The 286819-nt window shown below is 42.0% G+C and overlaps 15 protein-coding genes, 1 long non-coding RNA gene, 1 other non-coding gene and 2 pseudogenes across 36 annotated transcripts in view; 12 read left to right on the plus strand and 7 right to left on the minus strand.

The window, feature by feature from the left end:
- The first annotated feature begins 2965 nt into the window (after nt 1-2965).
- Nucleotides 2966-21978, plus strand: pgm3 (phosphoglucomutase 3). The gene is made up of 18 exons (XM_022241972.2): nt 2966-3196; nt 7707-7777; nt 8215-8344; nt 12499-12594; nt 13349-13422; nt 13997-14124; nt 14630-14785; nt 15279-15321; nt 15691-15774; nt 15880-15923; nt 16413-16526; nt 17390-17491; nt 17685-17740; nt 18156-18219; nt 18475-18597; nt 18901-19022; nt 19423-19474; nt 20215-21978. The coding sequence occupies exons 1-18, from the start codon at nt 3093-3095 to the stop codon at nt 20308-20310; spliced, it is 1659 nt and encodes a 552-aa protein (XP_022097664.1). The 5' UTR covers nt 2966-3092; the 3' UTR covers nt 20311-21978.
- Nucleotides 21979-22783: 805 nt separating this feature from the next.
- On the minus strand, nt 22784-33817 carry LOC110983064 (uncharacterized). 3 transcript variants are annotated; one of them, XM_022241977.2, is made up of 4 exons: nt 33780-33817; nt 31314-31944; nt 28750-29974; nt 22784-28160 (listed from the first exon to the last, which is right to left on the minus strand). In XM_022241977.2, exons 2-4 carry the CDS (start codon nt 31891-31893, stop codon nt 27575-27577), a joined length of 2391 nt encoding a protein of 796 aa, XP_022097669.2. In that variant the 5' UTR covers nt 31894-31944; nt 33780-33817; the 3' UTR covers nt 22784-27574. The 3 variants fall into 3 exon arrangements, with proteins under 3 accessions (XP_022097669.2, XP_022097667.2, XP_022097666.2); XM_022241975.2 differs by lacking the exon at nt 33780-33817 and adding an exon at nt 33522-33769; XM_022241974.2 differs by lacking the exon at nt 33780-33817 and adding an exon at nt 33354-33515.
- Nucleotides 33818-34059: 242 nt separating this feature from the next.
- LOC110983079 (RING finger protein 24-like) lies at nt 34060-44134 on the plus strand. 4 transcript variants are annotated; one of them, XM_022242005.2, is made up of 7 exons: nt 34060-34512; nt 35258-35345; nt 35551-35721; nt 36890-36929; nt 37336-37374; nt 37947-38026; nt 38835-44134. In XM_022242005.2, exons 3-7 carry the CDS (start codon nt 35579-35581, stop codon nt 38965-38967), a joined length of 435 nt encoding a protein of 144 aa, XP_022097697.1. In that variant the 5' UTR covers nt 34060-34512; nt 35258-35345; nt 35551-35578; the 3' UTR covers nt 38968-44134. The 4 variants fall into 4 exon arrangements, with proteins under 4 accessions (XP_022097697.1, XP_022097698.1, XP_022097696.1 ...); XM_022242004.2 differs by having other exon boundaries at nt 34063-34512; nt 35482-35721; XM_022242006.2 differs by lacking the exon at nt 35258-35345.
- Nucleotides 43603-58051, minus strand: LOC110983078 (uncharacterized). Of its 2 annotated transcripts, none has more exons than XM_022241999.2 (18): nt 57689-58051; nt 56785-56906; nt 56212-56343; nt 55812-56028; nt 55347-55723; nt 53835-54991; nt 53104-53271; nt 51759-51817; nt 51363-51454; nt 50940-51034; nt 50142-50429; nt 49526-49676; nt 49144-49417; nt 48095-48350; nt 46222-46425; nt 45379-45467; nt 44862-44939; nt 43603-44406 (listed from the first exon to the last, which is right to left on the minus strand). In XM_022241999.2, exons 1-18 carry the CDS (start codon nt 57940-57942, stop codon nt 44226-44228), a joined length of 4194 nt encoding a protein of 1397 aa, XP_022097691.2. In that variant the 5' UTR covers nt 57943-58051; the 3' UTR covers nt 43603-44225. The 2 variants fall into 2 exon arrangements, with proteins under 2 accessions (XP_022097691.2, XP_022097693.2); XM_022242001.2 differs by having other exon boundaries at nt 50142-50426; nt 57689-58050.
- Nucleotides 58052-58853: 802 nt separating this feature from the next.
- On the minus strand, nt 58854-77990 carry btbd16 (BTB domain containing 16). The gene is made up of 14 exons (XM_087144749.1): nt 77607-77990; nt 72255-72321; nt 67661-67817; nt 67189-67366; nt 66621-66724; nt 65391-65750; nt 64796-64910; nt 64503-64572; nt 63892-63954; nt 63233-63300; nt 62523-62642; nt 61873-62125; nt 61205-61306; nt 58854-60465 (listed from the first exon to the last, which is right to left on the minus strand). The coding sequence occupies exons 1-14, from the start codon at nt 77747-77749 to the stop codon at nt 60208-60210; spliced, it is 2058 nt and encodes a 685-aa protein (XP_087000875.1). The 5' UTR covers nt 77750-77990; the 3' UTR covers nt 58854-60207.
- On the plus strand, nt 68585-72058 carry LOC147796995 (uncharacterized). Its single transcript, XM_087144750.1, has 2 exons — nt 68585-68880; nt 69392-72058. Exon 2 carries the CDS (start codon nt 69898-69900, stop codon nt 70747-70749), a length of 852 nt encoding a protein of 283 aa, XP_087000876.1. The 5' UTR covers nt 68585-68880; nt 69392-69897; the 3' UTR covers nt 70750-72058.
- A 6336-nt stretch (nt 77991-84326) lies between the features above and the next one.
- On the plus strand, nt 84327-103882 carry LOC110983099 (corticotropin-releasing hormone receptor 1-like). Of its 3 annotated transcripts, none has more exons than XM_022242052.2 (12): nt 84327-84701; nt 95472-95634; nt 97298-97420; nt 97744-97820; nt 98108-98190; nt 99330-99465; nt 99917-100076; nt 100784-100847; nt 101034-101112; nt 101268-101368; nt 102448-102643; nt 102867-103882. In XM_022242052.2, the coding sequence occupies exons 1-12, from the start codon at nt 84696-84698 to the stop codon at nt 103179-103181; spliced, it is 1503 nt and encodes a 500-aa protein (XP_022097744.1). In that variant the 5' UTR covers nt 84327-84695; the 3' UTR covers nt 103182-103882. The 3 variants fall into 3 exon arrangements, with proteins under 3 accessions (XP_022097744.1, XP_087001109.1, XP_022097745.1); XM_087144983.1 differs by having other exon boundaries at nt 84329-84701; nt 102448-102631; XM_022242053.2 differs by lacking the exon at nt 84327-84701 and adding an exon at nt 88887-95210.
- Nucleotides 103883-104631: 749 nt separating this feature from the next.
- Nucleotides 104632-110765, minus strand: LOC147796996 (uncharacterized). Its single transcript, XM_087144984.1, has 4 exons — nt 110452-110765; nt 108393-108703; nt 107301-107436; nt 104632-106548 (listed from the first exon to the last, which is right to left on the minus strand). The coding sequence occupies exons 1-4, from the start codon at nt 110624-110626 to the stop codon at nt 106382-106384; spliced, it is 789 nt and encodes a 262-aa protein (XP_087001110.1). The 5' UTR covers nt 110627-110765; the 3' UTR covers nt 104632-106381.
- On the plus strand, nt 108891-109429 carry LOC147796997 (uncharacterized; the record flags this gene model as incomplete). The annotated part of the gene is given in 2 exon segments (XM_087145106.1): nt 108891-109157; nt 109160-109429. Coding segments are annotated over 2 exon segments (537 nt in total), but the record flags the coding sequence as incomplete, so codon positions are not given.
- A 4414-nt stretch (nt 110766-115179) lies between the features above and the next one.
- LOC110983092 (multicopper oxidase 3-like) lies at nt 115180-123648 on the plus strand. Of its 2 annotated transcripts, none has more exons than XM_022242026.2 (9): nt 115180-115395; nt 116680-116807; nt 117484-117600; nt 117763-118177; nt 118442-118891; nt 119281-119552; nt 119912-120053; nt 120464-120600; nt 122318-123648. In XM_022242026.2, the coding sequence occupies exons 1-9, from the start codon at nt 115359-115361 to the stop codon at nt 122642-122644; spliced, it is 2025 nt and encodes a 674-aa protein (XP_022097718.2). In that variant the 5' UTR covers nt 115180-115358; the 3' UTR covers nt 122645-123648. The 2 variants fall into 2 exon arrangements, with proteins under 2 accessions (XP_022097718.2, XP_022097719.2); XM_022242027.2 differs by having other exon boundaries at nt 115337-115474.
- Nucleotides 123649-123754: 106 nt separating this feature from the next.
- Nucleotides 123755-136895, plus strand: trub1 (TruB pseudouridine synthase family member 1). 7 transcript variants are annotated; one of them, XM_022242031.2, is made up of 9 exons: nt 123755-123869; nt 127490-127635; nt 128653-128834; nt 129497-129578; nt 130098-130170; nt 130633-130772; nt 131201-131257; nt 131421-131645; nt 136761-136895. In XM_022242031.2, exons 2-8 carry the CDS (start codon nt 127527-127529, stop codon nt 131588-131590), a joined length of 813 nt encoding a protein of 270 aa, XP_022097723.2. In that variant the 5' UTR covers nt 123755-123869; nt 127490-127526; the 3' UTR covers nt 131591-131645; nt 136761-136895. The 7 variants fall into 7 exon arrangements, with proteins under 7 accessions (XP_022097723.2, XP_022097725.2, XP_087001087.1 ...); XM_022242033.2 differs by having other exon boundaries at nt 130641-130772; XM_087144961.1 differs by lacking the exon at nt 136761-136895 and adding an exon at nt 132023-135309.
- On the minus strand, nt 126128-127498 carry LOC147796998 (uncharacterized; annotated as a pseudogene).
- On the minus strand, nt 135202-140172 carry LOC110983094 (protein DPCD-like). The gene is made up of 6 exons (XM_022242036.2): nt 140062-140172; nt 139617-139697; nt 138695-138816; nt 138068-138201; nt 137540-137642; nt 135202-136879 (listed from the first exon to the last, which is right to left on the minus strand). Exons 1-6 carry the CDS (start codon nt 140147-140149, stop codon nt 136775-136777), a joined length of 633 nt encoding a protein of 210 aa, XP_022097728.2. The 5' UTR covers nt 140150-140172; the 3' UTR covers nt 135202-136774.
- A 2311-nt stretch (nt 140173-142483) lies between these two features.
- Nucleotides 142484-153101, plus strand: LOC147796999 (guanine nucleotide-binding protein G(I)/G(S)/G(O) subunit gamma-12 pseudogene; annotated as a pseudogene). The gene is made up of 2 exons (XR_015427453.1): nt 142484-142643; nt 148259-153101. The product of XR_015427453.1 is annotated as a guanine nucleotide-binding protein G(I)/G(S)/G(O) subunit gamma-12 pseudogene (transcript).
- A 928-nt stretch (nt 153102-154029) lies between these two features.
- Nucleotides 154030-159913, plus strand: LOC147797000 (uncharacterized). Its single transcript, XR_015427454.1, has 3 exons — nt 154030-154535; nt 158801-158847; nt 159541-159913. It is a non-coding gene; the product is annotated as an uncharacterized LOC147797000 (long non-coding RNA).
- Trnat-cgu (transfer RNA threonine (anticodon CGU)) lies at nt 154123-154194 on the minus strand. Its single transcript has one exon. It is a non-coding gene; the product is annotated as a tRNA-Thr (tRNA).
- A 1093-nt stretch (nt 159914-161006) lies between the features above and the next one.
- Nucleotides 161007-193249, plus strand: LOC110983067 (serine/threonine-protein phosphatase 2A 55 kDa regulatory subunit B delta isoform-like). The gene is made up of 9 exons (XM_022241980.2): nt 161007-161193; nt 169015-169080; nt 175456-175553; nt 176996-177161; nt 177440-177599; nt 178048-178178; nt 183297-183461; nt 184106-184367; nt 186265-193249. The coding sequence occupies exons 1-9, from the start codon at nt 161187-161189 to the stop codon at nt 186545-186547; spliced, it is 1338 nt and encodes a 445-aa protein (XP_022097672.1). The 5' UTR covers nt 161007-161186; the 3' UTR covers nt 186548-193249.
- Nucleotides 193250-196921: 3672 nt separating this feature from the next.
- LOC110983068 (fibrocystin-L-like) lies at nt 196922-265590 on the plus strand. 3 transcript variants are annotated; one of them, XM_022241983.2, is made up of 66 exons: nt 196922-197282; nt 206505-206585; nt 208351-208492; nt 208739-208835; nt 211112-211169; nt 211654-211759; nt 212496-212549; nt 212783-212856; nt 214369-214482; nt 217844-217948; nt 220199-220331; nt 220796-221018; nt 221372-221463; nt 221880-222039; nt 222475-222625; nt 223368-223505; nt 223874-224031; nt 224401-224649; nt 225209-225336; nt 226168-226334; nt 226903-227193; nt 227585-227736; nt 228322-228444; nt 229572-229680; nt 230144-230353; nt 231211-231276; nt 231904-232043; nt 232445-232592; nt 233044-233230; nt 233604-233842; nt 234300-234485; nt 234962-235138; nt 235583-235739; nt 236005-237062; nt 237481-237729; nt 238447-238587; nt 239259-239433; nt 239930-240080; nt 240625-240781; nt 241244-241453; nt 241988-242155; nt 242574-242774; nt 243349-244983; nt 245724-245951; nt 246386-246637; nt 246899-247144; nt 247550-247705; nt 248003-248236; nt 248803-249164; nt 249643-249816; nt 251346-251520; nt 252397-252559; nt 252803-253035; nt 253704-253905; nt 254367-254553; nt 255135-255627; nt 256354-256573; nt 256969-257134; nt 257555-257929; nt 258426-258822; nt 259160-259329; nt 260085-260193; nt 260904-261027; nt 262004-262113; nt 262875-263144; nt 263589-265590. In XM_022241983.2, exons 1-66 carry the CDS (start codon nt 197219-197221, stop codon nt 263750-263752), a joined length of 14034 nt encoding a protein of 4677 aa, XP_022097675.2. In that variant the 5' UTR covers nt 196922-197218; the 3' UTR covers nt 263753-265590. The 3 variants fall into 3 exon arrangements, with proteins under 3 accessions (XP_022097675.2, XP_022097673.2, XP_087000728.1); XM_022241981.2 differs by lacking the exon at nt 251346-251520 and adding an exon at nt 251596-251770; XM_087144602.1 differs by lacking the exon at nt 251346-251520 and adding an exon at nt 251596-251770 and having other exon boundaries at nt 259160-259322; nt 260084-260193.
- A 659-nt stretch (nt 265591-266249) lies between these two features.
- nt5c2 (5'-nucleotidase, cytosolic II) overlaps nt 266250-286819 on the plus strand; it is a 30854-nt gene continuing 10284 nt past the window's right edge. Inside the window, exons 1-12 of one of the 2 annotated variants that reach the window (XM_022241988.2) lie at nt 266250-266417; nt 273184-273435; nt 275228-275304; nt 280087-280167; nt 280660-280810; nt 281195-281346; nt 281796-281875; nt 282334-282394; nt 283136-283177; nt 283538-283561; nt 285289-285396; nt 286138-286375. In XM_022241988.2, the coding sequence (XP_022097680.1) occupies nt 273276-273435; nt 275228-275304; nt 280087-280167; nt 280660-280810; nt 281195-281346; nt 281796-281875; nt 282334-282394; nt 283136-283177; nt 283538-283561; nt 285289-285396; nt 286138-286375 (1174 nt within the window). In that variant the 5' untranslated portion in view covers nt 266250-266417; nt 273184-273275. The remainder of the gene's footprint in view (nt 266418-273183; nt 273436-275227; nt 275305-280086; nt 280168-280659; nt 280811-281194; nt 281347-281795; nt 281876-282333; nt 282395-283135; nt 283178-283537; nt 283562-285288; nt 285397-286137; nt 286376-286819) is intronic. The other variant, XM_022241989.2, reaches the window with a different exon arrangement.

Raw genomic sequence — 286819 nt, forward strand, 5'->3', positions numbered from 1 at the left:
GACCCAAGAACCTCTCACGTGTCTGTAAAAAAAAGCACGACGATGAGTTGCAATTGGGTATTCGTACATCGGCACTATATTGGAGCAAGGCAGGTAGGTGGTGACGTCATGAACAGAGTTCCTGGCTTACAGCAAGAACCTACAAACCCAGATCCTCACCCGATTTGGGCGTATTGGTAATTGTTGTATTCATGATTATGTTCTTTGATGTCTAACTCTTTCTGGAACATTTCCTTTCCGCACCGGCGTCGTAAAATAACTTTGCACTCCCGGCGGAAAAAGTGGTCCGCTGCCAGCTACACTGTATTATTTTAATATTGAAAATACTATTAGTTCGCCAACTACTGGGCTAATTGCTTGGCCAATAAAACAAACAAAAACAAACAACTCAACCGGAGCATCATTTAATTTATTGCATGAGAAAGGACCTAACGGCGCATTACGAACTGAAGGACTGTAGGCTGAAGTAGGGCCAATCAGTCAACCTCTGCATCGTTCGTGGAAGCATAGTCTTTTGTGAATGAAGATACTTCATATTTTAGAGCGTCTCTCTTAATTTTTTTACATGTATACTTTCGAAAAGAATTCTTAAAAGCTACGTCTAGCTAGAGGATTTGCGTGGTGGCCACCACGCGGCAGGGAGAGTTTTGTTCCAAAAGGAAACCTCCTTTGTGCATACATGTAAACCCTGCGGAGCAGAAGTACTGGCCTTGTTGTTGTTGTTTTTTTGGTTTTTTTTTTTTATTTCATGGAGAAATCTTCAAGTTGGTCCCGTTTGGCGAGTATGTTTTCATTCGCAAAAAAAATAATCTGTTCTCAGCAAACATAACTTGGGTGCAGAAGTACATGGCAGTTTGGTTATCTAATAATTATGTTTTTGTATACATGTTGTGACGCAGGGTCGAATCGCGGAACGAACGAAACTACTCTTGCTTGGCCGACGCATGCGGGCGTGCGGGACTGGCGCAGTCACGGACCCCTCCCCCAACCGGAAACATTCACGATCGCATTCGTCACGAACCGAAATTTTGTTCAGAGCCAGGTCCGTTTAATCTGTTTTGTCCATTACAGCAGACGAACTTGTAACATCTCGTGATAGACCGATTGCGCCCAAGTCTAAATCACGCGACCTATCGTGGATATCAACCCCATATCAACGTGTGTTTTGAGTGTTGTTTACAAACAATAAAGCCAAGTTACGGTATATTACCCAACACCTCAGTAGTCTGAGTACGGTACCTACCATCGGCCTTATTTTTAGTGAATGATATTTATGAAACACTTTGCTTTGGGTGGATGCCGTGTTTGTTGCGTCCGGGTGGCTTGTGCGTGAAGTACTCGCCTCTCACCACTGTGGTATTGAGTTCGATTAACAGCCCTGCCATGTGAGTAGCGTTGTTCGTTGGTTCTCTACTGTACCACGCGGTTTTCTCCGGGTTCTCCGGTGTTCCTCCCTCCGTGATGAACCAACATGTACCATCGATCTCCGGCTCCGTGGTCAATTTGAGTCGTCTGCTGGCGGCGGCCTTGCAATGCATTCGGCTCGACCAGCATGTTACAAGCTGAGTGTTCTTCGCAATTCAGCTTACGGGCTGAATTAAGGATGATTAGCTCCACCCCAATAACATTAAAAACATTAATACTCATTATAGGTCATGTAACTTATGCGGACACAATCAGTTTATAGCGCCGCCTTTTTTTCATCGATAAAGTTTCTTTTTGAATGGCGTCAGTAAAGAAAGACTGTGTCAAGCCCCCCCCCCCGCCTTATTGGTTACGGAGGTTGGGTTACCGGTGAATAAATTGAACAGTCTACCCATTGAGGAATAAGAATAAGTGTTCTTTTTCCTTCATGACCTACCATTTCAACAGATGTACGGTGGATAGCAGTTAAGTGCCATTTCATAGAGCTGCTTAAGCACAAAATTTGCTTAAGCAGAAAAAACCTTGCTTAAAAAGCAAAGGTTACCAGCTCAAAATCTACGTGATTGTCATGGTAGCCAAATGACAGGTGAATACCATTCCAAAACAACATACATCACATGGAGTTTGGGCTGGTAACCTGATTTGTCAAGCAAGGTTTTTTCACGCTTAAGCAAGTTTTGTGCTTAAGCAGCTCTATAAAATTGGCCCTGCAGACTGGACGAAAAAGTCGACTTTTTAGTAGGGATTTCGAATATTGGAAATGGAGTGACAGGAAAGCCACGGTCTCCCGACAGGACTGTAGTTTCAATATAATGAAGACTGGCGTCGGGCTAGTATAGGGCGCCTGGTAAGACCTGGTCAAACCTGCAGTGGACCTCAACAACTTCTCTCTCTCCTACTGACTTATCACACGCTTTACAGAAGTTCTCGAAGAGCCTGGAACTTCCTACTTCTTTTTTAAAGTTGCTTCCGCCAATTTGGCTGAGTTCGGGCGGCTTGTTCTCGTATGTTCACGAACAGCTCGATTTGTTGTTCGTGGGTCGGCCGCTCGAACGCCGGAAACAAACAACCGGTTAGTTAGTTAGTGACAAGCAACATGGCGGCGTCCATGTAGGCTACGTTATTCGCGAGTTAATGTTTGGATGGGCTGAATTCTTTTCTATATAAACAGGAACATTCATTTCTGTGTTACGGAAAATAATCAATGTTAATTTTGCAAAACTTCCCATTATCTATGGCTTTGGAAGCCATCTCTTAACTTTTTGCAACTGTTCAAAAATCAAAATCTCACGAGTTTTTTTCGTGTGTTCCTGTAAAACCCTGACGAGGAGGTGTTGTGTGATCCTGTTCCGAGAACAGTGTTCTTGAGTCGTGTTCCCGCCGTTCGAGCGCGAGAACAAGAAACCCGTATCAAGATCAGGCCGCCCGAGTCGGCCTTTCGTCAAGTGGCTCGTGGAATAGCGCCACTGGGTGGTTGTACCCTTGATGGCGCTGTTTATCACGCACAGCTGGTAGCCGCCAGCTGCAGCCACTTGTGTACTCGTGCGTACACAGTATGCACACATATCCATACGTGCAAGGTGGTGGATATTCATCAGTGCGATTTATTATGCGGCAGACTAAAGTTTTCAGGAAGAAGGGCGAAGTGAATCTGAATTCTCGTCAAAATGAACAAGTTGCCAGTACAACAGGCGATTGCTGTCGGAGCCAGTAAACATCCTCACAACATGAAGAACGTCTTCAGTTATGGAACGGCGGGAATACGTTGCAGGTAGGCCTGTTGAAAGTACCGTTCGTGCGTTTCTAGCTCGAACCACACGTCGAAGGCCTGTCATCGGACGGTGTCACATGTCATGCCTGTTACCTCCAAGTTACAACGTGCGTGCAGTACGTACACGTAGGCTACACGTGCATGACGCGAGGCCTTCGTCATAAGCATCCCTCTTTTCGAATTTCCTACTTCAACTTCCCCTTCCTTAAATTGGAATGTTAAATCTGCATGATATATCTTTAAATAGGGACTTGGAATTTTTGTTTTTCAAAATGCTCTATTAATGGCATTGTTAATCACTGATGATTGCGATTACACCTGTACACTAGGATGGGTTACTCTAGGCCTATTGTATTTACATGTATTATCGCAGTTATCACATTTTCTGATCGATGCTCACTCACCTTCCTGAATTATCCTGGCCTTGTTGTTGTTTAACTATTACTGTTTTACTTGATTCAAAACTTGGTTTCCTCTACGATAGCTCGAAAAATCAGTGTGCGCATCGTATGCAAGTGGAGGTGGAGTCTCTAGATTGTAGGTCAACTCGCCCCCTGGCCAACTCGCCCCTTACCATTCAGCCCACTAGTCAACTCACCCCCTGGCCGAATTGCCCCCTAGCTGACTCGTCCCCTTACTACCCCCCCCACCTGGCAAACTTGCCTCGCCTCCTCAGAGGAGAGTCCACTGGTTTGGACCATTAACTACATTTTCAAAGTGATAATAGGCCTAAGTGTCCTGGCAGAAGGCGGGATATTGAAGAATTCACCTTAAGGGGATTATTGAGAATTATTCAATAAACTTGCATTCAGTTGATTGACTGATTGTAAAGCACGCTAAGCTTATCAGAATTCATTGTCTGGCACACATCATTACCTTGAGTCTCGACCTACTGGTATTTAAATTGTTCTGTGCAACTGATTTTGTGTAAATCTCATTTTAAATATTTAAATAAAGTGTTCTTTGCTCTCAACTTTATGCTGTGTTCGTCTTTTTTTTATTATAACCAAGTCACGACCATCATTATTATTTTCATAATAATTTATAATTATTATCCCGCCTTCTGCAAGGACACTTACAAATGTAGTTAATGGTCCAAACCAGTGGGCTCTCCTCTGAGGGGGCGACTTGGTTAGGAGGCGAGTTTGCCAGGGGGCGAGTTGGCAAGGGGCGAATCAGCTGGGGGATGACTCGTCTGGGGGGCAAGTTGGCAAAGGGGCGAGATAAGTGGCGAGATATCTGGGGTGAGTTGGCAAGGGGGCGAGTCAGTAAGGGGCGAGTCGGCCAGGGGGGGCAAGTTGACCTGAATTCCAGTCTCTATTATTGCAGTATCGAGAAATAGTTTCTATGATGGCCTTTAACCTTTCCCTGCCGGGCGACCCATTTTCGAGTACATAGATTTTATATGCAGAGCTGAGGAGCCCGGAACTGGGACAAAAGAGTTGGGCCTTATAACAAAAGACCGTGCTCAGCACAAAAGACTGAGCTGCTGGGCATTAGGGATATTTTTTCGCTCTCAATAGTGAAGATAATCCAGCCTTGTTTTGAAACAGTATACCACAGTTTGAGGCATTTAAAGGGAGCGGATTACCACCAGGGACAAAAGCTCTCCACCACCACAGTGATGAGCCACACAGCACTGCTGCATGCTAATCTGACCCCTATTGAAAAGAGGTCAGCAGTGCACTGTGGCGGTTTCGGGAACAAAAGAATCTTACGTAACACCGCACAACCTGGGCTCTTTTTCCAAGGCTGCAGGCCTGGCTGAAATATTCAAAAGTCAATGAAGGTTAATTTTCAGCTTTAGAGTAGTGCCCAAAGAGTCCTTCATATAGGTATAAATGGCCATTAAATGAAATGATGAATTTTAGAAGAATTTTGAAAACAGAAAATCTTGAAAAGGACCCAGCATGTTGTCTTGCTCAAGAAAAATCCACCGGGCAGCAAGTGGTTAACATATTTAAATAACTTTATTCTATAAATAAAGATAAACAGAATGATTTAGTTTTCATAGGAAACAAACTTACCTCATTTTGTGATAATGTTCCATTTTACCTGTAGTTGTCTCCATTTTTCCAGCCGCCTCATAAAAGGTGCCAAATATGAAAAGAATGAGATGAAACAATTGCATTGCATCACCTTACACTTATTATGATCTCGCAAGGAATGACTACATTTGTTTCACCAGAACTTTTTACCCCAATCTTAAATGTAGCAACAACTTTGACATTCATCTTATTACTTAAATTGGTGTCTGTGGACGGAGTAATAAATATGCAGGTATCGCAAATTTCATTTTCTTGGTTGACTCATTCTTTTATAGATGTCTGAATCATCGGTAAAATGTCCGCTTTATGAGTGTTAATTCCCTGAAACTTATAACCATCTCATTAGACCTGAACCATGTCATTCAAAATTAAGGTTAGAAATTCTGAATATCCCTTGCAAAATTCTTTGGGTTGTATAAGAAAAGCCAATGGAGACATTAATGCCAACGTAATTATTCGCTATTAATTGGCCAGAGGGTAAAACTATGATTAATACAAGTCTATTGTGATGGAGATTGGGGGCGCACTTTATGCACGCAAAACGTTTTTCAGCGCAGAAACCCATATTTTGACTCAAAAAAAATTGACACTTTTGTGCTTAAAATGTGTCTTATAAAGAATAATTAGCCATCATGAAAAAATGGATTCAGAGGAACCTGACCTGAAAAGTAAGGTAATATTGCAAAAATCTGCACAAATCTGCTGAAGAAAGACCACTTGGCTATCTGTTTGCATCACTGTCCAATCAGATTGAGTCATTTTAGTCACGTGACTTCTGTTTTGGTCAGCATGAGAAAATCCCCCTTTGCCACAGATTTAAATCTGCCAACATCAAGAAAATAAAACAATGATGTACAAATATACTGTTATACAGTAGATCTAATGGAAATATGCTAAATAAATCTAATTAGCCTCAGTTTTTATAAGTTAAGCCATCTAAGTAAAGTTATTTGGTAAGTTTGAAAGTCGATGTCCGCACCATTCTGAGTCTGCCATTACACTTCATCGTGAGTACATCGGTTAGCTCGGGTTGTAAAAGTCCATTTTGGCAATGTTCAGGCACCGCGTTCAGCCGCGGTTGATGGAATGTTTTTCACTTATTGGTTATTAGGACTAAGTTCCTGCATCTCTTAACCACTTCGTGCAGGGGCATTTTGCAATGTTGAGGATGCTGGGCCGGCATGACTATCATTTTTTCCGTTTTCAAAATCCTTCAACAATTCATCATTCCATTTAACAGTCGTTTATAGCCACACAGAGTAATCTTCAGGCACTACTCTAAGTTGACAGGTGACCTTCATTGACGCCCGGAATATTTCAGCCAGGCCTGCAGCCTTGTAAACAGCCCAGATAGTGCGGTGTTATACAACTGTCTTTTGTTCACGAACCTGGCTCAGTGCACTGCTGACCTCTTTTCAATAGGGGCCAGATTAGCATGCAGCGGTGCTGTGTGGCTCATCGTGGAGAGCTTTTGTCCCCGGTGGTAATCCACTTGCTCTAAATGCCCCAAACCCTGGTATACAATAACGCTGGATTATCACCACTTTTGAGAGTGAAAAATGCCGGTAATGCCCAGCAGACTGGTCTTTTGTTCGGAGTACGGTCTTTTGTTACAGGGCCCTGTTTCCTTTGTCCGAGTTTGGAGACCCCGGCCACACATATAAACCATACGGCTCCGATTTCAGAGTCCCCGGCTGGTAGTGGTTAAGGAACTGTCTTCCCTTTTGCTACCAGACCATTTATGTGCCTTACTATTCACATTTTACCTGGGCATAGGCAATATTCAAGGTGGTTTGTGATTTTAATCAAATTCCTTGATTTGATTTCTTAATTTAAATCCAAATTTGATAGGTTTTGTAGCAAAGGAAATAAATAAAAGACAATTAACACACATTCAGCTAAATTTGTGTGTTCTGGAATAGATGTCTCAAATTTTTCCAAAAAAAGTCTGCTGTAAATGTCATACATGTAATCTGATATAAATCTTAAAAATAAAATTTTTTAATTAGAAAAAGACATTTAAACAATTGCCAATTCTGTTGATAATTAAAAGAATATTGTGTAGTTATGAATGAAACTTTGGTTTTTAACAGTAATTTCCATTTACTGCTACATTGCCAGGAACTCCTTGTACCTAAAATGCGCATGTTCAATCCCGATGACCTGGTGGCTGGAATACACCTCGATCGACATCCACATTACGGTGGGACGCCAGCAGTTTTTGTTACAGTTATGCCAACATTTTGTCCTGGATGAAGTCCAGGTTGTACCAGTTACATGTACAAGACATCAAGATGTTCAATATATTTCTCGGTGCACATAAAGATTGTGTACATGTAAGTGTTTGGAGTTTGGAGCTAAATCGGCTCACATAACATGTACGGGAATGTGTACGTGTTTTTACTGATAACTGTATTCCTGTGTTTACTTTGATGACTATTTCTGGCTTTATTTTTCTGCAGAGCTGACATATTAGATCCAGTCTTGTATCGTCTCGGGCTTCTTGTTGTTCTAAGATCTAGAGCAGCCAGAGGTAAGAGAACACTTTACACTGAAAGTGGCCTTTTGAATGCTAGTTCATGATAGTTAGTTTGCAGTGTAGTAATTAGTAGTACACACATAGATGGTCTTTTGCAAATTGGAAGTACTCTTTTACCATTCGGTTACACATGTACCTTAGTTCTTAGTTGCAAGTGCACAAAGTACATGTACAATGCCTACCTCCACAGAATTGGAAAGAGTATATAAGTGTATCACCGTGTCCCTCCTAGAAATAGTTTGTGGATACATCTATGATGGGTGTTTTGATCGTGAGAAAATGCTGCAACATGTCAACAACATGTACACGTACATAAAGGCCATACACATTCACTCCATTGTGCATGTAAAAGGTGCATGAAGTTCCCTCTTCAGGGTGTGCACCTTCAGGGTGCGCGCCGAGGTGATTGGTCCTTTCTTTTTGATTCCCAGCGACCATTGGGGTCATGATCACCGCCTCCCACAACCCGGAGCAGGACAACGGGGCCAAGTTGGTGGAACCCATGGGGGAGATGCTGTTGCCGGCCTGGGAGGGATACGCAACACGAATTGCCAATACTTCGTGAGTACATACATGTACAAGTACATCCTGAAATCATGAAGGCACTTGTGGTTTCCAAAGAAATGCACAGCAATTTGATTGAAAAGAAAGAAATGGACTACAATAGATGAGATTCAATATCCATCATAATTTCAACTCTATAGAAGTATTTGCATAAAGTTCCTGTCCATACTTGTAATACAATGTCAGCAGTTCTTGAAAATAGATTTGTGACTGTATGTCATCTGCAAGTACATGTAATTTGTATTTTCAGCCTAGCTACTGCTAGCTACCCTATATGCCTATATGTACATGTGGCTAGCTGAGTATTTTTCTGAATAGCAGGCCTATTATCATTCATTTTCTCTGGTGCTGAAACCGAGGATTGCTCAAATGTGATGTAGGCTCTGCGGTTCACAAGCTTGAAGGAATGTAGAGGGAGGAGATAATGAGAAGCAGTCATTGTCTTAGAGGTTGAAGGAAAACTCCCGAAGGAATGTTCTAGATAAAATCCACCGAGTTGGGTAGAAACTGAATACCCCATCCACATGTTGGTCTTGTTGGGATTCGAACCCAGGTCTTGGAGGTGAAAAGTAAGGAAAGCACTCAAACCACTACACCAACATACAAGAAGTTCACCTGTATGAACCAAACCAGTGAACCAGATGTGTGACAATTTCCAGGGAAGACATCAGATCATGGTGAAATACACCTTATTCCTGGGGACACCATTTTTTATCATGTTCAGTGTGCTACATTTGCCTTTAATCTGTTAATGGGTTGGTGCTTGACTATTTTGGGTTCCCTGCCTCATGTTCAGGGTTTTTTAATGTGGCTTAAAATATTTACATGTAGATACACTGCACATGTAATTTGTCATAATTTTGGAATTATTTAAGAGTATAAATGACATTAGTTTTTGATTAACTTTTATTTCAATTCTTTCAGTTTTATTCTCAGGTTGCCAAACTAAAAAGATAAACTGACTCTTGAATTATTCCATATTGTATGCCATTTTGCCTGGTAGATTTATAACTGAGAAAGGCTTTTGTGAATTTGATTTTGAATGGCAATAATTGGAAGTGCCTCAGGTCTTTTCATGGCCAGCATCCTTTCGTTTGAATTCCAAACGAAATGAGTGTTGGCCAGTTAAGGTTAACTTTGGAAGGAGATCTTTCCATAAAAATTGAATTTTGCAGTGGCTTAAATTTCTGCTCTAAGGGATACACAGGTCCATGAAAGTAATGGTTGGGATTTACATGTATATTGTGTGGATCAGTTTCATTTGCATGTAAATGTACACAAGCATTTCTCACTCATGCATGGCGGCAAATTCGTGCTCCGTGAAATGGGACAAACATCAACATGGAAAAATACAGGGTGCAGGATAATACAAGGCTTTATGGAAAGCCCTTTCAGCCCTGTATTAACCCTGTTTGACTGCCCTGTACACGTATGTCATAAATCATGGGCGTGTAGTCTGAATTTCAGGGTACCACGCCTCGAAGCTGCTGCGGTGCATTTTTTGAGCCTCATTTTACTTTGCGGACTTCAGAACGCGCCGGCATAAAATCAATAACTCACGACCAGATGTGGGATAAATGTTTGCTGTGTTTCACCACCATTACAACAGGTGTCTGGACATTCTTGTGAATTGAATTTCTTTTTTTTTCACTGTGCGCAGTAGAAACTGACCTGCCAAATTTCTATAAATCCAGATAAGCGGTGAATTATTACATTATGTGCCCCTTCTTTCGTCATTGTTCTGTTTTGCAAAACACGCAGATGGCAGGGCAAATTAGTGTGGTTTCCATGGCTACCGTATGGACGTGTAGTTTCCTAGGAGTTTGAAACTATTTTTATCGTGCACACACATGTACTCATTCATGTAACGAGCACACAGCCTGTTGAAGTTGTCCCTCAGTTTCTGCATGAAATGCTCTTGTGGATTTGCTGCTGTGTACGTCAAAACATTTGTATGCCCCCCAGCTTTTCCAAGAAAAAAACCTGGACGCGTTCGTCAAAGGTGAATGAATTGAGGTTGTGTCTGTTAACAAATGCCTGGGGTGCGTATTCACATAAATATACATCAGTGCTGGTACATTAGTTACAATACCTGTTTTTCTTCAGAACCTTAATTCTTTGAATATTGATCATACAATTTTTAAAAGGTTTTCGTGATCAGTTCCATAGATTCCTGTTAGGTTCTGCCTGAGTCCCATCAGTGCATTTAGAAATAGACTCAAGATCACAATAGTGCAACAGACAAGTAGGATTATTGGCCATTAACAAGAGCCACTGAACCCAATACCAGCCTGAGATTAGCAGTAAGATCCAAATGATTACATATATGTACAAGTTTGTCTGGCAAGTGCCCCCCACCTCAAGCAAAGTTTTTAAATCAAACGATTGCCATGTCATGATGTGAATTACATCCGAAATCAGCTTGTTCTCATTCAGCCCACTGCAGCTACGCAGTAGTGCAGGATTCCCGCGACCTAGAAAAGTCATGGAAATTTTTTTGCTTTCCAGGCCTGGAATTTGAAAATGACTGAAGTCATGGAAAAGTCATGGAATTTTTCAAACCCTGTGTGTGTTTCTACTATTAGAAAGAAGTGCAAAAAAAGGGTAATTTTACTCACAACTTTAAAAATCTGAATAATCAAAGAAATGTTGTTCTTGGGTCATGCACTTACATAATTTGGTCATGGAAAAGTCATGGAATGTACTTGTGCTTTAGGTGCAGGAACCCTGGCCTTGTCAATGTTTGCAAACTTCACCAAATTAACCCCTTCATGGCAGGATTATTTTGACCGTGACTGCTGGGCTGTGGCATGCCCTGGATGAGGGGCTTTGTCCAGCAGCAGGCCCCATTGAACCAGCAGCTGCTTTGTGAATAGACTGTATGTGTGGTATGCACTTATCCTCACACAACGGTGCGGTAGTAGCAGTCTTCCGTAGCGAAGGAACTAAGACCAATCTACTGGTGGCAATTTTCAAAAATGCATCGTGTACATCTTTCTTGAAATGACCATTTGTCATTATTTTCTACAAAATGACCGCTTACATAAAACAATCATTTCACAGGGAGTTTAATTGTCCCATAACCATATATAGAGCCAAATATGCTTTTTTTCAGCAATAATTTCGCCAGTTACAGTATGTTTTTGTTCTTGTAATTTGTATCCGTGTTGTTGGCCATAAATTATGTATGTATACATATATGTGGTGATGATTTGGTTTATTGTACATGTACACACATGTACAGGGTACATGTGAAGGCGTTTGGAAAAGTTTCACCAAACGTTCATCAAATTACCATAAATGTAAATACTCTGTATCCTTAGCAACGGTGATATTCAAGTAATTTGGCCCAGCACAGAACGCATTACACATCACATCAACTTTACATTTCCAGATCTGTAACATTGTGTTCTCTGCATGTACATGTGGTATGGCCATTTTCTCACCTATCCAGGTCAGTTTTAGATTGCGTGAACTTTAATCATGTGAATCAGTTGTACACATGAGTCAAAATAGTGAAAAAGAAGTTCTTGAGTCTTTCAAAATTGTGGAAAAATTGTATTTTTTTCAAATGGATATATCTCATTTTGGAAAGAAACCCTTCACATGCTCCTAGGCTGAGATCCATCATTGGTGCACATCAGGAAATGAGATAGTCCACTGATATCATTTATGAACCCAGACCATAGGCATATGCATGTGGTACATTTACATGTACATTTACCAATAACCTTTCAAACAAATCAGTGTTTACCTGTTCTGCATGTACTAGCGCACGCATGGCTGCCCGAAGATAAAAAGAACACTGCCTCATTCAACTTTCCACTTGCTTGAAGCTGCGAGGAAAATGTAGCTTTTTGGCCATTGCAAACGTGATGCACATCAACAAACTCTCTGAGTTTGGTTTGTTGGCCTGCAAGTACACATACATGTGTGGTTTACAGTCGTGAAACCCCACTTCCCAAAGGCTGCGGAACAACCTGTGATGGACTGGCATTCCATCTGGGGTGGGGTGGGGGGTATACACCATATCGTCGCTGTCGTCACCTTCAAAACCTGTTGTAGTTCGACAGTTCAATTTTAATACAGACATTTGGGGGCCTTGTGAAAACGGTTCTGCCTATTCCTCCTTGATTTCATTACTATTCCAGTGATGAAGACTTGGGCAAGTGTATCCAAAGCCTCATCACTGAGCTTGATGTAGACATGACAGTGCCAGCAAACATCTTCTTGGCGAGAGACACAAGGTAAAGTTGATTCACTGATGTCTTCTTCAAAAGCTGGAGTTCCTACATGTACATGTACCATCATCACCTCACCCAGCCCAAAATTTACATTATCTCTCGTCTTTTTACCAGTATGTTTGCTGGGCAGTGTTTTGCCGAAGGTTTCTCTTTATGAAACTGATCTGCAAGCATCTCAAGAGTTTCTCAGTATGATTTCATATTTTATAGTATTGCTGAGTACCCACAAGGCCACTCACAGTGAAGACACCCAAGTTTACTTGAGCCCGAACTTGTTCAAAGCATGTGATTTGGCTGGTGATGGTTACTGATAAGGCCGGTCCCACACATGCATTTTGATTATCCTGAATAAGTTATATGGCAGGTTTCAGTTTGTGCATGTATTGGCACAGTACCAAACTACATGTATGTCATTGTATTGGCTTTTGCCCATAGCGGCTTTTTGGGACACAATCTGGCACAGTGGTTCTGCCATTACTCGGACATGCAATAGCTGTGTGGACGTATCACGAATACGGTGATTTCATGTCGATAGTGGTCGGTTGCCAACCGTTCTTCAGAACACACATTTTCTCTACACCAAAAGATTCACCTCAGGGCTAGAGTAGATGCAGTGTGACCGTGGATTTACATGTACATGTATCTTCTCTGCTCTTTGCAGTGTTGCTGGTGGTCTTAAACGAAATGAATCTAATGCAGTCAGTATTTGGGCTGGTATGATCACTTTCCGTGCTGCCATTTCTTTTCTGTCTTTCAGACCCAGCAGCTTTGGGTTAGCTCAGGCTCTGATAGATGGCATTCAAGCACTGAACGGTGACTACATTGACTATGGTATGAACACAAGCCATTCCAGCCACATGCTTGAAGGAAATCTCTCTTTGTCTTTTTTTTTCTGCCGTGTTCTGTAAATAACTGGCATATTGACCATACTTGTTTATTTGGAACTTGGAAAAGGTCAACAGATTTTGCGTGTTGTGACTGGCCAACGCGTTGCAAACTCTTGGTGGTGCACTGTTGTGGATCACTCGTACTGTATTTGGTGGTTTGTGCAATAGTGCAGATTCTTAACACTTTCAGATTTTTAAATTTTTATATTATGTATTTGCGTATTTCAATCAAAATGTCCCTCATGAAATGAATAAGAAATTTTGAATTGAATTGAATGGAATAGTATATTAATTTGTAAGTTAAGTATACTTGTATAAATAGTTGGTTTCACTATGAAAGTGATACATAGGATAGGTTTGGTGCACCACAAGGTGACGTTCATGTACCATCCATAGACTTTGTACACATGATATGTCAGTTCGTGGTGCGGGAGCCATCCACAATACATCAGTTTGTGGTGCAACCGACGGAACACACTTTTTTTTGTCAAGTTGATATTTATTCATCTCTCTCTCAGGGCTCTTGTCAACACCTCAGCTCCACTACATGGTGCGATGCCACAACACCCAAGGTAGCTACGGCACCCCCACCGAGCACGGGTACTACAGCAAGCTGGCCTCCGCCTTCACCAAAGTCAGAGAACAGGTGTGGTAGAGCTCCGCTTTAAGTCTCTCTGAAACCGTGTCAAAGGGAGACAACTGGGTGTGGTCCACTTGTGTGCCTGTATTGCTTTTACCACAACCGAGTACCCATTTTTGTAACATGTTCCTGCACAACTGTAATATCCTTTGAAACAATAAAGCATTGTGACCGTGGGATTCTCCACAAACTGTAACACCTTAGGCTTCCATTAGAAAATACTGTTTTCCAAAGTCTACGGGAAACTGTCATTACAAAATAGATCTAGGTACTCACCATGTCTGTGGGATATCTGGTACCTGCAAACTCAGCACAGCCCTCGTGTGTTTGTGCTCTTTGTGTTGCCTTACAAGAGTAGGCCTAGTACCCACAGCTTGTTCTAACATGGCAAAGTCAACAGTGTTGGTTGACCTTTGGCTGCAGGTGGAACGGCATTTGCCCAAGTTCTTGATTCTTTTGAGATAAGTTTTGCCCCAAATCAGCATGGTTTGTGACGTCATTTCGGTTCTAGTGCAAGAGCAGCAAGAGTTCTTACACGGGTGAGTTGTCGTTGGACGGGGCAAACGGTGTGGGAGCTCTCAAAATCCAGCAGATGTGCCAGCATTTCAACAACAAACTGAAGATTTCTGTTTACAACGACGGCACTCACGGACAACTGAATGACAGGGTGAGGTTTTGAATCAACGTAGCCATTTCAATTATGGAAGTTTTGACAATTGTAATAAGCTGAAGCATACCCCGTCTAGAGTTTTCTTGAAATGTTCATTTCAGTTTGTGCATAAGCACATGTTTCTAAGCAATGGGGATGCAGAATGTTACATCATCATTGTACTGTTTTTGTATTCAACCTGAATGGCACTGGCTCTCTTGATTAGGCTATGTCCTAGTAATAGCTACTGCGAGCAAGAACAGGTGTGTCTTTTTGAAATGGATGGAGCTGTTGGCAAACTGCTTTTGCAGGTTCTTGCATTATCATTGGTTGCCGTCAAGAAATTCCAACCCGGCCTTCGAAATTAGTGATAATATTGCACTGACAAAGCACTTGCTTTCATTCAGCCTCTACATTTCTTGCATGGAACCATTAAAAACCAGTCCCGGTAAACTGGAATGGGGCAGTTGAAATCAATTTCACACCTTTTTTTTTTTTAATTGATCTCCAGTGCGGAGCAGACTTTGTCAAAGTGCAGCAGAAACCACCCTATGGTAAGTCACTCACTAGATCTTTGCCAGCCAGAATTTAGACACTGCAAACAGATTGCTGGCATTAGTAACCACGTATTGTCACTGTATATGAAATAGGTCAGTCCTATGCTGTCAGTAATCTTCAGTGTGCAGTTCTGCACCAGGATGTAAATTAGCTGTAGCACTGTAGGCATTGAAGTTAGGAACCTTCCTGCGTGTTTCAAATCCTATGTTTTTCAGGAAACTGATGGTCCCACCTATTTCATAGGAGTAAGGCAAAAAGGTGATCCGGTTTTCATTTTATCCATACAGCAGTATGCATGTTATTGTTCAATTGTGGAAAACCCAGAGATATATTTAACTCCAGGTGTTTTTCGTTCAACTTCAAAGGGATGCCTTTAGAAGAAGCGGGTCAGAAGTGTGTGTCTCTGGACGGCGATGCTGACAGGATTGTCTACTACTTCATAGACCATGGTGAGTGAATTTTTGTGGCCATGAACCCAGCCCACATTCTGTGGTTAGCCATGTCTTAAGCGGGGCTTGGTTTGTATAAATCACCTTACTTTTTGGTCTCTATAGATGGTGTTTTCCACTTGCTGGATGGTGACAAGATAGCTACCCTTGTAAGTACAGCGTCAAGTTTGCTCAATGCTCAGATTCATCTCCTCAGGTATCGTCGTGTCGCATCAAAATTGCTTGTAGGCCTGTACGTCTCAAATGATATGAGAATAGAAGCTTTGCATGGTAGCCATCTTGCAGGACAGTTCTTTTGTTCCACAGGTAAACCTACTTTGTGGATGCCCCATGGAACAAAAGCACTGGCCTGCAAGATGGCAGCTGTGCAAACTCACAATCGTTCAGTCTTTAGGTGGATGGCATGTAGTTCAGAGGAAAAAGATGACTTGCTTCTGAACGAACAGTTCAAGTTCCATGCACAGTCTGTCGAGCATCTGTCATATGTGGAATTACCACTTTCACGGGGTCTGTCCTGCGGCTGTCATGAGTAACCCGCTCACTGCCTACGTGCACAGTCTGTAAACAAGGAGACACCCGTTAACCAACTCAACTTGCCCGTTATGTGATGTCTTAACCCGCGTTGTATCCGTCCACAGATTGCAGGCTACATCCAAGAGCTGCTTATTGCAGCAAACTTGCAGCTCAACATAGGCCTTGTGCAGACGGCCTATGCCAATGGAAGCTCAACCCAATATGCCACTGGTGTTCTTGTAAGGGACTCATCTTAGTAGTAAATTATAAAAGTCAGTTTAAACTATCCCCTAAATCACTTTAATTTCAAAACAAAAACTAACACCATTTGAAACTTGTTTGCAAATCATTAACTGGAACATCGTTTCTGTGACCTGTTTGAAAAAACAAAACCCTGTAAATTTCAAAATTGAATGGCCACCCAGATCAGAGAGACATTCAAGCTCACCTTGACAAATGTTAAGTTAAAAATAAGCCATAGGAAAGCTTTGGTCAGCCCATTGATGAGCGTTACCCATAGTCATCAAAAAAAATTTGCACTTGTGTGCAACCATGGTAGTTACAGCCTCTATGATCCGTGACTAGATGACATATGCAGGTTTATAGCTTCAGTCATGTGCAAAGATCGTATAGCGCTGCAAAGCGGCGCAAGATGTTGAACTTCATCGGGAATACACGTAAAACGTTGTAATCGCATGGGCGCCATTTGAGCAAGCGATACGCCTGCGCAATACATATTAATGCACAGGGGCAAGCACCGTGGCAGGCACGTGCACCTGGTGAGCCTGTGCCCAAGCATTACCGTAAACTGCGTAGTCGTATCGCTTGCTCAAATGGCGCCCATGGTAATTACATCTTTTGGGCAGAGTTAGCCATCTTGCGCCTTCGGCACTATACGATCTTTGGTCATGTGTCCATTGAATGAAGACATCGCTAGATTGGAAGACTGACAAACTGCAACTTGAATGCTCACTAAGTGTAGCACCTTCCATGTTTCACAAACCCTAAGTGCAAATGCCACTCCTATTCAAGTTTCTTTTCCTGAAACCCTGTGTGGAATGGAGAGCGTTAAAATTCCGACATGCATGAATTTTGTGTACAGAAAGTGCCCGTAGCTTGCGCCTGTACCGGAGTCAAGCATCTCCACCACAAAGCTCAGGAATTTGACGTGGGTGTCTACTTTGAAGCCAACGGACATGGAACGGTAAGCTCTGAAACTCGAGGTTACACAGCAGTCAATTTGGCATTTGAGTGGTGCTGTTTTGGCAAACTGCAGTAAGAGTTCAAGAAGGGAGTGGTGAACCTGTGCGGCATACGTGTGAAGTTTTTACAACTCAGCGAGCATTGTGTGGGAGCAAGTTTCCCATTGATTTGGTTATCGCACTTCATTCTTACAGGTGTTATTCAGTGCCTTAGCAACAGAGAAGATCAACTCAGCTAGCCAGGACGAAAGGTAATATGGAAATATATCCAATAATGAACAAGCGGCAGGCATCACATACTCTTTAAGCTTGTAACCTGTTCTTTTTGCTGAGCCAGTCATTATTTGGTTGGCATGTTAATAGAAGCTCCAAGAATTTGGAGTCACGCCGTTTGGGATTTCCAAATTTGTGTCCAAAGTTCGATAATGCTTCCTGGTTTTTGGTTCATATTTTTCCCTGTGTACATAAAGATTACTGTCGCAGATTTTGGAAGTTTCAAACTTTTAAGTTTTAATTCTGTCTTTAGTCATTCTCCAATTGTTTGTTGTCTGTCAAAAAGACTCACATTTTTCCAGAGCTAAACGATGTACAGATTCTGCAAGATCATAGCTGTGATTTTGTTCGCTGTTTGTAGTGATTTTCGTTGGTTTGTTTGTTTCTCTTAAGGCTGTCAGATGATCAGAGACAAGCGGCCACCACTCTAAAGTATCTGCAGGAGCTTATCAATGAGGTAATCAGGTCCGGTACTGACCAATCAGAAACTGCCTCACTGAAGTAGAAAGAGGTGACATGTGATTAGTGTAATTTCTTTATTTTTTGGTGGAGTTGGATTCTAACAGCAAATCATTTGCATCTCAGATATGATACAATAGTTTCACAGAGTTAGTCGTTAAGTTAAACCAAATTTAGGCATATCACCATGCAGTGCCTTAGACAAATGCATTTGTGTCTTAATTTAAAAACATTACTGCGTTGCTTTTTCCAGACTGTTGGCGATGCAATATCCGACATGCTGGTGGTGGAGTGTATCCTACATGCCAAGGACTGGACAACGGCTGACTGGAATGAAGCTTACACTGACCTGCCCAACAGACAACTCAAAGTCAAGGTGATCCGTCGCTGTGAGAGGCTGTAAAGTTGGACCGACTAGATATTGGGTCTCAAGACCACAAAGATTTACCAGTAGTTACCTGTGCTTAAACAACAGACGCTGCATTTTTTGCACGGCAGTGATGCCCCTTTTGGGGGACTCACTGTCTAACATGCCCCGAAGGGGCAGACACTCAAGGCCAAGTTTCACAGGAATTTACAATATCTGCCTGTGCATCTGGAAGCCAGACTCTCTCTTCTTTGGAGGCGAGGGGGTATATTACATGTAAGTTAACCGAAAGTTGGTGGTCTTTGTTAACAGGTGAAGGATCGAAGGGTCATTAAGACCACCGATGCGGAACGTTGTGCAACAACTCCATCTGGTCTCCAGCCAGCCATTGACGACATCGTCAGCAAGTACACCAAGGCTCGATCGTTTGTCAGGTAGTGCCAAATTTCAAACTTCAAAAAGCAGGATTTGAAAGTGAGTCTTGTAAAGCAGCCAGTTCTCATTTTATGCTTGGGCTGTTCACATGAGCATATTTCTCTGAATTTGTCCTCTTTTCAGGATTTTGTTCCACAGCTGTGGATATTAAAAGGTGAAGCCGTAATATTAACTTTGTCATGTTGAATTATGGATTTTGCTTAAATCAACATATTTGCCATCTGTTGGGACAGCTACACCAACTGCTGTCGTGTTCAAATGTTGTCAAACAGTGCTAAGTTGCTCCAACTTCTGGTGTTATACCTTGCCGAAGTCCTTACCGTTATTTAAAATAATGTGGGGAATGCAGGTGTTAGTGGATTCGTCTTACTCTGAGATTGTTGTCATTTTTTCAACCAGACCCTCGGGAACTGAAGATATAGTCAGAGTGTACGCTGAGGCAGACACACAGGTAGGACTAACTGTAGGAATTGACTTGGGGAGGGGGGACATGTGGTCTAGTGGTTAGTGTTTGTAGCTTTCCAGTCACTGGATCAGGGGTTCAAATCCAGCTGTTGGCAGCATGTTGTGACTTCGGGCAAGTCATTTGGCCCCCTGTGCGCCTCCCTCCACCCAGGAGTAAACCTGTGAGGGCAGACTTGGTTATTACGTTTAGCCGTTTGCACCTGACATGGCCGCATCAGGTTAGCACACTCGCCAGGGAGCTTAAATGGTTTCAGGAATGTTGCGAGCCCAATATGCAGGGATAATGATAATGTACGGGCGCCTTTGAATTACAGATACTGTGAGATACTGGGCGCCTTATAAACGCTTGGATATTGTTATTAATTGGCTTGGTGAGGGCGTGGAACCCATGCTCTGTTCACAAAGAGGTGCACACAGTAAATGCAGTCTGTTCTCATTGAGGAGCCCACCAGAGCAAGGGAAACACATAGTCAAGGGGAATACACACTTGAATGATAGTTATACTCTGGGGAGGAACCCCATTATAGGGACAAAGTTGTGCCCACAATTCGTTCCCATATTTCACAACAAAAGAAATCCCCCCCACGTGGGGTAGGCCAGGACACAAGATTTTTGCCACTTGAGGGCTCCTATCTTCATTCTGCATGTATTGCCTCGTGAATATGGATGATGTGTAATAATGTACTCATTTGATATGTGCCGTGTCTGCATCTTGTGGGCTTGCAGGCCATGGCCGACTCCCTTGCCTACGAAGTTGCCGCCAAGGTCCATCAGCTGGCAGAGGGCATCGGGGACCCTCCCGTCCAGCCCGGCTCCAGCTAGCAGATCAGAACCCCTAGTTACGCGGAGCTGTTAAGTAATATATTGCTTAGCACGTATATTGCGATGTGCAGCACGTGAACAAATTTCTGTCGTCTGAGTCGCTGATCGTTTGTCATAAATCATTTGTTAGAATCAGTGATGAACTGTTTTGTTGATAGCCGCTGATTATACCGCTGTGCCGTGTGCAGGCATGATCACCACAGTCGCAGCTCTCCACACACAGAGAGAATGCAGTGACTGCGCTTCTCACATGCAGAAAAAAAAATTTGGGACAGTACCGACAAGTGGAAAACACTGGCACTGTTTCGTCTATTGTCAGATGAGGAAATGTCTGAAGTTGTTAGTAATAATTATGTTTGTAACAGAAAGGAAACAAAGAAGTCTGTCAAACTATGATAGCATAATGTAAGACGCAATGCAGCGTCTGTTTAAGCTTTAACCATATCAAACATGAAAACTTTGTTATGCATTTTTACTTTGGACTGACAAAGTAACACGACGGCTTATATGACACAAAGTTTACAGATGATTTATTCAGGAATTGTATAAAACAAGTGAATGCTTCACATTCTTGCAATGGAAGGCATATTTCATTTGGTGGCAGATTGAATGTTCTATTCCAGTGTTCTATTTTGATCTCGTGGAATAGAACGTTCCATCTTTCACCTTGAGAAATTCTTCTTACCATTGCACTCATCAAGTATTTCATTATTTGTGTACAAAACAGAAATCAGCGGAGAACCAGTCATGGCAATTGTATTGCATGCCATCTTCATAGCTGGTTACCCATTTTTGGTAAGCAGTTGTTGTCAGTGCTAAGCGCCCCTATGTAATTGGATCCTGGGCAGCTTTCTAATACTTGGTTTCATCCCCATATCAGACCTGGTCTCTGAAATTGATCCCTAAATCCATGCCTACAGTTATAACATTACATATTTCAGTGGTCGTTTTATACTATCACTGTCTGACAACTTATGAGCCAACGGCTTCATAGTCGGGGGTTAAAAATTGGGCGAAGCTCAAGATGGAGATGAAGCCAAGTATCGGAAAACCCCTGTACATGTATAGTTCTGAATTAAGCCTTCCAGTACTGTATATTTAAAAAGCTTAACTTATGCCTTTTATGCATAGCCTATGATATCTTGGGTGGATTCAAAGTTTTGGGACCCAAAAACCCAAGGATATTCTGGGTTCATGATTTGCAGGGTCCAGGGAACATGTATTTCTTTGCCTTATTTAATATTTGTCTTGTATCTGTGCCAAGTAGTTGTGTATAACAGTCTAGGAGTAAAGGTGCATTTTGGGGGCTTTATTTTGAGCAGGCTGGGTCTAGCCCTGCCTGGCGGAGTTAATGTTGGCTGGCAAATGTACATATGTTGGGCCAAAATCTGCCAAGAGCCAGCGACGTGCAGCATGTTACACGACATGTAGCTTGGCCTGTAAGCAACTCTTTCCCAAGAGCCAGCGACATGCAGCATGTTACACGACATGCAGCTTGGCCTGTAAGCAACTCTTTCCCAAGAGCCAGCGACATGCAGCATGTTGCACGACACGTAGCTTGGCCTGTAAGCAACTCTTTCAACATTCCAACATTCGGAACCCAAATTTGTGTGGAATGGTATGCTTATTTTGTGCAGCCAACCGAGCGTCCCGTTGGTACCAAAGTGGAGTAACTGTTTTTTTTTTTGTTTTTTTTAAAAATGATGTTTAAACTCATAAAGCAGATGTATGAAATATAGGAACATGTCCTTCGTTCCAATCTCAGGCATTTTGAAATCATGGTGCTTGTTTTTTTTCCAAACTCTCACAATTGCCTCATTCTTGTGCAGTAGCTTATCATGTCTTTCAAAAGTTGATCAAGCATGTGCAGAGCATAAATATGTTTGTCAGGTTTGGTTGAGTCATGTCTATTCAATAATAATAGCGTGTCACTCGAGACTGAAGCATGCCAAGTTGTGGTTGAAAGGGAAAGGTTGGTTTCCAGAAACTGTGACTGAACTCTTTATTTTGTGTTTTTATTTTCTTTAAAGGATGTGTAGGTCTGTTGGACAAAATTTGATTTTACGGTTAAAAAAAAAAGGTCAGTTCCAAAATGTAATTTTCGTGTAGTGTTTTTGATTTCTTTTTAATTGTTTATGAGTTGGTCCGTCATTTGATTTTTAAAAGACCAATCAAACCTATCTTTGAGATTTGACTTTATGCTTGCAGCACAATGAAATAAAGTAGTGGTTAATTGCCAACCACTTTCAGGTCCACACCTGCCTCGTCAGTGCTCTGTTGTAGGGCAGTTTCAAAGTTCTGCCGATGAAATTATGAAACTAAAATCGTGAGTGTACGAGGTTAATCATAAAAAGAAATGGTATAGTATGTGCGTTGCCAGTACTAAAATGTTTATTTCATTTTATCAAAGATGACTGGGCATTTTCAAAAAGCACATGCATTCTTATCGCTTAAAAAGGACAAAGACACGAAATGTGAAGAATGACATGAATTTTATTGGTTTTCATTATGGAAGAATACATTTTTGTCATGGGCAGTACATAAGGTTTCTCATGCATGGATAGTTCCATTGTTCGTGCATTAATATGTTGCTTTACATGTACACATATATTCTTGTTATACCCTCTTAAAACACAGTTATTAGTAGCTTGAAAGAGGGGTGCACAGCCTTAGCCTCTAGTTCAAGTCAGGTCTTCCACAGCCAGATCGGTCTGTATGTATGTGGATTTTTTTTTCCAAATCACTGTCTCAACTCAGTGACAATATTTCATGAAGACAAAGCCCAGACAGTAATGGAAATCTGGAAATCTTTCCTCCATCGTGCCTGCATAATTCTACACTTCTCTTCCAGACATCCACCCAGAGCGTGCTGCACAAGAACTGAAATTACGTCACTCCAAAGGAGGGCCCTGTTGCATAGTGGTTTCAATGCAGTTTCACTGTGTTGCAACCAATTTGTATCTACCTTCTGTCGTCTTTGTGGAGAAAAAACTTCTGTTACGCACGTTTCTTGCGCCAAATGTTACCAGAGTGGCCAGTTTCTGAGGCCGAGATGCATTTGCTTTCCTGATGGTAAATGCCCATGAGGGGTTTTAATGTGACCTGCAAAGCCTCTGGTGTCGGTGTATGTAAAATGCTGTCATGGACTATGTATAAAAGAAAGGCAGACTGCAGGGGGGGGTCTGGGGAGTAACACACCTGTTAACGGAAAAAAAGACAAAGCCGTTGGCGTGTGTTTAGTCCAAGTCTGAGCCCATCCCATGCGGGGTATGAAATTAGAGCAAACAAGTGATCGGACAAAGCGTCAAAGCACGGTCAAGTTTGGTCTGCCACTATCAGCTTTTGATCTGTCCTTTGCTTTTATTTCAGATGCACACATGCCACTGCTTGTTTGAACACTTTTTGTCCAAGCCCATTCACTTTCGGTCGGACAAATAGCAGCAAGTGATCAGAAGATGTCCACTGTCCGAGTGTTATTTCACTCTCTGCTGTTTGAAATATAAAAGTCGACCTCCACTGTGCAAGTCAAGTACAGTCGGGTCAGATCACAAGTACTGAAATAAGAGGGCGATGTGTCGTGAAAGTCTAATAGCTTGAGACAGGATGGCTTGTCCCGATGACTTTGGGGAATGAATGAAGTCGTATTCACCACAAGGTGCTGACAGTCTGAATCTGACAATCAACAAGAATTTACTGAAGCATGTACTGAAACAGAATCCGACTAGACCTCAGGCTTAATAAGAAAAGCAGATGTAACACAACGTTCCAGCAGATAGGTGTGCATCATGATAAAGCAGATACTGACCCTGTTATTTAAACAGTTGTAATTTTTCTCTAAATGTAAAAAAAAATCCAAACTTAAAATATACCACTTTGTCAGACATTTTTTGTACTACACACTGTCTTAGCCATTCCTAGCTTGAGACAGTATAAGCCGGTGAGCAAATAAAAATGTGTAGTTAAACGTGACAGGTTACCGATCAAATCGGGCAAAGGCATGGGTTCCATTTGGACTTTTGGATGGTTCCATTTCACTGTTGTTCTTCAATGCCAAGGACTCTGGGTCCATTTAATGAGAGCCTTTGATCCAACCTGGGAACCAACCCAACTGCAACAGACTCTGCAGTCATTTCTTGGCAGGTAATCTGCCATCTAGAACATTTTGGGTGCTCTGCAAAGCTCTAAACGCACTAGCTGTTTACAGTGGACACTGAAGCACCGTTTTGCCCTCTGCTTTTAAAAAGCACACCACCAAGGTGAGCTGCAAATACTTTATTTGGACGTAATTTGATTGATTTTGAATGCAGCATTAGTGTTGCAGAATGCTCTGCAGATATTAATGGTAACAGATTTTGGCTCATTGTTTGCGTACACATTTGATGACAATACTACTGATGATGATGGACATTCAAAGAGTGGACATTTTGTGTAGCTGTTAGTCACTATTGGTCGATCAGCACAGTCACTTTTCTGTGAAATCTCTGACTTTACTGTACTTCCCTTTTTCTGAAAGTATCTTCTGCCAGTGAAATAGACAGGAAAGGCGATTGGCGGATGGCACAATTCTCGGCAAATAATGTAATAAGATTGAGCAATCATGCAGATTGATAGACCAACAGCGCCTAATGTAAACAAGTAGGAAGGGAAGTGCATTCTATCCTGAAGGAAACACAACTCAATCGAAAAATGTTCCAAGCTGAGCCACAATCTGGCATTCATACTCGCACTGAGAACCCTGTTCTGCTGTCAAGTGGGCACAGGCCAAAGAAACTAAGACTGTGTCTAGGCTACTCTATGACAGGAGTTTGTGACTATAGCTATGGACATGGTGTTATCACCAGTAAACTTGGGAGCCACAGCCATAAACGGCCTTTTCAGACAAAGCCAAATAGGCCGACTTCGCTTCGGGCTTCACAAAAGTTTCACACTGCTACTTACATGGTATATATAACACTGCTAGTTTTTCTATATACAAACCATTAAGAATTAAGTTGCATGCAATTGGATCCATACTTATATTAAGGCTGGTGGGTGCAACACATTTAATTTATCACAAGTCATTCGCGTTTAAACAATCCTCTTTTTTAAAAATGGAAAATCCGGTCTGGTATTGTGTTAATAAATAAATGTGAAACTATATAGATTTTTTTTTTACATATCCATACATAAAATACAATGTGAAATGAGTTGTTTATGTACAAGTTTAATTATTGCTTTAATAATTTACATTATTTTAAAAACATTAACAATCATGCTTGCATTTTCATTCTGGAGCCCAGACGAGGAGTCTACTGATCTTGTCTCTGAATTTCCGACACGCACCTTTGGCGCATGGAGTTTCATCTGATCAAAACCTGACTGGTTTCACGTTTGCCTATCACTACCCAAGTTATTGACTTACTTTTCCTTTTAAAAGTTTAGTTCACTGTTTGCCTAGAGCTCATTTCTTGCGTATACTGTCTGTAAGGTCTTTTAGCTGTACATGCTCTTTCGTATAGCTGGCTAAGCACTGTGTATAAATTTCACCCTTGCTGTGTCTTCTGAAATGAAGTAATTCTAGGGCAAAAGCGTGCATTGAACTTAGAACAAGTCTCTTCTGGTCTGGTGTCTGAGGTTATGTGCACTTACGAAGCTGCTCAAACCCTGTTCGCCTCAAAAATTTTTCAAGCTTCCGTTTTATTTTTTTCACACATGGTTCAATTTCTCTCACACTAAAAGCAACATTTGTTCACAAGAGCCACAGTGTCGGCAAACACAGTCATACATATTAATGTACAACCTACACGTGAAGAGAATTAGCATATTTTGAAAACAAAACCAAAATTTGTATCTAATGAGCACCTGTATGGGAAATGAATGAGTTCAAACCTTTTTGTGTTTCTTTTTGGACCAGGGAAGCAGTAGTAAAAATACCAAATTGTATTAAGCAAAAACGAGCTGCTTTGAATACCTTGTACATAATTAAAGAGGTCACAAGCACACATCACAAATCAAATACATGTACCTCCATTACCGACCTGGGAGATCATTTCGGATATACATGTATGAACCAAGTTACTAAAAGGTGAATGGGGTGGACGGCGGAATTGTTGTGAAGGAACATTTTCCCACTGGATGTAAAAGGGTTCAACGCAGTAAAATTTACATTTCTAAATCCAGGCCACTTCAATCCTTGTTAACCTTGGTTTGAAAAAAAATTCCCAGCAAGTAACTGCGACTAGCTTTTGAAACACTCTCTCCATTTCACAGGGAAAAAGAAAAAAAACACAGGGAACAAGAAAAGAAAAAAAACCAGTCTAATGTAGCAACCACCACTTGGTGTTAACACTTTTTCCCCTGTTACTTCAAGCAGCCGTTTATTCAGCTCAGTCTGATCTGTGGTTGCTGCAACAGCCTCGCGTCAAAATCCTGAAAATTGCAGGATATTGCAGGATATGAGGAAGTTCTTCGTTAAGAGTGCACGTGACCAGCTTCGTCAACACCGGGAACAAGCTGACAAGTCGCACAACTAGGTATAACCAGAATAAAGCAGTGGCTTACCCTGGTACCTTGCGCAGGCCTGGTGTCAACTAAGTTGTGTGTTTTGCTTATTTAAGGGGGGGGGTGGGGTCAGGCAAGCTGAAAGAAGAAACCTTCACACGTTGAAAAGATTATCATGCTGACAGACCAACCACTGAACCTGGGGTCTGGGAATGCTCATTTTATGAGTTTCAACTTATTCATTCCATGCTAAACCAGATAAAGATTTCTAAATAGTCAATAAATATATATATATGTAAATTAAAAAAAAACTTGGTTAATTACCTCTAAGAACTTGCCCAAGACGTGTATGTACCTGTAAAGGAGAGGTATTTTATTTGTAGACAGTGCCTCCTTCCAAAGATGAATGGGGCTTCTTGGCTCAACACAAACCAGCCCTCTTGCCTTGAAAATGGATACATTCCTCAGAGGGCACTAGGGCACCATCTGCCCATCATGCAGTGCACTCTGCCAATGTCACACAGCAGTCTCGTGAAGTCTTTTCAGAAAATGGTCAGATACAGTGGAGTCTGAGTATGCTATTGCCGCTAGTCACTGCAGACCAACTCACATGTTCCCTTTTGACTGGTGCCCTGACAATCTGTTGCATAGTCTACACAGCACAATAATCGCTGATTAAACGGTACACAGTAGTGAGGTGACCTGCTTTTTTTTTGGAGGTAATTCAGAATGGACCAAATTCGGGGGAAGGGTTACCAAACAACAGTGGGTGGAAAGCGAGTTTTCACAGCATGGTGGCCGTATTCATCATGTATGCTTGCAAGCTGTGGACTTGATTGGCCTGGGCATGGTTTACCCCGGGCGACATCGGGGTGGACATGTGGTTGTGAGGGGAGGGGGGCGGGTGGGACCCCAGGGGCATGGGGGAGCGTGTTGCGTTGGGCAAGGGCATGGGCGACTGCATTGGTGAGGTCAGCGTGGCGATGCACGTCGGCGGCGGGTGCATGGACAGGGTGGACTGGGGCAGCTGCTGCAGGCCAGGGTTGGGCGGCTGCTGCTGCTGCTGTTGCTGCAAAGGCTGCTGTGGCTGTTGGTGTGGCTGCTGGTGCGGCTGCGGGTGCAGGCTCATCGGGGTGTGGGGGCTGGGCGACTGGAGGGGAGGGGTGGGGTTGGGCGAGGCGTGGCCGGGCGGGATGGCCAGCTGGGCTACGGCTGGCTGGCCGTCCGTGCTAACCTGCAGGCTGACCGGCATGTTGCTGCCGGCTGGCAGGGAGAGAGCCTGTAAGCCCATCAGGGCGGCGATGTGCTGCAGCGAGGAGCCACCGTCATGTTGGCTCATGATGGTACTTTCTGGGGCACCTGTCCGCTGGCTGTAGAGTGAAAGGAACAGGGTACCGATGAAGAAATGGTGATCCTGTGGCTTCCAAACAACAATATCAAAGTCCTTGTCTTTAGATTCTTGCAGTAGTCCGGGGCAAAGCAAACATTATAACTTCAGTCATACTCCATGTTTCTTTTCTATTTGAACTTTTTGCGTTCAGTCATCACAGTCAGTCACATTTACACAGGAAACCCTAATATGTAACTTTTTATGATTTACTATGAGAAAAGTATCCACTGAGGAAAAAACTTCTGAAGTATCCAGAAATACATACATGCACCTGTGCAGGTTTCTGCATGCAGGATAAAAGTCACTTTCCTGAAATCATCAGTAATTGCAAAACAATGAGATGGCAGCGATTTCAAGGATAATTTGAGGCCATTATTATTTGTTGGGGGGGGAGTACAAGGGCCAATATTTTCTCCTTCCATAACATTAAGGAAGGTTTATCAAGAAAGAAAATGTTTCATCTACATATGGACATCATCAAGACCTACTGTTGAGCGTTGGATAAGGAGCTACTGTCTTATTCTCACAAAAGCAGGAATCAAGTAGAGTACATAAAGCATTCAACATACCTCCAGTGATTCTTTTCATGTATCTTCATACTGCTGAGATGGCGGAAGCTAGCTCCACACAGGCTGCACTTGTACGGTTGCTCACCACTGTGGATACGCTGGTGACTGCGCAGGTTCTCCTTCCTGTTGAACTGGGCACCGCACGTCTCGCACTGGTAGGGCTTGTTATTGCTGTGGATCATCATGTGTCGGTTCAGGTGGCCCGTCCGCTTGAAGCTGGCACCGCACTTGTCGCAGGTGTGCGGCTTGGTGTCGTTGTGGATCAGCGAGTGAGTCTTGAGATCGTTGGTGGTCTTGAATTTGGCCAGGCAGATCTCGCAGGTGAAGGGCTTATCCGTGCTGTGCACCCGGTTGTGGCTGCGAAGGTCGCTCTTGCGCTTGAACATGGCGCCACAAGTCTCACACTGGAACGGCCGCTCGCTACTGTGAGTGATCTCATGGCTTTTAAGGTACACAAACACGCTGAACTTCTTGTTGCAGAATTTGCACTCATAAGGGGTGTCCTTCTGGTGGTTTGTGAGCACGTGCCGCTTGAGGTTGATGGATTGGATGAATCGGGCACTGCACAGGTCACACTTGAAGGGCTTCTCACCCGTGTGGGTCCGGACGTGGATTTTCAGGGCCGACGAGTAACCGCAGTTCTTGCCACAGAACGTGCAGACGTAGCGGCGGGGACCGCGGGCTGTGTCGCGCTTCTGGTGGGATATCAGGTGGCGGTTGAGCTCCGAGTCCGTGCGGAAGACTTTGGTGCACCGGCTACACTGGCTGTGCTCCGTAATGTAGTGCTGCCGCAGGTCCCGCAGCTTGCTGAACTTGAGGGTGCAGAACCGGCAGACGTACTCCTTACGGGCCTTGGTGATGCTGAAGGTGGCCCCCCGCAGCTTCTTGCGCAGCCGGGTGGAGCGGGGCGCCGACTCGTTCTTCCGGGGCCGGCCCCGCCTACGCGGCGGCAGCTGTCGCAGGGAGCGCGGCACAGGGCTCTTCAGTGCGGCCTTTGTCTCCACCTTCAGCGTCCGGTCCCTGGCTGGGTCCAGGTTAGGCGGCTGTGTTTGCACCCGGGGGCGGAGCCGGTCGGCAATCATGGGGGGCGTGTCTGAGCAAGAGCTGTCCGTCTCGTCACCGCCACCATTGTCGTCACTCTCACTGTCGCAGCTCTCCTGCTGGTGAAGGTCTTGCTGGTTAACATCAAAGGCTGCCAGGGCATCCTTATTGGCACTTATGAGATCTGAAATGTCAGCAAGGTTTTTTTAAAAAGAAACATCAATCAAGGAATAGAAGTATCAAACCCAAACTTTCACGGCACTTCTACCTAGAACCCATTCCAAAGTTCCATGCAAAATCTGACAATCGGCAGGAAACCAGCACAGGGAGCTGATTTGGGGCAGGCGAAAGACTGGAAGGCTTAGAGTGGGCCAGCAGTAGCAGGCTCATGCATTAAAGAATGATGGTGCTACGTAACAAGCACAGGTCTATGCAGTTAACTCACGCTTCATCTCCTCACTCTACTGCAAGGCTCAAGCTGACAAATTGGACAATGTAGCCGAAGTTTCAGCTAAATGCTTATTTTTATAGCCACGTACTTCTGTAATGCAATGCTGAATACACTCTTCTGGCCAACTGATTATGACCAAAATTTGAAAATACAATGTCTTCACCATTTAGGTGACAATGGTGACTGATGGAACCCTGCGTTTGCATACTTTATCGGATCAAAGAGCACAGCAAACTGGCAATGTACACATTATTCAATGTTAACCCTAACCCTGCCAGATGCAGAACAGTCCATCAGGTGACAAGCCTGATGCACTTTGATACACTTGGCAATCAACAGCAGCCCAACAAACTGGCCACGTTGAGACACTGGGAGCTAGTCCCATTACACAATGCCACTGGATTTTGTGGTGACTGGCAACCACACACTCCCTGGCTGTTTGGCTATGGGGAGAGTTGACCGTTGTATCTTGTTACACTAGGAAGGCAAGCCACTTTGACAAATGATGCAGACTGAGGGTCTGGCAGGGTTTCTAGCCAAAGCAGGCTAGGGGTTAGGGTTAAAGTTACAATGTCAGTTATTCCCGTGAATCTATACATCTGTTAAACCATGCAGTGTTGGAATGATTTTGAGGCAGAATAGGATGTAACAGGCAGGGAGTGCTTGTGAAATACACTGTCTCTTAGGTTAAAATGATCAGAAAAAAAAGAGAAGCATTCGTGACTGCTAAGGCATCATTTCAAAATTCCTATCGGTTGACTATAGCACAGGGCCATCCAACCGATAAATACATGTAAATAATAACAGTGACTTGTGTTGAGTGAATAATGGAAGGGTGTTGCTCCACTGAAACCACATAGCCTTGGAATTAATGTAATGCAAAGGCATTTATCGGTTAGAATTGGCCACTTGAGAACACTTCACCTGATAGCCAACCGATAATAAATGTATCAGTCGGACCGTTCTGTCCGACACCTACATGATAAGAATTTTGAAATGGCACCTAAAGGTGCTCATACAGGTTAAAACATGCATCTGTGTTAAAAGAGTCGTTTCAAAACTGACAACATACTTTCAAGTTCCTCTTTACTCTCGGGAAGCAGTGGTCCGCTGCCTTTCTTGTATGTCTGTGACAGTTCAATGAGTCGCTCACACATGAGCCTGTTGGCCTGCCGTTTGATCTCTGTGAGGTTAAACGTCTCGGCTACGGAGATGATGTCCACACAGTTATCCCCGGTCAGTTGGGACTTAAGGAACTCGCAGCAGGCCTCCAGGACAGATGCCGCCTTGAGGTTGACGGCCACCGAGAGGACGTCCTCCATGACAGCCATGGTCAGGCACATACGGGACGTGTAGGCGAACTCCAGGAGCAGGTGGAAGCCGCGGGCGCTGACGTTGTCCAGGACGATGGGCTGGCCGGCCGTCTCAGGCGGCACGGTGGTGAAGTAGCTCTTGAAGTAGTCGCTGCAGGCGATCAGCACGGCCTTGTGGGTGTGGAAGGTGCGCGTCTCCACCAGCACCGTGCAGTCGCAGAGCCGGGGGAACTGCCGGCACTCGTTGAGCGTCTGCAGGATGTGCTGGCTGTGGCTGGTGAACTCATACAGGTAGCTGCCGTCCTCCCGCCGTGTGATTTGCAAGGAGCTGGCCGCCATTGTTGGAGCTTGTGCATGGGCGGCAAACTTGCCTTTCACTTCCGGGGCGCGCTGTGGAAACAAAGTTAAGCAGCTTGTGAAGGCAAAAAGGACTGTGGATTCAGCATTCAGCTACAGTTATTAATACATTTAGCCAAAAAGTACATTGTCTGCTCTACGTGGTAGGCGTACAAAAGATATTAAATTAAAATCACTTTATCGTGTAGGACTTGTTGCCTAATGGAAAGCATGTGTATCATTGGAGCACGAGAGAAAATGAGGGGATTCTAATCCCAGCAGGAAACCTCCATCGCTAAAATTTTTCTTTTGCTATGTTACATTTATTTATTTATAACTGTTCATCCAACAGTGCATTTAGCACCAATTAATGGATAATGAGTGAAGATGACAACAAAGAAATGTCCAGTTTTAAAGGTGGGAGGAAAACCCCAGATAAATATTTCGGAAAAACCCACAGATTCAGGTAAGGACTGAAAACCCAATCCACATGTGGACTGAGCCAGATTCAAACCCACATGTTCAGTGCTTATCTGGCAAACTATTAATTAAATTAAGCTGGCACATACTAAACATGCACTGCTTTAACAAAAAGCAGTGCGTGACTGCATGCCGGCAAAATGTCCATGTTGGGCAGGATCGGTCAGTCAACATGATAGTGTGATCACATTTTGCTATCTGTACGATCAGTGGATCCTAGAACTTTTGTCTAACAAATTACTGATTTATTCCCGTTTCTTCAAGTTTTGGAACAATCTTTCCACAACCACCAATTAGACAGAATTAGACAAAATTAGCTGATGGTGGAATTACATTGGCACATTGTGCAGAAGATCAACAAATTGTGCAAAGAGTGAACAGTCATACCAATAATGGAAAGAGTTCCATGTACGGACAACACTTGATGCCCCTGTGCACAAACCTATGAGACTTGTCTGAAAAACGTAAGAGTTTTCTATTCTAAGTAAATGCTTCAGAATTTTCTCAGCTAATTTCACTTTTTGGAAGGTTATCACTTTTTGACAGCTGCTACAACATTTTACATGTTATAAGGAAAAATTAGTGTTGTCCATATATAGAACTCTTTCCCAGGTAAATCTAATAAAAATTTGATTCCCTTGGACATTTGTGAACTTTGTAGCTTTTCTACACAGCATGAAATAGCGCAAAGGGGAATTTTACCCCTTTGCAATGTGTTTCTCGACATGTCTGGGGTCATGCTGCATGCTGAACATGCTGAGCCCTAGGCCCTATTCTGTCTCTGGCAGTGGTAGGTTTGGGTTGGCATGATTCAATTCTTCAAACATCTCTGACATTTCTGACTGGTGATTATGGAAATGGCAGTGTTAGCTCTACTGCTGTCAGAGATTTCTGTCGAAAACATTCTTCTTAACAATAACATAAAACAAACCATGCATGACAAACTCATGCCAGTTAAAATTAGAGACTAACGTTTCGCCTACCCAATCTACAGATCTAGGCCTAACCCGACGGCCAAAGTTAAAGATTTGATCTCCTCCCAGTCATGCCACAGATACCCCCAATGCCCAGCTGTCACGGCCCAGCCGGGCACAAATAAAAACAGTATCTCCGCTATCTAAAATTGGCGGAGCCAGCTCGTCGATTCATACCGTGCGATAGCGCGCCAATGCTGAACCCTGGGCAGGGATACCCTGGTTTTCCGGGCCGTCAAAGTGATCCTCAAACCCGACGTCAACCAATAATTCACTCACTTTTCACCAATTTATCACCCTCATATACTGACTACTTCGAGGTCAAAACGACGATAAATATTTCCTCCGTAATTCAATTATAATTTGGGAAGGTAAAATTGCTTCCTTCCATCCGTTAAATCCAGTGAATAAAACTGAAATTTCAGAAATACCTACCTAAATTAAAAGAAATCCCTGGAACTGAATATTTGACTGGCTCTCCAAAAATAATAACTTCTTGTTTTAAATTGTTCAATTTTTACTTCAAAATACATTATTTTAACAAATATATCATAATGAAAGAAATATTTTAGAAGTATAGCATTTACAAATTTCATTTTTCTCTACATTTTATCTTAATAAAACTTTTTATGAATTATAAATATTTATTCTCTTGTAAATAAGGTCTGAGGTTAAAGGTCACGTACTTTGTTAAGCGCTATAGCTTTCACAAAAACAAATTTAGTTTCCCAGAATCAAAGCAGTGTAATGAGTTTCCTTTATTTAGCCCAGAAAAGGATCACAAGCTCAAAACCACCTAAGAAGGAATTTTCTTATGTTCGAGAAGAATAATTCTGATGGAAATTAGGGGAAGCACTGAAAAATGAAAAAGTATTTAAAATCCTTGTTTGGCATGATTGGTAACTCAACTAAGCATGCTAGGTAAAGTTTAGGAATGGATTACACAAAACGTCAATCGTGCCAATCAGCAACAAGCACAGAATTTGTTAATGCACGCATCGACATGCTCATCAGACGTAGGCCAGGTCACGTCAACACACAGATCTGACATCGTCGATATGGACAAAGGCATGGCGAAGATCAGTAAATGCACTTTCTCATGATGTTACTAATGTTAGAGAAGCAAATGCGGAATATTTGTTGTGACCTCAGATGACTTGACTGCTGGGTGAGTCACTGGACAACTAAAGTTCAACAAAAATCGCGGTCTTGAAAATTTCGAGAAGATTCCTACAGGCCTAGGCCTACTTTTATCCACCATGTTCAGTCATGGAGGTAGAATCACATGATTCTACCTCCATGGTTCAGTTCACCACCGATGATCATCATGGGACATGATGGACCATGGGCAGATTCATTTATTCATTTCCACAGTGTCCACAAATAAAAACATGTACATAATATCTACACAAATGGTTCGACATGAGAGTGAAGACTGAGGGGGGCCCTAAAGAACTAAGCTTGGGAATGAATATGGGTCCCTTGTACATACAATTGTCCCCCCCCCCACTTATTCGACTGGGGGACCTGGAATGTGTTGCAGAAACTCCCCAAGTTCCCAGAACTACAAAATTGCATCTGACACAAAAAACAAAAAAAAGTAGGAATGAAACTCATACAAGCGTCGACTTATCAAAATTCGTTCCACCTTCCATTCAATCGAATATTCATTTGTACCGAATCCCCACAAAAGTAGAAACAAATACATGCATATGCGGTACATGATTTTACGGAAAGTAAAGAAACAATGGAAGGATTCAGAAGGAAAGGTATTTTTTGGCCTCACAATTGGGCATGTGTTCAGCTCCTTAAAGATTACTCGTTGTACCTTACAATAAATAATTGAAGCGATATCGAGGAAGCACTGCGAATGTGATGGTAACTTGGCCATCCTCTCCTGCTCTGTGTCTTAGTTAACCACTCAAGTAGGCCCCTACTGTCTACAGAGTTGGAAGGCGCATGCGGGTAAAAATACTCTCCTGGTGTACAACGTATATCAAGGTACATGTAAGATTTTATTTGAAAAAGATACCATTCTGGCTATTCTTGAAGATGGCATGCTTGTGAATAAGTAAAAAATAAACTTTTCTGGTGTATATTCATATATGTACATGTACTACCTCCTTGTTTTTTGCAGATACCTATGTGAATGTGGCTTCATATTCCAATGGAAACCTTCCATATCTGATTTTTTTTGTCACTGAAGACTAGAAAGGCATTCCTACAGACTTTTGATGAGTATCTCAATGGTCGCCCACATGCCAAATGCCACCATGAGTGATAATCTGCCGCTGAACTTTGAGCAGGTTCTGCCGTTTCTGGTCGTGGCCGGCCTGATCCTTCTGCTCAACCTGGTCTTCTGTTGCTACCTTCTGAGGTGAGCTGGAACAAAGATAACTTTGTCGTAGCTCTTGAATTTGAACAGTCTGTATATTGGAGAAGTAAGGGTTGGCGTTCACTTTGCGAAACTACTGATGTGTCATTTGGTTTTCAAGGGACCAGCTCCATAGAGTAAGCAAGGAAAACCTCTAGACCGTTCTTAAGTTTACTGGTTCGCATAAGAGAAAGAGCATGGTGAGGTGTGTGATGCTTCACTCAGTTCAGCAGCTGAATAAGACTGGACACTTTACAGCACAACTTTGCTGGAAATGTTTAGTGTTGGTTCTCATGGTGTTTATCATGGTGTTCTCTTGTGATTTGGTTATCACAAGGCCTAGAGCTCTTGAAAAAGAGTTGGTTCTCATATTGTAGTGGTATGGAATTTGGTCATTAAAAGCCTGTACATACATGTAGCTCCCCATTGAAGTTCCCATTGACTTGGGTTTGTTGGGTATATGGCCACACAGATGTTGCTGTCTTTATGTGAAGTGGTTATTTTCACTTTGCAAAAGCACATCCTATTGTACATGTACAAACCTTACCATCTTGCCAGGGAGCGTATACATACAATGTACAGCGTCTTTCTTTTTCAGCTATCCTCATTGAGGGTGTAATCATGCTCCAAGTATAGCGTCTGCCCTTGGAATGGTCCCAACTATAGCTCTACAGTTGGGCCAGCTCAGCTATTGAGTGCTGTGTGCGATAACATGTGCCAACATTATTTTGTTTTTGCCGGCGGAATCTGGCTTTTACATGTGTTACAGATGACATGCCATGTTAATTGGCATACGTACGTATAATTTGACTAAATTCTGTTGGGTGTGAGCCACAGAAACTCATAGAACATTGAAAAAGTTCCTATCTCTACTCCCCAGGACGACCAGAGCACACTGGTTGAAACGTCAAGTACACACTCAACGGTTCTGATCAGAACTATACCTCTTCCAAAAGAGATCTATTGTATCCACATGGTGTTACCGCAAGCCCTCTCTTTAAGTTTTCTATCGAAACTTGCTGACTTTATTTTGGCCAGCCCAACAACAGCACTACAGTTGAGACTGTCCCAACTATACTTTGGAGTAATGCCATAGGTGGGCATAACATTGCTAAATTGTGTATCTTATCCCATTACATAACACCTTTTATATATTGTTTGTTTTTTAAAGGCTGAAAAGATCTGGAAGGGTTGACACTGGATTTAAGACAGTAAGTTGTTTGTCATACACGTATGCTCAAAGACTTCATTCACACAGCTCAAATGCAATGGTATGAATCTCATTGTTTAGTCCACAAGTCTGTCACAAACTAAAATCACAGGCTGTAGTTACAAGCAACGCTTGGAGCAAAACTTGTGACAAACTTTGAGGACTTCTGATGAACTACACTACATTACTTATTGTCTGAGGTGCCTCAGCATCACTGTAGAAAGTCTTGTATGTAATGCCCAGGGTTTTGCAACAAATCTTACTGCAGATGTGAAATTTTTCCTACAGTGTGACGGTTGTTAAAATTTGGACCATAATGCTAAACGATGTCATGAGCCTAATTTTAAAATGGCTGAAGATTTAAATGGCTTTGCCTCTACTCAGTTACCTTGTTTTTGTTTTGTCAGGTGAGTTACACAAAGAAGAAGATTGGTGCCAAATTTGATGTAAGCATCTAGCATTTTAGTCTCAACTTTCACTCACATGGGGATTATTACTTTACAAAGCATGCTGGTTTTGGTTGAGTAAGTAGAATCGTGGCATGGTTCTCCTTTCTATGCAAGACTTTGTGGGGCATTGAGTAAGTGGCTTGAGGCAAAATGCAAGGGCACATTGTATGCTGGAATGCTCATTGGCATCATAGCAATAATTTCATGCATAAGTAATAAATGGGATTCTGTTCTGAACTTGCAATCATACTGCACATGTTAATTTCGAACCCAGGCCATTTTTTTTGCCGCTGCAGAATACCAGAAATCTTTGAAATATGTAAGGCAGCCAAAACGATTCTCTGTGGTAGCATAGAAAGAAAGATACATGAAAGAAAGATGGACCAAAGCCCCTCAAAGTAAGGATTCTGCCTTCTTGATCTCAAACTGGAGACAATGCCAAGATTTTGAAAAAGAGAGTAACGTTGAAATATCACAAGACTCCAACTAAATTACTCAACTTGCATCCTGATCATGAGCAATGATATTAATTGAACAGTGGACTCTGGGTTTTTTTCTCTGCCACACAGACGTGCTCGGTCTGTCTAGAGGAATTTGAGGAAGGCACCAAGATAGGTCAGTGTGCCTGCCAGCACGTCTTCCACGTTGTGTAAGTACCAACACTAAGCCCAAGGTTGACCAGCAAATTGACCTATCTTCATTTGCGAGTTAGCCACACCCCTTAGACATTTTGGAACATGAACATCACACGTGCTTGTTATGCGCTACTAGTAGCGCACAACAGTACATCACACCCATACTCTCAAAGTGTTTGCCACACATACGACCACATCTGCAGTAGAGGGATTTCACATTAGCGCCGTCTGCGCATATCTGCATCGAAACTGAGGCTCTCTGTGTTGAACTTTGTCGCGCGCTCCTGCAGAGTCTACACAGTACATGGAGTATCTGGTTCGTAAGTGTGACGCCACTTCAGTTTAAACCATGCCCACTGCACAAGATACACGACCATCGCAGGTGCGTTAGTGCGCGGTCAATTGTCGTTATTTTTTCTTTTGATTTTACGTGTTGAGTCATCCTGAAAGAATCTTCCACAAAAATTTGCAGCCTGAAAAGTCGGAATTTCACATACCTTTATGTATTTTGTGTCTTGACTCTTTACTTTCAAATGTCTGATCGTATTAAGAATTGAAGCTGACACATACAGCCTCGTTTTCAAACGCTTAAGTGCGCAGATCGACGCTAAAAACGTCGTATTGGGATCCCTCTGTTGTGTCTTATTTCGGAGACAACTTTTTCACCATGTGCTCAATACCGAATTCTACCAAACACCTTAAGCTATTCGGAGAAACTTGCTCATTTAAATGAAGTAACAACAATTCTACCTTGAAGAGTTGCTTCATCCTGCTCACAGAGCTTTTTTTCATGTCCAATTTTCTTAACTTTCCCACTTACAGATGTATCTCCAAGTGGTTGAGATTGCGCAATACTTGTCCCATATGCAATGCCATCTTGAGAGCAGACGTGACGGAGCGCACAAGTTTACGTGTCAACGCCACGCCACCGCAGCCAGCAAGCAGCACACTGTAACATGCACGGCTGACGCACAGGAGCCTGGTTGGCAGCACATTACTTATTTCCAACGGAATATGTTAACGGTATGTGTTGTTTGAGAAACGCAGGTCCCAAAGGTCACAAAATGTGTAATTCACGTACGTGCCAGTGTTTGATGGCAGGGGACTGCAAACCTGATCAACTTGAATCACTGATGCTTCATCCATTCAACACTAGATGTCTTGATCTCGTACCACTGAATCAACTGAAGATGTGATTGCCCAGCTAAAAACAATGGAAGAGGCTCATGTACATGCCTCATCACCTGCATGTATTGCAGGCTGGGCTTCACGTCATGGCCCATGGAATTTAATCAAGAGGAGCAGCACTTCGTATTTATACAACGTACATGTAATTAAAGATCTTTGGATGCTGTCATTCTGGTAATGTCGTCGTAGAGGAGTCCAGCATAAGCCCCTACAAAACCGTCACAAGTCATTCAGTCTGAAGCAAAGCCCAAGCTATTCAAATGAACAGGGACGAAAGCATTCCTTTGTTATTATTCGCCCTGTTCCCTGTGACTGGTTTGGTGAAAGCCTTTGTCCCTTGACTTGTGAACAGGGTTGTGAAGGGACTTGTGATGGACTCCGCTACTGTGTCTGGTAAGGATTTTTTTCCCGCCAGTGCTACTCGGATGTGCAGTCCAGATTTCAGACACAAATCAAGTGCAAATCACAAGAGGTTTTTTTTGTGCAGGAATATGTACATTTTAAAATTGGTTTTTCCTTGTCATGGCTGTACTAATGCCTAGCTTCTATATTGTAACAATCAGTCAGCATGCAAGATGTTGAGATGCAGACAGTTGATGACATCATACGACTAAAAAATTTGAATAAAATGGCATCCAAAACTCAGAAAATGTTTTGAGAGAAGAGCCTTTTTGAGGCGACTCTAACATTCTGATGATGAACTGGTTTTTCAAATTGGTGTTTTTCATATAGTCAGGTGGGTTTTCTGGTCTCTGTTTTGGGGGGTTCTTTTGACATTTTGGGTCATTGCATCGTCAAAAGGAAAAATTAGGCAGACACGACAGCATGCATGTTTTTTAGGGCCCACTCTGACAACTTAAAGCAGATGGCAAATTAACTTAATTTACATCAGCCGCAGTAAAAACAAAATTCATGGAACTGCACATCATCTGGGTCTAGACTTCAGTAGGCAGGTAGTAGTGGGTTCGACTCTCATCCATGCAAGCTTGGGAATTGTTTTTTTCTTTTGAAGAACTCTCACATAGCTCCGGGAAGATAGTGTTTGCAGAAAATTGCATCTGTAAAGGGCAGAACACTGCATGCTTATGGAATTTTGAGTTGAATGCAGTTCGTCACCCTTTCCACAAAGTGGCATACTGCATGTTGCTAATGTAGACCAAAAGTAGTTTGTCAAAACCGCAGCCAACCGTCATTTACCAACTGACAGGTTGAGTTGCAGTTCTCAGACTACCCTCGAAGGGGAATGATTTGTGCTGAATATTCATGATTGCTGTCCTGCGAGAAACTGTTGAGATTTTTTTTTCCAAGAGGTCTTACTCTTGTTTTCTAAATTGATGTAAATCAAATGTCTTCCATTCTAAATATATCTCATGTAAATATTTAATTTTTTGATAGGTTTCAGACGAATATAAACAGTCACTCTTTATGCACATATATGTAAATGTATATATGGAGAAAATTTATTCATTTACTATTGATTTTTGGAAAATTCTAGTTGTATTGAATTTTCCAGTAGTCTGGTAGTGTGAAGGAGTATGAGATTACATATATAATGGGAAAGTGTAATTTTGGAACCTCGACTTGAGCAGAGAAGCCGATATTTGAGAGGCAATTAGAATCTGTTCTGTGTCACCTAAATGGATATTCATTTGCATTCCTCCGATGGCCTATTGAAATTGTCTTGTGCATAAGTCTAGCCCTATGTTAAAGTTGGAATCGTATTCACGTACACTGGAACATGTATGTAGTTCTGCGCAACCCATCTTAACAGTGATTTTTTTTTCTGTTAAAGGTCCACAAGCTATGTTTATCCTGTTAAGTTATAAGGTAGCGTAGTCAGTTTTTTTGTTTTGGGATGTTTCCCACAATTTTAGGGTGTAAAGTACACCTTCCATATTTGGCACAGAGAGACCTGCTGTGGCCATAACCTGTGTCTAGGGGATCATTTCTTTTGTCTGAACATTCGGGGCGAATTTATTGTGGAGACCAAAAATGTGTCCACACATAGAAGTTTACCCTGTAATAACTATCATTGAACATGTGTGTAGTCCCGTCAACTGCGGCGCCAGATCATGTGTCCTTTCTACACAAGGCCATGCTAGTTGATCTGTTTGTAAGACGTGTACTAGGAGTGCAGCATGATTGAAAATTGCCACAAACTGAAGAGACAGGTGTCCTGTTCCCAATCAGGTTTGTTTGTTAGTGAGGCCTGTTGATTTTACTTTTATGTTAATCCATTGTTTTGGGATTTGGCATCAGCCTTGCCAGTTTTGTATTGGCGTATAAAATGTCAGTTCTATATTGCAATCAGTAATGATGTTGAATCTGTTTGCTTGCTTTTTCTACCATAAGACTAATACTAATACTGATCTGTGTATAACAGTGATCTATTTCAAACTTACCTTCAGTCATTGGTAGAATTGAGGATAAAAAGTACACGTATAAAGACTGCAGTTACATGTACATGTACGTCAGCAATGCACAATAGCAAAATGTTTATGAATGAGGCAGATAATAAATTACGAAGTTACAGTTATGCCTGCCTGCGTTTCATGAGGGAAGAAGACGAAGAAAGTGGAATGTATGCACATGTGTGTGCAGCAATAGCAAATGTCGATCCAGATAAGGGAAGCAAGCTTCTGATTGAGTTTCTGGACCAGTGGCAGATTCAGCATGCACAAGGAGGGGCCAGACATGTGCAGGAGGGTCACAAATGGAGGTAAAATTAACACCCAGGTAAGCCTTTCTATAAAGAAAGTTTGAGTCTTTACAATTTTCAAGAAGCTGAGAACAAGTGCAAAACAGAAAAGGTCTTTATAAAGGAAAAAAAGAGATTGTTTTCTGTTGCACTAATCCTAATGCTGGGAAAATTGTACTCAACTGTGAACAGTACTTATATAATTTTAAAAACTAATGTTGGTTTTGTGCGGTCCAGATTTTCCTTTTGCATCACCACTAGATACTTGAAGAGCACCTCTAAGGAAAACACGCTTTCTCTGATTTTATCTGTTCAGATAAATATCAATGCATCCAAATCGAATGCAGAATCACTTGTCTTCAGATCTCAACTATGAGTCAGAATCTGCATCGTGCATTCAATTTGGATGCTTCCGTATTATTTGAACAGATAAAATCAGAAAAAAATGCGTTTTCCTTTTAGGTGCTCTTTAAAATGAGGGACAGCTATGTCTGAAAATGCTTGTCAAATAGTGTTTGCTTTAAGATTTGAAACTGTGAAACAGGTGCCTACTAGTTCAGTCACTTAAGGTTTTCTGGTGGCTGCTGAAACTGATTAGTAGGTCAGATAGCTTTCATTTACATGTCGCTGTTCTCTGGTTGAGTGTGTCTCGGTAAAATTAATGATGCAACAAGGTTTTTTTTATATATACTCTTGAGTCACTTGTAAAAAGATTTGTCAATGAAGTCGTTGATTGTTGTGTTTTAAAGTTGGCATAATTTGTACAATATTTTTCTACTGACATGAATATGGAGCATTGGACAACTTGATATAGTTTACCGTAATCTGTAGATATTATGACTGATTTATATTTAGCATGGCTAAGGGGTGTACTGACACTGGTTTTAAAAACCTGCTACTTTGTAAAAGTGTCGTTCGGAGTCGAGGTTATGACTAGACCTCACAAGGTCCTCATTAAGTCTTTACAAATCTGTCACATCATGAGGCAAGCTTAATCAAGGGCCACTAGTTACTTTGTGGTTGGTTGGTGCCATACCTGGCTCATGTGCAGTGAAGTTGAAAATGTGAACGGCCCTAGTCAACTGTTGTCAGGTCATTAGGCCAAAAGGGAGAAAAGGTGACCGCAGGAAGGGTAAAACAGCAAAAATAAAAGTGGAAATGGTCGTCAACTAGTGACATTTTTTTGAGCATTTTTCTTGTGACTGGTCCTCGCTGCACTGTGCTATTAAAAACGGTTTACGGCAACCAATAGGCTGGTCGCAAATAGTTGACTAGCCTAGTCCAACCATCATCAACTAGTGTGCGTTCGAGCATTAGTCAAACTCTGGTCAACTATGGTCCTTGATCGTACTTGCCCATGATAATCTAGTCTCAAGTCAAGGTATAGCTTTGTTCATCCCATGCCTTGTGACCACATTGGGGAATTGTGACTCGTGACTAAATATGGGATGACATCGACTGCACCACCACAAGGGGGATACGTACGTTGCACTCGTAGCAGGTGAAATCATTGATGGCGTGATGGAGCCTGAATATTGATTTCTTTGCACACATCTGTTGGTATCATTGGTAAGAAGTCCATGTAACCCACCCTAATAAAATGAGCCTGAAGTTACCAGAGCTGCCCTTTTGGGGTAAAGGCCTTCAAAAGAATCTTATGCAGTGGAAATCAATGGAAATTTTCAATGGTTTTGACCCACATAATGCCCATTTTCATCAGAATTCCAAATTTAATGACACATCTTTGACAGAGAGCTCGGTTTGCATTTTTTGCATTTCTTTTTTGACAAGTACGTAGTTAATTTCTGAATGGTTTATGGCTCCTAATTTTTCTTTTACATGATCAAGCAAAGCATTATCAGTTACTGATAATATGCATGAAGTTTCAAGATGCATGTGCTGAGTTAAAGCAAGATTTTGCAATATTTCATAAAGTTAAGGGAATTTTAAGTGAGTTTCTTACAGAAAAGAGTTTTGACTTCTTCATTACATTTCTTGTGGAATTACATTTTGCCATGAAGATGTGGCATTTCTTTTTCGAATCATATTAAGCGACTGATATGTGTATCAGTTATCTTGACTGAGTGAAATATTTTGACTGGATTTTTTCCTAGGAGACCAGCAGGTGCCCATTCATGTTAATGCTATATAATAGCTGTAATAATTATAAATGCAAATTGGATATTCTCACTGAATGATTCCTTGAAATAAAATACCCAATATTTTACTGACGACACTCGGTATTCCTGACCATTGTAAATATTTTGACTCCTTGATGGAGAGGTGTGTTGATGGGGAGTTGTGTTGATGGGGAGTTGAGTGCACACTCAGCATTGCCTGTGATGCATGTGGCAGTCGTGGCAGCATTGGCAAGGCTCCGTCCAAATGCTGCCCCCACTGTTTGAACCTACGCGGTGCTGATGGTGCGACTGATGCTGATCATGACAGGCTCCTGATGTGCTCACCTCATGTAGCGGATCACACTGTCCACCAACACCCTCGGAAGGTCTGGAGTGTTTGTTGGAAAATGAATTAAGTTAAGACAATTCAAGAATTCAGGAAAAAGAGATAAAGTCGCCAACTTCTGAAATTAGATTTGTGGCGTGTCTTGCTAGCAACTGGTGTAACAATACCACGGTTCAGCTCAAGCACGTATGGTGAAAAGCAAGTTCACAACCAAAACGATCAAATTAAATGCACCCAGTTTCATTTATAGTTTATTTGATCATGAAAATGAAACGAAATGTTCACTTCTAAGGAGTGCTGAATTCGTGAATGGCCACAGCAAGTAAAACTGGCAAAGATAGTGAAAACTACTGGTAATTTAGCAAGTCATAAAACAGGAAATAAGTTTTAACTTGCAGACCACTTAATGTACAATACCTTACTGCAACACACGTCTCTGTTTTTTTTTTTAATTAAAACTCCACTCAAGGGACAGGAAGCCAGGAATGTACATTCACCTGATATTGCTAGGGAGGTCGGCAGTGAGTTCTGTGTTGGTCACTCTCAGCCACTGCAACTCCTGTTGTTGACGATGTCTGATTGCATTGCAGCAAAGAAGTACAGTACAGTCAGTAAGTTAAGTATCATGCCATTCTATATTCGTGGAATAAACAGCAGATTCAGCTTGGAGTTCAATAAAGGCAACCATGTGTTGGTTGCACAAAAATGGCCCATGCGGGTGATGTAATATCATGCATTACTGCATCAGGACTGTTGATTCATCCAGTGACCCAAGAATGCCGATACCAGCAGATGTAATAAACAATACTTGACCCTTGCCTTAATCTTTGTTGGGGACAATTATATAACTCTTGAATATTGATAACACAAACTATACAAATGTGCGACTACAACTTCTGATCAAGCAAGACCAACTGGTAAAATAATGCTTTGCTGGTTACAGAGGAGACAGCACTGCATGCCTTGCTGGGATTCCTTTGAAAATTTCTTCTATTCAAGGTATTTGGAACTCACATTTTGTTCTGAAGAGCAGCTGACAGATTTTTGGTGCTGGTCTGCAAATTCCGATGCCACTGAGATAACTGGGAACTGACAAGCTCTTCCTGCAAAACAAACGGTTGAGCAAAATCAATGCATTTACTGATGCAACCAAATATTGATTCAGTGTGGAAATATGCAGGATTCTTTCAATATTTTAAGTGCTCACAACAGGCACATTTCTAGATAAAACTTTTTTAAGGGCACATCTTATTTTGTTGGAGGGAGGTACACTCCAATAACCTCTCTATAAGCAGTTTCTGAATATTAACTAACAGATTTTATACAAAAAAAGTTGTATTTGAAAATCTGGCATTTTTCTTATCTTTCTGACAAAAATTAGTGGGCTTTTATAGTAACGTAACATGGATGGATGAAACAATTGCTTTCAGAGGCCATGGCCTCTATCCTATCTTGCCTCAAAGAAAGAAACTCTCCTAATCTATCCTATCCCTTCAAAGTGTCACACAGATCCAGGGAAAAGCCAAAGGTCACCCCTTACAACAAGAGGCAGATTTGGGGGCTTATGAAAATAAAGCGAAGACAAGTTTGGGGGGCTAATTTATTTTTCTCCATTCAGACAGATTGTAAAAAAGCCCCCAAACTTGCAAATGCCATTTTAAAAAAATCCTGAAAGTTTAGTCTCCCCCACCCCCCCGATCAAAAAAGGGCCCTGAAAACAGTTTGTTATACTGACATTTATAACATTGTTGCTTTAAATGATACTTGGGCCTTCAAACATCAATTACTTCAAATGACAAAACTTTTTCTGGACAAAATCAGGCCGTCTCGGATTTCTCCGTCATCGTCTTATCTCACCCTCTTCTTTCTCTCTGCCTCCAGCTCCTCACGGACCCTTTCCGCCTCCTGGCTGGCCCTCTCCTTAGCCAGACGCTCCTCGTGGAGCTGGCAGCTCAGGGCCTGGTAACTGTCCCGCAGCTGGGCGGCGGAGCCTGACAGCGTGCCGTTGGCGTGGCTCAGCGTCTTCAGGTGCAGCTGGTGCTTCTCCAGGCACGCCTTGGTCTGGGGGTTTGACGCAAATTGATGGCGGAATTGCATTGGACAAGTGAATGAATACAATCACAGGGCACAAGAACAAACAATCAGCAGCGCGCTAAATCATGTGTAGCATGTGCAGCTCAGGAACCTAGTATTTGGGTCACTCACAACTAAGCATTTTTTGGATGAAATGTAATCTGCATTGGACAAAAGTCATAGTGAGAGGGACTGTCATTCTAGCAATCTTTTGTTGATCCTTACATTACTTGGATTCCCTGAACCTATTTGTCCAATTTAACAGAATTGAATCAAACTAGTGTTGTTAATCGAGGTGTGTCAAATTGGAATAGTTTAGAGAGATCTCTTCTATAGTCACCCTTTCATTCTGTCTTTCTAAAAATCCTAAAAAACGATTCCTTTTTTTTCTCTTGAGGTGGGGGAGGGCAAAATTTGGAATTTTTGATTAAACCTTTCACAGCTTTTTTAAGGGGTATTGCTAAATACTGTGAATTTATTAAATGTTTGGAGGGGAAATGAAAGAGGCCTAAAATACTGCCTTTCATTATTTTTCCAAAAACATTCCAGGCAGCTATGGACCCTGATGTCCTCCAATCTCTCAATCAGGAAAGATGGTTGAGGAATGTAAAAACGTGTCTGTTGTCAGAGAGATGGGTCCAGTGCACCCATAGGGCTCTATTCAATTACTATAGCTTGTGGAAAGTGAAGCCAGCTAGTCTTCACAAACCTGTGGAAGACTCAAACTTTTGCACGACTTTTGTACAGGTATTTGCATATCTGTGTCTATATGCTAAAATGATGTGTAATCAAAGCTGGATACGCCAGAAAAAAAAATCCAAAATCAGCAAAGGAATGCTCTGCGTGAACGGAAACGCAAATGTGCGACTGGGGAATTTTGCGGAGGTTTTTTAATATCATGCTAATGATATTAAAAAACGCTGTTACATGTTATTCATGCATGTTGTGTACTTGTACTTGTGCAAGCATTTAGAGTAAATTGCACAGAATTCATTCAGTCTCATTTCATTACGTTCTGCAACCATGCACATGACTTCACATTGTCTGAGGTCAGAATCAGACATCGTAGTTTTTCCGTGCTGGGAATGAGGGAGGTATACATGTAGCTCTCTATGGATGTGCCCCCCTCCACTCAATGCACCTGGGTACTCCTATTACAGAAGGGTAATCCTCTGGATGACACCCTCATTCATACTAGTCCTCTCTCTGTATCGTGGATTATCGTTACACACCACAGGTATGACACTGTACTGGTTACGTTCTTTGTCATCTCACAAGCGCGAGTGGAACACGGGCCTTGTGGTGTAGGGAACACTGACGCACATTATTATTCTGTGTTCCACAAGCGCGAGCATGATAACAAATTTATCTTCAAGCAAAATTGACGTACATGTACAGTAAAGATGTTTAAGTGACCTATGTGCGCAAACGTGCTACGTTTGAATTGACAGTAGATTTTGCCGTTGTGTATTTTGCTTTCTGCGTGAAAATAGCGCAATGAGTTAGAATAGCGCATCACATGGGGTTTGACATATGTTTGTTGCCATGGATCGACCAACCAGCATTGAGAATTCAAGTTTGCCTGAAAATAAGTGTATATGTTTGAATGTATGAAAGGAAATAAATAAACAAAAAAACACACAAACAAACTAAAAACCTCGCTCAAGTGGTCGATCAGCTGCTGCTTCTGCCTCTTCCACTGCTCCCCCTTGGCTTCCAGCCTTTGCTGGGCCTCCTTCAGCTCCTGCTGCAGCTCAGCCCGGTCCTGGATGGACTGCTCCAGTGCGCCGTGCAGGCGCCGCACCTCGCCGGCCTGGCTGCGGTTTTCCACCTGCAGGTCCTGCAGGGAGGCAGCCAGCTGGTGCAGGTCCCTAGCGTGGGACAGGAGCTCAGCATCCAGCTGGGTGCGATTGCTGCCAAATGTGGGGGGGGGGAATGTCTACATTCAAAGAACCCATTTACCTGTGCCTGCAAGTCTTCAAGTATTTTTAGCCTGTTTACAGTGAGTCTGTTTTTAAAGATTAACCCCCATAACCGTAATGCTGATGAAAGCATGTGTAAGGGCCAACCAATTTTTAGAGCTTCTTATCACAAAAAAGTATTTGCTAAACTAAAACAAATACCAGTAGGGTACAAAATGTAACAATAGTTAATGCAAAAATGCCAAGGTTCGTGCATCATGTCTGGCTTTTGTAACTCCTAAGCTGATTTTTGTGCTTGAATATCTGCTAATGTTTGTAATGTTTTCACTCGGCAGCTCTGACAACTTTGGCCATAATTTCACAGCACTGTAACTTACAAAATCAGCTTACAGTCTGTAAGCTGATTTTGTGCTCATCTTGCCTTCGTCTGTTTCACAGAGACAATTATGCAGAAGGCATAGCCAAAGCCTGCTGAACCCTGGAGGAAACAGTCGCTGAACTCTCTGTCTGTGTGAAAGTGTTCTTACATCCAAGCCATCAAATATTGCTTCAGCAGCATTATTTTCTGCTAGAGTAAATGCAACTTTGGTGTTCAGTGTTCAACAGTGCCATGAAATGGGGCCCTGGACAGGATGCAAGGTTACAAAACCCATTGCCACAAAACTGCCTCAGTGTATTTTGCAGTGTGGCCAAACAAATCAATGGCAAGACACCAGTGCCACGTATGCTATAAGTGAGATTTAGAATTCTCCCCTGATGGGCTCAGGCTGAAGACGAGCCGTACTTTCTCTCTTGATTCAGCTCCTCAATCAAGGTGTCCTTCTCTCTCCTAGCCTCTTCTGCTCTCTTCTTGGCATTTTCGCGAACAGCTTCCTGCCGCACCGCCTCCTGTTGCAGGCTCTTCTGCAGCCTGGCTTTCTCTTGCTGGGCAAGGGTCAGCTGGACGATGAGCTGGTGAATCTTCTCCTTGGACTCAAAGGTGACAGCGTCGAGTTTGTCCTGGAGTTGTTGGGAGTCAGTGCCTTCCTGGGTGGTATGTGTCAGAGCCTCTTCCAGTTCTGAAGGGAAGCATTTGTCAAAGAGCAGTCAGATTGACGGCTGAATTGGAGTTTGGGAAAATGGCATAATACCAGCAGTGAGTAAGACAACAACCGACAACAGCCAACCTTTCTGTTTCCTGTCCAACTGCAACTTCAATTCCTTAGACAGCTGCTTATGTTCCTGGTCATGGGCCATGAGATTCTGATACTCCTGTGTCAGTGTGGTCAGCTGACTGAAGAGATGAGCTTCTAGCTGGACCGAAGTCAAGCGCTGTTCCTGAGACAATAATGCACACCCAAATCAATACCAAATGACGCGACTTGTCAGTGTGGATTTTTTTAAAGATCAGTCATGACATGATCCACTTAGTTTATCAGAATGCCCAACAAAAGTGTCATTTTCCCCATTCTGACGAAAAGTGCGTGCATGATCCATGCCACATGCTCACAAACCAGTGAGGATATGCAGCACATCCCTTACACTGGAGCTCTCAAGACAATCACACAAGTAATAGCTGGGGCCATAAGTACACATGCACAAAATGCCAACTTTTCGACCACCATCCTTCCCTGTATGCATGGCTATGGACCAGTGGCATGATGGAAAAAAAACGTGTTGCAGCAGGTATAAAAGGTGAGAAAGCACCTAATGTCAGCCCCCAAAACCTGTACTTCATGGACAGCCCCTACTGTTCCTGTAAAGAGTAGATCATGTTTGTACAATGTGTTTCATTCTGGCTACCTTCATCTGAGCAGCCATCTCCTCTTTCCCCCTCTCCAGCTCAGCGATCCTCTCCTCCATCTCGCGACGCACCCTCCTGGCACTCTCGCACTCCTCTAAGAGGGCGCTGCTCCCTAGAGCACCCCCCGGTGACATCAGGGCCACCGACCGCTTATAGTGGAAGCTGCTGGGTGGCCGGCTATCCTCCGTGGAAGAAGAGGATGAGGAATACTGGGTGTCGGTGTTGGGCAGGGCCAGGTTCACTGGTTTGCTGATGGGCGGTTGGACAGTGCCATCCTTTCTGACCTGCTGATGTGAAACCGATACAGTGATAATGCAATTGGTTCCTAAAGGCTCTAAACCTCTCATGTTTTTGCTGAAAGCAAGACTTCTCTCTCTACTTTCTGCAGAACAGTTCAGTGAACAGCAAGTTTTGTGTGGCAGTGTAAATTTACAGCAAAGCCGGGGACTGGGCAAAGCCTTTGCTGAAAAGACTATAACTGTGGATTGACGTCCACTTAACCAACCCAACCAAACATAGCTTTTTTCTGGGTCCATGGCTGTTTTTTATTTTTTAACTCCAGGTAATGCTTCACATCAGGCACAATGTTGAATTTTCAAAAATTTAAAAATATGGAAATGCTGTGGCTCTATCTTTAAAACATTAATTGTCATGTACATGAACATGTCCCCCCCAATTTAAAAAAAAAAACACCTCAGTCACATTACCTCCTAGATTGAAAAAGAAAAAGCAAAAACCAATTGCTCTAAAATAGCATGTTCCTTCTGTGATGCTACAAACTGCTATTAGGCCTTTACCTCTTGTGCAGTCAGTGAGCTCCGTATATCGTCTGGTGTTTTTGGCCGGGGTTCTGTTTTGGCAAGGCCTGCAGCTACCTGAGCTGCCTCGGACTCTGTGAAGAGTAAAAGCCACTGTTACAAGGGTGACTTGGGTTCAAGCATACACTGATTCAGGTTCCCTCTTGAAACAAATGTAAAGGGCCACAGTGACGCTGGTACCACAGTGACATCGTTGTACCAATGATGTCACTGCGAGGTCACTGCAGTACCGGATTGTCAGCCTTACAAATTACAAGTCAAATAAAAGATAAGTGAAACTGAAGAGAGTCCGTCCGATTATCCCTAAATCTAAGACAGAAGATTTTGCAAATTTCCAGTAAATCAACAAACACTATTAAACTGGAAATGATAACATTCAGAATCATAAAATTTAAGGCAGACCTTGGTTTTGGGAAATGGCATCTTCCACATGTTTCAGTTTGTGCTCCAGCTCAGCCTTAAGACGTTCAAGTGTCTCACTGCCCTTGACAGCACTACACAAACAAAATAATCCCACTTAAGTTTTAATCAACAAATCTCACTGAATTCCCTATTCGGCTAAAATTAACTCTACCATGGAGTGGGGATCATAATTTGGAACAAGATTATTCTTCCAAGAAAAACACATCACAATTGTGAGGCTGAATTAACAGCAGCCAATTCCGAGCCAACGCACAATCTATTTCTATAGGCCTTTAACTGTGGTTTCCACAGCAAATCGCTGTACTTGCTGCACAAGGGGACTGGTAAAAAAGGACACTGTATAAACACAAGTATAGGTGTAATCTCATTTGCTACCTGTAAGGCGGCAGGTCAAGTTGTAGATTCTGGGCCTCTAACTGGTCTTCGATCACTACCTACATGTGTAATTGGACACCAGAAATAGAGTGTGTATTGCAACTGAAACAGGATCTATTAGACAGTGACCGACATACAGCTTCCATTCAAGCATACATAAGAACTTAAAACAAGTAAATTGGCAATGGCATCCTCTGTCAGGGAAAAAAAACCTGTTGACCATCTCTGTATTTGTACACAAATTTGTTCGAGTTTAATACCTAAAGATGTTGGAAAGTTTTTGAAATTGGAATGTTCAACAACCGTCAGCCCAAAAGTTTCCAGAACATGTCCGAACTTGGAATGTTCCCACCACAACAGATCCCCCTGGAACAAAATAGGCACATTCCCCAATCCACTCTGAGCAGAGGTACATCCTCATCGGCAAAAAAGAGGCCAACCTGGTAGGAAGGTTATTGAGCCAGCTTATGCATGCACCAGCCAGGCACACTAAAACCTTACATTTTTAAAAGAATTTGGTCGTGCGTGCTTAGTGCATCCTACTTTAAATGCACTTGAATCAGTGTGTGCTACAGGTGGGTTTCCATTAACACTATGAATTTCAACACTGTTAATTTACAGTGAATTTGCAGTTTACACGGTGAAATTTTTTTCACGGTGACTTCAAGGCCGTTCTCCTGGTGAAAACCCTGTGAAAATGACGCTCTCTGTGATCCCTTTGCAGTCACCGTGAGGCCAAGTGAAAACACCATGAAAATGCAGTTAGCCCATCCAGGCTACCAGGAGTCCTCAGTTCTTATTAACTTTGTGGTTGAAAACGTTGTTAATCCTTGAAACCGTGAAAATGCATAGTCCTTTGCCCAGCTGACCTACCAGTACTTTGCACCATGAAAAGGAAAAATTTCATGGGGAAGTTCATGACGAAACAGCATTTTCATGGTGTTGAAAGTTTACAGTGTAAAGGACCACAACGTTCTCATATAAAATTATGCCCTCTCTTGTTCCCACTCAGAGCAGGTAAGAACAGTTTTCAGTGAGTCTATAGCAACAACGCGCTGTGCTACAAATGAGGCCATGTCTGAATGGAATCAATCTCGATTGTGCCTATGCTTAGCCACTGGCTAGTGGCTGCAGCCACGTCCCACTGACTCACGTGCTACTCCAAGTCACAGCCACTAGATACAGCTACAAGCATGCATGCACATCTGATCCTGGTTCAAATGGCACACATGCACATGTATTCCCATTTAGAGCAAGAAGTGTGCTGCAGGGGAGATGCCCTCAGCACTCCAAGATACGAGGCACCGCATTCAGTGCTTCTGCAAGACGGGATTGGCCTACAAACCTTCTGATGCTGCTGGGGTTTCCTCAGCAGGTCCTGAGCATCGTGCCGGCTCCAGTACAAATAGTTGACAGCCGACTCCAGGAGGGCTGGATCCCTATGACTGTCTAGGCCCTGCCCTCCTCCCTCCTTCTCTAACATCTTCAGGATGTAGCCCAATTCCTTCTTCCTCTGATGTCAGGATTGTGGGGAAGACAATACAAGATATAACCAAACTAAGGGAGCCTTATACCTCTATATATTCGGTTTGTCCAATACCCCGTGGTATTTTGTTAGACACTTTGCTGGGTCATTAAATTGGGCTCACGGCATCATTGTGAATGAAAGCACAAAGGAACTTGATTTAAAATAACAAAAACAAGACGAAGAACAGAATTGAGGAAGGTCACGGGCTGTTATAACCACTCAGCATGATTGGAAAGAGCTGATATACCGAAGATTCCTAAAGAGTATAAGGGAGGAAGTTGGAAATTCTATTGATAGACAAAGAGGAAGGGATGAGCATTTCTTTTGTGGTTCATTTTATAAACACCATCTATTGTACAGAGATTAAGACTGCACTTGCAGTTATTTTATTAAGTGTCAATTATTGATTGACAAAGTATGCCCTGATTTTGCAGTTAGTTAACGAATGATTGGAGTTGTGAATCCTCCAACAATGATTTTGCCAGAAGTTTGCAAGATTTTGTGGCGCTGCTAATTTCCTTCTAACAAAAACTGCAGAAGTTAATTACCATTGAATCCTCCTCTATGGGTACGTCCACCTTATAAGGTTTCCCAAGGCCCACACTCATGTTGAGATTGGCTTCCAGATCGGCGAGCTTGGCTTGGAAAGCACTACCATAGCCAGAGGAAACCGTTGATGGGCTGATGTCACCCAGATTACCCTTCTTGACGTCTCTGTCATCATCGTTCCTGATAAGCATTAAGCCAGGGTCATATACGCTGTCTACCAGGTCATCGGCTGCTTTTGCGTTACCATCTACATTTACCACCATGGAAGGAAGCTGTTGGGGAGTTGGGGTGGTTTTATGGTGACTGTTTATCAATCTCTGAGCTGCTCGCATCTTTTGGATATAGTCGTCCTGACTGCTGTCAGATGACGTTGTCACGTCTGCTGAACGGTCTTGTGCTGATGTGGAGAGATCTTTGGCACTGTCACTACTTGATCTTGAGTCTTTCTTCCCTTTGATACTCCCATGGTAGTGGTTGGAGGACTCATCACAGTAAGTGCCCTCAAAGCTGGCAATGCCCGACTCGGCTTGTTCCTGGGCGAACTCTTCAGCCAGATGCTGGGCCATGTTCTCCAGTGGACCAGGGGCACTCGCAACCCTCCTCCCTGTCTCGGGTCGGTCACCGCTCTTGGCAGCGTAGGACAGAGAGCCAAGAACTGCCAGCCGGACCTTCTCATCGATGGACACGCCGGGGATGGCGTCACTGATCTGCTCGCTCAGGACCCTGTAGCGCTCCTTAACAGCTTTCAGGGCAATCTCTGGCTGGGATTTCATGTCCTCTTCGTCAGCCTGTTTCAGCACCTGCACAGGAGCACTTCCGTGGTGGGTAACATGGACTTGATTGGTGTCACTCCCACGTTGTAGGCTTCGCTTGGATGGAGTTTTGGTTTCACCAGAGATTGCTGGCTTGGCAATGGTTAGAGACTTCTTGCCTGGAGTCACGATGGCAGACAACACTTGTTCTCCACCTTCAACATCCTTATTGTCATCATGCAGGAGCTCAATACTGGATCCAGAGTGTTGAGGAGCCACAACCATCTTTTCATGACACTGTGCCTGCTCGTTGACTCTATCAGACTGAGGACTTGAAGGGGCCTCTTTGTCACCTTTCTGTTTTATTTCCTTGAGCACATCAGGTGGTGTTAACTCAGGTAGTTCTGTGACAAATATGAAATGAAATCTGTGCCGTGGAATTTGATTAAAAATACTGCAAGATTTCAAGCCAAAGAGCCATCCACAGTAAATGCTCTGCTTAAGTTTACACTATGTAAAACGGCACACCATGTTGTGTTGTAATTTGACCTCAGGCTTCATAATTTCTCTTATTTTCAAGGCCATTAGTCCAGGTCCGATGAAAACTCTGCAAAGGATGAGCAGACAACTGAAACACAACAGCACAAACCATTAAGAATGTGCTCTAGATTGTAAATCGAGCAAAATGACGTGGGGAATTTTCCTCAGGAAACCACAAGGGAGGTCTGGTTACTTTCTGACTGCATTTTTTTCTCAAACCTTTTTCAGAGATTTCTGGTCCTCTGGATATCTCCATGTGGTCTGTGGCTTCCACCACAGCATCGTTGGGTTTCTTCTCAACCTCCTTCTCAACTGCTGCCTCATCTACCATCTCTACGGCTGTTGCCTCAATTATTTTGATCCCAACCTCTGACTCACTGCTGCTCTTCTCCTCCGCATTGCGTTTCTCGACATCTTCGCCGCCGTTCTCCTTCTTTTTCTTCTTCATCTTCTTCTTGGTGATCTTGGACGAGAGCCGCCGCTTTGTGGAGGAATCCTCAGAGGAGGCGGTCATGTCCTCCCGACTCCGCCCCTCATCTGAGCTGCTCAGGCAGCTGGTTAGAACCTTGATCCGCCCTAACATGCTGTGGCTAGACCTGCCAAAGAAGCATCCAGATTTACTCCTACTGTACAATTTTGAGGCATGTGCAGCTCCAGGTAAATATAGACAGGCTAGTATTGTACCTTTTGCCCTCTGTTAATCCAGCCCCTCTCTCGTCCTCAATGCTGTTAGCCGACCTGTGAGTGGTGATGTCCCCATTTGACCTGTGTCCTTTGGCCTCTGGACTTACATCCAGGTCAGCCAGACCACTTTCGTATGTCTTGGATGATGAGTTGCACTTGTTGAGGTGGGAAACAAAAGTTGGATTGCTGGACTTGGACTGATGAAGCATTTCACCAGCTGTAACATTTAAAGTGAAAGTCGTGTGTTACTGTCTGTTTGGACTTGTAAGCGTAGCTGCGGGTGACACACCTGTAGGGGACGGTTTTCAGTCAACTGTGAGAGTATTGGGATATGGAGTGGAGACTATGCAGAGTCATGCCCTAGGCCTATCACAGCTGCTAAGATCAACTAAGCTCATACCTGATGCAAGAGTTACTGCATTGACCAGTAAGCCACTCAGCCTTGTTACACTGTCATCTTGTACCACTTCTGTCTCCTGGGTACTAAGGAGCTCTGTGTCAGACTTGCTGGATTCAACAGTTGACAAATCTCCTGCACAAAACATTGTATATCAGGATTCTTTTTAAGATGCTAAATGATCCTACAGTTACTGCGTTTTACTTCTCTAGTGCACTGACAGATTTTTCTCTGGTAGACGGAACATGGCAATTGTGTCCTCAGGCAAGACAGTTTTCTAGAATCGTTTCTCTTAACCAAAGATGGCATGGGTAAAATGCACCTGCTACAGGCAAGTATTGCAATTACATGTATTACTACCATTTCACAATGTTATTTCAATTTCAGCAACAACCTTAACAGTGTATCCCCTATGGAGTACCGAAGTGAATACGTCACATGCACAATTAGTGTGTAAAAGGCATTAGTGCGAGAACCAGTCGTGAACCAACACGCATGCGTACTCCATTCATTTGCACTGCATTTCTGGTTCACAGTGACGTCACACTTCGGTACTCTATAAAAAGTAATGCTTACCTTTTGGCATATGCTCATCATCAATCTCAGTATTAATTGCCTGTTGTGAAATGTTTACATCTGCACGACTATGATGTGGCCTCACATACCCAGAATCTGCATAAGCTGTTTGCTTTCTTGACCTTACAGAAAAATGTACATATCGTCACGATTTTCATGAAGAGACAGAGTGGCCCAAAATCATAATTTTTTCACATTTCTTCTTTTTTGGGCAAAATCAACTAGGCTACATGTATGTATATGCCTACAACTTGGTGTAATCATTTTTTACCAAATCTACTGAAATTAGCCAAATCATGGCAATCTCCCATACGGCAAACATAGCAAAGAGTCATAGTTGTCTTCCATAGGTGTTGCGTTAGCAATAAAAAGCAAAACCATGGGCAAAACTTGTTTTACCTTTTTCACAAAGAGACAAAGGTAACACAAATTTTAGTGTTTTCATGGACAGAAAAAAGAGTTTGTTTACGAATTAAATAAATTTAATTGATTTCTGTAAATATTGTTTTGTAGTTTTGTGTCAGTTAATTTAAGAAAATTTTCAGGAAGTAGCATAATTGGTTAACCAAAAGAAGTACCAGGAAAATAAGTGTTTTAAAAAGAGATCAACTCCACATGTGATTTTCTCAAAAACTACTTTTAACTCCTAGCGAGACTTTTGTCTCTTTATGAAAATGGTGACAATTTGTTTATGTCAATAAAAGCAGATATATGCTTGTATTTAATACAAGCATTACACGGGCATGGCTCAGTAGGCCTATGCTCAGTCTTTAACTTCAACTTCAAGTCACTTTATTAGACCAAAGTTAAACAAGCTGGAAATTAAATTACGGACTCCACAAAGTTTGATCGTTGTCATTCCACATAACAAATGCTAAGCCTTGTAGCTGTAATGCGCACATACCCAACAAAATGGTGCGAGTGTGACCCAACGTTGCTTCCCCTTTCGATACCGGTGGCAGGCCGCGGCCTGTCTGCTGTTGTTAACGACCCGCGTAGATGGACGGCCCTTGCCAACAAAATGGCAGTGTCAACGTCGGTGCCGCTACTGGTGCTGCTTTTGGCTCCTACCGATGCGTTCGGTCTCTTCCGTCCATTTACACCTTTCGTTGTTTCTTGCTGAGCTTCCGGTTTCCTTCCATTCCCACCATCCATCATTTACACCCGGTGGGAACGGGTTAACACTGCCAAATACTCCGGCTAACCTCAGCTTGTCAAGTTTAATTTCCCTACCGTCGAGATCCTGCCTGGAATTTAACTTTTGTTGTTGTTCTGTGACCTTTGACATCTTGGCTGATTCTTCTGACGTCACAAAATGAAAGTAAACTTCTAGCCAATCATAATACTAGATTTCATAAAACTTTGCTCTATGGTGATATGAAGATGTCGCGTGGATCGAACTTAAAACGGAGTCGCATGTGTCTCACGCACGGTTATTGGGGGCTTCCAAAAAAAGACTTTAGTCAAGAAATAATTCAAATAGTCTTTTCCTTTACGATTCCCACACATAGTGATTAAGTGTCCGAAAATGTTCTAGGGCAATGGGATCAAACTTCTCGGATTACTTGCCTTTTCTTAGGAGATCACCGTACAACTTACTTTTTAGATTGACGACACCACATACACACGTACACAGGGACATTTATTTGACCCTCTTCATTTAACCAGAGTAGCCCTGTCATTTAGGGGCCATTCCAAATTTTGATGTTTTTAATTTCAATATTATTTTTTTGAAATAGTGGATGGGTCAAAACAATTTCGCAAAAAAAACCCAAAATTTGAAAACATCGGAAATCTATAATGGCCCCTCATAACATATCAATGAACTGTTCTTCATAGTGACCGTAGTGGAGAAGGCAATGAAGGAATGTTCAGTTTTAGATGCGGGTGGGGGGGCTCAAGATAAAATACTCTGGATAAAATAAAGGAATCAGGCGCAGGCAGGGACTGAAAACTCAATTGATATAAGGTTTAACAGACTGTTGATGACCCAGTTATAGCAGTGTCTATTCATGTGCTTCCCAATAAATCATAACTATCAGTGAAAGAATTCAAATTCACACAGCGTCTTTTATAACCTCCGTTGTTCACGCAATTTTAATACAAACCCGCTTTATTTGTCGGCGTTACTATTCATCAACCAAATTACTAGCCAAATGTTTTATAACCTTTTCATTGGACTTTTTGTTCGAATGTCATATTCAAAGTACTTTACTAACGCTTCTATCAATGTCAATGAACTTATGAAGCCGAGAAAGTATGAAAATAATGCACATCGGAATATAAAGAAGATAAATATGAGAAAATTAACGTTATTAATCAACGGAATGGTTTATGTATGCAGCAGTTTACAGCCCAGGTCCTTACCAAAATCACCAAAATATACAGAGACTAAGTGTTCTATAGGGCAGCTAGAACACACAAAAATATGTTTATCATACATAATAATCAATAAAATTATGTTGAAATGTTTTCTCCCGAATGTTATTTATATTATGTATCTTATTAAAAGTCCAAAATTTCAATGTATGGAGCAAAACCAAAAACTTACAAACAGCAACCTTACTTTGTATAAAAAATTCCAATGTTTCAAGAAGTTAATGAAACCTTCCACAAGTATTTATCAAGTGTACACAGTTAATCACAGCATTTAGAAATGTTTGTTCTATACAAGTATACTAGATCAACATGTAATTCTTCCATTCTCTCAAAATAGACTGTGTCTTAAACAACAGCCCATGCCAAAAATGCAAGTAATCAAAGACAAGTTTTGACTGTCTAGGAACATTCATTACTTTGCACATTAAAGCACATTGTAAGTATTGTGTTGAAACATTTACCTCCGTGCAAGATGGATATGTTTAAGTTATCTTGAGATAGTAATTACACCTATCCAGGTATTTTATTTAGATAAATGTTTTTACTCATCATGCATTGAAAAAGAAACACATGGAAACTGTCTTCCTAATGTACAAGTTAAAAGTAAGGATTGGTGAATAAAAACTTATTATTATTATTATATAAAGAAGCAATTTCTTTATATCAAAATAATACAACAGTGTCGTCTTTTAGAACACAAGATATATTTATCCAGGAACATAATTTGAAAAACTGAAAAATGTTTGGTTTCTAAGCAACACAAAATGTAATGATGTTACAATGCTAGAAGTTTAGGGATGGTTGGCAAATATCGTCTTGCCTACCTAGAGGTAGGAACTGAAGCTAGCATTGTTAAGGCAAGCAGGGGATGAATATTGACATGTGCCTTACGTCTTTCCCTTGAGCAAGCGGCCTACAGTGGCTTGTTTTACTCCTCAACAAGCCCCTGTGAGCTGCTAAAATACGACCAGTCAACAAGCAATTCAAATCCTCCTGCTCCTTAAAGGTACACTAGTGGGGATGGGAGATACCCGATCTGGGATTCTAGGATGGAGGGAACAGGATGCCGAAGGTGACGTAGATCGGGAGGCAGAGGCCCTCCAGGGACAGCACCTCACTGCGGCTGGTCTTGGAGCCCAGGCCAAACTTCTTGCTCAGCACCCCCGTGCTGTACACGTAGTCCTGGCCCGGAAGCTGGCACTGGATGCGGATGCTGTACAGCACCTCCCGGTCCTGCCGCAGGGAGAAGGTCTGGCGCTCGCAGATGCGGAAAGAGAGGGTAGGGTCGTGGGGCTTCAGGCGCTGCGGGAGTACAATAGGAGTATGATGCAACGTAAAAAACAAAATGGCCAAAGGTGGTATGCGCTCAATTTTATGGCCGCCCAATTGAAGTGGAAGTGGATCTCTTCGCACAGCCTTTCCGACAACAGAGCATTCATGCACAATACAGTCACTGCAAGGACTGGCAGAAAGACTGCATTGGCATTTGCCAACAGAAATGCCAGTTCATACTTCAGGAGAACGCCAAAGTGATCAATAAAACCTTTGCAGCAAAATTCACTTCAGTGGAAGTGTGTTCAACTTTGGTGAATTTCAAGCACACGTACTTGAACTGATGTCAAAATTTTCACATTTGTGTTCACTTTCAGGGAAATATTTACTGCGCTTAACAACGATTATTCTCAACAACAGTTAGCACACTCTTTCTGCTATTACTTGGTCTACTGCTTCTCTCTTTGGAGATGTGAGAACGTCGAAACATCGGTGGTTAAAAACTCATTGTTTTGTTTTGATTTTTATTTCTAGAACCCCTGCGGGTAGGTGGAGTAAACAGTTAACACTGAAGCAATATAAAGCATCCATTTTGGTGCAAAATGAACGGCCAGATACCACAACTGCACAAACCACACAAGTTGCCTTGTGACTTCAGCAACATGCAATGAGCCAAGGTAACAAAAAAAGTATTTTTCCTTAAACTACAGCTTAACATGTTTAAAGGCACGGTGAGGTGTTTCCTGTCAATAAGCAAGCCTGTCATTACCTGCATGTAGAACTGATATGTGGAGTTCTTTCCTTGCCGATGAGCCTTCAGCTCAAAGTGGAAACCGTGGATGGATACCACTTCACTGTGGTATCTTGGCTCCTAAAATACGGTGCAAAACATAGCTGAGATATTTTTCAGATGAACCAGATTGCACCACTTTCAAATAGAAAGTTCAATATATTTGAGACATGGCGGCTTTACTTGGTAGGTACAGGATCAAACTTTTATAAAGAAGACATCTTGAGTTTTTGTGCCTTATCATAAGAACTGATTGGAGAGGGTCCTAGAAATAATTACACATTTTGAAGAAACAATTGCTGGCGCATACCAGACTGATATAAAATAGCAGGCTATTTCAGAAACATTTGCTCTGCCATGAATTTTGAACACTGCTGTTAAAGACTATTCATTTTATACTCGGCAACACGAACTAACAAGTGTTTCTTAAGACAGCATATTTAAAGCCATTTTCACAGACTAAGATACTTTTTCTGTGATGAAGGCTTTTATTCACGAGGCTTCAAAACAAATTTGTGCTTGAATGGAATCATACGTAAGCAATTCAGGACAGATGGCTTAATACAGGACAATACACAAAAGTTGAAATATAAATGCTTCACGGAAATATTTGGCAGTGGGCTGGACACGGAATCCCCATTTGCTACCTGCTGGATGATGAAGCCAGTCCGGATGGCATCGTTGCCAAAGTTCAACATCAGCGACATGTCCCCGCCACCTTGCAGCGCATGGTAGTGCAGGCTGAGCGTCTTCAGGATCCACTGCTGCGGCACCACGTTCATGCGCAGCATGTCGTCCAGGTGGCGCGTGTCCGTCACCCCGGCCAGCCGGATGGAGCGGAAGAGGCTGGCATACTGCTGGCCCTGCTCACGTTCCACAAAGGACGTTGTCTTGCTGAGGCTGGGAACAGACACACACATCGGTCAAGTACTCAAGAAATTTTTCACCAGTCAAGAGAAAAGAATGTCTTGGTTATTTCATGCACAACTATGGCTTGTGGCTCAAACTGAGCCCAGGGTACATTTGACTACTTGTAAAGACTTCTAATTCCTGGTGAACCAAGTGTGGGTACTTGTGAAGTACTATAAAAATGGAAAATACCGAGAGGCCCTATGAAATTATCGTTGTCAGCAAGTGGGTTAAACCCTTCCATCAATATGGATAAGAACAAGGAGATTGTAACCTTTAGAACAGTATGCTATTACTTAAAAAAAATCCCTGGTGCCTCGTCCCTTTTTTGTTTCAAACCTCTACTCCAATGGTCACGGGTGCCGGCCACAAACATCCATCCTCTCACCTGTTGAAGAATGTGACTATGGTGCTGTGTGAGGGCATAAGTTGGAGGTGGGAGTTCTGCTGCAGGAAGATCCAGTAACATAGCAGTTTGTACAGGTAGTACTCGTTGAAGGTGAAAAACCTAGACCCAGGATGAAAATACAGTGAACTAAAGGGGTGAAAACCTCACCTTCAGAAATCCTTGAAGTTTTTAAGATGGTTAACAGACTCAACCAAAGGGCAAAAAGGGCAAAGTCCACTAGTTGCAGCAACAGCCCCAATCAAGGTCACAATTGACCAGAAATAATTGTATCCAACAGTAGCAGATCCAGGAAGAGTGTGCCCAACACATACCCCCCCCCCTTTTGGGGGGTCAAGTGGCTTCCTTTTCCCCACTATTTTGATTTATTCTCAACTGGTTATTAAATAACTTAAAAGACAGAAACTGTCACTAAAAATATGCTCCGCTTGTATTTTTCGGGTTCACTTCCATTTACAATATGCTCTCCCCCCCCAGTCCTTTTTGTAAATGCTGGATCCACCACTGTCTAAGTTCTTTTTTGTTTCACAATGGGATCAGGCCTCCATATGTGCACTTAATAGAACCGTTTTTTTACAGTTTTTTGTTGCCAATAATTTTGTTTGCTATCCCCAACATGGCAGTACCCAGGTAGTGTTTTCATCAACAAATCTTTTTCCGCCAATAAACAGCTCAGCTTACTTCATACACACCTGCTTGACTTGATAATCTTCTGGAGTAACTCCAGAGGTAGGTCCCTCAAGTGAATTTGCACTGAAAGCTGTAAGAAGGGGAAAACGGCCCCGTCAATTCACATTTAAGTACACATGAATGCTGCTTACAAACTGCACGTACATGTACATGTGTATGTCGGCTATCCCCACAGCACTGAAACCATTACTCCATTGCAATATCTCTACCTTGGACTGTAGGAATATGTGACCTGTTGCCACAAAATGAGCAGAAAGTCAGAATTTGTGAAAATTGATATATTGGTCTTTTGGAATTCAGCAGAAAAAGAGCTCAGGGTAAAAGTAAGTGACAATGTGACATCATTCCGGCAACTTGGCATCTTTGGCTCTGACACTATTTTAACATATCTATACCAGGCACAAGTAATGCTATCAACAAATTTGGTAAGAAATGACACTTCAAATTATCTGATCCTGTTCAAAATTTGGAATTAAATAGGAGGGCTACTCATCCCCGTATTATAAAACTGACCTCCCCTTCAATTTTTCATTCTTCAAACTGTCGTAACAAGAAATAGCGGATGTGAGACTTAGAGCTTGTTTTGTTATAACAGGTCACATGTTTAAGTTGCTATTTATTGGATTTTCTTCCATCATAGAATACATTTGTATGAACTTACATGAGGTATCAGGTTGAGCTCTAGCCATCTCTCACAAGCATTAACAACCTGCCCGACTTTGTACTAGTGAGAGAAAAACGATGGGAAAAGTTCTATTTGGTAGAGTGTTTATCTTCAGGCAAATTTGAAGCTATGATTCCCAATAGTTGATCCATGGCAATAGGCCTTGCTATATACACCCATTTACCACGGCCCATATCGTACCCTTTGTATTGTGCTATCCCAAAGGTAAGCGTGTTATGCTCCTAATGCAAGACCATTCAGAGCTACACACTCCACTTTGAATTCAAAAGTAGAGAATACACATCAAGCTCACTTGAAAATGATTTTGATATTCCACTCACACCCGTGGGATATGTAATACACTGGTACAATAGTACAACACAATTGCGATAACACCACTGAATCCATCATGTGTTTGGGAAATGCCAAGTAATCAACTTCAATGAGATAATCCTCCAATACCGTTAAGCCTTAGGGTAAGTGAAGCACGCTGTCAACCAAGATTTAAAATATTAGATTGCATAAAGTTGTTTCCCCGCTTGTACTGATCTGACTTTCAAGTAATTAACAAACCATTGACAATTTTTATTTAAATGTTTGTCAAGTACCTTTAAACCCGCTTGGTGGTATTTGCAGACTGTTGATGCACTAAGATTCCTGAGCATGATATCTGCACACCTAGTTTGACAAAAAACACACCCAAGAAAGACTATGACAGAAATCAGCTTCTCAAGTGCATCTTGAAATACTTTCCCTGGGAAAAATTCTGTCCCAGTGTAACCATTTGAGAAAGTAGTCAACTGTTTGATAAGGTGGAGATCGGCTCTGCTGTTGGGTGAAAAATACAACTTAGGCTGGGTAAGCACGCGAGGCAATGGTCATTTGGAGCGGGTTGGTCTACCTTCTTTCCAGCTCCTGGAAGCCCAGAGTGTGAGCAGATGCCAGCACTCCAACCACATCGCACTTCTCTACATCGATGTCTTCATGGTAGAGGTTGCCGAGGGCAACAGCGAATGCTGAAATATCAGAAATGTTGAAATAAAAACCAGTGAAAAATGATTCTTGTCAATTCGATCTGACAAACAGAAGAAAGCCTCATCATTTCCGCTTATGGATGACGGGTCACTTTTTGTGAGTGTTAATGCAATCCCAAACGTGACTGAATTTTGCAAAAGTAACAAAACCTGTTGATTGTCTTTGAAATTTTTGAAATTTGAATTATTTATTATTTTCTTGGTTTATCCTTGATCATTTCAGAGTCTTTCATGAGAAAATTTACAGAAAACAAAAGTGGCGGGTACCACAAACAACTGACAAGATGTACTTAATTAAAATTAATTAAAATTAATTAAGTCTCCCCGTTTAAAAGTACATCTTGACAATTTGGCAAATGTTCCTAAATATGCAAACATACGCACTACAAGTATACATGTGTATTCTTGAAACTGAGTTTTGAGCACTTGTGCTTTATTTCCTCCATCCATTGGTATTCTTACCATCTCTGGTCACCAAGGGGTCCCGGACTTTCAATTTCAGCTTGGTCATGTTGTTGGTACGAGCCCGGACTGCATGGGCCGGGTGGCCGATCCCCTTCCTCTCCCTCTCCGCCCGGCCGCCATCTTCGCTGCGTGGGCTGTCAGTCAGGCTCAGGCTGCGGCTGATATCCTGGTACTCGGTGCTGTAGTGCTGGCTCTTGTTGATGTACTGGTCCAGGGTGGCCGACATGGGGTTGCGGTAGTACAGCTCCGGGTGGGGGGCACTCTCCGCCTTGCGCAGCAGCTGCGTCAGAGTGGCCGACTTCTGGACGTAGGGGCGGTGCAGCTCCCAGTTGGTGTCAAGACACTGCAGAAGGATGTCTGGCAGCCAGAAAAAAAAAAGACATTAATACAACACATGAATAAATCCACGTCACCTGACTGGCAAGTCATCAATCACGCGTTATTGAATAGTTCGGCATATTCCATGGTAAGGCCATTAAATATATCCTGTTAAATACACCACTGAACTACGCGTACAGTGAAAAAAGTTGCCAATCTCCACACTGGCGAAGAAATGCTTTATCACGCACTGGTAAGACGTAGTCAAACTTTCAGTTTGCCTTTGTGTCACACTTTTGTAGCAAACTGACAAAATAAAGTGGCGGCTTTTACACAAAGAGGATTTATTGCAGCGCTGTATTAAAAAAAATCACGAATGTCTTACCACTGCACTAGTGGCAGTGCGCATGTATAGTAGAGAATTTTCCTTTGTTATATTAAGTCACCTGGCACAGTTCACCTGAGCTGTGGTCATACTTGTACAAGTTTACTGAGAAAATGTGTGGAATGAGCCCACAGGGATTGGCCCCATCTGCTTCCCAGGGAGTAGCCATATTATATCTCCCCATGCTGTGAATTCTCACGTACTAGAACAACCTGAGCCTAGCTGCCTGTACTCCCGTTTCTGCCCAGGCCATGCCAGGATTTTGAGCATCACCAAATGTAATATCCCCTAAGGGATTTTGTTGCAGCAAAAAGTAGTATGCACTATTTGATAAATCTACAAAAAAAAAGGACTTCTAAATTATCTTTAAATAACTCACTGCAAACTATCGTTGGAAGTGATGCCGTAGTTGACGAGACATAACATAAACAGACATTAACTTGAAGACATATTTGACAGAAGATACTGAGAAAAGCAGAGATCAACAGAGGGAGGGAATGTAAGACAGAGAGTAAATTCCTGACCTGGTCCGAGTACGCTGTGTATCGGCGCTGAGTGATAGTGGAAGATGTCAACCGGCGTGGGTGAGCGGGCAGAGGGTGGCTGAAACTTCTCGATTGGGGATGGACTAAAAATAGAAAGAAAATAGAATGAAAGATGGAGAAACCGAACTTTTTTTTGAGTTGCACCCTAACTGATGTACACCACATACCAAGAGCCGACCGAGCACAAAATTGCCTTGATTAGACCTTCACTATTGCCCCCTCTGGTGGTGCAAATTTTGATGAGTGTTACAAGCACATACGGACAGGCACTGTGTAGACTCCATCTAGATTACCCAACTACGGCTAGAAATGCCATGTGAAATACACCGAAGCCTCTGATAGTGTAAAGATCCTGTGCTCATCAGCAGCACCATGAAATTGGGCTCTGTTAACTTGTGAATGGCTGCATGGGCCCATTCCCCCTAACTTCTACCTCTGGAGCTCAAGCGGCCCTATTAAAGCATTTGACAGTCCCTCGGCGGTATATAGATGTGCACTACTGCCCTCATTGCCGGTCAATATATTTACATTACCATTAAACCCGTACCTGCCGAGCCTGCATGGTGCCGTGCCTGGGGGTTTTGGCTCCGGTGACCCCTGACGATCCACCCAGTGGTTGCTGGTCCTCGCGTCCAGGGTTGTGTGGGGACGATTGCTGCTGTCTTTGCTCGGGAACTGATATGGCTTCTCGGGGTCGCTGTTAACACTTGTCGCTGGGTTCTCAGCTGTAAAACCATATTGAAACCCAACCATTTCATATCAGATCATATTAGCAGATTATATTAACTATCACATATGAGATTGAGTCCATAAAACAGGAAGATTTGAAACCTCTTTGTGGTTTTTTCAGCCATTTAAAACCACCCAATGAATGAGCTCTTGACCCACAGGAAGGGATGAACCGAGGGATTTATGAATTACAATTAAAAGCCACTTCAAAATATTGATTTTAGAAGTGGGTTCTCATGCACACGTGGCTGATTAAAGTACAAATAATCAATCTTAGATTCCCAACTCACCGGTCATAACAGCCACCATGCTCTCATTGTAAGGCTCATTGAGGGACTTGATAGCCTGAGCTGTACCCAGAAGATCCCCTCCTAGCGACTCTGGCAACCTCCAGCGATTGGTCCCGCCCACCTGACAACGGATCCGATAACGGGGAGATGCAGAATGCTGCAGAGGGAGAGATTGATTGATGATAACAATGAATGCCATTACTCAAGTTCTAACCATGGCTTTGTAAACTGAGGAAAGTTAAAAACTGGGAGACATTCAGACACCTTGATCAAAAACAACTGCTGTGGTTTTGAAGACAAAAAGAAGAAAAGGAAAGGCTAATGACGTCATCAGATTCAACAAAACAAGTCTTGTGGTCGGATTTGCAGATTTTGTTTCAGTCTGCATAAGAAAGAGCAAAATGAGCACTTTGTTGTTTAAAATGTGTCAGTCAGTTGGCATTCCAATGGAAATTGACATTTATGTATATACGGTGGAAAGTGTTAAAGGTTCCTCTCATTTTTACTAATTGATTGTAGCTTACTGATTGACAGACTGACTGAATGAACAAATTGATTGATTCATATGAATTTTTTACAATTTTATTTATATTTAATCAATTTAAGTTTTTAACAAATATTAATATGTTGTAACTTTTATACTTGGGTTATACCACTGTTTTAATACTGTGTTTTGTAAGGATTTGAGGGGGGTGATTTTTGGGGTGTGATCTTCTGGGCTTTTCTTGGGGAGGGGCTTATTTACCCACGTGAGATCAGTGCTACCAGCACTGAATGGAATGGCCAGTTTCAACAAAAATTTAATCTTCGGAAATAAACAAATTCCGTGAATGTTGACTTCACATTCATGGGTCTGCCGGGCATCTCCCACTTTCATGTGGTCAAACCGGGGTTTCATCTCTGAGGGTAATCTGTAGTCCAACTTGTTTATGTGGCAGAGCCAGAAATGTTTATGTTATTAAGTACACGTTTGTACATAGAAGTAGTTCCCCTTTAAAATGTTTAACTTTAGTTTAGAGTTCTTGATTTTCTTCTAGTAGTGTGCCCCCCTGTTTATTTGTTTAAGCCCTGGCTTCCCCCATATAGAGTTACCACATGGTCTGGTCACACTCAGTGTAGCAGATCAGCAGAGACCAGTCACCTTCACATGTACCTATGTATTGTTCCTCCTAACTGGAGTGTGGTTTTCTGCTTGAGTCCTATTCTGCTAGGAGTCAGTGGTGAGTTTCTAAACTTTTCTTTTTCATGTATAAAGTTAATTTTCCCCTCTGTCCCCAATATTATTTAGTTTCTAAACCTTTTTTGCCAAGGTGTTCTTTCTGCTTATTAGTTTTCTGAATCACTAGAGTTTTCCTAAGTTTGTCTAACTTTTATGCCTAGAAACACACTATAGAATTAAATATCATCTTTTAGACCTATACTTATTTGATTTTCTCATATTTTGTTACCTTTCTTACTCTTTTTAGTTTAGGAATGTTAGTGATGTATAAGTATTTCCACCCATTTGCCTCAGAACATGCTTTTCTTTGTCTTCTCTTCCTTAGTTGATTGTTTATTTGGACTTGCCAGGGGATTTGAATACTTAATGAGCCCCATAGACCTGTGCACATTTTCAGTTTTATGATGTGTTAATCCCTGCTCTCCTTCCTGTTCTTTGTAGTTAATGCACTAGAAATTTTGTTGTTTCTTATACATGTATGTATGTTTTCTACTTCTCTTGTTTTCCTACAGATTGAAGTCCGAGTGTAAACTCATAAGGTCCATTTTTACGTACTGTGTTGGGTTTTGGTTTTGGTTTTGAGTCTTTTAAAGTCTTAGTCTTCGGGTGGTTTTTAGTCCTTGAGTCATTTTTGTTTTTTTCATTTTTCCTGTACTTTTTCATTAATAAATTATTTTTTGTCCCTTTTTTTTTGAAGTCAAATATTGGTGTCTGAGTCCTTATTAATTCAGTTTCCTGCGACTTTTCCTTCAAAGATCCTTGGTTTAGTTAGAGTTTTTTTGTTGTTTTGCTAATTCCTCATAGTGTGTCATTTTTCCCTGTTACATTTTTTTAAATTTGTGGTGGAGAATCCAGGTTGGGAGTATGTTTTTTTTGTAAAACTTAGCTTGAAACTGTTTTAGTAGGGACTAGGTCATTTTTCTTTTTTTAAGGGTTTTTATGCTCTTTCATGTTAATTGGTCAGAGGTTAGGTCCAAACCAACACAGTGTTGTTTTAGTGGATCTGTGAGTGGACACGATGACGGAAGCACTGACTACCCTTCAGTTTTGTGGATTTGATCCACTTCCCAATGGTTTCACCCGAAGTTGCCAAGAGGAACCAGTGACTGTTGACCAACGGTCCAGCATCTTACAGTTACTGCAGCATCAAGCCTGTATGCAGAGAGTCATACTGCAACAGTTTCACCAAATCCACACACTGAAGGCGATGATCACCCAGATTATTGGCGAGCAGCAACGACAGAATAGCTACATTCACAACCTGGAATCCATGCTGCACCGTGACAAGACAAAGTCTCCCAAAGATGTCCCAGTAACTCCAGTCACCATCAATGAGTCTACACCCAAGAGTCCTGAAGCCCCCAGAGTCCCCTTTAGACACCCAAAAGCAGTCCCTGCCAGTGCTCGATTCAATGACGAGCCAAACCATGAGAGTGGAGGCACAAGTGGCCACGGTCTGCGGGAAGCCCAGCAGCGAGATCCAGCCATACAGAGGGTCGTGGATATGAAGCTGGATGGTCCCAAGAGGATGAGTCGTAGCAAGATGGCCCATGAGCCCAAGGTGGTGCAGCAGTTGCTACAGGTGTGGAATAACCTGGAAGTGAAGGGTGGCCTACTGTTTTACAGGACTGGTGGAGCCAAGGTCAAATACGTGACGGTACTACCCCATGGGATGAGGTATGACATCTTCAGGAGCCTTCATCACAGTATGGAGACACTAAGCTATGGACAGGTGCTAAAACTCATGCAGCAGAAGTTCTTTTGGCCCAAGCTTCACAATGAGACCATGGCGTACATGAGGCAACACCGGAAGCAGTCGAAGCAGATGTCCACTCCTGCCATTCCTCCACCAGAGGAGTTCCGAGACTAATGTACATGATGAGTCGCTAAAATACTAGTTGTTTTCCTAAATGCCTGAATGTATCTGGTTGGTGCTTTGAATTTAATAATAGAATGATACCTGTCGTTAAGTTATGCTGTATAATATGTGTATTAATGTTTGTATTAAATTCCGTTTTATTTGCATTGCTGAGGACAGCAATGATTTAAGATGGGGCGAGTGTGGCAGAGCCAGAAATGTTTATGTTATTAAGTACACGTTTGTACATAGAAGTAGTTCCCCTTTAAAATGTTTAACTTTAGTTTAGAGTTCTTGATTTTCTTCTAGTAGTGTGCCCCCCTGTTTATTTGTTTAAGCCCTGGCTTCCCCCATATAGAGTTACCACATGGTCTGGTCACACTCAGTGTAGCAGATCAGCAGAGACCAGTCACCTTCACATGTACCTATGTATTGTTCCTCCTAACTGGAGTGTGGTTTTCTGCTTGAGTCCTACTCTGCTAGGAGTCAGTGGTGAGTTTCTAAACTTTTCTTTTTCATGTATAAAGTTAATTTTCCCCTCTGTCCCCAATATTATTTAGTTTCTAAACCTTTTTTGCCAAGGTGTTCTTTCTGCTTATTAGTTTTCTGAATCACTAGAGTTTTCCTAAGTTTGTCTAACTTTTATGCCTAGAAACACACTATAGAATTAAATATCATCTTTTAGACCTATACTTATTTGATTTTCTCATATTTTGTTACCTTTCTTACTCTTTTTAGTTTAGGAATGTTAGTGATGTATAAGTATTTCCACCCATTTGCCTCAGAACATGCTTTTCTTTGTCTTCTCTTCCTTAGTTGATTGTTTATTTGGACTTGCCAGGGGATTTGAATACTTAATGAGCCCCATAGACCTGTGCACATTTTCAGTTTTATGATGTGTTAATCCCTGCTCTCCTTCCTGTTCTTTGTAGTTAATGCACTAGAAATTTTGTTGTTTCTTATACATGTATGTATGTTTTCTACTTCTCTTGTTTTCCTACAGATTGAAGTCCGAGTGTAAACTCATAAGGTCCATTTTTACGTACTGTGTTGGGTTTTGGTTTTGGTTTTGAGTCTTTTAAAGTCTTAGTCTTCGGGTGGTTTTTAGTCCTTGAGTCATTTTTGTTTTTTTCATTTTTCCTGTACTTTTTCATTAATAAATTATTTTTTGTCCCTTTTTTTTTGAAGTCAAATATTGGTGTCTGAGTCCTTATTAATTCAGTTTCCTGCGACTTTTCCTTCAAAGATCCTTGGTTTAGTTAGAGTTTTTTGTTGTTTTGCTAATTCCTCATAGTGTGTCATTTTTCCCTGTTACATTTACATGAAATATGAGCTTGTCCCTGCAGCAATGGTCACAAGTATCCAGTGGTGGAATTTACATAGCCGCGGCTAGAAGTAATGAAGGAAATCGATGAACTCGGCCCCCACATGCAACGGGCTTCTATGGGTCCATGTGCTATTTCCAGTGGGAGCCTGGTTCTTCTGACCCAGTCCTTCATATCAAACAGAGAACTCACCCTCGCAGGCTGTCTGGCGTCCACCACCACACCAATCAATGCTGTATAGGGGGCACTCTGTAGAGCCCTGAGTGCAACAGAGGACAAAGCAAATATGGCAGGGGGAAAAAAAGGGTAACAAAGAATGAATGAAGAGGTTGCTGTGTGTCACCTGTTAAGGCATTGTAAGGGCTGGTACCGCTCGCCAATTGCTCATATTTTCCTCCAAGTTGCACCTTAATCTTTTGCTACTGAGGCACTACGGTTCCCCATAATGATAGTGCACAGCATGTCCTTGCAGACCCTAGCCCAGGTTGGACATTGTCTTCATTTACACTTGAAAGAATGGCATTGTTGGAGGACTTTTATTCCCTGGACATTAGGTGCAATGCAATGTAGACGGTGTCCAATTTGGGCTAATTGGACCCACACTTGAACCACACAAACACTGTGCAACCCCCCACCCAAGCATTTCAGATCCAAAACAGCCTTCATGAAAATGAAGCCGTACTTGGTTACTTGTACAAGGTGACACAAACAACTAAAAAGAAGTATCAAAAAAAACATCAGCCACCAACACGGTCCCTCTGAGATGGCCAAGTAGAGGGGTAAAGCCCCAGGCAAAGGTGCAATCTTTACCTGTTCACTCTGAGCTGGGAATGGAAATCTGAGTGTGGTCAGAAGATAAGCTTGGAGTCCAGACCTCTTAATTTACAAGACCCCACAAGACCATCACAAGACCAACACAAGGCCTCCAGTCTGAATTCAAGCCACAAGCTATTCAAATGAACTGCAACATTACAAAACCATTCACTTGTCCCTGTTCACACATTTATTTGTGACTGGTCTTGTACTGGTAAGCATGGTCTTGTGCACAGACATATAAACGCACAGACTGCCAAACCCTGTTCAAAACTACAGGGGGTTTTCATGATCTCCACGGCACCCAACTAAAATCAAAACTATGGGCAAATTCACCCCTCAGTATAGGGAATTTACGCACAGTCGAAGAATTTCAGCCATGAAATTCTACGAAGCTATTTTTCGATTGTAAAAAAAATTCTCTTCTTACTTAATCTGGCCTTTAGGGATCTGAAACAATGCAGTTGCAACATTTGAAAAGAAGAGATAGCAGTACCGAAGAACAAAAAAGTGAACATATTTTAGAAGAACATGTAAACAAATACAGGCAATGTAAGTGCGTTGCGCGTAATGCACACTGAACGTGCTGCCATCCGTTGCTTCGCCCATTGTTTGCCCGTACTTTTCAAAATTTCATGGTTTTACGTGCAAGACCAGCGGTCCATACATTTATGTCTGTGGTCTTGTAAATGGTCTTGGGATGGTCTCAATTACAACATTAGTCTAAGCACACAAGGAACACTGACATTACGCGTATGCAAATGCATGAATTCAAACACCTTGTTAAGGCTAAACCAAATTCTCCTTTACAATCTGCTATCTGCACCTACATGTAGAAATTTTTTCTACCTTGTACAACCCAATAACACAAGGGTAAACAAATGTACACATCTTTTTGCATTTAGAGATTTGCTGTCTGAGCTCAGCTGAGAAAAGAGGAAAACTAACAAAGGTATTTACAGCACCCTCAAGCCACTACCATGATATAATAATTTCTTGAATTTTAGACTGTGATCACTGTCATCACATTGAAAGATTTTCAAGGAAATAAGCAGCTTGAAATGAGCCTAATTTTCACAGCCCAAAATGAGGATTGTTGGCTTCCAACCACACTGGGTAACCTGAAAGTGGGTGGACTTGAATATAGAAAAGCTCAAACAAATCAACAAACATTTGCAGAGTTTGTAAGTAAACTCTACTTCAACTGATTTTTTTTAATCGACGCATGTTCTGGCACTTAGTTAGGTGCAATGAAATATTTCCATTAAAAACGGCATCTGTTCTCAAGTGCATTTACCAAAGTTCAAGTGCAGTTGCCTGGCTACCACTGAAAGCGGTACTTCCCTCCCTAACAACAGCATTACAGCTGTAACAAATTTACGGTCTGTTTACCCTTTAGAGGTGCTACTGTGGGCACAGCCCTTTTACGATCAAATAATGAAAGCGTGTGAACATACTGGACACTACCCAGGAGCCACTAAGCACCGCTTACAGAAACGCTTAGCACCCCATAGTGTTTGGTCAGTGCTTCAGGATGTTTGCTTAGTGAAAGGAGCTGAACCATTCATGAGTTTGTTTTCTATTTAAACATGTGCAGCACTGTCACTGGCTGAAATTACAGGATTAACAAAATGACTAGTACATGTAGGTTGAGGAAATTACAAAACTGTCAAAAACCTCACAGTTGCAGACAGTGTTTATCAATTCAAATGTTTTGACCAGGTGTTCATGCTTAATTATAATAATACAAGCGGAATTATGAAAATTGGGCCACATACAATTGTTACTCTGTCTCTTCCTCGACCCATCTTATTTTGAGGGCACAACTCTAATTTTCTTGTGGGGTTGGGAAAACTGTGAAATTGGAAATAAAGATGTGAAAAAAGAATCTATTGCAGTCTGAATGTGCCAAAAGGTTCAACAGACTAATTTACGTGCAACTAGTTCCCTATAAAGTGTTGTTTATTTCATTTGAAACAAATGCCACCCTACCCCTCTTGCTGAAGCTATTTTTAACTGCACACTGAATCTGTACAAAAAAGAGCTCAATTGCAGAATACCCCGCCACCCCATATGGTCAACCCCAGGTACAGGTCAAAGTGTCACACTCTTCTCAGGGGATTTTCACCTTGTACCCACGTAAACAGTCATTCCGGGGGTCATTTTTTAGAGTGGCGGGGTACTTCTGCAATTACTCCCAAAAAAGGGCAAAAATTTTCAACCTACCAACCTTGTTCTCAGATACCAGGTGTAACTGGAAGCAGAACTTTTAGGGGCTTCAATGTAATTAGCTCTTCATAACTGCTTTTAATATGTCATTGTGAAATATGGGGACAAACAAAATGTTCCCTCTCCTTGGAACTTAAAATGGTATGGTGGTAATCGTTACTTTTAGGACCCCGTTCCTTGGTTCTACTTTTAAGTATTTGGCATGTTGTTTCAGTCTTTAACTGCTTTTTCATGATTTGTTAAGAAGTGTCCATTGATAAGTTCTACTTGTAAGACTGCTGTTACTGTGGAAAGAGTTCCGAACATGACACCACTATATTACGCTAAATTGTGAACCCACGACAGCTCTAGACAGGCAACATTTATTTTAGGGGACTAAAGATGTGAAAAAGAGTTCAATACCTTAGGGGCAGTTCATTTAATTCATAAATTCATGTGAATATAGCGACTTGAATTCTCTGTGCTAAAGACACTGTTGCTACTGGTATACATGTACCTTGTGATTCGGGGCAAGCTTTTGCTTAGTTACAAACATGTACATGTAACAGACACCTTGCACCAATACAATATAGTCATATGCAAAAGTTCAGGACAACCCACAGAAAATGCATTAACCTGAAGGAAAACCAAACTTAAACCAATCAATCATGGCAACTAGTGTTTATTTTCAATGTGTAACCTTGGTACCTTGGTTGAACATTTTTGACTACATTTCCATGATTTGACATGCTAACAGTCTAATATTCAGTGTGCCCCCCCCTATTTCTGATTACTTAGACTGGCTTTTTTTACCCATGCTGCCTTGCGGACAAAATGCCATACAAGACCTGCCTTTGCAAAAAACTTCATTCAAATGGGCATATAGCACTACACTGATGTTATGCACCACTGTTAAATCATGTTAAGTAATCATTCAGTGAGACAGTGTAATGCAGGCCCAGTGACAGAAATACAAATAAAATTCCAGGTGGTCTTAAACTTTTGCAAATGACTGTATTTTCAAAGGATAAAACAAGCACAAACAAACCAGTCCATTCCAGGGATGATGGTTGCTATGCAAAATTCAAAATTTAAATTCAAATCATATTTACGTGCCGCAGACAGCGGTAACCCTGCGTACCAGATTTTAATCAATGTCAACTTGCAACGGCTCATTAGGACCCTGGGACCAGTATTATTTGCATGAATTTCATTCAAGCTCACTCAGAGTTCAATTGAAGAGTACACTTTGCTATCATCCAGTAACACTTCATTTTCATTGATATTTCAGCACTAAATACATTTGCTCAACTCCCCACTTCACAGCAGGTGGCTGGGTTACACTGTTAAGGGCGATCTTGAACCTAGCACAAATTTATTGTACTCCCTTCTGAGCTGATTATCCTAACAGTAGATGTTATTCAAAGGCAAATCAACTCAGGAAGGAGTACGATATATTTGCACAAGGTTCAAGACTGTGCTTCACAGCATGATGTACACGTCCAACGCAGCCAGTCACAAAGCACTGCAATTCCATTCCCGAGTCAGATTGCCATATTGCAAATTTTTTCTCCTATTCAAAAAAGTTGCGACATTTTCACATTATTCTTTTTGATCAAATATTGATTAGTGATACGTGGCTCTACAGGATTATTTTTCAAAGGGAAAAAAGGTCAAATGATCGTGCAAGGTTTTCATTCCATTTTGTGAATACGTATACACAAATTACAATGCAAGTATGGAACCAGATGAAGATTTTTTGCAGTCAAAATTTTTATAGCAAGTGTTCAGTTGCACTGCAAAAAAAGCAAAAATGCAGTGTTAGGCCTACTGGTTTACAGCCCAATATCCACTGCACAATTCGATAAAATTTAGCTTGACGTTGTGCAAATTGAGTAAAACAGTTATGCAAGTAAAACTACATTGTAGGCCTACTGTCGATCCATGAAAAAAAAAAAGCAGGCCTCTTTCCCCTGGGCAAGCCTTGGCTTAGTCAACAGCAAGGCTACAATTTACTATGAGATTGTGAATTTGGGGATCCTACTCCTATACCAGAAGGGAGACCTACATTAACTTCTGGACTGTAGATGACTGTATGTTGTGAAGAGAAGGCAGCGTTTTGAGTTTTGAGGGAAATTGATAGCGGAAACTAGCGGTGTTTTAACACATATTACACAGTGGAGTCAAATTTGCATGGCTAGTTATCAGCACAGTAGGAAAGTCACATTTTCTCACGATTTACAATTTGAAATTTCCGAAAAAATAGGGTCAGGGCAGTTCAGACAGCGGTGCCTTTGGTTTTTGGGAGGAACGGCCAGTTTTGCACAGATTAAAATGACAAAAACTTAAGGGGTCTTCGAATTCACAATCCCCATTTAGGGCCTTCTTGGGGCAGTAATAGTAGGAACTTAGAAGCCGGGACCTATGCAAAATAATGCAAAACGTAGTCTCGTACTAGAGGCGGACGTTTAAATCTATGCCTCTACTGTTTTTAAAGATTTTAGCCCAACGACAACAGCGTACCTTGTATATGACATAGCCACGGACGACATCCTGGCTTGAGGTGGAGTAGCTGGCAAGTACGGGAGAGCTACGGGTGGCGAGGATAACCCAATGGAGTGCTTTGATGAAGCCGAGAGATTCGTCACTGTTGCTATCTCGGCCATACTTGGTCTCACTCAGGCCAACGATCAGTGCTTTTGTTTCACTTAAATACCCGATTCTGAAAAACAAACGGCACAGCTTGTAACCTATGCACTGGGAGAATTTAGACGACCAGAAAAGTATCAAAGCTGTATGAGGTCATATTTTTGTTGAGCATTTTGAGGAAAAGTCGCAAAACGTTCCATCACCAACCCGTGTTACCACCGGGTCAATGTACAAATTTCGCGAACTTTTTTCAAAACTGGTATCACACGAGTTTCTATTTTGATCATGAAAATTTAATGATGCCTGCCGTGAACCAGCCAAAAGAAGTTCCCACTGGGGTCAGTGAAGGTGAACGAGTCGGCGCAAGTTGCATAGATACCGTTGTCAGGGCACGCTGGTCGGTGGACTCGTGACAATGAGGGCGCTGCATTAAGTTAGCAGTAATCGAAGCTGCAGGAGCGGGTTTGGAGCAGGTGTTGATTGAATCATTGTTAATCACGAGTTTATTCGGCCTTTTGTTTTTCAAAGGAAGTTAAATTCCTCGTTGTCAACGAATTACAATGCCGGAAAGCCTAAGTTTTTCAAAAGCAAAAGAGGGAATTGCTCAACTTATTTCTCCCAAAGGAGGACATCAATAACACCTCAAAAGTAAACTTACAAATAATAATAGGCCTAGGCCTACCATCATAGAAATGTTACAGAAAATAATTTTGTGTGGCCTTTGACCGAAACATGCTCTGAAGGATTACTGACGACGTAAAAAGCGCATATAGTGAAGCCTTAACGATACTGTGAATGGAAACGGCTGGCTGAAATGCTTGAGGCCTGACACGTACAATAACGAGAAGTGTGTTGAAGTCGACGATCGTCAGAGAGGGAACGTGTTATTACCCCCAGAAATTGGCACACGGTCCTATAAAATTACCACGAATGATGTCATGCTGTCGGCAAAACAAAGGGTTGGTCCGGGATGCTGTTTACAGGACACATGTGTGCATATCCGCCGATTGCCCCTTCCTCGACGCCACCTGAGGCATTAAAACATCACTATATGAAGCATTCAGTTTCCCAGAATGCCTGAGTCTTGTGCTTCCTCAGTCATCCATTCCTGACTGGTTGAATGATTAATACACGGCCGACGCCGGCTGGCAGTTACTCCCCCGTAACCATCCTTCTGCATGGAGCCCCCACAGACCTTAGCCGGTTTCGAGTATCCTCTCTCGCCGCCAGAACACTAAAATCAGACGGAGCAAAAACAGTCCTGACTTGATTGGTCCATGATTGGTCTAGCCAGCGCCACTGGGCAGGTTTTATGCATGAAAGCGTTCCATAACGTCAGAGCCAATGGAAGTAGATAATTAAGAACTTCTTATGCTCCAGGAAGCGGTAGATGAAAAATGTTTGAATTTACTTAATGATGATTGCACGAACGATCCAGACGTGAGGTAATCTAAGCAAGGCTTGTCATGCCGAGGGCGCTTAAAAGGGCATTTCAGAGGTCAGTGTGGGTCTTTTACCATCCATTTTCATGAAGCTACCAGGTACAATTACAGCGCGGGGAAATTGTCTTGAGAAAATCAAGGTGTTCTTCCGGCCATTCCCACTCTGTTGGAGTTCTTACCATTGAAAGTGTCCGTCCGCTTGATGGACACCCTGGTTGTTACTTCACGCACTTTTAGAGGTAAATAATGCATCACTGGAAAGTGGATTTAAAGTGATTTATCCATAACTATAAACACCAGCCCGGTAAAACTCGCCAAATGGGAGATACGCGAGGGAACCTCAATAATTTATAACGAACAAAAAGGAAAACACGATAATGTATGTAAATGTTGGCCGAAACAACTTGTCTTCAAGTCCCCAATAAAATATCTGCCACTGATCTAAGAATAAACCCTTTTGTACCAAAGAGTGACACACAATGAGTCCCGAGCTTGACCAAGAGAGGGTGAAATTTTCCTAGCAACGCAGGCTCCTTTTAGAAAGTCTTGTCTGTACTTAAGCATATCCTCTCTGGCCCTTAAGAACAATCGTTAAAGTGCAGTAAATTAACAAAAAAGTTGAAAAATTAAAAAACATTCCAAACGTAACCCTCTTAAAGTTTTAAAAAAAACAAGCAAAATATCAGGTCAAAATTGTAAAAACAGAAAAAGAAGAAGAACGTATATTCAAACACATGATACCTCTTATTTTCCCCCTTTTGCAACCAGAACAGGGCTAGTATGTTTAAAAGAAAATTAAATTAACAGAAACATGGGAAGATTAAAATGAGACGCATGCAGTGCTGGGTTAACTTTATAGACAATTATGCTTTTTGTGCACGCCACAAAACTGAATAAACTTATTAATATTTGTCTGGGAAAAGACAAATTTTGTTTTCTGAATAACTCAGCTTGCAAGGCGTAAAGGAGACGAATCCAATATGCCTCGCCGAAAACGTGTGCTTGTGGTTCGAATTCGATTGACTAACAATTGAATCTATGACAACTGACGAATTTAAAAATTGCAATTGCACCAAAACGATGCCGCTGGCAGAATTGAAAATTAAAATCTAAGAATTTGAATAATAAAGTTTTAAATAGCTGGGAAAACTTGTACTTCCATGTTGTAGCCTTATTTGTGGGCTTCGTCATTCAGTTAAAATAAGATTTTTTTAAAATGACTTTGTTGTTGTATCGAAATTACATGACCTTTGTACGAGAAAGGGGTGAAACAATTCAATCTACGCCAGGACACACACAAAAGTGAAACTCGGATTAATTTACACAGTTAATCCGCACGCAGTAACTGTCTGGTGGCATCCTGGAATGTTTTTAATTTCGTGGGCAAAATTTGCTCTCAAGGAGGTCTTTTATTTTATAATTATTAAAGTCACATCGGTAATCTCATTTACATTGATGCAGAAATCTTTTAGAACGTTAGAACCGTTTTAATGCCTTCCTACGTCACCAGTCCACACCCGCTGCAAAATTTCAGCTCTGTAGTGTCCAGATCTCGTGTGCACTGCTGCCGTGTACATCGCCACCCAACCACCTACCATAGCTGGGAGGTAGTAATATACGTCTCCCCTCACAATACAATGTAAGAATAGCCAAAAGATATTAAACGGATACGTATAGCGGCTCTCTCTGTTATAAATGCCGGCCTCAATCCTCAATAACCGGCAACCGACTTACTGACAAACTGACCTGAAGTGGGCCTTATAGTCGAAAGCTGAGATATACCTCTAGGATATTTCAATGGGTTAGTCCGATCAATTCCTGTAAGACCATAATGTGGCGGGTGACAGTTTGTCCCGCAGCGGAGCGCTATGCACGGCACAAGGGTCCACTATTGATCGCGTTGCGCGATCGTTCTGCCCTTGAAGATGCGGGAAAAACACAAGGTGCAGTTTTCACTGCAACTAGCCTCTTGGCGAAAGATTCACATTATTAAATCTGAAAAAAATCTTGTCTCTCTAAACGACTAGGCAAACCTGAGTTTTTGTTTATTCTTCCACATAAATAGACCAGAGATGTAAGCGTATACGTGTGTCGGAAGGGAGGCCGAGGAGACGAAAACTGTTGAAAGTGCCTTGTCTGCAATGGAAAACTTCGAGTTTACTGCAAGAAAAAGGTGTTGACCACATGGTTGACGGCATGTGAACTCACAAATCGAGCAGACGAGCGTGTGTTCACTGTTGGTATAACATGAATTGCTCCCAGCGCGCACGGTAATGGGAGTCCTGAAATGTTGATTCAAACATACCATTTCCCAGCAGGACCAATTATTCGCAGCCAAGTTTATGGTTGGAATTCCTGGTGATGTGGAAGTAATTTTGCAGAACCGTCTGTGTGATTTATTAGTACACCATCTTTTTTGCCCTAGGACAAATTTTCACACGGGATCCCGTTAAGCTCAAAACGGGTCTGTGGGCTGTCCTGTATTTTGCAAGTATGTGCTAGGATTTTGTTTTTATTGGAGGAGTCAATCGTACGGATTTTCCCCCTCGATCGCTGACAGTTAAAGCTGATCACTCACATAAAGGTAAACTGCTCCTGAAATTCTAGGTTTTGAATAGGAATGTCACTGTTTAAAACTGCTTAGAGTTTAAACACATTTTTAAACACTTTTTGTACCCACTGTTTAAAAACACGTTTCACCCACGACGTTTAGGTGTTTATTAATGAAATGCGTTCAGGACTGGGTTGATAAGCTGATTTCAAAAGGCTAAACGTATACAATGGAAAAAAACACTCAGCATTAAACACAATCCTGGACGCATTTCAACGTAAAATATCTATTTAAAATGGGTACCAAAAAGTGTTGAAACTCTGAGTGCTGTTTTTTACGGTGTAGAATCCAAATTTATCAATGGCAGAAAAAATGTCGTTAACCAATCTGTTCCGACTTTCTGTACAGTTCTAGCGTCTAGGTATTTATGAATAAATAATAACAAAACGCATTGTTAGTCATTGCCACATGCTAAAACATGTAGGCCCTATTCCTGATAGCCTTAGTGAAAATACATTGTATAGCAACGATTTCGCAGTGAAGAGATCACTTAATGAAGTAATGACGTAAATGGAAAAGTAATGAACACATTCAAAATGTGGTCTAGGTTTGTACTTTTTCAACAGCTTTACAAAGAAACTTTGGGAATACTCATTTCCATGACAAAGAATCCACTTTTTTGCCTTCTGGGTTGTGGCCGTGACGGCCAAAAACCACAGGCAGCCTTGCATTCTGCTATAGGCCTATGTATGGCTCGGTGTAAGCTGTCAAATTTGTTGGGTAAAAATTCTAAATGAAAGGCTCACATCAAACAAAGCTGTTGGCGAGAGCAAAATTCGACGAATGCAATTACCAGTCAAAGGCAACTCACACGGAAAGAACTCCACCCGTCTGTGCGCACAATGTAAAGCCGTTGTCGTCGTAGGGGCGCACAAGCAATTAATCCGAAGAAAAATCATCTCGCTGATTCGAGGAGAACGGAACTCGTTCCCCCCGTCTGTATAGAAGCCGACCAAACGCTCGCTGGTTCCTCCTCTCGAGCGTAATCGTGCTTGTGACAATGCCTCCCAACGAAGTGCAAATATATCACACACTTGTTGCTGTCAGATCTCCGAAATTAATAAGTCTGTTTTGAACTTGGCTGAGTTTGCAATGTCCCTTCGATAACCAAGACCTATAACTGCCCAGTGCGAGAGGAAGCAGTGGGCAGAATGCGTGGGGGTTGATGTATTCTTTCCACGTTTTGTTCCGAGTTGGTCTGCCGTATTCGCCCGTCTCTTATGTTCAGAGACAACTAATTAATGAGTTATTTCTGCTGAGCAATTAATTGCGTGGCCAACTTGTACAAATTGGGCAGATCTTGTCTTTTCAGATGCATCAATAATTTAACCTAAAAACGATCTAAATGATCAGATGAATATCATCATCATGAATATCGTGTCAAAATTGAAAGAACCCTTTTCTTAGTTTTAAGAAATTACCATAAGATATTTCTTTAAATTGAAAAGATTGAGTTTCTGTAATTGTCCTTGTTGTTTCTTACGAATGCGTATAATCATTCCATAAAATACAGAATGATAACAAGGATTCAAGCATATCAGAGGGACCATATTATTACATATGCCAGCAAAGTTTAAAAGTACGTCAAAATCCCCCCGGTCCATTAACGTCACCAGGCCCCTATCCGGCTTTTAACACATCACTTTAAAACCGCTCAATCATACGTCCCCTTTAAATTTTTATCGCAGTGAACGCATTCAGTCAGATAAGTATCACACCCACGAGGCAGCCCCACTCACTGAATTTTGTTCTGGATTGTTCACGGCTATACAAAGTGCGCATCGTATTCTCAACCGGCACTGTCGCATTTTCCAATTTGATTTTAAAATTGACCCACAGGAAACAGCCGTCACACTCGACGATTACGAAGACGAAGGGCAAAAGTCTGAGATGACGTGAAACTGTACCAATTCGAACTTTGCAGCCAAGCAACAAAAGCATGAAAATGTCGCGCACTTGTTCGCTGTCCATGTGATAAAATGCTGCTCGTACGTCTCCCCACCCCCGCCTTCAGTGATCGAGCCGATTCTTACTCAATCAAAATCTGGCACAATTTGTTCTTGAAGTGCTGTGATTTGAACTGTCGTCCTGCCCCCGAAAACACTCTTTCACCATCTCACACAAACTAGCCTTATCTATAACAGTGAGATGACTTTTTAAAAAAAAGATTAAATGCCAAAGAGGTTGCGAAAATTTCATCATGTAGCCGTCAGTTCCTAATTTAAGAAATCCTGACGGGAAATTGAGTTACAATCGGGGATTTTTCAGAAATTAAATCACCGATGTTTTTGAAGGAAATTGAAAGGAACATGCACAAAAGGTTCACTGTGGACTTTTTTCGGGCATTATTCAATTAATGCATCATTTGCCTGATACGATCTGCGATTTTGGTCTGGTGCCCGTCTCCCAAAGCGTGTGCCAAACACCTCCCAGGTCAGGGCCGTGTACTATTCAGTCAACTATAGTCATGTGAATGCGATAGTACGCATGCACTCAACCATGGTTTCTGGTTATGATCGTGACAATGGAAGTTACTCGGCCCGATGGTTGCAAAGACCTGGGGATTGCACGAGGTTGTTCCAGGGGGTTACCCCGTCACGTCATGATATTGTGGCTCGGCGGACACAAATACGACACGATCGCTCTCGCTTGATTTATCAGCGGGGACTTCCGCCTTGGAAACACTTAGTGCGCAGCGTTCAGCGGGTTAGGACTTGCAAACCAAGCCTCTCTTCGACGTGGACGTGCGAGGAACCGCGATATCCTGGCTCTGTTATGTGCAACCGACCAACGGTGTAGTTTGTGCAGTTCATCTCGCAAACAAGGTGTCTGATTGCTGTGCCCTCATCTCATCTTGCTGGCAGACGAGTTGAGTCTACCATATTTAGCCGCATTCAAACAGCGTTCGTCATGACGGTAAGTAGACGTAAATCAGTCAAGCTCGTAGGTGATCGTTAATTGGAAAAAAAAACTCCGGATATGCTCCCTTCATCTACGGTCGTTTTCCAAGTGTCACGAAGGTGCACGTTGACGCCTCTCGGCGACATGCACCCATCGTTGCGCAAAAGAGCTTGAATGAATAACAACCGTGGGTATATTTATAACCAGCCAACTTCACCCAAGTCGATAATGGTAATTTGACCTTTCCAAAATAGTTTCGCCGCTGGTCGACTGTAAAGTGTAAGAGGCTACATTTTTACAGGAATGGCCGGTAAGTTATGCCAAGTCTAGCATTTCTACCCTTCCTATGATGTCCACACTTGTTAGCCAAATCTCATTTTGATTATATTCACTGAACTGTTGGGCTGAAGACGTTACTCGAGAACAGTGGTGTACATGTACTCATCACTTTGAATGACGTTACTGATTCTCTTGCTAAGGATGGGTTTTCCGTGTTCTGCATGACCATGGTGTCCGACTCAAAAAACCAAAGTTGTTAGGATTTCATAGGGAGTGTTCTGTCTTGTCAGCCAGACATCAAAATTACCGGCATTTTATCGTGTCGATGAAATGGCCAGTGGGATTCTTCCATTTTATCGACAGTTTATATAGGGCGTAGGAAGCGGTGCAGCGGACACAGCTATAGCCACATTGGTGTTTAAATTTAAACCAATTTCGACGCCAGTGTTAATCGAAAGCAAAGAAATGTTACTCCGATAAACTAAAATGCCTTCGTTGGAAATTACACATGGGAGACTAGACGAAAACGAGCCAAGCCCAGTGAGAGTCAATATGCGACTTAAGGTCAAAGTCTCAGAACCTATTAGAATCTTACATAATTATCAATAAACACATTCGCTTCTACGTCTTAAGCACTGATTTGTCGTCATGTTTGGTTATTTTGTAAAAGTAGCAACCTATCTTTATTGTTGACAACTGTAAGTTTATTTATTTATTCTTTTATTTATTTCGGTTGAAAATATCTCCAATACAAAATTTGATAATTTATTTAACGGTATTTCAACGTTTGCATAGCCGTAGTTTGCGTTGCAAGTGATAATGCTAAAAAATATCAGAACATTTACTAGGCGCACCCGTATCTAACCGTATCTGGCCGTGCAAAGGCGCCGATTTAGAATTATCTAATAATCTAAACATTCCTGAGATCAGCTCAGCTCCCTGGGAAGTATACTTGGCCGATGTTGCCATATGAGGCACAAACGGCTAAACACAATGTCCAAGTCTGTCGTCACAGATACACATCTATTCCGGGGGGGGGGAGAGGCACAAAAGGATAAAGTGCCTTGCCGCAAGATCACAATCTGCTGCCACCAGCTGGATTCGAACCCCCGACCCTATGATTAGAAGCTACAAGCCCAAACCACGAGGCCGCCACATGTGCCCATGAGTACTGTACCGACTTCCACAAAAAGTCAACCTATCGAGCTTGGAGAAACAACCCTCCGCCAAACCTTCTCGGTGATCTTTCCCAATAATTGACTGATACATTTCCCAAACCTCACAAATGGATAATTTGGTAAATAACACTTGTTTCATAGCACGCATTTTGATTGTACGGTCTTATGTTGCATTTGCAGAGCTTACAAGGTGCAGTGTCGTCATTCACAACGTGTGTATGTACATGTCGGTCCCCTCAGATCCTTATCCTGCTTAAGAACAGACATATCTGTATACGCGGATTAAATGTTAACTTTGCATGCCGTACCCGTTTACGAATGCACATTTCTCATCTTACTGACACATGTTTTCCTTAGGTTGGTGGTTCTTAGAATTTAGAGCCCCGTGTGGTACATGTACAAACAGATCGTTAACAAATATTTGGTTTTATATTCCAAGGAAAGGCTTAGCCTACACAGTGTATATACAAAAGATATGAACGTGTTCTGACGATACTGGGCGAGGCCTGAAGTATCATGATGACATTATGCATTTACCTAGCAAGAGGAAACTGATCAAAATTAAAAATATGAGTTTCATGCCATAGAAACGCTACAGCAAAAAATGCACCGAAGATCCGTAAGTTGTCAGATAAAGTGCGTGTTCAGAGCGGAAGTAATTAATTTACATACACAGAAAGTGTCATCGAAATACGTGGACTTGGTCAGGTGATAATGGATGAGGTCCGTCAGATCATGTCATGGTGATGCCAATTTTGAATGCTGAACCCATGTGTTGAAATTTTACCTGAATTAGTCTATAATAAACGCCTTTTTGCATTTTGAACGGCTTTGGTATAGACGTGTAACATACGTGCCTTAGTGGTACGTGTATGACATTACTATACGATTTTTAAAGTGATGATAAAAGAATGTCATTGCCAAGCTTGAAGGGAAGGTTTCAAATGAAACGCGATCGTTGTAAGTACTGTTTTCGAGTGTAGTCATTCACATTTGAATGTCAGTGTCCACCTCTCGAACGCGGTGGTCCACAGAAATCGATGAATCGACGCGTAACTCGAGTACTTTTCATAACAATTAGCCTATACCGAGCTTGCAATACAGTAGACAAACGCATACAGTTAGGCACGTTGCTCGAGTGTCGCTAAGATAGGGCCTAGTTTAGACAGCCTTCATTGCTACAGCATGGGAAAACCTCTCTTGACTCAAAAATTCCTGCGCCTTGACATTTTGTGTACACATTATATCATTACTGGGAGAAGACTGTTAAATTTTCGGATACTGGTATATATAAGCTTAAGCTCCATTCAGTGAGTTTAGGGTCCATTTGACATCGTGGATATTTGCATCATAACGAGTTTAATCTGAAGTAGCAAAGACAAGTAGACAACGTTTGATATTGATTTTTGACATTTTGACACTATCACGTATATAAAGCATACCTTTCGATACTAATCTCCAAATGGGATTTTGACATCCAAGACAACTACATTCTGAATTCAAAATTTTTATATTTATCTGTACAATTTTTTTAATTCTTGTTTTTATATTATTTGTGAATCTCCATATGACATTAATTATTCATATGAGTGGACCTAGATGCATATAAAGAAGCTAGAAAGTAAATGAATGTATCATTTATTTGCCATCAGTAACATTCAAACTGAGACAGCATTATTTTTTCCTAATATACCGGTATATAATTTCGCTGTGGTTTTCTTGTTCATGGACCTTGTGCCAGGCGAATTAGGCTTGAAATAATTTATCCGAATTAATGAGGTTGCAAGTTGGCGGGACCGTGATGGAGTCGGATGTTGGAAATCGATATCAACCGAGTGGATGGAGAGATTTGAAGTCCAGAGGAGTGGCACGTCCCTTTCCCATCGGCTAATTTCTCCCGTAGACTTAATTCACCCACACCATTACTAAATCAAGTTTGTTTACATTACCTCGCGTAATGCTGCTGGGGGATAATTGGCTGGCTGCAGACATGCTACCAGCGAAATCCTCCCACGGTATGCACTTCGGAATTATTCTAGGGATGGGGGATAGGCCTAATCAACATCAGGGATCAACGAGTGGTTCCGCCCGTGTCGATAGGGAGGGCCAGCGGCGGGCACCGCGCGTGACGGAGCCGGGAGGGGTACAGCACCGGTGCCAACGCTCTTAATTACCCACAGTGAAGGAGGGATTTTCCCGTTGAAACTAAGCTCAACGATGGGCATGTCGTAAAAAACCAATTGCCTTAATAGCTTCGTGTGTTGTCACAAGCTGGAGGTTAGCACGAATCATGAATATCCGAGAGATGAATTTCCTTACGACAGCGTGAGCTCTTTGAAAATTGTCAGATGCAGATTGGAGCTAATGTTTACAATAATGTGTCCCAGGGGAGCTTAGGGAGATGAAGTCATCACGACGGTGGGACAACTCTTTGCATGCCAATCGAATGGTATCAAGATAGTGTTTAATAGGCCTGCCCCCTCTTTTTATTATCTTGGTCGGGTGGTTCAGAGTATTTACGAAAGTGAGCGTGCATGCGGTGATTCCATGAGCTTTACTGAGGGATTCGATGTTTGAATTATTTATTCCCTGCTGCCTTTCCTGATTTCAGAGTGTACCCAAACTAGACACGGGGTTTGCCAAAGGAACAGGTGGATAACTCATTTCTCATCTGTGCTACCCAAGGGGCTGGCAAAATTAACAGGTGCTGAGGGGTATGAATGGGTATATACTGTTGCAAACTGCATGTAACTATAAACACATCAAAACAGTGGCATACCGAGAGTGGTTTAACCGAAAAATGTATTGTAGTGGGGCATCAACGCGCGAGAAACCGAAAGCGTGTCACTCGGTTGAACTGCTGAGGAACATTTCAGGCACAAGAGCATTTCGGGGTAGAGCCTTTCTCTTTGCATATAAGTCCAAGTCCCACAAACCTGCCACTTCCAAATACCGGGAGGTTTTACCACACATTGCTATTCTTCTATATAATCATTCCACATTTGGATCACTAAAAACAAAATGAACGCCTAAGTTAGGAGTTGATGGTGACACTAAGCCTCGAGCTGTACAAGTCGTACCGCCCACACCAAACTGTCTCCAAACATCACGTTATCCACAGTAATAACACACGAACGCGTGCTGGAAGGCACTTCATCAACGTTTTTTTGTGTTCATTTTCCCCACTGCTGACCGCAAAACATGCTCCGGATTCAAGCAAAGTGCGTCTGTAATAACCCTTAGTAATGTTACAGCGCTAAATGCGTGACGCACACGGCCAGTTGGCTTGCAGGGGCATTTTTAAGTTGCGCCACAGCAGCATTGGACCATTCCACCCGCTCCGTGTTGTGATCCAGCTTCAGCGACAGACATGTTCTGGACATTGAAACTAATCCGCGAAAACAAATAGAAGCCCTCGAATGGACGTAAGGGAAACAATCGAAGCGTCCTCTCACATTTTATGGCGTAGTCAAAATGTCCCGCATCAAACACACGGCTGCGGGCTGCTGAGGAATTTGGGGGGGGGGGCGTCTGTGCACGGGCGTCCGCTAGGGATACGCGTGAATGTGCCTACACGTGCCAACGCAAAGAACAGAATGACAGAGGAAAGAGACCATAAATCATTTTCTGTGTCTTTGCCCGTTTCAGTTTCATATTCATGGCCAGACAGTATCATAAATGATATGACAGTTTCATTTTTGTTCGGTTCGCTTTTTTATTTGAAACATAAGACGTGCGTGTGTATTAGCACGTTAATGAAGTCGACGATTTTTTAATCTTTCCTTAGGGCCTACTTCACTCTGGACAAAAACTCTCGGGGAATAACTGGCGAGTTGAGAGCTACTTTCACCACGACCAGCCTCGTATTTGGATACACCGTTTTACGGTCTATTTGGCAGCTGTCTGAGAACTCAGACAGAAAATGTGAAAAGAATTTGGACAATCTTTTGCATTGACTTTCGTGAATCATCACCCAAACTACAACGCATTAAATGTGACACGGGAAAGATTTATTTTTCCTTTTTACCTCTGCAAAGTCTAGGTCAACCTTTACAGGAATATTGTTCATATTTTTATATGCCTGTGTTCATTTGCATATGTCATGTTGATGCATATCTCATCTTACAGGCGTTAGGCAAACCTGTTTTCCCCCAATTTAGGGGTTGTACATAACGCTTCGAGGGCTGTAGACAAGTGACCTGCGTTCGTATTTCATTCTCATGCAAGTTGAATCCATTGCTTGGCCACAAGTCAGTTTGCATTCCGTGTATAGTTGAAGATCTATTCAACAGTGCGATCAAATGTTCAAAAGAGAGCTGGCTGTGCCGGGTAAACCGCCGGACTTGTTTATAAAGTAGCTGGATATACCTGAATGAAAAACGCGAAAGCCTAATATTATTTGCAGGCTATGCTTTCCTTGTTTAGACCAGCAGTCGACGAAAGTGGCTACAATGCCATTGTCTGCGGCTTTGAATGGTTGGCGTTTCGACATCAAGGTTCTGTAGGCAAAGGGCAAAATCCTTGGCGGCCAAAAGAAAACTGTACAAAAGGTATTGAATATTAAAAAAAAAGATAGGGGGAAACCCTACCATTAGGGATGCGATGACACGGTGTGTTATTTTTATATACATGACACAAGGTTTATGAGGAGTTGTTAACGGAAGTAAACTGCAGCAGTTCCTCTTGTGGATCAAACTATAGGTGTTGAAATTGCCTTTCTGATATTCCAAAGACTTTGTATAAACATGTAGATAACAGGCTATACTTTCCTGTGATTCGAAGCCAGGTACTTCCTCCCTTTCCGCTGATTTTCAAATATTTTTACGAGGTACAAAAGGTTGTATATGTAACTGATAATACATTTCAGATATCGAAAAAGCAGTGTGAGAGTTGAAAGGGCCTATGTGTTGAATATTGGTAAGCACGAACTTCCAACACTTTGCCTGAAGAAATCAATCCCCAGAACGTAAGGTGAAGTGAAATTTAACTGGCCGTCATGAATTGTTGGCCGAACCTGACCTTTAAGCCAAAGTAACCAGATTATGCTCGCCCTTAGCGCTAGCGATTCGTCTGGTGGTGGTTCGTGTCGCTGAATGAACTACTGGACGGTCTTGGAACCAAGACTACCCTAGCGCAAGCATGCACGTACTGGTCTGTTAGGTCTGTGCATCTTGTAGCTAGACGGAAACAAAGAATGCAACCATATGAAACACTAACTGTTATGTAATTAATATATCTCCCAAGTTGAAAAATATAAACCTTGACTGACGGCAGCTTTTTAGACTGTACACCATTCATTTGAACTTAATATCGGCACTGTAGTCTACTTTTCCGACAGCAACCCACTGCACTCGGACATGCTGCCTTATGTACCTGGAATAGAAGTATACATTAAACGTGGGGGACGAGAATAGTTTTGATTTCTTTTTTAAATCCATATAAAATGAGTCATCACTTTCAGTTGCCTGCTGGGGTCATGCATTGTAACTCGAAGAAAGCCCGCACCTTGGTCGTGAATTCGCAGAAAGCAGCTAGTCGGAGTGTTATAGACATTATCTCCAAATTACATTTGCATTGGAGATTGTGCGACAGGGAAACCTCAACGACTTGCCGTGTCTAGAAATAAGCACCCAAAATGTATTCATAATCGGCGCGCTCTGTACTCAGCTTGAATACCTGCCAAGTGCCCTCCAGTCCAGTTATGACTTGCAGGGGAAGCACGTGTTAGTGGTATGACAAACACGTGAAAAACACCATCTCACACTTGTTGCCCAAGTGCTTGGTACCGGTAACTCATATCTCTTAGGTTTAACAAGTTTAACGAAAGCAGTGGTCATATTTCGTGCGTCTAATAGTAATAGTTTAAAGTGGTTTCGATCTGAAAATATCCCTTTAAAATAAGAATCTTTGGTTGGCTTGGAAGGTGTACGTATCCTTCTCAACATCTGGTGCCTACTTGAAACAACATCAGGTACACAGGTTAGACAGTGATATTCTCCCATGAGTAGCTACGGAAATTGCGCGTTGACTCCGTCATCTTCAGCCGGTGAGTCCTATGGGTCTTCATATGTTAATTAATGAGCGTGTCTTGCACGCCGAAAGACATGGTTCGCCGGGCAAGCGCGCTTTGTGCCGTATGATGAATGCGATGTGATGAGACAATGACCTGTGCATGAGTCTGTGACTTCAAAAGAGAGACTGGCCACAGATCCCGCGAGGTTTTTTAAGAACGGGCGAGAATTAAGGATTTACTGGTGATGAGCAATTGATCTCTGCATTGAATTGCGATATTAACACAAAGCCAGTGTACTTGAAAAATTAGCACGCTTTTGGGTTACTACTACTTAGGTCTGTAAGCTGTCAGTAAAAAAAATCTTAGCAACCTACAGACAAGCTTGCCAGTGATGCCCTTTCTTTCAACCTAGCGTCGTAGGGGCACATTTTGTGAATAATTATGGGCGATGCACAATAGTGCGCCACCAAGAGTTTGTAACGCGATGACCAATCCCAGTGCGCGAGATTTGTCGACTCATTCCAAACGCGCATTGGGACGACAGATTTCGCACACTGTGATTGGTCAAAGTGTTACAAACTCTTTGAGGCGTACTATTATGAAACGCCTGCATTGTGGCAACTGTCTTGACGCATTCAGCCGCGATAAAACTTCATAATCACTAGATGCTAGAATTACTGACAGCCTATGTAAGATTCTTCTCGCGTGCTTCGATGTTGGTGCAGTAATCTGGGAATTTAAAGAAGCTTTTCAGAGTTCACAAAGAAAAGCTTTACAAAGTGCGCTTTCTTGATATCAGTCAATCATTTTGTTCATCGACCATGCTAACCTTCGTACTCACACCCACCGAGTTGCATATACAGGAATTTTGCAATAAATTTGAGTAAATGGGTCTCGTTTGCTCCAGTGTTCATGGAGTTCTGAATGAGTCGGAATATTTTATGAAACTACCTCTACGGTTTATGGTATACCTTGATGCCGCGCAGTGGAGCACAAATACTTCGCTCTGGGATGTACAAAACGCAAATAAACATTCTTGGGTCGCTCGCTGGAATACCCGCCGCCTTCGGTCATATTTCACGCCATTTTTACATGGATGAAGTAATTGTCATTATTCACATCCGAGTTTTGCCAACAGTTTGCGTTCATATTAAAGAGAATCAGACCGGGGAAATATCAAATTTATGGAATGAAATACGTTTCAGCCCCTCTTAGAAAGTGGGTCGGACGACAATTTATGGCCGATAAATTGCAAATCCTTGGACTGTGAACCAGAGAGCGGAAGAGCATTTCCCGCGGCTTTTCTTTGCTGTATTAAAACCTACCCTTTGAACGATGAATTAAGAGGGGCACTACTTTGTCAAGACATTTGTAAGAGAAAGGATTATCCGGAGTTTAGTGTTCAATTAAAGAATGTCACTTTCCATTCAAGGACCACTAATCGATGAATAACCCGAGTGACAAAAATGCATTTCACCCTCTTACAATCGGGAAACCGTTATTACCACTCACCTTCTTGCGCAAAGCAGCTTCAACATAATTATTGACCGTACCATCGGTTATTTCACCACCTTTTGAGCACTCTTTGGATTAGAGTCTGAATCAGTTGCCCGTCCCTTTCCTGGAAAGCAATCAGCTCTTGCAATTTTTGAAAATAATGATTGGGGGTGTAATTAATTGACAAAGCCTGCCACAGTGTGCGGTATTGCAGCACGATAGTGATTACCATCACAGTGGCAACATTTGAAAAGTCGAAGGAAACAGTTTCGAAGGGAGGAGGGGTGGCAGGCCACACTGTGAACAAAAACTTGTCATTTTGACTAATAAAATTTAGTCCAGATTTTTGTCTATAATGACCAATTTAAATTAGTCAGATAGGCCAAAGACTAACATGTATCAGTCAAATTTAAGATAAGTCAAATATTAGTCAGATTTGATCATTGAAGTCAGTCACTATTGATTAATAATGAGTTCTGTCTTGAATTAAGAAGTCATCGAGACCCAACTAACGTATGTCAGTGTAATGGTGAGGGGTCAAAGGTAAGGGAGTTTTGTTTGGGGAGACTTCTTTTGGGCCTGTTTGTTTCACACGGATCTCGATCAGTGATCCTAACGCTGGTTCGCACCATCCACTATGCGGAGTTTGGTGTCCGTAAACAGGCGACAGATTGCTGATCGTGATTCACCCCAGATCCGTGTGAAACAAACACGGTTTTTGAAACTAAGAGTAACTTTGCATTGACAGCAAATCTTTGTGGTTGTTTTTTAAAACTCCATCACGTTGCAACCTGCCAATCTGAACCACCACTGCCCCCCCACACCCGGCTTCTGGACAGTTCCTCTTCGCACAGAATGAGTGCAACATAACAATATTATTGACTTCTCAAATAATTTTACAGTCGGCAATGTTTTTTGTTTTGGTTTTTTTTTTGGGGGGGGTTGTTTTTTTGCTGATACTTCCTTCTCCCGGGGTTTTTGCGGAAATGCCCCGACCAGAATTTTTTCCCATACCTGAATAGGTCCCACAAAAAGGCGACAATACTTTTTTATGAGCTCACCGGTAAAATCCCCGCATATCTACCTGCTTTGAAGGGCTGTAAAAAAGTCACGGTTGATTAACCACACTGTTTGCTTCGCAGTGATGCCTAAGTCACGAACAGATATTTTGCGGTCACTGAGCGAAATGGAGTGGAGGGTTGGTTGGCCAATAGCTCGGTGCGCCATAAGCAGACGATGCGTGGCAAAGCTGCTCCCCCCGCCTCTTTTGTGTCTTTTTCTGTGTCGTGGGAGTCTTGCAAATTCCTTTCAGATTTCCGAGGGAACCAGTATAGGTACAATACCTTTACCACAGCAATACGCGAGGCACCTGTAACGCAAAGCTCGCTCGATACATTTGGTATTTACGAAAGCCGCCCACTAAAATCAAGCATGAAATTTTTACTTGCACACGAAGCTTTGCTATCACACCAGCAACCCTAACTTACCTGCTGATGAAAACTGATATGTTTGGCACATTTTGTTATTCAAGACATCTAAACAATCAGAAGCATGTATGTAAGTTTGCCGTGAGACGAGAATGGATTAACGAAGTTTTTTGGCATTGATTTAGTCTGTGATATTGAGTGAAATTAAGTTAAGTTGAAATGTATAGTCGAGAAGAGGTGACTTGTATTACATGTGCACAGTTAGGCAAGACGACAATGTTATGGCCGCCCACAGATGGTTTATTTTTATTTTTGACTTTTGTATGGATTGTCCAGTCAATAATTCATAGTGTCTGTCTGATAAGAGGTTTGTTTTCTGTGCACCGCACAGGCTTGCTTGCGTTGTGGGGTTTTATTGCTTGTTTTCGTCTTGACCGGTGCGTCGTGCCAGAACCAGGATGCCAATGACGTCATCGTTGCGTCAGGCCTGGGCGAAAACATCCCGTCTGCGGAAGAAGTAATCGCCGAGATTGGAAACGTGACTGATGGTAACGGTGAGTCGATCTACGATATGATACACGTGCGATTAAGGGTATCACATTTAGGCCTTTTGGGTGGAGAATTACTCCTGCACTATATGTATTTTGCTGAATCCATGACCACATCGCACTTGCTTGCACTATGCTGCAGCGTGCATGGAGGCGTTACTGGATTTACAGCTAAGTGTCAAATAAGCTTTTGGAAGCAGACGTGCATTTCAAAATGTATCATTTGTTGGCATCAGTAAATATAATTTAACTCTGCACACTGATAAATGGAATTAGGCACTTTTAGTAATGCGGCGGGATGGGATCAGTCTATAGGTTGGTTATTAGGGAGGCGAATGATTGAGGATGAATCTGTTTCCTTAATTATGCACTGCTTCATCATCAGCCACGAGTCTCGTGCCCCTGTATATTATTAATTTAGTTGTCACCCACGACCATGCACTTAATCACACAAATTTAATGAGTCACGGAGACCACATTAATATAAAACCTTATTACATAAGTTCAAGATCTAGATCTCTAAATTTAGCATAATTTATCAGATGAATGTAGAATTTTGAAATTAAGAAGCAGGTTTCGAATTTGCTGATTTTGTTTCATTTTGGCCAAAAGTGGATTACAATAACATGTCCATTTTTTTCCTGATTTCAAAATAATCGAACTAAAAGGTAATTCATAAGAAGACGATCTTTCATCGAACACTTATGTTAGTAGGCCTTGAATGCATTCGATCTTTTTTTCTTTTTTTTAGCCAAGATTTGTATTTTTTACCAACTGTCTCTCCTTCGAGGCTAAACATCTCTGAGAAACATAGAATTAAAAAGGACGCCATTTCATTCGTCGAGAAGGTGCTAACAACAGATGGGCTTGCTTTGTCCGTCCCCTATACTTGCCAAGTTCATCAAGCGCTATCCTGCATTTGTGAGCTGATTTAATTAATCAAAAAGCGTTGACAGAGAAGCGAAAATAAACGAACCCGCTTCCACGACGGACGAGCACAAGAGGGCTCACTCTGGCAGGTTCACAGAGAGCTGTTTAGAGAGTTGCAACACGAGTGTCTCAGTTGTGTTGGTACCAAAATGGTGGATTAGGCGTCAGCGCAAGTGGACAGTGTTAGCGCCCAGCATGCTGCACTGCGCACACGAAGAACTACCCTTTTGGTACCAAAGTCTGAAGTTGGCGTATACAGTCTCTATATACTGCCCTGGGTTCAAGTACGGGCGGCACTATAAAATTGGAGCAGCAGGCTGGGTTCCAAAGTTTTGGCCATGACTTGCAGTGACGCACGCATCCTTAGGAAGTACAGACAGCCGCTGGCCGACGGCATCTTTATGTGTGTACCGATAAATGTGATATTGCTGACCGTATCGAAGACATTAAAAACAACCTTAAGCATCTCTTCAGCAAGAAACGCGTGGGATGCTATTTGTAAGCGATCCATGTATTTTTTTATGTATTCATTTAAGTTACTGCTGGTGTGCACAGTAACTTGAAGTTTGTAAAAGATGCAACTCTCTCATGAGACATGAGTATCGTCAACTGTAACAGTTTAAAAATGCGTCCCTTCCATGCTTAAAACAATCGGAACCCGATTCGATCTGGCCTCAATAGGAGTAGGCCTATGCTATGTTCGACCAATTTCTGGATTTTCTTCAAATCGAAAATGCAGATAGCTTCTGCCGAGGCTTCTCGTCCGACGAAAATCCATTCCGTGAAAATCTAACATGGCTCACGACACATGCCGGAGGAACAGCTTCTGCGGTTCTGAAAGACAGTATATGCGGCGCTATAGGTAGGTCGATGATTAATGTGTTAACAGTTCATGTGAAAAACAAGTCTGGATTGATGAAGTTCGATCGAAACTGTGCCACCTTCAGGCCAGCAAAAAGGCTTACATGTTTACACCCTACGTTGCGAACGTGAAATGGAAAATGGTGACGTTTTCCAACACAAGTTGACTTTAATCTGGCGCTTCTTGACTTGTAGAGGAAACCAAAAACCGACTGTTATCTGATAACCCCAACTGTGATAAAATTAATTTGGCGTGTTATGTACATTTAGTACGCCGAGTTTTGTTATGATTTTCTTCATTGATTAAATGTTTTCCTTTTCCAGTTTTCAGAGACTGTTTAGAGGATGGTGAGTGGGGCGATATTGACAAGATAGAGCCACAGGAATGCCTTGCCGATACAGTAAGTTTAACCACATTACAGACCTGTCGGGACCTGGTTTTGGGACCTTTACAAATAACCCTTCCGTCAAACAGCAAAATTCTGTCAAAAAAATTAAATAGTATACAGTTGTACCCCCTCGTCGGAGTGCACCAACCGGGCTGCGGTACGGTCCCACTCGCTCTCTGCTCGCACTGCCGGGTGTAGGACGCACGCGCATAGTCATTCCAAAATATGTCTGAAAGCCACATGACCTATTTCTTTTTCAACTAAAAAGCTTGACAATTTTTTTCTCACTTTTGCCTCAGGTTATCAAGATATTAGCCTTCATCGGCTTTGGCGTGTCACTAGTTGCTTGCGGGACAGCATTTGCCATCTTCATGATGACAAGGTAAGAATAAGTGTTTACTTGTAAACAAATAAGAAACGTTACAAATAAAACTTGGGTTTTTTTCATTGCCTTTGCCCTTTTCAAATTATTTTTGTCACACTTGACAAAGTACGTGGAGCACACATGACTGGTTTTCAGTAAAATTTGAACAAACCTGCGTCTTTACGAGTGCGCCGGGCGACATACGTCCGTCCTGTCGCTCTTTGTCATTGCTAAGAATATCCTCGAGTATATGGCGGCCGGCGCCATGCATATGCCTCTTGAAACACCTGCGTAAGAAGTCCGTGTGCGCTCTGCCGCTCTGCTAGTCGCACTGTATGAATACATTTGTATTTCAATAACACAACCTTACTCTGCAACATTTTAGTCTATCGTGGAAGTCAATCTGTATTCAGTCTCTCTTCCCACTTAAATCCTTTGTAACTGCAGTGCAAACGGTGCCACGTTCTATTTCAAAAAGTGCAATTGATTATGAAGAACGGTTTATTGAAATTGTTTCAACTGGTTTCCTCAATCCCTGCATTGCGCCTCAGGGGGAAAAAATGTCGAAACTGCGTTTGATTTGTTACCTGTGAAACTTGTTTGACGCATTTCTGCATAACAAATTGATTCCGCCCAAAGTCTGCTGCTGCACAAATACCCAGAGAGTTGATTTCGTAAAATAATTTGAAATACTGTGTGGCTGGACATATGCACCGCAGTTTGAGTGTAAGAGTCATTTTAACTTTGGGAGATATGGCTGAAATGTAGGTATCACTTTTTGTTAAAGCAAGTGATTGAAAGAGATTTCACCCTCCTTTTCGCCAACCACTGACATGCTTTAGCATGTTCATGTAAAAACCCTGGGCCGTTTTCCAATACTCAACTTCCTCTCCGTCTCAGGCTTCGTTCCCAAAACCAATCCCTGATTGTGGACCTGAAGCGTTTAAATTCGATTGGATTACTGTAATTTTTGGCTTTCTTGCATCTTATTTGATGCTTTGTGGCACTATTCGACTGATTACTGCGCCTATAGCTTCAAAGGCAGCTAGTTAAAAATCAGTTTAAGCCTGAGACGGAGCCGAAGTTGAGTACTGGAAAACGGCCATGAATTTACTTTAAGTCCTCTTTCAGAAACTATTTGTTGACCCTCTTTGTAGATCTTCACTTCGCGGACTCAGGCACTACCAGTATCACATCCACTGGAATCTTATCGCTTCCTTCATACTCTACCCAGTCGTGTTGCTTGTTAGCCTTGGCGTTTTCAGCCAGACGGCCTGCATTCAAGAACATTTGGTTAGAAAATTTGGTGTGGTGTTGCTATTTACTTGGTGATTCCGAAAAACGTCAACAATTAACCGCAGGCTCCTCACTTGTAAAGCACAAACTCTTTTTTAACAACATGAATTCGGGGTTGCACAACGTTCCTGCCATAATTTGTTGCCTCAAAGTTTGTCATATTCAAAGAAGCAATGCTCCTATCCCTTCAATGGACGTTGAGAGTTGTGTATTAACATAATCAGGTAACATGTTAACATATTACATCTGCGTGTTTGGAATATATTTTGAGTTGAAATCCTTTACCACATTATATAGATGAAGAATTGAATGGTACAAAACTGTCCAAGTCTCACTAATTCCTCACTTTCATTTCACCCTGACCATTGTATATTGGAGATCCTTTGGCAAACGCTCGCTTTTTTTCTGCAACAACACTCAACAACCAGAGTGACATTTTGTCCCACAGTGGCTGTGCAATCTCCTTTCCGCCTTACTGGCTTACTTCGTCCTGGCTAATTTTTTCTGGATGCTGGTGGAAGGTCTAGTCCTCTTCGTCCTTGTGGCCACCGCCTTCCCCGGATCACAGCGCGGCAAGGCGTTCGTGAAGTGGTGCTTCATCGGATGGGGTGAGTCACTTGTACCCTCCCCCCTTCGAATATTTGCCCCTACATGGTGATCCTTTCAACTGTGGTTTGTAAGGCATGTTTGAGTACCGGTATGCTGTTTTATATGCGTAGGTCATTTACCACTTCACTATTCAAAGGCAGACTTGAGATCGAGTCGTTTAAATGGTACCACAAACTGTAAACCTGACCATCATCTACCAGTCCCTCGTAAAGTATTGATAGGCAATTTTATAAACGATTATAGCAGGAATGAAACAATAAATCCAGTGGTAAGCTGTGGCACTGCTCGATCTTATTTAATACTGATCGAACAGACTACCGACTTTATTGATGGAACTGGGCGGGAGGGTGTTCACGGAAAGACCGTCAATATCAACCTCTGCAAGGGTTCGGGCGTTCTATACTGTTTGGGATCTTTCACTCTAGAAAATATGTCATCACACTTGGCTAAACCACGTCGCATCGTTGTCCGTTGGCTTCATTTTCTTTGGGAAAAATACCCCGATGCCATGAACGGTAAAGAAATAACTGTATTATCCTGATGGGAAATAGACAAGGCCCAATATACTACAGAGGTATAGTACTTTGGCTCTTCCCCTTAAAGGATTTCGTCTGACGATTTCATTCAAGACCATTGGAATAAATTCCATGTGTAAATCGCTGGATATATGTTTCCCCGGCATGTAACAACTCTTTCTTTACAACAGGTATTCCTGCCGTTCTTGTGACTGCTTGGATTGTTGTTGAGAGAGTAACGACAGAAAAAGACAGGTGGGCAATAGAAGTGTACAGAAATCACAGACGGGCAATATGGGGCGCCTGTAAGGGGAAAATTGAAACCACTTTCTTGTAGAAAAATTACCGAGTAATTGTGTTTGCCCATAGTATTATCCCTTCAATATGCTTTGTGATAAGACAGTTTTGAAATAACTACCGTTTTATCCTTTCCTCCACCAGCTATTTTGTTTTGAAATTGGATTCAGACGAAGGTCCAAACTTATACTGTTTGATAGTGCCGATCTTTGCTGCTTTAGTGGTGAGTTATGAAATATGACGACTGTGTGATTTCTGGGGTAAAAAGGCATATATTCATGTCAGAGTTGTATATTCCTAAAATGAGAAGCTTTTCTGACCATTGTGGCTTGTGTCCTAGTCTTAACGTGCAACCAACTTTTTAATTTTTTTTTTCAGGTTAACGGAATCGTCTTAGTGGTTGTCATGAGAATACTCTGGCTGAAATTGCGAGATGATGCCCGGAATACCCTTCGGTATTCGAACGAGAAATCATCGTGGTAAGTACCAAAATGCATTGTTACGAGTGCTCCTGATTTCAATACTTCTGAAAAAAGTACCATAAGAACTTTATACATGGGCAAGTTTGAGCGACCAATATAGGTCGAGCGGTGGTCAAATGCGCACGCGCAATACGGTCCCACTCGAATGACCCCAGTCGAACTTTAAAATGCTACTGATGATGCAACCGTGCCCAGGGCCTGGTCCCAAAATGGTCGACCTGATAGCTTAACTATTTAAGTGACATTGGCGCTAGGATTTCAGTTAGCTTGCAGGAGAGAAAACCCGGGAAAGGATACACTTTCTAACCGAATTAGTGCTTTTTGGGGGGCAAAATATGTGCTAACGATCTGGCTTTGAAAGGATAATATCCAAATAACTTCAAATGCCACATCGTTTCCTTTCCGCCAGGTCGCACTGACAACAGAAATCTCTTTTGTGTCGGGGCAGATTATAGGTTGTTACAGAATTGAACTTGTCACCTTGGCTAGATAGTTCTTTATCCCAATAAGGCAGATATATTACCATTCGTGATCACAAAGTCAATCTTCGCCGTAGCGAATGTGCAGTGTGTGTAGGCCTCAATCTCATCAGCGTGTCAGTGCCTTTTCTCGGTTCTCAATGTGTGTCCTGAGGTTTGCAATACTTGTTCACTGGGTCTATCTAATCTATGACGGAAGTATACTTTTCAGCTTTTGTACAACAGCTGTGCCATTCCTGTGGCCCGATGGTTAAAGTTTGTTACACAAATAATAGGGTCAGGGATTCGAATCCAGCAGATGGTTATAATGCTGTAACCTTGGGCGAGCTGCTTTACTCCCAATTGCCTCTCTCCATCCAGGAGTATAAATGTGTTCCTTCTGGTGTTGAGAAGGTGGTTGTGTTTGATTTGTGCCACACTTAGCAGTATGGAGCTGAATACATGTACTCCCTAAAGAGCTAAGTTGGTTTCGGGAATGTTTGTGGTCTGGTGAGCTGGAATGATAACAAGCGCCGTGTTTCTCTCCGTAATTTAGCGCTATACAGTCATTATTATTAATTATTATAATACCAATTTCTTTCTCGAATTTTTTTCCAGGCGGGCGGCCAAGTCCACCTTTGTGATCCTGGTCTTACTGGGTGTCTACTTCGCGCTGCCCATCTTGGTTTTTCGATTGAATCCTCCGTTCCTCGTTCAATGGGTGATCAGCAAGATTAGCCACATCGTCAATTCGCTCCAAGGTCTGGCCGTGTGCACGCTCTATGTCTTCTGCAATGCCGAGGTACGTGAACAGGTAGGGGCATTATTGTGATGATAGGTCCGCCTCCAATTGATCTGGTGTGGAAGTTTGCCCTACCCCACCGTAGGACTAATTTATTCGAAAAAAAAATTTCAAATCCGGCCTGTGTTCTTTGACACGATGAAATCATCACCATGACCACAATACTTTGACCACCTACCAGGTGTCCTGTTCTACCATACAATATTGGCAGCTCTTTCAACTCTAAATAACGCAGGTCAGACGCGCCGTCCGAAACCTCAGACGACGATACCGGAGCACCAACGTGACCTACTCCACGCGCCTGTCGTCACCTAGCTCCAGCCGGAGCGCCACCCCGCGGCACAGCAAGTCGCACTCGTCCAGCGAGGGCAGCGCCACCAAACGGCCAAGCACCACCTGGACCGGGGAGGCGGTGGAAATCGAGATGGCGGCGGTGGCCGATCCCGAGGAGAATCCACAGCCCCGGCGGCAAACGTGCGTGGTAATGGAGCCGCTGGTCGAGGATCCCAGCGAGTCTATCCGGGGCGATCCCGCACCTGCCGATGTGTAGAAGGCGAAATTCGTACCGAAGATTCTGAATACTCAGGCCAAACCAAAAAAAATAGTTGTGTTACCTGTTAAATTGAAAAAATAGGGGTTGGTACTTATAGATATGTTTTAGTTTATTTTTTCTAGTTTATGTTTCATTTCTGATATATAATAATAGGATGGTGGTCAGTCATTATTTGTTGTTGGAAAATGGCTGAATTTAGGGAGTACGTGACTGTGAGCAGCAAATGCACAAGAACAAGTCACTCTGTCAAACTGATTAGCTCGTTACAAAAAGTAGGCCTATAGGAAGTACAGGATATTATATTTTAAATGCTCTGCAGGATTGGCACCTGAATTTTTGTGTTTAATTTTTAACAAATTTTTCGGTGACATTGTCAACATGATTTTTCAGGTAGCGTTGGGTAACCGAAAACACTACCATTTTTCGGTTTGACCCAACCGCTACAGTGGCTCAGCCGTTCTTCAGTGGCTCAGGAGCTTTCGTAGGACATATGAGTGGCTGGGCCGAAGGCCATGTAGAGGTTTCATCAGTCTTAGTGGCAAATCCAGGGCATTTCTCGGGGGAGAATTAAGAAATTGTTCCCATCAACGATTTTCTAATGTTATATTGAAAGAATCCTCCTCTCCCCCAAAAAAATTATGTAAATATATAAAGTTGGCAAATCTGTCCCTGAAGGGTTGGCACTTTAAATTCTCAAACTCCCCAAACTGCTTGGATACACCACTGTTCTCAATTGTTTAGGAAAGATAAAAACTACTGCAAACTGCTCCCCAAGAAACAGTGAACTAAAATACATCAACGTGAAAGGTTAAAAAGTCCAACATTCCACATCTTTCAGTCTTTCCCGGCTCTTTCTTTCCAGTCGTAATGGAAAATCACTCGAACCTTTACTTTTGCCTCGTGCCAAGGTATATTTAAGCAGCCTTGAAGATCGTTGCTGTAACATGATTCCACGCCCGTCAAGGGCAAAATGGAGTCGACGTGCAGCATATATTATTCTGTCCAACACCACACACTGCACCCAGTTCATCTTGCGACTGTTTTTATTGAAGGATGTAAAGGTCTTCTGAATGGATTTTAAATAACCAGCCACTTACATGTATGAGATATTTCTGCTATTTTTTTTACGGGAATGTCAAAGGTAGGTAACATATATTAATCTAACGGTTATTTTATTATACACATGTAAATGCATATATTTTTATAAATAAAACTTTTATAAACAGGGATTTTTCATTATCTAGGTTGTTCTTGTTATGTTAACTTTTAATAGCAAATAAACGTTTTACCGTCTACCTTTTCGTTATTATGCATTGTACTTATCGAAAGTCTGATGCAGCTTGCAGTCCTGAAGGATAATTGTTCGATGATATACCCATGGGCCATGGCCATAGTGTGCTGTATGAAAATTTATTTTTCATAAACAGTGTTGCGTTTTGTTGCATTAATAACATTTGTTACAGCCAGAAACTGTAATACGTTTCTTCAATTGTTTATTTACAGTCACTTGCAAAGGGTTAGACCTCCTGGAATTTTATTGGTATTTCTGTCACTGGGCCTGCACAACGTTGTCTCATTGAATGATTAATTTTTAATTTTGTTGCAAAGGCAGGTCTTGTATGACATTTTGTCTGTATGGCAGCATGTGTTAAAAAGCCAGTTTAAGTAAGCAGAAATGAAGGGGGGCAAACATTAATTAACATTTCATTTTTTGCCGTGTAACCAAGACACTATGGCTACGCATTGAAAATGGACATAAGTTGCCTTGACTGATTGGTTTAAGTTTGGTTTGTCTTCAGGTTAATGCATTTTGTATGGTCTAAATATCTGCGAGTGACTGCAGTCATTCATCCTACTCGAAAGCACGTCACCAGTTTCATTCCTTCGTCCATACGGACGAGCTTTCGTGTTTATATATTGAAGCTTTGTTAACTTTCCTTCAAGCGATGACATTATAATAAAACTTTGTTATTCCGTCGAGTAATCTTCCTGCTAAGCCGTAAAAAGTAGGCAAGTTATTTAGGGATAAAGTGTTGTAACTACTTTCAACAATATTTTCAACCATTATTTCTACAGTATTATTACAGATTAGTTTAAAAATGCGTCGTTGCAACCGTTACTTACTTCTTCACTTCTAAAACTAGTATAGCTTTGACAAAGGGTGCAGTGTCATCTGATTTGTACATAGAATCTTGACGAAACTTGGGCCAAACACCCAGAGTGAAAGCCCATTTCGCTTTTACCACGATTTGCAAGCCAAAATTGGTGTTAAAATATTTATGAATAAGTACAGAAAATAAAAGAGTTTTTCTATGTTCTATCATAAAGTTCTAAACTGTCAAATTCATTACGTCGGTGATTACCCCCCACCCAAACTTACCTGTTTTACCAACAAAGTGTGGACATTCCTTTGTTCTCCAGTGGTTAAGGAAACTTGAGGAAAATGCTCCCTTTTCTCTAACTATATAGGATAACTTCTTCGAGCTGGATTCTTAATGACGATTCCCTGGATTCCTCTTCGATTTGCCACAGATAACCTTGACCCAAAAATGCCTCTGAAAGTGTTTTTCAGAGAGGGGAAACATTGTGTGGACGTGTGCGAGTCCACACTACGCCTTCGCAAGCTACATTGTGCGGACTTCTTTTGTGCAGAGGTCCACGCTATGTATGCCACGCCTGCACACCCACCCGCACATTAAAACAGACAGTTTATGTTTGCCCTATTGTGTGAATATTCCTTTGTTTTTGTATATAGCTAAGGAAACTTGTTGAAAGTACTTATTTTTATTTGAACACTCTCGTAAACTGGATTTTTGTTTTTGGTTTCCTTATACCGTTCCTTTCTGTTAAATGTAATGACCCTCACGCAAAATACCAATAAACCTATTTTCCAAATAGGGGATAGCCTTGTGCGGACCTGGCTAGGTCTACACAAGGTTCGAACAACCTGCATTATGACCTTTTATACTCAGGTGCTCAGAAAGAGGATGGCAATATTGGGACGTGTTATCGGGAATTTTGCGTGCGCGTTTCTCCAATTGCCCTCGATGGGATGCATTTCCTTAGTCAGAATATGGGGGTTTTTCTTCTGCTTGGTCTCAAGTATAATCACTATGCACTCCCGATCGAATCCTAAATGCGCATGGGAACAATTTCTATCCCGTTATTACTCAACTGAAAGCAATATGCAGGCTGGATCATTTCCTAGCATGAATGACAATAAAGTCCATGGAAAGGCTTATGTATCCATCCTCACAAGTGCTCTGAAAGTGAGCAAGGGCCCACTTCCATAGATCATCCAAGTATTCAGCTACTTCGGGCTGTGGTATCCTTCCTGTTTGTCCCAGAACAGTCTTCAGATATGCTGTCGAAGAAACACAAATAGAAGTGATACTGTAAGTCACCAAATGCTTGCTTTAGATAAGCCGCCTTTCAAATAGAAGCGATTCTGTAAGTCCCCGAATGCTTGCTTCAGATAAGCCGCCTTCCAACATTATAGTGTTGACATTTTGCTTACATTAATAAACATTTAGGCACGGGTAAAGTGTCGACTGTCTGATAGTTTAAACCATGGCCTTGGTACCGTACAATCACAGTGTGGTAATTAATCTTCTCACTAATGAGATGACCACTGATCACGTGCTTTCGGCGATATACTTCAAATCATTGGTTATCTTGATCAATTTTTGATGAGCGAATAAAGTGTTGTGAGAATATTTTCAGCAATGAGGTAGAAAAAGAAAATTCGAATTGATAACTGCCGCTTGTGTAACGCATTGAGCGAGCTCGCGCGCCTGGCAGAAATTTACCCACAATGCTTTGCGTGTCTTTAGCTGTGACCCCGTGTGACATATTTCCTTCACTAAAATTTGTGCAAGGCCGTCAGCCCTTCCCAATGCCATGTTCGGGCGTAGGGCGAAGAGCAAAACACGGCTTAAGAAGTACAGACGTCACAAAGCCTTGTGGGTAAGGCTGCAGCCTGATGTACAGTCTCGGGACAGGCCAAGGGTCCAACGGCAATAACAAAGTTTTTGCTCGGTCTAGGGTGAGTTCACTGCTCATATGCTGCTAGCCATAAAGACAGAGCGCACCGACATGGACGGATGATAGACTAACATTTCAGTCGTGCTTCAGACATGTGTAGCTCGTGCGTGCGAATTTCACACTCGGCACTGGACCAACCGCAGGCCGAGAACAGCTCTTGGGTTCCTCGAACGGAGCGGTTCCACACGTGATAGGTTGATCTGAACCCCTGTAATGCAAACAAGTTCAAGCAGTAACAGTTTTAGAGTGACCGGATTGATGGTACTACGCTGGTAGAAGAATGTCCCGAAATTGATCAATGGACTCGAAGCGCAGAATGACAAGTGTACAGCCCCAAACGGACTGATCCTAATTATAAATGTAAGGGCAGCAAAAGCAGCTTAGATAAAATGTTCTCGAGCACATTGAAATTTACAACCATTTTTATCGCTGATTATACCATGTAAATTCTCTTAGACCTGAGAAGTAATGTTGTTAAACTGTGGGCAAGTTCGATCAGCGACAAATTGTCAACCAATGGTCGATTTTGACTGGTAACCTTTGTATGAAATATAGACCGGGCACCAGGCCAAATCGACAAGTGGTTTAATAAAAAATCCTCGCTTATCGAATTTTTCCTGTGTTTACGCGTGTGCTTTCTCCTGGTAGCCGTCCAACAAGAAGGCACACGTGTAAACAGATGAGTGACGTCATTACGTGTATAGGACTTACGGAGGCACCAAATGCACCATTCTCCTGAGATTTTCTCATGGCATCATAGAGCAGAAATGAAATTTGCGCCCCCTTATGTAATTTATGTAATTACTATTACATAAACTCTAGCACAATTTATTACAAGAGCATTGTTGAAAAAACATGCACTCATAAACTTGTGCGAGACTTACAAATTGCCGGCGTTAAATTTTATTCAAGCAAGGTGAAACCTGAAAATACCCAAAGACCGGTTTATCTCAACTGATATTGATGGATGAAATTATTTCAGGCCTGTTTTGACCAAAACTGGTTTATGTTAACTTCTGGGGGCGAAAATTGAGCTAAAATTTTAATCAAAATTCTAATCCTCAACATTACCGGTGGAAGGGGGAATCGGATTTTTCACCCTTCCTTGTGTTGAAATTCCACCCAGGCAAATATTTCAGCAATTTGAAATATGTACATGAGCACCTTAACATAGCGACCCCACTTCTGGTGGTCAGCCAGGAATCGAGTTGCCTCCTCCACAATGTTCCGACGATCGCGGCATCGGATTATGAATAATGCCTCCCCGTCGCTTTTTAGACAGGTATGGATGCTTCGGAGTGCCCCGATCACGTCGGAGACCCAGTGGATGACGAAAAAACAGACAGTTTTGTCGAATTTCTCTCGCCATTCCGGGTTGTCCCCCGCGTTCTGGGCGTCTCCCTTGCAGTAATGCACATTGACTGCTGAGTTGTTCTGAACAGCAACGTGGATCATCTCGTCCGAAACGTCTATACCTGTGGCGAACACGGTCGAAACAGCTTCTTGTAAAACGCTGAAGATTTCACCGCATAGGTATATCAGTAGCGGAGGGGGTCAGTCTGGTACAGTCTGACCTTTGGCCTAGAAATAGGAAAAGGTCACATGGATATGCATAAACATAATAATTATGATCATAAGGATATGAGTAGAAATGAGGTGTAGGGTACCCCGCTTGTGGCCTACAGGCGTCTTCGCAACCTACGGGACCTTATTGTTTGGGCAGAGGTGCCCCCTTTGAATACCCTTCCCCCCTCCCAGCAAGGCACGTTCAAGTGTGATTCTAACAGATGTGTTGTTTGCCCGAACCATGTCCTGGAATCAGATAGATTCTCTGGACACTCCTCCGGTACCACCCACTGGACTAAAGGCACTATCACTTGTAGCTCTTCTAATGTCCTATATCTTATCTCTTGAAGGGTGTGCAGTGTTCCCCTCCTTCCTCCATGGTCGGAGAGATTAAGAACACTCTCAAGAAGCGTTTCTATGGCCACAGATCTACGGTCAACACCAAACGACTAGATACCCTTGTAGGCCACCACTTCAACCCTCCTAACCATTCTATGTCTGACATGATCTTACAAGGCATAGAATCACTTGAGTTCCGTAAAGATGCTGTTCGCTTCAACAGGGAAAAGCTTTGGATCAAATGCCTCCGCACCATACAACCCCATGGCCTGAACATCCAAGAGGGAAACTACTAATTAACGCTCTTTTCTTTCCCTCTATTTTGTCTGCAGATTATAACCCCTCCCACTTGGGGATCAGTTCCATCCATTTTATTTTTCTTTAATCTCTTCCCACCTTACATTCCATTGTTATTCAACCATGGCTTTCATGCAGTCCCCTTCATACTTTGCCCCTCATCCAGCCTGCAGCTGTCTTGGCCTTTCCTTTTGTCCTCTTGCATTCATCCATACTTGGTTGATTCTCTGTGTGCTTTTTTGTCCTGTCCACTTGTCATTTTGCCTTTGAGAAAGATTCTGCTACTAGGATCGAAACGTCAGGCCCTCCATATATTGTGATACATGTACACGTAGCTATGATAGAGGACCTAAGTGCACACCTCACGTGGAGGCGATACTGCGAGATTCGGCGCGTGAAGCTACGGAGCTGTACCAGGGACGTGGTGAAAAAAAATTCTCTCAGCATGTATGAGCTACCTCATACGTGCGACTTGAATGCTGTACGTACGAGTAATATCTTATTCGTACGACTTCTGAATCATATCTTTTATGTACGAGATATAAGTCGTGCGTGCGCGATATAACTCGTACGCACGACATATCGTTCGTAAGAGATATAACTCGTAAGTACGGGTTACGCACATACGAGATGTAAGTCGTACGTACGAGTTATATCAAGGAGGAGAGAATGTTTTTTCATCATGTCCCTAATACATCTTCCTATGAACCAACATGCATGAGTGCTTCATTCATTTTACACTACACATCGTGGTTCACAATGACGTCACTCTTCGGTACTCTTTATAGATCGACGTTAGCAAAATGTCATCATTCTTGTCGGCGGACATCAAAGTTGGCATGTCTTGAAGAAGACAGTTTGTCCCTGCATAAAGCACCCACTTCACGTGTCTACTTGTTTTGTATTCGTACGATTAAAACATAACATCTTAATGAGGGACATTTCACCTAAGGGGCCTGAGCTTTACTATTTTTTTTTCACGTCAGTCACTATTTGTTTATCTACGAAGGCATAATTGTACCTGTCACATTCCTGACTTTTTCCGCCATTGATTTAGTCTCTTCTCCCGTACCGCAACCCACGTCCAGGACTGCATCTTCAGGTCGGAATTTTAGTTTGCTAATGTGGTGCACTATTACGGAGTGTTGGATGAACCGTGCATCCTTGCAGTAGTCGCTACTTGCCGAGAAATTCATTTCACTTCTTATTTTGCATCATTTCATCAGAACTAAAATATAAAGTGCTGCCTACACTGTCTGCTAAGTAATATTGAAATGTAGCAGCGGCACCGAAACCCAAAGGTTAAGCTATTGTGACATTTGACAATAACTCTCGTAGACGGACCTTTTTTAAACTCAAAATGCAAATAGGCCTACACCACGCCAGGCATTGAGTAAATATCCCATGACGTGTAAAAATATGGTGTTCACGCCGCACACTATCAGGCATGCCAAACATTGCAAAATTCAGTATTCTTAAATACGAGTTCACAATGTATACGCAATGTGTTAAAATCTTATGTGCGATGTCTAATGTATGTTCGATATTTTGCCGTGAAATGCCTAATGTTTGGGGTATAATTATACATGTACATGCATGTGCAACCTACATATTGTGCGGTGTGCGTGCACTAAGTCGTGTGTGATGCTAAAATATATGTGCTTCATTTTAATTTTAAATGTGCAATGTTCTGTAACGAGGTCATGTTTTCGCCCTACTCTCACCTGACGCCGGTTCCTTTTCCTTTGTTGAGTTCCATTCAGCTTACACGCCATTCAGCTTACACATAACATTACTGCCTTGTCATGGCAGGAGAATTTTGAGATGCTGTGTGACTGCAAACATGCTGGTCCAACGTGACCAGTCCACTCTTGTTTAGCGCATTTTGAGCATTTTTGCATTTGTTGACGTAAACATGAGTGGACCGCTGTCATGGAGAGCTTTACATGAATTGCCATCAAGTTTCTCAGAGACTCCCATTTGTTGAATTCAATTTGTTTGTATAGACCTGTAGAGTTGCTGCAGCTACGTACAGAGTGTAAGAGAGTAACTATGATTGCCAGTACCCGAAGTACCTATCTGTAAACTACCTGCAATAGAGCCTGAAAGTAAAAGGTCACTCAGCGAGCTTCCGGAACCCTCGAGCGGTCTGCCTATGGGGATTTTACATTGGGCCGTCCTATCACGTTCGATAATTTTTGGAAAAATAATTCCTTACTGAAACCACCCCATGAAACACTCATGTTGGAATTTTACCTTTGTCTTTCTTAAGTAATATTTTGGAAAAGTCACCTGGAGATGGGTAAAAAAGGAAGTTTATGAACGACCTTTCAGGTCCGGCGACATCGTACCTAGGTCTCCTTGTGCATGAACGTCTGTTTTTACTCGCCGTGCTTTCTTGAAAACGAGATTGTACAACCTTGCAAAGATTTACCTACCTGCAGTAGAAGGGTTCCATATTCCGTTGAGTTGACATCACGCAGTTGTCAGCAAATGTTAGATGAAATATTAGAATCTTTCGTAAAAGTAGAATGTTGCGTTATGTGTATTACCTTATAAATTATCTGAGTGTGTAAAATATTTTGATCTGTTTTTATTTCGGCTTTTACCCACAGACTACCATAAAGTTTCAAACGGGCAATGTCCATCTACGTATGAGACTGCTGCATTGCATTGTTCTTCATGTATTTTAGATTTTCGGAAGTGATGGATCAGTTTTTGGCAGCATATTTCTCTTTTAGATCAAATAATTGTTCAGTTTCTATAAATTGATATACTAGGAAATATTTTTCAAAGCCCTTTTTCCAAGTTGGATTTTTTAAAAGAAACTGAGCGAAAAAATATTACAAATTCTAAAATCTTTCCACGTTATTTTTTGCATCCAGGGGTCAACGTTCAGGCTCTATTGGGAGGAATCTATGCGATAAAGTTAACACTGTCAGATAACCATTCAAATATGACTGACTTTGCTCGATCTTTTACATAGCCATTCCCACAATGAACAAAGTTCAATTTAAGTTGTGCTGTTACTGACATGTTCCCTTTCCAGCTTAGTCTGATACTGGTTGTGAGAGCAATAAATAGGATCTTGATCAAGGATATCAGTATTGGAGCTACATCTTACAAGGGGTTCACTAGGAACATGTCATGTTATTTCTGCAGGACTTATGAAATCTTCTATAAGTTGCGTTTATCATATTAGAATACAATTTTTGGTACATTGGATGTACATTTGGTACATTTGGTACATTGTGTGAAACATTTAGATAACAGATAACAACTCTTTTCTGCCTAAAATCAAGGGGAAATTTTAAATTTGGTCAACCAAAACTGGTTAGGATCCTCACATTTATGCAATGCACCCATTCCACCCTGGGGGTGTTAAAACGTCGTATGAAAACATGAAACGTATTCTGCTACCCCTAAAATTCGAGTCTCTAAACTGAAAATATGGATCCATACTAAAGTTTATAAAACCATTTCAAAGTTAAATTTCGCCAGGAAAGACATGACTAATATTGGAAGGTGAATTGTAAGGTCATGTACATTAGTTAAAGTCATGATTCAGTTAGACATTCTATGCTGCTTTGGTGGTCTACTGCTATGGTGAGCTCACAATAAAAACATGCAGACCCTGCAGTACTTATGTGCATTATGAGCCTTCATCCTTGCTTGCTTGTTCTCAGCCATAAAAAAGTAGTGGGAAGTTACAGATCTGCTGAGGTGAGGCATAACAATTATTACACAGCGTTGTAAAATATTAAGGGGTACTCAGGAATGTGATACATTATTTTAGAAGACACAATCTATTTGTGGGCATCTGTATCATGTGAACTTGTATTTTAAATTCGGGGCACAGACAAAGAAAGGTGAATCCTGTTTCCATTTTACCTCCCATGATACTAGTGGACTGAAGAGTCACTGCATGTACTCACTGAAATTCTCAGGTCAGAATGTACTCAAAACACTTCCCTTTTCCTCACGGGGGGCAACAAATCTGGATGGATGGTCCAAGACAGACGTTTCTTTTGTTGAAAACCCATTTCGTATTGGCGGCAATAGTTCAAAACATACACCCTTGTTTGGCATGTTCCTCTTCACGTAGTCTGTTGAAGTGAGAGTTGTTTTTGATTTAGGGTTTTAGTAGAAGTATTAGACCACATTATTTAGGGTTCGTATGACATTAATTTGATAACACTTCATGAATTAAGTCACGTTTGAATCACTTGTCTGTGGCTTGAATTTAACATGGTGAGAAGTAGATGCAGCCACAACCATCGACTCAAGTAGTTTAAAGTCACAGCCAAGTAATTGGGACTCAGCTTTATTCTCTGTTCTTATTCGTATTACCTTGTAGTCACAGCCAGCCGTAGACTTGTCAACACGACGCTTGTGAGGTTGCGAGGCCGAGGTAAAAACTCTGCGTCACTTTTGAGCTAATCTGCGCATGTGCAAGCAGCGCATGTTCATGTGAACAGCAGTGCCGCAGAAAGTTTTTCCCTGTCGTTTCCGCGTGAAGTGCCAATGTGAATAGTTTTTGGGCACATCACTTTTGCAAAGGGAACAATCGACGGCCGTGCCGGTCGGTTGATTTTCGGTTAGGGGAGCTTAGGTATGTCCTGGCTTCGTGGAGTCACAGATATGAGTTTACAGTACACTGCCCTTTTGAAATAAAAATCATTTCCACTTGGTTGAGATGAATACTTTATTGTCTATTTTGAAGCACTCCAGGGATGACAACGTCTCAAAATTTCTAAGGCTTATAATGCTTATAATTTTCCCATCATGCACATTGTGTCAACCAGCATGCCAACGGAAGGTAATGTTTACTGTCCAAACACTGGATTGTTAACATCTAGTGATTTATATGGCCAGCTAAAATGGGACTAGTTTCCTTATGCTGGTAACAATTTTGTTGAATTCATCTTAAAAAACATAATAAATGAGACAAATTGTCCCTCCATTTTTTCTGAAATACATGAACAAGAGGAATGATCGTGTAAGATCTGTGTAATTCAGTTTATGTTAGACGGCTATCCATGCGGAGTGGAGAAGTCAGTATTTCAAATTGCATAAAAGGAACCTTTCTTCTTTTTTGCCTTCTGTCTCTTCTGTTTCCAGTCTTCCGTAAAGACAAAAGTAATCCAAACTTGGCATGTAGTTCTCAATATTCATCTGAAGTCATTTGTCTATTTCCACTGCACAACTACTGCTTTAAAAAATATCAAAATTCAGCACCCTGCTGGTTTGATACCCTGGGCTAAACGTAACAAAGTGGTGACAGAATGTGCGGAGGCCTATGGCCAGAGGAGTGGATCGGCTCTTTAGGGTTATTTCGAATTAACCGCTGTCATTGCCAAACAATCCATAAGGGCGGTCGAAGTTTGCTGAAATATCAACTTTGATTGGTTCCAGATATCGCCTCAAAATGGACATTTGCCCCACAACCGTAACTATCTTTATTAAGTAGTTAGAGTTTTACCATGTTTGTATTGACGGCCAGCGATCATTTGCCAGCCTTTCATGAGCAGAAAGAGAGACAGATCAATAGCGACAGCGGTGTCAGGCTTTTTCGTTGCTACGTGCCATTAATGATGAGTCAAATGCCAAAGGCTAACGTCACTAATTTCTTTTTCATGACAGCCACCGTTGTGTTAAACAATATATTAAACCTGGATTATGGGTGATCTATAAGTGAACTACAGAATTTTCAAATCCGGGTTTAATGTTTGGTTTAACACAATGGTAGCTTTCATGAAAGAAGAAAAGTTACCATAAATAAATAAAATCACAATGAGCCTACAGTACATTGTGAATCTGCAGACTTGAATAAGAGTTCACTTTTAAAAGTGTGCTTGAGGGTTCGTTCATCCATTGCAGTCATTTGCAGCAGTTGAAACAGCATTGCGCTGAGTTTTTTTCTCCACCATGACGGGGTTTGTCACTGCAGTTGTCTTCTTAACAGGTACCGTTTGTACATAAGTTTTTTTTTTCAGTCTTCGGAAGTCAAAGGGAATTGGAATGGATGAATCCCCCAACCATCTGTAAGTTAAAGCGCTACGGTGGGTTTTTATACCTTCAGTCGTTACTGATATAAAATGTGCCGGTGGCGAGCGTGCAGAGCTTGGACACTTTCCCGAATCAGAGCACAAACCAATCAGCACAAGATTTTCGAATTAGAAATGGGCAAAACACAAACGAGACAAGGCAAGAGTAAACTAGTTGGCCATGTTCATACATAGATGTCAACTGTCGATTGTAAACACTTCGTAGGGCCTGTTTGAGTTGCACAACTCTAATGTTTAGTTTAAATACGGTAGTCAAAAACCAACAATAAAAGAACAATGTAGGTGTTATGTGACAGTGTATATGTGGTCCTACCCTAGTTGAAAAGAGTTTTAATATCCAATATTTTTAACTTTAATAAAAAAAAAAAACTCGCAAGTGAAGGTGGGATTAGCCATCGGCCATGATTCCCATTCTGTCAATTCCTAAATTGTAAACACTCCACAAGGCCTGTTCGAGTCACCGGATGGAGTCTCTAGAGTGATGTTGTTCTCCATACAGTTGCCTGCTTTGGGGCCACCCTTTTCGATTAAAATAAGACTGCCCAATGCCCAAGGAAAAAAAATAAAATAAACCTTCGTATGCACCAAAAAATCAGTTGCCGATTAATAAAAGGGGGAAGGCTTTGAATATATATAACAAATGCCTCTGAAATATGAAACTTGTGTTTTTTTAATAGCAAGTAGATTGCAAAACGACAAAGCTGAGCCACGCATTTTGCAGTAAATCGGAGAACGGCCAACGAGTCTGGCTTAAGGATCAAAATAAATTATTTTTAAACGAATTAGAAGCGCTAACACATTGGGAATAGAACTGACATTGTTCTTGGTATAGGTATTGTTTTTAGGATGAAACAATGCACAGTCGTTTAGTGAGAATAAATTTCTCCCCACGGCACACTGGAAAGATGTTGCATTAGTGTGACAGTTCAGCCTTGCAAAAGCATTAAGTTTCAGAATCTTAGGTCGAATACCAACAGCTATTCCTCACATCACCTTAAGCAAAAGCAGAATGAATGCAGGGTGAAATGGATATATTCTGAAGATTACGCAGAAACTGACCTGCATGCAACAGTCTCAAACCTAGGCTTCAGATTTTCCACTCCTTTTCACTGCAAAAAACAGTGTTCGGTTTGAATGCAAGCATTGTCGCTCATACCGCTTATTTGAATTACTCGTCACAGTCGTATCAGTGGTCACAGCACTGAGACCTGCTGACGATCACCCGTGCTACCGACAGTGTGACTTCACCACTCCGATGATCTGCACGTACAACTGGACGGTGAACTGGTATTATGCGCTTTCAAACCAGGTTGGTGGTTAACGAAATGTCACGGGTCATTTCAAAATTGTGGCGACTTTAGAGATTTTATACCTTTGCGTAATGTCTCTCGTCTTTTGGTTGACAAGATTTGGGGGTTTTGCTTTCTCATCTCAGGTGTCATGCTCAATGTTCTCGCAAATTTCATCATTTCATCTTTTCCTTAGTTTGACCGATATTTCTGAAGATCCAATAACGATCTATGAGCATTTGTTCAACGGATAATGATCTTGATTCATGCTGCCCAATTTGCTGGCGTGCTTGCTCCTTCAAAAGGGCAAATCTATACCTCATGGTTAGTGGTCACAACCATAGGCTTAAATCCGGAGTCATGGGGGATATATTCCCCCCCCCCCACTTTCTGACCGGGGGCCAGGCTATTGAATCTTCCTCCCCTACTTTTCCATAGTGAGAAAAAATTAAAGCAGACAGCTAAGAATGTTTTGGACTTCCCAACAAATAAAATGCCTTCAATATCACTCAGAAAAGAAGACCAATAAAAAAACAGCCATAGGCCACATTAAAGATGGACATCTGTATCATGAACATCGCCCTCTACATTGTTTCGTAATGATGTCATTATAATATCATATTATTGGAAGGTTTTGTATCAAATCATTTTCTTGAGGCCTTGTCTAATGTGCTGTACACCATTTTCTTTCTTGAGTGTGGAAGGTGCCCAAACATCACAAGCGACTGTTCTAACGACCAGTGTTTCCCAGCTGATGGAGTTCAACGAGCCGTCAGCCTAATAAATCGAGTATTCCCAGCTCCAAGCGTTCAGGTGAGCCCGCGTCTACGCTGTTTTGTCCACATAAGATTTTCTTCAGTTTGATAACACCCTTCCGCTTCTCAGACAAAAATCAAACTGTAGGCTTTAATCACAAAATCTATAGGTTGGCCTGTCATGCATCACAACAAACCGTCGTAATGTGTTCTCTGTCAGATCTGTAGCGGTGACGAGGTTGTCGTCAGCGTCACCAACAACTTGCAGAACAACGAAGGGGTAACGATCCACTGGCACGGCATCTTCCAGAACGGCAGCCAGTTCATGGACGGTCTGCCCATGGTGACACAATGTCCCATCCCCTCCCCCGGCAATTTCGAGTACCGCTTCACGCCTTACGAGCCCGGCACCCACTGGTTCCATTCCCACACCGGCCTGCAGCGCTCAGACGGGCTGATGGGTCCGTTCATCATCAGGGAGAGCAGACGGACCGACCCTCATGGGGACTTGTACGATCTGGACGTGGCTGAGAATGTAATCTTTCTGAACGATTGGCATCATGACACCTCGGTCAGCGAGTTTGCGAAAAGTCAATGGGGCGGTGGTTCACGCGTAGATTCAATCCTGATTAACGGTAAATGTAGTTTTTTTTTTTATTTTACCCATTTTACATTCGGTAAGACATCATACACGCGATTGCATTTGCAAATTGCATCGCCCGGAAATGAGTTTGCCAAAAATTGAAAACTTTAAGAATGTGATGGGAGGTAAAAAAAAAAACGAGTGGCCAGTTGAATCAAGATAAGCAAACCTGTGTAAGCAGAATTTTTGTTGCTTTGTTGTTTAACTTAATTACCAGTGGAATGGTTATAACAATCCTATTTATTTCGGATGACAGGAAAAGGAATAGCACCGGGCATCAGCCCTCCCCATCCACCTCTTGAAGTCTTCAACGTCGAGCAGGGTAAAAGATACCGCTTCCGGGTCATCAACGGGGCCAGTTCATTCTGCAACATGCAGTTCTCGGTGCAGAACCACACGCTGCTGGTGATAGCCAGCGATGGCGGGTCTTTCCAACCTCAGGCGGTGGAGTACTTCAGGATTAATGGAGGGGAGCGGATGGACTTCGTGTTGAATACCAACCAGACTGTTGACAACTACCAGATCCAGGTCATCGGGCTGCCGTGCGGCAACACCGTACCGTCCAAGCAGATTGCATATCTGCGATACGATGGCGCCAACGACCCGCCCGCCATCAACGAACTGCCTAACATCACAACCTACGGGAATTCTTCAACTTGGTGGCAAGCTTTCCCGGGCAAGTCTTTCGCTCAGGTCGACTCAGCAGGTTTGTAGACTTGGTTAAGTTACTTATGCCACTTGTAGTCATGCCACCGGTAGTTCTGACAACAGTGGCGTACCTGTCAACTACTTTCCTTTTGGGGGAGATGCGATGATTGAATTTCCGAATTGTATTTATAATGACGCATATTTCCCTATCCCGCTGCATACGTCGTTGACTGCAAGAGCGATCGAAAAAGATGAAATGGAATACTTCAGTCCTGTCCACAGCCTTGCGTTTGCAGCTGCTTAAAAATAATGCGTCGAAATATACGCCGGGTAAGAAACCAAGGTAATGGGTGGTATTTGCACTGAGTTTTTAATCTGCCCAGTCAAACATGTCAAGAAATAACATACCCAGCCGTTTAATGGGAAGAGATGTTTGGCGTATTACAGACGCCGATTACAGGTCAACCGAGGGGGCGGAGGATCGTCAGGAGTACATACAAGTCGGGTTTGGTAGCCGCCGTGACCCCACCACAAACCAGTTGATGACCTACCCCCAGCTGAACGACATCACCTACTATTTTCCCACCTCCCCGGTGCTGAGCCAGTTCGGAGACCTCCCGGAGAACATCTTCTGCAACCAATCCGACTTCCCTCAGGGAGAGTGCGCGGGCGAGAAGTTGTGCTCCTGCGTGCACACCATCAATGTCGGCGAGAAAGAGGTATACACATGCCTCCTTTGAAGCAAGTAAAAACGGGACAACGGGGTTGGATATTACTTTTTATACACGTGGCAACCATGCATTGAACATTTATACTGGCCAATTCCTGCCCAACTTGCTTGGTTTTTCCTATGCAGCGTTGGTCAACATGTCCAATGAACGTGGGGACAAAATCTTCCTCAAAGCTATCCAAATTTTACAGTAGCCGGCAACTGGGGTATTGTATGCCAGTTTTAACTTCCGAAAAATAGCCACGTTTGTTAATATTTTGAAGGTAAAATCTTGAAGAACGTCAAGGCTTGACCTAAGACAGTCTGTAAAGGAAACTAATCTCTCGTTTTTATATGTTCCACTTCCAGAGAATCGAAGTCATCCTGGTTAATTCGGATGACTTTGGCGTCTTGCACCCGATGCACCTCCACGGCCAACAATTCGAGGTGGTTGCCATGGAAAGGATGGAGGGCGTTACAATTCCGCTGGTCCGTGAGCTTCTCGCAAATGGTCGGTATCGGTTAAAGTTTATTGAACTGACTGATACAAAATGTTTATCTGCAACACCCACATGACTCTGCATGCATGCTTTAATTAATTAAGCCATTAAGTTGAGATCCAGGAAATAGATGGTCCACGTGGCTTTCTTTCACTGACCGACCGACTGGTTAACTGACTCACCGACCGACTAGCCGAACGAACAACCAATTGACCGACCGACCACAGGGTTGAACTTACCGCCCGACCAGCCATCCGACCCATCTGGGCATCTTAACTATCCTGCTTATCAGCTGTAGGCAAGTATGAAAGCTGCGTTAGTTCGGCAAACATTTCAGCAAACTTTTTTTGTGGTTGGGTTCTCCCCAACCACATTATGTCTTGTACAAAACTCAGTGGTCAATCGACACTTACTGTCTCAGGTTCCATCTTACGCAACAACAACGGCCCCAGGAAAGACGTCATCATCGTCCCTGACATGGGCTACACCATCTTCCAGTTCCAGGGTTGGAACCCAGGCTGGTGGATCTTCCATTGTCACATCGAATTCCACCTCGAGGTAAACTGATTTCACGGGGTCATGATGTTTCCGGCAATGGGTAGATCCAGAACCAAATTCTTTGGGGCCCAAAAAAAAATGGAAATTTTTTAGATTGGCCTAACCTTTTATGGCCCTTTGAAGAGCGAGGCTACATTTTGTGTGTTTTTTACATACTTTGAAAGGAAAATGCTTCTTTCTCTTAATATTTTTCATTAAGGGATCCTCCCTTGTAACCAGGACCGTGGAAACTGGTTTTTAACCATCAACTAGAAAGGCTTCAAGTTTAATCGAGGACCAATAGGTGACAAATGGTTACTTCATAACGCACTTCCACGGAAGGGCGAACAACCCTTTTCTAAATGTCACAACGACAGCTGACGATCTTGGCGCCCTGCAGCACGGACAGTGTGATAAGCATGGCTTATGATTAGTAATAGTGATGTCGATGCAACCAAACTATAAGATGGCTGACCAGTCAAGCCATCTCCGATAAGAGTTCGTTGGATCAGAGACTGAAAGTACCGTAAACCACAAGTCTTGACTGAACTCACTTGTCATTGATCGATCAAAATGTGATACGGTTGTTGCTGACACCTTTCAAGAAACAAGCAGATAAACTTTTTCAACAAATAATTACATTTCCCTTAATAAACTGTGGATGTGCTCCTGGAGGCCACACACGCAAACAAAACGTGTGACAGTTTTACAATGTCTCAGATTTACGTCTGGAAGAAATGTCAGATATGTTTGTGTTTCTCACTGAGGGTGGGGTGTGCATACCGACCATGTTTGCTGTGTTATCAAGGGGATAAAATAAACTAGACCTAACAACAGGGTACGCAAAAAAAATACCGAAATAATTTACTACTTAATTGAAACAGACACCTCCAAAAATCGTAATTGTCAAATTTGCGCGCAAGTGCAAAGCCTCAGCATAACCCACACTGACCAAATAACTATTCGCACGCGCTCAAATTTCCAGTTGTCAGATGGATTTGGGGCTCAGAACTTATGGAGTCGGAAAAGTGGAAGCTAGTAATACAAGAGGCCGTCTCCATAGCCGACCCCTTTTGGGGAGCCTCTAGTAGTCGTCTTCCACACATCCCGATCTAGCATCAGAATCCTATCGGGTCAGCGGTTTCCTGTTGCGACATGTGTCCTTCTTCTGCTGGTCAATGTATGGGAGTCTCCTCCCCCTGCTCCCGTTAATTAGTGCGGGTTCTACTGGCAGGCTCGCAGCTAGCTCAGAGCGACGCAGAAAGTGTCCCGCCGCGCCAGCCTCATCCTCTACATTCCGATCTTGGATGCTATCAGTAGAGCTAGATGTTGGGCACGCAGTCTTCCCAGCGGACATCGAGTGCCATCCGTGTAGCATCCTCGTGAAGAAGAGCTTCCTCGTGTGTAGTCCAGAACTTTCTCGTGCTTAGCTGTCAGCTGTAAACAAGCCTTACTCGTTTTTTTTTTCTGTGAAGATGTTGGTGAAAATAGATCCAAACATAGTATGTTTTGCAATGTACTTCAGGACTAATTTAAGGATGCCCATCTTTGGATGGCCTATTTCCCCTTATAAAGCCCTCCAAGAAAGTGGACAGAAAGTGCGAGATGGCAAAATAAACTTTGTTTTGATATGCATCCGAAAGGATTTTCCCAATGAGGGTGTTGATTTTATCTGTTTATGGTTTTCAGCCTTAACAGCAAGTGCATGTTTTCTTCTTTTTTTTCCCTTTTTTTTTAGATGGGGATGGCACTACTTTTCAATGTCCACGGTGATGTACCTCAAGTCCCAGCTGCTTTCCCCACCTGCGGCGTTTGGCCGCCGAGGGCCGACGGCCTGGGTTCTGGACCCCCCGACGAGCAGCCCTGCCAGGAGCAGCTCACCGGAGCGTCTGCCCTGGTCCACCTGGGCTGGAGCATCCCGCTCACGTTCTTGATCGCACTGGTGATCGGCGTGATTATCGGCAACAAGACGAAGGACCGAGGGTGCCCGGGGAGCGGCCACGACAACGGCAGCGGTGGCGGGCCAACACCGGCTACCAATCCTGCGGCAGACATCGCCATTTAAAATAAGTTCCCGTTCATTTTCCAGACGTACGATTTTTAATAACGGTTTGTTTAATTCAATCAGATTTATTTTAGTCGCACTAAGCGCTAGCTGTAAAATTCACGAGCCTATACCTTCAACCATAATTTGAACTATTTGCTGGCAATATTTCGTAGGTGGACCTAAAAATATTACTCAGTTCAAAAACATCCATTGAACAAAAGATAGCTGGGATAAGGCGAGCAAAGTGCACGCTGGTGTCATCCCAGTTAATTCAGGATTCTATATTCAGCCAAGCTCACTTGACACACCTTGTCAGCAAAGGTTATATGAGACCTTAGAATCTTTCGCAAATGTAGATGATTCCTGTAAGTTTATTCCTTTGAAATTTACATAAAACGTTCTGGCCTTTCTCAGCTTTTAACTTCATGACTTGCATTAATATAAGTTTGTAAATTCTAATTTGCGTCTGAGAATACAGAGTTTTAATTTTCGGAAGTGAGAGAACAATGTTTGGCAGGTATTTCTCTGTCAGATTTTTTCCCGTGTTTTTGAATTAATATGCTTGTTAATATTTTACAAAGACCTTTTGGGAGTTTTTTTTTTTAGTTAATGACCGTAAAATAATTGCACATTTCTAAAAGTTTGGTAGCCTGCTCTTTCCATCCAAGAGCTCCGGCAGGGCGCCATCAGGAGTCAATTTTATTCAAGGGTGGGATGTTTATGATGGACGATATACCAGTGGCATTTTTTTTATAGCGGAACAGTCTAGGGATACACTGTGTACTTTCCTATGGGAAAATGACTTTATTGCTAGTCTTGAGAAGAGACTAGTCTTGATGCTTGCATGGCATGGTACAAGCTACTGTTGCTGTGACGTCGGATTTTGGATTTTGCTTCCCTTGGAAATAATATTAATAAATAAATATAAAGATGACAGCCAATTGCAACCTTTTTTAACCCTTCGTGTTGTGTAAAAATAAATTTCAATGCGATTCAATGCGAATCGTTAGTTTGTGAAGTGAGTAGTGTGTTACGTATGGATTATGAACTTCCCCGGGTCAAGCTTGATTATGATTAAAAAAAAAAGGGCCTATCGTGGATACCTCGTGGTGGCGCACTGCATCGAATCGCGTCGACCACACGCGCGCGGGTACGGGTCTCTAGCTCCCACGGTGTGTACAGGCATCACAGTATGTGGGGCTTGAATTCTCACTCAGATTTTCTCTCAGATATCTTAGGAATGGTAAGTCCTGCTCCCATGTAAATTCCCAGAAAGTTTCGTACACTTATCTCGGAAAATTCATTTAAGCCGTGTAAGGCCTGTCAAATGCGTGGACTGAGCAAGCGTATGCAGTTGAGGAATCATTAACTTCAGTTAGGTCAGGCGCTAGGCTTCGCCTTCACTTCACCATGTTACGTTATGTTCAGACCTCGACTTGTACAAAGTTGTAGGCCCTGTGTCAGTGGTACATGTATGTAGTCTATACTGTGAAGGCCAAGCCCAAGTTGGACGACGTCTTCATTACAATTACGACTAATGTAATGAAGACGTCCAGCCTGGGATACTGTAGGCCTAAATTGCCCCATTATGCATCATGATGATGTAGGCCCCTAATGTGGACAATTTGGACTGTCTCTGGCAAAATTATGAAAATTTGGAGTTTGTGATGACTGGGGCTGAGTCAATTCACTAATTGAATATTCAACCGTCAATTCTATCGAATATTCGAGTATTCACGCTGCAGTATGTGACGACTGTCATGACTGTTAAGTTTTGACACCAGTTTTGTGAAAATCAGACATGCTGGTCTTGTTATCTTGCAGAACATAATGCACATTTTTGGAGACTGGTCAGCAGGTCAGCCAAAGATTCAGACGTACTTTTTTCTGTTGAGAATTCATGTCTTCACATGTACTTTGATTGGAGAATGAGTGTCTTTACATATATCCACCAGAGACCAGTTTTCGAGGGAATAACTTAAGGCTTTTTCTTTAATTTGAAAAATACAAACAAATGCAAGATGCCAACTAATAACCTAATCATCATCCCTCAGTCACAGGCAATGTGAAAACAATTATCAAAACTTGAAAACGTTCACGGCTTTTGCACAATGGAGCGATCTCTGATGCTCTCATGAACGCGCCACCCATCGATATCCGTGACTGTATTTTTAAGGTTTGTATGGGAGGTATGGTGCCCAAGTAAAGCCATATGTAAAATAAATATTTGCAGCAGCACGGTGCCTGCTGTACAACTTCATCTCGTCCTATACCATGGGGAGTCGTCTTTTTGCAAACCAACTTCTCTTTACCTCGCAAAATATTATTAAGATTTTAAATTTCAAATTAGAAATAAAGAGATAAAACTATTGCAGGTGTTTATTTGCTTTCAACTGCAAACGTTTCACACTGCTTTATTTTTTTTTCCAACTGTAAGCCTGTGTTTATTTTTCATTGAACAGGAAACCATTGAAAGTGATGAATTGGAAAATGTTTTCAATTGAACACACATCATTTATTTGTAACACTGAAACAAACATGTTTAGTGCTTACAATGTGTGCTTATAATCGTCCCTTGGAAATCAGAAACTTTACTCTGCTGTGGATTGGAGGCAAGGAAGACCGTGGCAAGGACAATGAAATGTAGCCCTTGTCTCTAGACGGGTGACACTGCAACTGTACTTGATGTGTGTCCAGTGCAAGCAGTTTACAATCATGCACTGGCCACACGACACTAGGTGGATTGATTTGGTGGGTTCAGTGGGTCAAAATCGGTGGCAAACACAGCGCTTGTTACTGTCATCAATATCTACATCACTATTGTCATCATCATCAGTTGGCGTTGGTGGTGCTGTAGCCGAAGCAATGTTGTATTCCCAAGCAGGAGAACGACTTGGACCAGGCTCAGACGGAGAAGCTGTGCAGGGCTTGGTTGGTTTTGTTCTCCCTTTGGATGATGTTTCGTTGCTGGCCTCATACTCTGAGATCTTATTTCTCGAGACATCTTCTGTGATGACCTTGCCCGACACAACCGAGCTCAGGCATCGCCTCTTTTTCGGGATCTTTCAGTAAATAGAGAAAAAACTTTGGCTTGTTCACAACAGCGATTGGGATTTGAAAAACAATTTAGTGAATAATCACAAAGAGAGTGACATGTACCTTTTTCTGTTGTCCTGTTGAGTCTCTCTCTCCTTAAACAGATCTGGCCTTGATGAATCAGGAAGGTTGACAGATGAATGGTCACCAACCACCTGACAGACATCACCTTCCTGTTCTCAAAGTTTAGAGCTTTGGCTGGTGCATACAAGGCGTGATCAACTGCATCACTATTCAGTGGGTAGATTCCAGCTTTTTTAACCCTAACTCCCTAGGGTGTATGTAAAATTATATTGAAATTGGAGGATCTGGGACTGTTAGGGTTAAAGGAGCTCCTCAAGTTCTCAGGCGAAAGGGCGTTTGCGTATACATGTACATTGCATGCAGTCTCACAGATTGTGTATCAGTTGATCTCTGTCATGGAGTTGGCCCGCAGTTGTCGGTGACAAAAAGCAAACTATTTTGGTCTCTTGCCCCGTCAATCAGTGTTAGGTTGATGTGAGATCGACGGCCATCATGGAGAAGGAGTATCATTTCGTCTTTTGATTGGCGTATTTCAAGAAGTGCGATGAGAGGTATGTCATGAAGATGGAAGTGTTGGACCAGCCATAATGGTCCCACCTGTACCAGGTAAGTAACCGTTGAGTAGTTCCTGTCTCATCCTGGGAACCAGGATACAAAGTATGGAGGTAGTTGCTGTCCCAGAGCATTTTCTGCACCGATAATGGTAACAGTCGTTCCTTTGCCACTTGTCACGGCAAGTAGGGGTTGGATGATGAGGCTGAGCCGACGATGGAAGGTGGGGAATGGTTTTGTTTGACACCCGTCTCATCCACACTGAAGACGCGCTCTGGTGCATCCTTCAATTTGTATTTTGTCATTACCTCTTCAAGCTCAGTGAAGTCTGCCTTCACCACTTCTTCAGATGTTGCCTTTGTTCTGTACAGATCAAGGCTTTGTGGCTTCTTCACACCCAGCTCAGGCCATCTCGACATGAAGTTACGGAACCACTTGAGACTAAGTGGATGATCTTCATCCCTTTTATTAAGATTGACTGCATAAATTGTGGCTATATCAATGACTCCAGCCCAGCTGTATCCGTAGCCTAGTAGAGCCATCCTCTTCAGGTGACTGACCAGGTTGTTCTCCTCCTCAAGGCTGGACAGAGGAGCGGGTCCTGGCCTGGTAACTTCGGGATCAACTTTCCCCTGAATGCGATCCTGCAGTAACTTCAGCCCTAATGCTCGTGATGACCATCTCAAAGAGGACGAAAATAAAAAAGAAGGAGGCCCTAAAATGAGACCAAAGGCCAGTAGTGAGGTTTAGATAGCGTGGGAAACAGATCTAGCTCAAGTAAGCCCTAGTCACGCTGAAGCTCGCCATGGCTTGCATTACTCAAGTTAAAGCAGACCAAATGCGCTGTGCTTTTTGTTTTTTACTTTGACAGTCACATGAGACATTACTACGTTGGATTTATCGTAGAAGCTGGTATTTGGATTTGAAGGTATTTTGTCAAGTCTTTGCTATCCTTTTTTGGCTCGTTTTGAGACCTACTGGTTGTCAGTTGGACTAGGGTGCTAGTACAACCATCAAAATTTTGAACCCATTAACTAAGGAGCAGGGTGCTCTTGGTTACTGAATTTATTTGGAAAAGCACCATTGTGTTGCGGAAAAGAGATGATACATGAACATATATTTTAATACTGCTTCCCCTTTAAGGGCAATTAGTGTGAGTGTGTTGAACTGGGTGCCTGGTTTGCTCTTCAGGACTGACATTTGGCAGTAAGCGTGGTGTCTATGCTGTATGATGAAGCTGCTGGTCTCAGATCTGAACGGTCTCTTTGCAGTGGTCAAACCAAAGGGCATCACTTCTGCAGGAGTGGTCAACCAACTCAAGCAAGTTCTGGTCAGAGGTAGGTATAAGACCTATTAAAATGACCACCGCCTGAACCTGCAACAAGAAGTTTTCTAGTCAGAGAGTCTGTCCTTTTTTTGTCTTCTTTTCACCGCAATGGACCTTTTTTCACTAATAAATTCATAATTATTTATGCATACGCACAAATGGCCTTGGCAGCAAGGGCCATTAACAATGTACAGGGCTGCAATTTCGATCTAATCTCAGCGTGCTTTTTAGTGCTCTGTAAAAAGTCTTTATAATCATGATTTTTCCTCTGTGCTCGAGATTAAGTGGGAAAAATCCCAATTAGATTAGAAACTAATAGCAAAAATGATTTAATGGGATTTTCTACAGAACAAACTGAACAAAGCCAGAAAACCTTAGAGAAAATTATCAAAATCGTACCCTGATACATTTTCAATGGCCCTTGCCGCCTAGGCCATTTGTGTGCATGCGTACATAATTATGAATTTACTAGTGAAAAGGTCTATTCAGGATCTACACTTGCAGTCAAATATCTCTGGCTGTTTGCTAATGGAAGGCATTATGCAGAAGGCTTTTTATTTTGAAGGTCCTAGTTGTCATTGACCAAACACAAGTGGTGTATATTTCCTTATGCATAAGGTATGTCTCAGATAACAAGTAAAGTGAAATTTTGTTGGTCTTGGGTTTTAAAGGATCAGGGTATTTAATTTGTAAAAGTGTTGCATTACTCAATTTCCTCCTTAGACTGGTCAGTTCTGAGCAGGGGCAAATCCAGGGGAGTCAACAGGGATCATGCCCCTTCCCCCCCAAAAAAGACCTTAAAAATGGGAGGAGAAAAATGAGAGAGATGATTTTGGGGTGTTCCATTCACCTTCCTTTCAAAAGCATGTTTACAAACAGTCCCCCCAGTAAGGCCATAAAGGTTACAGAAAAGAAAAGAATTTCAAGATTTTTTGGCCCCGCTCAAAAAAAAAATTAGTTCTAGACCTGCCTTTAGTTTTGGACTGCTGCCTGTCCATTCAATGTTTCTCACTTGCAATGTTTGCAGAGCAAAGGCAGCAGCTGCTCGAGTTTAACAGCAGCAGCCGAGCCCGGAACACAAACGACAGGCCACCAAGAAGATTCCGGATCGGCCATGGTGGGACCCTGGACTTCAATGCCTCAGGGGTCCTGGTCATAGGGATAGGCCGGGGGACAAAGCAGCTGGCGTCCCTGCTGAAGGGGAACAAGGTGAGACTGGCTGTCACAATAGTTCCTGCTCAGTATTCTGAAAGGTAAATAGTCTGAGGGTTCAAAGGTTCAATAGTCCAAAGGTTTAACGGTCTAAAGGTTCAATAGTCCAAAGGTCCAATAGTCCAAAGCTTCAATAGTCCAAAGGTTCCATAGTCTGAGGGTTCAAAGGTTCAATAGTCCAAAAGTTCAACAGGCTAAAGGTTCAATAATCCAAAGGTTCAATAGTCCAAAGGTTCCATGTCTGAGGGTTCAAAGGTTCAATAGTCCAAAGGTTCAACAGTCTAAAGGTTCAATAGTCCAAAGGTTCAATAGTCCAAAGGTTCAACAGTCTAAAAGTTCCATAGTCTTAGGGTTCAACAGTCTAAAGGGTCAAAGATTCAATAATCCAAAGGTTGAGTAGTCCAAAGGCCAACAGTCTGAAAGTTCATTTTTCTGAAGGTTTATTTGTCCAAACAAAAGTTCAGTAGTCTGAAAGTTTAAAAGTCAAAGGTTCAGTGTCCCAAAAGGTCAATAGTCCAAAGATTCAATGGCCCAAAGATTCAGTAGTCCAAAGGCAACAGTCCAAAGGCTTATTTGTTCAACTGTTAATTAGTCTACGAGTCCAATAGTCTGAAGGCTCAGGAGTCCAGAGGCCTAAGATTTCCTCATTCCTATTTCAGAGATACCTGGCTGTCGGCTGTCTAGGCTCATCCACAGACACGCAGGATGCCTTGGGGAAAGTCGTGCAGCAGTCCCCAGCAGGTAGGCCCAATGTGTGGTAACCTCCAAGTTTAATGATTATTCATTGCACAAATTGAAATGGGATAAAGCTCTCCCATGAATTATGTACTTTGTGGAGCCGTTTGCATAGCCACATTTATACTCCATTATGATGCATTTAGTCATCAGTATGAAACACAATTTTTCATAGCAAGTTCCCACTAGCTTCTCTCCTTATGCCTAAAGTAATGCGCAGAGAGATATGGCGCTAAAAGTTAGGCAGCGCAAATATTGGTAATCAATGTGGTATCAAACATCTTGTTGCACATCGTCTGAGCACCCAGTGACCTCTTTATTGGTGACGCCACACTTTTTTTTACGTGTGTGCTTTCTTATGCTGCTCAGAGGACCATGGCCCCCACTGGCTCCTCAGGAAAGCGCACAAGTAAAGAAAGTGTGACGTCATCGGTACAGAGGCCCATACAACCAGTACGGCAAACAATCTTGGGGATAGATAAATACCTTGTTTGTAATTTGTGTGTGTGTGTGTTAACATTGCAGATCATGTTACTAAGGAAATGATAGCATCATCACTTCAGCCCTTTGTAGGTGATACGATGCAGGTGCCTCCAGTGTAAGTCATTTATCATTGGGTGCAGTCTCACTTTGTGTCGTTGTGCTGCAAGAATCAGGCTTTTTCCCAGGGTGTGAATAACAATCGGTGTCATGAGTATGTAATTGAAATGTCAAATCGCATGTGGTCATAAGGCATTTTGTGATTAGGTCCAAGAAAACAAGCCCAGAGTTGCTGAAAAGAGGGAGCTTGCAATTTGAAATTGGATGCAAACTTTGTGTAGCTACCGGGGAAAGAAATTTGCTCAAACGGTTTGCTAAGCAAAAATGGGTTACCAGCTGAAATGCCACAAACCTTGTGCGTTGCTTGTGGCAAGCTTCCAGGGAAGGATTCCCTATTGATTTCCCCAAAATTCATCTGAGAAGTTGTCAACGTTTGCACTGTTTGTACAGGCCCGTGATGGCACACTTCTGCAAAGGTCTGCATGTGTTTACGTATTCTCTTATTTCGTATGCAAACAAGGTACTCAGCTCTCAAGATTGGAGGCGTTCGAATGTCCGACTTGGCCCTCCGTGGCAAAACTGTCATGACCAAACCAGCCAGACCCGTGAACGTCCACAGTCTCAAATGTGTGGAATTTTCCCCTCCGTATTTCACTCTGGGCAAGTAATTCAGCAGTAATTACCTGTCTGTTTATTTCTTTGATTTGACCATGGAGTCACTAGAGGGCTTACTTCTCATCCTTCGTGCAGGTAAAAATTCACACTGTCCTGGGCAGAGACATTATTAATCCATGTGTGTGCTTGTAGAACATTGGAAATCAAATAGACTGAATATTGAATTATGTACTCTGAATGCAGTGCGCATCGGGTATCGATAAAATCCTATTTAAAAAGTCAAGGTAAAATTATATGCACATACGTGCACACATTGGCATTGCTATAGCAAATGGAAACCTTCAGTTACTGATTGTGTATTTAGGTTTTTGCATATCAGCTTTTGGACGCATCATTTTAGAATACAAATGCAAATATGCAAATAGTAATATCACGAGACGATATTCAAATAGTTCTCTGTGTTTTGTTTCCAGATGTCCACTGTGGAGGAGGGTTTTATGTCAGACAACTAATAGAAGACCTTGGCCAAGGTAAAAAGGGTTTTTCCTCCAGGTTTTGCCCGTTAGGGGAAGAGGGATGATGGATTATTTTTTGCCGTTTTCTAGGATGCTGTTTTAAAACTTAAGATCCTCATTTTTTCCTTTTACTACATTTATGCTATCATTCAAGGTTGAACGTTTCTGACCTCTGCAGATTTAAGAACCAACGCACACCTGGCAGAGCTCACTCGCACTCAGCAAGGACCGTTCACCCTTGCAAACCACGCACTGGCGGAGGACAGGTGGACGTTTGAGCACATTTGCCGTGCAGTCAGAAGGTTCTCTGAAATGTCAGGGTTGGAGAGTCATTTTGGGCCTCATTGAATGCCAGTGAGAGGAGACTATAAGCAAGAGAAGAAACTCAGCCCTTCGAACTAAGGTTTGTGGAATGTACCCATCCTGAGATGTTGAGATCTCGTTGAGTACTCTGCAGTGCGAGTTGAGAAAGCTACTGATCAGTGCATGTATCAAGTCTATGTCATGCTTTTTGACCAGTACAAAGGGTGCACTGAGCTAATTCATGCCCCGTCGAGAACAGTGTAAAATCAACAAAGTTCACAGCCCCAGTGCAGGCAACCAAAGTACCGTAAGGGGCCCATTGTGTGTGTGTGGGGGGGTTCTGAGGGAGCCTGGGGCCCCCTGAGGGAAGCTGCCCCCATCATTAAAAAACATAAACATAAACAGCAAATTGTTCACGGTCAGCCTGTAGCAATCTGCACAGTCTGAGCCAGCAAAGACTGTCTTTTCTCACAACAGAGCACCGCAGTAGCAGTGTTCTGTCATAATGAACTAGCACCTTCCAGTCCATGGTTTGCTGGGTTTGGCAGCTTGTTTGATTCGTGTGTCTGTAAGTTTCATAAGGTTTCTATGCCGTTTCTAAATTAATTGGAATATTTACTTCACTAAAAATGGGGGTGGGAATCAGGTTTCAATGTTAAGGAAGAAGTATTGAAAAAGTTTCTCCTTAGTCAATTAAAGTTTGAATTAAAAAGCCTTCCGTAGATCCCCCATTAGCATGACCACCACTACCATCTACATCTGAAATGAATTCTAAATGAGAACGGAGCTCCTATGCTTGCCTTCAGAACTTTTACAAAAGTCTGATTTGAAATAGGGAAATGGGACATTTTGATAGCAAGCCATTAGGCTTGATCATCACAAAGTTGCGATCTGATCGTAATACATGTAGCACATATTGAAAACAGTGGCTAACAATCCCCTTATTGAAATGTGACCCTGGCGTCACACAGAAACAATCAGGTTATTTTCCTCCAGAGGAACATCAGCCTGTCCAAGTTGCATACTTATGGAGACACACACAGACACACTTGTGACGTATCTGGTGACCTTCACTTGGAAACCATTTCAAACAAAACTACCCATCACTATGGACCAAAATTAATAAAAGTGTGATACCAGTCATTTCAAGATAAAACCATTTCAAGCAACCCAAAGAAAATCATTGAGCAAGCCATAAATATTTTCTGGTACAATAGGGGTCAAGCTAGACGGGGAATTTTTAAGAACAAAAAACTTGGTTCAAACGCAAGCATGAGTTGTCACCCAAAACTCTGCGCTATGCCCGTGAGGATGCAACTGAGACAGAAAAGCCTTGGTATGTTCAACATTTAAGCAGCTTGAGCTATCTGTTTCTAAAGATGGAAGAGGGTTTTTCTGCCTCTACCGACAGCACAGACCAAGTGTAGAAACGTGATGCTACTCTGACCGAAAACTGCAGAAATTACTCCAGTCCACCAGCTCCAGCCCAAGGATGGAACAAATCAATCAGGAGGATATCACTTTGTGAGTTTACGCTCAGCACTGCAGCTGGGTTCACAGGCTACACTTTACCATCAAAGACTGCATCCCGGGAGTGATGGCCAACCTGAACTCATGCCAGAGGCAGAAGAATGCAGAGCTTTGGCTGTTTCGGAAGCGATGCACTGCAAACAAGTGTGGATTTATGATACAGAGACAAAAACTGTACACCAAAATACCTCAAAAGGGGCCTGGCCGATGTACTGCTACTCCGAACATTACATTTCAGGTGAGGCTCTACAACACGGGCATCGCAGTGGCAGGTGCAAGGAGGCTCCTGACAGCTATGGACATGGCTGTTCAATCAAGATGGGGACTGCAAAAAATGGCACACAAACGTGGTGAAATTATAACTCAAGAGAATCTGGAAGACATGACTACAAAAAAGGAGAATGGTGAAAGACATCCACGAATTGCAGGGATTTGAAAGCGAGTGTCCGATTGCTTTTGAGATGGACAGACAATATGATAACTCTCTTTGTACCAGCCACAAAAACAAGAGACACCGTTTGAGAAAAGGTCACCTGTTCAAAGTTTGTGATCATTTACCCTCCTGAAAAGAAAATCTGCAAAAGTCGAGATATGCTGCAAGCTGAAGGGCGCTGAACAAAGTACCCCAGCCACAAAGGAGGCACAGCTACACGCCCTTCCCAATTTAACATGGTAGACGAGAAAGCAAGGGGGAGTACGGTGTGCTGAGAAAATTCTATGAAGTGAGGAGCCCCTGCTAGTAAGAGTGCTTACGGTGCAGACCGGTGTTTGGCAGCTGGTTTGAAGTCCCACACGAGGACCAGAACCGACACGGATGCTGTGGAGCAACCAGACTCTCTTCAGTTGAATAGGTCTTTATGTTCTGCAGTCAGTAATGCCAACTTCAGCCCAACTATGTTCCCCCAACAAGCATATAGAACTGACAGGCAAAGACAACAACTGAAAAATCGTTTCGATGATGACGTAAGTCATTGGGCAAAAGCTGAAGTCAGTGCAACCCTCAAAAACAGTAACGGAGCTGTTGAGAAAATGAAACAGTTTGCAACTAAGGCTTCAAACGCCGTCCCAGAATGCTGTGCAGGGAATCATAGTCTGTGCCGAAAGGGTTGACAAGTTTGTAAAGGTGATTGTAGCTTCTCTTACATGCCACACCATATATAAAGGGAAAGCTTCAAATGACGATGAGTTCCTTCTGTAGACACTTGTAAAGAAACAAATCGGGTATGAAGCTTTTAACACAGTATGGCATGAGCCATTAACCCATTTGGGAATGACCGATCCCAAGTTCAAAGCCCAAGTGTGGACAACCAAAGTCCCTCAAGCCTCTTTAAAAAAAATAGAGTGTTGTTTGGTCGTTCAGATTTCATTTGATTTTCAATTTTTAGTATGTTAACCAATGAGAGTTTTCATTATCCATCAAATAACTAACACCCCCACCCAAAAAAAGTGAAAGGTCCCAAGTCTGCCAGCAGTCATTTTTCAAGTGACACCCCTCCACTTTCTCGGGCTCTTTGGACAATTTACAAGAGCATTTTTCTCTTTTTTTTGCCCTTGGATGGGAGCACCTTAATCTAGGGAGTTGACCCTGGGTCGTATTTACAGAGTTCCACTATTTCTTGGGCCACACAAACTCCTCTTTTTAGAAAAAACTGCACGGGTTCTTTTTGAGCACCTCGGCCTGGCAGAGAATTGCCTTGAATTGGGATACTGCATCCCAAAACTATCCACCTAGAGCAGAAAGTACCCCCTCATTGATTGAACGGAGCCAGGTTGGTCGGGAGTGTTCATTTTGCTGGAAGCAACACGACTGTAACGTGCATTTCATGAATCATAATCGTTCGTGGACCAGCAAAAGGCAGTTTCGACCAAAGGAACTTCCGTTGTTAGGAAAATTGCGCAACACTGACACCTGCTAAAGAAACCCTTTCCATACCTGACTCTGTGAAGGTGGGGTTCAAACCAGGAACCACCCTGACTGAGACGTTCATGTGTGTCAGTTCTTTAACCTTCCAATTGGCCCAGAAAAGAAAACATAATCCAAAACCTGCTGAACTCACAAAGTTACTTTAAGTTCCAAAACTGCAATAATCGGAGCTATTTATCTGCGCATATAAGACAAATAACAATTTCTTCGTGACATTTCGAAATCTTTTATTTCAAGAATACAAATGTATACACGAGTATGTACAGATAACAATGCAATGAAATAAAATACAATGCAGATTAATGAAAGATTTCCTAGTGTTCCAATGTGTACATGCATGATGTTATGGTACGTGCACCTTAACATAATCTGAATTTCTGTCGGTAATTGATTGGGACAAGTTGGGCCCGTTTCCAATACTCAACTTCATCTCCATCTCAGGCTTCATTCCAAGAACCAATCCCCGATTGTGGGCCTGAAGTATTTAAATTACATTGGATTACTGTAATTTTTGGCTTTCTTGCATCTTATTTGATGCTTTGTGGCACTATTAGACTGATTACTGCGCTTACAGCTTTAAAGTCAGCTAGTAAAAAAACAGTTGAAGCCTGAGACGGAGCCAAAGTTGAGTATTGGAAGACGGTCTTGGCGTCACAACAACCTGGTCGAAAAATTTGACACTTGCATTGAGCTCTATGTATAATTACGTTCACCAACATTCCACCTTATCCAAGTTAATGTAAAAAAAAACACTTCAGTCAAGGGTCTCTCGTGCCAATTCAAACATGAGGCAGCCAACTTCACTTACTTCAGTGACCACCTCGCCCTTTCGGGGCCAATACTACCACCTCTAACACACCGGGGAAATTTTTTTTTTAAATAGATAATAGATATGAGCAATTTGTGGAACGTTTCACTTGGGCATATTGTTTTGACCACTCAGGTCGGCCACAGAATGCAGGACTGGTTTATTCAGAGGAAACTGTGGAACCTGTAAGGCAGGGGGTGTATTCCCTTTGATTTTTGGGTGAAGGGGGAGGCACCAGAACATTGGGGGAACCCAGCTTCAGTCAATAAACATTTTGTTAAATTTTATAGATCAATCAAGAATTCAGTCTTTGAAATGTACAAAAAAATCAAGCAAGCAAGCAGCAGTCATTTATTGATGTTGAATTGATGCTAATTCATCTCAGGGATGCGTAACAATAGAGATCAGGATGAGTAGAAATTGAAATAACATGACCATTCTTGTGTGTGCTGTAACACAAGACAGTTGATTGGTTATAAAGCATGAAAAGTATTCATTTTGAACTTTGTGGACTTGTGAAAGGTTCACTTTCAGGTTCTTGGGTTGTTTCAGCCATGACTTGACGTAGTAGAAATTGGCAGGCAGGAACGTCTATGAGGTACAGTCGACAGACCCCTTTGCCAGGCTATTTCTATACACCGAGAATCCTGGCAGCTCAAAAGAGTTCCATGCGGATTATCTGCTATTGCAGCCAACCTGAACTAAAAGTCTGCCCAACAAAAAGGGATACTGTGTGGACGGTTGAGGGTTTAGCTTGCTTACAACTGACGGCATATTTCAACAGTCCATGTGTGATGTGCTTGACACCAGAACTTATTCATTTGCTTCACGTTCCACGTCAACATTTTAAAAGGGGAGGGGAAAGCCATCTTTCTTTACTGGAATTGCAATACGTTTGTGTGAGGTTTCCTGGGTTTTTTTTACCCAGGGGTTTCCCCTTTTTTTCTACCCAGGGGACCGTCACCCTTCAGCTTGGATTGCATTCCACATCTCCATCCTTGGAAGCCTTGATCTTCTGTATCTCCTGCTGGACTAGCCTTTCCATCTTCAAGATTTCTTGGGGCTTCTTGTACTGTGATATTGGTGGATGAAGAAAAATGCATGGAACATCCAGCAATGGGGTTGTAGCAGTGACAGTAAAAATATTGTGGCTTTTCAGGGTTTTTAATAAAAAGCCATAAATTCTCGCCCCAATACCATGGGGACAACGTGTGTGAATTCCTGCTCTAATTTTGTGTACAAAATGCAAAAAAAGGAGCAAGAACCTGCTTCTAAAATATCCAGCTTCATACTTTGCCAAGTGCCACCAAGCGTATTGCTTCAATCAGCTACTAACATGCTGGGGCCATGAGTTTCTTGTTGTGAACCCTTACATTAGACCCTGTGTTACACGTACATGAAGTCCCTTGCCACTGGAGCCCTCTGGGCTGAAACAAGGCTTCTTCAATCTCCCAACCCGACACTGAGGTAACCTGCTGCCATTGCCGTGAGGGATTCTAATTGAACCTCACATCAGATCTTTCTCGTGAGGTTATCAGTCTAAGCTCTGATATGGCCACCTTTAAGCCTGCCCAAGCCAACCTCACACTGAGGTAACTAGCTGTCAGTATCACCGTGTTCCCATCAGCCATTGACAGTGCATCCAAGCCATGACGTGTGCCATAAATACCGCACATGAGATCTTCCTCATTAGGAGGAGGGCCCAGCCCAACCTCATGTAGAGGTAACTCACCGTAATTATCAATGTGTTGTTAGCGTGCGCAAGGGTGAGCGCTGACTGGTCCAACATAAGGCCAGCCCTGTCCATGTCTGGTATGGAAAACTTCTTGTAGTACCTGTGAAAGACAAACACACATAACTGAAGTGTTTCCAGGTAATTGGGGGTCAGGTTGGGGGGTCAGGTTGGCAAACAGTAGTGACATATAGAGGCTCAGGAGCCAAACGGGTACAAACCGCATTTGGGCTTCATGATTCCTCAATGCATGGGTTTAACAATGCCTTGTGACTGGCACCCCAGATCACAGACGTTGACTCACTGGAAGGCAACCAGCACAGGCCTGGATAGCTCTAATGGCAGTGTACATAAATAAGATTCTAGTCAGTTCTCTTTACCAACTGAAAAGGCTTGAGAGAACAATCTGCCAGTGTGGTTAAGTTGCAGATATCACATTTGCTGCCACCAAGATTCTCCAGAACCACTCTGTTTGAGAAGTGCAATGATGGGAAGGACAAATGATGAAAACCGACCACGTCTACTCACTTTTTGTTTGAGGTTCGAACAATACAGCTTCTATTTTCACTGTCTACAGTGACACTGTACACATCAATTGGGTACGGCAGGTTCCGGATTCTCCACTGGAAGTTTTGCTTGTTATCCTTCCGCGTAAAGATGGGCTGAGGGAGAAACACAGTGGACACGCATTCTGTGAATGTCAGTGGCATGGAAATTATGTTGTATGTCAACTACGACTGTCAAACTTGGCAGTTGATATGAGGTACATGTATGTCCCCCGTTGTGGGTGTGTCAGGTGGGGAGTTGGCAGGGAGGTTTCCGTCATGTCATACCCGGTCAAGAAATGTTTATGTGTCTGAACCTGACCACCGGGGCAGACATCGACATCCGCAATGCCCCATCTTTTCATTTTGGCCAGCAATGAAATGAAAATGAACACTTCAAATCCATTTATCAAAATAACAAGTGAAAAATGCGGATTATAATAGAGCTCGCAATTTACCCAAATGTTCGATCACAAATTCCAAATCATTTTATACATCTTCTTAGTTTTCATTTCACTCTAGTTTTTTTCTATGAAAGTGTTAGTGGAGTACACGCATTTTATACCATACCACTGATGACTTATCACTATACACCCTATGTGCACCTCACATTTAAGTTACTCTCCCGCAAGTGTTCTGCCTCCAGACTCGGGACGGGGCGGAGCTGCTCGCCAATCTCAAACTCCCACTTGCCAGCCGCTCCCAGCGTTGTCTTGGTTCTCCATTTTCTCACTGGAAAAACATCAAATCTGGATGAACTTTCCAAGAAAAACTGCAAGTTTCCAGTAATTCTTCTGGTGTCTTTTTGCATTTGAAGTGGCTGTTGTAATGGCAACCATAATGCGACTTTCAAATTTTACAGCGATGACATTGCACAATTATCATTGCCAATCTATATTGGATTTCAATGGGCTGTTGCCATTGGTGCATTACATAAGCTAAATCAGTATGTAAGCTGCAGCTCTGCAGTCCCGGTGTGCAGTGATCAATACATGACTTTTTTCTATTCTTTTTTTTCCTTCATTTTCTCTATGTTCTCAATTAGATTGCATGTTTACTTTCTATGCACGTTTTTCTTTTCTTTTTTGGTAGATTCACACTCCTGGAGGTTTTTTAAAGGGAAATAGAGTCCGAAATCCCTTCATTGTACACTGGTCTGGGTTCTGTTTCCAATGCACCCGACTGGCGCAAAAAAGTACACCCGTAACCTTTCTAAGTTTCCATAACAACAGCAACTGCTTTTCCCATATCCTTATGGTTTTTTCTCAACACAGCTCCACCGATTTTTAAATCACTTCTCCAAGGACAAATTTCAAGGGGTATTAAACATGTTAAAGCAAAATCTTCCCACCAAATCCATTTCACCTGGTGTGCTATTTCTACTGAGTGGAGTGTTTGTATTGTTCTTTTTCTAATTTTATATTAATTTGGAAAAGAGGTATACTATTGCTCTACAAATTTCAAAAAGAGGAATACTTATGCTCCACTCAGTACAGCTGTGGCAGTACTGGCATTCATAAGTCTTGACTTACCCAGCAGGTGATTTGACTTGAGATCATATTCTTCCACCATCTCCACTCCATTTGTGAAAACAAAGTGAACTTTCTTGCAAGCTAGGGCATGTAGGGGAAGAAACAAATATAAATTAAACAGGCTACTTAAAATATCTCAGGTTTCACCTCAGTCGCAAACACTGCTCATTTTGATTAATTTTTTACCAATGGCAATCTTACAATGTTATTTTGAGCATGCTGAGTTACATGGAATTTGAGTTTATGCGCGTTTATAATACATGTAATATAACTGTCTCTAAGAGTAAGACTATATAGAGGGTGTTTGCGCAGTACCAGCAGTAGGCCTACGAAGCAGAAGATGAGAACAGCATAACCAATGATAATAATCAATTTTGACGTGTCAAATGCAATCTGCTTTTTCAAACCAATTCGTGATAGCGTCGTTTAATCGATATTTATTTACCATCTTGGACTAGGGCGGTTTTCTTCGCTGATTTTAATTCTTGCAACCAGCTCTCTACGGAAGAAACTGATTTCCTGGAGGACGCCATTTTCAGCTTCTACGGCAACCACTGACTTTGACAATGGAGGGCGCAATTGCAATCGGCCTCACGCCCCTTGAGAAAAGTGTAACATCAATTTTCAATGCACAATAATGTGCAAGCCGACATCACCAGGGTTTCTGGGGACAAAAAACAACAAATAAGTTATTGTCTTATCCGCAATCTGTACATTTCTTTTCAATTTTCAGTGGGTTAGTCAATTCAAATATTAATTATTGGCAAAACCCACTCCCCAAAAAGTGACAGTTCCACATCCAGCACGCAGCCCGCATTTTTCAAATGGAATCCCCCATCTACTTTTGCCGGCACTTAATAACTTTATCAGAACAATTTTCAACCGTAATTTAGCAACGCTGCCCTTAGCCTGGTTAGTCTCCAACACCAGGGAGTTGATCCTAGCAAACATTTAAACGATCTCATCATTTTTGGGCTCGACATTGTTCTTAATTTTTTCCACAAGAAAATGTTGGGGATTTGAATAACGGTGTGCCGTGGCCCTATTTATGCTGCAAAACACATTTACGCACAAGAAAATCCCGTAGTATCGCATTGAAAACCCTAAACGGAACGTATTTTTAGAATTTATAGAAATCCTTCATGTCGGAGCTTTGTATATAGAGAGAGTAGCACCAACTTCAGACTTTGGAATTACAATGGCTGTTCATTATGTTTCCAGTACGGTATGCAGCTTTAAGTTCAAGTGCATTGACGCATAATCCACCATTTTGGTTCCAGAGGTACCCACTAGCAGTTGGCATATCTCCTCGCATGTAGGGGTGGTGATTGGACCCCCCCCCCCGAAAAAAGGTAAATGTTTAAAGGATTAAATTGCCAGGGAATTGTCCACCCATCCTCTCCACTGTTGATGGTTTTTCAGACTGCTATTGTTTAGTGCCTAAATTCCTGGCCCCAGCCATGGATATAGCCATCCAGGTCCTGTACTTCGCCGATGGTGGTTCCAGAACCGAATTTTGGGGGGCAAAAAGACTTTTTCTGAGTGTATTTTATGGCATCTCTTGCAATTTTTTCTTAATGTCTATTTTTATGGCCTCTCTGAGTCAAAGGCTGCATCACGACTAGACTTACCCCTGCATCATTCTCTTTTTTAATTAACGCTGTGAAAAACAGTGCAGTAGCTGGGATTTTACTAGTGGGGAAGGGGCACAGAGAGTACCAGCATCTTATGGGGGGTACCAGCTTTCAGTGGTGTGGTTTTTTGAGGCAAGTGTTTCTTAGCCTTGTTCAATATCCATTCATCCGGGGTTTTTTTTCTTAGTGGGGGACACTTGGGGGCACCGGGGATTTGTGGGGGGGCACCTACCCCCAGCCCCCCCCGCCACTTCAAAGTACCTTCTTCCCTCCCCCCCCAAAAAAAATCGAAACTACTTATGATTAATAACTAAATTTCATTTGGAAACCCAAAAATGGAAGAAAAAACTCGCATCTTATGATATATCCTGTTTCTATGTCCGCAAGGTCAGCATGACATACAAAGTCTTACATGATTTAGCTCCTCAATACTTAACTCAGCTTGTCTCCGTTAGGCCTCGGAACCGTTACCATCTTCGTAGTTTCAGTGATGGTGTCCTCAATTATCCATCAGGTCGGGCTAAGGCTACCCTTGGAGATCAAGCAAAGTTGAGTATTGTGCGCCACATCTCTGGAATAAGCGTCCATGTAATATTAGAAGTGCTACCGGTGCCTTTACTTTTAAATCAATGTTAAAAACATATCTTTTTAAGAAAGCATATTATTAATTTCTAGGCTCTGGGTGATTGTTAATTTTGGTTGTAATTTTGTCGTCTTTAATTTTCTTGGACCTGTCTGGGAGAATCTGGGTGTTCTCTTGGAGAGTGTTTCCAGTTTTTGGGCACAAGGATGAGTCTTGGATGCACGATGGGTCGTTGGAGGGAGACTTGGTGCTGACCGCGTGTGGAAGTCCCACCATGTTTGGTTTAAACTTTTAGATCAATCTTAAATTGTGTTTATTTTAATTATTTTGGGTCTTTGTGAATGGTTGTTCTAATAGGTATTTTTTTAATATTGTTGAACATTTTTTATGAAATGAGCGCTATATAAATTGAATTTAATAATAATAATAATGACACGTCTCCCTTGGCCAGGGCGCTGGCCCTGGCCCTGGTCCTTCCTCCATGGGTACATGTATGCTCGTTTAATACCTGTAATGTAACGCCCCTAGTTGTACAATGGACCAGTCCACATTCTAGAAATTAGGCAGGTACCCGTCCCGTGCCTAGTCATTGCCGTTCACATTTAATGTGCAAACACGGTTACCCACAATAAATTGCCATATCGACAACGCCCGGCCGGCCGCACCGTTGGTATTACACGCAACAACACCTGCATGCAACATAACACTCGGCACTGTTTGGACTTTGTCTTGGGACTTGGCGTTTCTGTTGTGAAATTTTCATCGATTTGATCATTTCGTAACATTTTTAACAAAAGGAAGAATAACAAGGTAAGCGTTTGTTGTTGGGAGTAATTATGTTTTCATAATTTAGAATACTTACGCGATAACCGTTTACTGTAGCTGTACAAAATTTTTAATCTAGCCAACTGATCCGGCATTGCAACAATGCTTTACATGTAGGGCCTAGGCGCTAGGCCTAGGTACATGCATACATGGGCCATCCTTGCCCAGGTTGGACGTTGTCTTCGTTACACTACGACTGACATCCAGGGTAAGTCCTCCTACAATGCGAAATTTTTTTCAATGTTTTTTTCTCACATTTTTACAACTCAAATGTCATTCACAATCACAACACACAAGTGCCTGGTACTTTTTGTAGTTGTAATTGTATCCCGAATTCCATAAATGCTGTGTTGAAATTACTAAAATACACTGAAATACGCGATATACGCCCGCGGACAATGAATTATGCAGGAAATTTGGCAGCTATTACCATAAGCGCCCTGTTCCTAAACAAAGTCTACGTTTTCGAAACAACTTGGGACCTACATACATAAAAAAGTTGGCGGTGATGTCCTTTTTCGTATCAAAAAGAAAAGAAGGAAAGTCTTTGGTTTTTGAGGGAAATTATGGGGTAATTTGGCAGCGTAAAATGACTCAACGAAGAGCTGTGAATGAAGACAAATCCGCGCATGTAGTCTGGTACTTGATCTGGCACCATTAACTTGATTAAAAGTTTCTTTTACGAAATTCAGTATATCCACAGTGGCTGGGTCAGGTAACCGGATGTGAAACAAAATGGTGTGATGCGGTCGTCTTTTGCCAAACTTGGGTAAAAAAAATTTGGTTTTCTGGCCTAAATATCATCAAAATTTACCAAAACCTAGAGCTACTAGGATTAAGGAATGGGTCCTCAAAGTCTGATTGTCAGTTAGTTTGAAAAAGTAGATTTCATTTTCTTTATTGTAGGAACAGGGTGCTAATTGTAATGAATGCCAGAAATTTAGTACATCTCCACACTTTCCGTTGAGAATGATCTACATGGATCAACACTGCATAATGCAAAAGAGAATCGCAAGTTTGCTTCCTCTTTAAAGCTTAATATCACCTTTCAGCTTTAATCTGATCACTGCCATCCTATTCCGTGGGGGAGAGCCCCATGGGAAGGTGCCAGATGACTCACATACATGTATGGTAAATGTTTTGAATGTTAATGACAAACGCGGCATCAGACGCATCCAGTGCCTAGATGCCGCAGCATTGCCTTCACAATTATTGGATAGTACACACATGTTCTGGTATACACATGTTTATTTGTTCTGACCATCTGGCTACATGAATACATGTATTCAGCTTTCAGTCTTCTCTGGGCAATTCAGCGACAGCCCTGCTGCATATGAATGCAGCAATATGATCTGAAGGCATCCCACATCATCACATGGTGGTACATGCACATTATCGGCTTAAGCGGTTGGCACAAACGGCACCTAGTGCCAGAACTGTTCATTAGGCAACAAGATATATTGCCTTTCATGCACCTACGATAGTGTTGAGCCAAGTTCCAGACATGTCAACTTGTTTTTGTCAACTGGATGCAGAGAAAACCCATTTAGGGTGCACTCATGTAAATAAATTCCCATCAATGATAAATCCTTTTATTTCAAAATTATTTTAAAACTACAACTCTCACAGGTGTCCAAGCTGGACAGCAAAATGATGGTCGACATGTCCTCTTTCATTTTCCTTTCAAGTTTTAGTGGGTTGACCAATGAATTTTTGAGAAATTCTCACCCAAAGCGGACCACCCCTAAAATAAAGGAATGAAAAGTAGCCATTTTGAAAATGCATCCCTCTGCAAAACGGCTAAATAGTGCCACTTTCAGACCCGATTGCATCCAAATTGCTCAGAATTGGAAGCCCTGAGTCCGGGCCAGAGGTTCAGTGCCATATTTCTTTAATTCCCCAATTCCATTGCTCTCAGGACTCTCTAATATAGAATATTTTGAGTGTATAACTTTTATTAATACAAATACATATGGGTAACTTCAGAAATTAGGGATCCAAAGGTGTGACATTTTCGTGTCCTTGTTACATATGACCTTTGTTATTTGACATGGGAAATATCACCGGAATTGATTTCAAACTGTTACTATTTGTTTGGCAGGTAATTTGTATTAATTCATCACTCTTGGAAATTAGAAAATGTGTTCGGAACTTTAAAAAATCACATGTCAAATGTGACAAGGACACAAAAACAAATGGACCCCTAATTTTTGGAATTACCCATATACGGGTATGTATACATGAATTTCAAGATTTCATGAACCTTATGCTTAAGCTATGTATGCACGTAACCCTAGACCAAGTACATGTACCAGTAAATTACCAAGCTTTACCCGAGTGTAAATCTTGAAAATCTGCAACTTGGTCTTCACACTTGCAGGGCTCGCGAAATTCTAAGAAATGTAGTTGCCCTTCGGGTCGGGGGAGTCTAAAATCTGGTTGCCCCAATAAATACCCACCTTTTTGCTATTGCTGTGCAGCATTACACGCTAGAACGACTTCTTTTTGAAAGGTAAAATAGAAGTCTTAAGCCCTGTCCGCACTGGACTTTATTTTCTGAGGATTTTACCGAGCCGATGGGAAAATGAAAAATGGGCAAATTTTACCATCCTCTGCACTTGGACTTTCGATGCAGGGGTTTTTACCGAAACGCGTGGGATAAGTAACCGAGCTATCACTGTAATGGCACATGAGGGCGCTTTGCGTGACCTTTCGTGTTCACCCTTTGACCCAAGCACGCCCGCACCTTTTACATATACAAACCTTATGGTCGTAGCAGTTCTTCCGTTGATACATTAGTGGCCCCAAATAAACTTCTGATTGTTTCAGTATTAATATCTGCCATCATTCGAGAGACTCGAGAACACGAAATCACTTCACAGCAGAATTAAGCTTCGCGGTGTGTATGTGTATGTATGTCACGTGGACGCTTGCAACGCGCATGCGCAGGGTTCATGTGAGCCTGACCTTGCCAGTAAACCGGATGTATGCTTCCCTGAGCCGCTTTTACTTACGCACTGTACGCACTGGAGTTTCTGTCTTGGGAATTCTTCCTGGCCAGAAGTTGGCCGGTAAAAATTCCTGCGCGGCTCGGGAAAAGTAACCGAGAGGAAATGTTTTGGGACGTCCGCACTGGACTTAAAATGGGCAAAGTACCCATCGTCTTGGTAAGTTTGCCCAAAAAATTCCAGTGTGAACAGGGCTTTACAGTACAAATTTTGTTCCCAGAACATTTCAAGAAAAGGAATTCTGGCCAAATTTCCGATTTGCACTTCGGTGTTTGTTGACGGTTTGTCAAAAATCACGGGAGCACAAAAAAATCAAACCCTGAAAAAATTACAGGTCAGTACGGTAGATCACTCACCATGCAAAATTCCATAAACATTTTTCCTAGTTTTGGATCACGCATGCAAGTGAACGTCGTCATGTATGAACGTCGTTAGCTCAACTACAAGGGGGTAATAGATTTTGTACGTGACGTAATGGGTTTGTCAACTTCGTGGCATGGGGGGATTTATGGTCGATGGCTCGCTAATAATATATAATAAGATAATTTAATTCCCTTTAAAATAAGACATGCTTTACTAGAAAATATGCTTGTTACAATTTTTGGCTGAGAAATGGGTTTACTCTTGACTATATTTTAAATGTGTCAAGAAATTTTGGAAGCGATCCCGCACTGGCTAAACTTTTGTCAATCCTGTAAGACAAAACTAAAAGCTTCAAATTTGAAAACATTTTTGAAGTTACTCCTGCATACATGTACAAGGTAGACCTCTGATCCCATTTCATTGGAATTTGAAGATAATTGAGCTGTAATGTGACTGAATATAGTTTTTATGATCCAGAGCAAGGAAAATGATTGAATGTAGACAGGGCTGCAGCCGATGTGTTGTTCATGCCAACGATTCGACCGGACATATTACGGTGCTCGATTCGACTGGACATGCCATGGTGCACTTACCCCAACAAGTACAGTCGTGCAATTTTAAGGTTGTTTGTGATCCTTTTTCTGTACACGGCAAAAAATGTGTTGCTGAAAACAGGTACTTGCCCGTCGGGCTGGCAGCCCGGAACATTTAGTTGTCCGACAAAATATTTTGGTTGTCCCGGGACGTCGGACTTCTGATTATGCAAGCCCTGCCTTGTGTTCTAAATTGGTGTTTATGTACATATGCATAAAGTCCATGTACATGTACATGTACATGTTTGCATAAGCTGCGTTAGGGATTATGGAAGTCCATGCTCAAGTGAAAGTGTGAGGTGTTATTCATGGCTCGTGTAAATTTGAGTACATGTACATAACTGCATGTCTGGATGGAGGAAAATGTGGTGTAACTTGTCTCTGCACTCAGAGTTGATTCACTATCTAAATTGACATGTACACAAAATTCATGCTGCTGTGCCATCATGCGTGGCAAAGACTAGCACCTCCTAATGATGCCATCCTTGAGGTGTCATCCGCGGTTCGTTATGGAAACCGGCAATGGTGGCCTCCAAAAGTCACATCCTGTGTTAATTTGAAAGTATAATCTAATTTAACTGGGAACCCAGCCATTGTCGTAATGGTATTTTAATGATGCTTATTCATTTTGGAATATGAGGCTGCCTGGCTTACATGTATAAACAGAAAAGTATTATTTTTATTCAACGTCTGTGCAGAGGTAGATTTTAATAACCCTAACCCCAACCCCCAAGGGTGTATGTAAAATTATATTGAAATTGGAGGATTTGTGTGAAAGATACTGGTGTTTTTTTCATAAAAGATCTGGAGTTTTTTTTATGAAATCAGGCCTCTTTTTATAACCTTTCTGTTTGTAGCCTTTTGTAAACCTTTGATGAAGTGTTTAGGTGTATGTATAATGCTACATTATGCACACTAACACCGGTTCAGGTGTTTCAATACGTTCCATTGATTTTCCATATAATTTGCTGAGCTGCATACTTGAACCCTGTCATCTTAAAAAATATATATCTGACAAAACAATAAAAAGGACAGTAAGCAATGTACAACAGTAGGAGTGGTAATTGTACACTGCTGCATCGTGCTAGTGTTTTGTAGCTTCAAGTTGAGCGAAGACAAGTCTGTACCGAGCCATTTGGCTCCTCAGGCAGGTGTTAATCCCCTGTTCCCTCAAGACAACCAAGACAATTTCTATTCATGCAAGTCTTGCCCTCCAGTGGGATGCCAGTCCATTGGAGGTTGCTCCCCAGCTAGTGCCTGGTACCCATTAACCCTAACCTTCCCCGACCACACAGGATTAAACAGTAGCTTAGTGTTTAATTCTGTGGGGATAGGTCTGGTAGGCCCATAACAGCTGGCTTTTGCATTGGGTTTGGCATACCTCAGAAAAACAAAGTCCAACAGCCTCTGTGCACCAAGTCCAACTTTGTGTGAATGGGGAAGGTTAGGACCAGCAACCCTTGGGGGTTAGGGTTAATGCTCCTGCATGGAAAGAGGCAAGGGTAGAAAGCCCAGTTAAGTCTTGAGAATTTAGATTAAATAGCGATGTCATTCATCAGGTCTTTGTAACCTACTGAGCAGCTACATCAACTGCATCTTTTTTTCTCTTTCTCTTTCGCTTTCTCATCCTATGCAGATCATCCAAGATGTCCAACATAGCCACCCTCAGGAAGACGGTCGAGCAGCTCCGACGGGAGGTCAACATTGAGCGCACCCGGGTCTCCCAGGCCGGGGCCGACCTGCGGGACTACTGCGAGAAGAACTGCCACGACGACATGCTCTTGACTGGCATCCCGCCCAGTGGCGAGAACGTCTACAAGGACAAGAGCAAGTGTGCGATACTGTAGCCCTTCCCTCCCCCCCCCGTGTTTTTTCCTCCATCACACGACTTCTCTCCCCTCGTCTCTTCTCGTCCCGTCTCCTTGGAAACCCTCGTCCACTCATCAGTCCACTCCCCATCCCGGTGGTAGCGAAATGATCCAGTTCCACCAGTGACCACGTGCAGTTGCTCATATGGAATCACCAACCCAATTCAGCTGGGGGAGCCAAGTGCCTAAAAATCCTACAGTAGTTAGCCCTTTCTATGACGTCTATTGGCCATTTGTATTGATTGTGTGAGCTTCCTTGGACTCACTTATGCATTTGAATTTGATCTCTGGGATGCAAACAAATCCCTTCTACTTCACTCTTTTTTTTCTTCAAGAAAATTAATTGAAACTGGTTCCAGATGACACGTCCATCTGCTGTCATCTCTTGACATTGCAAAGTTTCAGAAAATCCCACTCCACACACTGGTCCTGCTCCGTCAATGAGAAGGCAGGCGTGTGACAGTCACTTTCACCTGTTCTGCTGATGGCTACAGACTTTCTGGAGAAGGAATCCTGAGTTTCTTGCCTCATAAATCAGCAACATCACAGCATCATCCTAACGGAGTCCTCCCAAGATTCTGTGTGGCTTTGCTGTCGTTCTGTATGTCTTGACAAACTCACATCATGTGCATCAGCAAATTATGAATGAATCACCATCCACACAGCACCGTGTACCTTGAGATTAGTCACCTATCATTAATATTCTCAAGATAAAATTAAATATCACCTCTTGTAAAAGTTCATTTTAAATTACATGTAGGGTATTGCTCCAAATGCAGCATAAATTTTTACGTATACGGTTTTGATAGTTGCCATAGATTTATACTGAAACGAAATGAACTTGAGTCAGTACTATTCACTGGGATTTAACAAAATCACCCAACTACTGATTGCTAAAAAATTATTTCATTTTGAAGCCTTTTAAAAAGCTTGGAGTAAGTTACTTCCAGTATCCCAAGTGACTGCACATACCACAAATATGCAATTTAAATCTCAAAGGAATTACCTTTAATTTGTATTCCTATTCTAACTTTTTATTTGGAAACATCAGTTTTGCAGTGGTCTGTGTATATTACACAAGTGTTTACAATTCTGACGGTTGCTGAGTTTAGAATTGCTGCAATCGATACTTTTGGTTTTGTAGCTGTAATCCAAGTGTACATTTACAATTTATGAATACATCTGCATAGTGGTACCACCCACTGTATAGTCGTACCAATTTGGTCATGTGTAATGTTTTATGAGGCACTCAAAGGCAGGAGTTTTCACCCAGTAAGGGATGATTCATTCCTCGTGCAAATATGTGAATTTGAAGTGAATACGAGATGCCCAAAGAGTTTCAACTGTTTCAATTTGCGGCGCAAATTCATGTCTGCACGGAATGCCGACCCGCCCCTAAGTTGAAATTCTTATGCACTTCATCATGAATTGCAGTCTGCGTTCACCATCAGGTGCCCAAACTTTGATGACAAGGTGCAACTGAGTAATGTGAGATGCGATTTTCAGACGAGGGTTTTGAGTTCGAGTAGAATGTAACTCACAAGTTGTAGGTGTAGATACCCGAAAAAATTACCTGTGCAAGACACGCATTCTGGAAAAGGGATCACCTAACATTACTGTATTCATGTTTGCACTTTAAACAAATCTCAAATTGTGTGTATTCAATGTGTACGTATGTGTGTGTGTGGTAAGATGGGTTGTATCTCTTACAGCAAATGTGTGTTAGAAGTGAAACTATGCCTGCCTGAAGCTGGTTTACTGCAGCAAAGTATTCCAGTCCACAGCCACAACATCACTCCAGAGAATGGGCATCCATTTACAATGGATTCAATTAAAGATGTTGTAACTTTGTCTGACATGTATGCATAAAGTCTCTGCCTTTGTGTCAGGAGACATTCAGAGTTCTGGGACAGGCTCTAGCATGCTCCTGATTTGTTTTTAAACGATGATCTAAGCCAGGTTTTTATCATTTAACCTCCTGGGTCATTCAAAATCCACTCGGAAGGTTGGGAGCTGATTCTTCAGGATGAAGCCAGATGCGTGTACTGGTATGATGTAGAACACAGCTGATGGTACCATGCTAGGGGGTCAATGCCCCCGGGAAGGTTTGAGACTCATATGCAGCAAGGTATGAGACGGAGAGAACCCCCCCTGCTTTGTGCTGGTCATTGTCTCCCAGGAATCTGGGGAATTCCTTTCAGATATCTTGGGGGGATGTGTTAAGTAACAATAGTCTGGAATGTGTATAGGGATTGGACATGTTGGGGGGACCCCTCGGTCTCATTTCTTGCTGGGTATATCGAGACTTAAAGAACGGGGAATATACAGGTACCGGTACTTTTCCAGCAGAGTGGTGGATTTTGAAAGATCTAGGAAGGGGAACAGGATTGGCCAGCTTTGCAGGGTTAATTAACCGTGGCACCAGTCTTGTAATTTTGTAAGCTAATTGCATTGCAGCAATGCAGAGGTCGTAATTTGTTGTAATCTTACATGTTGTGTCTTCCTGTAGAAAATGATTTACTTCCTCAGTCTCCAGAGCTGGCCCATTTTCGTGGCTCTATTTAACACCCAATTTTGTACCGACAAGGTGTCTGGTTCATGGAGACTGCTCAGCTGGATGCGCAGTAGAGGTACTCTTAACCCCGGAGGAATACAGTTGCTTGAATTTGGTAGCATAACAGTACAGATCTGCACATTCACACCATAAACAATGGTGATTCAACAGTAGCCTTCAATTTGTAAGCATGACTTTCACTCTGTCAAGCAGTGCTGTGAGGCAGTAGTCTCAATTTAAGACCATTTAGTAGACGTCTCACTAACTAGTCTGCAGTGTTTGGACAGTTTGAGAAGGCTTTCAGAAGTTAAAATTGATACAGGCTATTCAGTTGTGGAATCCTATTTTGTTTCATCTTAATTTGAAACCTCTAATGTTAATTACAGACAGTACTAAGACGGTACTAGTCACTTTGTTATTTTCTTTAATATAAATAATATTCAGTGTACCACTAACATGTTGGACAGTCATCGATAGTGATGGTAAAAGAAATGAAAATTATAAACTTATGCATCAACACACCAAAATGTAAAATTACCTTAACATGTACCTGCATTGTATGGGTCAGTAGGCATAAATTTCTTGATCTGTACCCCCAAAAATGGTGCCCAGTGAAGATAATTACTAAGAAATGTACCCATTGTGATAATTTTTGTAATATTGTAATTTCATTTGTAAACTCAATGCATGTACAGTGAAGCTGCCAGCTGATCTTGTTTTCAAATGAATTTTTTTATTTTTTAAAAACAAAGACGTAGCCATGATATAGGAATTGTGAATTGTTCACGTAATGTGACGCACGCTTCTGTGCGTTGGTGTGAAATGTTAGGTATGGAAATTTCAACGCCGCTGACGTATCTCTCAGTGGAAAGTTAATTAATGTACAGTAGATGTAGTCACAATTTTACCATTAGCTGCTAATCTTGAAGTTAGATGGAGAAGTCACACATCAAAAATCACAGGAAACTCCTTGTGTCATAAGAGAAAAGCTACTTATGTGCTCTACGTTCCGTGGACTAAGGTTTTGAATTTTAATTTCGATATTTTTACCATGGGGCTGTAATTTCACATCAGTTTCTTAGCATGTGTTGTCCCAGATTTTGTTTTATCGTATAACAGTATGTCTTTTCTTTTTTTTTAATTGCTGGTGGGTTGAAACTGAGAGTCACATTCAAAGTAGACAACATCTAAAACTGTAGTTGGTTCTACAGACTGTGCCTAGTTTGATAACCCTTTCTAGTAGTTTACCTGTATTCCATCCCTTTTTGGGTGTTTAATTTGCTTTGTATCCACAAACATCTGTGCTTTTTGACATAACGGTATTTAAATGGAAAAAAAAACAGTACTTCCGCATTTATATAAAAAGGTCACAATCGTCCTTGATTGCGAAAGAAACTTTTTTATCTGATATAGCAGGGAGGGAAAACAAAATCAGACCGTGAACCAATAATTAATTTTTTACAAAATATGTGACACAGAACAGTCCTTTAATCATGTACACGTACTTTTGATTCATTAGAAGCCTATTATTTCCGTGGACTGTTGCATGACTTGTTTTCCCCGGAACCAAGGCAATAACGTTTCCAATCTTTTGTGGTTTTTAAACCACGGAGGAGGTGATTTTTTTTTAATGTAACTCATTGACAATGTATTCTACCATATAGGATGGAAATGGACCATTGTCAGAGTTTATTGTAGCAAACCTCGAAAGCAGCAATGTCTAAAGGGGGAGATTTTACAACTTGGCCACTGCAAGCCCTCTAAAATGATCTCAGACTTACCACGCCCCAAGCGTGAAATTCAAGTGAAGTTTTCTATTCGAACCGTTTGTAGATTATGTAAACAACATTTGTATTCATTGGTCTAGATCAGTGGCTGCAATGCCTGCAGTGCTGTTATTGGCCGCACGTGGTACTTTGTCTTAATAATGGGATTTTTTTTTTAATTCTGTGCATGTTGCAAATCTGCTTTTTATCCCCAGGAAAGGAAAGAAATTGTCAATCACATTGTGTGCACTGTAGCGTGTGATAGCAATACACTGAAACTTTAATTAAAAAGTGGATGCGTCCTCTGTCGCATGTTTTTATTGTCAGTCCGGATCTGTCCGTCGTTATAATTTCAGACCAATAAAAAATCCATGCCCAGACAAAAAAAAGTTAGATTTCAATTTTTAAAGTCCTCAATGCAGTACACATTTTAATTATTCTTTTTGGAATCTCAAGAGATTTTTCAGTCGGTGTTTGTTGTTCATTTGACAAACAAAAATAGGGCACTGTACATCCTGATCCTGCACTGGGATTTCGACATTTTGAAGCTCGCTGTCCAGATAAAAGAGACGTTATGCTTGGCAGTAAATCGCCGGGATTTCACACCTGTGCTTCATCAGTGGAGCACCTGCTTCGGCCGCGTGCAACATTATTACTTCGAACTGAGCGAGGTCATTTGATTAACTTAATTTCCTCTTAAGAGAAAAATCACGATGTCTCTCTTAAGCAAATTGGAACCGTCATTTCTATCGGCAATGATAGTGGGCAAGGCGGCGCATTTCGAGGCGTTGGTCGGGTGAAACCAGCTTACGGGCAAGGGCTACTTTTTAATGTTCTGGCGTCTTTGCAATCTTTAATATTCAGAACTACCACTAGACACAAGATACAAACACGGCCTAAGGAGGTTGATCAATAAAATTCAGATTATCAGAAAATAGCATGTAATTATCTCTGAAACTCTACACTTGGGGCAAGTCACGGCTACCTTTTGTTGTTATTTTGGAATCATTCTCTCGGCCCAATGGTTTTGGGTCATTATTTTCTTCATTGTTTATTAAGTGTGTGTCTTATACAACTCCGACTTGACAACGTGTTCATCCTCGTTTATTTATCAGTAATTTTTTTTAATTTAATATTGTGCATGCCGAAGCTACATAATATGGCCTAATGTAGCCGAAAGCTGGAAAGAATAAAAATGACTTTTAAAGTAGACAGAAAAGAAATCCAAGGGAAAAAAGTGAATACCATCGATCAGTGGTATAAAAATTGTTTCCTTGCAAGAAAACAACTTGCTCTAGAAGAAGAAATTCACAGGCACGAGAGGGATTCGAACCCTCGATCTTCTGTTTACGAGACAGACGCCTTGCCACTAGGCCACCGCGCCAGGTCGTCGGGGGAGGCATCACAGACCTATATAAAACCTAAATTTGCTTACAGGAAATCAAACCTGTAGACTTGCTCCTAGTCAAATTTATTCATTCGACGTTGCCAATGTTTTTGTGATACAGGGTATTGGTCCACTGAGGCCACATGCAACATTTGTGGCTACGACTCAAAACCGCATATCCCAAGTCAAAAATGATGAGATGTAGGGCGCCAAAACACTGGTGGTCACTTCCTGGCATGCGGCGGTAGCTAGCATAGCCTGTTTAAACGTAGCAAACTCATCACAAACCTGACAAAACTCAAGACGAAGATTACGATGTGTCCTTATTCCGAGTGCTGGTAAGAAAACGTGTTTATTTCTGTATGTAAAAAGATAACGGTGCAAAAAAAGACAAGCCGCATCATAGACCTGAGGGAGAAAATACAATGTATTTCTCCTTCAGGTCCGCATGTAACGGGGGGCATCCGCAACTTTGACCAAAGGTCAAGGCTAGTCGAGTCAGAAGCTGCGCGAGTTCGAGTGAGTCGGCCAAGATGTACAGCGCCCCCAGCTGACAACAGAAGTTGTTCAGACAGCGCCACCTATCGTTTCTGCTGGGACTGTTCTTATGTAGTCGGGAAAAAAATTCTTGTGCTCCACGTGATAATGTATTCCAGTGCAGTGATCAGTAACTTGAAATGCGGAGAAAAATTTATCACACCTTCAAAACCTTCAAAACGAAATAATTGTATGTACACTACCAATGTGTACCAAAGGAATTGTGTGCTGTTGTCTTGCTCACAAGTATTATTTGTCAAATACTCAGTGCAAACGTGGTCGAAAGCCTAAGTTTCCGTGTAATGTGTGCTTATTCAGTTAAGAACAATGATAGAGCTATGCGGTGTGATGGATGCGATTTGTAGGCACACAAAGTGTACTGATGTTTCAGATGAGTAATATGAATACTACCAAATAAACTAACAAGAACCTTGGTCATGGACATTTTGTGGTTTTGAGTCATCCTTAGACTAGAGCGTTTCCTCCAAGATTAGTGCCAGTTCCGAAAACTCTGCAACTAACGTTCCTCCAGCTTGTATGTATTCCTCCACCAACAAACTCCAATACTCAGTTCTGAAAAGCCAAACCCAAAACTGCTAAATTGGACAAATTGTGCATTGGTATATTTTCGTAGCATAACGAGACGGATTGCTGAACTTTGTGCATTCGTCCATATGAAATCCCCAGATATGATTCTCGGCTCAGAATCGTGGTTAGGGCCTATGTCTACTCATTTGAAGTTTTGCCGTTAATACTATTCCCCATATAGAAAAGCCTGATCTCTCACCAGATGATAGCGAACAGAGATGGAGCCAACTCAAATTGGGATCTGAAAATGTCTTTATTGGAAAATATTACAGATCGCCTAGTACTGAGAATGGAGACCTCGATCGACTCGTTGCAATGGATGATAGTCTTAGTAAGATCAAGCAAGAGTCTAAATCTCCCTTCATCAAAGTTGGCGGGGACTTTATATATTCCAAACCTAGTTTGGAATTCTTATGGTGCAGTCAAACTCTGTGGATCCCTACAAAAAAGATCGTTTATGTTGCTGATGACCATACTTTGGAGCAAACCAACTAAAGGCAAACAAAGTCATCCATGGTTTACACAGAAGCATATGAGACTTTGCTGAAGAAAAGAGCGTAATTATCTGAAAGCTGTTAAAACTAACTGCAAACAAATAATAGGATGATTTCATGAAAATACGCAGTGACGTTGATGAAGAAGTCGGTAAGGCGCACAGATATTATGTATCTGACTTATATCATCTTCCGACGATACGAAAAAGTTCTGGAGCTACATCAGATCCCGGAGGCCGAACCACTGTTGGTGACCAGTTAATAGCTGAGAAATTGGCCGACTAATTCCAAAGTGTCTCCTCCAAAGAAGACCCTACTTTACCTATGCTTCCACCCAGTCCTCCTCCTGACCTACCTGACATAGAAATCACTACCGATGGAGTGGAAAAAGTGCTCTCTTTTATCCAAGTTGGCAAAGCTATATTGGACCAGATACATGTAGATTGTTTCAGCAGAGCAGGCCCCTGCGTTACAGTTCATCTTTTACCAGAGTTTAGTTCAGATGACTTGAGAAGAGCGAATTTCTCGCCTACCTTTAAAAAAGGGTCCAAATCTGACCAAGTAAGTTACCGGCCGATTAGAACCTGCCTCTGTTGTAAATTGATGGAGCACCGCACCATTGACAGCCAGATTATGAAGTTTCTTTCAGCCCATGGTATACTCTCAGACGGCATGCCTTTGGAAGATCTAGGTCATCTGTCACTCAGCTCATCACCACCGTGCACGACTTGACTACAAACCATGACCATCAAGTGAATACAGATACTGCAAAAATCGAATTCAGTGAGGCATTTGATGTCGTACCACACCATTGCCTTCTCCCAGAAGCTATCATTATGGTATTAGAAACAAACCGCTGATCGAGTCATTTCTCACAAATCGTGTGCAAAAGAGTCATAAACGGTAACGCTTCGCCATGGAAACCTGTGTTGAGTGGTGTACCCCAGAGCATCGTGTGAGGCCCGCATCTTTTTATTCTCTTATCTTCTTTTATGACATCGCACAAACTGTCAAATCAACTACGAGACTATTTGCAGATGACTGCATCTTAAGTTCACTTGTAGATGAAATATCCCAACAATCTGATCTTGATAGTATCGTAAAATGGTCTAAATTAATACCTCAAAGTGTAAGGTAATGCGAATTTCAAGGAAGCGTCAACCAGGCACAGCAAACTACAAAATGCTTGGATAAACCCTTGAGCAAGTTACTCATGAGAGGTACCTTGGTGTTATAATACAGAATGATCTAAAGTGGAACAAGTATCAGACACAACATGCCTCAACCAAAGCCACCAAAATGCTAAACTTCATCCAAAGAATCTTAGGCCAATGTTCCAAAACAGTTCAGGAAACCTTATACCAGGCAATTGTTAAACCACATCTTGAATACGCCTCTGCTGCATGGAACCCAGGTACCAAAAACAGAGACATCCTTCAGCGGGTGCAGAGACGAGTTGCCAGGTTCGTGAGCTGTGATTTTCAACCTGCATCCAGTGTATCCAAGATGTTTACCAACCTCAAATGGGATTCCCTCGAGACTACAGACGCCAGATAACAGACTCACAACCCTTCACAACATACTCAATCGGGAGAATGATATTGACGCTAATTTGTACATAAAAACCCAAGCTGACCAGTTCCCAAAGAAGTCACAACAAACAGTTTGAAGTCCACTATCCAATCCCCACATCCAGTATTTTTTTCCCAAGAAACCGTCAGACCCTGGAAGAAGTTATCTCAAGCATCAGTAAAAAAAAACCAGCCCCACTATTTTTAAAACCTCTGTCCAGCACAAGCCCCACAATTTCAAATAAGTTACCGCGCCACTCTGGTCAACTTCCGGTATAGACCTTGGTGAAGGTTACGACGACGAGGTATACAAGGCGTGGCTGCTGCCTTATTTAGGCTTAGTACTTGGTAATCTCCTGACATGCAGTGGAGAACATTTGACATTCTCTCTGTATTCAATTAATCAGGCATAATATCAGCTCATCTGTAGCTGAGTGTAGGCCTATGAACCTTCAGATCGATTATCCACAAGAAAAATAGCTTCGAGAGTGTTAACCGCGCAAGCTGCTTGATCGAGGCTCACTGCCAGACCTTACATAAACAGTTTTGTGTGTAATGGGATTTCTGTTGATTGGACCTGCGAGGCGTTTGTACCTGTCGTGGAGGAGTGTATGTTTTTTCATCCATGCTCTCATTGAGAAACCAAGCGAATGTGCTGCTTTAAACCCCGCACGCACTTGAAACAGTCTAAATATAAGAGTAACAGCTGGCATAAACTATTTTTAAATAACAAATGATGTCTCATACTGCATTAAATAGGCTTTGAGAAGGGTACGAGCACAGGTGCGTACCAGGGCGAAAGGGGTCCGTAACAGAAAAGTCAGTGCACTTCATCATGGATACCGCTCAGGAAACACCCATTCAAGTAAGAATTTGCCATGCTGTGAAGCAAGCACAATTCAGTACGGACTTAAGTCATGTTTTACCTACAGTAATAGTTTGTAACTCCTTCAAAGCATGCTCCCAAATTTGGTTATTTGGAATCATTCGTAGTATCCTGGCACCTCTTGCACTATACACACCGTAAAATCGGAGTGTCTCATCGACTCTGTCCTGCCAGCCGCCCGCCGGCACCGAGGGGAAGGACAGTTTTATCCCACCCCCAGCACCCGGCCTCTGATATCACGCGGTAATGACGGGTCGAATGTGCCCCTCCCCCGTGACGTCTTTGACTCATCGACCACACACACACACACATATAGAAGAAACAGGTTTTAAAAATAAACCTGCCGGTCTAGGGATGTAGATTTCATAATTATAATGGATCGCGGTCAATAATTTGGAAGCTTACGTAGCCGGCAGAATGAATGTAAGCCACCTGTACGTATGAGTATGCGTACATTAAAGTTGGTCGTTATTAAAGCAAACCATAATACCTTAGACGAGCGCTTGTTTTCGTTTTAATTTTTCTAGGCGGTGTTTCCCTTTCAGACAGAGGAGGGTCTCATTGCGGGACAATGGTAAGTGAGCGTTTCTCCACTTTGGATAGTTTTAAGTTCAGTAAAAGGCTACTTCGGCTTTGGCAATAGAGGTTATGCGTTAAATTAAAGCATAATTAAAGAGGGCAACAGCTCTGTATCGTCGGGATAGGCTCGAGTAAACCTTTCATGCATTCGTTGTAGCTAAATTAAAAACCAAAACAGCCTCTGGGACGCCATGGAGATGTCAGCAACGCATAACGTCTGTAACTTTTGTTAAACTGTATGGGCTCAATATTAATAGACTCCAGTAACTGGGCAGTCTATTTGACTTCTGTCAATAATTATAATCTTCCCTCAAGTTGTTTGGCGCTCCATTCCTTTACGGTTAGATTTAGAATCATCGAAACTTATGAAAAGCATCCCAGTCTATTCATGATCGACAGTGACTCGATCGGTTCGACAGTCTGAGAACGTTTTCAGCCAATAGTTTTCGTCTCTCTTTTATGATTTTTCCTGCAAAATTTTTAATTGGGGAGTTGCTATAGAGGGGAGGACAGACGTCCATAGTAATGCTCTGTAGTTACTGTCCGAGCAATAACATTGTAGAAAGATTCCTTGAAAAAAATATTTATCTGAATTTAGTTACTGTCTGCATAGATTTTGTCAGCAATTAAATGGGCGTTTGAATTTGTAATAACGAACACGTTTTGTGGTTTTTCCTTTCCAATGCAGATTTTCGTGGAAATTGACCTAAAATCCTGTACGTAACCTACATATTGCTTCTCACATCAACGTCACTTGCTGGAGATGACGATAATGAACAGGTAGCATCATTTAATTGTTGTCACTGCATCAACTGGCATTCCATCATCAGCAGAATTTTGTCCGAGGAAGACATATTGTCGCATTCACAGGCTTTTTATGATAAAAGGCGAGATATACACAAGCCAGTGAGACACTTTCCCAGCGTATCCAGCAACGACCAGAAACTCGCGGCTGGGAGAGTAGCGCCTTAGTACCAAAACAATGCGCAACTATGATTGAATGTTGCATCGGCGGGTTGCAGGGAGCCCTAACGAAGTACCATAGACGGCTAGTGGACTCCAAGAGATCCACCTGGGTCCGCCGCTTAATGAATATGGGTAATGTCACGATTGACGATTTCTTTAAAGTCGGGTCGTCCGATTGCGGGGGATGGTGGTGTATGATGGCGATTGTGGTATAACGGTCCTGCGATTTCATTGTTGAACTATTAGCAGTGTTGAATTGGGCGTGGAACTTCAATGCAACTGCGCCGATCCTCTGTCCCAAACAAAGGAGAATGAGGATATACCAGCCTGCCCCCCCTCGAATGAAAGACCTTGGCGTCATTTAAAAAAATACCCCAATTGAATCCCCGTAAAAGCCATTCACCGCCCCTGCAACTTAGTACTGAATTTGAAAATCGGTGGGGGTCCCGACTTTCGAATAAAAAAATTAAATGGACCAAGTCTCTCAAGCTCGCATAATATTATTATTCTCACAACGTTTTGTCCATATTGTCTAGAGTCGAGTCACGGAGGTCCTTGATATGTCCTTGCATGTATCAACATGAGCATTGGGGATTCGGGGATGGCTGGATTCTTCATGGTCATTGGATTGTGCCAATAACTGAAAATATCATTTTCTAAAACTGCTTTGAGTTAGAAATTCACGGCTGAGACCACAGTGTTTAGCCTGTGTACAGTACAGGCTCTTTTACTTAGGCCGTGTACAGTGGCTGGCTGTTAATTGCAATCAATTCCTGATGATTTTTAGTCGTTTATGGAAGTTGTAGATTTTCTTCCTCGGATCCATTCACACAGTTATTGTTCATGCAGGGGCGTGGCTGGGGGTGGGACGCACGTCCCCCATGAAAAATCGTCGCCCCCCATACAGTGCCCCCCCCACTTGCATTCCAGAAACGATGTTCACGAGCATATTTTGATGTAATCAAGAATATGTACATGATTATGTCCAACATCCAGTCAGCCCCCCCCCCAGCTTTAGCCTGAAGCCCCCCGCCCCCCCCGAATCCTGACTACGCCACTGTGTTATTGGTCATGACAAATTTTATATGTGCTCCGAATGGATTTTATGCTTTCTCTTCCAAAAATAGTAAATCAAAAAGCCCCGCCATTGCAACCCAAATTTAATGTGCATGGGACGAGGATACGAATGACGTCAGTCAATGAAGATTAGGAGAAATTCGCCATTTTGAAATGGTCGACGGCGTTAATGTGTCCTGATCAATCTCTGGCATATCCTGTCCATCACTAGGTTTTATGCTAGTTTCATTGGGATTTGAGCTAGTCCAGACCATAATAAGTCTGCCCTGAATATTTTTATACCAACGCACCATGGCCGGTAAGTGCAAATTCCTTTTAGATATGGAGTTAATGAAACACCCTGCTGGGGTTGTGTATACCTACACATACTGTACATGTACAGTTTTGTACGTGGACCGAGAGGGCCTACTCTACAATGTACATGTACATGCCTGCCTATGCTACACACTGCACAAGGAGGCCTAGGCCTAATCAGTTTGATTCAGTCATGAGTACACGGTGAACTAATGTTAGTACGGAAGAATGATTGTTCCATGGTTGCTGGCAATTCTAAATTGTGAGGGCTACATTGAATACCTTCATATTATTGCCAATATTGGGGAGTCAGGTTAGCTTAGTGCCTCGCTTTCCACACGTTCCACCTTGACAGTCCAGGTTCGATTCCTGCCTTGGCATTGCTCGGTCCAAATCTGGATTGTGTTTTCAGTCCCTACCTGACTCAGAATTTCTTTGGGGTTTTCCTCCTAGGCCTAGGCCCTACCTCTAAAACTGTAACTGCTTCTTTCAATCCTAATGTTAGTTAAGACCCGTAAACAGGGCCTACATAATCCCATATGCTCCTTCGTCGATATACTGGGCACCGTAGCGATTAATAAGTGATTTCTTTCGATATCTACTTTCTGTTGAGGCCGCTCGTGGATGCGGACAAAGATCGCTGCCTGTCCGCATCCACGTGTGGCGTCAAGAGAAAGTGTTCGAGGTGCGACAGCACGCTCATGTGCACTGGTACCCAGCAGCTGTTACTTGTCGTTCCTGCAATTCGAGCATAAATAATGGGGAGCCCTGTGATTGGTCAATGTGACCCCCAGCTCGCCGCAGCCAACTGCCATTTCAACCATTCAGTCCAGTCGCACCTAAGAATTACACACACACGTCCTGTGTATCAGTTGCAGCCGTAGTCAACCATTTGGTTGTGGCTCGTCTTCGCAAAGTACACATGTGAACCGCATGACTCTGAGACGGTGATCGGGAAATATTTGCACCTTTTTTTGAAAATTGACATGGTTTTAGCCCTTTTTTTCTTGGTACAAAGTACAAAGATATGTAGTCTACCATACATACATTTAGAACTCTTGAGGGAAATGGAGCAGCATTTCTGTGGGTACACAACTAGAATAAAATCCGTGTTCGTACCCGTTTAAATGTCATGTAGAGCCTTTGGTTCATGGGAGTGGGGCGGATATCAGACCCCACAGTTCTGGGGGGACTGGGTCTTATGAGCTGAAATTGCACCAGTATGTTCACAACTTACACTTAGGGCTAACCATCCCCCAGGTTGCTTTTTGCGGAAAACTCACCTTTCCTCGTTTGGGGGAAGAAATGTTGCCTTTAGTTGGCATTTTCCCCACTCCGGACGAATTTTGGCCCAACTTGCACAAAACTGATGGCTCTTTCATGTCACGTCACAGAGATCAAGCTGCGCTACATGTTTAATGATTCGCCGCAAGCGGTATTTGACGGGACAGGGAACTAGCCAAGGGCGATGTGACACAAAACAGCCAGGCAACGTGGGATGCTTGCATCTGCTCTGGTATCACTTTTGCCTTAACCCTAGCTGCCTGGGCACTTTTCAGAGGATATGCCCTTGATCCTTCAAAGTCCTCCAACTGCCCTTATGAAAACAATTGGGTACAGCCTCAATCATCCAAAATCCTCCGATATTTCTTGCATACGTTCTGTCTAGGGGTGCCCACTGCCTCAGTCCTCCAAAATCCTCCAGCAATTCCTCATTACGTTGAGGCAGTGTGAATAATATCCTGGAGCAGTATGGAGGATTTCACATATCTTTGTGTGTTTGAATTTACGCATGGCTGAATAAAACAACATTACGTCTAATCCACAACCTTGAGACAATGTATCCATTGCAATCGGCAATGCAATTTTGCCATGCAGCCTCAATCCTCCAAAATCGCCCAGAGGATTTTGAAGGATTTGGGATGGTTAGGGTTAAATCCCAATACCCTCGTTTTAACAGGAGTCAGCTGTATTTACCTGGGTACAGTACCCGTTGTTTTCAAGTTCTAACTTGGGTCAGTCAAACTTGCTCTGTAGTGAATGGGTGGTTGCAGCTTAGACTTCACCATGAACTCTCGTCGAACTTCAACCAAACAAATGCCAAAATGACTAACACAGACTTGATAAACTTAATACACATAAGTTTTGAATGCCTGTCTGTCTTATCCATCTGTCAAGTGTGCATTACGTCAACTTGACTGGCACTTGTGGTAATTTGTTGGAGACTAAAAATCAATGAAAATTCAGCCAGTTCTGTTCACACGGTCAGCGGCTGTCTGTCAACTGTTGGGTAATTTTGTTACCAGGCAGGAGTGCCCAGCAGTCAGCTGTGTCTCCCAAACGGGTCCCCTATTGGCCACCGTCACCATAGGTTCTATAAAGACGGCAAACTTTAGAAAGGGTTTCCCCCATGCTAGGAGTTGTCTTTAATGCAAATCCAAAGTTAGGTGGAATTTATTGTTTGGTGGCGAGTATGCAGGATGGCGAGATACAGAACTCTTCCGCTAAAGCCATACGTGTAACTTCCAGAATGGCAATTGATAAATGATCGCCGATCAAATATGGTTTGTAAAAAACCTTCCAGGGACAGTTTGCGAAATGAATTACTAAGCGTGAGTCTGTTCTGGACATCATGGATGCCATGATGGGATGATGATGGGCATAAGAGTGCAGCAACTCGCAGACTCCTTGCCATCAGGAATTGCAGGAACATTGTGAGGACAGAGAAGCCACCTCATGACGTTTTCCTCATGGGGTATTTTAACAGACGAGGTTTTTAACACCTTCACACTTGGCTCACGGTGGACCTTTCAAGAGATCAACCTACAGTGCATTCAGTGGAAGGCATGCTCTGTTATGTGCAGACTTTTGTATCTAAGGGCAGAAAAACTACCCCCCTCAAAAAAAAAAAGTAAAAAGTACATGTATATAGCAGTTGAAAGAAATGTGTTCATGTTTGTTTATATAGCAGTTGAAAGAAATTTGTCTGTGTTAGTGTTTTTTTTTTTTCAATTAAATCATATTTCCAGAAATTTAATCATGCTGTTTTTCAACAGTAAGAGAGGTCCGATGGCATTGTTTTAGATGAAATGGACAAACACTTTAACCTTGACTTCCTGGGGTGTATGTAAAACTGTGTATGAGTTGTAGGAGGACTGGACACAGGTTGCATGCATGGACTTTTCGGTACTACGTTCAAACTTTAATCGACACCTAGGCTTGAGCTGTATTGCCTTTTTCGATACCGCGGTATCCATGAAAAAAATACCACGGTATTTATTAATACCGCAGTATTCGTTGCAGAAGGCAATGACGTCATCAAAAAGCAGCGGCGATGCTGGCATTCAAAGGCCAACCACAAACAACACTAGGGGCCAGCATAAAGGGTTTTTAACATCACAAAACCCCCTAAACTTAATAACTATTATAATTTATCTGTCCATTTGATGTCAAATAAAAATTATTCATGTGAAAAATTTTTTTAAAAAGGGACGGTGTTTTAAATACCGATTTGTTGCTCCGTGATTCCTATATGTATATCTGTGTTGTCACTCATACATGTTTTATTCCTCCATGTGCGTACGATGTCAAAATCTGCACATGTGCTGCAGTCAAGTTGGTACTCACTGAGACGGTACGTTATTGTAATGATTACGTGCGGGTCACCAGTGGCTGCTCCTTTTAGCTGCGCCCTAACACTGCGCGTGTGCAATGGTAAGGTGGCTTTCAGAAAACTCTGCGACGCGACAGTCGACTCTTATTACGAAATCGGTTGTAACAAAATTCCAATCACAACAAGCACAAATCTGTGGTCCCGGTGAAAACGTGCATATTTCTATGGGGAAAAATATGTTACAGCGAAATAGCATTGTACAAAATTCCTGGTACAACAAAAGGTTTTCGTGACTCCGTTGCCTGAAAAACCATTCTTGACGACCCATTCATAAAGCGTTTGCGAATCGTGGTGGTGAAAACATGTGTGTGGTGCACCACACTGGTTCCCGCCGGGCCGAACCGTTGCCAGTGAAGGCATGATGGAAATGTGGCAAGCAGTCAATGTACAGGTTCTGCCAAAAAAGGGTCGTACGTTCCACTATGCAGCTCTATAGTTGCAAGTCGAAAAACACTGCCGTCACAAATTTTTCTGCAGGTTCATTCACAAAAAAGGATCTCATGTCTATGTTTGTGTTTTCTGTGTTCATGAATTTAATTTGAAGTAGTGCTGCTTGTACTCAAGCGAGCGTGCTTCCACAAAATTTGCAGTCGTGCAACACAAGGCTTATCGCACGCTTGCTTACAACGCGATATACAGACATCGGTTGCCAGATTCCTGTCGTCATGACGCGCATAGTGCACGATTAAAAAATCTATGATATTTTACATTCAACAAAAATTCCCATCCCATTTCCGATAAAATACGCCCCAAATAAGTTCGCATGACTATTCTCGTATCTCAAGAGTCCAACTAATCGCCAACACTGAATTATTCATATTGCTGCAAAGAGATCTAGTGTGCCCGCCAATGAGACTGTGCGCTTTCATGACGTACCTTTGGCAAGACACAGCTATCCAGTCGCAGTATTTCGTTAACGACATTGTGCTTCTTCAGCGACCATCTTGCGCGCGGGCGACCGCGCCACAGTGGGCGAGTGATCTGGGACTACCAATCAATCGTGTCATGCAGCTTGTGTCAAAAATCAAAAGAGAGGCGAAATATTAAACAAAAAATGTCTCTGTGAGACAATTTGTGGTGGAAAGACTACTTACATGGATTGGGGCTTTAGTTGATGAGCCTTCACATTCTTGCAGGTACATCCAGGCCTACATGTGCATTCAGGTTAGTTACTGTTGGCTTCATCGTCATCCATGGTGATTGAAAGCCTTTTAAAAATCCCTGGATCGATGCTTTCACATGTATTTGCGTTTTTAAATTTCACATGCACATTAAACATGTTGTCGTATGACAGTGAAGTTTATTATTCTAAACACATCACAAGGTATTTTGATTAATCATAACCGAGAGATCTTTTTGATCAACCACGTTGTCCTAATTTTATAATCCGGAAAAACTGAAACACAAGCAGTGACAAGTGAGGAATCAGGTTTTTGCTTCTCTTTTCGTGTGGTTGGAACAATTGTGAGAACAATAAAAACAGATCGTTGATTGCCGTGGATGTCAAACAGATACAGATTTATGGCATCATTTTATAGTTTATAACACACATTCCTGGCTTCAGTTAGATAGATTTTCACACAATACTTGTACATGTTGTATATAAAGGACAAAAAAGACCCAAAGAGAGCAATAAGGCTAGCACAAGCAGCATTCGCATTTTCTGATCTGCTAATAAAAATCTTCGGAAAATAAAGTCCAGTGCGGACACGGAAGACCAGCTGATTTTTAATTCCCAACCTGTAGGGCTGCGATGCATGTACGTGTATACATGTGCCAACGAGTAATACAAGAAGCACTGCCTACAAGCTATTCCAAAATCGCAAACTTGACGGCGGCGATAGGGAAACAAAACCTTTTGACAGGCAGGTTGATGGCTGCATGCTGAAGTATCACGTTACATCTTATCTCTTCACCAAAAGAGACAATACAAACGTGATGCTGGATGACTGAAACCACAAAGTATGTAGTCACTGTTGTGGATATAATTGTCTGCTTTCATCTTATGAGGGTTGTGGGAACATTCTGAACAAATTAGCCAGAATAGCGCGGTATTGAAATTCAATACCGAATTAGTCGGTATTCCAGTATTCGTGGATTGTTAGTCGATATTGTTCGGTATTAAAAACAAAACCGCGGTATTCGGTCATACTGAAATACCGCCCAAGCCAATCGATACTTTTCTTTTTCATATCCAAATTCACATTTTCCCAAAGTATTCCCCCAAAACTTTATGATTCAATGTGCATTGTCACATTGGGTATTTAAGGAAACGGGAGGCACAACTAACATTGTTTTTTAGCCTTAATTTATGACAAAAGCATTCATATACACGTGCTGTCCCAAGTTCTTTGACTGATTATCAATACCTGTATTTGATCTTAAGGTACATGTAGGTCATGCAAATAACCACAGGTAATCAATGATAGTTTCAAAACTTTCAGAGACCTGAATTTCTGGGCTCAATGTCTGATTTCCTGGTTCAGCCAGGAAACAGTTTTGTTTCACACTTTTTCTCTCCTATAGAAATTGCACTTCAACAAATTGGATGAATAACAACATTTGCTATACATGTACATCTTGTACATGTTTGCTGAAAACTGTTGAAAATTTAAGGTAAAATACCTCAAATTTTGATCAGATTTTGATGACCTCAGGCAGCAAGACATATTGAGGAACTAAGGAATTTGAATAAGTGATTTTAATTGGATTTGTATTTGAATGAAAACAAATTTGGTTAAAAGTTGCACTCATTGATATCCAGCTAGATCCCCCTCCTCTTGGAAGTCGAAGTCAAGGGCTCTTCCCTCGATCTTGGAGGGTTTATCTTTGACCTTCTGTAGTGAGGATCTGGATGAGCATGTGAGACAAGTACCAGCAAATGTTATCATCTGGGGCCTGCTGTCAGCTCGTTATTGACCGAACCTTTTGTGAAATGGGGCACATAGGCAATTGGATCTTAACCTGCCGGCATATCAGTAAGCCTACTACATGTATACATAGATACTGCCTGTCAAGGTCTCTGTTATTTTTCAGAAGATTTTTTCCTTAACCCTAACACTCCTCAGTCCTCCAACAGATGAAGGATTGAGGAGTGTTACGGTTAATCCTGTTCATTTTGTACGTGAAGGAAATCTGCACATGTACATGTACATGTAAGGTCAGAATTGGTATTTGTGTACCTGCAGGCTTTTCAGTCACTCTTAGAAGCACACTAATACTGCTGTGTATGCACATAAAGCAGCAGTGAAAAATATTTAGACAGTGGCATTGCTATGTAGGTTACATTATTACCTATCAAGATTTTTTCTGCTTTTCCAGCATTCAACTTCTGCATCATTGTCACGGCAGTGATACAAGAAATGTTGGATTAATTTTCATCAGTGAGCCAGCTCGATATTTCAGAAAGACAAGATCTTTCAGGAACGTTGCATGCGTGTGAACTGCCACATGGCTGTGCGGATAATGTGCTAAACTGGCTCAAAGTTGTTTCAATGAAGTACATGTAAGGTCATCTGGGATAAGAACACCTGATGTTACACTGGCTCGAGCATGCTCAGTGCATGTGAGTTGGAATACCATTGCAACCATTGGACAGAACCCTTGCGCAAGTGACTATCCCCAAATAGCCTACAAAGTACTTCATTTTGATGAGCAGCTTTCAGAATACCAACCTGGGTCATTCCTCAGATTTATCCTAACCTCCAAAATCCCTCAAGATCCATGAGGAGCTTTCAGAGTACATGTATATTGCGGGGTTAAGGAAGGTAGAGCTTTAGGCACCGCTATTTTTCTTTATACTTTGATACTTCTGGTAAAGTTACATCCCCAAAAGTGTGCCATTGATTTCCTGCATAGTGGGCGATTCAGGAGGACGAAGACACTACTCATAAACAAAATGAATGGGGAGAAAGGGCTAACCTGATGAACGCAACATCTAAAAGACTGAGGTTGATACAACTTCTTCGCAAGGCATTTCCTTATAAATGCAGTTATCTGTCAGCTGGCTAACTGCAGTGCACCTCTGCAGGCTTCACAGTAAAATGCCGTCCTAGGACAGTACTTATTCTCATTCAAAGCGTAGCGGTTGCCAGTTGGTGAGATCTGCGTCTGTGTGACACATTTCAATTCGTATTTCTTGCACCTTTACAGGAAGCGGCGAGGTGCAGTGGTGCTTCTCACAGGTTAAAGGGACCGTGGAGGAAGACGTTACTGACGGTAAGTGTCATATCCCTCATCACATGTAGGTCTGTTGTCATGTGTGATGCATGGGTTGGTGCAGATGTGTAAATGGTTTTTTGTGCTCCGCCAGTGAGTACTGGACACTGCAAGTGGGAAATTGAGCTTGGCCAATTTTAAGCAGAAGGTGTACATGGACAAACCTGAATGTCTCTGTTAACCCTGGCCTCTTGTAGAGCTACAAAATTTTTGCTTTCTGAGCATAAAGAACACAAGGTCTAGGCTTCAACCTTCAGCTTCAGAGGGTCAAGGCCACTTGGCCTTGAAGGCGCCCAAAAATCAAAGGATACCAAGGCCAAAGAAAGGGCACCAAGGCCATGTTGGAACTGTTCTTGTTGGTGGCCGCTGGAAAGATCGATTGGCATCAACCCAAATGGTGCACTGGCTTTATTATTCAATATTCATGGGCCCCTTCTCGGAAAGGCAATGCGCCAGGATTTTTCTCTTCGCACCAAGGTTTCTCTCAAGAAAATCTGTCAAACTGAAAGACATTCCTAAAAAACTGACTTCCGAGACATAAAATACGGTTCCTGATGAAAATCTAATGCTCAGAGTTGTTAATTTTGATTTAATTTTCAGCGGGGATATCTCCAAAATAAGTAGCAAAATGAACATCGTGCATGAAATTGTCATGCACTACATGTGAAAGCGTTTTCGGCATTGTTGAACGTCATGCATTTTCTGTCAAAATTCTCGAACGTCATCAAAATTCCATCAAATATGACGTTCGCAACGAACATATTGTATGCATTGTACACTTTTGATGCAGCCATTATTTTCGGTGGTTGAAAGGTATAAGACCTGGCCGATGTGCTGGTATAGTTAGAGTGATTGTAAATGGTAAGAGAATGAAGACAGCCAAACTTTTCTCATCATTTTCTGTCAATTTTGTGCTCTTTTTTCCACGGCTCATAAATGTATTGTTTTCAAGTTCTTTCTCAGGTGCTTTAAAATACATCAGTGGAAAAATATACTGAATTCATTCTCCTTGTTCAAGTTGTTGAGAGAAGTTTTGAAATCAAGTCCTCTGGTGCAAACACTTTGACGTAAAACTTTAAATGAATTCAACTCCATTTGATTTGCAGTGGTAGACAACCAAATGTACCCAGTATGCCAAATTATCCCCAAATAATCATTTTTGTAAATCTGAAGTTACTAATTTGTGTTTTACATGATTGAAGTCACTCTTTTAGACGTTTTAAAAAATGACATGCGGAGTTGCATTGTGGTCCTTTTTATGAAGAACATGCCATATGCATCAGTGAGAACAAAAAATGCCCAGAATGGCCTGTACGGTGTCCAAAGGCCTCCTCGCACTAGACAAATCGCTGGGTTGAAAAGGGGTGACAATTCACACTTGAAAATTTTCAACTCCGCGTTAACCCACCGTCAGCCCCAAGATTGACTATCTATTGACTACTATTCTGTATTAGGGTTGAGATTTTTCAACCTGGGTTGAAAATCATTTGTGCTCTTTTCCGGGTTAAAGTTGCCCCAGTGAGCTTGCTTTGCACGAAGCAAAAGTGAAGCAATGCTAGGTTGAACGGAGGTTGAAAAACCAAATTTTCAACCCTGGGCCATCATGGGTTTGCCCAACTCCGGTCTGAGTTGCTGTAGTGTGAAAGGGCCTCAAAATGCCCATACATCCCTCTGGCTAAAACACTGTGTAATCGTCATAAATGCTTTTTTAAAAAGAACTACTCGGACAAGAATTGGGTGTTAACTTTCATGTGTGTAGAGACTGTCCTCTGTTATTGCTAGTGGCATACATGTACCGTATATTCAACTGCCGATGCATTGGATGCCTTCAATTTCAATAAAGAGAGTGTAGGAGGGACAAATGAAAGGAAGAAATCATTTTACCTATGACCCCAAACTTCTCAGTACAGTTTCTCAGAAGTAAGCCTAAATTATACTACTAGAACCTACTAGAACCGAATATTAAAATTGAAATCTTCTGATGCAGAATCATATCAACTGTGTTGATTGCAGAACCCATTGCTGTAGACTAATCCACTGACCAGAATTAGATAGGGCTGTGCCGATAATTCAAGTATTTAGATATTCCATCGATTATCAAATGGTCAAATTATTTATCTTTGAAATTAAATCTAATTAGAGGTCAAAATAAGTGAAATAAACAAAGGAAAATTCAATTATTTATTTCCAAAATTGCTTTCTGAAAGCATGTATTTCAAGGTGTCGCACATAAAGTTAAAGACAGCTTAATTAATGTGTATTCCCAACATTTAACCCTAAAAGAGCCAGGGGGGGCAGTGGAATCTGCACCCCCCCCCAACATTTTTTGATGATATCACCGTAGCCCTTTTTCTTTTACAAGTCAAGTAGGAGTTTTCTCAATAACTCTTTAATTTTGACACTCAATTTGTGAAAATCAAATACACTGTATACTCTCCACTACCGTGCTCAATGGGGGGGGAGCTGGCGTCTGTGTGGCCTTCACCTTCAAAACGACTGCAATAACAAAACCACATGCCAGATTGAGTTGCAATTCCACGTTTGTGTTGATATATGTCATCACAGTTTGTATGTGTACGGTACATGTGTAGAGCCAATGATTTTCCGTGATTGCGGAAAACGGACGGAATTCGCGGAATCAACATTTTGAAACGGAAATTACTGCTTGAAAGGGAACTTGCAAAATTTCCAACTACGTAAAGAAAACTTTCTGCAAAGAACCATAAATAAATGCCTACCAAACTCTTTTAAAATGCTTGCTTTTAATGAACAAATTATACTAGAAACTGCTAAATTGCAACACTCCACCACATGATTGGGTTGTCGGCGCCAAGCCGGTACCGATACTTGTAAGCGCTCTGGCGTCCGGGAGCTTCAAGTTTGTTGCGTCGGCCGGCAGAGCACAGCAGTGCGGTACAATACACACATTGGCCATTCACATGCACACCATACTGGCATTGAAATCAAGACGCAAACAAGTTCATACTCACACACATGCCCTTTGCACACATTGGGAATTTAGTCAGTGAATCGGCGCAGACCAGGGCTCGAAATTAACAGGCGCAGGTAGCTAAAATGTGCCCGTTTGTCTCAGAAATCCGCCCGTAAATCGTAAAGACAGGCGCAAGACCTTCGCCCGTTTGATTTCATTATTGTAATGAAAAATACATGTACCTGAACATTTTTACTGTTTGTTTCTACTTTTGTCGTGAAAAATACCTGAACCTTTTTACTACTTCGGATCAGCCTTGTCACGGAACCATAATACAGTACATTTTTTTTATGATGTCACCGAGCGCACACCGCTGAATGGTCTGCACAGTGGCTGTGTCTGGAATCAGTATGACTGGAATTTACACACGATTGTATGGAAACAGGCCGTGACCACAACCTCCTAGACTCGTGCGTAAATTCAAGGCAAACGAGTGGGTTTGGCTCAGACTTCAGTTTCGCTGGTTCTAGTCATAGCTTGAACATGGGGTTTTGAACGCTCCAAAATAGCTGGAACCAGCGAAACCAAAGTCTCATCCTAATCCACTCATTTTGAAAATGCTCGATTGCTGCAGTAAGTTCCCTTTTACATGTACGTCTGTGTGCATGTGCACGTTGTAAAGGCCCAGTGCCTGACTGTTGGCGTTGCGTCGCTAAGCACAAAAGCAACAGCAAGGACCAGGGTCTTTGCCTATTTTTCTTGAACATATGTCTTTAATATTGTATGGGAACTACTTGCTCCCGTAAACTGACAAATTCAGCTGTCTAGGGAGCTAGTACATGTACTTGCTCCAGTGATGATTAGCCCAATTTTGAGCCCTGCAGATGCCTCAAGACAAGGCTAGTTCTGCATGGCAAAACGATGAAACTACGGTACCAGAACGGAAGACTAATTGCATATTTCTTGAATGAAACGAAGCCTAGTAAGCTTGGTGTACCATAGCTGAATGGGCCCTCAGATGTGTTCAATGAAGAGCTAAGTTTTCAGTCACTAACATGCATTTTAAGGCTCAGATTTACTTTCTGAATTTTGTTGCACCACTACCAAATAAAATGGTGGGTCGATGGTTAACATTAACATATTGATCAACGACTGTTGCATGCAAGACCTACATGTACCCTATAACTTCACTGTACATGCACACTGTACATGTACTTATGATTTTTATACATGAGGAGTGAGGCATGAATTGTCCGTTAGGGTGCCTCTATTTAGTACAATGTATTTACACGTACATGTATGTATCGAGTGGTTTAAATTAATACACAGAACCCATGACTTGTGTGACTAGAGTAGTATGGTACATGTACATGTATGTGTGTATTGACTCGTGATTAATTTGTGTTGGCAACATTGTGGGCTCGACTGCAACACTTTTTGGTCAGGGTTGAGCGTTTCCACTCTCCTGTTTATTTTTCTCATACACCCGTACACGAACTAGCACAGCGTGTTTAAAGTACCACACTACAGCAAGGGTGTCTCTGACAACTCTATTAGCATTAACTAGCAAGCACTCATGCCGACAAACTATTGAATTGAACACTCCCACTGCTTATTCATAAAACAACTGAAGCAGGATGTGTAGGAAGCCATGTCAGCCTTCACAAACAGACATGTACCGTGTACATGCACAGCGTAACCACATTGTACACATCCACACCACTGAAGAAGCCGGGAGGAAATTTTTTCTATGCCTAGATCTGCAGTCACATATCGTGTCGTTTAGGTAATCAAATCAGGAAGTACGAGTAGTTGGAAGTGTTTTTTTCCTTTCGTCCTGTGTCCCCCTTTATTGAAACACCCCACATTGCAGTCATTTTGTGGACTTCAATTAGGCAGGCTGCTTTTAAACACTGACATCCCCCTCTTGTTGCTCATTGATATAACAGCCTCATTGTTTTCACTTTCAGTATTGATTAAGAAAGACATTGGCACTTGGATGACTGGACTAGTTTTAGCAGTCCAATGGATTACATGTATGTCAAGTCCCAGTATCAGCGTTACATGTACATGCAAATCACCTGCTCCATTTTGAAGGCGTCAGCAAGATTTGACAAAATCCATTACCAGTAGATCTGTTAGGAATAAGCTTGCCTATGCTTGAACGTGTATTTGCATTTACTGTATCTAATGCAAAGTGTAAATTTATCGTGAAAGTGTCTTGTCATATTATAAATAAAAGATATGAAGGATTGGCAGAAGTACACATGTATGCAGCATGCAATCACTGTGACTAGCTGTCATCAGAGGTACATGCACATCAGGCACTGATGCCATAATCTCTACTGGCCTTCAAGAAAGCAGCCACGGACACATGTTGAAATCACCATCCATGTGCCGTGCATCAGAATCTCCTAGTTCAGACTCGTGATTATGCCGTGGGTGTGCGCAGTGCAAGACTGCAACTCTTGCAACAGCCTGTCAAGCAGCCATCAGTACTGTCCCGTTATAACGTCGCAGATGTGTCCCGTGTTCATTTAGTTTGACCATTCGCATTAGACCGTCGTAAGGTGTGCGCTAGTGGTATCATGCTGTGTGACTCATTTCAGAAATGGTGATCTGATTTGGGTTGCCTCACTTCATCGCATGGGACGGCATGATTGTGCCACTGGAATTGCTTTAGAAAAATTGATTCATTGCTGAATGGGAAAAAGGGTCTCGTGATGCTTTAAAAGTATGCAGAGAGTGCGTGCATGCATGGAGGCAAGTTGCATAGAGGTCGGTTCCACTGTTTACGTGTTCTAACAATGAGTCTTTAGATAGAACTTGGTAAGTGTAAAGGCAGAACTCTGACAAACGGGAAACTTTTATTGTTCCGTGTACATACATGTATATGAAAGTTTCTTGACTTCAGGTGCATTTTACAACGTCTCCTTTGATGGTCTACCCATAGGGACTAATGCGCAGGTCTGTGAACTTGCCCCTTGTTATTAATTGGCTGCGTGTTTACTATTTACGTGTACAGTAGTCACGTTTAACCCTAACACTCCTCAATCCTTCACCTGTTGGAGGACTGAGGAGTGTTAGGGTTAAGGAAGCAGGTCAATTGTGTTTCTCATTTTGTAAGATCATCATCTGTCAGCAAGACAACAACAATCAACAAGATTTGCCCCCTAAAAATGCAGATTTGAACATATGTAATGACATACGTATACTTGAGCTACACATACATGTATGTAAGTGATGTGTACATGTACCTCTTGCCCCAGTATTGATAGACAGTTGTCGTTGGCAACTCTGAAAGTAAAATATATGATTCTAATTTTTCAATGCGACTCTCGCCTTTGTGCACTTTCGGCAACATCTGACACAAATCACTGTTGCATCTGTCACATGATGTTTATTTCCCTGATTCCTTCCCTCCCCCCTCCCTCGTCCTCCAGCCGATATCATTTCTACGGTAGAGTTCAACCACGACGGCGAGCTGCTGGCCACCGGTGACAAAGGCGGTCGCGTGGTGATATTCCAACGGGAAGAACAGGTAGGCGGAGATTGGGTTACCTCTGGGGACACATGCGCTGGCGAACCCTGAGCCCACACATGCTGCCGTCTTGGCAGCTCTCTGTGCTCCGTGCGCGTACCGTCTGGGCTTTGTTACAGACCGAGAGGCATCCTTTTCCACCTCTGATATTTAAGAACGGTGGACATAATGTGCGACGATGCAGATGTTCACACATATGCAACTCTGGCTAACATAATTATTAACACTTGGTCGACAGTAGACGATTCCAATTAGCAGGATGTTTTGCTTTTTCATGTAAATTATGGTGATAAAATGTGGTTTATGTGTATATTCAGTTTATTGTTAATTGTACATTTGTGTTGGACTCTCTCTTTTGTTTATTTGGCTGGTTTGTTTGTACCTGTGTAATAGAGCATGGCTGTGTACGGTATGGGAAAATACATGTTCATGCATTCCTGTGTAGACAATATGGCCCAGACATTGCACATCCTGCCGTTTCAGCGCACAAGGTTGCAAGGTTTTGGACTTCCTGGAGGAATGCAATGGGGGAGGTTCAAACCGTGGCCAAAACAGGATTCCAGAGCTACAGCTAGGTCTATTGTCTTCATGTCTCCGCACATTTTCAATGGAGTGAAGACGTAGACCTACATGTACATGTAGGCTCTAGACAACACATTCGGATGCAGCCTCAGTCAATCCCTGCAATCATGATTTCAAATCACAGGGACAGACAAACCACATCTATTGGAAATGGCACCCGGGCACGGCCAGTCAATCCCACGCTTAATTTAACCGGGAGTCCGTTGTCAGTGTGCTCGTTTCCAGTGCCTGGACATGTTGTGCATGCAAGAGGTGCGTGTGCGTGCACCCGGCGCTGTGATAAATGGGAAAGTGTAATGCAATACGGCTGTCATTTGTGGAATGGTTCTTGGTGTACATGCACAGCGTAACCACATTGTACACATCCACACCACTGAAGAAGCTGGGAGGAAATTTTTTCTATGCCTAGATCCGAAAACCAAACCAAGCCAAAGTTGTCGTGATGCCTTGAGAGGGTAAAAATAGGCCGCATATCACAGTAGACATTTTGTGTCATTATACCAGTTTTTAAAGTCTAACTATGCCGGACACGAATTAAAGCACTGATGTGCATGCAGGTAGGTGTACATGCACCTGCCATTACTGTGAACCCTCCAGCTGGACACAAGGTTGAGAGGTTGCTGTGTAGTTACATGTAGGTGCGCACTGACGCATCCAACATGTTGTACACGCACCTTATGTTGCATGCTTGTGACACAAACAGCGCACAAAGCAGCATTTAAGCGACATACATGTGTGTATGTGAATGATGTTTTACGCAAAGTGGACATGTGGCCATTCTAAACCAGTGCAGTTGCGGTCTCCAAGATTTTGGTGGTCTCCAGACAGCCTCTTGTCATTCTCTCGTTTCATACCGGCAGAGTAAAAACTGCACGCCACCGAGAGGAGAGTACAACGTGTACAGCACGTTCCAGAGCCATGAGCCCGAGTTTGACTATTTGAAAAGCTTAGAAATAGAAGAGAAGATCAACAAAATCAAATGGCTGAACCGCCAAAACTACGCGCATTTTCTACTTTCAACAAATGGTGAGTCGTCCACTTTCTTCTCTGAGCCCGCGGTGCCCTGTTTCTGAGATTAAAAGTGTTCTAGGTCTGAACCGGAAATTGACACATTCCTTACTTTCTGAAATTTTTTGCCCCTGTGTGTTCCAGTTCGTTAGATCAAATTTTATCGTACTTTGCTTCTTCAGTATTGACATTTTGTGCCATACATTTCAATTCAGATGGCGTATGAGAGACGTTCTTTACAGCTATAAAAACTGCAACCATATCTTGTCCCTCTCTCTCCTCCCTTCCCTGGTCAGACAAAACAATAAAACTTTGGAAAGTCTCGGAACGGGACAAGAAGTGGGTAGGTTCCAATTTGATGGAGGAGGACGGTACAGTACGCGACCCCTGCCAAATCACGTCAGTACGCCTGCCCTCAGTACAACCCATAGAATTAATGGTAGAAGCAAGCCCTAGGTAAGCCGTTTGTGTTTGCATTCCTTAGCAGCTAATTCCGGTTATCGTGCCCACCTGTTCTCTGAAAAAGACGAATTTTGTCACAGAACCGGTTTCTTGAGGAAGTCCGTGCCTGCTGCAACCCTAGCAGTCCCAAAATCTTTCCCGTAAAACTCATTTGTGTTCCCTTACCCAAAGCTCCGACCTCAATCCAGTGAGCGCAGAAGGTACTATTTATCATTTAATTATGTCAATGTGTTCCCACAATGCACTGCCAAATTGGCCTCTCTGTGATCATGCACTGTACCGTGAAACAGGCCTGTTAACCTTGCAAGAAAAGAAATCCCTTTAAAGTTAAGATTCCCAATTTGTACAATTTGGTCCCATCTTTCCTTTGTTTTTTAACCCTTTAGTTTGGAAACTACCCAGTGTTTTACCCTTCATTTTGGTTCATTTCTCTTCTCTACAGGAGAGTATTTTCTAATGCGCACACGTACCACATAAACTCGATATCAATCAACAGCGATGGGGAGACCTATATCTCCGCCGACGACCTCAGAATCAACCTATGGCATCTAGGAATCACAGACCAGAGTTTTAGTATCCTTATGTATATATTTTTCTGTGTTTTGGTTTTTTTTCTCTCTCAAAACCTGTATCCTCTGTGAGTGGTCCCCAGTGCCACTTCCCAGATTTGCAATATCATTAGTGTTGTTTGCGTCATGACTTCGGAGTGTGATCCCTGGTTCTATGGTATTACAGGTGTAATGACTTCCTAGGAACATATCCTTTCCCTTCCTCCTCTGGACAATGATATTGACAAATGAAGGGACCCGTCAATGCAGAGCTGGATAGCTCAGTTGGTACCGTGCTGGTACGGTGTTCCAAAGGTCACAGGTGCAATTCCCATTCCAGTGAATTTCTTTTAATATTCATGTTTATAAATGCCGTGTAAGCACTTCATCGGTTTCCTTATACGGTTGGTTTAGATCTTTTTTTTTTTTTTAGTTAGTCATTTTTGCTACAGAATACTGATTCCCTCGTGATCAGACAAAAGCCAAATTCACTCTTTACAAGACAAACTTGGAAGTGTCCTATCCCCTCTCTTTATTTAACAGTTTGGGTTTTTTCTTTCCATAGGATTGATGCTTTTAACATTTCAGAGTTCGACTAAATACTTACATGGCTCCGCTGGATAAATTTCACCTGAACGAATTTTTCTTCCTTAAAATGAGCACCGGCATAAGTGTTAGGTTTCCCTCAGCCCGGAACAGAAAATGAATGTGCACTTTCCTGCTCAATATCGGCATTAAATATGTGAGTCATCGTGCATTCTGTGTGCCAAAAAGGGCAACATCTTGAATAGAATCGGATAAGATCCTCTCAGTAAGTGAATTTTTGAACAGGTGTTCTTTTGCCTTGCCCTAAACACCACCCCTCCCCCACCATAACAGCACTCACTCAAAAATTCCTGGTCTGTCTTTTCTATTCTGAATGCCCAAGTCAATACAGGAGAAATGACATTTCATTGATATTTGTTCTGCGCACTCTTGGAAGCTGACAGCAAGGGATACATCCATTTGTGCCCAACAAAACACTGGCTATTTTCAGAGTCTGTCTGCCCGTCTATTGACAGCCAGTGTCATTGACAAATTCTTTTTTGTTTCTCTTCTTTTTTTTTTTTCTTTTTTTTTTTTTAGGTCTTGCACTTTTCATTTGATCTGCGTATTTCCTTCTTTCCTGTTCAAAAATTTATCTCTTTCTTACACAGTAGTCGCATGACTTACATCACGAACAGTCATGCCCGTTGGGGTTTCATCAACGTCTCTCAATTTGGGGGAAAACACATTTGACTCCATGTCAAGCAATGCTCTTTGGCCTTTATTTTAGATACTCAAAGATCAGTTTTCACTTTCACTTTTTCATTTTTTGGATCACACAAGGTGTGCTCAGTTCAATTCTGTAAAAGTGTGATTTCTATTGCACTATTTAGGAAACCCATTTAGCCGCATTTATATTAGATTCGGTTTCTCTAATGCATCTGTGAAGTATAGCGTCTCACACCCATGTCCAGTTCATCGCCTTTAACACTGCGTGCTGTGACAGCTTTAGAGCCAAAAAGAAGGGTAAAAAATGAAGAAAAGAAAAAAGACACAAGGCAGCGTACATCCCTCGGCCTATGCATCTTTCTCCCAGAGGATTACTTCTATTGAAATGCCACACAAAGGCAGCGAAGCGAAGACATTGGACAGAATTGAATTTGCTGCTTGTTAAGCCAACCTCAGTTTGCCTGGTGGGTTTGTTTGTGTCTTTTTTATGCCGATTTTGAAATCTTTCCTCTGAAGATGCACATTTGTCTGTTTAATGGAGGCCCCAGGCATAATTTAATGTCATGCTAGCCAGATTTGTCTTTTTTCCCGTTTTTGTTTGTGCATGTCTAATTGCAGATGAACACAAAAATCCAAAGAGGAATTTAGCTTGTTTAAGTCTTGTAAGTTTAAAAAATTTACTGTGTTTCAAAGGGGAAGAGGATTTGCTCAAATTTATCAATTGCTTCGAATAGACTGTTCATCAGTTTGCCATCTTGAATTGAAAATTAGGTTCTCTTTTCAGTTTTTGGAACCTGAGATTGCAGATTAACACAAAAATCCAAAGAGGAATTTACCTTGTTTAAATCTTGTAAGTTTAAAATATTTACCGAGTTTCATAGGGGAAGAGGATTTTCTTAAATTTATCAATTGCTTTTAACAGACAGTGTTCACCTGTTGGCCATCTTGAATTGAAAGTTAGGTTAACTTTTCATTTTTTGGAACCTGGGAGTAACAATTACAGCAAAAGTTGATTACAAATTAACGCCAATTTTACATTTTGAATAATGTAAACTTTGTGCTGAATTATATCTGAACGTTTTAAACCAGATTTTAAACAAAAACTGAAAGTGAGGTTTGGAACCCAAAGTAGTCTGGCACTGCCCCCATTTTCCAGATTTCAGTGAATATAATAGATGCAGGGAACACCATCAAAATGGCTTCCCCGTGAATAAGGTCTAGAGTCTTTGAAGCACCAGTTCTAACCGACATTTGAGACAAACATGATCCTTGGTTTGTATCCAGATGAGGTTTCAATGTGAGAAATTCTGTTCAACTTTAGGAATTATTATGAAGTTAAAATTGTTGATGCTAGATTGGGCCCAGGGTCTTTAACATTACATTGGTGAAAATCAAAACTGAATGAAACAACACATGGGGATATTGCCATTAGAAACAAGTGGAGATAATTTTGAACTTTTCAGAGCTCACTGGAAATCTGAAAGATCAGATCAGAAGTGTGACTGTTAGGGCTGTGCCAATTCTTCATTTCTTAAGATATGTTGATCCTTTAACAAATATTTGAATTCCTGTTTTCAAAAACCAATACATGTATTCGGAGGTTAAAATCAGTGGAACTGAGAAGGGAAGAATACAGCTGTTTGGTCATACAATTGCATTCTTAAAGCATATTCAAGATGTTGGGAGTATACTTAAAGGCAGGTGAGTGTATATGACCAATAAATGTCCCAAAGTTAATATTGCTTCAAATTTTTTTTGTAAAAATATTGTGTTTCTGCTTTTGGGGCAATTTAGCACACTTTAATATTCAATTTAATTTAATTAACCATATTGACTCAATTTTAATAGCAGTTGTTTCGGGATTTTTTTTTTTCAGAGAATGAAATGCTATTTTCCTTTCCTTCCCCCTGATATTAGTCTGCAGCCTTTCTGGCATCCCCCCCCCACCATGACACGGCAGTTCCTTTAAGGATAAAGGCAGGCAGCGCCCCACTGTCATGTGCTGTTGATGTTCATTTCCTGACAGCCTGGCATTTAGGAGGTTGCGTAGGATGGCTTTGATTATCACTGAGGTTGGCTCATTGCCTCGGTCTTTTCAGGTCTCATCTTCCTCGGGTTATTTGAAGATGTCCCTTTCTCATTTAGCGTTTTACTGGTGTCCATTTTCAGCGCCCAGAAATCTCAGCTTGTGTGGTCCAGCTGAGAATAGCATTTTGGTTGTTGGTCAGACCTCATTGCTTGTGACACATTAATTGAGGCTTATTATGTCTGCAATACATAATTTGTAATTCCTGTTTTCACCTGAACTGTGGAAGCTGAATATTTTTCAATTTAAAAAAAAAAATGTGGAAAATGAATGACTGTATGTACTTTGTAGGTTCTGCGGCACCGTCAATTTTTTTTTTGGGGGGGGTCAATGGTATGTAGCCCTAGTAACCATGCAGATTTTTCTAGTCAGTTGTGGTTATCCATTGTTTGTAGCCTTCTTATCCATTTTTTCACTTGTCCACTACAGCCACTTGTCTGTTGTGGTCACCTGCCAGCCGGGGGGGGGGGCCACCTTTTCATTGTGGACAACCGTCTGATGGCGGCGACTTGTCTCATGTGGTCAACCCCCTCAGTGGCCTCACTATTTTGGCCTCCTGCTTCATTTGGCTACCAGTGTTATGGAGCAATCACTCCCGTGTGGCAACATGTCTAATGTGGCCACCGGTTTGATTAGACCACCAGTCTAACGTGGATTTCCATCCAGTGTGGCATCCCGTCTGATGTGGCTGCGAGTCTACTGTGGCTTCATGTACCTCTCTGAGGTGGCCACCAGCCCACTGTGGCCCCTGTCCATTGTGGCACTACTGCCAACTGTTGAAGCCTCGAAGATGCACAAGCTGTTCAAGTTTCACTGCACCATTGATGCATTGCAGGGCCAATGGGAATCTTTCCACTGCACCTGACATTATCATTGCATTGCAGTGCAGTGCATTGTCTTTGTGCACACCTTACAACCCTTTATGTAGTCTTGGTCAAGACGTTTAGTGTTGTTGGTACACTTGGGAAGTTTGTCAAATCTGTATCATGTGTGGGCACATAATTAGCATAATACATGATGCGTGCTGAATTGTCTCACTGAATATGTATCACACTTGAAAAATGCCTCATGCGTGATCTGTCTATTCCCCTAACTCCTGTTTTTACGTGAGTGTACATTTATTTGATGTACAATTAACCCCTTATTACAAATCATACACCACCGTGGTCCATGCTGTCAGGCAGAGTCTGGGTCCAAAAACTTAGCCGACATGATAATGTGACTGTCTGTTCGCGTTGGACCGTCAACCGGCCGGCCAGCGGTGGCAAGTACATGTACATGTACCATACACTCGCAGTCGAACACAAACTTTCAACCAGGGCCGTGCAAGATTGTACCTGACTATTGTCCTACTTCATTGTGGCTATTCAAGGTGTTATGCGCCTGCATGAACAGAAAATGGTAAGCACCTGCATTCGTAATTAATGCATGTGCAGTGGGTTTCCCCATAGTTTATGGGGGGGGCGATGCTGGCGTGGCCAGTTGTGGTTCGTGCATTCCCGCTATTCGCCTTGTGAGCGCCCTGTCACGTATCTACAACACAACGTCTTGACCAAGACTACCCTTTAATGTGTGATCAACAATAAGTGGTGCACGAGGAAAGTATCTACATGTACGCCACTGCTCAGTTGGTAAGATTTTCTCTCGTGCTTCATTCTGCCGTGCCCTTGGCCTCGGAGACGAGTGCAAAACATACCCGCCCCCCCCTAAAATAATCATGCAATTATACATGTAGCCTTCCACTCACAATGACGAAGCACACCCCGCACTTATGTCATTTCCTTAACTCTTCTCGCTGCTCAGATATTGTTGATATTAAGCCAGCCAATATGGAGGAGCTGACGGAGGTCATCACAGCGGCTGAGTTTCATCCTAGGGAGTGTAATGTATTTGTTTATAGCAGTAGTAAAGGCAGCATCAGGTTATGTGACATGAGGCAGGCGGCGTTATGCGACCAAAGTGCAAAAAGTGAGTAGAGATATGTTTGTATCTTAGGACTTCTAATGCTCCGTGTTTTGCGCTTGTGTTCTGTGCTTCCCACTCAGATTTTCTGATCTACATGTTGTACTTCCACATTTGTTTGTAATAAATAAATAAATGAAAACAGTTCAGCTCCAAAGTCAAAATAAAAATAAAATTCTCATGAGGTAAATGATATATTGTGCGCATTGTTTTCTGTTTTAGCTTAAATGAGAAACAAGCTGCATATAAAACATTGGGGAAGAAAATTCAGCTCAGAAAACAAAATCTCCTCTCACTCTGATCTGCCTTTGTTCTTGGCACCTTAAATTTCCCCGTGCATGCTCAGCATGTTTCTGTCAAATGTTTCTATTCATGAATCTGAAGCTTCACAGATCAAAGGTGCTACTTCTTACAAAAACAACCATTAAAATTCCTCAAGAAATGTCACTCTCTCAACTTTGAGCTGGCCATTTCATGGAAAGGCACAGTGCGACTTATAACCTTTTCCTTGAGCAGATCACACGAGTGTTTCTGATATCAGAGACAGAGGCCGAGACTAGATTGAGATTTGCAAAACCTATTCAGAAACCATCACCAATGTTGACTCGCTGTCTTCTGTGTCTTCGTTTTCCTGTCATTTCTGGGTACAGTGTTTGAGGAGCCCGAGGACCCCAGTAACCGGTCTTTCTTCTCGGAGATCATCTCATCCATCTCGGACGTACGGTTCAGCCACAGCGGCCGCTACATGATCTCCCGGGACTACCTGTCAGTCAAGGTCTGGGACGTGCTGATGGACACCAAGCCGGTGGAGACGTTCCCCGTCCACGAGTACCTGCGCAGCAAGCTCTGCTCGCTCTACGAGAACGACTGCATCTTTGACAAGTTTGAGTGCGTCTGGAACGGCAATGATACGTGAGTTTGACTGTGTTTCGTTTAATTTAGTTACGTTTTTATGTCGGGCATCAGTGTTTCCGGATACCTGAGGGCATTGGTGATCATTGTGGATTTGATGAGGAACAAGTACCGCACTGTGCAATAGAGATTCATCTCAGGTTGGATTATCTGCTCATCCTCTCTGCAAGGTTAAACACTACCTGTCCTCTCCCAGCAAAGTATTTACAACGGTACCTCTAGTGCTATCTGAGACCCTGTTTCCATTGTACCCAATGCTGGGATGGGAACAAAAAAATGTTCTCCAGTGTAAATCACTTGCCGCCAGTTACTCCGGTTTCGGGCACTGTGTGTTTATACGCGTGGCCGGGGTCTCCGAAATCGGACAAAGGGAACTGGGCCTTGTACAAAAAGACCGTACTAGGAACAAAAGACCAGGCTGCTGGGCATTACCAACATTTTTTCACTCTTAATAGTGGATATAATCCAGCCTTGTTTTGAAACAGTATACCACGGTTTGGGGCATTTAGTGCGAGCGTATTACCACCGAGGACAAAAGCGCTCCGCCACCGCAGCGATGAGCCACACAGCACCGCTGCACGCTAATCTGGCCCCTATTGAATAGAGGTCAGCAGCGCAGGTTTGTGAACACAAGAACATTACATAACACCACACAATCTGGGCTCTTTTTACAAGGCTGCAGGTCTGGCTGAAATACTCTAGCATCAGTAAATTTTGTCTGGCAGACTAGAGTGGCTACCAGACAGTAATTTGTGTGGGTGTAAACGTCCATTAATTGAAATGATGAATTTTTGAAGAATTTTGAAAACCGAAAATCTTGAAAAAGTCCCGATTATGTGCACTGCATTTTTCAAACCACCCGGCAGCAAGTGGTTAAACGTGGAATAAAACAGGGTTTGTAAGCAAAAAGTGCCCGTCCTGCATGAATGTTGCCTTTCCTCCAATTAGAAGCACCCCTCATTGGTTGAGTGTTCATTTTGTTGGTAGCGATGCGACCCGGACACGTGCATTTCCTCCTTGTTTGCGAACCGGCAAAGTTCAGTCCCGACCAAAAGAGATTCCGTTGCTTAGGAAATAGCACCCTCTCTTGGTCCAGCTCAAGGCCCATACAGCTCAGTGGGGCCATTTCAGGTTCCATTGCACTTTTTGTATCGCATTTAAGAAACCTATATCCTCCAGTTGCGCCATCAGCATTTACCAGTTTCCATACTATCCCTCACACCCAAGGGCACTGTTGCTGTGACATCGCCCTAAGACATTTACAGGCTAATCTTTAGTGGCCACATTTAGAATCCATTACTGCAGAGCTATAAAGCTGCCGCCCAGGCAGATCATCATCACTCAATAGATTTAAAATTTAAATGAACGGAAGGCTCATTTAAATACCTTTTAATCAGTTGTGTGGTAATGTCCGACCTCAGGAAGGAGTACGCCTAGGTTGGCAGGCCTGCACAGGCCCATTCGTGTGCGCTAAATTCCTCCTTGACCGGGGAGGGGGGGTGCTGTGACTTGCGAAAATAGTTCTCCTCCCCCCTCAAATTTAAGAATGCCTGCCCCTTACATGTGAAACTGGGCCAGTCCTCTGCTTTTTGTTCGTTATACAGTGAAGGACAGTTTTTTACAGTAAGATGAACCAATAATGTCTGTTGAGCAACTGCCAGTTGTGGATTGAATTAACTAGAAAATGGTTGACAAAAGATGAAACCGAACAGATGCGGCATGTGTTTTGCGGAAGCTACTGTCAGGGAAGCCTAAACGACATCATAATTTTGGCTCGTGAATGCAGAATATTACATCGCTGTCCTTTGAAAAGGTCCCCAAAATGGCCAGAGAAAGACAGTGTGAGGATCCAGCGCTGTTTGAATTTTCGTTTCTGGTCTCCACTCTCTCACCGCAGGGCCATCATGACGGGTTCCTACAACAACTTCTTTCGGATATTCGACCGCAACACCAAGCGGGACTCAACGCTGGAGGCCTCGCGCGACAGCATCAAGCCCCTGCAGGTGCTGAAGCCGCGGCGCGTCAACACAGGTGGCAAGCGCAAGAAGGACGAGATCAGCGTGGACAGCCTGGACTTCACCCGCAAGATCCTGCACACCGCCTGGCACCCCAAGGAGAACATCATCGCCGTTGCCGCCACCAATAATTTGTACCTCTTCCAAGAAAAGCCCCCGAGCTAAAACCGGCTTTTAGTTTTGTACTTACCATCTCTCTGAGTGAAAAAATAGTATCCCTCCTCCCGTTGGTGTGTCTGAAACAAAAGAAACATCCTTGCTTCTTAAGGCAGGTATTGTCATCATTTATGGTCGTCGTCCTTTTTTTTCCTTTCGTGGTTCTGCTGGAGGAATGCCAAAAATGTACATTGATGTAATTTTTTGTAGCATTGTACAAGAAACAAAAAAACAATTAAATTAAAAAAAAAAAGGAATGTCCACAGGTGCTTTGGTTGAGAGGGTCGCTTCTGTAGGTCCGTGGTGTGGCTGTCCTATGTCTTGTGGCTTGCGAGTGAACTGCCCGAACCCTGGACGCATAGACAGAGTGTGTTGGGCAACACTCGCAGTTTGCAATTCATTTTTTTCAAACACTTGCAAAAAATATCCAAAAAAATTGCGGTTGTTGCTGCTTTTTTAGAATTAATAAGCAGTTCCTGGTTGTGGATTGCCCCCCCCACCATCCGTCTGTTCTTTCGAGTTTATCATTGTATGTTGCAAACTGGAGAGTTTAAACTCCATCTTGGATGAGAGGGGGAAATAAGGTAATCTTCCCACTTGTAGTTTGGTGATTAATTCTGATGGTCCAGCGAGGCCAAATGGTACTCACCCCGTTTTCCCACTGGGTTGAACTTTGTATCAGTTTTCTGTTTTTATATATTTTTTTTTATTTCCCATGGGTCCAAAGTTTATAAAGTGTTCGGTCCGTGTAAATGTTTTAAGAATGCTTTGTCGGAAAAAAAAAGAAATTCGCAGGCTTTTTGAAAGTACTCATCGATTTTGTTTACCTCCATGGACATTGACTGCAGCACAATAACTAACTTTATTTTGGAGGAAAAATGTATATTATATGTACACAACCCTTCGCGGCTTTGCATGTGAAGGTACCCTCCAGTCTTTCAAAGAAGGCACCATTGTTATTGCCATATCCCCTCCAACATCCACCCACATGCCCTCCGCCCCGTCCCAAAAAATGCACCAACCTCAATCAAGGTGATGTACGTAAAATGGCCGGAACATTATCAGCAAGCATCAGGGGCACTGTAAACCCTGCCCTCCCCCTCCAACCATTGCCGTGGACAGCACAGCTGGTGTAGCCTAGACAACAGAATGTGTACATATTAAATTTACCTACCAAGGGGAAAACAAAAACAAACATAACAGGGAAAAAAAATATGTGCAAAGCAAGACTTAGAATGTTAGCTTTGGTGGTGTTCACCAAGATGGTTGTGTTTTTGTTATCGATATATTTTTATTGTTTTTTTTTTTATTTGGTTTCTTTTTTTTTTTTTTTTAGTTCCATGTAACAAACTTGTGAAAGATGTATTTGATGGCCATCGAAAGAGTCGACAGCAAAACAAATTGTACATGTACGTATATGTTGAGCATGTGATTATTTTTATATATTTTTTGGTGCTGTCGATCTGAAAGTAGTAGGTGAAAATTAAGTGTTGACTTGAATAGGGAAAGGGAGCAATGTGGGCGGGGCTTGGGGGTCAGAGAGTTCCAAATTGGTATTAAAAAATTTACAGATTGTAGTTTTAGGTTCTAAGTGAGGAGTTCGCATCTGTGAAAAAAAGTCTTGCGGCCTTTAACCCAATCCCTCCCGGATCCTACAAAATCCTCCAGCTCTTAAAGAGGATTTTGCAGGAATTAGGAAGGTAAAACCCAGCCACTGTTTATGTAGCCCTTTTGCCTCCATTGGAATAAAAACCTCGTGCCGTTGCTTTTCTTGTGTGATAAGTTTAGGATTTGAGAGGGTCCAAGGAGGTTCCCCGCAAAAACGCTCAGGGCGTCAGGGCTAAGCATCAGAGGCGGTGCCACTGGGCCAGAGTAGGTGTACCCTCGACGTGGAAATCCCCTCGTGTGTCCCCCAACATGGTTATTGCAGTATTGATGTGCCCAAATATTTTCCACATCGCATTGGTTTGCCCCTCCTTTTGTATGAGGGTTTTCAGCATTATTTTGATAGCTTGAGAGGCCGCTCCAGGTCAAGGCTGGTCCCCGTGCTCACCAATTTGAACAAAATCTGCAGTTTGACAAATTTGCAAAACAGCCCCGGCTGAGTCCAGGTATCTGTCAAGAAAGGGTAACATTGGTTGCATACAAGTTTTGAATTATTTCTTCAGAGAAGGCAGATTGGGAAAAAAAGTTGGTTTTGGTTAGTGCTGCTTGATTCTTTAACGGCGATGCAAAAATTACGTGTTGTGCTAAGAAGTCTGGTGTTTTGAATTTGATTTCATTTATAGGGCTTTCATCGGTAAGTAGTTTGTGGAATGGAATTTAAAGTGTGGGTTAGTGGCATCTTCCGTACCGTGTTCCAAGCCGTGTGTGCATTTTTTGGAGATCTTATCTCTGTTCGAAATGGCTAGCCGTTCAGGGCTCTGGGAAAACCCTCGATAACTTTTGAGCTTAGGTGTGTTTGCTTACATGTGCTACACTGGCTCGGCTTGTTAGTTTTGTATCCAACCAAGAGAGAGAGAATCCATGGGTAAGCAGCTGTTAATGTAGACACTGGGAAACTGCTTCATTTGGGGTGGGCCTTCAGATTACGCCACAGCCTGACTTGTTTGTGGCCGCGGTAACCATCCAAATTGAACAGAAACTTTGACTGGATTATTGGGTGCAATTATGAATTTAAATGTGTGTTTTAAATCTCTCCGTGTATTTCCTGCGTAGTGCTCACATAGCTACTCCACAGAGCTACTAAGCACAGAGTTGATGTACTTAGCAAGAACAGTTTAAAATATCATCACGGTGCAGCAATTATGGGTCCTGTTGTAAACATACTTAACGCTATTGTTTGCTTTTGCTTCGTGACAAGCAGGATTCTAAACTGAGTGAGAATGTTCTCGAATTCTTTTTTTCAGACACTCCCTATTGGCCTTTTTATCCTTCGAAGGTTAACTAGGAACTAGGTGTAAAACAGCACACGTGCTATAACTTTCGATGGCGTATGCATCACAACACAGGTTGAATTGCGGTACAGAAGCGTCATATCTACTTTTCATATCTTCCAATTCCCCAGAAAGCTTTTCCTCCAGCCACAAATTGCCAAACATTCCGTTAGATGGGCGCAGTCGGAAAAACCACTCGAGACTTCTTTTTGTGATAACGCGGAAGTTGTGCATACTTTCTTAGTTCCAAACCCATCAGAAAACCATGTAACGCTTGATTTACCAACCGTGACGGCCCGTCAAATATTTTCGACAGTATTGTTGCTGGTCTTGTCGATTCTGACGTTGTTAGTCACCACCGGTTGTGTTCGACCTTGTGTCCTCTGCCAAATTACGAAAGAGAAAAAGTGCTCTGTAAATGTTGTTTATTCCATCAGTATTACGCAAGTTCTGACCCCCTTTCGTTAAATTAGAATTCTTTCTCGGCCTTCCTCAAAACAGGTAAAAATCTTCCAAAAAAGTGGAATGTCTTGCCTCTGAAATGTTGTGCCCTATCTGTTTATTATATTGAACTTTATTATGTTTATGTAAGTTTTTGTATGGATTGATTTTGCGCAAAATATTTTTAGACTTGCAATTTAAAACAAATGTAATTGGAATTACCCTGCAAGAAATTGTTGTGAAACATTTTAAGACAGCAAAGCTGCATGTCAACTTTAAAACGTCCGAGACTGATGCCCGTTTTTCCTGTTCTGTGCTCACTAGCCAGTATCATATTTTGCTTTTAGATATTTGACATCTGAACATTTGCATTGGGTGTAATATTTCTGAAAGTAAACACTGTGTGTTAACATTCCGACTTTTTTTTTTAAATTGTGCTCTGTAAGTTCTAACCAATCAAAAGATTTGTGGACCCATCGGTGTTAACATTGTACATCCGTGGCGAGACTGCTCAAAATTTGTTAGTTCAAAGGCTGTAAAAATTAGCTGGTCAAAGGTCGAGGGAGGTTTGAACTATCAGTTCTGCAACTTTAATTTAATTGGTGTAAATTGTTTTCGTCTCGTATACATTAGACATTGATGGCTGGGATTGTCAGTAGTCATGTTTTGATAAAGACCAAAGCCGTATAAACAAATTGCCAAATTCAGACACGCTCCTAATTTTGAGGCTTGGGATTTTCTTTCAAACCTCGGCTTCTCCTTAGCTTTGACTTCGTGGTCCCATTTCATTTAGGTCAACATTTGCAGATTATCTTTATTTGGTTTGGACAAAATGTGTGAAAATGTTTCTGTAGCCGGCGTTCAAGCCACATATACGAAGCCGGGATTTGGAGAATGACCTTTGTCTGTCTTTGCAGCTGAACTTTTTCCTAAGTATCGGTAGTCGGTGACAGAGGGCAGCACAGTTATGTATTCGTCATAACCTTCACAGGGTTAGTGTACTTTAACCACCAGGTAACTTGTGTCAGGTGTAGTGAAAGTTTCGCCCAGTTGACTTTGTATTGTGGGGTGTTTGCCGCCATTGAGTTTCCCCCAAATTCTGGAATTTTTTAACCATTGTACCACCGTCAGCGGGGGTCGTTCTCAGAGAGGTGTAATCCGAGAAGTGTGTTAACCTAACCATTACCTATTCTTCGGTGTTTTCACGTGGCACGTAAAGTCATCACGCTCTGGATGTTTCCACTTTTGCCTTTCTTGTGCGTATTACCTTGCTTCATTCCAAAGTCGTAGCTCCACCCACCTTGATTTCCCCTTTCTGCAGTCTTCCAGGTTGTGTTTTTGGTCATCCAACTTTTCCTTTTCCTTCTGGGCTGCAACGTCAAGCCAGTCAAACATTGATCACCGTTTGACCGATTGTTATCTACGCTTAGGAAGATTTCTTAGCGCATTTTAGAGAAAGTAAAATGCACTAAGAAATCTGCCTAAGCGCAGAAAACATTCGTCTTAGTACCATGTGGTGTACACAGTTTGCAACTGGTTCTTGGTGTTTTTTTTCTGTTGTTTTTTTTTTGTGAGCACTTTTTTCCAAGCATTGTTTCCTGCTTAGCAACTTGTGGAGATTGAGCCCATCTGTGGTTTCGTTGCGGCAACTTCATCGATGCAGCTGCCCGCCCCCCCTTTTTTTTTTTACTGAGAGATTCCTGTAGCATGAAAGATGCTAGTATTCACGGTCATAGTGCTTCTTCTTTGGTACGTGGCAGCAGATTCACGGAATCCATGTATAGCCACGGGAGAAACAAATTTTGCTTGTAACCCCACCAACCACCACTAAACCTTCAAAATCCTTCAGAGCTCCCTCAGGGATGTGAAAGGATTTCTTATGACGGTAGATAGAGCACAGCCTTTAATCCTTTACGGGACACCATGCCACATCTCGATTGTCTCAAGTATCTAGAAGTGTGCCAGTGGTTTCCAGCAAAGGCGTGGGATTTGAAAGACTCTGGAGGCTGCCTGACGTCAAAGCCGCTTGCAGTCAGGGCTATGAACTCCAGTGTCATTTTCCCCGTGAAACTGTTACAAGTTCGAGGTGTAAAGATACCACGGAATTTGATCGGAGAAGTCAACCCAGGCGATCGGTTACAATAATGTACTATCTGTGCATTCGTGACCATCAACTCCCCCCCCCCCCGTTTTCCAGCTAATACCATGGGCTAAACGTGGGCGCAGTCGTGGTCTTCGGGATCAAGTATTTAAAGAAAAAAAAAAGAGATACATATTCTTCTCTGCTTCATAATTAGGTGTGAGCGTTCTGTACGAAGTTTCGCCAGTAGAAATGGCTGAACGCCGTGTTGCAGGTGTCGGGGTAACCGTTCAGTTGCCTGGTTGTAATGTGCCTGTAAATAAAAAAAAAGTCAAAATTAAAAAGGGGACTGTGAAATGAAAAATCTGCACGAAGGAAAGGTCAACTTAGTTCTTTGTTATATCCCAAAGTGTAATATACACATGTACATGTACAACTCTCGTTAATGGTGACAGTCACACCATGGTCTAACTTTAAAATGTAAACTCTAATTGTGGGGGAAAGCTTTCAGATACATGTGTAAAGGCAAAAGGAGGAAGAACTAAGGCTTCCCGGATGAAGCTGTCTTAGAAAAAAAAATTCTCGGGAGAAATATATTGTGAATATTTAACCCTATATACAACGTACTCTGTACATTAGAATCGTTCATTCGCCGTCGTTTTTCCCGCTGTACCGCGTTGTCGGAAAGATGGTCCATGATCTTGTCTTACTGGATTTCAGAGCTAATCACCCTGTCTTATTCGGTAAACGATGGAAAGTTGGGGGCAAAACAATGTACATGGACATTTATTTCAGTGCCTGCAATCCGGCTTCGATTCCATTCCAAGTGAACCGACCTACAGGCGAACTTTGACCCAGTTCCCAGCCGATGTAAATGTTTGCATCCATGAAACTATAATACATATTTTGGTGTCGTGGTTTATCTGCCCCGAGTCATGCGAGGGACACGGACTCCTCCAAAATGTACTTGCCGTCCTGGGAAAAATATATGGCTCACGACAGGGGGAAAATTTGACATCCCCTCCCTCAAAATGGTCGGGTTAAATGGCCATATAAAATGTTTCTTTGTTTTTTATTTTGTCTGTTTTGGAAAGAATACACAAAGGTCGTTTAAACTGAAAATGGAACTCGTCCCTCTGTGGGGGGGAATAGTAATTTTTGATGAGGAGAATGCTCGACATGGGACTCAAGTATACTGTTTACGTATAAAAAACATGGATTGTAAAGGTAAAATAAAAAGACTATAAACGTGTACTTTTGACTCGGTGAGCGGTGTATTTATATTGTTCAGTTTTGAGTACGCCTCTAAACCTCTTACCCCAAACCACTCCAAGTTGCCCAGCCGTAGATCGAGGGTTTTTATGTTTCAGTCGTTGATTTCTTGTTGCTCAGTATAATTGGTCTTGCATTTATTCAGTCGAATATCATACCCGCTTGTTCAGTACAGGGTTGTGGCAGGAATTGGCGAGTTACTTTATACATGTGGTTTGTATATACGAGTGGTGGGTATAAGTCGGTGTTTGGGATCACACAAACTTCGGCTGGCACCAGACTAGAGCACGAAGATATTGACTCTGCTACGGGGAACTTGAGGGGTTGTCCCCGTCTAACAGTAACCATGGAGATTTGGTAACAGAATTCTCCCTGTGTGATCAGAATGCTGTGTTTTATGGGGGTTATATTACAGGGTCAAATAAAGCAGTGTAGCGTTGGAATTTTTTCTGTTCACCGGATGTAATCCGACGATCGGGTCGCAATTCCCGCGAAATTTCAGAAGAAAATAACTTTTTATCCGGCGAAAGAGTGGAAAAATTATTAGTTGTTAGCTCTCTTTCACGATATAATGTACACGTCACTCCAAATTAAACCGACCCTTTTTACATTTAGCCTTTTCATGCATGTGGGTTTAATATTAAAACGTTCCAAGATAGTTTCCCCAGACTTGAAGTGAGGGGAGTGCAGTGTATTGTTAACTTTTGTGCAGGTTCAAGAGATATACCCACTTGATATGTTCATGTGTTTTCTTACATGTATACAGCTACAGCGAGTAAATGTCGCGAAACCTTTATTTAGTCATTTATAACGATCGTACGGAGTACAGAATTCGTGATCTGATCTGACATGCAATAAAGCGATAGGCTTATCTAATCGTGCTCGCTCCATAATGTGAACAATTTTTGAACAAAACGCATGCGCATTGTACAGGTAGGCCTATTGAACATAGAACTTTGGAAGAAGACTGTCCGCCCTGGGACAAGGCGATACGAAGAGTTTTCCTCTCGAAAAAATCAAAATGTTTTAAAAAGATTGGTAGGCAGGAAGTAGCTCCTAGAATACGCAGGCGAATTTTCGGGCTAAATTTTCGACAGCCCGCATCCATCTAGCGGGTGGGGGGGATGTTGGGCAACTTACCCGCTGAACATGTTTGGCTTTACGAAACTGGCCAAATCAGCCTTCAAAAACAAAGAGCAAAATCAACATCTCCGCAAAAAAATACTTCTTCCTGTTGTGTTTTTGGAACAACCGAACGTCATGTAGTTGGGAGAACTTCTTTTGGGAAATCGAGGGCCTCCAAACTGACAGAGGGCTACCAGAGTTGTAGTAAGTCACTAATTTTTGTCATTTGAGCCGAGTTGAGTGACTGTAACGTAGTAAATCCAGTCGAGTCGAGTCATTGTAACAGTGATTCGAGTCGAGTATGAGGGGTCATATTTTTACCTGGAAAAGAGTCAGACCCAATGGGACCCAATTCTGGACCATTCTGACCCTGGAGTTTTTAGAGTGATAGGCATACAAGTCGAGTCAAGTCAATTCGAGTCATATTAATATTTGAGCACAATACGATAAATAAAGAAAGACAAGCCATTCGGGGCATTTTAAAATTTACCTCAGGGTTACTACATGTGGTCACGCCACATATTTTACTCTTGATGGTAACAATAATGACATGAAAATTATAAGCCAGCAGTGTAAGCCAAGAAGTTTGCTTTTATTTGGGGGACTCGAGTCTCTGACTTTCACTCGAGTCAGATCTGATGATGAGGGACTCGAGTCGAGTCAAATTAATTGCTCTCAGTGACTCGAGTCGAGTCATTTGCCCGTCGGGAATCGAGTCGAGTGGAATCGCCAAAAGTTGTGACTCGAGCCGGGCCATTGACTCGAGTCATTACATCTCTGCAGGGTTCATGCAGCATAGATCCCGACACGTTGATTTTATCATTAATTTCAACATTTTCCACACTGGGGTGAATCATGTTGTATCTGTGAGTACAAAGCATAGCGCGGACACGGGAATGTAGCAGAAATAAAATTATGCTCTGAATTTTCCCTCGTGATTTTAGAACGTTGCCTTTAATCGTATGCTATGCGGATCGACATACTGTTGTTTTTATGTAACAAGTCTCGTTCCTGACAAGCCCCCACCCCATCCCGGATTTCAGAAATCTGACGTTGGTTCTTGGCTGAGCCTTTACCAATACCAGGGAGGGTGGTGCACAAGGCTGTTCTTCGAATCTCCTTCTTCATGACCTTTGGTGACGCAGCGGACGACTTCTCGGGATGGCAGGCCAATAAATAAACATTTGCATACACGAAACTGCCGCGACGGTAACCCTCCCCTATGCAGGGCAAACCAGAACTTTATTCGTCATCTAATGCACACTCTGCCTCATTTTTGGAAGTGTTCGATGACTTTGGCAATTTCAATTGTAAAGTTGATCACCCCTGGGGGGTACTCGGTGGACGTGTCACGATCCCCATTCAAAATCTTGCAGTGAATACAACTGTCTAGTACTGCAGTTCCGTTTGTTTTCGACTCCCACTTAAAAAAAAAACAACGAAAAAATTGTATGCACCCCAAGTGCCTCCAAAATTTCATCTCGTGCATTGTGACGGCACCGATAGTTGCTGATTCCTACATACCGAAAAAAATCTCTCTACTTCGATTCAAAATGGAGGAATTAGCCTAGCCATAGCATGGTTAAGTTCACCAAACTCCCGAGAACATTAAAATGAACTCACGGCACTATTCAGAGTTTGGACCCTTCGATTTTTATCATGTTTTTACAAACCCTGGAGTTAAATGGAAGTAACGTACATGTATATATCCCTCAAATGCGGGAAAAATTGTGGATATGCAATAGTGATTCGGTCGCCCCATGTGTAGGAAATGCTGAACCTGTACCACTTTGGGCACCATGTGCACGTCCTCACCAAATCCAAACCTGACGTCACATCATATGAGTGAATAGGATGACATCAGGGCATTTAGGCCGTGCAGAAGTACAAGTTCGTGTTTCCCTTCTCCAGGCCGTCGTTATCCAGTCATTCCGAGTTCTCTGAATTAGTGCATTTGATCTAAACCCCCTTTCCTTATTAGACGCTTTTCTTCGACAACGGTACGCCTTAACTTCATCTGTCATGATAGGCCTATACAAAAACACGCTTTCCGTACCAAATCCGTACCAAAATCTATTGAAAAAAATAAGGCCCAAGGATCTGCTCTTCTTTCCTCCCTATACTTCTGTCTGAGAGTATTTTGGCACGCCCCCCCCCCACGAACTAGCGGGGGGGGGCATATCTCTATGGGATGACCGTCCATTCAGGCTTTACAGTCGTCGTAAGCAGCCTTACGTGTAATTAGCCATGCCTTATTGCTCCTTCGTACGTGATCTGCGTGCATGTATTCTTCCTTTTCAATGTAATGCAATCACTCAGAGATGCTGACGTCGATGCACCCATCCGTAAATTATCAATTGATACAGGAGCTGTTCTTATTGTTATGGTGTGCATTCCACCTCCCCCGCCCCCCCCCCAAAAAAAAGGGGGGGGGGTAATGGCACTTACTAACGATTGTCTAGTGCGTGCTACCCATAACGCCACCACCGTCGGTGATGCACCATGATGTATGAATGCTTGGACCCATGCTCTGATGACATAAACGTTGGTACTGACCACACTACACTCAGTGACAGCGTGACGGGCGCCGGGCGACAGACTTCAGTTTTATTACGATCGTTCATTTATATTTGCACAAGATTATCAGCAAGTGTCCTTCCCAAGTTATATCACTCTATTTGCTCAGAAGACACGCATTGTGACCGGGCGATCATCGATTCACTGTGAGGGGCTAGTTTTGTTTCATCCTGCGCTGCTGTGATTCCTTGTAGGACCACAGTCTGGCCTTTGCTCGGATCCGTGTGTCGCCTGTCCGATCCACCGATCATGGCGTCCCTGACGACCGCCATGCTGCTGGTGATCGCTTCGCTGACTCGACACACAGTGGACGGTAAGTCGGGCTATGCTTTCCCTTTCGCTTTCAGTACACATAGAGAACACACACTGTCCGGTTCAGTGTTTCCCTTTTCTTTAAAAGGCTCGCGTCCACAGTTCGTTACCGTGTCAAGTGAGTTCCGCGGTCAATCCACACAGTTTTTCCTGCCAGCGCCCGCCGGCCATGCTTTACTAAATTCTACAAAACCTAAAGAAAACTTTCTTGGTGTAGGCCCTAGATTTTATTACAGGGGGGGGGTGTCACTTTTAGTATCTGGGAGCCCACTATTGGTATACACTGGCTACGACACACCTGCAACAATAAATCCCGCTTGAGGAGTTTGTTTGCAGTATTAACAAAAAAAGAAGAATCGAAATGTTCATGCAACGTAAGTATGAAGAGCAATGCGTCAAAGAGATTCTACTTTGATACCGCCGGTAGAGAAAATTGTCATATCTCCAGTAACCTCCTTTTAAATATACAATCCATGAAATATGTGGTGGCTCCAGTAAAATTGTACAGATTCACGGTATAACACAACTCGCCAAGGCAATTATACATGGATTTTTACATGGACGTGTACAACAGAAGGCTACAAAATACACGTGTGAAAGCGAAGTAAGATTTGCATTAGATGACATTGTAATGAGCGAATTCAAATTCGTGAAATCCCAAATACTGTAATGTCAAAAATACTCTATGGTAACAGTCTGTAAGAAATGGAATATATGATTATTTCTGCCAAGAAAATTAGTGTGGTCCCTTTTAAATATGAGTTGGTTTCAAATCTTTCTTCAAGATATAGTTAATAATTGAAATGCAGGTACCTGTACATGTATGACTATAGCTTTTATAGACAATCCCTGCTCGATTTTGACGCAAGTTCTCTCATCTGCAGGCTTCACAACACAGGAAGTGAACCAACGGTATCATTTTATTGAAGTATTAAAATCCTTAAATTGACATGACATGTCAATTTTGACCATCTTCGAATTTGCCATTATCATATTACTATAGGATAATGGCAAATTTGAAGATGGTCAAATCTAAAATACTATCATGTATGAACGATAACGTATTTCTGGACGAAAATTCCAACATTGGTCCTGTTTGAGGCCTGTTCTTCGGATCACTCACGCAGTGTTAAAGCCCTTGTATATATGCCCTTTTACAAGCATAACTCGCACATAAATTGGATTAGCATGACGATGTTCTTCATCATGGAATGACGATAATTTCGTCCAAAATAAAAACTTGAGTATTAATCAGAAACAAGACAAGAATGATAACCATGAAGAATAGATTCTCATATCAACATATCTCAAAGATGTCGTCTTAATAATAAACTTCAGACATGTAAAACTGATGGTAGACTTGATAAATATTGTGCAAATGATAGTAGATGTGATAAATGGTATAGTCAAAATATATAGTGCAGTGGAATATCAGGCTACCCGTTAGCCATAGCATTATACATGCATTCCCGAGCTGACTTTAAGAAGGTGATAAACCTCTATTATCTGGTTGTTTTCTAATCTAAAACAGTGTTGATGACACTCAGCGTCGGCAGTCCACCGTGTCCTTATATTATTTCGAGGCCCTGCCTGAATGGTTCTCATACTGAATTATACATGTAGCTGGAAAGATGATGAAGGGTATAGCTTCTCACTGAAAATGGAGTTGCCATGGGAATTGGGAATTGTGGCACTTAGTCTTCTTGAGAATGCAATATAACCATGCTTTCTATTTCTGTCAATTATTAAGGGCATAATTTATGCACGGGTGATACTGGGCAGGTTAAGGTCTCATTCATCGCACGCTACAGTGTATTATTTTGACATCAAGTTTTCGCTGATTATTGCCCTACGCGTCCATGCGTTACATTCCAGAAACATTCCTTTTGTGTCAGTTGTCGACAAAGAACTTTTATTCTATAGTTCAAGAGGGGGACATCCTGACGTTTGAGTATTCAACCTCTTCGATTGACCAAGGGTGGATCCCAAACCAAACTGTCTGGGTGAGGCAAACTTGGAAATTTGGGGGGGGGGATTGCGACAACTTTTTCACGTAGTCTTTTTATGTCTTTCTGAAGGTGAGACTATGCAGTCAGGAGCTATTGGAAGGAAAGGAAATGAAATAGACTCCCCAAATCACCCTTCCTCAATTTTGTAAAAAAAAAAATGGCTTCATATATCCAAGGACCTTGTAACACTCCCCCTTATTGTACACCTTATGCGCCAATGTGCGCATATAGATTGCATATACTGATTTTTATTTTCAATGCATGCTTCTTGTTTCGGTTTTTTTTTTTTTTTGAGTCGCCTTTGCGATAATTGAGCCGACGATTCGTGCCCCTCAACAGTTTCGTCCAATAACGTTTCACTTTTCCATTAAACAGTTGTATATCAGCTCGCTTTCCACGATCGGCTTGCACGTGAGTTGTTTTTCCTGGCTCAAGTTTTAATTAAAGAGCCGTGGCTTGAATTTACTTCGGAACACGTTTAAATGTACGGCGGCTGTTTGTTATCCATTTTTGACAAATCTCATTGTTAAAGGATTTTTTAAAAATATAATTGGGCCTATGTACCGATAGGTCCGTACTTTTTCTGAAAAAAATTAGGTGCACAGTTGCTTTGCTGTTAGTTTAGGGAGACAATTTTCATTCCAAGTGTTTTCTGGTCAAGTTCAAATTGTGAAGCTAAAATTTACTCATTCAAAATAATTTCGATGAATCGGATTTGTTTACTGGAAAGATAGCCAAAGAAAAGGAAACTCTTACACAAGACAAAAAAGATATTCTAAAAATCCGACAAATCTGTAGTAATGGCGTTGTATATAGGTGAATTACATTGAGGTTTCTTCCTAAAATGACACGTTATCGGTGAATTTGCTTGAACGACATCAGCGTAAGTATCTGAAAGGCGCCAAAATTCTCTTAAATCTTAAAAGGGCAACATGAAGAATGAAGATCTGGTTAACTGGGACACAAAGGTACTTTCATACAAGGACTGCGTGAAAAGAAATAAGCGCCCGTAACCTCCCGAACGCGCAGATGTCTGTAGGAACGACCGAACCACCCCAGAAAATAGCAAAACACCATGCAAAAGATAAGAGTGCGATTGAACCAATAAATAAATCTTGAGAATGTCCCCTCGAAACACCAAAACAAATAGAGTAATGGTCACCTTTGTAACTGTAGAATTTATGTTTTATTTCGTGATGTCCTGCAACACAACAGCTGCCGCGTTCAATTTACTAAAGCCCTTGACACTTCAGCTCGACTTGCACAGGCGCATCCTTCAAATATCACCTGCTTTTACACCCTGATACCGAGTGATACTTCAGGAATCATCAGAAGCCAAATCGAAAGCCAGTTCATCATCTTTGAGCAGACGTCGTTTTAAAGCTTTTTGTATTTTGATTCGATTTTCCATAGGGCTATATTAAATTATATGTAGCCCTATAAATTTTCCTCTGAACACGACGTTGGCTGTATGTTCGATGCAATAAGTTTTTTCATTGTTTTATAATTGGAATACAGGCGAGACTTAATGGTCTAGTCCCACACTCACTTGTCTTGCCTTTTTATATCCAAAATGTAGTTTCTTTGGTTTATATATGAGTAGTTTTACAATTAGAAGTTATTTATGGTGACAAAAGTGCAGTGTAATTTCGATCCACTGATCCCACATTATTTCGCATTAAAATACCCTGTGTGAAAGTAACCTGAAATTTGCAAGATAGTGAAAAAATCTCGATTTTCATTGATTTAAAAATATGTATCTGAAATCAAGTGCGTTAAATAGACTTACCATATTAATATGAATAAAAACTGTTTTTCAAAATTCTGATGGAAATATTTCATTTTTGGTAAGCTCTAAAAGATTTAGTGTAGGCCTATTTACAATAAACGACGGCAACCGTCTTAAATGTCCCTTTTACCTTGATAGCATACCCGTCGCCCTCTTTATACATTGAATCTGCACGTACATCGTGTTTGATTTGTTGTCACAGTTTGTAATTTATTTTAGTGTCGAATTAATTTCAAGAGCATGTCGAGACGGTTCTGAGACAGGTCTTGATAAACGTCTTCCAAGGACAGCACGCCCTACTGATACTGTCTCCATAGCAACATCATTCAAGATTAGCATGCATAAGTGTCACAGAAATCGAACGAAATGTCTAGCCTAAATGTTCAACTTTCTTTTAAATTTACAGTTCGTCCCCAACGTTTCTTTCCCATATTTGATCCAGTTTGGTATTAGAAGCATTATTTTAATGGAATGTAAATATTCAATTGAGCAAATTTATTTAAAGGATGGAGTCAGCATAGAGACATTCTGCTCAAGAAGAGTTATGCTGTTAATCACAGAATTATGTTTTCTGTGATCGTCATCATTTCTATAGCTACATGTAAATCAGTGTACAAAGCCCGTATTAAAAAGTTGTCAATTTTTACCGTGATGTTTGCATAATCACAGTTAAAAGTCAGCATGTATTTACCAGATCGTACGAATTGGTCTAACTGTCCCACAGGAGGAATAAATTATGTCCCACGTACACGCTCAGAGGAGGTTGCTGTATCTTAGTAGTGTGTGGACAATCTGCTTCATTAATTTCTCTGAGTCATCCTGGCATAATTACAAATGTCGGGACAGCTTTAACCATTGTTGTCAGAGACATAATATGCTGTTCAGCGTGCCAGGGTAAGACGCAAAATGTCCCACCTTAAGGAGAGGCGTATTTTTATCCAACATGGGATGCGAGGACAAGGTGTTATGTATTTTGTACTACTGCTTCGCTTGTATGAATATATTATTTGAAGCGTGGCGATAAATCACCAAAAGAAGAACCCATGAATGCAAACGACATGCCTGTTCGCGCAGAGATCCTTTAGCCAGTCCTCTGCCAATACATTTAATAAATTTCAAAACGGCTTTTTTCACACTCAGGTGTAGTAAGTATACATGCAGAGTTTAAACTGGCACACTTAAAAAACAGAAGCAAAAAACACAATCATTGCTATCAGTTTGAAAATATGTTTAGAAGCTGAACATTGCATGTGCAGTCGCTAAACATTGATGTCCAATGGCTAAACACTACCCAGCCTAATCTACACATTTTTAGTATATAAACTGATAACAAAAAAGGTTTTTGAAAGGTGTTTGTATTAAAACACGGATTTTGCAGTGAATTATTTTCCTTCGTAGCCGGTAATTTTACAAAAGTGATGTACATTTCATGAAATCAAGCTGACGTTTTTGTGGTTTCCTGTGGGAGGTGGAAGGATGCGTTTTCCGAAAGATTTGGAAACCGACTTGGAGTTGTCCCATCCTTTTGTCAGTTTTAGATGAACAACCTTTGACATACTTTACAGAAGTTGAGAATATTCTGTTGAAAATAATTTTCAATTCAACATTATCATCAACTTCTAAGATAGAGTTTTCAACGTGCGTTTTTCACATCACGTATTAAAAGGAGCTTTCACTGCACCTTCAGAGATGTACTAGGCCAAAATGTTAGATAATTAACCCCTACTTACAATTCCCGCTTCGACCACCGAAAGGTCACCTTGGTGCTACTTCTGATTTCAACTAATTTGCATGTTTTTCTAAGCTTCCACGGAATTACCAAGAAATCCCGAATCCCGGTATCGATTTACCCGTCACAGACCCTGGGATTGCCAGGCTAACCCCCGGTGCTTTTGTACCCATGTATCCCCCTCCACAACAGAATAATTCCACTCGCAAGGTACTTCCAGGGGCACCTACCATGAACCAACAAAGACCGCCCCGACGGTTCGAGGTTTTTTTCTTTTTCAGATTCGACCAGACGGCCTAAATCGCCCTTGCATAAAAGGGACAATTGGAGGTATTTATTGTTTTGACGGCGTTGCCAAGGCGCCGTAAGCCGACGCCGTCCTTCTCAAGGTCGCTGGACAAATGGAGAAAACCAACTGATTATGAATTCCATTTGTCCATCTACATAAAGACAGGAGCCGTTTAATCGAAGATCAGCCAAATGACGGATTCTTTGGTCGCGAGATAATTAATAGAGACCCCGAACTAACCTTTGGCCAAAACGTATACATTATGGGTGATATTGAGGCTCGGTTTACGGCTGTATATAGTGAGCTTAGTCCAAGTTTTATAACTTTAACAATCTTTTGTGTTGTCGGCCTCGTTTTACTCATAACACGCCACTGGGCTGTTTTAAGAGGACTTGCTTATCTCATGGAATGCCCGTGAAATCGCTGATGTGCCATAAAAATACATGTATAACTCCAACTGTTCATTTGTCAACACCGTTAGGTTCGTGTTGCACGTTCGGGGTGGCATCATGGGCAGGCTTTGTTGATCATTCATTAACGTGTGATGATTACTTTTTCCATCTTCAGCTTTCTACTCGAGCCCCCACCATTTTGTGTGTGTGTGTGTGCGTGTGAAACTGTTGCCATTATAACCCACTTTGTGGGGCTTTTAACCAATAGAAGAATGAAAAGTTGGGGGGAAACATTTACGACTTAACCACCAACAGCTCAAGCAAGAAACGAAGGCCTAGCACCGAGGCAAGAAATATATCCGTCAAATACCAAAATACTCTTTTAATTTAAAAATGTTATGAAAAAGTAGGCTGTGCTCCTTAGCGCAAGAACATTCACTTCACCCTTTGCCTGAAGGAGTTAAGTTAATCAAGCGTTGCCAGTATCACCGGGCTGGTGTTGACTAAAGGTGAACGATGACGGTTTTGCAAATATTAGAGACTGGATGTGATGTTTGCTGACCGACAGGTCCGGTCTTAATGAGAGCTTCCTCTTGGTATCGATTCAGGGGGTGGGTAGGGAATAGGTGGACACAAAGCTGTCGGGTCTTTGAACTACTGCTCGGTTTTAGGCTTGGACAGGGGAAAAGGGAACATCTTGGCAGAGGCCAGTAGCGTAAATTTGTGTCAGAAAGTGGGGGGGGTTGGGAAAGGTGGGTTGATGACATGAAAAACTTGAAAGCGGGGGGGGGACACAATATGACTCTATGTAGGCCTAGAGGTCGATTATATATGAATGTATATTGATGTATATCTGTAATATGTAGGCCCCCTATTCGAAATAATTGACAAGAAAGCGGGGAGGGGGTGTTTCAATAGCCTACCCCCTACCTGGGGATATATACCCCCACCCCCCAGGATTTACGGCCAGGCTTGGGCTCGTTCATTCGTGTCCGAGTGACTCCTGTCTCCAGGCCTTGACTTATCGTTTTGGACACAGTCATTCAAGGAGAGATACAGTCCCTGCGCAGTGTTCGTACTTTGAATCGAGAGACACGTTTGAGTTAGAGCAAGCAGAAAATTTGTTTTCTTCGAGGTGCCTCTTTTATTTCTTGACCAGTTTTTAAGCTTTCTATATCATATTAAAAATGTGAAAGTTATGTCGCTCGTGCCAAATATTGTTTAATGCTTGAAGAAATGCATAAACTGTTTTAGCCTCATTAGGCTAAGCTGTATTACAGCGTTGTAGTAAACTTTGTGTTTTGGTTGGCATCCTATCTGAACACAAAGGCAGGTTTGTTTTAATTTGATCAGATTTTTAACGACGTAACCTACAACCAATTTTGTCATTCTACGAACATATCCAAAAGTGTGATGATTAGGACATTGAAAACGCAATAGTAATAAAACAGGGTCATGCACGAAATCGCCACCAACGCGAAGGCATTTTTGTAAAAGAAGTGAGATCTTTGTTGGAAAACACTGGGAATAATAAGAAACGAATGACTAATGGTCGACTAACCACCCATTGTACACCGTCGACCGCCCTGCTTTCTACCGCGACCTTTTACCCTGAAAGGAACGACTGACGACAAATAGCGCGATCTGAACGTGATGGTTCAATGAACGGTTGTACTTTTCCGGCGGTTCACATCGTCTGGAAAACACAAATCACTGCCTTACGAACCGTTTTGCACGTAAACATCTTGAATAGGATAACTGGCAGCGTCGCCCGTTTCCTTGCCAACCTACAAAATACATTTTGATGGCGCTGTTTACGGCACTACTGCTTTCTCTCGGTGGATCGTGAAGTCTTTCATAAAAAGGACAATGTTTGTTAACAACCGTCTCCATTCGAAAGGATATTTGGTTTGTATGACATCTAATGATCCTGTGTGCAAACCTGCTTTCTAAAACCTCTGGTGTGTGTTCAAAACCAAGATGTCGCCTTGATCTACCGCTACTTCCCTTGAAATGAAAAGTTTCCATTGTTGCCGACACGTACCTGATGGTACAATAGTAGTTCAAATTCGTGAGAATGCTAGGAACTTGGCAGAAACTTTTTCATTGACCATACCAAGTGACCAATTAAGTTGAAAGACTCTACAAAATTGAAAATTGGAGAAATCACCAAACGGTAGTTGGGAGTACAATCCTCGCTCAACCGAATAGGGTTGGGTATATGTATTAGAGCGAAAGATCTCCGTCGTGATTGGTTTAAGATAAAGTGAAGACCTCACTCTCAAAAAGAGTGTCTTATACATCTACTCGAGAAAGAAGTGAAAACCACTCTAAAAAGAGTGCAAAACACTTCAAAAAAGTGAATATTTCTCAAACCATGCTCAAACAGAGGAGTCATATGAAGGACAACTCTTTTTCGAGTTGCCTTTTATATGGCTGCTGAGCAGAGTGGAAATGCCACTCTTTTGGAGTGGTTTTCACTCTTTTGAAGTAGATTTATCAACGACTCGTTCTTTTTCAGAGTGAAAAGGTGGTATTCGTTCTTTAAAATAAACGTGGGCAGACAATCGCAGCTAGATAGGGTTTTAATATACGCCGTAGTAATATGGGCATAGTCCTATAAACGCATCAAAATTGTCCCGTCAAATGCTTTCATAAAACCAATCAAAGAAAACTTCAAACTATTATAATGGCGATACAAGTTTTTTTTTTTCAATTTCGTGTAACACTATTAACTATATCACTAAACATCAGTTTCAATATGAGGCTTGTTGCTATTATACAAATAAAACATATCCTCAATTCAGTCAAGTAAACCAAATAACCAGTCTTCAAATGAAATATTTATTTTCTCAGCCCACTTTCGGCTACCAATTTCAAACGGATGCCGTGAAGACTAATAATGACTAGCTTTCACTTGTATAAACATTTCCGTTAACATATGGAGTGAGTTTGATATTAAGCAACTATCTCAATTTGTGACTAGCCGTGTTATCTTTCTTTTTTCCATGGCAGCGAGTGAAGCGAAAGTGAACTCCCTTTCGTTCAACTATGGAAGCACGGCGGGCGGCACCAGGATTACCATATTCGGAACAGGTAATTGGTTTTTTTTTTCAAATCTGCGGTGTCTTTCATTTTGAAAAGAATGGATTCGTCCTCTTACCAAGCCTTGGCAACCTTTTGGCGGCGGTGCATGAATGTAGTGGTGACCTTACAGTTTTAAATATGCTAGTCAGGGAGAAACATAGAGTTGTGTGAGACCAAAGATTGAAGTTCTTTGGGATGATTCCGACAGCAGAATTGTGGAGCTTGGGCATCGAGGTAAGGCCCAAAACGGGGTAGATTCCAAAATAGTGGCCCGGAACACTTCGAGAACTAGGGCTAAAAAGGACCTTTAATTAGCGTCAGTTTAACACCATATTTTTTGGCAGTGAAAGAAAGTCAAAGATCAAAGATGCTACAGCTACGGGTGCATTGTTGACCATCCGAGACGAGAACGTACATTTGGTTCGAAATTGAAAGATGGAAAAACATCGGTTTAAGGCGCAAGGGATATTCTGAGGGAAATCTAAATTCTGATGCATAATAAAATACTATAAAACATTCTCAACTTCAATCGAATCGGAGACCTCCAAAAGTGCCGCTTTCATCGCGAAGTGTAGGGCGTTTTTTCTAACATTATTGTTGGATACAATTTTCTTAAATTTTTGGTTATGCTTAACAGATTAATATAAAAGTGATTTCCAAAGAACAAAACCCGAATGATATAAGCACGGGTTTTGTTTTCAATCTCATGGGTTGATCCAAAGTGCAGACAATAACGCCCTATAAAATAAACATTTCTCCTTAAGCCTAATTTGTCATTAAACTAACTGCAATTGTGCATGGAAGTAATAGACAGGAGATGAACGCTGATCCACTTTTATAGACAAACAGCCAGCCACTTGGTGGGATTATCATCTGGACTGGTTCCCTCAATAATTTAGGGAACAATCACGCCTTGCCTTCATTGTCCGTAAGCTAATCCCTTATTGGTCGACATTATCTTCATTGTGGCTGTTACGTAATGTTTACAGCCAATCCATGGTGACGTACCAAGCATCACGTCCCAGCCAGGTTAGAGAATCAATCTTCTTTTGTGGTTTGTCGCACTGATGATACCAACATGTTTTTGTAAACGTGCTTGCATTTGGGATAAGAAGATATCTCTTCTGCCTCGTTCCTTGGTCTGGGAAGTTTATTTTAGCTGCACGATGACAAAGCAGAAGGAAGAAAGAAAGCCAAATAAAAAAAAGAAGTTTATGCAACCCGAACACGCGTCTCAGTTCAGTTAATTGCGTAATTACTTTCAAGAATTCAATTATATACATTTTGTTCCTGTTTCGGGTTTAAAAGAAAAAGGATTTTATGTGGAAGTTTTTTGCATACTGAGTTTGAGTCACGTAGTCCCCTGCACAAGCTGTTTAATGGGACTGCCTTGAAGAACAATTTATTGGATTCTGACCATACACGTATTTCGTTTTTGACTTGCTCCGTTCGGAACCTGCCGAGTTTTAAAGTTTCATTTTACCCCCAGCTTTTGCCCGATGTGCGTGTTTTGTCCGATGTGGGTGTTTTGCCCGATGTGGGTGTTTTGTCCGATGTGGGTGTTTTGCCCGATGTGGGTGTTTTGTCCGATGTGCGTGTTTTGTCCGATGTGGGTGTTTTGTCCGATGTGGGTGTTTTGTCCGATGTGGGTGTTTTGTCCGATGTGCGTGTTTTTTTTGCCTCATGTTTATTTCCTAATTTTTTGTTCATTGAGCTACCTGTTCGTTTGCCACGTTGCTCTGATTACAAACATTTTATTACTTTTTTTTATCAGGGTTCAGTCCTGATCCATTCAGCTTCGGGGAGGGCAACGAGGACAAGGGGAACCTGGTGTTCCTGCAGAATTCGTTCTTCTCGATTCCCTGTGACGTCATCCCCTACTTGAGCAATACAGAGAAAATCGTATGCGACACACGGTCAGTCCATGTTGTGCATTTGTGCTTAAGAAGTGATTAATGGTTTTTAAGCGGCTAAAAATTAGTTCTCAATCGGCCATTTTTCTCTGGAATTGTCAATATGAATTGTCAAACGCCCACGCATTTTTATTATACTATTAATCTTGTGAAATCGTATTAAGTTATTAAGTTTAGAGTTGGTATGTAAAGTTTAATTGATAAGGCAATTTGAATATTATGCAGGCAACTCACTTCTGTTTGTTGCAGATCTCTGAAAGACGAGGGAACTTTCTCAGTCTATGTCATTGTTGATGGGGTACCAGTGGAGCGATATTGCAACAAGGATCCCTGGTGTGAATTCACCGTACGTTGGTTAACATCAAAAATAGAACTTAAAAGCCTTTTTACCGGAAAGTGTTTTAATTTCTTTTATTTCCCCCCCCCTTCTGTCAGTGTAGGCCTGTGCATGCTTCTTGCAGTGATGAGGCCCTCAATACTATTTTGCGAAATGATAACTTTTTTTATTCTCCGCAAATATAGGTTTTCCCGTCCAATTTCGGAAAATGCGCGATCTAATTTGTAAAACAAAAATTCAATTTGTCGTAGATTTTGAAAACGACTTAAAACCTGGTTTCATGTTCGTAATAACAAGCATTCGACTTCGTTTTGTATTCTTGAAATAAATGACTGTGCATTACGTTTCAATGGGTTACAAATACGTGACTGGGATTTCGGATTGACGTATTCCTTGTCAATTACAACAAAATGTGCATTCTCTTTCGCTAAAACTCTGTCTTTTACCGTGATGATTCGAACTTGAGTATTCATTTTCATTTGCTGTAATTTAAAGCGAATAAAATTCGTTCAATTTGATCAGAATATACAAGGCTACACAGATCATGACACCACTTTGATAATGACATTTTACTCATGAATGTTTTAAAGTGTGTTTGTTATCAAAATGTACAAAAATTAAGCAAACGAAGCACAAGAAGGAAGGTTCCTCTAGCGCTAGTGTTTATAGGATTCCTACAATAGTCGGTATGTTTCCAAAGACAACATGAATGATTTATTTCAATCATGATTATTCAAACATTTTAACCAATCAACTAAACACATCAAAGTATGTAAGTCCATTAGCATGTCAGCAAACGAATTCTACTTCTTGACCAAGCATACGTTAAGTAACACTTCGCGCATAATCGCCTGCGTATTTTGCGGCGAATACAATGTACATGTAGGTTGAGTTCAAATTACGACAAATGCAAGATTGCGGAGGTGCATTCAAATGAATCTCGATATACGAGACCAGTGTAGTATCGGGAAATTGAACGCTGAATGCAGCCTCCTTGAAATAGAGTTTTTATTTATGAACTAGAAACGAGGATTTGAATTTTCGTTCTATTTCGCTTGAAAACGAATGCTGCTATTACTAATTCATTTACACGTTTTCCGAAATTGGCTGGGAAAACCTGTATTTTCGGGTTAAAATAAGAATTATGTGGTGCCTTTGGTTTCGATTCTGAACACATACCCGTTGGCAATCTGAGGCGACACACATGATTATGCTACTTGAGGTTTGTACTCATACATAGAACTCAACCTCTTCCTCGTCCGGCCAAATATACATGTGGTGTACGTTACACTCGCTCCTCGCCTCCTTGGCCCTGTGCACGAAGCGTTCAATTACTGCATTTAAAACCCTGCAATTAATACGCGAAGCCATCTTTCCAATATGGAACCACAAGATGAACATAACGATGTTACCAAATTTGCATAAATATAGATACGGAAATTTTGCGTTTTATTTCCTACCCTACAAAAAATGTAAGACAAAAGTGATGGAAAAGCGAATAGATATGAACACCTAAGGTACCAGTGTTATTTGTATGTATTTTTTATCCACTTGAGATTTTTTTTAAGGCAAAGGTGGTTAAACAAGAGAATTGGAAAGTAGAATAACCGTATCCAGAGGAAGGGAGCATAACAGGATTTTTTCTGGTGAAACAACTTTCCATTTATTTTCTTCATCCGTAAAAAAGACCCCCTCCCCTCCTTTGGTAATGCTTTAGAGCAATATGTCCCCGGGGGCACCATCTCCCCCATACGCCACTGTGCGGGAGTCTCGTGCAAAATCCTCTAGGCTGTCGAACTCCCGCAAAACCTTAAACCGCCTGTGAACTCCCCAGGGTTCTTTTGTTTTTATAAAATATTAAAAAACCCGTACAGGTGATCATTTCACGGACGCCATGGTTACTGCTGTAAACACGATGAGACTTTGGCGCTCATCAGCCATGTGTCTCCATTACTGTGTTCCACCCGATTGGTCCCTTTGACCAATAACCTCGAGCTGGTCGGCGTCTACTTTTTTAACGCTATATTGATTAAGCAACGGGTGGCATTGGACGTGTCGTTGAACTTCGCGTATCCTTTGAAAAAAGGGTCTCGTCGATTGCTGTCGTCAGAATTACATTTTGTTACCATGGCATGTACCGGTACAAATTTACCGGTACATTTCCAGCTGATGACATCTCATTTGATTGTGAATGTTATCGCCGCGTTTGTGCCGTGTTTTGCCTTATGAAAAAGACATGAAAGATACGTGTTAACGCGTTTTTTAATTTTCTCTAACCACTTTAGTACCGTGAAGCCAACACTCCAACTATTTCATCTGTCACTCCTATGAGTGGACTCCCAGGTAACGAAAAAAGTACTTTTAATTTACCGGTGCAAATGCCACACAATGACTGATACTCATTAATATCCAGCTTAATAATTTATTCATGATACCTCATTAATACTTAAACATCTAATCATTTCGTTTAATACTCTGGATATATATGTTTTGGTTTTGCGGACGTTTTATTCAAAAAGTGGCACTTTTAATCTTGGCTTTTACCACGGCGCATCACTTGTTGTGTATATACTCTCGTTGGCAAGCTGTAACTTGCCTCTGGCATAAAGGTCAATTAAACGAATCTTTTTATTTGATTTCCTTTCTGTACCCTTTAAGAATAAGTATTAAATTCAAACTGTTGAACTTTTTGAATTGTTGAACTTTTTAACCGGTTTGACTCTTAGGCGCATGAAGTCAACTCCAAATCGGCGTTTCTTTCGCTTCCATTTTTTGTTCCAAATGGTTTGAGTGAAGTTACAATTGTCCACCTGTTGATTCCTGACAGGTACAAAGCTTACCATTCGTGGCAAAATCATCACGGACATCTACGACCCTTCAAAAGCCTTGGAGGATGAAGATGACAATTATGAAGGCAAACCCCAAATTCTAAGGTAAAACAAGGGAAAAAGTGATATACAAATGTTCATTATTGGCTCTGTCCACATCATTCTTTCCGGAAAATTGACGGACTGTTTGGCAATCGGTAGAGACCACAACATTGATTAGACAGCCTTTAAAACTACCAGGATCATCACCCGGGTTAATAAAAATCATGATCAGATTTCGTGATTTAAATCAGATGTTTTTATATTTAAATCTATTTTTTAATAATCGATCTTTGAAAAGGTTGTCCAGAAAGCTTTGATCCTGAATTTCAAGACAGGAAATACCATGTGATGACTAAAGGACCCGTTATTGACTGCTAGGGGTTAAGTTTGTCAGAATATAATGTTGAACTATTTCTTCCTAATCAAACACAAAAGTTTGCCGAGTCCAGTTACCTGTATGCTGAAATACACACAAACTCTTGGTATGACTAAACTGTTTATGCAAATTTCAATGAATCTCTGAATGGTTGGCCCTAAAAATGAATGGATCAGAACGGACCCCGTCAGGCAACAATGGACTAACTTACTGATACTTCCTTTGCCACCTGCATTGCAGCTCTTGGACTGTTTTAAAGTAAACAATTTTTATGAGTTCAGAAAATGCGTGCGGCATTTTTGCATGGCTTTCATTTCTGACAGAATGCATACCATAAAGGTTTCATTTTACTCTGAACCGGTAAAAAGTGTTTACAGGTGATTGCCTTACAAACGACTATCCTTTTTTCCATTTCATTGAAAGGGTTTACTGGGGAAATTACTTCTGTGATCCTGTTGATCCAGAAACAGAAGATTTGTAAGTATACGCTTACCTGTGTAACTTTCAAGGTATTTGAGAGCTGGATTGCTGTGTGATTTGTGATTTCCAACATTATCATTTTCATAGATTTATTTGCAAAAAATGGTTCCAGTATTTTTCGTTTCTTATTTCTTGGAATTTTGTTTATCAAACAGAAACATCGTCTGCCTGTTCAAGCAGGTGCATGTTTTAATGACGTTGACTCAGTCTTTTTTTTTATCTCTTTTTAGCTATAACATCGCTTTGGATAGTGCTGATTCACAGTACGGAGTTATTGAGTGTGTACCAGTGGGAACATATATTGGTAAGAACGAAATTCTTCAAATGGAAAATGGGCCTTCTTCTTTTTTAAATGTGAAAATCTCAGTCTTTGAGTAGACAATGGAAAAACCCCAGAAAATCGTGTCTTTTCCATATTAGTGATAACTTCTGCTGGTATTTTGTGTTCACAATGAACCGGTTTCTTTTCCGGAAATTTATTATATGGTGCAACTTGCACTTCCACTGTGAGACGCACGGTGAGTTTAAGATATTTTGAAAGTAATGACTGATTTAGGCTACCTTATCCACTTATTGATTTCTATTTACAATAATTTAAAGTTCACTCTGTCAGAGGGAACATCTCAAAGTTGAATCATCATTTTAGAACAGATAAATTCCAAACTATTTAAAACGCTATATTTCTCCGTAAACTTTGATTTCGCTCTTTAGAAGAGGTAGTTTACACGGTCATTGTGACCATTGCAGTAAAGACTCATGCATGGATTATTTACATGGATCATTACATTGCAATGGCTTTGATGCATTCAACCCGGTTCATTTGGACTGGAATCGATGAATTCCAAACAAACTCGCTGTCATGGTGTCACCTTAGCCACAGAAATGTAAACAGATGCACCTCTGCTTGGTTTTTAAGCCTGTCCCACTGTGTAAACTGCGCTTGAGTTCCAAACATTCATGCGCAACAATAACTGAAATACCTCCAGGTTTTAAATTGACACGATTGTGGTCCCTAATTTAGGTGGACCGTTGCCCACATGGAAGCCGTGTTACATGCTTTGTAAATATTTCCATGGTAACTACAGTTTAAATATATTGTATTGAATAGGACAACAACGCACTCCATGAACATTCTACGTAGTATATACGCCATTTCTGCCTTAACTGGAACTGTTTACCCTTTGTGCGTAATTGAATAAGCCAGGATTTGCTGTGCATGGACTGCGCACTATTTTTCGTTGTCCTTTGTGCGAGACATAATGTGGACTCATGGGAGTATGGTTGCCACCCCGATGGAGATGATGGTGCTCATGTTCTTGGGCAAGACACTTTAGCCTGTAGCAATACTTTACCCCATAGTGTTCGTACGCACGGGTACCCGTGAGAGGAATTGCATTGGTCTCGGGCTAGCTGCCGCATGGGTTGATGTATATGTAATGCTACTGCTAGGCATTGTTATCACTTTTAAAGTAAGAAATTGTGTGCGTGCCCTTAATAAGCACTTTTACTTTTGTAAATACTAAGCCTTGCTGTTAACTGTATTAAAGCAAAACAAGCAAACAGATCAATTTTTATAGATAGGTTCACTTGAACCGTACAGTTTTAAAAAGGTTTTAGCAAATAAGAATGAAATATTGACAAAAGCAAAGCGATATTAGGTTTTTGGCTTTGAAAACTTGTCTGTTTTGACTTAAAGACGTACGTCTGACGTAAAATGGAATACAAAGTTGACTGTTTACGCGTTAAATATAACTAGGCTTTATGAATAAGTCACAATACCCATGCTGACAGGTTGTTGGTGCTTTTTTCCTTTCAGCTTCCCAATCTCTCTCCTATCTCGTTTCTGACGAGTACGGCCGCAGCGCCTCCGACAAAAGCATCCTCAAAGTCAGCGGCAGGAACCAACTCTACCTCTACCAAGCACATGCCGGTTAGTATTCTTGGCTGCAGTACTGTCACAATTATAGGGAGGGAGGTGGGGAGGGCGTTAAAAGAAAGGCACGGGAAAGAAAAATGCCCCAGTAAAGTTTCTCTTCCAGTTCCATGCATTGTAAAGGAAATGGTCGAATCGATGAAATCTAGTGCACTGTCGACGACTGTCCAGTGATGTCTGGCCCATGTCCCTGTGTAGTACATGTATCATGACTGTTGTGATCGGAAATATCTTATGAGCGCATGTATACAGTGGTGAATAAACTCTCGGTAACTGGTTGGAAGCTTGCAACAACTCCTGTCTCCGCTCCCGCTTTATTGCCATCGATAATATCACATCAATGACCATTGCTTTATCAAGCACGTGTTTGTAGACCTGCGGAATGCAGTGAATAACTAATTTTGAGGTTATAAACATGTATGCCGACCTAGTACTTTTATTTAAATGAGTGTAGCAATACACAGCGCAGCTGTAGCGCTGTCGTTAACATCACAGGTAGCGTAGCATGCCCCGTTTAGCTCAAGGGTTGGCTGTGGGAGTGAAATTCAACGAGCTCAATTGGCTAATGCGTACCGAACTTTAAAAAAAATCACATGAGTTCAATTTTGGGCAGCATCATTATGACGTATAACCTAGGCCTACGACAATCCAATCCAGGAAATACGACTTCAGTTCCAGCACATTTCTTGATCATGCCAACTTGTGTATCTGCCTTCAAAACTACTAAAGTGTGAGGCATGAGTGGCATTTAACTTACATTTTTTTTGGACATGTTTGTTCATGCTGTGGTTTACTATTGTTGTAATTTACATGGTGTAATTTGAATCTATGACTTAAAAGTGTATGTTGGTTAGGGTCGGTATGTTGAATAGGGTTGTTTAAATACTTTGTTGCGTTAATCGTTGCCTTGTTGGTGTAGGTAATCGGTCTAAATTACTGCTCTCTGCAAATGAAATTATCTTTGCCTTATCAGTGTTTACCCCGGGTCTTAACATTAATGTGCTCGAGAATATCAGGAGAAACAAATTAAGGAAATCTTGCGTTGCACCGCACTCGCTCGAATCTCCAACTTTTCATTAAATATCCACCTGGCAGCCTGGCAGACAGTTTCTTAGCGCCATGGCAACATCACGCCATCCCACAGATAACCGTCCGAGGTGTTGGCAGTCTGTTAAGCCCGAGATAACGTGGTGCGTCCCCCACCTGTTGAATGGATCCGCGTGGAAAGGACCGTTATATTCATTCTCTGTTTACCGGATCATTGTTGTAAACCAATCAATTTTGCGAGAGGTGTCTTAACTCTGATGGCAATCCAGTCTGACCGCTCTCCTTGGAGAATGGAAGTTGATTTTGCCGTTTATCTTTGTTGCATCGATCACCCCTGTTCTCAACTTTGGGAATTAAGTCGCTTAGCAGTCAGACCATTTTGGGGGAGTGCTTAAGTTTCAGGCTAGTTTGTTGCACAACAAACTCCAAGTTAAGAGGGGGGAATGCTGCAGGTGTTTGTTCGAATAAATGCCTCACTTATGCCGGACTTTGTCTTTTAGTTATGTCACCCGGTATTTGTTAGGGTCACCCAGACGAAGTAAAAATGACCACGAGACTTCACGATGTTAACCACATAAAGTCGAGACAAGCAAACCAAAGAAGTCAAGCCTTGAGATTGGCCTGTGAGGCAAATATTGGCAACGTGGAAAATATATGCATATTTGCAAAACCACCAAAACCAAACGAATTAAAAGGGACTTTCGCCTTGTTGATCTTTCTGTTTACAAACTTTATTTATTTTGTTTGTCGACATCTTTCATGATGAAACGGCTGCGCCTGCTAGCACCCATCGAAAGGCAATAAAATCATAGTGGATTATCACAATGGATCGTAACATCGCCTGAAATTCACAGGTCTAACAAAACTACCATTAGAGACCTCCGCGTGAATCCCTGTATATAATCATACAGTACAGCAAAACCAGGTCTTTGATGTCAAATATGCCTTCGACTTCATGATCATTGGAACCGCTGCCGGGCAACCAAATAAAAGGCAAGGACAAACATACTCAACAAAGTACGCAAAGATGTTTTTTCGTGTCTCGTTAAAAGCCGTCCTTTCTGCCTCCTGAATTAATTTTCAGTTTATTCATTGTGTCCATTCGATGATAAAAGGAACCGAAGTTTACAGGTTAGGTTTGTCAAGCTGTGTTTACTGTGCTACGCGAAGGGTGAAATCACCATTCTGAAGTCATGTCTTTGTCGGCAAGGGTGTAATGTGCTCTATTCAGACACAGTTTCAGTCCAGCAGGTTTTATGTGAATTGATTGGCTCGCTTTCTTGGCAGGAGTTGGCTATAGAAAGAACTAGCATTTGGGCTATAGAAAGAACTAGAATTTCTCGTAGGACCTTAAAGTAGGATAGCACAGGTACGAAATAACCAGAGGTGCTGCAAAAGACAGGGCATTTTCAATCTCAGTTTTTCATGACTTCTTTTTGTTTATTGATTTTTTTTCAGCAACACATGAAAATTGAAGATTTCTACAACATGATAGTATGATTCATGGATAGATCTTAAAGATTTACCAGTTAATATGTGTTGTCTTGTGCAAAAATTGTGCCACCGGGTGCCCTTGTTTCGGAGAAAAACGTTTTATGGGGTTACCAAATGATTCCATTACTTTTGAAAATTGTACTTCGTAATGGGCCATTTATTTTTTGTATTGGGCTGTAAATGTGATGTAAATGTATTCTTTTCAATGAAATATATTGTACCCTGGGCTGTATGTACATCCCTATACTATAGATTCACTTATTAAACTGCTTAGAAAAGTCCAGTGCTGTAGCTGCTACAATGAGGGAAAAAGAAGATGCAAGCCCTTACTTTTGGCCTCAATATTGGATGTTAATTGATTTTAATTCTAAATTCCAAGAAGTCAAAAAGTCACCCTATTTGAGTGAAGATGCCCTACCCTCCAACTGAAACCAGGGATATGATGAATTCACATCGAAATTCAAGTTTCTATGCAGAGTGGTTCTTTTTCTGTTGAGTTATCTTTAAGAGTGATTTTTTGCTCTAATCAAATCGCGTAGTCCTTAGTTTCACTGTTTAATAATAAAAGATAAGCATTTTTTCTGAAAGTTCAAAGTTTTTTAAAAAGTGCTGTTTACTCTCTAATACTTGATGGAAGTGCTTTTCATTTGTTCTGTTTTCAAAAACAGGGCATATCCATTCTTGTTTTTGCAGTAATTCTTGTGGAACTCATCAACTATTCCTAAAATACACCCATCGATATTAATATAAATAATCACAGAGCTGATGTTTGTGTGTTTTGAATTGTCAAATAATCACTTTTTCAACCTATCTTCAGATGTGCTGGACGTCAGCCCAACACTCGGCAGCACCCAAGGTGGCACTGTACTGACTATCCATGGACAGTACTTTGACGAGCGGAACACCATTGTGTTTGTTCAAGGTGAGGATTGTTTCAAGCGTAGAAACCACAAAAGGTGCAATTAATTTATGAGACTAGGAATTCCTATTCATAAAACTGGCTACTCGTATGGAGAGAAATTCCAGCATCTTTAGAAGATTCCCCCAGTTGAAGGCATTAAACCTAAATTGAAAAAAAATTCTCAAATCCCTGGAGCACATGCTAGCGAGCAATGCATGCACACGGGGATTTTATCCAAAACAATCCACTTTGCACAGTTAGTGGTACACTCATTTGGTTGAACTGATGAGGAATTCATGGATTATCAACAACTTTCATCAAAAATGCTCCCCAAAATTCAAAACCTAAAGTACATGTAGGCCTAGTTCTAAAATGATTCACCTGGGGGTCTCTCTGTCCGTTCGTGTTGACAGGTTTCTATGTAGATAATAGATCTGAAACTAGACTTGAAAACTGTTTTGCCACAAAATGGCTAAAATGGGAAGGATATGGTTGTTGCATCTTTTTTAAAGGGATTTTGACTCACATTTTCATGTTTTTCACTTGTTATTCTTTAAGGTTACAGAAGTGTAATAGGTCAATCATGTCTTATGAATATGTAATATATATGAAAATATGAACATATTTCAACTATTAACTGGAGTTATGGTTCCATTTTGAAATTGAATCTTTGAGGTCATTATTTCTGGGCTTTTCCTATTTATTTAACACATAGTACACCATGATTCAACATACAAAAGAATGCCAGACTAAATATGACTAAATAAATTGATATTGGTTTAACCCTCGGCAAGCATCGCAAATACAAAGGTCGTAAAAAATTTTCTTTATGATGGGCCACCTGTGTGCAACACAGTCTGTTGCTAGGATACCAACTTGGTTTATCTGTGTTTATGATAGTCATTCTGTTATTACCAACAGGACAATGAAAGTGCCGTGCCCTGTTGTGCCGGTGTGCTAGGCCTGGCTATAATGACCTGATCACAGTCTTTGCCATAGAGTAATTAGTCATTAGTGGGATTGTATTATTGAGCTGCAGGGGGCTGAAAAGCCTTTCACTCTCCAGTGCGCTTTTGTGTCGTTACTTGATCGAAGTGTAAAGAACCTTGACCTGTAATCACATCAAGGTATAGGCCATCTTTTGTGCATATGTGCATTATGCTCGTTTAACTGAGGTAGCAAGAGTCAGTGCTCAAAGGTAAAGAAAGTGCCTACCAACTAACCTGATGAAGTCACTCATAGCTCAGCTATACTGTATATTCCAAAAGTTCTAGGCTCTTGATTTCAAACTGATAGTTACTGAGTCCTGTTGTACATTATAACTTGCGTATGAATTCAGTGTCCCAAATACATTCTCATTCAACCAACTGTAGCTACGTGAAGGCAATGAATTAACAAATTGTAATAACTGCATGTGCATGTGCATTGTCAATGCTCGTGCTTTGACGCTTTAACAAACTTAAAAAAACTGCAAATGATAATTTTCCCAAAATGCGTCTTTAGACCCATTGTTGGAAAAAAGCCTACTTTCATAGTTGTTTTCTTTAGAATGACAGCTCGCCAGGAGGATTAATTTCACAGAGAGTTTTAGTCCCATAACGATCTTTAAGCTGAGTATAATTTCAACCATAATTTCATCAGTTACTTGTCTGACAGCTAAAGAAGGACTGTACCTTTAAATTAATCTGCAGCACAATTCAGTCAGGAGAGTTAGATATACGGCATATCCAGTCTCTAATTTACAATTATGAGAATGTTGTGTGTCTTGTATAAAAACCTCCATTTTAGTGGGTAGAAGGTTATATTTACCCTCAATACCCTGAATTTCATTTGCTTTTGCCAAAAGAATTGTCAATGGGATACTACAACTATACGGAATTGGTTTCCAATTTTGGCACATTCACGAAGTTTGTTAGGGTGAGGGTTCCTGCATTTACAGTGGTTCAATTAATTGCTCAAAGGTCTTTGAGATCCATGCTTTTAAATTACAGTCATAGGTGAATAGAGACACATTTTTTTTTGTCACAATAGAGTTTTAGTTTATGCAACATATTTGAATTTTAACCGCCAGTTCAGTAAGGAGCATATACTACAGATTGTAACATAACTAAATATTTAGCGACTGTCACTAGTCTGTTCTTGATATGTATATAATATACTTTATGTATATTATATAACTTTTGTTACTTGAGTCATTAAAAATGGTTTGGAAAAAATATGCTAAGGTTTTTCATTATTTTTAATGGAATTTTGGTGATTTTGCCTCACCAGGCGTTCCTTGTGAGATTTTTAATATCAGCACCACAGAGATCCTGTGCGTGACCGGACCAGCCCCTCCAGAGCAGAGCATCTACCCCGGTGGGAGGGGCTTGGAATATGAAGTCTGGAGGGACACAAGTGTCAAGTAAGTTCATGCTTGCCAAACACCTGACCTCATAGATTTGGGCCCAGTATGCCTCACAGCTCTGTAATGTCATTGGTTGGCTCATGTATGAGGATTCTTATTTCTCTGTAGTCAGATTTTCTAGTTTCTCAAGTATACTTAGGCTTAGAATGATAAGCTCATTTTTATGCAGGTAAATATTTATTAGCTACACCTTGAATTCATCAGGGAAAGAGGTTGTCAGAGGGAGCTCACTCTGATTTACAGTGCTCGCTAACTAATGGAGCAAATTTGACCCCAAAAATTTATCAGTGGACAATTGGATATGTAGTGTATGTCTGTATGCAGCTGTTTCTGAATGATTTTGAAATTAATTTACCAGTCACAAGCTGAAACAAAGCATTCACTCTGTTTTCAACTTTCATTCAGTTTCACTTCATTCCATGTACATTTTCTTTTTCTTTATTAACTTGTATTGCTCGCAGTTTGGACGATGCAGACTGGAATACCAGTGCGGCAGACTATAACTCCACCGTTGTCTTGGAGGCCAGTTCAACCCCCGAGCACGTCTTCGGCGAGGAAGAAAATTTTGTGTCACGCCTCACAGGCTTCTTTGTACCACCTCGCACTGGGGAATACCGGTTCTTTGTTCGAGGAGACGACCTTGTAGACCTGTGGTTAAGTTCAACTGCATCTGCAGACAATTTGGTATGCAGTCACTGCCTTTTGGGCATTGGGGAGTGAGGGTCAATTTCAATTAAGTTTTCATTCAAGGGAGCATTCATGTCTGTATGAGGATCGTTGACAAATCAACAACTACACCTTTGTTTAGGTTGTGAAAATTTCGCGAACCAATTAGCTAAAAATATTATGCTATTTTAAATATCATATCATGGTTGCCTGACTTTTTTTCATTATTGTTTTTCACTATTGTTTTTGAAAACTAATTTAGACATCTGTCAAGCATTTGTGCTTGGTAACCTTATGTGCTGGAAATGTTTTAAGTCCTATCACTGCAGACAACTTAACGAGCAGATTTTGGTTTGTTTTACTCTTCATAGACTAAGATTGCCTACATATCAAGTCACCAGCAGAACTGGCACTCTGTAGACTCCCAGTCCTCTGAGAAACTCACTCTCATTGGAGGTCAAAGGTGAATGTGAAGCTTTGATTAGTTGGATGTGTTCAGACACAATGAATTAAGACAGCTTACAGATGAAATTAAGCTGTCTTTACATTTCAGATGCATTTACCCTTGTATCTTTAACATCAAATGAAATCAAATGAAATTTCACATTGGTATGATAACAAATTTTAACTGAAAAGAAACAATTGTATTGGAGTTTTGCTCCAACCCTTCATTGCCCTTTGATTGATGTTGGTTGGAGCAGGGGGAGGGGGGTCACTTTTCATGGAGTGGATGTAGATATCAAGGCCACGATAAAGAGGTTGGCCAGATGTGTTCAGACAAATTGAATTAAGACAGCTTAAGGATGAAATTGTCACAGCATATAATGTGGAGAAGGTATGCTGTATTTTGATATTCCGTGACTTGTGCCAACTGTACAGCTATTACATGGAGGCCCGACATCGCGAGTATGGTGGCAGTGACTTTGTCCAGGTGGGCGTGGCCTTCTTTGACGTGCCCCTCAATACCTTCAACACATCGACTGCGACCAATGAGCTCCAGGAAATCGCCACCACATCCACTGTCCACAAGGAGCTGCAGGTATTGAAGCTTGCAAAGAAGGGGCTCATTGATGATTAAATACACTTACCATCAGCTGGGACCTTTCCATGATCTAACTCCTATGGAGACATTTCAGATTTAACCATCGTTTAAGGATTTGGACACCCTTTGGTCCCCACTCTATTGAGCTTTGTAAATTATTCATAGATATGAATAACCATCAGGATCAAATGTGAATGCTGGGCTTAACCGCAGTTGAGCTTGCTTTTAATTTTCAATTATGCATAATTTCCGAACATGCAAATGAGGACAGAGATAACCACTGTAAGCTTGGTTACTCCCACAACATATTTGTGCAACTCTAATATATCTCTTCTCTATGTAAAAGAGGACGAAAATTGGTGCTGATTGACCAAGAACCGTTAATCATTATTCATTTGTTTTATTATTTGTTGGTAAATTTTTCCTCTGCAGACTCTGACTGTAGTTGGGGGTTCGTATGAGACTCAAAAGGTCTACGTTGAGCTGCCTTCATGCCCAACCACCGTTGCTTCTAGCAATGACAGCAGCTCAGCGTGCAACATCTCGGGAGTCTATAGGCTGCAGTTTGACGGGCAGATGACAGGTAATTCAAATTGAAGATGTTGTTGTTTTGTTTTAATGGCGCTTTCAGCAACTCAGGCTATTTGCGCCAATAACTGTACTTTTATACACTTTATTAATCAGCATCACATTACGGAGTTAGGAAGAAGGTCCAGTTTTAGAGGCAGGAGGAAACCGGAGTACCCGGAGAAAACCTGCGAGAGCGAGTATGGACTGGAAACCAAATGCACTTAAAGCCTGGGCCAAGCCGGGACTCGAACCCGGGCCTCATTGGTGCAAAGCGATGAAAGAACCACCACGCTAACCCACTCCCCCCAAATTGAAGAAACCTGCTCCCTTCACTGATATTAAATTCCTATGTCTGTGGTGATAGTTTGGACGGCTCCAGGCTTGCCATTTCTCTGTGGAAGGCCCTTGTTATGGTGGAAACATTGTACCAGCAAATTTTCTGTAGCCTTTGAGAACATTTGGCTCAATATTTAACTTCTCATCATTAATATGAGCAGGAATCACTGCAACATGTTTTATAATTCAAAAGTGGTAATTTTGCTTTGTGAAATATCAAAATGACAAAATTTGGTTATGCAAAGAAAATGTTGACTGACGGGACTTTAATACTTTTAATAAAATAAGGCAATTTAGATTTCAAATCACACTGGCTTATGAGGGAGAGTTGAATCATTTTTTTTTACTTTTTGGAAGGATAAACTTGAAAATCCCTTTCCAATGAAATTCCCATACTGAATTCTTGATTTCTGGTTCAGGTGACATCGATGTGACTGCGTCAGCTGCCGAAGTACAAGCAGCGTTGAATGCCATCTTGGACCCTGATACAGTTGCCGTGACACAGTCCAGTGACGGCTACGCAAATACTTACACAGTGGAGTTCCACATTGCCCAAGGTATTAAGAAAACAAGATCAGATCTCAAACATTGCGCTAAGCTGTCTTGCAGTAATACGACTAAACGTTTGCAGCGACAGGTGGCATGGATAACTGCTTATCATGCTAACAACTGGCCTCAGTCAGTCTATTTGAATACAACTTTTCACACACCCTTGAAAGCTAAGGTTTTATAAGTTAAAGATTGCCCGATAAATTTATATTATGCTCATTTGTATTTTTCAACAGAAGAGGAGATCAGTAATTTTGTATATCCCCAGTTCATGTTTTAAACTTGAGGCAATGATGTGATCAGTTTGTGACTGTATTTTTGGTCTATACGCATCGGCAGTCATTAGTAGTCTAAAAGAGGATGATTTCATTTTCAGAGGGAATCGCATTGCTGACTGTGGATCAAGATGACCCTAACCTTGTTGTCATGGTGACTCAAGTTAAGTCCTATGCTCCCGTAGAGCTGAGTGAGTTTGCCCTGTTGTATGATGGAATAACGTCTGTGCCACTATCGCCGAGCTCCACGGCTGAAGAGGTATATAAAATAAAATGGGAACATCAACAAATTTTACCATAATCATCATCTACAGCCATGTCTAAATTACTCCTCTGCAGCTTGAAATTGCAGGTGACTCTGTGGGAAGTTGCTTAAGCCATTACCATAGACTCAAGCATTCTTTCAAACTTAAGCCAAGTAATTCGGTCATGGCCTTACCACATTTTGTACTCATTTGGATGAAAAGAAGACATCCTATCTCAAAGTCATATGCACAAGAGCCAGGGTGCACACATGGTATACCCATCCGACACACCCATGCCAGAATTGGGTAACCCAGCGCCCCTGTTTTGTGCTTGCACGGACTGTTAGTCACTGAGTCCGATCCAAACTTTGTCACATTCACAGGTTCAAAACGCCCTCCTGGAAATGTTCAGCGTCAAGTGCTCCACCAGCGGCAGCATCAAGGGGTATCTGGTGCAGGACTACGAAGGGGATAGTCTCGGATGGATCAACGGGGAGGTCATTAACAGCCAGGAGCCCTACTGTGGCCGCTGGCTGATCAAGAACCCTTACCACATTTTCTATGCCGGCCGGAGCCGGACGTCCGGCAGCGAAAAGGAACTTGACTCCTTTGACATCAGGCAATATGATCAGGTGAGTATGAAAAGTTGCTGGCATTATGTGACCAAAGATCTTTACCTCGTATAGTGGAATTTAAAAGGACAAACAGGACAAAACTTTTAAAGTTTATGAAAGGGTCGGGGTGTTGTTTGAATTGCCAAATATCCTAATTCCCACTTAAGTGCAGAATGCAGTGCATTAGTGCATGCGCATCTGATTATATGGAAATTCACTAGTGATGTGGCAATTTGTTTTACTAGTATATTCAATATTGTTTAGGGGCCCTGGGATGCAATGTAACTAGCTGAGTGGACTGAACTTAATTAAGGCAAGGTCCATACCTGTCACCAATTACATTATTTATCTTTTTTTCATCGTATGGTACTTTATCATCTGTCAAAAACCACCGTCATGATGGGCTCTTGACCAATAGGTATTGGTAAATTGCCGGAGGATTTAGGAGTGTCAGTGGTTCATAAGATGACCCTCAGCAGAGGTCAGACATCTCACAGATAGTGAAATACTTATCAGTCACAGAATCTGTATGGAGAAAACTTTGACACCACTTTGTGCCTTAAATTCCCCTGTCCAGTTGTGTTTCGGCCACCGAGGTGGCATCCAGTCGTTCATCCAGGTTCGCATCCACTGGATGGACCAGGAGTTCAACGACCGGGTCAACTGGATAAACCTCCTTGACAGCAAGCTACAATCTTCTGAAAGGTTTGGCAAAGTTTTTTATCCCTGAAATTCCCAGTGCATTTCTTGGGGAAGGGGTAAAATAGAAAAGAACGGGTCCATTGTTCAAGACTTAATTGTGCAGCTGTCTACCTGTATTTTGAAATAGCTTTAACCTTGAAAAATTCTGATTAATTCCCCATAATGCTGTATTTTACCCAAAATGGTCATCATTTTCTATTCGCAAATCTGAAAATTTAGCAAGAACTCAAACCCTCTCTGAGAATGTCCAAATCTTTCACCTTACCTTAAGAATTTCTCTCAAATCTTAAGAAAATTCCCCAGTGAGTTTGCAAATGTTTTTCTTTTCTCAAAATGTCTCTTTAATGTTACTGGTATTGTTGTGTAGGTGCAAGATAATCCCTTGATTGTTAGCCTTATCTTTTGTAAATATTTTATTCCGTTTGAGCAAGCTGCATTCCTTAGATAATAATATAAGGTGAAGTATAACAGAGTGGACTCCCGATTGCTACTTTGACTGGTTTGAGTCCTCTCCAAAATCCCTGGAAATTTGGGGTCTCTCTTTATAGCGTCAAGCAGTGGCATAGCCGGGGGGGGGGCACGCACCCCCCACAAATTCCCAGGTGCTCCCCCCCACTAAAAAATGCATGAATGGATATTGAACAAGGCTAACAATAGCTTGCCCCCAAAAAACCACACCACTGAAAGCTGGTGCCCCCCATAAGATGCTGGTGCACCCCTTGTGCCCCCCACTAGTAAAATCCCAGCTACGCCACTGGTGTCAAGCCTTAAATCAGTAAGATTTGAGTGAATGGATGATGTCTAACTGTGCCCTTTATTTGGTCCTTGTTTCAGCTGGTTATACACCTGCTTAGATGTACATACCTTGATCCAGTCCACCTGGGTCTATAATCAACACCTGAGTGGAACAGCCCTGAGATTCGAGCGCATCAGAGTGTTCAGGATAGAAGGCCAAGATCTGTTCCTTGACAACCTTTACATTGGACGCAGTGTCCCACAATGTGAGTATTAGACAGAGGTTTTGAATTCCGTGGAGCTACTTCACCCCATTAATCCACTGAATAGTCAATAGTACTGGGAAGGCTATGATATCCTAACTCATTGTGATTATCTGATGGTGATTAAAGTTGGCCCAAAGTGCTCCCTGAGCACCATGTGATGAGTACAGTCACGTGACGTCATACACACTGGCCTGTGTCACTCTGAGTGTACGGGACATTATTGTCTATTCTGATTCCCTTTTACCTCTTTTGGGATGATTAATGTAAGCCACCTGTCAAAAAGTAATTTACCTCAAGGATTGGATACAAATTGATGTGATGCAGGTGTCTGTATTGTTTTAATCTTGCAAGAAAATCATTTTGTAGACAGCTACCAAATGTGCATAAAATGTCGCCCTTAGGCATAACCACGGTCCAAACCATGAATGGACACCTGCATCACAATTAACAATTTAAAGATGCTTCATATGATGTTAAGGATTGCATTACTTTTCCAAAAGTGTGAATTACGTTATGCTAATACTAGTTAACAATGTAAAACAAACCCTATCAATGACACCTCCTGTAGATGTACGCGAGCAACGTGCTGCAAGCCCAAATGGCATCTTTGTGCTGGACGCATCCGTCCACAAGACCGACTTGAGCTTCAACATCACCCTGACGCCAGCTGCTTGTGGCAATGATTTCCCACTGATTGGCATCAAGGACGCCAACATCAGCACCAATTCAAGCAGTGAAGTGGCATACTGGAGTGAGACCTGGCCCTCCGACACCATGATCTCCGTTCAGCGGAGGGTGCCAGCCACTCCCCCGATTGGTGGAACCTTTGAGATTGAACTGTACGGTGTAAATTTCGAAGGTAGGGCTTTGGCCTTTCATCAAGAGGCTTATCGTGTTTTTTATGCTGTCCTGTGATGAATCAAAGAAACTTTCAACAGTGCACATTCTCTGAAGCCTGAAGAAATCTGCCAGGGGAATGATGAATAACGTGGAGTTTTAAGGCTTGGGGATATCCTGAATAATCTTTAATTCTATTACTGAAAATGCTATCCGTATAATGGCCTGAGTGTGATTTGAACCTGGAATAGCTCAGTCTATTCCAAAATGAAGATCAGGTTTTAACAAAATCGGATGATTTGATAATTTGATGCTGAGGTATCGGTGTTGCTGTCCTGTCTCGTGGATCAGTATGGAAATCAAATTCTGATCCTCTAAAGCCATCACTGCTTCTGTTTTTTATGTGATGACAGTTTCAGCCCAGGCCACAGCAGACCAACTGAAGGAGGCCCTCCAAGCCAACCTGGACATCGGCTCCTTAGAAGTGTTCAGGGAAGGCAGCTGCTCAGGCTACTCATGGGAGGTGGAGTGGCTGTCCAAGGGAGGCAAGCAGCCCCTCATGCAGGTAAGCCATCCCTTGACAACAGCCCCAGATGATAGTGGTATAGTGGCATGTCAGTTAAATGAAGGGTTAAGTTAATACCTTGCCACAAACCAGAGAAAAATGAGGAAAGATGCCTAGAGCAGTGCCGTTACAAGGGTGACATTTCTGAGGAGACATCTAGGTTGCACAACTTTTTTGAGCGGAGCTGCACAAAAGCAAAGAAGCTGTAGCTTTCAAATAGGTTTGGTAAATTTAACAATTTCAAACATGGGTATTCAGAGTTAAGGGGGCACAGACTTCTGCCACCCACCCTGTTACACACACAGTAATTTATAGTCACATTTTCTTGAACAGTATCTCATAGAAATTATGTTCAGCCCCCCTTCCCCACCAGCTCAAGAAAGATCCAAAGCTGGAAAATGTCAGCATTTTTTTCTCTGGTAAATCCCATAAAAACTTGTGTGCTTCATTTTCAGGTGAATTTAATCTTCTACTACAGACTATTTTGGGATCCAAAAATTTTATGTTGTACCAAGCATTCCCCCCCCCCACTCCGTTGGTAAGATTGACATTGGTATGACTTCTCTGTACTTGTGACCGTGTCAGGTGAATGGTAGCGGACTGACAGGCTACGAGGTGGGCGTGACTTCCCATCGTGTGGAGGAGGGTCATGTCTTCCTGGCTCCAATACCTGGAGAGTTCCTCAGGCTCGCCCACCCTCAGCCGCAAGTGAGTCATGAAAAGATACAGAATCATAGACCTAGGCTTCAGTGTCAAACACTTACTCATATTGCCAATGTGTGACATGCATAATAAAGCAGCTCAATAGTCTCCAACTACAGAACTACTGGGTCATTCAATTCAGTGTGTGACCATATCCTCATTTACTTAGGTGAAGATGCTAAAGTTACTGCCTTTGCATAGCTTCAAACCCTCATGGCAGTATTTACTACGAGGCACAGGGTTCCTTTTTTATTATTATTATCATTCATTCATGCCAATTTTTTTTCATCACGTACAAGATGGGCATTGGAGAGGCAAAAGCAATAACAATCACTGTGGCCAAGACCTGCCCCTCCACATCAAGTTGTGTATAGAGTGAATAAATTTAAATAAAAATACTAATATGTAAAAGTATTTGAAGCCAAAAGTTAGAACTTAAAAATATTTAAATATAAAAGAATAGGAATTACTGGAAATGAATAAGGATAATGTAAGCAATTAAATATGAAATTAAAATAAGTTAAATGAACAAGCAATTAATGATAACAGCACAATAAATTTTTTTGATATACATGCCTGATGTAATTTCCCCATCTTGGCATGCAGACAAATTTAATACTGTTCAGTGTAGCATTTTAAAATTCTAGTTTTTAAGAGTAGGGTTTTAAAGGAAAATCAATTGCTCTCTGAGATGCCCTCACTTTAGCAGTGCTTCCAAAATGATAAAATTAATGAAATAGTCACCAGTGGATCATTTTATAACTATGGGGTCTAACAGTGTGACTTGTGTCCCAGTTACACCTGACTTGCATAATGTGACATGAAAATATCACTGAAATTGGTTGCAAGCTATTTCTAGTTGTTTAAAAAATAACTTGGAAAGTAAAGAGTTTGTTGTGAGCTTACAAAATCATATGTCAGAAGTGATAAGAACCCACAAAACCTAGAACCCAGGTTTACAGAATGAACCTCGTATATTTTAGATCAACTTATAAGAAACTTGAAAGACTTGGTTGGCGGTTACTTTCATTGTTCTTTTAAGATGTCCTTCGTCTTTCTTAAGAATGGAGGATAAAATTCAAATTGACCAAGATAATTCTTCCATCGGATGGAACCCTTTTTGCCTTGCTCAGGTGGAGGTGATCGTCAACAACGTCCCATCTAGCTGTTCCCTGGGCCAGTGCTCCTTTGAGTACAGCGACAGCGTCACACCCAAAATCTTAAGCTCTACCCCTGCAAATGGTGAGTCGAAAGTATACTGTGGCCCACCAGACTGATGCTCGTCATCATACCACTGGAAAATATCACAGGAAAACAATGGTTGTTAGCCCTAACCCTCCTCAATCCTTCACCTGTTGGAGGACTGAGGAGTGTTAGGGTTAGAAACCATTAAGAAGAGGTGTAGGAAATAATGTTCACAGTTTCTTTTTGCTCTAGGTTCAGCAGCTTTGTGAGTTACACCTTTGTGGATGAGATATTTTCTCACTCCCTCTCTTTCTCCAGTCCTTGAAAGACTCGAGAAGACGAGATTTTCCTTGATAGTGTGACATGTTTCTTGACACTCATGCTGTTGAGTTATTGAGGACAACCACAGACATAAATCCTTCTACTATCAAAATGTAAAAAATAGGTATTGTTAATCCATAAGTTATCTCTCCTACTCGGTACTTATTTTCCATGCCATGTGGCCACTCTTTCTCCAAAGGCTCTGCCTACCATGACACTGTCCTAACCATCACCGGCTCCGGGTTCAGCGTCAATGCTGGAGAAAACAACGTCACTATCGGTGGTGCTGTGTGCGATGTTGTCTCTTTCAATGAGTCCTCCGTGTCCTGCGCCGTCACTGAATCGGCAGCCGGCTTGTATAATATCAGCCTGATGGTAGAGGGTCGTGGTAATTCCTTATACCCGAATGGTGAGTGTCCCAAATCGGCAAACCCAGTCTCTTGTTGTGCTAGGTTTGGTTTTCACCAGGAGGATGGTATCTTCACTGACACTACAAGCTGACACACGGTGATTCTTGAGTGGGCTTTGTTCGCACAAAATTTACAGAAAGACATCAAATGAGCACTACATGCATCCATTCAGCAAATTATTATTTTCAAGAAGTGAAGTTTTTCTGAACCTCCCAACTTTAAAGGTTCCAAGTACAATTTTTATCCCTTTAATAAATTGATGGAGTAAATCCATGCAAAAACCCTTTAAAGCATGGTCATGCTTTGGTGTTCGTTTGTGAAGACCATAATTATTCCACCACATATGTCAGTCTTCAGTTCTTGAAACCGAAGGTGATTGCTCTACAGTTTTTTTTGAAGTGTTCCTACAAAGCACTTGTGTTTGCATTTGTGAAAACAGTGACCATACTTAGTACAGTCCATAGACAAATAAACCCTTGACTGTCGTTGCCAGACTGTGAGACTTTCAGTTGTGTTTACTCTCAGTACTTGTGGATGCAGGAAAATGTCACTTAGCCATTACTCTCGGATCACATTTTCACCAACAGGAGACCTTTCTTCCATCTTTAAAGAATCTGTTATGCAAGAATACACCTATATGGCCTGACCTGGGTTGTACTCTGATTACCTGCAGATTCCTACTCCTGCTGGTTGTGTGTTCTGGAGTATAGTGTACCCCTTAACGATCGTCCTCCAAGATGAATTCTAAACGTCCAAGTTCGTCATCCTTTGTAATTTTTTAGCACACGCCACTTGGGACATATTCTTCTGGTATTGTAGAATTAATGAAAATTTCTGTTTTGCATTTTTTTGTCAGGACCGATCACATTCCAGTATGAACTAGGAGTTACCAATGTCAGCCCAACATCTGGAAGCACAGCTGGTAATGTTGTTTGACTTCAAGAGATTGCATTCGTTTGGCAGTGCTGTAGTCGACAAGCGTTAAGACCATGACAAGTCCTCACAAGACCAGCCCAAGGCTGGCAGTAGACCTTCAGTCTGAATTCAAGTCCCACACTGCTCAGATGAGTAGCAACAAAAGCCTCCCTGTCCCATTGTTCACCCTGTAACTTGAGACTGGTCTTGTGTCTTATCTTCTTTGTGGTCTTATGATGTCTTGACTGTAAAAGCGCCAAAATTCAGGGGTGAAAAAATACTGAAAACACACTCAAAAATGCTTGCTTGAGCAAAGACCAGTGGCCACTAAAACTACCTCGTGATTTGCATGACTTGAGCTTTCAAGACTTTCACCTAATTCACCTTTCACCTTCTTCGCAACATCTTCAGCCTGTAAGGCAGGTCTCTAAAAGTTAGGCCAGTTGGCTCACATAGCACTAGATTGAGCATTTTTCCGTTCATGCATTAGGTCAAGATCGTAAATCAACCTGATTTTCATTTGCAAACCAACCATCATGATATCTTTATACTGGGGGTTCTTTGCTAACAAAGAATTTTGTTTTTTGTGTGATTTCCCCAGATTTATGGTGATTTTTTGTTTGCTTGTTTGCAGGCGGTACCCGAGTAAACATCACAGGGTACGGCTTCAGTGAAGATATGCAAAGCACCTCAGTAACTATTGGTGGGCAGTCGTGCATAATTGACACGATAACGTACGATGAAATCCAGTGCGTCATTGCATTGGACACACAGGTATGTATATTCTATGTACATGTGAACAGCACCAAGAGGTTAAGGACTTACCCTTGGAGTTGACCAATATTGAGGAATCCAAGCTTTCGACTGGGCTGACTCAGACAAGGGCATGCAAATGGCGACAGTCATGCATGTGCATAACAACTTCATAGTTTTACAGTCGATGCATGCATTGAGTTAGTATTGAGATCAAAAAAAATTTCTGAAAGTGCCATTCCTTCATTAAAATGGCATTTTGAGTGGATTTCGCCTTTGTATCCATCGCAAGGCTGAATGTGAAATTTGTATTTGATTTTAAAATTCTATGAAAAACGCTGATTGGTTGATACTGCAACAGTTCATAGCTTGAACCTAGGGCCAAACTCTTACCTGTATGTTTTGCCTCTCTGTGGGCCCAGGAATCCAGACGCAGGCGACGCTCCCTCCAGGTGGACCTGATCATCGTGGTGAACAGCCAGACCCTCACCGAGGAGGGCATCTTCACCTTTGACCCTTCCCTGACCCCAACGATTTTGGGGATCAGTCCCAACGTGTCTAGTGTGAAAGGTGATGCCATTTGAAAGTTTTCTTTTGCCAACAAGAATTCAAACTGAAAATGGCATAATTTTGAACAAAAGTCATCCTGTTTCTAAGTACAAGCTACACTTAAAGTAAGTTGACAGTTTCAAATTTTACCTCTGAAGAGCTGTAAATTATTATTCATTTTAGTGTATGTGCGACAAAGCAATTGAATTCTGTACAGTGTTTGGGGGTGTTCTATGAACTAAGTTTTCCCTAGGCTTCAAAACCAAACTCCTGTTATCCACTGTAAAAAAATCTACCCCAAAGGTTGTCTGTGGCAAACTTTACCAGACATCAAATCGGCCAAAGATTTATAAAAACCAAATCAACCAAGTTATGCCTCACAGGTTCAAGACATTTACCTGTTAGCCCTGTTACCTTGGACTGACACAGGTTTACTTTTACAGTTGGCAAGTTAATGCCTTTCTCTTTTCAGGCGGAGGCATTTTGACCATCTCGGGCAGTGGCTTTGGAAGCAGCGGTGCCAAGGTTACCGTCGGCAATGCAGACTGCGTGGTCACTGCTCAGGCGGATGGCGAAGTCAATTGCACCATTCCTGAGCATTCACCGGGGACCTTCTATGTTATCCTGGAGGTGACTGACCAAGGGTTTGCCGAAGCCAAGTGAGTCATTCAGTTGCTTTGAAGCAAGCGGTCTTAATATTTTTAAAAAATTAGTCAGTAAATGGCTCAAATACATGGAAACCATGCTTCACAGTGCCCTCAGAAAAATAATAAAGGGATTGCGTTGTGCTAAAATTCTTTTTTGAAACACAGACCTTAAAAGTTGTGTTTGTGCACTGAGAAACTTTGAATTAATCCTAGCGGATGAATATGGAAGCTACTCATAATGCGAGGTTCATAAACGGCAATGAGTTCTTTGATGACTATTTTCATTGCAGTAGGTACATCTCCAGATAAAGGCCATACATACAGACGTACTCCTCCAGTATCAGTCTGATTGTAGGTTGGTGATCACTTTTTTTCCCCCCAACAGTGGCATGACGTTTGTGTACCAGCTGGACGTGACAGGGATATTTCCAGACAGCGGCTCTGTTCAAGGTGTCACCGCGGTGACCATCGCAGGCGTCGGTTTCGGGACAAACACCAGCGATGTCTCGGTCAGTCTCGGCGGCGTTGCTTGCACAGTGAATTCAGTGGCCGACAGCAGCATCCAATGCCTGACGACATCCTCTGAGGCTACTCACAGTGTGGACAACTTTGGCAAGCACCAATGTGAGTCTCTTTCTTTTTGCACTTCAGCAGTAAATAAAAAACATGGAATGTTTATCGCTGTTGTCGGACACTCTGTCGACATGTGCACTGCACACTTTGGACGACCTTCTCACATGTGAAGCTGCAGTACATGTTCATACTCACTGAGTCCAATTTCTAAGCCTCTGCAGCCACAGATTTTTGTCACTCATAATCAGAGCTCTGAGCCTTGGTTCAGAAAATCCACATTAACTGTGCTAGCACCGTTGCTCTTGTGTGGTGTATGCGTAAGCCTATGCAAAATGCCCTTTCCACTAAAATGTGCTAAAATTATCAGTACAGAACTTTCTGCTTCAGAAAGCAGAAATTCTCCACTCCAAAAAATTCTCCACTCACGCTGGAAAGGGCCGTGAAACTTGACTCAGAATGTCTGACACATTTGTGTAAATACGTTCTTGACCCTCCTCTGAATGTACAGTGTACGGCATCGGCTACAAATGGAATCCCCAGGTTCTGTCTGTGACGGCCGGTGATGTCGTGGTATGGCAGTGGTCAGTGCAACAGCAGGTCACTGGCATCGGGTACGCCGTCATGCAGACGGCCGATGCTGATGCGGTCATGTACGACGGTCAGGGATTCTACAGCGGGGAACGATCCTCCGACGGTAAGAACATTAATCTTTATTTAGTTGTAGACTTTATGAAAACACTTTATCTGTTAGATTTGATACTAATTACCCCTGGGCATCGAAAATTTTGGAATTTTCAATTGATTCAGTGCCTCTCAGCATCACAATTAGCTTTTAAAAGCCCAATCCTTTTGCAACTTGTCATTCTGCACATCAGCGACTTATGTTAATACTTGGATGTGGTCAAGTTTAAAACATAACTGCCAGTCAGTTCAGTGTAATTCAAGCAATATACGTCTTTTAATTTGAACTATCCCTTGAGCTTGGTTTCTTTGTGTATAGTACCGTTCTTGCGGGTAATCTTCACGATTTGTCTCTCCCCCACCATTGACTGCGTCAGTATTTCACCACCTACCGACAAGCACAGCGTTCTTCCAATGTTCACTAATTTTTGTTGTTAAGCTTTTGAGATTTTGTTTACATATTGTGTTCCTTTGTCATTTCCACTGCAGGTAATTTTGCCTACCGATTCTCCACCCCGGGCACTTATTACTATTCTAGTGGCCCTGTGGATGAAGATGGCAACCTCTACATGAAGGGAATAGTCAAAGTCAACGAGCCCACAGCAACATCCAACAAAGTGGTGGTTACTGTGGGAGGATATGACGCCTTGCATGACACCCAGTCAGGTATTAACAAAAGATAGTTTTAACAATATCCCTGGTGTTATTATAGATTATCTTCTGAGTAGTTTAGACTTATCCAAAATCTGTCCTCTTGCTTATGAGCCCCAAGCTGGACCAAGGGAGGGCACAATTTTTCCTAGAAATGGAGGTTCCTTCGGTCAGAACTGAACTTTGCTGGTTCACAAATGACTTTTGAAATGGACGTGTTACAGTCGTATCACTACCAGCAAAATAAACACTCCCAACCAACATGGCCCTTTTCAACCAATGAGGGGGTACTTCTGCTCAAGGCAGATAAAAATTTTGATATTAGACTCATGAATATGTGCAAAGGTGTGCTTCCATGTGTTGCTTAACTTGCTGAAGGTCACATGACACTTCAAGGATATTCTAGTTCTTGTTCATTCAAGTCACATGTTAAAATGACATTTTTTGGTTTTCTTACAGATGTTGGGGAACCCATGAGTTCAGACAACTGTTCAGGTAGTAGCATGGCTATCCCATCATGTAATGTGCCCCCGGCTGAGCAACCCGACTCCTCCAGTTTCTACTTCTCCTACTGGGCCTGCAAGATGCCCATCGTGGACGACTTTGGTCCCAAAGTGTAAGGTTCCCCATCCCGTCTAAAAGCACAGTTTATTTTCACTCTACTAGGGAGCATGTTTGCATCAAAACTATTAGCCTGTAATCTTGCAAGCTTAAAATGTGACAAGTCTTTTAGGGTGCATTAACATAGAAGAAATGTGCTTACATGTCTGTGCTCAAACAAAGAACGTAAACTTTGGCAACTAGATGATAAAACAAAATTCTGCAATATAGAATATTAATGTTTTAAAATAACTAAATGTTAATCTTTTTTCTTTCCTTAGGGGCACCCCAGATCAGATCATCAATGTCACTGGGTTGGGCTTTAGTGATGTGCCGTGCGAGAATGAGATCTCGTTCGGCAGCTACTCTTGCATTCCTCAGATGGCCACAAATGTCTCCGTCACCTGCCTGATGGACACCGCTGGCAGCATGCCAGTCGGTCAGCCCCTGTCCATCTCACTGGTGGTAAAGAACCTTGGCCGTGCCCTCGTTCAGATTCCGATGCCAGCTGACCGTGGTTTCACCCTCAAGCCACAGATCGACGCACTGTCTACCCACAGCGGGGGAATCACTGGCGGCACGGAGGTCGTCATCTCGGGGGATGGCTTCTCGTCCGACACGGTATCAGTGTGGATTGGCAGCAGCGGCTGCCTGGTCCAGTCAGTCACCTACATGCAGGTGGTGTGCAAGACAACACCGGCCGCGGCAGGGAGTGCTGAGCTCCGTCTGGAGATCAACTCCCAGTGGGCTGCCTGCAATGATGACTGCAGCTTTGAGTTTTCTGAAGCCATGACGCCTGTCGTGGATGGAATCTCCCCAACCACTGTCTCCGGTGCCAGCACTTCCATCCAGATCCTTGGCTACGGATTTGTTAATGAGACCTCAGACATCACTGTGATGATCGGCGGGGTTGCCTGTGTCGTGACAAATGCCTACGACGAGGAGATACAGTGCGACGTTGGGTACGTGCCCGTTGGCGACCAGCCTGTGGTTGTCAACATCGCTGGCAAGGGTGATGCCTATTTCAACGTCAGCAATATCGTCACAAGTGCCATGGTCATCGACAGCATCGACCCAAGCTCTGGTAGCACAGAGGGAGGACAATCCATCACCATCCTGGGTAGCGGCTTTGTGGACGGTAGCACCACAGTTGACATTGATGGATCAGACTGCGTCATTGAGAGTGTGTCCTTGTATGAGATAATCTGCGTGACATCTGACCATGCTGCAGGAGTAGTTGAGCTTGTGGTGACCTCCCAGGGTGAAGATTACCCAGCCGCCAATTACGAGTACTCAGCTTCTGACACGCCGACAATAAATTCAATCACACCAACCTCGGGTGAGTATTTCTTTAATTTTTGTCATTTTGTAAAGCCTCCCAAAAATTCCATTGTCTGTCCCGGAATAACTTGAGAAATAAAAGCACATTGTGAATATTTCTCAGCAGAGGAGAAACAAATTAACCACTCTCCCCTCCCATCACCTTTTGAAGAGATGTTGTCACTTTATCCAGGAATTGAAAGGAGCAACACTTTAGAAATGGTACTGCTGCATTTCTCAGGGAGGGGAGTTGAGGAATCGTGTTCAGATTAATTAGATGTGGACAATCATTTTTAGAAAAAGTCCTCATTTTTGGCCCCCTGGACCCCGAAGATGGATGGGCTACTGTCGGTGCTGCATGCTTAGACATGAATAGCTGAACCAGCTGTTGTTTGCTTATTTCTAAGCCCCTCTGATCTTTTGAATGCTAATTACAGGCGTCACTGGCGACAGCATCACAATATCCGGTTCCAGCTTCAGCACCAACACGTCCGACGTGGCCGTCTTCATCGACGGTGTGGTCTGCACCGTCAGTAGCGCAGCCGATGATTCCATCACGTGCAGCGTAGGCCCCCACTCAGCTGGCACCTATGCTGTGGTGATCTACATCAAGGGCAAGGGCTTGTCAGGCAGCGACACCATGTTTGAGTACGAGCTGACGCTGTCGTCAGTCAGCCCTGTTGAAGGTGAGTGTAGAGCCCCAAAGTATGCCAGAATTCATTTGTGACCTGTCGAAGGTGAGCACAGACTCCCGTGTATGCCAGAATTCTTTCAAACACAGAGTTCTTTAGTAGCTTTTCATCACTGGCTTGTGTCATGATTGAACCCTTGGCACAGTGGAAATTGATCTGGAGTCTACACAAGTTGACCATGATACAATGGAAAAACTGAAAATTAAGGTTACAATGGATGTGTCCAAACATTGAAAACAATCAGTTTGCAAATGTGTGGCAGTTTAGTCCTGTGGACAATTCAGATGGTCTTTATGGAATCTATGGGTCACTGGAAGCTATTTTAACTTTTATTGAGTGTCATAAGTACACAGAGCCATTTTTTGTTTTGAAAATCTTTGTTCTTTCCCGAATTGCAAGTAGTTTTAAAAAATAATTAGTGTGATGAATTTTTTCTATAGCCAAATGTTGGATTGAAATCGAAGTTATCCAATGATCTTAGTATGTTTTGTGATCAGTAACTAAGGGAAGGGACATGAAAAAAGACAAGGTCTATGCCCCCTCCTCCTTTCAGAATTTAGAGAAGGAAAGATAGTAATATTCTTGCTTAGTCAATGTTTCAACTCTGACCAAACTCGTTGAACGCCTCCTCCAGAAAGTAAGGGCCCCCACGTGTGCCCCCCTACAAAATGTCCACTATTTACACCACTCTTTGGTGTTTTTTGTTTTTAGGAAGTTTTGGTGGAGGTCGCATCCTGTCTATTGATGGAGCTGGCTTTGATGAGACAGCCATTGTCATGGTTTGCAACAATTCCTGCCCGATCAGCAACAGCACGTCCTCATTGATTGAGTGTGAAGTGCCTGCCAACTCAGGTCCGAAAATTCCCTTTTCTGCCAATAAATTGTTCCCAAAAGGATGTCTCAGCCCTGCAGCTGCTAGTGCTCAACTCTGTCATTTTAAACAGTGTTTTCATAAGAGCTGAAACTTTGAAGCATGTTGTCAGTCATCAAGTAGATAGGGTGACATATTGAGTTAAATCAGTTCAACTGAAACTTACTTATTTTAGTTCGATGACATTTTGCCCGAAAACTTCAGACTTTATCAGGCAACTGAAGATGACTTGATGGGTCATTTGCCAGATGGCTAGGGATGTGTTGAATGGCAAAGTCCCACGAATGAGAGAGATCGAACCATAAAATGCCTTTTTTGTCGAGTGGCGGTTGCTCAAAATAGCCACATGGCTTCTGTTATACCCTTTCTGTGTCAATGTTCCTCTTTTTTTGAGGATGATGATGTTTCTGTTTGCAAAATTATGAATAAAGAGTGCTTTTCAACATTGTGTTTTCAGCCAAATGTAAAAGTGTCGATTTGTGGTTGCATTTATGGTTTGTGATACCTTTGGCCAGAGTAAAGTCTCTCTTTCCAGCTCATATGTGGCTGACAAGCATCTCATGAATTGTGTCAGATGTGAAGAAAGTTTGTGGAATTTTAAGCATATCTCTGTCATAACTTAACGTAATGTATGAAACTGATTTGGGTGCAGGTAGTGGCGAAGTAGTCTGTGATGTCACTGTCACCCTGGCCAGCGGTGCCACGTCCACTGAGTCGGACGCCTTCACCTACAAGACCAGCCTGACACCAGTCATTGACTCTGTGGAGCCTCGCCGCGGGGGCACTGCAGGTGGAACCACCCTCAACATCACCGGCTCTGGTTTTGAGTAAGACAGTGAACTAAATGATAGTGCCTCGCATTTATTTAAATGTAAAATTCATTCTTTGCTTCAGTGCATGAAGAAATGTCTACTTTGTTGTTGAAAAGTTGAGTTTTAAAAAACTTCACTTAAGATTGAGCCAACTTCAATTCTGAGTTTTTGAGCAAAAGGTGTCACAGCTGACATACATGGACCTGGCTGTTGGTGAATGTGATGACCAGTTAGTGGTGTTACAGGTTTGCACCCGACTTTACTCAGCTGTCTTGTTCATTTGAAAATGCCTTAAAAATAAACTAAGTCAGTGTCAGCATGTCGTTAATTGAATAAATTTTTAAAGCTGAGCATCGTCGGAAAAAATCCATTGAAACAGATTTGTAAATGATCACTTAGTATTCACACAATGACCTTCTGCTTGAAGAAAACAAGCTATATAACAAACCTGCTGATGACAAAACTTTAAGGGGAGCCTCGTTTTACAAACACTCTTTGCCTTGTTTAACAGGTCATCCGGAAATGTTGTGACCGTTGGAGGGTCCCCCTGCACCGTCCAATCAGAATCGACCACGGAGATCATCTGTGAGACTGGACCCCATAGCCCGCCCGAGATGACCAAAGTCCGGGTGGAGGTTGGAAACAACGGAATTGCGACCCAGGTAAAGAAGAGAGTGAGGGGCGTGGATTTAATCTGTAAGTGTTGGGGGACAGATGAAGGTGAATACAGCTGACCAAATGGAAGCTTCTCATTATGAAAATATGGAATGAGCCACAGTTGGGGGTTAGTTGGGGAAAGTAAATCCTTTCAGGGATTATTTGTACCTCTCATTACCGGTATGCTTTCGCTTCAAATTGCCTTTTTGAGAGCTGAGAATAAGACTGTTGTTGAAATATTGAACCTTAAAAACACTCTTGAAGGCACATGCATGCTTTTTCTTTAGTTGTGGAGACAAACACGTGTTTATTTCATCTATTTTGTGGGGACCAAAAAAGTTGTAGGGACAGCGAAATGACCCCAAAACTCTGTCCTAATTTGCTCAACGAAAGAAATTGTCCCTATAATGCTGTGAAGGCCTGATCCAGAAAATGGCTTTCCCTCCCTCCACCAAACCTTACAAAACAATATTAACAAGTACAGTAAGAACTATGCAGGACAGTTTTATTATTAAGAGCTACTGTTTCATTGGTTGACTTGTGCTGCAGGATAACGCTGACTTCTACTACATTGATGTGTGGTCGTCTCGCTACACCTGGGGTAACCAAGATCCGCCAGTTGAGGGCGACTTTGTTGTGGTGCCAGCCGGCCAGACCCTACTTTTGGACATCAGCACCCCCATCTTGAAAATGCTTCTCATCCAAGGTAAAGTCCAAGTCCTGCTCTTCTGCCAAACCCCTCCCCTTGGTTTTTCAACCAAATATGGCGGCGTGGTTAACTCACAGTTACTCAAAGGAGCGTTCGTAAAGTTTTCTGCATAAATAGGATTTGGGATGTCTTGGGGCTAGAAATATAACCCGACAGTATGAAATGAGATGGAAGTCATCAAAGTACCTTTTGAGTTTCAACAAATGTTATGCAGTGCTCTGATTGATAATTTTCGTGAAGGCAGATGGCCCTGATTTTTTATCAAAAGAATATAAAAAATTAGTTAAATGGAAAAAAAATAAAGGAGAGACCATGGGATGCAAACTAATGAGAGAAAAAGAAGAGAACAATAGCAGAATACAATCTTTTTTTACAAGAAATCACAGAACAAGACAGGGACTGACTAGAAACAGTGGAAGGTGAATGGAAGAAAATTCCTTTTTGTTCTGTGCTGCTCAGGTGGCAAGGTGATGTTTGATGAGGCGGACATCGAGCTCCATGCCGAGAACATCCTGATTGTGGATGGAGGCCACCTGCAGGTGGGCACGGAGGAAGAACCATTCCAGCACGAGGCCACCATCATGATGCACGGCCACGTCCGCTCCACTGAGCTGCCACTGTTTGGCGCCAAGACCCTGGCCGTTCGCAACGGCACCCTGGACCTCCACGGTATGCTTGCTTGAACTAGTTGCACAGGCACCATTCCAAGAGCTGGCACTGAAAGGACAAAAATTGAAATTCCTACACATAACAATACAGCTATGGTTGTAAAGGAGATAAAGAAAGACTATCAATGGGGGATTAGTATCAGCTGCAGTTCCATTAACTAATCAGTTTTCATATATGCACATAAATTTGCTGGCAATCAGAATCAAAGTCTTTGTTTTACAGGTCATTCACAAAACGTAGTACTGTTTTTGTAAATTCTTACTGAAGCATACCAAGTTATGTCTACTCTCAAATCCTGGTAAAAGTCAATCATTTTGAAGTCTCTGAAAGATTCTTGTTGAAACAGTCCTGTGTTTTAATAATGGGTAGAACTAGTGATTCGTTTGCATATTTCCAAGTCCACTTAAATACTCTGACGAGTAGTTACCTAATCATACTGTCAGTAATATTGAATTTACCAAATGGGATCTTTTCCTTGTCTCTTGAATTCACAAAAGTAAATTTTGTGCACATGATTTACCTGTCATCCTCTAGGTAAGCCAGTCCCAATCACGTGGACCCGGCTAGCCCAGACAGCCGGTGCAGGTGCCAGTCGAATGGTGTTGGAGAAGTCAGTGACTTGGAAGGCCGGGGATCAGATCGTCATTGCATCCACAGGACACAGACACAGCCAACGCCAGAACGAGTTCCTCACAATCACAGGTTTGCATCCAAAGACTTCTTGACAATTTTTAATTTTTTTTTTTATACTTTAACAGCACCATTCCCAGTTACTTGAAATCTTCCTATATTGAAAACTTGATCCAGGCCAGACAAACTCGATAAATGGTAGCAAAATTCAAAATGATTGACTGTAGCTACCCCCAATATCTCATATGCCCTCCAATGGTTCTTAATTGAATATATGACTGCAGTGAATTCATCATAGTCACGGTAGAGTGTTAGAATTTGATGAGGTCCAGATCTATTTGATGCTGAGTCAACATATCAAGAAAGTAGGGTCCATTTCAATTTGTCATGGATGAGGTCTTCAAAATGATTTTTACAGTTTTTAATTTTCTCAGTTTTCTTTTTCAGAGAGAGCTTATTTTTTTCCTATTCTTTCCTTCTCGTCACACAGCTGTTTCTGGGGACGGCACCGTCTTGGACTTTGAGCCAGCCTTGGAATACGAACACTACGGCTTCACCCAGGTGGTGGAGGGCGTCGTGCTGGAAATGCGCGCAGAGGTCGGAATGGTGACCCGTAACGTCAAATTCCGGGGATCAGTCCAGGAGGAATGGGTGGAGACCTACGAGGCCTGCCCTGAGGAATTTGACACGAGTATGTGGCCTTAAAGTATCCGAGTCATCTCGTGTTATTTCGTCACACGATTTTCACCAAATCAGAAACTGAAATTTATTTGTACATCTTTTCGATGGAGCTGTTATTTCCTTAAACCTATCATTGAAAGTTGCACTGCTTTTATTGTGCGTTAGGTTTCCCAAATGCTTCAGAGATCATGTTTAGTTAAGGAATTCTCAGTTACAGGAATATACAAGTTGAACAGTTACAGAAAATCATTTTGGGGATTTAATGCCTATTTTTTTAATTAGAACTTTTTCTATGAAATTGAATCACCTGACGAGATATTCTCAATATTGAACTAGATAATCATGCTCACTGTGAATTTCATCTGTTATCCACAAACTTTCTGATATTTGATAATTCAAACTAATTTCCATAATGATAAAAAAATCCCCAATTTGTAAACTCAGTAAACAAATGTACCCCTGTTTGCCTTTTTGTGAACTTATGCAGCTGTTGTTGAATTAATTAGCTCAACCTCCTAACTTTTTCCCTACATGGAGAGTTTTTGTCATTAGAAGTGACTCCAACTCCTTTCTGTTTCTCTTAGATCAATTTGCCACCCAGACATGTTTCCTCGGTCGTTTTGGTGAGGAAACAGGAAGCGACCAATTTGGTGCACAGATGATGCTGTTTGCCAAGTACCAGGACCAACAACTGGTCAAAGGTCGCATCGAGTACGTTGAGGTCACCCATGCTGGGCAAGCCTTCCGGCTGGGTCGCTACCCAATCCACTTCCATCTCAATGGGGACGTGTCGGGATCCTACGTGCGAGGTTGCGGTATCCACCACACCTTCAACCGCGCCGTCACCATCCATGCCGTGCACAATCTCCTCGTGGAGCACAACGTGGCATACAATGTTATGGGCCACGCCTACTTCCTGGAGGACGGCATCGAAACAGGTAACATCATCCAGTACAACCTGGGCGTCTTTGTCCGCCCCAGTAGCAGCTTGCTCAACGTGGACATCACCCCGGCCACCTACTGGGTTACCAACCCGGACAACATCGTCCGTCACAATGCAGCAGCTGGGGGCTCCCATTTCGGCTTTTGGTACAACATGCCGACCAACCCTGGAGGCCCTTCATTCACCTCTTCCATCTGTCCCCGCAAGGTCCCCCTGGGAGAATTCCGCAATAACTCCGCCCATGCCCAGGGCTGGTATGGCATCTGGATCTTCCCGACCTACACTCCTAAAGTGGGCGGAGGCTGCAACTCCTGGGAGGATGAACCGGCCAAGTATTATAGCCTGTACGCCTGGGAGACGGAGCGTGGTGCAGAGGCTGTTGTCTCTGGCGCCATTCAGTTCCACGACTTTGTCATCTCGGATGCAGACAAGGCCGGAGTAGAGTACCAGGACATTGGTGCCCCTTGGGGTGGTGCCCTGGTCAAGAACCTGACTGTGATAGGGTACAGTAACATATCAGATCCCAGTGAGTGCACAGAAGCAGGTGTTCAGGGGCCGAAGGCTGATGGCCTGACTGTAGATGGCGCCAAATTCATCAACTTTGACCAGTCTCGGTGCGCAGCCTTCCGGACCTGTGGCCACTGTAAGGTAGACCAGGGGGGTTTCTCGGTCCGCACACAGGGCCTGGAGTTCCTCAACTCTCCCAATAAGGCAGCTTTCAAGTGGCAGCATGAGGTGTGGATCGAAGACATGGATGGTACTCTCACTGGGATGACCGATTACATCGTCCTCCCAAGCAATCCTAACCTTCCCTCTGACCACTGCACCCAGGAGGCTGGCTACAGTGTCGGTTTTTCAGGCTCACACTGCGACACAACAGTCCGTCTCCATCGCCTGGCTTTCAACAACCCATTGCCCTCCTCCCTCAGGTACAAGAACACCCTGTTTACCAACGCACAGGGTACAAGCCGCATACCTTATCACAAGAAGCGTATCACGCACCCCGAAGGCTGGATGATCACCCTTATCGATGGGGACAACTACAACATGATTTTCGAGAACGTGGACCACGTCACCAACATTTCTTACACTGCCCGCTTCTACAACTTTGATGATGGGGACTATGTGTTGATCAACCACAACTTCACCCAGAGGCCCGATAAATTTGCCACGATCGGCATCATTGAGAACAGCACTGAAAGTGTACCAACTTATGCTGCAAATGAAAATGGTGATTGGCACTTTGAAAATGAGACCAGAATCTTGACTTATATCGGTGAGTATCAAAGTGTATTTCAGAGTGGAAGATTTTCAAATTTGTTAAGGATTTAGCTCTCAAAACCATATCATATTAGGCAGGCTTCAAGTTAAAACATTTGAAAAGCAAACAAGATGTAATACATAACAGTTTAATTGCTAATAATGGGCCTTGTCAACTTCCATTTGCGATGCTTGTTAAGGTTTTTTGTCAGATTTTCAGACTGCAGTCAGTGATTCGAAGTCACATGCCTGACTATCTCTTTGAGTGTATCTTGGCAGCTCAAGTCTCAGGCAAGCAGTTCTGACCAGAAGCTATATGTGGGCCTGTCCCAATTTCTTAGAGCGGAGATGAAAAACAGAAAACATCGCCCAACAAGTTTTATGTTCTAAGCAAATTGCACCTCAGAACCAGCCACATTTTACTTGGTAACCTATTTTACCTGATCAAATATTTTCTGTGGTTAGCAAGTTTCCATCTCCCAGGCTGGACTTTTATTCTGCCTCATTCCCTTGAAGACTGTTTAAAGGTCTTCGCTCGGCCCTGTAACTAACACCATCTGCTGGTTGTCACATAAAGGTTTCTTTTTGTCTCAATACTTGCCATCTGCTACATCAACTTCTATCTTGAAACTTCATCAGACTTCCAAGTCAGAGAGCCTCATAAGCTATTGAGAAGCCTGTGGTTTTTTTGCCAAAAGGAAATAAAATCAAATTTGTTCAACTCTTAATATTTGCATGTTTCTATCCTTTGTCTAGTGTCGGGCAAAGGTGAGTCAGGACCGGTCAACAGAGATGTTGACCTGGACGTCTACCAGTGCTTCTACCTGGACTGCCTCCCACCCGTTCCTGAGATCCCCGAACCACCCCCTGCTGGCCGGCCAGTCGACGCCCGTCTGTGGTCAGACCCATTATCTTGGGATGACGTGGAGTCTGGCTGGAGCGGAAACCTGAACGGCTCGGTAACCAACGTAATGATTATGCCATGTAAGTATGATACATGATCGCCTTGCTAATACCCCAGTATTCCCCCCCCCCTCCAAAAAAAAGTCAGAGACACAGAAGGAATCGCCTCACCAGCAGATTATTCTAGTTGCAGGGGAAACTCTCCTGGGGATGACTTTGCCTCCTAGCCCAGGGAGTCAGAATTTTTAGATGGAAAAGATTTTGCTTCTTTTCCTTCCAAAACCTTTTTAAAAGACCCCAAATTTAGCTTGATCCTCAGAAAGGCCATGAAAGGCTAATTAAAAAAGTATCTGCATTCTTCCACACGGGTCCGTGGATCCACCCTTGCTCTAGCTTCACTAGACATTTAAGTTTCACTCACTTCCTCAGCACCATGTATCCACATGTGCCCACTGCAACTGGGCCTAACTTTCCACTTTATTTATTCATTAAATACCCCTTCCTCCAACCCGCAGCGGTCTGGATGGTTGCAGATGTCCAACTCCCTGTCATGAACAAGCTCTTCATTTACGGTGCCCTGGAGATTGAAGATTCCCAGGACAACAAGCTGGAGGCCACCTACATCCTGATCCAGGGAGGCCGGCTGGTCATCGGCTTCTCCGATTCCAACCCCTTCCAGCACGAGATGAAGATCCTACTGAACGGACACCACTTCACCCCCGACCAGCCCCTGCCTAATGGGCCTAACCTGGGCTCCAAGGCTCTTGGTGAGTATTGGCTCTTTGTACTGTTTGTAGAAGTACTTAAATGTGTTAGGGTTGCCTCCTTGATGAGGATGGCGCTCCAGAGTCAATTATATTTTACAGGTCACCCAGATCAGAGTTCACAATTCACTTTATCATTTGTAAATCCAATATGCCTATAGCATACAATGGCCCTTTCGAAAGCTTTTGAAAAAATCAGTGTTTTACCACTTAATTGTGATTTGTAGGTTATCTGTCCTTTTTTTGTCATCCTCCTCACATCAGGTGTATTTGGAGGCCTAGACATCCACGGCAAAAATCGCAGCGTCTACTGGACCCAGCTGTCTGCCACCGTCTCCCCGGGTGACAGTACCCTGACCGTGAAGGATGAGACAGACTGGGAGGTCGGGGATGAGATTGTCGTGGCAACCACCTCCTACGAAGCCTGGCAGACGGAGACTTTCAAGATTGAAGCTGTCACTGATGCCTCTACCTTCCAAATCAATGGGACCTTTGCCTTCAGACACATTGGTAATTGAAAGAATTTCAATAGCCAAAAAGTTCTTCTGACTAAGACATTTTCAACATCTGGGGCTTCTTTGAGCTTTTGTTGCTTTAAAGTTGCCTCTGATACCTCTGTGAAGAGATTTATTTTTCATTCACACGAGTTTGGCTAGAACTGGTGATCATGCAGCAGTAAGGAACTGGATAAAATGTGAATCTGTTAAACATTAATTATTCAACTTTTTGAATATAGTGAAGTTGAACATAAATTCTGCAGTTATGAGAAATACTTTCCCTGTTGGATCAAAATCTCTTATGGTGTATACATTATTACGTTTACTAGCAATCTGATGCATGTGCATATCTTAATAGAATCAGCAGCATTAAATTGTGTTTGCCATTTTCTGTCTTTCTTCTTTTTTCTTACCACAGCGGAATACAATGATGACTATGTCTTAGCAGCCGAGGTGGGTCTCCTGACTCGCAACATCAAGATTGAAGGCAACGACTATGACCTTCTGTTCGATGAGTCCTACGGGGCCCGCGTCTTGGTTGGACGATTTTTCCAGGATGGAGTCCAGTACAAAGGTAAGATTCAGTGGATCACTAATGATTCAGATAAAGTTACTGAAAAGGTGTCTTAAGACTAGTTTGAGACTTCAGAGTAGCAAAGTGCTTGTGTTCCTGATCAGGAGACCTTGCTGCTGTCCTTCCTCTGCGCCCTTGAAATTAGCTAGCACGATTGGGTCCAGTCAAGAGACGTATTTCAGTGGCGGACCTCACACTGCTTTGTTCAGTCTGATGCTGTAATCAGACTTCTCACTCTTTATGAAAATCAGACAGAAAATTCAGGTTATTTTGTTCTCGGCATTTTTCCTGTGAAAGGGTACGCCCGTATTTCCAACGTGGAGTTCTACCACTCGGGCCAGGAGGGCTGGTCGGACTTCTTTGATCCCCGCTACTCCCTGGCCTTCCTGGACGTGGGGGAGATCACTGCAGAAGCCCCGTCTTCCGTCAAAGGTTGCAGCTTCCACAATGGCTTCAGTCCGGCCATCGGTGTGTTCGGCACTGATGGACTTGTGGTCAGAGACAATGTGATTCACCACACCGTTGGATCAGGTATGGCATTGTGCACAGAATTCTGCAAATGAGTCCCAGTGATATTTTGCTCTCATGTATTCCCTGCACACATTAGAATGAGCCAAACAAATTCTTGATTTGATAAATCACCAAATTTGCGTGGAATCTAAAACTGAATTTGCCTGCCTATTTCCTGTTCAATATGACATTGTGAAAATGGTCGTCTGATCTTCTACACTTTTAAAACTACCGGTTCAGATATGACTCGAAAAATTGGTGTCCTGCTGGAGCTGACTGGTGACCCTCTTCTGGGTCCTTTGACCTCCAGAAGGGTCTTCTTTTGACCTGGAAATGGGTCAAGCTCAACAGACCACCAAATCTGGGTCAGTTTGACCAAGGGGATTTTAGAGTGTAAGTTGATCAATTGTTTGCAGTAGCAGTATGAGTTGGGGGGAGGGGCAGCTCTGAAAAAAGCTGGTTCCATCAAAGAGTTTTAACTCTGTAGTCCTCAACATCTTCGAATGTCTCCATCTGTTAAAGTCTCAAATAAAATTAATTCTCTACTTGTCTTCTCCTCACATTATGAAAAAACGTTTGTTTTAAAGCCATCATTGTTCGAGACGACAACACCCAACTCATCCACAACCTGGTGACCCTGATGGTATTCCCCGGCACCTACCAGGATCGCTTCGAGTCTGAGAACCTGGATTGGAATGCCGGCATTGAGGTGGACAAAGCAGACAAGGTTGTCCTGATCAACAACACGGTGGCCGGCTCAGAGCGGGTGGCTTTCAAGGTCAGAGGAGAGGCTTGCTTTGACCCACCCAACCCGCTGACAGACTGGTACGGCAATGTTGGCCACTCCACCCTCCATGGCATCCACATCTTCCTGTCGCCCATCCTGCCTTGCACCAAGGTGGCCAATTTCCTGATCTACAAGAGCTGGGACTTTGGCATCTACCACCAGGTAAAAATGAACAGCCTCACCCCCCAAAAAGTCTAACAAAAAATTTAGAAGATTCACTCTTATAAGTTCAAACATGAATCTGTTGTTCCCTTTTTTATTCTGTCCTCAGTCAAAATGTAATACATTGAAACTCTTTTTAAAACAATTAGAAACATTGTTTTAGGAAAATAAGGGACTCTTCTTTTAACATCTGAATTTTGAAAACATAAAATGTGATTACTTGTTTTAAAATCATTTTAAATGAAGAACTTTGTCACTCTGACAAAAAGATCCAAAGCATTATTAAAGTCAGTGACATTTACACTTGAGAAAATCAAACATGCCAGAAACTGCACACTGCCTGGCATTGCATTATTCACCGAAGAACAAAATGAAGCCAGCAGTTGAAGCTACCAGCATTCAGGTCCAACAATTGAACTGTTCAGAATTTAGGAATCTGTGCAGACATTTATATAGTGTTGGTCCTGACCATCTCCAGAGCACAGCCAGGGTGCTGGTAACCGACGTAAAACTGGTGGATAACAAGATAGCCATCCTGCCTATCGTCTTCAGCCCTGCGGCCCTCTCCCACAAAACTTCCGACAAGTTTGTCCGGGTCAAGGACTCGCTCATCGTGGGTGTCAGTGACTCGTTTGAGTGCTCCAGTGACAGCGTGAGTACTTCTGTAAAAGTTTGACTGGAAGTTACAATCATTTTACTATGACATTTGGCTCTTCATCCACATATTTGGACAAATAGGTATATTTGACCACACCTGCAAGCTGGCGAGAACTGATAAGTATGCTTAGTTAAAAAGCAAACCGGCAACTTGATAAAAATTGCTGTTTGTTGATCTACACCCCTTTCTCCACATCCAAGAACAAATGGTGTTTATTGTAGCATTTCTCGGGGTTTTCCGACAGTGATAAGCGCATTATTGCAAGTTCCTATGATAAGGAGGCATACTGTGTAAGAAATGAAAGCCCCCACACCTACCCCTCCCTGACCAAACCTGAGCCCTTCTGTGTCTTTTCTGTGCAAGTTTAGTGGTCCATTGTGTTGAACTCGGACTGTAACAACCACAGACTTCCCCAACCTCCCACTCAATTGTTCCCACTTATTCCCTGTTATTAATGCACAGCCATTTGGGTACTGACCTCAGCTCACCATGTTTAACCTCTCACCCAGAGGCCAGTCCAACAGTTAGTGGATTCTCACAATCCTGTGACTCGTGCCATTGTCGGGCTCCTAATTCTATAACAAATCATTCACTTGGAACTACTTTATTGCACCTTTTCACATTGGAGTACCAATTATGCACTTCCCCTTATCTCCTAACATTTTATGTCTTCATTTCAACTGAATTTATTGTTTACCATTTAATGACTGCTCTGATGTGGGATATGATATTTTAACATATAAGAGACTCCCAGCAAATAAGGTGAATAAGGTGTTTGACTATCTTCAACTCTTTCTATATATGAAAACTGTTTTAAACCCTTTGGGGATTAAGTGTGTTGAGAAGTGCACTTTTTAAACAGTGAAAATTATCCATGGCTTCCAGACAAGTGAGGGCTCTGTTGCTGTGATGTATGAGGGAAGGCACTGTTTTGTTACATGTTTCAAGTTTGAATTTTGAACCACAGATTTGCTCTTGGAAAACATTTATGAGAAAAGGTTGCTTGCGGGCTTATTGTCATATATATTTCCTACACAACGGTAAATCCCAAAGAACTAGAACTATACAGGGGCAAAATATTTTCAAAATCCATCATTTTTTGTGCACAGATCAGTACAATATTGGAGCTTAGTGCCTGGATGACAACAAAGTTTTGCTCATGAATATGCAAATTTGCTTTTGTAAAAACAACAACAACCAAGGTTCGGAAATACAGATTATAATAAGGAAACAAAGGTTGAATATAAGGTATTCACCTTAATGCAGACATGAATATTTCAAGGGATGGTAAAATTATTGTACTACTTGGTCCCTGCAACAGTTGACCAGGTTGATGCACAACTAACACTCACAATTTCTATCAGTTTGTTTCACCCCTGTTTAAATCTCCGTGAGTCCATTTGTAAGTTTGTCTAATGTTTGTTTGTCACTGTCTCTTTCACTCCCCCCCCCCCATCATGGTATCACCTCATCCATTCCATCCCTCCTCCTGCCTCCGAATGACAAATGACACATGCCATCAGGTGGTGCCGGAGAATGCTGTACAAAGCAGCCGACAGCGGGCCCCTCGTGCCCCAGGTGGGGGCCACTCAGGTCTGGTCTGGCCCAGCTTTGCCTCTGGCCCAAACCTGGCCCCCTTTTTCGCCTTCCATCCTGTTGCGAGCTACCCCATGATCAACGGGGTCACTCAAGTTCAGAGTAAGTGGATTGGACCTCTTTCTTAAACCCCGGTCTCCTTCCTTTGGGAAACTCTTTTTTCCTGTATGCCATTAGGTGCAGCCGGAAAATGCAGGCCAGAGCAGCAAGCAGAGGGGGCCGCGAGCCCCGGGGGGTGGTCACACTGGCTTGCTGTGGAGTTCCTTCCTCTCTGGCTCGAACGGTGCCCCATTTAAGCCCTTCCATGGAGCCAATAGTTACCCAATGATTAATGGCATTACTGAAGTCCAAAGTAAGTTTGTGTCGTGGGGTCATTAGAAAAATTTAGGTGGTAACCAAGTGTTATCTTTAATCTAAAAAATGTTTGCAGAGTTGTTTAAGTCTGGGGTTAGTTTGGGGGTTACCCTAGTTGTGTGTTCTAACAGTTTTCATTCAATAGTTAGCCCTGTTTCAAACAAATTTGATGTGTCTTGCTGCGTTTGAACTAAGCAATGATTAGAGAGAATTGTTTCAGTTTTAAACAAGCTTTGTCATGGTTTGTTTTGATTCCAATTTTATAAGAGATTGAGCCATTTACGTAGAGCTTTCTCCCCCAGTAATGTTGGCCGGTTGCTCCTGATTTTAGAGGGTCAGGAATTCTAATTCACCTGCTTGTCAGATATTGTGTCCATGGGCAGCATTCTTTGCCCCAACCTGCCTCCCTCACTAGCTTGAAATATAGACACGCAATGAAGTGGCATCCCACCTAAGAGGAAAGGGAATATTCCAAGTCATTTCATGCCCAATAACCTACAGAAAAAACACCAACCTGATACTTCTCGCTGGCTCAGAACAGAGTTTACTGAATAACTTTCCCACTTCCACCTCTCTGAAATTTAAGTCTAAAGTAATCTTCTTTTTATGCTGAAAAAAAAATAGATGTTGACTTCCGCAGTTTCGGTGAGCACTGCGGGAAAACGGATGCGATGATCGTGACTAATGCCGCCTCTGAAGACGCACTTCACCCAATTGAGATCTCAGGAATCACAATGACAAATGTGGATGAGGCTCGCAAAGTATTCCTCCACAGACCAAACGTAGGGTAAGTTGAAGTTAAACGTCTGGATTTTAGAAGATTAATCATTAAAGTTTGCTTGTTATTTACAAAGCATGAATATGTATATCATGCTCATTCCCAATGCTATTTGGGAAGAGATTTCATGCCTTGTTAAATCTCTAAAGCCCTGAAAAGTTATAACATTTTTACGGCTGTCATTGCTGCAACCTTTGCTAAATCTTTCCTGGAATTCTCTTTGTCACCTAATCTCACTCCTGACCATAACAGGTCTGTGAACCCCTCGGACTGTGTCGACATGGACTGTGATGGCATGAAGAAGGCCATGATTCGTGACCTGGACGGCAGCCTGCTGGGCTCCCCTGGCACCCTCATCCCCCAGTCAGAGTTTGAGTGGGATGGCGACCCGCGCCGCGGCCTAGGCGACTACCGCATACCCAAAGTCATGCTGACCAGACCGGATGGCTCCAGGATCCCCGTAGAGGATAAGGCGCCGAATAAGGGTGAGGGAATAGATGTGTTTTGCTATCTCTTGGTCATGAATGGAGCTCACAGAGAGTCTGTTCTGATATATCAGCACCTCAAAGACTTGGCAGTTGCTCAAGAATTGAGCAGTTTTGACACATATTGGGGATGCGGAAGATTGAATATTTGTTTTAAAGATAATGTTTTCTACTCTGGAAGCATGCAAATGCATCCTTGCTTTGCACCAGACGCAAACAGTAAGGGATGAATTATCAATTAAAGGATAACAAAGAATAAAATGTCAACTTTGATGTTGGATGTGTCCTGTTTAAGGTAACAATCTGTGGTGGTGCATTGTTTTTTCGGTGGTCTAGACATCGTTATTGTAGAACCAGACTGGACATCGTTATTGTAGAACCAGACTGTTGAGGAACTTTGGTAGTGGAAAAGGAAATTCAGGAACTCTAAAAGTGGTTGAATGAAGAACAATGTAGATGCTTTCTTTACATCCTTCAAAATCTTTGGAAATAGCTCTTTATTAAAATTTGTCATAAAAAACACTCCAAAAGCTCCTCATCAAGACTCTAATTGACTTACGAGCCCACCCCCCACATTCAGACTGAGCTTGCTGCTTTTGATCTTGATGAGAACATCTTTGTGACATGGGAGGCATGATAATGACATTCCCTTGCCCATTTTTCCAAAGGCATCTATCGAGGACACAACAATGAGTGCACATTCAACTCCAACTGGCGGGCGTATGAATGCCACGGAATTGACCACAGGATGCTGGTAGTGGAGAGCATGGACGCTGACACCGAAGTCCGCCGCCTGACGCCGCTGGCCATGTACAGTGACAGCTACGTGGACTTGATCAATGGGCCACAGGACAACGGCTGGTGCCATGGGTGAGCAGAAATTAACTCATGTACTGTCTTACCACAATATATCTAAGAAGTCGGGGTTTTAACAGAAGACGGGTTCAAATCTTTATAGAAGAAGTTGAAATGTGAAGAGATTGCATAGTTTGCCAGAGTACATCTACTTTCTACATTTTTACCACTCCCCCTTGATTTAACCCAATAGCTACATCTCTCTGCAAAATTGTATCTGTAGCCTATGATTTCTCATTACACTTTGATTTCAAAGACATGATTTAACGGTTACACAAGTTAATGCTCTACTGTGATACTGTGCCTTAGACGTAATCTGGGGAGTCTTATTCAAATTACATTTATCCCGCCGTCTTGTCTGGATCGATTCAGGGATCCTCCTCCAAACTTGCACGGCAAAACATTGCCAGTTTTCACATCTTCCCACATTAATTGGTCAAACAATGATGCTAACAGTTTTGCCTTTTACTTTCCAGGTACACTTGCCAGGAACGTATCAGCACTCTCTACACCATCGTGGCCACGGGCAAAGACTACGAGGTGTACTTCACCAGCACCAACCCTCAGGTTCTGCGCCTCCACCTGCTGAACTCGGATGAGAACCAGGCAGTGGTCCTGGGCATCTGGTACGCCAACCCCCAGCGACTTGATGTCTACTACAAGGTGCATATTGTTCTTTTTCCTTGATATGTTACCAGATTCCACAAAATTAGTCCTGATGTCATTTTTCTCTGCAATTCTGTCTCAGTTTATTTCAGAACGAGTAAACTGAACTCTTTTTATGATGATATTATTTGGATGAAAAATGTTCAGGGTTCATATTGGCTGGCATTGTGCAAAATGAAAGTATTTATGTAAAAGAGGCTCTGGTGACTTGCCACTCGTTTCGTCAGAGTTTGGTCAACTATCATCGATGATTTGGGTGGTTTGCAAATTCATAGTTTTTGAGCCTCTATTTTGTCGGGAATTGCCTGTTCATTTAAAGATCGAGTAAAACTGTTTATAATGGTTTCCTGTCTTAGAGCGTTCCGACTTTTTTGAGAGCTGTCACTCCACTGATCAAGATCTGTTTGCTTATCTGCCATTCCAATAGATCCACTCCACTATTGTTTGTTACAGCCATACAAACCATGAAACAAAAGTCTTTCATGTGCATACTTAGCAACGGCATGCACATTTCAAGCATGCGATGTGGCAATTGGATTTTTATAAAGAGAAATTGTATGTGTTCTTTGTTTAACAAGAATGAATATGTGACACCAACCAACGCTGACTACAGCACCGGCGAATTTACCTGGAAGGCCAAAGACCCATCCCTTCCTGCCGACCAGTACAACCCCTCGGTCACGTCCAATGTGCATGGTGAGAACTACTTCGAGCGCGATACCCAGACCCTTTGGCTTCTGGTCAAGGGCCCTGTGCCCGTGGAGATCCGCACCACGGCCGTCATCATGGTCACCTTCGGCGTGCCGGCCGTCTCAGTGGACAACTTCTACGAGGATGCCAACCTGGTGCGCAACCTGGCCGCCCTGCTCAACGTGGACCAGTCACAGATCCGTGTGGTGGACGTGGTGAGTGAGTCGAGTGGGCGCCGGCGCCGCCGTGCCGCGGAGGGGGAGGCGGAGGTGATTATGGAGATCGGCCCCCCACCATCGGAGACGATAGACTCACCGGGATCTGATACTGTGAACCAGACGAGCTCCAATACGACAACAGCTGCCCCGCCGAGTGGTTCAAGTATGTCTCCCTCTTCAATTCATACTGCCTCATGGGGGCGCCATATCTGACTTCTCTCTATCCTTGTCCCAATTAACTGTCATTTTTATGATCTGTAGTTGTACAAAGCCATGTTAAGTGTTCTGTAAGCCCTGGGCACGGTGCATACACTACATGTCTATTGGATAATCTGGCCCTGTAGCCATAGATATACACACACACACAAATTACACCAGATGCAAACCCCAACCTGGTTAAAAGCATTTTTTTTCTTTAAACTTTCATCTCATATCTATTGGCTTGCCAGCATCAGAGGTACACAAAGATTTCAATTTACAGACAGTCATCAAAGCTAGGCAGTCATGCTTGGTTTGTTGCCATCTTTGACAACTGCAAAGCAACCAGTCGTCCAGTGTTTCCTTTCCTTGAAAGTCTTATCTATCTGATTCCTCCTATCTCACCCCCACGTCTCCGCAAAGGAGTCAGAGTGGCATATAGCAGTTCCTTCCTTAATGGCCTTTAGTTTTGGGTTTTAGTCCTTACCTGATTGTGTGGGTTTCCCTGGAATATTTATCTGGGACTTATTTCCACGTCAGAAAGCTGAACATTTCTCCATTACTATTTTCATAGCAACTTATGATAATCGTATAACTTGCACTTAACACTCTGTTGGATGGATAGAAATAAATGACATGAAACAACGATCCTGTGGCAAAACAACTTATTTATGTCCTGTTTCCATGTCAGCCCCTGCACCAGGTGGCAACCTGAACTTTGACGATCTGGTGGAGGTCCAGTCCATCCTTGCTGACACCATGCAGTCTGGTGACCTCGGCGATGCCCTCAACATCACCGTCACCTCCATGCTGATGTCAGATCCCGTGGCCGTGGTGGTTGACCCAACTGGTGGTGTTCGTGCCACCAATGAGACAGGGGGCAGCAGTGACGTGCCCAGCGGAACCAAGACGTGAGTGGTTTTTTCTTGGCTACTCTTTATGGCATGTTGCAGCAAAAGTCTCTATTGTGGTGGGACCTTAGAGATGAAGATGGTGAAAGCATCACTCATACATTACTTAAAAGACTCTGAAGAGTAAAGAATTGTAATTAGATAAGTTAGGAGGACAGCCCACTATGATGTTTGGGGTCTAGAATTATCCAGTGGTTAGAACTGGTTCATTTTGAAAAAAAAAGGGCTGTAGACAAGTCCAATTACACGTCCTTTCACAAATTCAATTACAAGCTCAATAGTAGCAAGATAAGCCATGACCAAGTTTATTCAAGTTCCACATTCAAGATGCTCTTTATGTAAAAAGAAAATAAAATCTCAAATCACGTAGTTGTCCACATCTTTGGATGCTCCAGGTATGATGAGTTGATGCGGGAGGAGGAGGAACAGGAGAACGCCAACTTGGAGCTTGAGATTGAGTACCGCACCCCGGTGGCCCTGGTCCTGCACACCCAGCCCGACGGAGCCCGAGAGGGAGCCGTCCTGACCCAGCAACCCACAGTGTATGCCGTTGATGCCCTGGTTAGGAGATTTGAGATTTCCCTCTCAGAACTTGTAAAGTTTGCTGTAAATTTGTAATCCTCCCATATAGGTGCTTGGAATCAGATGTGCTTACCTTCCATAACAATAAAACCTTTGCCGAGAATTACGCTGCCTTTCTTTGAGTATTTATTTTGTGGGGGTCTAATGCAAGTCTGTATCCAGTCTGTGGTTTTTCACACTCTTCATTTACACGTGTTGATTCGAGGCACTCTCAAAAATGCATCGGTAGACAGGCACCTTTGTACCAGAGAGATTGAAAGTGTAACTGCAAGAAAACACTTGCAAATTGTTGAAGTTGTGACTGCCTTTCCAAGACAAATGCCTTGTGGCAAACTTTATTGCAAACCTGTTTTAATTTTTCTGATCAGAATGCATAGTCTTTTGATTTGTCTTTTTCAGGGCAACATTGTCCCTCAGCTGGGAGCTCGGCTGAACCCCTGGCAGCTGACCGTCTCCATCAACCCCTCCACCCCCAGTGCTGACACAATCCAGCTCACGGGCAACCTTACCGTGGCATTTGATGGCAGCTGGGCCAACTTCACGGATTTGACCCTCGACGTCCAGGCCTCAGGAGTCATCCTTGACTTCCAGATCACCTTGCCCAACACTTCCAGCCTGGAAGTCAGTGCCCAACCCTTTGATGTGGCAGTCCGGCCGTATTACCTGGTGGCACTGACTTCACCCGATGCAGCATCCATTAACTCAACTTTTGACGTGATTGTGGAATTGAGGGACGAGATCACTATGCTGGTCCCACAAAACCTGTCTGCCAAAGTAAGAAAGAGATGTCTTCAAATTTATTTAGGAGGATACACCGATGCATGGTATGATAAAGTGCCAGCAGAACACTATTTTTTTACAATGGAACGTATGGACACATCTTTGGGTCCACACATGGATTCTGCTCATAGTCCTACAGCTTTAACATGTTATTTATGGACCATTTACATTCAGCAGCCATCTTTGAGGTATTTTTCTCCCTACTGAACTAAATTAAGCACCTTCAAGATGGCTGCCATGTCAAATATTTGTTAATATTTGAGTATTCCTTCATGATGACTGATTCAATATTTTTGTACCCAAGATTTGTATCTACTTTTAGCCCCATCAAAAAAATTCATGTAGAATTTATGAATGATTTACAGTAATATCTGCCATCAGCAATATTTGGCACATTAATGGTCTAAAGAGAGTTAGTAAGAATTTCAGTTGTATTATTCATGTGACGTATTGTCATTTCCAGTGATTGGCTGTCAATTAATTACCACAGGGTCTGGAGTGGCATGCTCTGATAGCCCTCAACATGCCCACCAACTACAGGGGCCAATTGCGGGGTCAGCTGGAAACGACTTTTGACCTGGCCACTGCCCAGGCACAGTTCACCAATCTGTCCATAGATGCAGCCGGGGTGAGCTACATCCTGGCGGTCAGCGTGGAGACCATCCCGTCTAGTGCCTACCAGCTTGGTCTGATGCTTGACCCTTTCGATGTGGTAGACCCCAGCACTGTCAACGTGACCGGGCCAACAAGACGCCTGGTGCTGCGCTTCGACGTCAGCTACGACGAGGTGGTGGCTGGCAAGGAGGACCTGCTGGAGATCAACTTCCTGAACTACATCAACGGCCGGTACACTGGTGTACTAATCAGCAGTGTTTTGATTGAGAGAGGTAATCAAATACTCAGGTCCCTATTCTTTCCTTTGGGCCATCCTTAGAGGTACACCGTTGTCCCTGTGAGACTTGTGTGGCTGCTTCTAAGAGCTAATGAAGACTATACTGCATGTGCTCGGTGGCTTGTACAACCATTGCATGGAGTTTCTCCTTCAAATTTTCATCTGAATGTGCACAAAATTATATCCCTTACATATTAGGAAATGATCCTGAGCACAGGTAAAATGAACAAAAAGTTCCTTTGGCAGCTTCTCCCAGGACTCATTGATGCATGCATCTCCATCATTTCAATAGCCTTTCTTGATATTATCTCCTCCCCACCTTGCACCCCTAGGGTCCGTCCTGATCTCCTTTGACATGCAGGGTGATGTTGACACAGCTGTGGACGAGCTGTGGACGGACCTCCAGGGAGGGAGCTTCAGCCTGGAGTTTGACGGCTATACCCTGCAGGCCGAGTCGTACCTGTTAGTGAACGGCGAGGAGTATGGTGTGCCAACGACATCGGTGAGTGTGATAGCAGCAGGGACTTAAAACCTGCACCCCCAGATCTGGGAAATTTTGGAAGACAGTGAGTCAGACCCTTGGAAAGGGGAACAAACCTTTGGGGCTTCTGTTTCTCAGAAGTATTAAAATTAGTTTTAAGGACAATGAAAATTTTTGAGAATTTTGCCCATTACAAATGTGAATGCAGAAAGCTTCCATTTTTTCTGAGACTTTAACTTTTGTAAAGCCACCTCCATATGTCTGTTTCTGCTCTGTATTCATCATGTGCTTTTTTTCTTTGCTGACAAAAAAACAGGCCAACAAAAATTTTAGCATTAGGAGAAAGTAAAATTGAAGTTTTACCAGTAAAATAGGCTAGGCAAAACCCTGCTTTTAAAAGTTGTATCACCTTCTAACAAAATAGCATTTGAGGTGAAAGATACATTGTATCTGTGAGCTGGGACTTGCAAAGCTTTTCTTAGTGAATAAGTGGAAACTGCATGGCCTGCGAAATGTTGCAAAAGTTTTAAAAACTGCACACTGTGAATTTCTGAAATATTCCCGAATGAAACGAGCATGTACATGCAGTTTCCCAGATGAGCATCTTACATAAAAACACTCACACCTGCAAGGTATGCCATCTGAGGGCAATGACCAGATTTGAAGCAGTTGTACCCTGTCCGCGTCCGTGTTCATGAAAACTTCGTTAGGTACGGGCTCCGAGGCAAGGTTAGATTTCTTTGGAGGTCATTATTTGTATTTTTGCTTCCTCACAGGAGCCGCCTGCGGGATTTCCCATTTGGGCAATTGCTGTGATTGTCGTCGTTGTCTTGGTGGTAGTTCTGCTCATTGTCCTTGTCATTGTCAAGCTTTGCTGCACACGAGGTCAGTCTCTCTAGGTCCCCTATCAACATTGCTCAAATTGTTGGCATTGTTTCCGCAAAAAGTCTAAATTCCCCCCCCCCAAAAAAAATGAAAAAAATTAAAAAGAAATTAAATATGTGCAACAATACCATTGTAAACAATGCATGTTTAATCATACTTTCAACCTGTTGGCAAATATCAGACATCAAAAAAAATCTTCAGCCTGCCTTCCTCTGGAAAAATTCCTGGATCCACCCCTGAAAGTCGTGGAAAAGTAGTGAAAAACTGTGGGGAGAGGGTATCCCAAAATTCTGTTGTCAGAGAGAACAGTTGTGGAACAATGTTGTTCTAAAACTTTACTTTCATTTTCCCAAGCACCCCCATCCATTTTGTGGTATATTCCTTTAGAAAGTTGTCCAATAAAATCCCCTTCAATGGACTTGGCACATGCGTGGCATGTTGCGTACACACAGACTCCTGACCAATCAGACCCGATTCAACTGTCTTGTTTCCATGTGCCAGTGCGTGATTTACGCAGCGGGCATTATCATTTCTCAGCAGGCATTAATGGTAATACACGGTCACGTGATGCATTTCGACAAATAGAAATAGAAAAACTGTCCCAGGTATTTATGAATAGTGGTTATGGCAGTCTTCAGTTCATTTTGTAGTTTTGCTGGCCTTTCCATGAAAATAGGCCTTTCTTTATCTCCACAAACTGCTTCCTCCAGGAAAGACAGTGAGCAGCGTGGAGGCAGCGCCACTGACTGAGAGCTTCAAGCTGAAGGAGTTTACCAGCTCCGGCTCCCTCAACAATCCCCTGCTGAAGGTGGACCATGAACCAGACGGATCAGCGTAAATATTGCTCAGTCTTTGATGAAGAAACAAAAAATAAAAGACACTCACCTTGACTGAACTTGACAACATAGCCCAAACCAAGTTTATTAGGAAAAAAAAATTGGCGGTCTCTGGTCAGCGCACGTGTCGATTTTGAACCTGTGCATCAATTTTTTTCCCCCATTTTTTGGTCAAAATTTTTAAAACATATTTCCTTTATTTCCACACTGCCTGAATTTTTGCGAGTAGACTGATTCCCGGCTACAAATCCATAAGTCAGAAGTGCAATTTGTTCAAGGAACCAGACTAATTTGTGGGTAGCTCATACTGAGTGATAGATCGTTATGACTGCGTAATATTGATGTCGAACACAAACAGTAGACCATGGATAGGTTACAAAGTTGTAGCCAGCTGAACAACAACAACGGTGGCATGACTTGTGATGTGCTACTACTAGCCTTTGCTCTTTGATTAAATATGCCACTCATTTCCGTGTCCATTGCCAGTCTTAAAAAGCCAACCCTATCCTCCCTAAAAAAATTTAAAAAACAACAAAGAAATGCATCGCCGCTTTAATTCTGGAACTTTGGTCTGACCAGAGACCGAGTATGTTTATTTTTGGCTCTGTACACCGAGGGTGCCCCTCAGTAATGGTAGTTACTGCCATTGTATCAGTTATGGGTAATGTCAAGTGATGGCCACTTGTCGACGTAATCTTGAGAGTAATAAAAAGCCAGGGCCCCTTCAAAAATAAGTCTGTTAGTCGGTTATTTCAATCCTCTCATTTTCCAAAGAAAAAAGGTGCATGATAATAAATTGAAAACGAAATTTAGTTACATCTGCTTAACTGTTGCTCGGACCGTCCCCTTGTTCACTGTATTTTTTCTTCTCTTTGCCAACTTTTGCCCTCTTTTGGTTTTGGTGTCTCTTGTCCTTACTTCCATTTCACATAATCTAATTTGTATTTTTTCATTTCATTTTTGCTACCATGAAGGTTTGATCCATATGCCAACGGGTCTCCCAACACGCCGAGACGCACCCCGGAAGTGGAGGTGACAGCCCTGCCACCAGGCTTCACCGAGTCTACCGGCCAAGAAGAACGACGTAAGTTGACAATGTTCAAGTCCCTAATCTTGAGATCACCTTCGACCTGTCAAAGATGTGCAATTAAGCCCTGTTAGTTCATTTTTGCTGCTAGGTAAAAAAAAAACACTCAAAGAACAGGTGTTTAAGAACCTTAGAATGAGAAAACTTTGAACCCTTGCTTTTAAAACTTTACTTTACCAATGCAGCTGTTTATTTTCTTTTGGTATTAATGCAACTCAACACCTGTGTGTTTTCACTTGTGAACATTACGTGATATTGAGGAAGTCTGTTTTATAAAATAGTCTATTGTAGGAGCTGTTGTGTTTGTAGACTTAAATTTGGCAGATATGTCCAGATTTTTCATAGGAACATTTCAAATTGTCCAATCTCTTTTACTGGAACTGTAGGTGTTTTTCAATTTCATCTCCCAGAACTCAAGTATAATCCTCAAGATTGCTCAGCAAAACACCTAAAGTTTGTTTCTCGCTCTTTCAAATGACATGAAGATAAATGTTCTCTGCAGATGGTAGTGTCATATGAGTATTACTAAAGTCATATAGTTGGTCATTAGTAATGATAAAATTACTACTTGTTGGCAGGTTCTCTCAGTTGTTTACCGTATGTACTTTTAAACCTAGAGCTTAATGTTCCCTCATGAGGACATGATCCAGAGATGACAGTAATCTGACAATTTGATAAAAATTGTAACACCTACCGTGCAGTTGAGGTGACTGTCTGGGACTATAACTGGATTCCACCATTTTTCATTTTTTGTTCAGTGCTGGAGGAGCGCGTCAAGATGATGATCATGGTCAAGAACTCTGACGGCACCTTCCAGAAGCTGGGCGCCGTCCAGGCCAACAAGGTGGGCACGGCCCGGGCCCTGAGGGAGGACGTCAAACGCGCCCTGCCGGCCAAGCTGCGGGACAAGAAGTTCATCCTGCTGGATGAGACGCTGAAGGACATCGACGGGCCACGAGAGAAGAAAGCCATGCTGTCAGAGATCTACCGCTCCGAGTGCGTGCTGATGCGCTGGGTCAGAGACCAAGGTGAGCAGCTGGATTTTTGTCTTTTCCATCAGGTTTTTGTCCGTCGCCAAGATAAATCATATAAGTATCATACAGTTTGTTGCTGTTTCATCTGTTGTGAAGAAAAGTAGACTAGAGTGGTTTAAGTATAAAATATAATTTGTTTAAATGAATTAAATAATTTGTTTTGAATTTACAAACCACACTTCCGCTTGTTTTTGATCAACCGATACCTGTTCCAAGGATCCAGGTTTTAGGCTCTCCAAGTTCAAAAGAGTGAAAATGCACTCCAAGTGAAACATCACACCTACTTGAAACAAGGGACAAGACGAATTTGAGTGAAATTCCTGTACTCGAGTAGATCAAGCTCTCACTCAAGCTTTCACAGGGTGGCAGTTTTTCAAGCTTTGGACATAAGAGAGTAACTTGTCCAATTACTTTTATTTTCCCCTGTTGTTTGTCCAGATGTGGCCAAGCTGTGCGTGTGTGGCCTGGTGGGACAGTTTGAGTGCTCCCTCTGTCGACGGCAGACCTACTGCAGCCCCCAGTGCCAGTCCACTGACTGGGTGCGCCACAGCATGCAGTGTTCCAGCTACGCTGTGGCTTCAGTCGACAACCCCCGCTTGTAGAACCCCCTCTTGCACATCCCGGACATGATTTATATTCCCTTTTTTGTTTGTTTCCAGTTTGTAATTCCATCCAGAGGAGCACCTTGATTCAGATTTTTATTTTGATGTTTTAATATCTAAAGTTTAGAAATGCATAGCTTATAGGTGTGTATGACCTATTGTTGTACAAAAAAGTTTAAGTGTGATTTTGTGATTTTTTGTTTTGCTCTTTATCTATAATTTGATCAATTCAGTCATTTGTGTGCACAAACATTATTAGTAGATTGGAGTTCTTTGATTCGAAAAAAATTTAATACACAAAAAAGATGTTGCTAATTTTATTTTGTATTTTATGATAAAAGCAATACCTCAAATTGTAGCATTTGATCTACATCTTCCGACTGCAGAAGAGGCCTGCCGGAATATGGCCATACATTTTTTTTTCGACAGTCATTTGCAAAAGTTCCAATCAAAGACCTCAAGATCTAAGGAAATGCCAAGTGATCTTATGGATTTATTTCAGGTAATAGCTCTTATATGTAGTACTTTTGGATGATTTTGATGTTTTTAGTCATTTTGGCAGCCTGCACTGCAGCATGTAAGTTATACATAATTTGAAGTAGTGGTGTGCATATTAAGGATATTGACATAGTTAATGATTTTTGTACAAGATTGATGTAAATTTTTTTGTACCGGGTATAGAATGTTTGTATTGCTTAAATATGGCATTTCTACTTTATCACTTTAAATTATCTGTAAAATAAAATTATATGTTTGTACTTCTTAAATGATTATTAATATCAAAGTATTCATACTTTGACCATAGAAAAGAGTGTAGAGTACTGTATGTCATTGGTGGTGACATAATGTCATTAAAGCCAGTTGTGCCAAAAAAGGGTCATCATCAAGCAGTCATACTCTCCTGGAAACTTGAAATGGTCACAGGAAATAGCTTTATGGACCAAAATTACAGGGGTAATAATGACTTTATATGGTGGCCTATAAATGCCACTGTTGATGTTCTTAGGCACTTCACTGATACATCTTATTATTACCATTGCAAAGCCATAACTGTTTCACTGTACACATTTGTTACCTGTTTTGAGGGTTTGCCAACTGTTATAATCCTTTTACGGTAGAGAGGAACTCATTCTAAAAATTCTGATCGAGTGTGTGATGCAAAAAGCCAGTTGCTGAAGGTTTTGTTGATTCTTCATCAGTTTCAGGATGGAACTTTCATCTAATTATACACTTTATATGCCTTGTTGTCAAAAAAGTGTGTGTCTGTAGTTGTAATGAGCATTGCTCTTTTTTGACTGACATTCCACTCAATTTATAGAGAGTTTTAACCAACTTGTGAAGAGAATATTTTGTGAGCAACATTTTCTTTTTCTAATGTTTTCGTTGAGTAAGAATTAAGGTTAGTGGAATGTAAATACTTAATTATAGGCTGACCATTGTAGTTCACATCAAAGCAAAAGGGCTGAATAATTTTATTTGTAAAAAGGAGATTTTTACTGTGAGAGTTGAATAATGTATGCATCATCTTGTTTTATGAAAAAAAAACGTTAGCAGTACCTGAATGATGGAAGGCTTGATATAATATTTTTGCCATACACTACAGAAGATCAGCCTATCTTTTAGCATGCTTCATCTGTGAAAGACGTTCTTTCACAGATGAACCATGCTAAAAGATATACATTTACTTACATACTATTTTCTCAAAATAGTGCACATTGTGGTCAGTATATTTTACATAATCTCGAGAGTACTATTTTTATCAGTTGAGTATTTTGTTAGTTTTGTAGTATTGTGTGTGTGTGTGCCATCATGGAATAAAGTTTGTGCTGAAAAAAAAATTGGCATTTCATGTTAATGTTTGCTCAGTTTAGGTCCAAAACTTAGATGGTGGGGCAAATAGGATGACCTTATTACACCTGTGTGAAGATTACCTCCCCAAAAATTGAACAGAAACTGGAGAATGGTAAGTCAAGCTTTGATGTGCATATTGTGCATGACATGTGGACTTGACATCTACAATTCTGTCCGAGTATTTATTTTTTCCGCCTATGGTTGTTGTTTTGTATTTTTTTTTTTGCTGCGATGGAAAATTTTGCCATTGAAAACCCAAGGCTGCAGTGTATTAAAATAAAAATATGCATCCAGGACAAATCTCAACCCCCACCCCCATCGTCGTTCAGTGTTGCCTGTCATGCTCTTATCAGGTTTTCGCTCCCGGCCGCTGGAGATAACGTGGACCGGGAAGTGTGCGGTGGACCTGGCCGCGCCAGGGAGGATTGCTCATCGTGAAAAGTCCCAACTGTTGAAACTTCGTTGACTAACCCACCTCCGAACACCACCCACAGAGTACCACTCCATTATCCGCACATAGCGCCCTCTATAATTTGTGTTCCACATCGGCGGGACGGACAAGCACCTAGACGTCTACACGTGTGATCGAGCACAAACCGTCGACATTCTATAGCTATCTCTGACTATCATTGTGCTGATGAAACAATAAAAACGTACATGTACGTTCAGGTAAAAATCAAAGAGACGTTGATCCGTGTTGCACAATCAGCTGATGATCTGTCAAAAGCAGTGGACAAAGTGAGTGGGGTGTAAAGGATTTCAACGTCCTCTCGTATTAGACCAGTCCGGGTGGAATATAACCATTTCTTCAAAGGTTGGTAAAGCAGTTAAAATTATTGCATTCAGACAGAGTTGAGCCCTTTGACTTCTTGTGAGGCTGTAATTTTTGGAGTACGCCTATGTGGGCCCCAGCCCAGGTTGGACCATGGTTGGACGTTGTCTTCATCTGAACACTACGATTGACGTCCAGGATATCATCATCATTTAGACCTAGGGCCTACAACAGCCCTCCTAGTCCAACAATGCGAAATTATTTTCAATGGATTTTTCTCACATTTTACCTGCCGAAGACAGCTCAAATGTCGTTCACAAGTGCCTTGTATCTCGATCGAATTGAAGGTCGAATATTCGAATAGTGAATTATTTGAAGTGACTCGGCCCTATATACTGACAAAGGAGTATATATGGCCCTGTTTATAGGTCTAGCCTAGGCCCTAACTGCTGGTCGTAAGGTGTAGGCCTACCATGGAGTTCAGGAGGTACCTCCCTGGGTATTTTGTCCCCTAGCTGCTCTTGCATGAAGGGTAGATGTGGCCAGGCATATTGTCAATGACATCTGGTCTTGGCCAATTGCCAGCTTTCCTTCTTCGTTAACAATAACATATCATGAATAGCTCAGGTCAACCCAGCAAGTGTTAGTCACTGCACTGTTATTGTTGGACGTGTTGATTGATCAGCACAATCAGTCAAACCTGTATGAAATCTCCAACTTTAGCCCCTGCTTCCCATTTTTGTAACACTCTTCAACAACTGCGAAGTTCTCTCTGTCCATGTTTCCTGGTGTTTAATGTTTGGTTTTTTTGTTTCTAAGGCTCTCTCTTCAAGCTCTGCCTCAGGAAGTATGTCTATACCCATCTAATTTTTGTCCCTAGCAATGTAGCCAGTATATTTGATAAATACATTTCTGTAGGTCATTCCCGTTGTTTTCCATATAAAGAACATGTTTACCTGAATTTTCATTGATTGTGTGTTTTGTTCTTGTGATTACTTTAGAATTTTTTTATCTTTTTTACTTCTGTTAATTGCTTTTGAGTTCTCAAAACTCATCTCTTTAAAGAAGCTTTTCCCAACACCTAATTTAACACCTTAGCTAGTGATGAGTAGTGTTACACACAGTTGAGTCTATTCGTATGGTGTCTGCACGATATAGATGTTTCCTTCGTATTGTTATTATCAGCACTGACAAGTTCATGCTTAGTATGGCTTGAGGTGCTGTAAATGCTTCATTTACACATTGTTAAGCTTTGTTTTCATAAACATAACTGTATCTTCTTCCTTTTGTACACTCCATATGAATTGATTTTCGTTCATGGCTGGATATAAATATATGTTGCTGCCTCTACAAAAAAAACTTGTAGAAATTAGGCCGCAAGAAAATTGGTTGAGGGCAGAGTTATCAACAAATCATTCCACGAGATTAGCAGATCATGCAAAGATGAAACGATTGTGCATATAGAACGATCAAGCCCAGCACTAATTGACACCATAAATATAGCATTCAGGCTAATAACACAAGTTGATATTTGAGTGGTACAGATCTGTCTAGTCCAAGCCCCGGCCAATCCCAAACGACCCTCAAACCGTAACTATTATACCGGTACCTGGCTGACTTTCACGCCTACTCGCGTTGAGTTTGTCCCTTTATCGTGTTTTTCCTCAGTGTCACTTTATTGTAAAGTGCAGGGCAAGAATTTTGTTCTTGAAGGAGCAAGGCAATTTCTCATTTGCAAAGGGCACTTGTTTTAGAAAATCCATTTGTCTATGGGGACATTTCCATGGGAATTGAGGCAAAGACCAGGGGCATCAAGGCAGTTGCCTCCGAAACCTCAATGTTTTGGCCTGTAAGCGCATTGAGATTTCATGTGTTCCCGGAGAGCATGGGATAGTGCTTGCTGACAGTAGTAACATTTCCCCAACGCAAAAATACATCTTGAAAAAAGTAGTAACATTGTTTTCAATATTTTAATGTATTTGCTCTTGTAATAGACTTTAGTTTATTGACAGCTTAAATTGATTTTTGGCAAGGAGACATACTTTGGGTGGGACTTGTGCTTATGGGACCATGTTGACAGGGACGTTCATAAGTACAGTCATATTGGATCCAATGTACAAATTTGTCAGAAAGGGCCGTCTTATGAACTGCAACTAAATATCTGATCCACTTGCCCTTCTCCCATTACTGGAATTGGTTCACCTAAAACCTTTGTTCTCCAAAAAGAAGAGAAAATTAGCTGGGAAACCATCGACTTAAAAACAGGCTCTTCTCAAAATTAAACCTGTGAAGTTGTCATGGTTTTGTAGTGAAAAAAATGCGAGCGATGTTTCGCTCCAGTTCATTAAAGATGTACAGTATTACCAAGGGAAATAAGCGTGTAAACCCTTGTGTCATAAAATATTTAATTATTCAAGTGATTAAATATTTGGATACACTGTATAGAAATCGGGGATCAGCTGATTACATGAAAACAAATGGGACATGAAATGTGTCAATTATTCACATACTGCACCAGCAATTAGTAAAACTGATGCAGACCAACATGTCCAATGTGATAGACCAGTGTATTCCATTCAAATGGGTGGGCATCAAATTCAACCTGACACTGGCAGGGTCAACTGCCAACTGCTGTTTGCCAGCACAGAGGCACCATTAAGAAATGCAATGTTGTCCACTCCCACTCTCCAGTCTCAGTACAGTTCAGCCATGGAGGACAATACTCCCAGCTCTAATCCAGTCATTGTGTTTGGGGCCAGAGGACAGCTGGCCTGTATTGTGATAAACAGCTGGCCTGTATTGTGATAAACAGCTGGCTGTGTACAGTCTCAGGCACCAGGGGTAGACCCCAGGATTATGTAACAGTGTCACAAAACATTGTTGACCAGTGAGGTGCCCACTGTGGTCAGTGGGGAGGGGCAGGTCTGCAGATAACCAATTAATAGGGGGAGGGCTTAAACAGATTATATTTTTGTGCAGGTACTGTAGTCTTAAGTAAAAAAAGTTGATTGTCAGGTTTTTTACCAAATTAGGATGAGGGCCTGATTATTCTTTCATCAACTTTTGCTTACTCTTCAGTTAAAAATGACTGCCAGATTTTGTTAGCTATCCTATCAGTAAGTAGAACCAAAATATTCATTCTGTCTGTCGACAGTTAAGAACCAGTTACATGTAATATCATTATACCCCCAAAGTGAAAAGGACATGTGTACAGCACATGTACACGACAGGTGTCGGCATTGCTTCTCGGAATTTTTTTTTTTGACTAAAGGAGATGAATAGATTTTTCTTTATTTTGAGAACATCAGGCATCAGTCGTTCAAAGGCCAATCCATTTTGCCCTACCCCATTATAGAACCTGGAAACCATCTCCCCCTCACAAAAGTGTGTGGGGGAGGGGGGCCACCACCCCCCCTTGTCCCTCCGCCCTTTACCTCTGGGGATGCATACATGTATAAGCCTACTGTATTATGTATACAGTGTGCACAAAAGAAGAAAGAATAAAAAAGACATCTGTTTTTTTTTTTTCTTCGCCATTAAAAATCTCTTTATCCCCTATACCCATTGTGCATGACCACAGCTTTCTCTATGGCATGACTGCAGCATGATCAGGTCATGCTTGACATGTGCACTGCAGTACCCAGCATGCTTTATTGAATTGAATATCCCAGGCCACTTACAGGTCAGTAAATATCGGTAGTTGTAGCCTTTTCCCTTCACTTCCAAATTGCCTGGAAAAGCCATGAAGTGCAAACTACATGTAATCCTACTCCCTGGTGGAAGTGAGCATACGTACATGTACATGTATACATGTTTAGGATTCAAATTGTTATTATTATTTATTTATTTATTTTGTTGTAAATGCGAGAAAACAGGTTTTTCTGAGTTCTTTTTTGTCGCAAGAGTTTTCATATACAGTATGCATACATACATGTCCATATTGCAGGTATCTGAACAGCACTTCAATACAATATTGTACACTTATGGCTCAATGGCTGAATGAGGTACCGTCATGGGCAATGTGTCAAAGTGTTATTGTCAAGAAACAACCTTCCTTCTAAGTCTTTGTTTTTTTGCTTTTCAAATGTTCTCCTGTAAATTTGTTTGGGCTCCTAGTCTGGATGGTAAACTTCAAACAAATACATGCGTGGTTGAAAATGGGAGCAGGGACTGCATGAAAGCGAAAACAACGATGAAAACTGTGTGTCCCCGAAAGTATGTTTTTGGTAGTACATGCACCGGTATTCAGTCCAACTGATTTCAAAATGGTTGATTTAATGCATAGGCAAGCCACGTACATAAAATATAACGAGCACACTTAACCGCATTGAGTGGTCAATTTCTTTGTTAAGAATTGGAAAGTCTAAACTGAGTTGGGGGGACCAGCCGTGACATTTTGGGTCCCTGCAACATCTGTTTTCAACACATTTGTAGTTCCTGCAAATATGAAACGAGTACATGTGTACATGTATGTGTGATGATGCACATATGTGCGGCTTGAGTGAGATACAGTTTCAAACACATACCGGTACATGTACATGTGTGTATGTGCAGACATATAGTGTAAATTATGTACATGTACATGTGTGTTGTAATTCATGCACAAGTTCTGCTTCTAAGAATTACACTGTAGGTCATGTTGCACTGGTGCGTAGTTTGGATTTGGCCCTGTAGTGGAGCTGTAGAGTATTTTTGTTTCTTTACTTTCACTAGTTGCACTTGTAGGACATGCACTGTCGTCATTTGTTGGAGGTTGGTAATTCTCAATATTGTACGCATTATGGCATTAACGGCGGTACATGTAGCCCGTTACACGTACTTTTGTGCCTCTGCATACTGTGTAAAAGGAAGACCTTTGATCTAATACACCGACATACAAAATGGCGCTGAGTTCTTGACGTGATCCAGCCTTGCAGTCATTTGAAGTTTAACCACTTCTCAACCTGTAGAGCATTGTGTTTAGTTGTAATGCACATGTACCTGTGGGAAAACAAGTTTCCCGGTCTTCAGCCGCAAGCGTGGTCACTCGTGCTTCCCTTTCACTTCCCGGCTTTACATTGTGAAGTGTAATGTTTTCTCCTATTCAGGAAGCTCTTTGATCATTTCCTGTATTACTTTGCACACCTGGCTGTCCAGGGAAACTACATACATGTACATAGGGAACTAGCAGAGCCATAAATATGTGTAGTATGTACAGTGTGCATGCACGCATGTAAAAATGTTGGACACGCTTCTACATGTACATGTACATTGGGTCTACAAGTGTATTATTACATTTACATCGGTTTACATGTGTGTCCTGCAGTTGCATTATACAGGTACATGTACTTTCATTGTGCATGCCCAGCACTTGTCACTTCATGTATTCACACACAAATGATTCACGGAGTTCTTGCATTCAAATTGTCTATCATATTTATAATTAAATCACATCCGATTGTCTGTGAACTGTGTCACTTAAACCATCTGCATGCATTGACAGCTGCAGCTGACAAACTTATTAGTGGATTCCTTAATGGCAGCAATTAGTGACTGTTAAAATACCGGATATGTTGCAACTTTTTATGTTTTGTTGTAATTTTTCGGGGGGGAGGGGCAGAAATAGACAATTCTGGGAGAACAACCCGTGTTTGTGAACAGCAAAGAACCCACAGGCAGGATAACTGCAGGATTTCATGTGTGTGGCGAAAGTCCATCATCTGACACAAAACAAAGTGAACTTTGAGCTGTTAAACAAAATGTTAATTGAATGATGCCAGATGAGATTATTACACATCAATTATTTTGACTATCTTGCGCAAATGCTGTGCGGGTTGGGGACATACACTTAAACAGTTACATCACAGGGTAGGGGGTATGTTTGTTTTTATAATCCAGGTGCCTGGACAATACAGTGGAGAAGTGATTATTCTTACATGTAAGTTGCCTGTCCATGGGGGGGGGGGACAGGGATCCTGTTGGCCACCTCCTCACTTGGAGACACGTCACTTTTTTTAGGAATTGGAAGAGCCAATGCTTTAGAGATGGTACCAGAGCCTTCCTTGTGGGAGGATTCTTTTTTTTTGAGCTGAGAAAACTTTTGAGAAAGAAAATAACCCCCAAATGTTGCTTCTCCATCCCAGACTCAAAACCTAGGTACTGGTATAGCGCTTATCAAACTGTAGCCTGGTGTAAACATCATGGTTGTGGAAGTAACATCAATATGATTGTCCACAACAGGCATTTTGAACATACAATGTAACATGAAATGAGCTTTGACCCTGACTATTTGGCAAATCAATCTGTTTCAAAATGGCTCTATCCGCTCCAAGCGGAACAAAAGAGGGCGTGTTTTTTGGGTACTCACCACATAGGTGTGCCATGAGGCGCGCAAGTATGTGCGTGTTTGATGCGGAGCACGCTGAGTACGCTTAACTAATTTCCTCCAGCTTGTATGGTCTTTGCGTACAAGCAGAACACGTGCAAGAGCCTGCTTGTAACTACCTGTCTTTCTTTCACCAATTGGGGGTGCACTTCAGCTCAACTGACAATACTATACTGCAATACTGCAATACTTTATTTACACCTACATGTACCTGTTCTGTCCGTATCAATATTCCCATGAACTGTCTGCTGTAAATTACACTGTATTTCCAAAGGGCTTTGTGTACACTTATTTTGCAAATCCTTGGAGGTGATCACATTATGTGTGTAATGTAGGTCTCTTACCTAACCTACCGGTAAAACCCCAAGCCTGTGAAGATTGTGGGAGCTTTTCCTTTCAAAGTGTTCTTCACAGCTATAAATTGTCCGCATTTTACACTTGTAGTTTTGCGAGTTCACGAGGGCGGTATTCCACCTACCAGCAGCCTATTTCACTGGATCACTGCAGGCAACTGAACTCTATTGAAAGTCACCACGATGAACTCACAGAACAGCCTGAGTCCTGAAAGCCCCATGGGTTCCCAGACCCATCACAAGAAGTACAGGCGCCAGACGCACAAGCGGATATTTGTCAACCGCAGCCTCAACATGGAGAAGATAAAGTATTTTGGTTTCGACATGGATTACACGCTAGCAAGTAGGTTTTGCAGTTGTTATCTTGATACCTTTTCAAATTACCAGTATTTGTCAGATATGAAATGACTGTATGAGGTTCTTGTCTTACACCATCCTTATGCTTCTACCTCTCCAAGTACTTCACGGCTATGAGAACCCCAACTTCAGCCATAAAAACAACATTCCTTCTTACACAACTGGAATATTACCTTCATAACTGGCTGAACAAATTCTCATGTTTGAGCCCCCCCCACCTCCCATACAGCTAGAGTTTTGCCATTGAGGGACTACCATAAAACACTGCAACAGAATACATGTAAACCAAGTCAGCCACAAGCCAATTTTTCTTGTAAAATTTTGTGTGAGTCCAGTTTTAACAGTGGGTGTCCTTGAAAATGAAATTGACTTTCAGAGAAAATGAATATCGTTTAATTTCACTGCAGGATTTTCTGAGAATTCACAACATTTCAAATTCAGTTACAAGCCTTTTGTTGTAAAATTTTGTTTTTAAAAGTGAGTCCAGTTTTAAAAGTGGGTGTCCATGAAAATGAAATTGACTTTCAGAGAAAATGACTATAGTTCTGAGAATTCACATTGCAGTAATAAGAGCATGGAAGATTAATGAGAGTGGCCATGCTTGATAAAGCTGTACAAATTACATGTAGCCCAGCACTTCATTGAATTTTTCCTTGTCAATGGCCTTGCGTACGGTAATTGTGACATGTACTGTATGTTCTTAAATCTTGGTAGTGACTGCAATGCATACTTTCATTTAAAAACTGGCTTACGTATACAATGTATGAACACTAACAGTGTCTCCAGATGCAGTACGCATGAATGCTTCCTGAATTTACTGTTCCACACAGATATTTTTATAAAAGTTATCTTTTGTCACAACAAGGTTGGGCCTGCTTTAGTCTATCTCAAAGGCAAAGGAATGCTTTTGGAGTTTTTCCTTTTTTTTTCTGTTACCGCCGACTGTGCATTCACTTACAATGTTTGTACCGATACGTGTAAAGGTTCCTTGCCATTTGGGTATAAACTCACGTAAACAGGTGTGATGTTACACACCATCAGTTAGGAAGATACAGTTAATAAAAACTTTAGGAAAACTACATAGCCACATCTGAATAGTTGTCTTTTGCTGCTAACAAAAATTGTCGCCATTGGCATGTGGCTGTGAGAAACCACAGATCTACCTGGTAGTCAAAATGCCCATATCAGAATGGCCCAAGTACTTGAATTGGAATTATTTTAATTTAACCAATAGTGGATCCAGGGGGGCCAACAGTGATCAAGGCCCCCTCCCCCAAGGGATCAAGAAAGCTTTTTGTTCTAGACAAATAATTGGAAATAGGTATGGTAACTTTGGGGGGGGGCTTTTTCACTTCCCCACCGGTACCTCTCACAAAGTACTTCAAAAGCCTCAAACATATAGCCTCCATGTTTCTCAAAAAATAAAAGGGTGCATAAAGAAATTTTCCAAAATTTGCTACCCCCCCCACAAAACAAATGGACCCCACCAAAATTTGATTTTTAATTTTATCCCAGTGCCCCCATATGGAGTGTAGAGGGCCCATTAAGTGCAACTTGAATGTGGTACATGTCCATTGGTTTCTATGAAATTAACTGCATTTCTTGTTTACATGTATTAGTACACCAAGCCGTCTCCTTAAAAAGGGAAGGAAAAACTCAAAGCACATTTTGGTCATTTGTCACTGCATCCAAACTCAAACTGTTTGAACGAAGAAGAAATTTGGACTACCGATAGTTGCATGCAATTGAAGCCCATTGTTTTGGTTGTCAATTCACAGTGTACAAATCTCCACAGTATGAGCAGCTGGGCTTTGATTTGGTCATCGAGCGACTGGTCTCTATCGGTTACCCTCAGGTTTGTTCGGCCTTGTCATCCATTCTTTTCTCCATGCTTTCATCCTGCCTTCTTTAATTCCCCGCTCCTCTTCCCCTAGTCAATCAGTAGACCGGTTAACTTTTGCTGTAAATCTCTATTCAGACTTCCCCTGAACCACAGTGGGCACATGTAAGAAGGAGATTCCGATTTCCTGGTTGAGAATCATGGCCAGGCATGAGAATATTTTCCCCTTTTGGCCGGGCCTTTATACTAAGATTGTGATTCGTTGGGATTTGTCTAGATTTGAGATTTGGGGGGGTCCAAAATGGGTGGTGTCTACAGGTGACACATTTAGTTTTTTTTACATGTTGACACTTTAAACCAAAAATCTGAGGGAAGTGGATCAATCACAGTCAGTCACGATATAGATTATGGTACAGTCACAGTATAAATTACTACTGTCATTGTTTCAACCTCTTTGTAGTGGCATAGCCACAGGGGGCCTGGGAGGCATGTACCACCCCCCTCCCACAATTGTCCAGTTTCCCCCTGGTGCTCCCCCCACTGAAAAAAAAACAAAACAGATGAATGGATATTGAACAAGGCTAACAAAACTTGTCCCAAATAACCACACCACTGAAAGCTGTTGTCCCCCATAAGATGCTGGTGTTCCCTTTGTGCCTCCCACTAGTAAAAACCTAGCTACGCCACTGCCCCTTTGCTTGTCTGAAACAGGGTTTAACACCTTTTTGTAATGCAGCTTTCTTGTTTTGCTAGTGACCAAACCAGGGGTGAGATTCCTCCGGATTGCCAGATTTTTCAGAAATCCGGTGTTGGTTTTGCAGATTTTGTTGGAAAAACACTTTTTTTGGAATTATTTGCAAAATAATATTCATGCACCACTTGGTAAAGTCTAGTACAGGCGATCAAGAAGTACACAAATTGATGTTACTCCCTCTGAAATACTGTAGTATGCAGAATGGGTATGTTGGGGTAGTGATAGTGAAAGTAATGGCAGAATGGGGTATACATGTATTGGTAATTCCAGAAATAAGGGTCCAAAAATGTGACATTTTCTTGTACCTGTTTTATCTGACCTTTGTTATTTGACATGGAAATATCACCCGAATTGATTTCAAACTATTACTATTTATTTGGCAGGTAATTTGCATTCATTCATCACTTTTGGAAAAGAGAAAATGTGTTCTGGACCTACAAAAATCAAATGTCAGATGTGACAGGGACACACACAAAAAATGGACCCTGAATTTCTGAAATCACCCATATTGTATATTCCCACACATATATGTGAATGTTTGCAGCAGGTCCAGAACCTAAGTACGAAACAAACCAGCAATGCATGTCATGTGTTGTGCATGTGTTACTGCAGCAAAACATGGATACCGTTTTGAGTTGCATGCGTACATGTGGCTGATTCCATGTGGCTTTCTACCGAAAGATCGATTGATTTTTGAGATATTTCACAGGATATAGGTGACTCTTTATAATTTGGCAAAATGGCCTATCAAATAATTGACCGAGATAGGGATGTATCTGTTGATAAAGGTGTCACAAATCTGTGGAGGTTTTCATGGTTGGAGATGGAGATACTGGTACAATGAATTGTGAACATGGTGAAGTGACAAGAGCGGAACAGGAAAGGAAGACGGTATTCATGTATTACAGAGATTTCCTTGTAAAAATTAATAAGTTTGGACACTGCAAATGCTTGACGTGTGATAAGTTGGTTAAGTACAAGTACATGTACATATCTGATGTTGGAGCCTTAACGTGTAGTACCTGTATGTTGTACATGTAAGTGTTCATAAACAGTGTGTAATAGAGTACCCAAGTGAATAGGTCATGCGCACAAATAGTGTGTAAAAGGCATGAGCGCGTGAACCAGGACGTGAACCAACACGCATGCGTATTCCATTCGTTTGCACTGCACTTTCTGGTTCACAGTGACGTCACACTTCGGTACTCTATAATTGAATTTCTTTTTAAACGTGGAATTTATGAATACAATACTACTGCAAACTACTTGCTGAGGTGACTACGGTGACCTATTAAAAATACACAAAATAAGGAGGGCCTGACGTTTTGATCCTAGCAGAATCTTTCTTAATGGCAAAAAAAACAAGGAACTCCTTACTTGTGCATGACGTGTACTCAATATCCTGCTGTTAAGTAAGCTGCCTAAAATGTACATGTACACATGTATACACATACATTGTATATAATATGTATACATGTACATACATGGGTTAATGCAACGAAATGTGCATGCCATTGACCGTGTTTACATTCACATACCGGTATGTAGTATACATGTACATGTACCGTACATACATGTACATGTACAATAATACCAACCGAAGTTCGTGGATTTTTCGTTGTGGTCCGGTCTCACCCCTGCGGAACAAATCAGCCAAAAGACATCCTTGTTAACCACTCAAAACATATCACCATGCAACCCTGTGATTCGCCTGTTTTGCAGAAAAATTCTCTGGAAACAGATTATACAAATATTTATGAATTTATCTTTTTGGCCTTGTATCGTGTAAATTTAAATTTTATAAACTTACAGTTTGATGATATCCTGTTATTCAAGTCATGGCCAGGTGTTTTTTAGTGTTTCGTTTCACATCGTCTGTCAATCGTGCATGTGTGACCAAACGATTGATTTCCTGCAACCCTATATTGTTGCGCATGTTTTTTTGGGGGGGGAGGGGAGATGTTTTGTAGTGTTTTTGTTTTGTTTGGCAGAAGACCGTCCTGCAAGTGTAGTGCCGTCATTCAACCTTGGATTCCTCTTAAATCCATCTCTCCTCTAGTTTTTGTGTTTTGCATTGCATACTTGCAGAGAGACACTACTTGCAGCAATTTGATTTGAATAAAAAAGAAAGAAAGTATTTTAAAGCCAAAAAATAGTAATGGCGGTTCGCAGAGACTGGGACGCTGCAAGTGCTTCAGCACCCAGAAACTTTCAGATGGAATTGGTGATGTAAACACTCACACTTTAATTGAACAATGTAATAGTCATGAGCGTGCACATCCTGTGATCCAGCATTCCTTGGCAAAAATGGGTTCCAGCTGGCTCATGTTCATGCATGTTACATGGATCAAACGTGATTAGTTCCGTTAGACGCGTCCTGCATTTGTTCATCCGCGGCTCTGGTTATAGTATATTGAAAATTAGCACACATTTTTTTGTGAAAAAAAAAAGATCGGGAGGGGGGGCGGGTTAACTTGAGCAGACAATTAAAAAAGGTACATTAGTTTGCAAAGCATGTGTAGGTTCGTGTGGACTGGCGGTTGAATGAACTTTGCTCAGGGGATGAACTGACAGGGTTCTAATCATGCTGCCCTCGTGTGACCAATAGACAGAGGATGTTGAGTAACGACATCCAGCACACCTGCTAGACTTTGAAATATCTTGCTTAACTTAATAGTTGCATACTCACTGCAGGGATATTTTTATCACAGTAGAAAACGTCCGTTGACTCACGTATTGTCAGAAAGTGCAATCAACCTGCTTGTCTTTTTTTGGAAGTGGTTTCATGGGTACTTTGTGTAAGGTCACAATCTCCTGACAGCACCATGCCTTTGTGCTTTTTGGGGGAGGGGGAGCATATTTCAGATTTACAGTTGCTGAAACTTTCCCAGTGCATTTGACATTTCAAGCAAAAATGCCCTGGTCCACATGCACCCCTGTCAGCGTGTAAAACCTAGAATATGACAAAGTACACGTATGCCTTATCTATTCATGCATGTATACTTGTATGAGCCCTCCTCCCGTCCCCATCCCGGCAACGGTCACAATCATGATACTTACCTTTTTTTGAGAAAAACTCCATAGGGTTTGTTCACTGGAGTATTTTGAAGTATTGAGGAAAAAAGTTATCCTTCACCTGCAGTTAAAGTGGGAAATTTTGGATTTTGGAGGATTGAGGAAGGTGCTCAGCAGAAAGGGCCTAGGGGTTAGGGTTAGTCACAATGGAATTTTTTTTTATTGGTCAGTGGCTTGATACTCGGGGACCTTTAAATGCATAACTGAGCGATATGTACATGTACCAGTACATGAGACCAACATTTGAAATCATTAGGGGATAGCAGGTGGAGAGGGCGGTAGGGGGCCGTTATGGTGCTTCAGAAGGAACAATTTTTTTTACTACAAAAGTACTGAGGGAAAGATGACTGGAGGACTATTTTGTTGAACTTCCAAAAAGATGGAAAAAAACCTGCAAACTTAAGCCTCACCACTCAGAAAGGCCGTAAAAAGTTCCAAACTTTTGGCTTCTGAAAAATAGTTCTAACCCCTGCAAGAAATTGGATCCACTCTTGTTGACATTTGTACCAGAAATCAAGCTCTCATTTGATACGGTACCTGGTGTATAGTATGTTGTGCAGTACATGTGTACTTGGAGCATTCTTAAATTTGCATGATAAATTTACAGGTTGATAATTTTGTTTCTTTGGTGTGATTGACTATCCCGTTGGTTTTGTTGTTTTTGGTTGTCTATCCGGTTCGTAAGTGACTTCGTCACAAAGGCGGACACGCAACAATTTGCAGACTCCCATTGGTTCCATGATTCCATGGTTCCATGTAAACAGTGATCAATGCACGTAAAGTATGTGCAGTGCATGCGCAGTGGGCGTGATTTAAACTGAAGTGAAGTCACACTTACGAACTGGATATCAACGTTAGCACCCAACCATCTCCTCTTTCAAAAAACCCAGGTTGGCATTACATTTCATGTAACGTCAAGTGAAATTTGTAATTTTATGTTTATCTTTGTTGATGTCTTCACCCCACAGGAATTGTACAGCTTTGTCTATGACCCGTGCTTCCCTATTCGAGGTCTGTTCTTTGACAAGCTCTATGGCAATTTACTCAAGGTACGTCAAGGGGGGAAGGATTGTCAATGTGCTGCTCCTCAGAGAAATTCTCCTCAGCACTGAACATTGCTTTAAAAAGTTGCAGTAGGGAGTAAAGGCAGTGCCTGGGTTGCTCAGCCGCTGCTAGGAATGATGTGCATACATGTACCTTTGGAAGCCACTGGGTAGTGGATAAGGCTATATTCCATACAGATGTGTGTTTTCACCAGCCAGAGCCAAGTCCCATGCCCAGTAATTCTTTTCTCTCATTTTACCTGCTTTGTGGAGTCACACTGGTCACATTTTAAGACTTTGCCCTACTTCAAATGTTGTCGACAGTTTGACAGAACTTGTAATTATACTGTAGTCACGGAGGAACACCCTCCATATGAATGAGTGACTCCAATATCAAGAGGAAATAGCTACAGTACTCTAACCTTTTAAAATCCTTAGCATCTTAAGAAAATGTGTAAAACTTGAATAAACATGTGTTGCGTTCCTTTCTGTTGACAGATGGATCCGTATGGCAACATCCTGGTGGCAGTTCACGGCTTCCGCTTCCTACACACCAACGAGATCCTCAAGATGTATCCCAACAAGTTTGTGGCCCTGAAAAGCAACGATGAGAGGCTGTACATCCTGAACACTCTCTTCAACCTTCCAGGTGAGGAGACAGAAACAAAATATTTGGACTTGGTCAGATCTTTAGTGTTTTGGGGGGGAACATATCAATCCCGGAGTCAGTCAAAACCAATTTGGAAAGAATGTTTACTTTATCACAATTTAAGAAGAGTTGAATATTGTATTGCATTGCTTCAGTGCAGTGTCTTGATGATACAATGTAAGCTCATTCCTCCTGACTGTGATTTCTGTTAGACCCACCTTCCATCTCAATGGAATAAGGGATGGACTCCCCGTTCATGTCAAAGGTACCTTAAAATCTCCCAGCCAGGTTGGTGCTCAGGCAGCTGGCCTTGCTGGTGTCATGAAAGTCAGATAGAAGTCAAATAGATATATTTTTCTCTCCCTCTCGTTTCCAAATGTCTAGAAACCTACCTTCTCGCATGCTTGGTCAACTACTTCAGTACATGCCAGGAGTACACGGAGACTGAGACAGGGGTCAAGAAGGGTGACCTGATGCTGTCATGGGAGAGCATCTTTGAAGATACCCGCAGTGCCGTCGACTATGTTCATATGGGGGTATGTTTACATATGTTCAGTTTAACAGGAATCCACAAATAAAATGTTTTTTGTCAAGTGTACTCAAACTGTACTCACAGTAGGAATTTTATAAATAGGACTTTTTCCTGTGACTGTACTGTTTACTGGGTAAGCAGAGGGGAGATGAACCCCAGTTGCAGAGGAGTTTTTGGCCGTTATTTATTTCCAACTTTTCTCCTTACTTGTACAGCACAACATTCACCCATCATCTCTACATGCTGTGACTTTCTGACAATGCTACCATTAATTTTGTTTTTTTTTTAAAGCGTAATAGACATAAAAGTGTGAATGTGATACGGGTTCCATTTGAACACACGCACACAAAATGTGTCGGTAAAAGATACTGGTAGGCTGTGTTGCCAGTTTCAGGGATTTGTAGATTAGTAATAATTTGTGCTCATTAGTCCTGAATCCTTCCTTTTTTTCAGGGAACTTTGAAAGACAAGACCCTGGAAAACCTTGAGGAGTATGTCATCAAGGATCCTAGACTTCCAACCCTGCTCCAAAGGTGTGTACAGTACTCTTTTAGGGGCTGGGAATAAACATGTCACTTTAAATTGAAATTAACATGAGAGTATATATTTCTGATTCAACTGCTTCATTTTGGGACACAACAGATGTGTGTCTGATTCATGCGTATTAAGCTGAATCCCCATTGTATTTGTTTAGCAGTGCATAAGACCGATTTTCAAGTTGAATGGCACGCATTGGTGATGTTTGCAGCTAAGAGTAATGTATGTCGTCGTTGTGTGATCAACCGTGTCCCTGCCAAACCCTGACCTGTCTTAAATCTTTTACATTAAACATTCTTTGCCACCATGATGGTGTTTAGTGCAGCATTCATCTTTTCCACGAGAGTACAATTCTTGTAGTCAACAGTAGAATGGTGTACAAGCACATCCAAAGCATTCCTAAATGATGTAATCAAAATAAATTGCTCCTGGGAACTGCATTTTATGCCCTCAGGATGAGAGATCACGGCCGTAAAGTCTTCCTGGTTACCAACAGTGGCTACACCTACACTGAGGTGAGTTCTACATACAATTAGATTTGAAGATGTCTCGAATTATCTCTCTTAATTAAGGAAGAACTGTTTTCATGTCAAAAATTACTTCTCTTGGCCTGCATACTGGAAACCATATTTACAGATGGGTTTTGATAGTCTGTTAGTAAAGTGTGCCAAATGTGTGAGTTTTGAGTCCTATGTGCGCCCTCACCGGCAAAAGAAAGACAGACTGGTACAAAGTGTTCGCAACTGGGTTCTTGCCTGTGTTCGATGTGCACGAGAAGACTATACATTCCAGAATAAATTTGTTGCGTATACTCGGCATGCTTTGCGTCAAACGTGCATATGCCTGCACGCTTATGCAGTGAATTTGTACCAAAGGACTGGCAATTTCACTTGAAAACATGCCCTCTTTTGTTTCCTGCCTGGAGTAGATAGTTATTTCTGTTAGATCAGATTTATGAGGAAAAAAAAATCATATAATTTCCTGCATGTTCACATTCTGGATGTTGGATTTAAATCTCATTCCGAAGCAGGAGATTCTAAGTATAGTTTTGATTCCTGCCATAATGTTGCTTTCTGTGTCCTCTGGTAAGCTATTTTAACTGTAGTTTATTCCAAGAGATTTGGCTGCCTGTTAGGGCAGAGTAAATTCATTGTAAGGAACTGGCAAATTTGTCATTTTTCTCACAACCCTTGGAGGGTTACTGGAAGAAAGTTCATTTTGATCATTCTGATCGCAATTTGTTTGATTTTTTGCAGAAAATTATGACATATCTCTTCGACTTCCCACACGGAGCCACGGTAAGCTACAGCAAATTCAAATCAATTTTGAGTATTTTAAGTGTTTGTGGCTCATGCTATGTACACAGTTACCTTGTAAACTCCTTTGCTTTTCAGTGTAATCAATTAATCCCAGAAGGATTTCTGTGGATTGATGCACGAGTTTGTAGCTTTAAAAACATTCACTGAAGGTCAGAAATGTATTTTACAACTGGTCCAAAGACAGCAATTTCACAATGATGAGTGCTTGTTTGAAAGTCAGGATGGACACTAACAAGAAAATTGCATTGGTATCATTTGAATGAAGGAATGAAGCTACTAGGTACATGTATAAATTTCCGTATTTTGGTTTCGTCATTGTTTTTTCTTGTCTGACCCTAGGGTCCACCTGGACCTTCCAGTGCGGTATGTGATAACCTGTGTCTGTTTCCGTTTGTTACCTGTTTGAGTTTTGATGCAAGGGGTGTGACAATTCACTAATGTATCAACAGTAGCCATTTAGTTCAACAGCGCTGGTACAAAATGAAGGTCATTTGAGAACATCTTTACACACGTGCGAGGGCAGCTGATTCACGCACACTAAACGTGCTTGAACCAGCCTGACTGAAGGATTTTTGATTTCGAAAAACCTTGCCTTTTGGAAATACTAAACTGGCACATTGTGAGGTGAAATGCAGTGATATGGGGCCATGCTGGCTCATTGTGAGGTGAAATGCAGTGACATGTTCTTTCGTCTGTATTGCGTACGTTGCCTACATGGGATGGGATGCACGCTACCGTGCATAGCGATATCATCAGCACGTGGTGCTCGTCTACGTATGTTTGGTTAGCAAATACACGTAATTCTCTGTTTTGGAGGATAAATTTTGTGATATTTTTTAGGCAAAGTGTATGCAAATTATTAAGTGCAAGACTGAGACAGGTGACTGAATTTATTTTTCAAATGCCGTTGTATAAGCCGCCCAGAGTATAAGCTACAGGGGCATTTTTCACTCAGCGTGAGAACCAATGTAAGCCATGGCTTATCGAAAATTATCAATATCGAACTCATTTCGATAATATTGATATATCAACGGTGCTTACTTCACATCGAGCAGCAGGTTTGGGCGGATCTGTTTGGGCGGTTGGTGATACCGTCGGCTGTGACTTTGCATGAGGTCCGAGGACCCTTAGAAGTTCAGAGCACAAGGAATGTGCTGCTGTTTACCTGCATGGGAGAGGATTTGGGGAGTAGTCAGAAGGGCTCCCAGCTGAAGTGACTTCTTGCAGTTTACAGCAGAAACCAAAGATCATATAGCGCCGCAAAGCGGCGCAAGATGGCCAACTTCACCGTGAATACATGTAAAACGTTGTAATCGCATAGGCGCCATTTGAGCAAGTGATACGCCTTTGCAATGCACATTAATGCACAGGGGCAAGCCCCGTGGCAGGCACTTGCACCTGGTGAGTCTGCACCCAAGCATTACCGTAAACTGCGCAGGCGTATCGCTTGCTCAAATGGCGCCCATGGTAATTACATGTTTTGGGCAGAGTTATCCATCTTGCGTCTTCGGCGCTATACCATCTTTGGTTGAAACTCACGTGTCAGTGATGGCCACTGGAGACCATTGTCCATGACTTGACGCTGTGGTTAAGATTGCCCTTAACTATTTCTGTTTGTTTGAGCTTTCTTTCTGATAACAGTGAGCCATTTTTTTTACCGTCTCTGTTTCTTGTTCGACAATTTCATCATTGGTTGTAGTCCATGTTCATGGCTTCATCATTTGCTTCATTTTTAACACAGAACACTTCCTTTGAGTGTTTAATCACCTCAGAATTGGATGTTCGTAATGCTGCATGCATTTGTTGATGCGGACAGTGAATGTCTATATTGTTGGAACATTGGCTTAACGTTGGAGACCTATAATGCTACAAAAGTGTTGTCACAGCTTCTGCATGCAGGTCTGGTGAAATTTGGAAACAATCTGCAATTTGAAAATTTGTAGACGTACACTGGATTGTTAAGTAGTTTCCATTTTTTGGTTGTAATTTGATGTCAAATATTTAAGAAAACTCCATCTTCGTTCTTTGTAATGTTTGGGTCGCAAACGTCAAAAGCTATTAAATATAATCTACTCTTTTATATGCCGCAGCCTTCCACACCGCACAAGCATTGGTATGAGTACTTTGATGTCTGCATCGTGGATGCCAGGAAACCTCAATTCTTTGGCAACGGGACAATCCTGAGGCAGGTTGATCTGGTGAGTGCAGTCCTCACAACACGTTTCCATTCAATCCTCCTCACTTAGTTTCCTGTTCGACTTCATACAGTGTTGAGACAAAGATGAAATTTTCAAGGAGACACCCGGGGGGAGGTGTATACATGTTTTCAAGGGGGCACTGAAGACACATTAAATGGGGCTTGCTCCTAAGCTGTGGAGCAGACTTCTGCTGGTTGGGGGGGGGAGTGCCTCGATGCTTTTCCCCCCCCCTTTAGTAGTTATGACACCGCCCTTGTATAATTGATGGACAAAGGAGGATGAAGTGTTATATTTGAAATGTGAAGTTTGCTCTTCAAGAAAAGGTCTAGACTGCAAATGTGTACCGATTGCTTTAGTCTGGGACAGCTTGCTTTGCCACACCTTTTCCTTCCAACTTACAATGGACGTAGTTGTAACTTGTGGGACTTCTTTCCCCCCAAAGTCAGGCAAATCGCAAATAGTTTACCTTGGAGCCCTGAAAATGGAATCTACATGTATCACTTACGTATGGTGTTACACCATTGCAATTGGAAGCCACTCACACAAGCATTGTAGTCTATAACCATAAACATTTTTAACAACTGCCAAGCTCAGTCTATGCAAACAGACTACTGTAGAGTGCACAGATATTGATTTCTTCCCATTGTACACTCTGAAAAATGCTCCTTTTGTGGTAACATCTCATTGGGGCATTTGTGTATCGCATCAGTCTGTTTAGAATCTTACGCCTTCGTTTGGCAGGACACCGGAGCCCTGAGAATAGGCAGCCACGTCGGCCCCTTCCAAAAGGGGCAGGTCTACTCGGGCGGGTCCTGTGATGTCTTCTGTGATCTGATTGGCGCTAAGGGCAATGACGTGCTGTACATGGGTGACCACATCTTCGGCGACATCCTCAAGTCCAAGAAGCTGCGGGGGTGGCGGACATTCCTCGTGGTGCCAGAGATCGCCCAAGAGCTGACCGTGTGGACGGAAAAGAGAGGTCTGTTGTTTGGCCCCCTTAGTACTCAGTTGTAATTTGTGAAGCACTGTACATTTTTGGCTAGCAGTGTGGGCATTGTGAGGTAAGGGGGAAAGAGGGCAATTGCCCCCTGAAAAATTTTGAAAACTAAAAAAAGGGGAAAGAGAAAAGAATAAAAAAGAGAAGAAAGGGGATTGTAGCTGATGAGTGCTTTGCCCATGTCCTGGAAATTTTTCCCCTGGAAAATTTAATTCCCCTCCCTCTAAGAAGTCCCGGTTAAGCCCATGGCCGCCGCAGAAGTTTTTAAAAATGTGCACAAGATTTGCTCAAGTGTGACTCGAACCCATTACCTTCTATTGATTTAGTGCAGACACTTCAAACACTCAGCACCCAAGCTTTCGAGTGATTGGAGGTGTCATAAATTTCTTTAGGTACAAAACCAAAAATCCTTTGTCAATATTCTGA

The sequence above is a fragment of the Acanthaster planci genome, linkage group LG13, assembly GCF_054643075.1.
Source record: "Acanthaster planci isolate LZ-2023a linkage group LG13, COTS_SCS, whole genome shotgun sequence".
Lineage (NCBI taxonomy): Eukaryota > Metazoa > Echinodermata > Asteroidea > Valvatida > Acanthasteridae > Acanthaster > Acanthaster planci.

Bases quoted from the DNA above. Each gene is read 5' to 3' on its own strand.
- pgm3 (XM_022241972.2), top strand. From the start codon at position 3,093: ATGAACAAGTTGCCAGTACAACAGGCGATTGCTGTCGGAGCCAGTAAA. The intron at 8,345-12,498 runs GTGAGTACATAC...TTACTATTCCAG, and splicing joins ACACGAATTGCCAATACTTC to TGATGAAGACTTGGGCAAGT. The intron at 15,775-15,879 runs GTGAGTGAATTT...TGGTCTCTATAG, and splicing joins CTACTACTTCATAGACCATG to ATGGTGTTTTCCACTTGCTG.
- LOC110983064 (XM_022241977.2), bottom strand. From the start codon at position 31,893: ATGGCGGCCAGCTCCTTGCAAATCACACGGCGGGAGGACGGCAGCTAC. The intron at 29,975-31,313 runs GTATGTTGTCAG...CTGACATTTCAG, and splicing joins GAGTAAAGAGGAACTTGAAA to ATCTCATAAGTGCCAATAAG. The intron at 28,161-28,749 runs GTATGTTGAATG...TTCACTCTACAG, and splicing joins CATGAAAAGAATCACTGGAG to CCAGCGGACAGGTGCCCCAG.
- LOC110983079 (XM_022242005.2), top strand. From the start codon at position 35,579: ATGAGTATCTCAATGGTCGCCCACATGCCAAATGCCACCATGAGTGAT. The intron at 36,930-37,335 runs GTAAGTTGTTTG...TTGTTTTGTCAG, and splicing joins TTGACACTGGATTTAAGACA to GTGAGTTACACAAAGAAGAA. The intron at 38,027-38,834 runs GTAAGTACCAAC...TCCCACTTACAG, and splicing joins CAGCACGTCTTCCACGTTGT to ATGTATCTCCAAGTGGTTGA.
- LOC110983078 (XM_022241999.2), bottom strand. From the start codon at position 57,942: ATGATGGATGGTGGGAATGGAAGGAAACCGGAAGCTCAGCAAGAAACA. The intron at 56,907-57,688 runs GTATGTGCGCAT...TTTTTCTGTAAG, and splicing joins CACTCGCACCATTTTGTTGG to GTCAAGAAAGCAAACAGCTT. The intron at 51,035-51,362 runs GTCTGCCTTAAA...TACTCTTCACAG, and splicing joins TGCCATTTCCCAAAACCAAG to AGTCCGAGGCAGCTCAGGTA.
- LOC147796995 (XM_087144750.1), top strand. From the start codon at position 69,898: ATGACGGAAGCACTGACTACCCTTCAGTTTTGTGGATTTGATCCACTT.
- btbd16 (XM_087144749.1), bottom strand. From the start codon at position 77,749: ATGGCCGAGATAGCAACAGTGACGAATCTCTCGGCTTCATCAAAGCAC. The intron at 67,367-67,660 runs GTGAGTTGGGAA...ATGGTTTTACAG, and splicing joins CATGGTGGCTGTTATGACCG to CTGAGAACCCAGCGACAAGT. The intron at 60,466-61,204 runs GTAATGACAGGC...GTACTCCCGCAG, and splicing joins CATATCAGTTCTACATGCAG to CGCCTGAAGCCCCACGACCC.
- LOC110983099 (XM_022242052.2), top strand. The intron at 101,113-101,267 runs GTGAGTTATGAA...TTTTTTTTTCAG, and splicing joins CGATCTTTGCTGCTTTAGTG to GTTAACGGAATCGTCTTAGT. The intron at 102,644-102,866 runs GTAGGGGCATTA...TAAATAACGCAG, and splicing joins ATGCCGAGGTACGTGAACAG to GTCAGACGCGCCGTCCGAAA.
- LOC147796996 (XM_087144984.1), bottom strand. From the start codon at position 110,626: ATGAATTTCTCGGCAAGTAGCGACTACTGCAAGGATGCACGGTTCATC. The intron at 107,437-108,392 runs GTGCTCATGTAC...TTTGCATTACAG, and splicing joins AGTGGGGTCGCTATGTTAAG to GGGTTCAGATCAACCTATCA. The intron at 106,549-107,300 runs GTTAGTCTATCA...TTTCTTCGACAG, and splicing joins GTCTGAAGCACGACTGAAAT to CATATCTGAAGACTGTTCTG.
- LOC110983092 (XM_022242026.2), top strand. From the start codon at position 115,359: ATGACGGGGTTTGTCACTGCAGTTGTCTTCTTAACAG. The intron at 118,178-118,441 runs GTAAATGTAGTT...TTCGGATGACAG, and splicing joins AGATTCAATCCTGATTAACG to GAAAAGGAATAGCACCGGGC. The intron at 120,601-122,317 runs GTAAACTGATTT...CTTTTTTTTTAG, and splicing joins ACATCGAATTCCACCTCGAG to ATGGGGATGGCACTACTTTT.
- trub1 (XM_022242031.2), top strand. From the start codon at position 127,527: ATGATGAAGCTGCTGGTCTCAGATCTGAACGGTCTCTTTGCAGTGGTC. The intron at 129,579-130,097 runs GTAGGCCCAATG...TTAACATTGCAG, and splicing joins CGTGCAGCAGTCCCCAGCAG to ATCATGTTACTAAGGAAATG. The intron at 130,773-131,200 runs GCAAGTAATTCA...TTTTGTTTCCAG, and splicing joins CCCTCCGTATTTCACTCTGG to ATGTCCACTGTGGAGGAGGG.
- LOC110983094 (XM_022242036.2), bottom strand. From the start codon at position 140,149: ATGGCGTCCTCCAGGAAATCAGTTTCTTCCGTAGAGAGCTGGTTGCAA. The intron at 139,698-140,061 runs GTAAATAAATAT...TACATGCCCTAG, and splicing joins AACCGCCCTAGTCCAAGATG to CTTGCAAGAAAGTTCACTTT. The intron at 137,643-138,067 runs GTGAGTAGACGT...TGTCTTTCACAG, and splicing joins GTTCGAACCTCAAACAAAAA to GTACTACAAGAAGTTTTCCA.
- LOC110983067 (XM_022241980.2), top strand. The intron at 177,162-177,439 runs GTGAGTCGTCCA...TTCCCTGGTCAG, and splicing joins TTTTCTACTTTCAACAAATG to ACAAAACAATAAAACTTTGG. The intron at 177,600-178,047 runs GTAAGCCGTTTG...TCTTCTCTACAG, and splicing joins ATGGTAGAAGCAAGCCCTAG to GAGAGTATTTTCTAATGCGC.
- LOC110983068 (XM_022241983.2), top strand. From the start codon at position 197,219: ATGGCGTCCCTGACGACCGCCATGCTGCTGGTGATCGCTTCGCTGACT. The intron at 242,156-242,573 runs GTTTGCATCCAA...CTCGTCACACAG, and splicing joins CGAGTTCCTCACAATCACAG to CTGTTTCTGGGGACGGCACC. The intron at 257,135-257,554 runs GTTAGGAGATTT...TGTCTTTTTCAG, and splicing joins TGTATGCCGTTGATGCCCTG to GGCAACATTGTCCCTCAGCT.